General features: G+C 43.4%; 5 protein-coding genes across 14 annotated transcripts in view; 1 reads left to right on the top strand and 4 right to left on the bottom strand.

Moving 5' to 3' along the window:
- Nucleotides 1–39799: 39799 nt before the first annotated feature.
- On the bottom strand, nt 39800–60054 carry LOC106562699 (kinesin-like protein KIF23). Of its 6 annotated transcripts, XM_045689561.1 has the most exons (24): nt 59933–60054; nt 56385–56451; nt 56130–56258; nt 55293–55398; nt 55047–55183; nt 54650–54768; nt 54233–54403; nt 53969–54010; nt 53021–53133; nt 52813–52934; nt 52208–52310; nt 51233–51312; nt 51000–51119; nt 50388–50550; nt 50005–50166; nt 49424–49590; nt 49097–49270; nt 47282–47497; nt 45506–45760; nt 42377–42613; nt 41085–41173; nt 40684–40762; nt 40493–40545; nt 39800–40372 (listed from the first exon to the last, which is right to left on the bottom strand). In XM_045689561.1, exons 1-24 carry the CDS (start codon nt 59944–59946, stop codon nt 40360–40362), a joined length of 2931 nt encoding a protein of 976 aa, XP_045545517.1. In that variant the 5' UTR covers nt 59947–60054; the 3' UTR covers nt 39800–40359. The 6 variants fall into 6 exon arrangements, with proteins under 6 accessions (XP_045545517.1, XP_045545519.1, XP_045545520.1 ...); XM_045689563.1 differs by lacking the exon at nt 42377–42613; XM_045689564.1 differs by lacking the exon at nt 45506–45760.
- A 472-nt stretch (nt 60055–60526) lies between these two features.
- LOC106595196 (membrane progestin receptor gamma-B) lies at nt 60527–73784 on the bottom strand. Of its 2 annotated transcripts, XM_045689559.1 has the most exons (8): nt 73683–73784; nt 73191–73318; nt 71322–71527; nt 68259–68385; nt 65755–65799; nt 63273–63369; nt 62436–62580; nt 60527–62100 (listed from the first exon to the last, which is right to left on the bottom strand). In XM_045689559.1, exons 1-8 carry the CDS (start codon nt 73734–73736, stop codon nt 61820–61822), a joined length of 1083 nt encoding a protein of 360 aa, XP_045545515.1. In that variant the 5' UTR covers nt 73737–73784; the 3' UTR covers nt 60527–61819. The 2 variants fall into 2 exon arrangements, with proteins under 2 accessions (XP_045545515.1, XP_045545516.1); XM_045689560.1 differs by lacking the exon at nt 65755–65799.
- An 11154-nt stretch (nt 73785–84938) lies between these two features.
- On the bottom strand, nt 84939–172542 carry LOC106593990 (D-glucuronyl C5-epimerase B). The gene is made up of 6 exons (XM_045689558.1): nt 172344–172542; nt 134211–134320; nt 119875–120404; nt 97608–97859; nt 90267–90559; nt 84939–89389 (listed from the first exon to the last, which is right to left on the bottom strand). Exons 3-6 carry the CDS (start codon nt 120389–120391, stop codon nt 88658–88660), a joined length of 1794 nt encoding a protein of 597 aa, XP_045545514.1. The 5' UTR covers nt 120392–120404; nt 134211–134320; nt 172344–172542; the 3' UTR covers nt 84939–88657.
- Nucleotides 172543–206082: 33540 nt separating this feature from the next.
- anp32a (acidic (leucine-rich) nuclear phosphoprotein 32 family, member A) lies at nt 206083–212882 on the top strand. 3 transcript variants are annotated; one of them, XM_045689556.1, is made up of 8 exons: nt 206083–206427; nt 207497–207576; nt 209846–209995; nt 210141–210263; nt 210588–210783; nt 211074–211177; nt 211473–211521; nt 211682–212882. In XM_045689556.1, the coding sequence occupies exons 1-8, from the start codon at nt 206376–206378 to the stop codon at nt 211744–211746; spliced, it is 819 nt and encodes a 272-aa protein (XP_045545512.1). In that variant the 5' UTR covers nt 206083–206375; the 3' UTR covers nt 211747–212882. The 3 variants fall into 3 exon arrangements, with proteins under 3 accessions (XP_045545512.1, XP_045545511.1, XP_045545513.1); XM_045689555.1 differs by having other exon boundaries at nt 206084–206427; nt 211679–212882; XM_045689557.1 differs by lacking the exon at nt 206083–206427 and having other exon boundaries at nt 207352–207576; nt 211679–212882.
- Nucleotides 212883–215327: 2445 nt separating this feature from the next.
- LOC106595117 (coronin-2B) overlaps nt 215328–260138 on the bottom strand; it is an 81733-nt gene continuing 36922 nt past the window's right edge. Inside the window, exons 1-12 of one of the 2 annotated variants that reach the window (XM_045689554.1) lie at nt 245731–245890; nt 241289–241489; nt 227651–227767; nt 225083–225232; nt 223619–223783; nt 220776–220892; nt 220313–220417; nt 219881–219977; nt 218073–218185; nt 217720–217810; nt 217388–217527; nt 215328–215702 (exon numbers count right to left, since the gene is read on the bottom strand). In XM_045689554.1, coding sequence (XP_045545510.1) covers nt 215562–215702; nt 217388–217527; nt 217720–217810; nt 218073–218185; nt 219881–219977; nt 220313–220417; nt 220776–220892; nt 223619–223783; nt 225083–225232; nt 227651–227767; nt 241289–241489 — 1437 coding nt within the window. In that variant the 5' untranslated portion in view covers nt 245731–245890 and the 3' untranslated portion in view covers nt 215328–215561. Of the gene's footprint in view, nt 215703–217387; nt 217528–217719; nt 217811–218072; nt 218186–219880; nt 219978–220312; nt 220418–220775; nt 220893–223618; nt 223784–225082; nt 225233–227650; nt 227768–241288; nt 241490–245730; nt 245891–260138 lie in introns of those variants that run through there. The other variant, XM_045689553.1, reaches the window with a different exon arrangement.

The raw sequence follows: 260138 nt of genomic DNA, 5'->3' as shown, positions 1-260138 counted from the left end.
TCTTCTTCTTTACCCCCTTTGTAGTTTTCCCCTCATCTCTCTCAGCAACACTTATCTAACACGACTGCCATACTTCCAACGTTACATCTGCATATTCCATAGGCATCAATGGTAGTGTACTCGAAAATCCCAAGTTATGGCAGTTGGGTTTGAAGTTATAGGATTCAAAGCTATCAAGACATACATAAGACAAGATAGTGACATGTAATGCCGTTGCTGTCATAACAGAAGTGTAAGGTTGCTTGAAGGAAACCAATCACGCTGTCTTTTGAAAAGCACTAGTCATATGATAGCCTCTGAGTAGCACTGTGATCTCTCTCTCTCTCTCTCTAATTCCTGCTTGCAGTGTCAGTTATGTCTCCCGCCCGCTCCTCTAGTCACTGTTACCTTCTCAATCTGAACACAGATCAGCTCTTAATAACCTCATGTGATAACAGCTGGGGACCTGAAATTGTCCGTTGGTTCTGGTTGAAAATGGGCCCAGAATAGAATAGGTGACATGTATAGGGAGCTGGGTGAAGTGATTTGTGAGAAGAAGCCATGACTGGGAAGGTATTTTATATTAGATATCCACCTCATGGAGAACACACCATGTGACCTGGTTCCGATAATAATAACAACGTTTGGAATACAGGCCTTGACAACTCAACTTCCCAGGGAAGGAAAGAGACATGCTTCAAAAATAGACTATATGACAATTGGCAAGGAACTTCATAGTGTAATCAATATTACAACCCATTGACATATTCAGTAATATGAGCACAACATCGATAGGAGCGTTGGCTATGGAACTGCGACATGGATGGAGGATTGCAGATTGTATAGCTTGACCAATTTATTTGCACAGCTCAGGTGAGTAAATGGCAACATATGGATCGACACATACATTCCTCAAGCAAGTACACACACACACTGTCCATAAACAAACGTTCGCTGTACACACACCCTACTCATTCCGTAAATGTTATTGACAGCTTATAGGTGACGAGATGCAGAGTGCTTCTCAGAGTGGTAGTTCCCCAGAAGTGAGTTAAAGATGAATATCAGTAATGTAAGCCTGGTTGTCACCGGGCCCTGTCCTGTTGGCTGTGCGAGTGTTAAGACCTTGGTCACTGACTTAAGATTCCACCCCATGCTGAGAGGATGAGCTGAGGCCTCTAGTAAGAGACAGATAGGGAGGAAAGACATGGAGGGATTTAACAGAGACGTCGTTGACCAATATTCAGGCAACATAATAACCACAGTACATAAAATCCCAGATGAGAGAAGTATCAGATGACTGCTGTTATGTAGTGATAACACTAACAAAAGTGTGTGTGTGTGTGTGTGTGTGTGTGTGTGTGTGTGTGTGTGTGTGTGTGTGTGTGTGTGTGTGTGTGTGTGTGTGTGTGTTTGTGTGTGTGTGTGTGTGTCTTCATAAGCTAATGTTTTATCTTATAGAACTGTTAACTATTATATCTAAATTACTGCAGAACAAAGCCCCTTTCTTCATACCTCCTACAGACAAATGAGAACTAGATAGTTTATCAATTAAATAAGCTAATCAACAGATTTTCACAAGGAAGCCGCCATGCCCTCACCCCCATATCCTCCTACTCAGAATCCCTGACTCGTTCAGCCATAAAACCCAAGGCACTGTTGACAACAGCCCAACAGAGCAATCAAACAGCATTGACATTCTCACTCCCACTGTCAAGAATATGTGGGGCCAAAGCTTGCTTAGATAAATCGTGTTTCTTTCTCTTAATGTAGGATTATCTAGCAGTTCTCACCCCACTTTCCCCCCTCCCTCTATCTCTCTCTTTCTTTGACTCCCTCCCTCTCTCTCAAGCCCAATCAAGCTGTAAATCAACCATAAAGCAGTCTGCCTATGAACCAATGCATATCAGTGAGGCTTTTATTGCCAACTGTGATGATTTTCCCTTTTTGAAGAGATAAATAGGTGACTTATTCCATGATTAAAGAGACGTTGGCACTCTGGCATTTTCTAATGAGGGGAATTTTGAATGGTCAAGCATTCACATCAAAGGAGCATGAGGCGAGCCCTGGAAGACTTTATTGTATAGCAGGCTACATTTTCTGTTTTTGTTATATACGCCAGCTAAACTAGGTTACGCTACAGAGGCAGATAAGAAAATTGCTGTAAGGGTCAGTGTGGCTAGGCTAGCTTCACCCCTTGTCGGAAAAAATTGAATGGAGGCAGCGAGAACTGGAGGCGGGAACATTTGGTTTGTGTCATATTAGCCATCTAAGCTAAGCTAAGCTAAAGAGGAGCAGATATGAACATGGTTAAACCTGTAGAGAAGGTCAATTTGGCTTGGCTAAGTTAGGCTTCAGTGGCTTGGCTAGGCTAGGCTTCAGTGGCTAGGCTAGACTTCAGTGGCTTGGCTAGGCTAGGCTTCAATGACTTGGCTAATCTAGGCTTCAGTGGCTAGGCTAGGCTAGGCTTCAGTGGCTTGGCTAGGCTAGGCTTCAGTGGCTAGGCTAAGCTAGGCTTCAGTGGCTTGGCTAGGCTAGGCTTCAGTGGCTAGGCTAGGCTAGGCTTCAGTGGCTTGGCTAGGCTAGGCTTCAGTGGCTAGGCTAAGCTAGGCTTCAGTGGCTTGGCTAGGCTAGGCTTCAGTGGCTTGGCTAGGCTAGGCATCAGTGGCTTGGCTAGGCTAACCAGATTCTCCCCTTGTCGGACCAATTAGAATGGAGGCAGCTGGAGGGGGCTTCAAAGCTCCCAGGGCTTTGGAATCGCATTAAGTGTTTTTCTGGACATCAAAAAGGGCCAGTGCAACGCTGTAAGCTTGTTAAGTTTCTTAACCGCAGCTCGGTTCTAGAGTGCTGCTTTGGCCCGGGCATGCCTCTCAATCCCATTTTAAAATGACAGAATCCCCTGGATGGGAGAGTGGGAGGGTTTCCCATCCTTTCTTTGCATTATCATCACTGCTTTTACTGTGACTGTTAGACCTGGAAATTGTGGGAAGAATCATGCAGAACTTTTGGCAGTACCAGCTGTAGTAGTCGTTGTTGTGGTACTGACAGTCAGCAATACCAGCTGTAGTAGTCGTTGTTGTTGTAATGACAGTCAGCAGTACCAGCTGTAGTAGTCGTTGTTGTGGTACTGACAGTCAGCAGTACCAGCTGTAGTAGTCGTTGTTGTGGTAGTGACAGTCAGCAGTACCAGCTGTAGTAGTCGTTGTCGTGGTAGTGACAGTCAGCAGTACCAGCTGTAGTAGTCGTTGTTGTGGTACTGACAGTCAGCAGTACCAGCTGTAGTAGTCGTTGTTGTGGTAGTGACAGTCAGCAGTACCAGCTGTAGTAGTCGTTGTCGTGGTAGTGACAGTCAGCAGTACCAGCTGTAGTAGTCGTTGTTGTGGTACTGACAGTCAGCAGTACCAGCTGTAGTAGTCGTTGTTGTGGTAGTGACAGTCAGCAGTACCAGCTGTAGTAGTCGTTGTCGTGGTAGTGACAGTCAGCAGTACCAGCTGTAGTAGTCGTTGTCGTGGTACTGACAGTCAGCAGTACCAGCTGTAGTAGTCGTTGTTGTGGTACTGACAGTCAGCAGTACCAGCTGTAGTAGTCGTTGTTGTGGTACTGACAGTCAGCAGTACCAGCTGTAGTAGTCGTTGTTGTGGTAGTGACAGTTGTAGTTTTGGTGCAGAATTGGCTGCAGCAGTAGTGGTAGGAATAGTAGTGGGTATGGGTGATATGTGTAGTGATAATGGTAGGAGATGCATCCATAGTGTCTATTCATCCATCCATAGTGGCTATTCATCCATCCATAGTGGCTATTCATCCATCCATAGTGGATATTCATCCATTTACATTTACATTTTAGTCATTTAGCAGACGCTCTTATCCAGAGCGACTTACAGTAGTGAATGCATACATTTCATACATTTAATTTCATGCATTTTTTTTTTTATTATTTTTTGTACTGGCCCCCCCGTGGGAATCGAACCCACAATCCTGGCGTTGCAAACACCATGCTCTACCAACTGAGCCACAGTTAGCCATCTATAGCCATCTATAGTGACTATTCATGCATCCATAATATAATACCCTGGAGTAGTTTTTGTTGTGGTTTATGAGAGCTTTAAGCAGCCTGTTGCATTGCTAAGTTACAGCCAGAGAAGGGAGACTAGGCTTTAAGGTTAGTTACAGCCAGAGGAGAAGAGAAGATGGAGACTGGGCTTTAAGGTTAGCTACAGCCAGACCAGAAGAGAAGAGGGAGACTGGGCTTTAAGGTTAGTTACAGCGAGACCAGAAGAGAAGAGGGAGACTGGGTTATAAGGTTAGTTACAGCCAGACCAGAAGAGAAGATGGAGACTGGGCTTTAAGGTTAGTTACAGCCAGACCAGAAGAGAAGAGGGAGACTGGGTTATAAGGTTAGTTACAGCCAGACCAGAAGAGAAGATGGAGACTGGGCTTTAAGGTTAGTTACAGCCAGACCAGAAGAGAAGAGGGAGACTGGGCTTTAAGGTTAGTTACAACCAGACTAGAAGAGAAGAGGGAGACTGGGCTTTAAGGTTAGTTACAACCAGAAGAGAAGAGGGAGACTGGGTTATAAGGTTAGTTACAGCCAGACCAGAAGAGAAGATGGAGACTGGGCTTTAAGGTTAGTTACAACCAGACCAGAAGAGAAGAGGGAGACTGGGCTTTAAGGTTAGTTACAACCAGACCAGAAGAGAAGAGGGAGACTGGGCTTTAAGGTTAGTTACAACCAGAAGAGAAGATGGAGACTGGGCTTTAAGGTTAGTTACAACCAGAAGAGAAGATGGAGACTGGGCTTTAAGGTTAGTTACAACCAGAAGAGAAGAGGGAGACTGGGCTTTAAGGTTAGTTACAGCCAGACTAGAAGAGAAGATGGAGACTGGGCTTTAAGGTTAGTTACAGCCAGACTAGAAGAGAAGATGGAGACTGGGCTTTAAGGTTAGTTACAACCAGACCAGAAGAGAAGAGGGAGACTGGGCTATAAGGTTAATTACAACCAGACCAGAAGAGAAGAGGGAGACTGGGCTTTAAGGTTAGTTACAACCAGACTAGAAGAGAAGATGGAGACTGGGCTTTAAGGTTAGTTACAGCCAGACCAGAAGAGAAGATGGAGACTGGGCTTTAAGGTTAGTTACAACCAGAAGAGAATAGGGAGACTGGGCTTTAAGGTTAGTTACAACCAGAAGAGAAGATGGAGACTGGGCTTTAAGGTTAGTTACAACCAGAAGAGAATAGGGAGACTGGGCTTTAAGGTTAGTTACAACCAGAAGAGAAGAGGGAGACTGGGCTTTAAGGTTAGTTACAACCAGAAGAGAAGAGGGAGACTGGGCTTTAAGGTTAGTTACAACCAGAAGAGAAGATGGAGACTGGGCTTTAAGGTTAGTTACAACCAGAAGAGAAGATGGAGACTGGGCTTTAAGGTTAGTTACAACCAGAAGAGAAGATGGAGACTGGGCTTTAAGGTTAGTTACAACCAGAAGAGAAGATGGAGACTGGGCTTTAAGGTTAGTTACAACCAGAAGAGAAGAGGGAGACTGGGCTTTAAGGTTAGTTACAACCAGAAGAGAAGAGGGAGACTGGGCTTTAAGGTTAGTTACAACCAGAAGAGAAGAGGGAGACTGGGCTTTAAGGTTAGTTACAACCAGAAGAGAAGAGGGAGACTGGGCTTTAAGGTTAGTTACAACCAGAAGAGAAGATGGAGACTGGGCTTTAAGGTTAGTTACAGCCAGACTAGAAGAGAAGATGGAGACTGGGCTTTAAGGTTAGTTACAACCAGACCAGAAGAGAAGAGGGAGACTGGGCTTTAAGGTTAGTTACAACCAGACTAGAAGAGAAGATGGAGCCTGGGCTTTAAGGTTAGTTACAACCAGAAGAGAAGAGGGAGACTGGGCTTTAAGACTTTACAGGACCATGCCTGACTCCTAATGAGCCTGTTGTGGGCTGAGATCAATCCCAGTACTCTGTCAACACAAAGACACCACGGCCAGTTAAAAAATGAGAAGCGGGATTCACGAGGCCAAGCAAAACCACACCACTGACAGCTGCAGATAGTCCGGGCGCTTGCCAGGAACACGAGGAAAACATCCAACCCACTTTGGCTGCAACTGTTATCCCTCCACAATGCCTTCCAATATTTTCTGTGGATCCAAAACCCAGAGCATTCATTGTTCTTGGCAGGGACGGGCGCTTTTCAGAAATCAGCCCCGCTGGTGTTGACGAGGAACCGGCTTAACGACAATCGCTTGCAAATGTATTTATCTTTTATAGCTCATGATCGCCCTGCGCTTTTCGCCTGGGCGCCTTTTGTCATACCCGGGGACCGTGAAGCCATTAGGAGCAACTCTGCCACGATAACTACTAGGACAATGACTCCCATCTTTCCTGCGCTGTTTACTCACTAATATGGGGGGAGGCGGGCGGCGCGCCAGGCAACCTGCCCCGTTACAATGAGGCGTTTCACGGGCCCAGCGGAGCGCTCGTCCTCAGCACGGCGCTGAGATGGCGAGGGGACCGCTGGCGAAAAACAAAAGCCTGGATTAACAACGTTTCCTCACTGTGTGCACACAGAGCTAGTCTTTGTGAGGATCAGGCCTAGGCCTACTGTAATCTATTTACAGTAGTTACAATGTTTGTGCTGTGACAGACCATGTTAACCCACTCGGCGGTATAGTGGGGTAGAGTGGCATTGTTCACTGTGGAGTTCTATGGAGGATATGGATACCCTAGGCTCTGTGCCACACAGGGGCCAACACCATTCCAGAGCAGGCTCTATTTGGCATTGTTACCAAGCCGGTAGTGTGTAGTCTACTCTACATAGGGTAATGGAAGGATTATGGCTAGAGCTGAAGGGGTTCTGATTCATGCTTGTGGAAAATGGCTAATGAGCTTGTTTGTTGTCACAATGGGCCTTCCTCTGAGGTAACAGACTTCCAACACAGAGGACAGACAGAGGTACAGAGGGCGCACACACACACACGCACACGCACACACGCACGCACACGCACACAGAATCAACCCTCTAAACAGGACAGTAGAGGCAGCAGATTGTTGGATTCATATTTGCTGTCACGCTCCTGTTTTCTCATCACATTAATACGCATGGAGGAATAAGAGTGTGAGAGGTGAGAGAGGGCACAGAGAGAGGCAGCTCATCACCACACCAGCAGAATATTGTGGTGACGGGGAGACATCCCCTCTGTGAATGACAATGGTCTAATTGCCAAAGCTCATCTGCATTTCAATGTCTTTCTGTTCCGACACATTAGCTCCGAGGCGGTCACAGCCCTGACATATTGAGATGTAGTGCAAGAACTGTTCTCTGGGCACCAGGCGCTGTGGCTAATGCACTTTGCTAATGTATTATTTAGAAAGTGGCCCCGCTAATTGAGTTTTAATGTCAGCGACTGCTCTCCCGCATACGTTTGACCGAGCAGGGGAAAGTTTAGATGCTGACAGATGATAGCCGGCTGCTTGTGGCTGCTCCAAAGGTCACAGCATCGGCGAGTGAACTGCTGTGACCTCGGCTAGTCTTACAGGAGACATGGCTGCTTTTCCCCACCACTATCCCCTGTGTTTTTCACAGTCTGCGGCATCATACACAGTGGCTGGGTGACCAGAGGTCCACTGGATTGGAGAGAACTCAGTATTTCTGAATATTGCCAATGCCAAGAGACCCCTGGACATGCTACTCCTTCACATACAGCACTCCCCCTGCAGGAGATACTGAGAGCTACAGTATTGTCGTAGTTGTTCATCATGGTAAAACGATGAACTACATAAACATTTTAAACATGGTTTTTGAAGAATAAAAAGTACCTTGATAGTGTTTCAGTAATTAATTTCATTCAAATAACATCTCTTAATAACATCTCAGTTTACTCACCTTCAGATAAAGGGCGATTTCGGGAGACTCCAGGCCGAACTGCGATGGTTGGCAAACCTACATACACCATAAAGAGACAGTCATAACATCATCCTTGATAGACACAACTAAAAGTTATGAACCTGTTTTCTCACCCCTTAACACGACAAAGTGAGACTATTAGAAATTATTTTATGCAACCGAGCATAGGTTGAGGAACAATATGGTGGCTTGTGCAAGTTGGAATTTGAATGTGCATAAACATGCAGCAATTTGCATTTTAAACGGACAGATATTATGTGCTCTGTGGAATGCTGCTCTGTGGAACTCATTAGCCACACTCTTACTTGGAATTATTTAGCGAGTCCACCCCACCCCGTCGCCAGAGATAGAAGGACTACGAGTTGCTCACCCAAAGCGCAGATAAAGCAGAGCAATAATTTATTTTAAAAAATCCCGACAGGCTAATTAACATTGTGAAATCAAGCAGAAAGTCAGTATTCCTCCGACAAGTTTAATTGCATTGATGTGCACACCCCAATTTACCAGCTCAAATAGAGAACTGCTTCAGCTCCCATAAATGCCGCTGTATTTCCCTCACCCCTTGAAGACTCGGAACAGATTTTTTTTTTCTGAGCATAATCAAGTTGGGTTTTACCTGAGCTCATTTAATGATTTAATAGACTTAAATGAGTTTCCCCCCCAAGGTTAATTATGAAGCAGCGAATTAAATTCTCTCCCGTGCTGATTGCTTATTTATAGAAATGTCTTCTGTTCAGCTGAAAGGTAATGTGATTATTGGCTGGACTGACTAGGAGCCGAGCGAACCGTGCTGAGGAATACAGAAAACGCTGTTGAGTTCAAGGGTCATTGAGACCAAGTGTCTTCCAACCCATGGCTAAATGACACAAACAAACTCTATGAATGATGCCTGAATGTAAAGTGTTATGTTCACTATCAGGTCACACAACCTCAACACTATTTCACCACAGCATCAATAAATCCAATGCAATGTCAATCATCTCATAGGTTTGTAAGACATTCAACATTTCCCAGAGAAGATCCATAGTGTGTACATGACAACAAGCCCTAACAGCATGTGTACACGACAACAAGCCCTAACAGCATGTGTACATGACAACAAGCCCTAACAGCATGTGTACTGTACACGACAACAAGCCCTAACAGCATGTGTACTGTACACGACAACAAGCCCTAACAGCATGTGTACTGTACATGACAACAAGCCCTAACAACACGTGTACATGACAACAAGCCCTAACAGCATGTGTACTGTACATGACAACAAGCCCTAACAGCATGTGTACTGTACATGATAACAAGCCCTAACAGCATGTGTACTGTACATGACAACAAGCCCTAACAGCATGTGTACTGTACATGACAACAAGCCCTAACAGCATGTGTACTGTACATGACAACAAGCCCTAACAGCACATGTACATGACAACAAGCCCTAACAGCATGTGTACATGACAACAAGCCCTAACAGCATGTGTACTGTACATGACAACAAGCCCTAACAGCATGTGTACTGTACATGACAACAAGCCCTAACAACACGTGTACATGACAACAAGCCCTAACAGCATGTGTACTGTACATGACAACAAGCCCTAACAGCATGTGTACTGTACATGATAACAAGCCCTAACAGCATGTGTACTGTACATGACAACAAGCCCTAACAGCATGTGTACTGTACATGACAACAAGCCCTAACAGCATGTGTACATGACAACAAGCCCTAACAGCACATGCACATGACAACAAGCCCTAACAGCACGTGTACATGACAACAAGCCCTAACAGCACGTGTACACGACAACAAGCCCTAACAGCACGTGTACACGACAACAAGCCCTAACAGCACGTGTACATGACAACAAGCCCTAACGGCACGTGTACATGACAACAAGCCCTAACAGCATGTGTACATGACAACAAGCCCTAACAGCACGTGTACATGACAACAAGCCCTAACAGCATGTGTACTGTACACGACAACAAGCCCTAACAGCATGTGTACTGTACACGACAACAAGCCCTAACAGCACGTGTACTGTATATGACAACAAGCCCTAGCAGCACGTGTACATGACAACAAGCCCTAACAGCACGTGTACATGACAACAAGCCCTAACAGCACGTGTACATGACAACAAGCCCTAACAGCACGTGTACATGACAACAAGCCCTAACAGCACGTGTACATGACAACAAGCCCTAACAGCATGTGTACATGACAACAAGCCCTAACAGCACGTGTACATGACAACAAGCCCTAATAGCACGTGTACATGACAACAAGCCCTAACAGCACGTGTACATGACAACAAGCCCTAACAGCATGTGTACATGACAACAAGCCCTAACAGCATGTGTACTGTACACGACAACAAGCCCTAACAGCATGTGTACTGTACAAGTGCAGTCTGTAGATTTTGTGGGCGGAGCTATAGGAGGATGGGCTGCTTTTAAATGGCTGGAATGGAACAAATGGAACAGAGTCAAACGTGGTTTCCATATGTTTGATATGTCTGATACCGTTCCATTTCTGTCATACCAGCCATTACAATGAGCCCGTCCTCCTATAGCTCCTCCCACCAGCCTCCTCATATGGATACTAACTAAACAATCAGTCATTCTACTACCAAGCAACCATAATACAAACTTTTTTTAACTTCACATAATTTCAGTCTGAGTCAATTCTGCTCGGATCCATAGGAGGCTAAAGTGCCAATGCACAGAGTGCTTTTATGTGACAGCAGGCCTAAAATTAGATTTCAATCTCCCTGTCTGCCTTTCTCTCATCCTCTCCATCACTCCCTTTCATTCTCACACTCTCCCCCTCTCCCTCTCCCTCTCTAATGGAGCCCTATCCATCTCTCTTTGACAGGCTTTTTTAAATCTAGAGTTTTATAACACCTCTAATGTTCTGGGCCCCATCCGCCGAGCCCCACTGGTGCCGAGAGCAAGTGATTATATTGTAGTGCGGCTCATCAAACACTACACGGTCAAAAAGCAGAGCACTCGATATCTCAGACAAGTGAGTTTAATGGCTGCCAGTCCTTGACCTTCTCCATGGGGCTGCATGTTAGTCACTCTCCAGCAATTTACAATTGAAACAGAGCCACCGTAGCAAGAGAAGGAGGGGGTTCTGTCCCCCTACCGTCCCTACCTACCTTTCTTAACTCCCCTTCGCTGGCTCGCTCTCTTTCCCCTCGCCTTTTCCCCAAAAGTGTTGACTGTGGATTGGGGGAGCCCAGGAGACCACATGGAGAAAGGAGAGAAGAGAGTTGTCTCTGGGAGAGGTTCACGGTGCACTTGGTTCGGGCAGATGTGTTTGTGGGTGCAGGGACCCAGCCTCCCTGCCGGGGGCTTGGCTGAAGGCTCCCTCATGTATGGAGAGCCCAGCAACGAGGCTTTTCCACATCAGGGGACACGGGTGTCGCTGTAGATTGGGCTTCAATGCTCACACAGTGACAGTGCACCAGACCGTCCCATCGCACGGCAGGTGAGAATAATCCATCATCCGCTACTGTGATTTATCGAGGCTATTCCTCTGGCGCGACAACGGCCGTGGAGGAATCGTCATAGGAGTGAGGGTATTAGATAGTGTAGGAGGCCCAGACACATGGAAAAATATACAATGTAGCTTTTGTGGTTAGCGGCAAGTCAGTTGACAGGAGGAGCTGAGCTGACGATGAACCTGACCACGTAGCCACGTGAATACTAGCCTGTAGAAAGCACACACATAGCAAGCAATCACCTTGTTTTGTCACATGACATATTTTCATCACTGAATGCAGTGAACAAACTCCTTTCCCTCCCAGTGTGGACTGTCTGCCCGTTTCTATCTGATATGTCTGTACCTGAACCTTCTTCAGCCGTACCTCGACATCCCCAATGACCTCATCACTTCTCCGCCACTGATCTGCAATTACCCCCCGTCCGCCCATCGCAGCCGCCCGCCCCTTCACTCGTTAGCCAATCTATCAACAATTATAATTATGGGGATTGATTTAACTCATCCCTTAAATTCCAAGCGCCTGCATCTGAAACATTCGTCAGGTTCTCTATAAATGGAGCAATTAAGATAATTGACTGTACAAGCCTCATTAACATATTCCTCTCCGGCGGTGCGGTGCGATTAGATTCATTCTCATAATGGAAAAGTCGTTGTACCTCCATTGTTCTCTATAACCCATTTTCACGGCTGGCCCCCTGGCTGCTTCAGGCGCCTGTTCCTTGTCCTGTCTGTGACATGGACAGGATGGTGGTATTATAGGACAGGCCGTGTGACAGCCAAGGTGACTGACTGGGGAGATGGTTAGATGGTAGTCTCGGAACAACCCAGACCTAGGGCAGCTGGGACATTGGTTCCATTGTGGGAGGGAACCCGTCTGTCTAGAGAAACTAGGTGGATGAGGAAGAGGAAGTGAGGGGTTGGTGGGGGGGTCTTTACATGTCGTATTACAGTGTTTATTCATTGATTGCACTGCCCTGATGTCTTCATCCAGAAAACTGTAGTTTTGGTACAGGAACAGTATAGGTCAAACGGAATGCCTAGACTACAGGGTAAATCCAAATTTTCGCTGACACGTGAGTCTAAAGAGTTTATGAAATGATTACAATTATTACCGCAACAAATTCTGAACCCATTCACCCCTTCATGAGTAGTCCTGTAATATGTTACTAGCACGGAGCATTGGGGAGCTTAAAAGACTGGAAACGTGCTGGAGTTTCCTTCCTCTTGTCAATGAGCCCTGCGTGGCAGCCATAGAGTTCCACTGGTGACAGCTAGACAGGTAGTTGGCACACAGCAGTCATATCCTGAGTGGGAGGAAGGGAGGGTGACTGACCTTATGGAAGTCAGCAGTGTGGCTTAGTCAGTGGACTCTGGGCTGTGTGTGTGTGTGTGTGTGTGTGTGTGTGTGTGTGTGTGTGTGTGTGTGTGTGTGTGTGTGTGTGTGTGTGTGTGTGTGTGTGTGTTGTGACGGCCCTGAATGTTTCTGAACCGTCTCAGTGCTTCTCCTTCAAATAGGGCGCTTTCCCTTTAATTCTCAATTAATTAGTGCTTCTTCCAATAGGGCGCTTCCCCTTTAATTCCCAATTAAATAGCCAGCATCAGCTGGGCAAAAGTGGAGTTGTGATGGAAACATGAATGAGGATGTGTTCGACCCTCAGTTCTGAAGCGTCTCTCTTCCGTTTGTTGTGTAGCCTAATAGAAAATCTACCCAGGATCGGATCCACTCTTGCATCTGTGGACTACACCTCTCCGTTGGTTTTCGTGGCCTTTCTCCGCTGGAGATCTGTCGGCGGATTGGCTTCTCTGACTGACCGACTGACTACAACCTTTTTTGTATACGGTATTTCATTTGTTTTGGTGTGATGTATACTGTGATGATTTATGTAGTTAGTTGTAGTTGAGGATTTATTGAAATGTGTGGTAAAATATTTGTTATTTTCATTGTATGATTGACACTGGGTTTACGCTACACTGTATGACGGACAACCATTGCATGACTGAAGTCAGTTGAGTTCCCTGAACTTGTTTACCGGGCTGGACTCTTTTTAGGCCCGAGGTACAGGACATTTCTGAAGGAACCAGAGCTGTTTAAAGCTCATTATTGTTATATTGTTGTGTGTGTGTGTGTGTGATCATTAATGTTGTTAATACATCCCCGCAAAATAATACAGTTGTTTTGAAGTTATTTCCATTGTTTTAAGGGTTCATGAAAAGTGTATTTCCATCCTGACATTTACATGAGTCCTTTGTATTGGTGTAGACTTGACGGACCAGATGGGACTCATTCCCTATCAAACTAAAAGGAGAAACTAATATTTTCTCTGGTAGGCACAACCTACCTGGCACCCCTATAAATTATAACCTCAAGTCAAAACCGTTACTGTGTGTGTGTGTGGCCAAGTGGCTTATTCTTCAACCCTGACTCTGAAACATGGGACGTGTTATGTTACTGCGAAAACAGCATACTCTCTGCGCTCCTCTGTGCTGTATGAGCACCACCGCCAGCCAACCCACATTCGCTGTGGTCCGATGACTTTCTACATAAGCATATGTCAAACCATATAGATCAGTCCATACAGTCCAGTGTAAAGCAGTCTTCTCACCGCCTGGCAGAAGTATCTTATCCTCCATGCCTCCGTCCAGCTTCAGGGTGGCACTGAGGATTTGGCTATTACCTTTTCCTTTCCTCAAGATGTTGTTATATGGAATATTGGGCTCTCTCTTTCTGTGGTCTGGCATGTCCAATCCAATCATGAACGATATGCATTCCTCTCTCGCGCACCGCTAGCCGCAGTCCTCCAGATCAGAGTGCCCTCAAAGCTCTGGGCCAAGCTGCAGGTTGCAGCGCCGAAGGTAGGAATGTATGAAACTGACGAGTGCACCCGTTGGCCCGGGGTTTAATAAAACATTTGAGAAACGACTTGCAAAACCACAGTAGCAAATTATTCAACATATTGCTTGGCCAAGGGAACAAATATGGAGTTTTTTAAGGATGTTCAAACAAAACAAAAAATCAAGAACGTCAGTGAACAGCTGCTTTGAATTTGTCAAGTTACCATCTGTAAAGAGAGAGAAGAGCTTCATGACGTCCATAACAAAAGACCCCACATATCTACTGTGTTAACACAACCCCAACACATCACATACCTACTGTGTTAATACAACCCCGACACACCACATACCTACTGTGTTAACACAACCCCGACACACCACATACCTACTGTGTTAATACAACCCTGACACACCACATATCTACTGTGTTAACACAACCACACCACATACCTACTGTGTTAACACAACCCCGACACACCACATATCTACTGTGTTAAAACAACCCCGACACACCACATATCTACTGTGTTAACACACCACATATCTACTGTGTTAACACACCACATACCTACTGTGTTAACACACCACATACCTACTGTGTTAACACACCACATACCTACTGTATTAACACACCACATACCTGTGTTAACACAACCCCGACACACCACATACCTACTGTGTTAACACAACCCCTACTGTGTTAACACACCACATACCTACTGTATTAACACACCACATACCTGTGTTAACACAACCCCGACACACCACATACCTACTGTGTTAACACAACCCCGACACACCACATACCTACTGTGTTAACACAACCCCGACACACCACATACCTACTGTGTTAACACAACCCCGACACATATCTACTGTGTTAACACAACCCCAACACATATCTACTGTGTTAACACAACCCCGACACACCACATATCTACTGTGTTAATACAACCCCGACACACCACATACCTACTGTGTTAATACAACCCCGATTCCTCCTGCAGTCGGAAAACAAATAGACACTGGCTCACGCTAAGCGGCTCCGGTGAATCCACACAGGAATTCCAAATACTTCAGAATTTATTTTCCATGAGGTCTTTTAAGTCATCTTTTCAATCAAGACGTATATTTAGCTGGGAAAAATAAAATATTGGGTAAATATTTTTGGGGAAGCTGGCCCTATTTGAAAAGGAATGGTTACCTTCTTCCCCTCCCTTAACACACGAATGTACATACACACAACCCTCTTCTCTTGCATCACACACACACACACACACACACACTTTGGCCGTTTTTGAGTGGGATCAGTGTCTCTCCCCTGCTGCTGGACTTGTTTATTCTCCCATGCCGTAAATCCAGACATTTCCCCTCTCTGAAAGGACCGTGTGTGCCGGGGCCGACTGGACCAAAAAGGTAGTGAAATATCAACAAGTCGTCATTTACATCAGAACAAAAACAAACAAAGCCAGAAGAAAGAACCTGCTAAGGAGTCAGCGGCTTTTACACCAGGAATCCATCATGTGGCTTCAGGCAGCCTGCCAGCCAAATCTAATATGGATTTATATACAAAGAAAGTGCCTAGTTTAACATAATTAATATTTAATCATGCATGGACCCTGTAAAGCAATTTTGCCAGAGTAATTTAAAGCAGACATTGTTTGGAAGCCAAAAAAACACCAGATAAACTGTTGTCCCAAAGGAGCCTGGAAATCTGACGCTGGATTAAATGTTTACACTGCTGGCATACACTCTGGTAAATGAGGTTACAATTCTGGGCCTGAATCCGTGAGTACTAACCCTGCTGATCCGGTCAGAGATCTCACTCACTCACACTCACACACACACAAATGGCTGCCACTCAACTTAAAGTGATATTCCATAGAAACATGGTATGTGCAATCTGGGTCCCTTGGGAGGTTAGGGTTAGGTAAGGGTTAAGGTTAGTTAAGAGTTAGGTAAGGGTAAGTTAATGGTTAAGGTTAGGGTTAGTTAAGGGGTAAGGGTAAGGGTTAAATGTATGGTAAGGTAAGGGTTAAGGTTATGGTAAGGTAAGGGTTAAGGTTATGGTAAGGTAAGGGTTAAGGTAAGGGGTAAGGTAAGGTAAGGGTTAAGGTTATGGTAAGGGTTAAGGGTAAGGTAAGGGTTAAGGTTAGGGTTAGGTAAGGGTTAAGGTTAGGGCAAGGTAAGGGTTAGGGTAAGGTAAGGGTTAAGGTTAGGGCAAGGTAAGGGTATAGGTTAGGGTACGGTTAGGGCAAGGTAAGGGTTAAGGTTAGGGCAAGGTAAGGGTTAAGGTTAGGGCAAGGTAAGGGTTAAGGTTAGGGTTAAGGTTATGGCAAGGTTAGGGTAAGGTAAGGGTATAGGTTAGGGTACGGTTAGGGCAAGGTAAGGGTTAAGGTTAGGGCAAGGTAAGGGTTTAGGGTAGGGATGTCCCAAGGATCCCGGACACCACTGACCATAGAAATAAGATGTGCAGAAGGTGAACATATTTAACACCTATTTAGCTAGCGTACAAACCAAAATCAAATCAAATGTCATTTGTCACATGCTTGGGAAACAACAGGTGTAGTCTAACAGTGAAATGCTTACTGACAGGTCCTTTTCCAACAATGCAGAGTTAAAGATAAAAGATAGAAATAATGACACAAGGAATAAATATACAGTGAATAACAATCACGAGTCAAAATGACATGCAGATGACATCCTCATGCAATGATGAAATAATGCTTTTTTACATCAACCTCCCCACTCACTCATTCTAGACAATACATTCTGAACACAGTATAACATTAGCAAAGAAGTCTGGTGAGAAAATAAAAATTTCCTCTGTATACAATTCCATTCCCGTAAATAGGAAACTTATATAAAAAAGGGGGGCGTTAATATAAGCGGATTTGACGACCGGTAAGTGTTCACTTGTGCAAAATAAAACAGGTTATCAGGTTTATTTGGTGATTCCCGGCACCCCTTAATAAATCGGCTTAAAGGCGGCCTAACGGCTTCATTCGCTGTAAATCTCTGCACTGCAATAACACGCACCAGCAAGCACAGATTAATTTAATAACTCCTTAATATTCTCTGTGAAAAGGGGGGACTGGGAGAGTCCGCAGCATATGGGGAGCTCGAGCCGAGCCTCCCACAGAATAGAATATTGCTGCGGCTCCAGATTGAAAATTACGTAATGATGTCATTTATATTCCATTCACCAACAAGGCTAGAAAAATACTTTAGCTGACTCAGTGGGGAAATAAAAGTGTGTTTCGTGCCTCGATCCTATAATCCTGAAAAATAGAAACAGAAATTGACGTTCAAAATACATATTTACAACTCTTATTTATTTATTATTTATTAAGTTTATTTGAACAGGGACCATGTACAACAAAACATACATCTCAGAAGTAAGAAGTGAGGTGTTTTAGCTCATTTCCATCTGCAGTCCCTGGGAAGGTGAACACAAACATGAAAACATTATACACAAAACAGACAACGTACATACATTAAAAAAAGAGGTCAGGACATTTACACATAGAAGTCATTGCACATATTGCTGTTGGATCTGATAATATTTGCGTAGTAAACACATAACTATGTAGTAAAAACGAAATATTGCACAGAGCCCAGTTATGGCACCTATTGAAAATGGCATGTGTGTTTTAGTGTGCCTTCTGAAGCATTAAAACAGTCACTGTGTTCTGTTAGTTAAAATCAGTGTGAACACATCTGATTGGATTTGATCCATGTTTTTGTCTCAGATGAGAGGGCTAAGGAGGCTGAAATCAGGATTTGTCCATATCAGTAGTAGGTGTTTGAATCCCTGGTGCTGTCTGACTGAAATTCATCTCTCTTGGACAGATCTACGTAAACATAACTGGTACCCTAGAATCTGTCGGGAATAGAATGGGATGCGTGGGATACTGAGCAGCAGTAGTTCTTCATGTTTGGGTTTTTCGTTACTGGTTATTTGGACAAAACATGATTTGGCAGGTGTTAGCGTCTTGACTTTCGGAAGGGCAGGGGGCATTCGGACAGTAACTTGCAAAAAGAGAGAGGGTGGAGCTTGTCATTCCGGTTCCGCTCCTTGTTCTAGCATCTCTTAACACGTCTGGACCCAGAACTTAATCAAGCAGTTGACCAATTACAGGAGACTTTAGTTCTGGGTTAACCAAGATTAGACCGACATTAGTCTAACAAGCATATAGATACTGTACCACTTGCCATTTACGTGTATAATTTGTATACGCTTCACTGCTCACCATAATGGGGGTGACGTGACTGACTGTTTCCCACTCCTAAGTAACTCGCTCCATTTTGGCCAACACCCCCAAAACCTCAAACATTCTGGTTCACTACCAACCCACTGCTCCCACCACCACCTGTCACACAATAGCAGCTCAAATAACAAGCCATGTGGTTTGTATGGCAAGATAATTGACTGTTGGAAGAAAAACTAAAGAGACATCTGGTTGTCATTAGCCTTAAAGATACAAAAATGTCCTGCAATCAGCAAACAAGGCATTACATGTGACAAGCTGACATCAAATACATGCTATTCGGAGTGGATGGTGGTGGTAACCGAACAGAGAGGCTGCCCTGAGAGGGGGGCTTTATGAAAATAAGCAGGGTCAACTGTAGACGGTGTAATGAGAATTTGCTCCATTTGGTGGTTGCCCGCAGCAAATATCCCATCTGTTTTCTATTGGAGAGAGTCAACAGTTTAGAAGTACAGGGGTGAGGCAGGGAATCAGCAGACCGTACTGACATCTCATGGCTGCAGCTGAGATCACAGGCAGGCAGGCACTAGGGGTGTGAGTGAGTGTGTGTGTGTGTGCGAGAGAGAGAGAGACCGAGAGCGTGAGAGAGAGAGTGAGAGAGTGGCAGAGTGACAGAGAGCATTCAACCAGGTTGAGAGCTTCAGGTTCCTTGGTGTCCACATCAACAACAAACTAGAATGGTCCAAACACACCAAGACAGTCGTGAAGAGGGCACGACAAAGCCTATTCCCCCTCAGGAAACTAAAAAGATTTGGCATGGGTCCTCAGATCCTCAAAAGGTTCTACAGCTGCAACATCGAGAGCATCCTGACTGGTTGCATCACTGCCTGGTATGGCAATTGCTCGGCCTCTGACTGCAAGGCACTTCAGAGGGTAGTGCGTACGGTCCAGTACATCACTGGAGCTAAGCTGCCTGCCATCCAGGACCTCTACACCAGGCGGTGTCAGAGGAAGGCCCTAAAAATTGTCAAAGACCCCAGCCACCCCAGTCATAGACTGTTCTCTCTACTACCGCAAGTGGTACCGGAGTGCCAAGTCTAGGACAAAAAGGATCTCAACAGTTTTTACCCCCCAAGCCATAAGACTCCTGAAAAGGTAATCAAATGGCTACCCGGACTATTTGCATTGTGTGCCCCCCCCCCCCAACCCCTCTTTTACGCTGCTGCTACTCTCTGTTTATCATATATGCATAGTCACTTTAACTATACATTCATGTACATATTACCTCAATCGGGCCGACCAACCAGTGCTCCCGCACATTGGCTAACCGGGCTATCTGCATTGTGTCCCACCCACCACCCGCCAACCCCTCTTTTACACTACTGCTACTCTCTGTTCATCATATATGCATAGTCACTTTAACCATATCTACATACTTCCTCAATCAGCCTGACTAACCGGTGTCTGTATGTAGCCTCACTACTTTTATAGCCTCGCTACTGTATATAGCCTGTCTTTTTACTGTTGTTTTATTTCTTTTACTTACCTATTGTTCACCTAATACCTTTTTTACACTATTGGTTAGAGCCTGTAAGTAAGCATTTTACTGTAAGGTCTACACCTGCTGTATTCAGCGCATGTGACAAATAAACTTTGATTTGATTCACATATGTAGCCATGAAGTGCTTTGAAAGGCTGGTCATGGCTCACATCAACATCATCATCCTAAACACCCTGGACCAACTCCAATTCACATACTAGCCCAACAGATCGATAGAGATGCAATCTCTATTGCACTCCACACTGCCCTTTCCCACCTGGACAAAAGGAACACCTATGTGAGAATGCTGTTCGTTGACTACAGCTCAGTGTTCAACACAATTGCGCCCTCGAAGCTCATCACTATGCCAAGGACCTTGGGCCTAAACACCTCCCTCTGCAACTGGATCCTGGACTTCCTGACGGGCCACCCGTGACTGCATGACCACGCACGCCTCCAACTCAATCATCAAGTTTGCAGACAACACAACAGCAGTAGACCTGATTACCAACAATGACGAGACAGTCTACAGGGAGGAGGTGAGGGCCCTGGGAGAGTGGTGCAAGGAAAATAACCTCTCAATCAACATCAACAAAACAAAGGAGCCGATCGTGGACTTCAGGAAACAGCAGAAGGAGCACGTCCCTATCCACATCGATGGGACCGCAATGGAGAAGGTGGAAAGCTTTAAGTTCCTCGGCGTACACGTCACTGACAATCTGAAATGGTCCACCCACACAGACAGTGTGGTGAAGAAGGTGCAACAGCACCTCTTCAACCTCAGGAGGCTGAAGGAATTTAGCTTGGCTCCTAAAACCCTCACAAACTTTTACAAATGCACAATTGAGAGCTTCCTGTTGGGCTGTATCACTGCCTGGTACGGCAACTGTACTGCCCGCAACCCCAGGGCTCTCCAGAGGGTGGTGCGGTCTGCCCAACGCATCACCAGGGGGAAACTACCTGACCTCCAGGACACCTACAGCACCCGATGTCACAGGAAGGCCAAAAAGATCATCAAGGACATCAACCACCCAAGCCACGGACTGTTCACCCCACCATCATCCAAATGGCGAGGTCAGTACAGGTGCATCAAAGCTGGGACCGAGAGACTGAAAAACAGCTTCTATCTCAAGGTCATCAGACTGTTAAATAGCCATCATTAGCCAGCCACGCAACCCTGCACCTTAGAGGCTGCTGCCCTACAGTATATACATACACTTGGAATCACTGGCCACTTTAATAATGGAACACTAGTCACTTTAATAATGTTTACATAATGCTTTACTCATGTCATATATATTGTATTCTATTCTACTGTATTTTAGTCAATGCCACTCCGACATTGCTCAATCTAATATTTACATATTCCTTAATTCCATTCTTTTACTTTTAGATGTGTGTATTATTGTGAATTGCTAGATACTACTGCACTGTTGGAGTTGGCAACACAAGCATTTCGCTACACCCGCAATAACATCTGCTAAATGTGTATGTGACCAATAAAATGTGATTTGATTTAGTTAAATAGTTAACCAATAGCTACCCAGAATATCTGCATTGACCCCTTTTGCACTACCTCTTGACTCAACACACGATGCTGCTACTGTTTATTATCTATCCTGTTGCCTAGTCACTATAGCTTTACCTATATGTACATATCTTTTGACTCAACACATGGTGATGTTACTGTTTATTATCTATCCTGTTGCCTAGTCAATTATCTCGTACCCCAGCACATCGACTCGGTACCCCATGTATATAGGCAAGCAATTTTTACTTTGTGTATTTATTCCTTGTTTGATTATTATTTTTTATGACGCTACAAGCTAGGCATACTTGTATTGGGGAGTTTCTCCCATTCTTTTCTGTAGATCCTCCCAAGCTCTGTTAGGTTGGAAGAAGAGTGTCGCTGCACAGCTATTTCCAGGTCTCTCCAGAGATGTTTGATAGGGTTCAAGTTGTCCCAAAGCTACTCCTGCGTTGTCCTGGCTGTTGAGCTCAGGTGCACCCCTGCACAGCTATTTCCAGGTGCCCCCTGCACAGCTATTTCCAGGTGCCCCCTGCACAGCTATTTCCAGGTGCCCCCTGCACAGCTATTTCCAGGTGCGCCCTGCACAGCTATTTTCAGGTCTCTCCAGAGGTGTTTGATCGGGTTCAAGTTGTCCCAAAGCCACTCCTGCGTTGTTTTGGCTGTGTGCTTAGGGTCATTATCGTATTGAAAGGTGAACCTTTGCCCTAGTCTGAGGTCCTGAGCACTCTGGCTTAGGTTTTCATCAAGGATCTCTCTATACTTTGCTCCGGTTCATCTTTCCCTCGATCCTGACTAGTTTCCCAGTCCCTGCCTCTGAAAATCATCTCCACCGCATGATGCTGCCACCACCATGCTTCATCGTCGGGATGGTGCCAGGTTTCCTCCAGATGTGACGCTTGACATTCAGGGCAAGGAGTTCAATTTGGTTTAATCAGACCAGAGAATCCTGTTACTCATGGTATTTTATATTTACAAAAAAATATATGGTGGATTGGAAATGATGCAGACAATTACATTGATGGAAGCCACGATCTATTTGCAATATTAAAGCTGATGTACTCCCCCTTCAGGGCACAACACAACAGATGTCTGAACAGGCACATAAACCTCTCCAAGCCAAACCTTCATACCATAACCACTAATGCTACACGGCCTACATTGTTTTAACCATATTAATGTTAGTCAACAAACTAGAACTAACTCGTTAAAACCCACAATCCAATCCATGTGTACAAATCACACCGTGCAGCAAGCAGTTTAGCAGTTACACCGGCGGGCCCCCAGTGGCAGTACATTTATTAAACCGAAAGCTTACCTAGACTTGGAAGAGTTGCAGTGTTGTTGAATAGCCTTAGCCAGCTAACTAACAGAAATAGCATTCCTCTCGGTCTGAGTCAGGTTGATGAGTAGGCTAAATTAGCTGCATTAGCTAAATCCGTTAGTAAGTGAAAGGTAAATTAAGAAGAAAAAAGTAATATAGATAGCTAGCTCTCCCTCGGCTGCTGCTTCATTTTTTAAGAAATTAATATGCTCAAACATGTTCAACTATTGTTTTTCTCTCTCTCTGAGTCAAACTACTCACCACACTTTAAGCACTGCAGTGCTAGCTAGCTATGCTTTCAGTACTAGATTCATTCTCTGATCCTTTGATTGGATGGACAACGTGTCAGTTCACACTACAAGAGCTGTGATAGACTTTCAGAGGGCGTCATCCAACCTATGGAAGGGGGTGAGAACCATGAGCCTCCTAGGTCTGGTATTGAAGTCAATGTACCCAGATGGAAAACAGCTGTCCTCCGGCTACACAATGGTGTAGACCTTTCATTGTGTTTTAATCAGTTATTTGGAGATGTGAGTATATTTAGTATAGTTTTATCTAAAAAGGGTAACTTTAATGTTTCTCTATTCACTGAGGAGGATGTTCCTCCCCTTCTTTCTCTGAGGAGCCCCCACTGTGTGTGTGGTGGGGAAGGGGGGTTAGGAGGCCTGGGATCAGGAGAATAACAACAGCCTCAGGTCATACTACTTTACTTGTTCCCTTTGTACACAAATAGTTTTGTGAATTATACGGATTGACTTGTGTTATTTATTATTTTCTCAGTTTATCTGTAAAACACAGATGAACATACACAATGACAACAGAAGTAAAAATGAGAGGCAATAAATCCATTAGAAAGAGAGAGAGAGCGTATGAGGGACAGGGGGAGAAAGAGCAAGAGAGAGAGAGAAAGAGAGAGGTATAGGGAGAGCCGAGAGCTGCTTCCTGTGTCACTCACAGTACAGTCGCCTGCCCCCGCCTGCTACAGCCTCTATCGTTATATCAGCTACGGTTAATAAAGTAGCTTAAAAAAAATGACTCCATCACTGGGATCAAGCTGGGTGTGATTTCAACCAGGTCTATATGGAACGCGTCTAGTTGTCCTCGGGTCCGTTCAGAACAGGTCTCTATATTACAAAATATATATTTATGCATGTCGGGTCCAAATGAGAAAGCCCCAGGTCCATTTCGGAACTTTTTGGACCAGTGAAGACTTCTGATGCAAATCTGCCTTCCTCACTCTCTTTCCCTCTCCCCCTTAGGCACAGAGAGCATACAGCGAGACGCTGCGTACAGGATGGGTCTCCACATCACCGCCTCCAAGCTGGCCTGCCTCCCTTCCCATTCAGAATTATGAAAGCACAACCGAAAAAAAAAGAGCTTTCCCCAACGTCACCCAGTCAAATTAACTAAAATATCCAATCTTGCTGTTAACTTGGGGAGTAACAACCGTGTAATAAGGGCTTTTTCTAAATTTATGAAGAGTTTGATGACTTTACAATTTCAGAGATGCCATGGAAGGACATAGTAATGTTATGCATTGTAATGGCTGAGCTACTTCCATGTCTGAGGTGGAACAGTCCCAGCTTTGTCCTTGTGTGGGTTTTCCCCTCAGAGCTAGAGGACAGGTGTTGTGAAGGGCTGTGACTAAAGATTTGTTTGACTAGTGGCCAGATTATTCAGGCGAGATGTAAAAGCCTTTATTAATGTAGGTTTAAATAGGGTCAACACACACAGAGACGTTGTGTGTGTCTCAGAGGGAAGGGGGTGGTTGTGTTAGCCAACACCTTTAGCTAGATCAACAGTAGACGGCACTAGTAAAACAGAGCAAGCCTCATGTGTAGGACGTTACAGCTTTGGCACACAAGCCACAGCATTTACCTCCCTCCCCCAACCCTCCAGCATTGAAAAGGATGATTGCAGGGGTCAAATAGTGGTGGGCTTTCACAGGTCACACAGAGCCTTGTCTCACACCCATACACACACAGACAAATATATACACAGACACACACAGAGCAGGGTCACTGTGACAACAAGCCTCTGTGTGTGTGTGTGTGTGTGTGTGTGTGTGTGTGTGTGTGAGAGAGAGAGATGTGACAATGTTCAGATCACACAGAAACGTGTTCCACTAAAGTGTGTGTGTGTCTTCCTGTGTTCCCTCTGTGGTCTCACCTATTCCAACTCTGGATTGATCTGGTAGAGACAGTGGCAGTAAGTGTAGCCAATGTCCACACTGGACTCATGGTTAAGGATGTTTAGGCCCATGTGTTTTACTATGATAACAGCCTGTGAGAGACACAGACACACACACATTCTTAATCATGCATGCAGTCACTCAAAACGCTCCAATCCAACGCATAGCAGTCAGTTCTGAATGTGGCAAGAGCCAAAAGCCCCAACCGCATCGGAGTGATGCTAAGCTGGATTTAGTGTGTCCTTTACCTACTGCATTAAATAAGCAAATCCTGACAGATTCCCCCACTCCAGCCTCACATTGTGTTTTTTTATGTTACAGCCTTTTTCGCAAATAACAATATTTGCAATTATAAGAGACTTTTATCCAAAGTGACTTAAAGTCATGCGTGAATACATTTTACGTACGGTTGGTCCCAGGAATTGAACCCACTATACTGGCGTTGAAAGCACTATGCTCTAATAACTGAGCTACAGAGGACCACAAGTGATTCAGAACACATCCCGGCTATGTGAATGTTTCTGAACACCCAAATCTAGAAGTTAATGAAGATCTTTACGTAAGTCTATTGCGCTTCACTGTAGAATCCACAGGGAAAACAAGACAGATCAGCCATCTCATTTTGGTTGATATCTAATTGAGTTGTCAACAAACGTGAATTAATTAATGATGTTTCGCAATTTTCAAACCAGCCAGCTACATTGATGCAGCGTTATCACTACATTGATAAAATATGTTGAATAACGTTGAAACTGCAATGAGTCAAGCAGCGAGGGAACAGGCCTAAAAAGAGAGAAGTGCAGGCGAGGACCTTCATCACTTGGCCCTGGAAGGAACCCTGGGTTCTGACAGTTTAATGCAACCTGAAAATGAGGAAACGGGAAACAAGGCGACCCAATACGGCGTCAAACCCCCATTGTATGCAGTGGCCACACACCGACGGCTGTACAAACACACTGTGTTGAATCAGGGGGGAGGTATAGACTGAGGGAAGTAGGCCATCTTGTATTTTCCAGGACAATGGTGTCTCAGTGTGTTAGAAAAAGGGTTAAGAAAGTAAAGAGTTAGTTGTGACCCTCCAGTTGTCTGTCATCGTAGGCTAACACACAGACCCCTGTTTTTAGAAACGTTAACACTCAGGTGTAAACACACACTCACCCTGTCTCTCACACACACACACACACACACACACAATCTACATGCAAAACAATAAAACAGCAATAAAGGGATGGAAATTCCCAGGGACCTCACGATATGATATTATCACAATACTTAGATGCCAATGAGATATGTATTGCGATTCTCATGATTCTACAGGTGTATATGTATATGTCTGCTGCAGGTAGCATAGTGGTTAAGAGCATTGGGCCAGTAAGCGAAAGGTTGCCGTTTCAAATCCTCGAGCCGACTAGGTGAAATATCTGTCGATGTGCCATTGAGCAAAGCACTTAACCCTAATTACTCCTGTAAGTCGCTCTGAATAAGCACCAGCTAAATTACTAAAATTATTTTTTTAAATGCTACAAAGAAAAAGTGTGTTTTGATCAGTCAAGGAAATAAGTGCGTTGAAAACAGGTTGGCTCACTATTTAAAAAGAAGATGGAGAACAAGCTATTGGATGAAAAATACCTGAGTTGTGGCGCAGGTACAGCTGACTAGTGCTTGATAAAGCTACCTAGCGACAACAAAAAACAAGATACTTGGAGTTAAAGTATCAATATAATATAGTCCAAAATAATATTGTGATATGTAACTGTATAGATGATTTCCCCCATCACTAATTGATATGTGGAATCTGTAATATATGATACAGTAGCTATCAATCGACCCACCTAGTCAGAACGTGGAATAGTGAACTGTGAAATGTAACTGCGCGTTATAAAAGGGATGCGCAATTTACAGGAATCATGGAGATAAGGAAGTGCCTACAGGATTGGCTGTTGATGCCTAGCATTAGGACCTGGCATTCTGGCGGCCTGCAAGTGAACATTGACCTTGAGGGTCATCGGCTATAGCAGGGTCATATTCATTAGGCACCTAACGGAAGAAAAGACTGAAACAGAGGAACAACCTGAACTTGTCCAATAAGAAACACAAAAATGTTCATTTTCCATTGCAGCAAAACGTTTCGCTACGGTGCGCCCCAAATGAATACGGCCCAATATTACCTAACGTTTCCCCATATGAACTCTGTTTACATGACATGGCACCTGCTCTTTGATCTTTACAACTGAAATATGTCCCAAGGCAAGTATGGCCTTTGATATAGCTGCCCTTCCATTTGTTACCTGCCGTTTACGACGACTATCGAGCGAGTCTCTTTTATCCATATAGATTATCTCATATTTTATAAGGTCTGTAAAATTCTGTGCTGTGAAACAACACTGATTAGACTTTATGATCCACCTGTGTGTATTGTAATGCATGTATAGGGAATTCCAGTCTCAAATACAAGTATCAATAACCAATGACTCATGGTGCTTTGTAAGAGACACACTCAAAAAATGCTTATTAATGGTTTCATAATGCGCTACCACAACAATACTAGTGAGAACTACAAAGGGATGCAGTTGGTTTTGCAGGAGTATGATTTGTCTATGGGCGTAGTATTGTAGAAAGGGCTTTCACAGACAGGTTATTAAGGGCATTCAGTGTGTGCCTTCGTGTGTAGTTGAGCATTGTTAGGGAAGTTTACACAGCGTCAACAAGGAGGGAGAGACCTAGGGAACAAAAGAAGGACAGAGAGAGAGAGTAAGAAGTCAATTTGTTAGAGAGAAGCCATTATTTACCGAAGACAATAGAGGAAGGAGAAATAGAGCGTTGCTAAGGGGACAAGTCACACTGCAGAAGACACACAGTGACACACACACACACACACACACACACACACACACACACACACACAATGCTGCTGTTCCAACAATGCCGATCTCCTCCCAGAGTGGTCATCACTCAAACAACGTTTGACATTAATTAAGTAAATAACGTAAACAAACCTCGTGGAATTTGACTATTTTAGAGCGAGTACTTTTAGACTGTAAACAGGTGTAGACAGCAGTAGGATAGGTATCGTGTGGGTCATTGATTTTACACTAAAATTGAAAAAGTAGACCTACTTGTACTTTGTGACATGATGCTGCTCTGTTAGTGAAAGGCTCAGGTATTCTTTGGCTGCTTCAAACCGTCCACACACACACACACCATTGTATTCTCCAAGCCCTAACTGAATGAAAATGTATAGGAGTTGATAACAAGACAGGTCATATTAGCAGTAATAGCTAGCAGGGTCATGAGAACGAGACCAGTCAGGTTAGCAGTAGTAGCTAGCGGGGTCATGAGAACCAACAAGACCAGTCAGATTAGCAGTAATAGCTAGCAGGGTCATGAGAACGAGACCAGTCACATTAGCAGTAGTAGCTAGCGGGGTCATGACAACCAACAAGACCAGTCACATTAGCAGTAGTAGCTAGCGGGGTCATAAGAACCAACAAGACCAGTCAGATTAGCAGTAATAGCTAGCAGGGTCATGACAACCAACAAGACCAGTCACATTAGCAGTAGTAGCTAGCAGGGTCATGACAACCAACAAGACCAGTCACATTAGCAGTTGTAGCTACCGGGGTCATGACAACCAACACGACCAGTCACATTAGCAGTTGTAGCTAGCGGGGTCATGACAACCAACAAGACCAGTCACATTAGCAGTTGTAGCTAGCAGGGTCATGAGAACGAGACCAGTCAGGTTAGCAGTAGTAGCTAGCGGGGTCATGAGAACCAACAAGACCAGTCAGATTAGCAGTAATAGCTAGCAGGGTCATGAGAACGAGACCAGTCGTAGTAGCTAGCAGGGTCATGACAACCAACAAGACCAGTCACATTAGCAGTTGTAGCTAGCGGGGTCATGACAACCAACAAGACCAGTCACATTAGCAGTTGTAGCTAGCGGGGTCATGACAACCAACAACACCAGTCAGATTGGCAGTAGTAGCTAGGAGGGTCATGAGAACGAGACCAGTCAGATTAGCAGAAGTAGCTAGCAGGTAGCCACCCGTGTGACCTGCCTGGTGTGTGTACCTTGTACATCTCATATTTGTTCTGTATCTATATTTGAGCTACACGGCCACATAAAGGAATGGCCCGGCATAAAAGGGAACAAACAGCACAAATAGGTAGCTAATCTCTCAGACTTTCTACACCAGAGCCTCAGGACGTGAAAAGGTGACCAATTCAATACAATGTTCCAAGGCAAACACAACGTACACAGCGGATAAGAGGGGGTATTTAAGCATCCATTAGTGAATGTTTGAGTAAAAGGAGTCATTTAGAAAAGCAGCAGGGCCATGTGATATTTGCTCAAACAGTGCTTAAAGGCTGCTTGGTTAAACAGGCAGCGGGGGGAAGGTCAATATTTTCACAGGCAGGCCTGGAGACACAGGACCGCTAGAAGTGAGAGACAACTGACAGCTGTTTCCGGACCGGGCTGCCACTCGCTGTTCAAACTGGGCAGGAGAGGACGTTGGACTGGACAACAGTCAGACCAGACATGTCAGCATGGCCCTCTCAAATAAAGGGGTGGGGGGGGCGGACCCAAAAACCACCGGGCACTATAGAAAGTCATGTATAAAAAACATCTTTATTTAACTAGGCAAGTCAGTTAAGAACAAATTCTTATTTTCAGTGATGGCCTAGGAACGGTGGGTTAAGTGCCTTGTTCAGACGCAGAACAACGATTTTTACCATGTCAGCTCAGTGACTTGATCTTTCAACCTTTTGGTTACTAGTCCAACTCTCTAACCACAGGGCACTATAGAAAGTCATGTATAAAAACCACAGGGCACTATAGAAAGTCCTGTATAAAAACCACAGGGCACTATAGAAAGTCATGTATAAAAACCACAGGGCACTATAGAAAGTCATGTATAAAAACCACAGGGCACTATAGAAAGTCATGTATAAAAACCACAGGGCACTATAGAAAGTCATGTATAAAAACCACAGGGCACTATAGAAAGTCATGTATAAGTACCTTGGCATTATACTTGATTCCGACATCTTTTTTATAAAGCAGGTGAAAAAGGTAACTTGAATAACCAAATTCAAGCTAGCTAATTTCTGATTTATACAAAATTGTTTGACTATAGGTGGCAAAACTGTACTTCAATGATAGGATACTCCCCCAATTAACATATTGCTTGACTAGTTGGGCCCAAGCTTGCTATACAACATTAAAACCCATTCAGTCTGTCCACATGTAACCGATGTGAAATGGCTAGTTAGTTAGCGGTGGTGCGCGCTAATAGCGTTTCAATCGGTGACGTCACTCGCTCTGAGACTTGAAGTAGGGTTGCCCCTTGCGTTGCAAGGGCCGCGGCTTTTGTGACGCGATGGGTAACGATGCTTCGTGGGGTGTCAGTTGTTGATGTGTGCAAGGGTCCCTGGTTCGAGCCCAGGTTGGGGCGAAGAGAGGGACGGAACCTACACTGTTACACACACACAGGCTCTCAAAGTGCTTGATAGAAAGCTCAAAAGCCATCACCCACGCTACATCCTCAGAATGCATAATCTCCTGAGTTGGGAAAATCTACAAGCATGTCTTGTATTCAAAGATCCTAAATGGCCTGGCTCCTCCCCTCCACTTAGTAGTTTTGTCAAACAGAAAACCTAAACCCACAGCAGCAGATCCACAAGGTCTGCCATGAGACGTGACTATAGTTCCCTTGAAGAAAATCACCTTTGGTCAATCTGCTTTCTCTGTGAGAGCTTCCCATGTCTGGAACACACTATGTTTCTCTGTCTGCATGCTATGTGGTGCTTGTCCTATGTTTCTCTGTCTGCGTGCTACGTGGTGCTTGTCCTATATTTCTCTGTCTGCGTGCTACGTGGTGCTTGTCCTATGTGGTGCTTGTCCTATGTTTCTCTGTCTGCATGCTACGTGGTGCTTGTCCTATGTTTCTCTGTCTGCGTGCTAAGTGGTGCTTGTCCTATGTTTCTCTGTCTGCATGCTACGTGGTGCTTGTCCTATGTTTCTCTGTCTGCGTGCTACGTGGCGCTTGTCCTATGTTTCTCTGTCTGCGTGCTACGTGGCGCTTGTCCTATATTTCTCTGTCTGCGTGCTAGTCCTATGTTTCTCTGTCTGCGTGCTAAGTGGTGCTTGTCCTATGTTTCTCTGTCTGCATGCTACGTGGTGCTTGTCCTATGTTTCTCTGTCTGCATGCTACGTGGCGCTTGTCCTATGTTTCTCTGTCTGCGTGTTACGTGGTGCTTGTCCTATATTTCTCTGCGTGTTACGTGGTGCTTGTCCTATATTTCTCTGTCTGCATGCTACGTGGTGCTTGTCCTATGTTTCTCTGTCTGCGTGTAACGTGGTGCTTGTCCTGTTTCTCTGTCTGCGTGCTACTTGTCCTATGTTGCTGTTTGCATGCTACATGGCGCTTGTCCTGTGTTGCTCTGTCTGCGTGCTACTTGTCCTATGTTTCTCTGTCTGCGTACTACGGGCGCTTGTCCTATGTTTCTCTGTCTGCGTGCTACGTGGCGCTTGTCCTATGTTTCTCTGTCTGCGTGCTACGTGGCGCTTGTCCTATGTTTCTCTGTCTGCGTGCTACGTGGCGCTTGTCCTATGTTTCTCTGTCTGCGTGCTACGTGGCGCTTGTCCTATGTTTCTCTGTCTGCGTGCTACGTGGCGCTTGTCCTATGTTTCTCTGTCTGCGTGCTACGGGCGCTTGTCCTATGTTTCTCTGTCTGCGTGCTACGTGGCGCTTGTCCTATGTTTCTCTGTCTGCGTACTACGTGGCGCTTGTCCTATGTTTCTCTGTCTGCGTACTACGTGGCGCTTGTCCTATGTTTCTCTGTCTGCGTGCTACGTGGCGCTTGTCCTATGTTTCTCTGTCTGCGTGCTACGTGGCGCTTGTCCTATGTTTCTCTGTCTGCGTGCTACGTGGCGCTTGTCCTGTTTCTCTGTCTGCGTGCTACGTGGCGCTTGTCCTGTTTCTCTGTCTGCGTGCTACGTGGCGCTTGTCCTGTTTCTCTGTCTGCGTGCTACGTGGCGCTTGTCCTGTTTCTCTGTCTGCGTACTACGTGGCGCTTGTCCTGTTTCTCTGTCTGCGTGCTACGTGGCGCTTGTCCTGTTTCTCTGTCTGCGTGCTACGTGGCGCTTGTCCTGTTTCTCTGTCTGCGTGCTACGTGGCGCTTGTCCTATGTTTCTCTGTCTGCGTGTAACGTGGTGCTTGTCCTATATTTCTCTGCGTGTTACGTGGTGCTTGTCCTATATTTCTCTGTCTGCATGCTACGTGGTGCTTGTCCTATGTTTCTCTGTCTGCGTGTAACGTGGTGCTTGTCCTGTTTCTCTGTCTGCGTGCTACTTGTCCTATGTTGCTGTTTGCATGCTACATGGCGCTTGTCCTGTGTTGCTCTGTCTGCGTGCTACTTGTCCTATGTTTCTCTGTCTGCGTGCTACGGGGCGCTTGTCCTATGTTTCTCTGTCTGCGTGCTACGTGGCGCTTGTCCTATGTTTCTCTGTCTGCGTGCTACGTGGCGCTTGTCCTATGTTTCTCTGTCTGCGTGCTACGTGGCGCTTGTCCTATGTTTCTCTGTCTGCGTACTACGGGCGCTTGTCCTATGTTTCTCTGTCTGCGTGCTACGTGGCGCTTGTCCTATGTTTCTCTGTCTGCGTGCTACGTGGCGCTTGTCCTATGTTTCTCTGTCTGCGTGCTACGTGGCGCTTGTCCTATGTTTCTCTGTCTGCGTGCTACGTGGCGCTTGTCCTATGTTTCTCTGTCTGCGTGCTACGTGGCGCTTGTCCTATGTTTCTCTGTCTGCGTGCTACGTGGCGCTTGTCCTGTTTCTCTGTCTGCGTGCTACGTGGCGCTTGTCCTGTTTCTCTGTCTGCGTGCTACGTGGCGCTTGTCCTGTTTCTCTGTCTGCGTGCTACGTGGCGCTTGTCCTGTTTCTCTGTCTGCGTGCTACGTGGCGCTTGTCCTGTTTCTCTGTCTGCGTGCTACGTGGCGCTTGTCCTGTTTCTCTGTCTGCGTGCTACGTGGCGCTTGTCCTGTTTCTCTGTCTGCGTGCTACGTGGCGCTTGTCCTATGTTTCTCTGTCTGCGTGTTATGTGGTGCTTGTCCTATATTTCTCTGTCTGCATGCTACGTGGTGCTTGCCCTATGTTTCTCTGTCTGCGTGTAACGTGGTGCTTGTCCCATTTCTCTGTCTGCGTGCTACTTGTCCTGTTTCTCTGTCTGCGTGCTACTTGTCCTATGTTGCTGTTTGCATGCTACGTGGTGCTTGTCCTATGTTGCTCTGCATGTACTCACTGCTCATTGTCTGTATTGTTATTGTAATCATTTTTATTTAATTTCAACAGGTAACCCTCATTGACTATTGTTTAAAGTCACGTCCTCGTTCAGTACCTAAATGGTACAGAGGGTTAACTGCCTTGTTCAGGGGCAGAACGACAGATCTTTACCTAGGCAGCTTGGGGATTTGATCCAGCAACCTTTCAGTTACTGGGCCAACGCTCTAACTACTAGACTGCCGCCGCCCTTAGACTGAATCACAAAATGCCAGAAATTTGATTTTGAAAATAGATGTCATTGTTACTCTGGCTTCTCAAATTAAACGCAGACATTCTGTTTATTACAGAATCTTGGTTAAAGAAGTCCATGCTGAATTCTGGTGTCTCTGACTGGTTATAATATATAGATCTAAAAGATTTGGCAGCGGTGTGGGTGTCGCCATATTCTTAAAGAACAATTTAAATGTTTGTGCCCCTTTCCACCTCTGTCCCTAAGCAATTTGAATGTCTAATCCCAAATGTGGGCCTGGTAATAAAGCCCAAATGACACTAGTGGGAATTTATCCCCCTCCCTCAGCTCTACCTTGTGCTCTAAGCAAATTGTCTGAATTACTGTCTGACCATTCTAAATTTGAATAATTCATATTGGGTGATTTTAATCTGGATTGGTTGATGCCTGTTTCAGATGGTTTTAAAGATATTTGTACTGAGCTAATTCTAACACAGCTGATAACTAAACCAACCTCCCAACTTTAAAAACCCTGAAAAATCGAATTTGTTTTTGAAATTCTAAGAAATGCCCCTCATAAGTACACTGCCAATTGAATCTTAGCTAATAAGCTCAGTGACCATTGGTCCCACTGCCTACTAAAATACCTAAATCCAGCCCACATTTTAGGAATTTTAATGATCAACATTTCATGTCTGAGGTTGTGTGACTGGGGGATTGTGTCATGCATCTCTGATTCAGATCAGGCCCTACAATTTTTTGACTTTTCTGTTTAACACTGTCTCAGAGAAGCATTCTCTGTATAAAAAAAAAGAGTAAAGGATAGGTCAAACACTTGGTTCATGCATGAATTTTCTTAAAAATGACAGGAAAGATCTAGAAGGCTAGATTGACTGATACTACATCTGACTGGCAGTCCATCAGACATTTGGGAAATGGATGCCTCTGGTAAGAAAAGCAAAGTCAAACTTCTTGAGCTGTATAGCTGAGAATGGTGGGAATGCAGCGAACTTCTATGTGCTACCAAGTTCGTATGCTAGCTCGGTAGCTAGCTGAAGCTGGCTAATGTTAGTCACACCTCACACTCTTCAGACTTTGTGGCAATGTTATTTAGTGGGATCCCATTAGCATGGCAGGCTCTGGTGCCTTCTTGCCGCGGGCTCAAAACAAGAGAGAAAAATCATACCTGCTTGCTCTAATTGTGTAATAGCTCGTCTGTTCTCCATTTTGTTTTGTCAACTTTTCGGCATGTTCTCTGTGAAGTAAGCTACATGAGTTTTGTAACTTTTCCACCTTGGTTTAGTGCTAGCACGCTAGCTGACCTATCAAGTTTGGATTGTTCTCGCTATATAAACTCAGCAAAAAAAGAAACGTCCTCTCACTGTCAACTGCGTTTATTTTCAGCAAACTTAACATGTGTAAATATTTGTATGAAAATAAGATTCAACAACTGAGACAAACTGAACAAGTTCCACAGACATGTGAAAAGTAACAGTCAATGCAGCTGGTGTCCACACCAGATACTAAGTACTGCAGTGCATCTCCTCCTCATGGACTGCACCAGATTTGCCAGTTCTTGCTGTGAGATGTTACCCCACTCTTCCACCAAGGCACCTGCAAGTTCCCGGACATTTCTGGGGGGGGGAAAAGCCTTCCCTGTAGCTCAGTTGGTAGAGCATGGTGTTTGCAACACCAGGGTTGTGGGTTCGATTCCCACGGGGGGCCAGCACAGAAAAAAAATGTATGAAATGTATGTATTTACTACTGTAAGTCGCTCTGGATAAGAGCGTCTGCTAAATGACTAAAATGTAAAATGTAAAAAATGGGAAATGGCCGTAGCCCTCACCCTCCGATCCAACAGGTCCCAGACGTGCTCAATGGGATTGAGATCTGGGCTCTTCGCTGGCCATGGAAGAACACTGACATTCCTGTCTTGCAGGATATTATGCACAGAACGAGCAGTATGGCTGGTGGCATTGTCATGCTGGAGGGTCATGTCAGGATGAGCCTGCAGGAAGGGTACCACGAGGGAGGAGGATGTCTTCCCTGTAAAGTACAGTGTTGAGATTGCCTGCAATGACAAGCTCAGTCCGATGATGCTGTGACACACCGCCCCAGACCATGACGGACCTTCCACCTCGTTCCCGCTCCAGAGTACAGGCCTCGGTGTAACGCTCATTCCTTCGACGATAAACGCGAATACAACCATCACCCCTGCTGAGACAAAACCGTGACTCAGTGTAGAGCACTTTTTGCCAGTCCTGTCTGGTCCAGCGACAGTGGGTTTGTGCCCATGGGCAACGTTGTTGCCGGTGATGTCTGGTGAGGACCTGCCTTACAACAGGCCTACAAGCCCTCAGTCCAGCTTCTCTCAGCCTATTACGGACAGTCTGAGCACTGATGGAGGGATTGTGCGTTCCTGGTGTAACTTGGGCAGTTTTTGTTGCCATCCTGTACCTATCCCGCAGGTGTGATGTTTGGATGTACCGATCCTGTGCAGGTGCACGTGATCTGCCACTGCGAGGATGATCATCTGTCCATCCTGTCTCCCTGTAGCGCTGTCTTAGGCGTCTCACAGTACGGACATTGCAATTTATTGCCCTGGCCACATCTGCAGTCCTCATGCCTCCTTGCAGCATGCCTAAGGCACATTCACGCAGATGAGCAGGGACCCTGGGCATCTTTCTTTTTGTTTTTCAGAGTCAGTAGAAAGTATCCTAAGTTTTCATAACTGTGACCTTAATTGCCTACCGTCTGTATGGACCGTTTCACAGGTGCATGTTCATGGTTCATCGAACAAGCATGGGAAACAGTGTTTAAACCCTTCACAATTAAGATCTGTGAAGTTTTGGATTTTTACAAATTACCTTTGAAAGACAGGGTCCTGAAAAAGTCACGTTTCTTTTTTTGCCGAGTTTAGTTATTGGATTTCCCAGACTCTCCCTCGGCCCGGTGAAGCACCAGCCTCTCCCTCGCTTTGGTAGCTAACTCAGCCTGTACTCTTAAAAAGTTGGGCCTCAGCCATCAATCTAAGTCTCTGTTCTCTCTTTGCTGTTGATCTGCGGTTAAGTTTTAGTTGTGTTCTAGCTGGTATCCAGTAGTTGGGTTCTAGATTTCCGAACCTAACAGCTAGTTGGCTAAATAGCTAACTTTAGCTGGCTGGCTAGCGTGCCAAGATAACTGCAGATAGCTAACATTCTTTGATAACTGGTTAGATGGCGTTATGCATTTCCAAAACGTTGGTTTATTTTAATGTAGCTAAGCTGGGTGATGATAGCAACTGGCTAAATCATCATGTAAATTTGCATTGGGACTTTTGATGTGTATACTAATACAAATCCACTTTACGCTGCCTACCCTTGCAGGCAAGACTAAATATATGTTGTTCTCTAATGCTCACAAAAATGTTTCAGATGGACCACATTGGATGGTTCTTGCCAATCGGGTTCTCGCCTTTAAATATCTTGGCATTTCGATTGACAAATGTAAAAAATAAAAAATAAATAAAAAAACATATGGATGAGCTAGTTAAAAAGCTAAGATTGTGGCTTCTTTTTAAAAATGCATCTTGCCTCTCCCTAAATAGCAGGAATCAGATTGTACAGTGAACTTTCCTGCCGAACCAGGTTAAATGGCTTTTAGCTTAAAAGCGCCTCATTGCTGGAACCAACTACAAAACACATTACAATTGAATGCTCTGGTAATAAAACAAATATTGATTGGGTACCTTAGGAATGTAATCGTTACTTAGGAATGTAATCGTTTTTCTTAAATGTGTTGTATTTTACTTGTTATATATATATATATAGTGTTTGATTTGTCTTATGGAATTGTATATGCAGGATACCCTTGTGAAAAAGAGACCCTGGTCTCAATGGTGACTCCCTGCTTAAAAATAAAAGGTAAAATATATATATATATTTTTTACTCTGAATAAGGTAAGTGGCTGAGGGGAGTGAACTTGATAAACTCAGTCCCCCCTCCACTCCAGCAAGAAATCATACTCTGGAGTCGATTTGCTAAGTGCACATTGCCTATTAACTTACATTCCCTCGCGCTTCGTTTACGATGAAGTGATAACGCAGCGGTTTAGGCGAAAGACGACGGGCCTCATCCAAGCAGAAGAGCAATTCAGCAGTGCAGTGTGCAAGGACCTCGCCGCCGACCAAGCGTTCACTATGAAACGAGCCCAGTGAAGCAGAGGAGCCTTGGATATCTGGAGCTGTCCAAAGTCAACGGCCGTGGCTGACGGCCTGGACTCACAGTCCAACTTGTCAAGACTGTCATCCATATTCTCTGCAGCACAATGAGTCACTCACAGGCAATGAGATCTGAAAGGCCCCTAAATATAACAAGAGAGAGGAAACGGAACACTAGTATGCTCAGTTAAAATATAACAAGAGAGGAAACGGAACACTAGTATGCACAGTTAAAATATAACAAGAGAGGAAACGGAACACTAGTATGCACAGTTAAAATATAACAAGAAGGTGGAAATGGAGAGCTAGTATGCCCAGTTAAAATATAACAAGAAGGTGGAAATGGAGAGCTAGTAAGCCCAGTTAAAATATAACAAGAAGGTGGAAATGGAGAGCTAGTATGCCCAGTTAAAATATAACAAGAAGGTGGAAATGGAGAGCTAGTATGCCCAGTTAAAATATAACAAGAAGGTGGAAATGGAGAGCTAGTATGCCCAGTTAAAATATAACAAGAAGGCGGAAATGGAGAGCTAGTATGCCCAGTTAAAATATAACAAGAAGGCGGAAATGGAGAGCTAGTATGCCCAGTTAAAATATAACAAGAAGGTGGAAATGGAAAGCTAGTATGCCCAGTTAAAATATAACAAGAAGGTGGAAATGGAGAGCTAGTATGCCCAGTTAAAATATAACAAGAAGGTGGAAATGGAGAGCTAGTATGCCCAGTTAAAATATAACAAGAAGGTGGAAATGGAGAGCTAGTATGCCCAGTTAAAGCATGTGGTAATTATTACATATTCACGTGACCGTTTCTTGGCATGGAAACACATGTATACGCGTCATGTCAAATGTGTCTGGTAAGGATGCAGTCTGAGGAACTACTGGATAAAACCTTTGCATTAACACCAACCAATCTACACTGTCCAGACCATGGTTACCATCAGACAATTCTCCAAGTCAGAATAACCTGTAGTGCCATATGGCCAGTCACAAAATAAGTGGCAATATTAAAGGCCCCTGTTATAAAATTTACGGTATCTGCTGCCACCTGCTGTTAGTAATGATTATTACAGGAATTCCCTGTAAAGCTCTCCTCGGTGTGCTGCAAACAGTAGTGCGTTTGAGTCATTACATTATACGGCTAAAGTAAGTCATGCAACATTATAGATGAAAGATACATGTATAAAATGTATCTTCAAATATTAATGAACATTAAACGTGTTCTAGTTGTGTGATGGAATTTGAACATGTAGATAGGCTCCAATTATACACACATATCAGCTAGCCCACATGGAACATCTGATGGGCCAGGTTTACAAATACTTCTGAGGCTTAGTGAAATGACTCAGCATACAGACAAGTGGAATCAGGCAACAAGAAAATCTAAAAACTGTCTGCCTTTCATTGCGTATGTTCTTCCCACAAGAAAGATGTTTCAAACCATTGACAGCCCAAAAGCAGCCCTATACAATAAATATGCCCAGGACCATTCGCATCATGCTGGTGGAATGTAACCTGACCAGGAGACTAGCAGAGAGTCTGCAGTGCACAAGACTTCAGCAGGGCCCCCACAAAATATACAGATTTGCTAGTGAGCGCTTCTGTTTGACATTTCTCATCAACAGACCAAAGAATGTCGAGCAAACAGCACCAGCCACATAAAAATGTCAGTTTGTTAGCACAGCACACTGCGTGCTTAGCAAAGTCTTCAAGCACTCCCTTCCATATAAAAAAGGCTGGTGCCTGTGGCTGCCTGGCTGGGGCAAATATAAGGGAATGTGAACTATAAGGACACCAGTTATTCAGACAGGAGTCTGGCAGTGGTGCTGCTAAGATGGGGAAGGTTGGGTTAGGACATTAGGTAGAGTGTAGCACTGTTTCCCCTAACATTACTGCTGACTTAAAGTAATAAAATTCATTTGATAGATTGGTACTCATGTCGCCACACCAAATCTTTTTGGATGCCAACTGGTTTCAATTGATTATGTTTGGGGCCTGCAGCGCTACACCTACCTCCAAAGCAAGACCTGCCATTCATATGGTTATACAAAAAAGGTGGTTAAAGATGATAAGATTCTCATTTCTTGATTTATTTTTTTACAGTTTTTAAATAGTACATTCGTTCAAAAATACATGTATTTGCAGTCAGAGACTGACCGGCAGGCTTTAGTAAAGTATATAATTGGAGTCGTTGAACTAGCAGCTTTCTACCATTGATTTTCTGCAGATTGTGTGTCTGAATATAGGTCTATACAACAACAAAACAAGTACCTTGAAACAGAGAAAAAAAAGTTACATTTTGTCATCTAAATAATCTTTGGGTGTGAAAACGCAGTGAAGGGAAGTGTCATAGGTGAAGGTGGTAAACTATACAATGACACGCTATACAATGTGATAACTTGTAGTTCTCTTATCTAAATCATCTAATACAAATCTAATTGAAAAATGTCCCTTTTAAGCTACGGTCATGATTAAATACAACTCAGGTCTTGATCATCACTTGTCTAGAAAAACAGTTATATAAAAAGTTTGACTTTAAAAAAAAGATGCATAGTTTAAAGTGAAGGTCAGTTCACTAGTCCAATGCACAAGACAAATCCAGCATAGACAAAGATGATCTGTCCAGTTCCTACTTTCTGCGTCTGAAAGAAGGGATGGAGAAAAGAAGTGGAATTTGTCAACAGCAGTTGATTAGTCAATACTATGAAAACATGCAATGTTGTCAGTCAAAATCCCTACTGGAATGTGATATAAATGCTCACTTCTGATAGCCAATCTGGAGACCAAGACCCGAGCTTGTGCTTGCCACTGGTGCCTGTTGGGAGAAAACATATTTTATACCCTGGGTCACACCAAATGTCTAGCTGATTTATACCTTTATGAGCAGGTATCTTTACAAAACTCTAATGGCCGTTTTACTCCAGCCTAGGTGAATGAGTGATGGACAGCTTACCCTGTTCTCTCTGTCGTTCCAGTCCATCTTGTTCCCATCATGTTGTCCTGGCCCGTCTTCCGATGACCTCCTCTTACGACTTCATGGAACAGAAAATATTCACATCAGGTCTCTGAATGACTTACACTAAAAACATAGCCAACATTTATTTCAAGAAGATGAGACAGTGAAGTAATGTCCTCATCTCAACAGAAGATGATTTCTGATAGGGTTGCAAAAGGTTTCCAGAAACACCACTTGGAATATTCCTGGAAATAAGCATAAAATATGGAAACCTGCAAACAGGATTTCTGGAAACCTAGAAATGTTGGGAAAGTTATCAGAATTTTGCAACGCTAAACACAACGCACTATCTGGCAAAGTGTCTGCATAATAACGGATAGGTTGGCCAATGGGCATACCTTGAAGCAGTTGGGCATTCCTGTCTAAGCGTTTCGATGTCTGTGAACTGCACGGCTTGTCCTCCACCTCTCGTTCTGAATACGTCTCCCTGAAGATAGACAACTATCAGATTAAGAGATGTACCACGCAGAAAGACTCAAAGTGAGGGATACAAATGCATTCCCCTTCACAGGTAAATCAGGTACAGTGCATTCGGAAAGTATTCAGACCTCACAACTTTTTCCACAGCCTTATTCTAAAATGGATTAAGATTTTTTTTTTTAACTAAATCTATACATAATACCCCATAACGACAAAGAAGAGTTTTTATTAAATTTTAAATAAGTATTCAGACCCTTTGCTACGAGACTCGAAATTGAGCTCAGGTGCACCCTGTTTCCATTGATAATCCTTGAGATGTTTCTACAACTTGATTGGGGTCCACCTGTTGTAAATTCAATTGATTGGACATGATTTGGAAAGGCGCGCACACACACACACACACACACCTGTGAAGTTCGGAACCACTAAGATTCCAACTGAGCAATCGGGGGTGAAGAGCCTTTGTCAAGGAGGTGACCAAGAACCTGATGGTCACTGACAGAGCTCCAGAGTTCCTCTGAGGAGATGTGAGAACCTTCCAGAAGAACAACCATCTCTGCAGCACTCCACCAATCAGACCTTTATGGTAGAGTGGCCAGACGGAAGCCACTCCTCAGGAGAAGGCATAAGACAGCCCGCTTGGAGTTTGCCAAAAGGCACCTAAAGGACTCTCAGACCATGAGAAACAAGATTCTCTGCTCTTATGAAACCAAGATTGAAGTCTTTGGCCTGAATTCCAAGCGTCAGGTCTGGAGGAAACCTGGCACCATCCCTACGGTGAAGCATGGTGTCGGCAGCATCATGCTGTGGGGATGTTTGTAGCGTCATACCCAAGAAGACGAGGGTGTAGTCGCTTCCAAAAAGGTACAAAGTACTGAGTAAAGGGTCTGAATACTTATGTAAATGTATCCATTATGGGGTATTGTGTCTAGATTGATGAGAGAAAAAAAACTATTTAATTTGCGTTTGAATAAGGTTGTAACGTAACAAAATGTGGAAAAAGTCAAGGGGTCTGAACACTTTCCATGGTTGTAGCAGTACAAATCTCTATTTGAAACATTACTACTACTACTACTACTCCTCATTGCTCAGGTATCAATATTCTATAGTAGTCGGAAAGATTCAAACCCAAAGGTGAAAAAGTCTAAAATATGAGACAGAAACAAAAAAGACACCAATTGAGGAATTCTTCCCCCTCTTTCTTTTTTACCTTGATCAGTTTGGTCTGAATCTCCCCATCGGAGGCAAGCTCCTGATGCGTGAGAACATACTTGTGGCATTTAGACAGAGCTTTCTCGCTGGCCGCTGACACCTTGATTGCATTGGGTATGATTGGCTGCATGACCGTGTCTAAATCCAAATTAGAGAGTGGTTTGTGATCTACCCATCGCTCCCCACCCGCTGAGTGTGAGCGTCTGTGGTGCAGGCGAATCGGTGTCCCCGTGGTCTGGTGGGTCCCATTTAAAACAGTGAGGAAAAGACCAAAATCAGGGAATTATTGACAGTTGTGGTGTTAAGGGCCATTGGGTTAGTAGTAGCAGCGTCTACGGCGGACCGGCGGCAGGCATTAGTGTGGGTAGAGTGAGCTGGCAAAACACAGGCGTTACTGTGGGTAAAGTGGGCTGGCAAAACATATAGCCCATGGTTTATACACAGTATGGTTTGAGGTGTTATGGTTAACAGGTATAATTGGACAATCCTCTATGCTCTGGAGGTTCAAATGAGTCAGATATGATTAAGATAATTTTCTAAAAACCCTTCCTGTAAGCTAGGCTAATGGAAGACCAATGACAGGTATACTGTAAGTCAATATACAGTGGCAAGAAAAAGTAGGTGAACCCTTTGGAATTACCTGGATTTCTGCATTAATTGGTTGTCAAATTTGATCTGATCTTCATCTAAGTCACAACAATAGACAGTGTGCTTAAACTAATAACAAATTACTGTATTTTTCTTGTCTATATTGAATACATCATTTAAACATTCAGTGTAGGTTGGAAAAAGTATGTGAACCCCTAGGCTAATGACTTCTCCAAAAGCTAATTGGAGTCAGCTAACCTGGAGTCCAATCAATGACATTGGTTAGAGCTGCCTTGCCATATAAAAAAAAGAAACTCACAAAACGTGAGTTTGCTATTCAGAAGAGGCATTGCCTGATGTGAACCATGCATCGAACAAAAGAGAGCTCAGAAGGCCTAAGATTAAGAATAGTTGACTTGCATAAAGCTGGAAAGGGTTACAAAAGTATCTCTAAAAGCCTTGATGTTCATCAGTCCACAGTAAGACAAATTGTCTATAAATGGAGAAAGTTCAGCAGTGTGGCTACTCTCCTTAGGAGTGGCAGTCCTGCAAAGATGACTGCAAGAGCACAGCTCAGAATACTCAATGAGGTTGAGAAGAATCCTAGAGTGTCAGCTAAAGACTTACAGAAATCTCTGGAACATGCTAACATCCGACGAGTCTAGGATACGTAAAACACTAAAACAAGAATGGTGTTCATGGGAGGACACCATGGAAGAAGCCACTGCTGTCCAAAAAAAAGCATTGCTGAATGTCTGAAGTTCGCAAAAGAGTGCCTGGATGTTCCACAGCGCTACTGGCAAAATACTCTGTGGACAGATGAAACTAAAGTTGTTTGGAAGGAACACACAACACTACGTGTGGAGAAAAAAAATATGCACAGCACACCAACATGAAACCCTCAACCCAACTGTAAAGTATGGTGGAGGGAGCATCATGGTTTGGGGCTGCTTTGCTGCCTCAGGGCCTGGACAGCTTGCTATCAGACGGAAAAATGAATTCCCAAGTTATCAAGACATTTTGCAGGAGAATGTTAGGCTGTCTGTCTGCCAATTGAAGCTCAACAGAAGTTGGGTGATGCAACAGGACAACGACCCAAAACACAGAAGTAAATCAACAGCAGAAGGGCTTCAGAAGAAAATACGCCTTCTGGAGTGGCCCAGTCAGAGTCCTGACCTCAACCTGATTGAGATGCCGTGGCATGACCTCAAGAGAGCAGTTCATATCCAACATCCCAGGAATATTTCTGAACTGAAACAGTTTTGTAAAAGAGGAATGTTTCAAAATTCCTCCAGACCGTTGTGCAGGTCTGATCCGCGACTACAGAAAACGTTTGATTGAGGTTATTGCTGCCAAAGGAGGGTCAACCTGTTATTAAATCCAAGGGATCACATACTTTTCCCACCCTGCATTGTGAATGTTTACAGTGTGATCAATGAAAAGTATAATTGTTTGTGTTATTAGTTTAAGCAGACTGTGTATATTGTTGTAACCGAGATGAAGATCAGATACATTTGTATGACCAATTTAGGCAGAAATCCAGGTATTTCACATACTTTCTCTTACCACTGTATATACACATCAGCTGCCAACATTATGATTGAAACCAGGTTAGATATGAGTTTTACAGCAGCAATCTATAGCATTATGAATTGTTTCATAAGAGTATTATTAGTACTTGGTAGTTTATTAGGATCCCCACTAGTGGTTGCTGAAGCAGCTACTCTTCCTGGGGTACACAAAAAGTCTGAGGAGATTTGTGAATATTGTATATGTGAAAGTGCTGAAAAATGTTATTTACTGTACGTAATACAGCCTACACTAGCGGACAATGTAACATAAAATGGGAGGATAATGGTGATGATAAATGTGATGAGGACACCCTGGTTATCAGTCCTGTGGTGGCCATTACAGACAACCAAACACATATCAAGCAGCTATTGATGCAATTCTGCAGGATGATTGTTTAAGGGTCTACAAGCATAGCAGAACTAGCTACGGTACATCTACACACATACGAACACACAGATTAAAGCCTACAGGACTACAAGCATAGCAGATCTAACTGCTGTGATATCAGCGTCGCAATTTTTGTTTCCATGGATAAAACTAAAACACGAAACAGACCAAACTCTTGGGCCCTTTAAAAACCTGTTATATGGTAAATACTGTGTTATAGCTTGGAACATGACTCTGGAAGACAACATAGTGATGTTTGTTTCAACAAAAGGGCTGTTTTCCACAAGTTAAATCCACTTTGTGTTTTGTTTTCTTGCCATGACACTACCGAGTATCGATACTGGTATCAGCCTGGTCCTAATAGCTAGCACATGTACAGTAGGTAAGTATACAAACCAAGCAGCTACAGTTCTATCCGGGTCTAGGGTGCAGTTCTATCCGGGTCTACAAGCATGGCAGATCCAGCTACTTAAAGTTCACCTCCTGATTTCCAAGACACAGATGAAGCCAAAAGCAGGACTATGCTTAATCTTTGTCTGGGAAACCAGTCCCTTAGGGTGAAATTCTAACACACACTAACCCTTGAACTTGACTCTAGGTCTAGTCCATATGTGTGGCTGGGGCCCAGGGCCTCTGTCTCAGGGGCCCATCGCTGGCCTCTCCTGCGGCCCACACTGCTGCTTCCGTATGGGGTCGTTCTTCCGTACGCTCCGGGTGTCCCGGGGGGGTCCCTACCTATGGGGAACCTCTGCTCCCACTCAGAGATGACGGAGGCTACTGAGAGACTACTAGCGGAGGAGGAGGGTGGAAGGGGGTGGCACTGAGCTGTGCTGACCTGGTGGTGGTAGCAGGAGGGAGTCTGGGAGTATTATATATGAAGTCTGTAGCATGGCATCTACAACACTGTATTCACAACGTTGTAGGTAACATTGTAACAAATAGAACCAACACGATGCCCTATTCAGGTACATGACAGACAATCATATCTGAACACTGTAATGTCACAAATGTCAGCAGAGTGAAACAGAGACACTACATGCAGGGGGCCAGTAACGGTCAGACAGCAGAGTGAAACAGAGACACTACATGCAGGGGGCCAGTAACGGTGAGACAGCAGAGTGAAACAGAGACACTACATGCAGGGGGCCAGTAACGGTGAGACAGCAGAGTGAAACAGAGACACTACATGCAGGGGGCCAGTAACGGTCAGACAGCAGAGTGAAACAGAGACACTACATGCAGGGGGCCAGTAACGGTGAGACAGCAGAGTGAAACAGAGACACTACATGCAGGGGGCCAGTAACGGTGAGACAGCAGAGTGAAACAGAGACACTACATGCAGGGGGGCCAGTAACGGTGAGACAGCAGAGTGAAACAGAGACACTACATGCAGGGGGCCAGTAACGGTGAGACAGCAGAGTGAAACAGAGACACTACATGCAGGGGGGCCAGTAACGGTGAGACAGCAGAGTGAAACAGAGACACTACATGCAGGGGGGCCAGTAACGGTGAGACAGCAGAGTGAAACAGAGACACTACATGCAGGGGGCCAGTAACGGTGAGACAGCAGAGTGAAACAGAGACACTACATGCAGGGGGCCAGTAACGGTGAGACAGCAGAGTGAAACAGAGACACTACATGCAGGGGGGCCAGTAACGGTCAGACAGCAGAGTGAAACAGAGACACTACATGCAGGGGGCCAGTAACGGTGAGACAGCAGAGTGAAACAGAGACACTACATGCAGGGGGGCCAGTAACGGTGAGACAGCAGAGTGAAACAGAGACACTACATGCAGGGGGCCAGTAACGGTGAGACAGCAGAGTGAAACAGAGACACTACATGCAGGGGGCCAGTAACGGTGAGACAGCAGAGTGAAACAGAGACACTACATGCAGGGGGCCAGTAACGGTGAGACAGCAGAGTGAAACAGAGACACTACATGCAGGGGGGCCAGTAACGGTGAGACAGCAGAGTGAAACAGAGACACTACATGCAGGGGGGCCAGTAACGGTGAGACAGCAGAGTGAAACAGAGACACTACATGCAGGGGGCCAGTAACGGTGAGACAGCAGAGTGAAACAGAGACACTACATGCAGGGGGCCAGTAACGGTGAGACAGCAGAGTAGTAGTACATGTGGTCTAATGACACAGCACCTGCTTAGTAGACAGACTCATACACCTTTAACCCACCATGCAACACAACGGTCCATCAACATTAGACTAGTTCCACAGTCAATATCTATTACAATAACGTCAAATCACAATCATTTATAGATGGAGCGATAGATGGATAGAGAAAGAGTGCGAGGGAGAGACGGAGAAAGAGAGGCAGTGACAGGGTGTAACAACTCACGGGCAGTGGCGAGCGAGATCTCTTCTCAGGGGCGCGAGGCTGGTCCTTCTCCCGGGAGGCCCTCTGGGGCTTGTCTGGGGGTGGTGGGGGACGCTGCTGCTCTGAGGTGGCGCTGCTGTTGCTCTCTGATACGATGGCCTTCAGCTGCTTCAGCTTCTCATCCTTCACCCACAGCTTGTTCTGCATCTCCAGCTGCTTGGCGTTCACACGACGCTCCTGAGGTAGCAAGAGGAAGACCAATGTTAACTACACAACTTCAACAAAATGTAAGTAGCACTGAACTACAATAACCACCACACCTACCGTCAACTATGTTTATGACCCCCCCCTCACAGTCTGGGGTTAGTTAGCAGCTGAGTGACCCCCACCCTCACAGTCTGGGGTTAGTTAGCAGCTGAGTGACCCCCACCCACAGTCTGGGATTAGTTAGCAGCTGAGTGACCCCCCCTCACAGTCTGGGATTAGTTAGCAGCTGAGTGACCCCCCCCTCACAGTCTGGGGTTAGTTAGCAGCTGAGTGACCCCCCCCAACAGTCTGGGGTTAGTTAGCAGCTGAGTGACCCCCACCCTCACAGTCTGGGGTTAGTTAGCAGCTGAGTGACCCCCACCCTCACAGTCTGGGGTTAGTTAGCAGCTGAGTGACCCCCCCCACAGTCTGGGATTAGTTAGCAGCTGAGTGACCCCCCCTCACAGTCTGGGGTTAGTTAGCAGCTGAGTGACCCCCCCCAACAGTCTGGGGTTAGTTAGCAGCTGAGTGACCCCCCCCCAACAGTCGGATTAGTTAGCAGCTGAGTGACCCCCCCCTCACAGTCTGGGGTTAGTTAGCAGCTGAGTGACCCCCACCCTCACAGTCTGGGGTTAGTTAGCAGCTGAGTGACCCCCCCAACAGTCTGGGGTTAGTTAGCAGCTAAGTGACCCCCCCCTCACAGTCTGGGATTAGTTAGCAGCTGAGTGACCCCCCCAGAGTCTGGGATTAGTTAGCAGCTGAGTGACCCCCCCCCCTCACAGTCTGGGGTTAGTTAGCAGCTGAGTGACCCCCCACCCTCACAGTCTGGGGTTAGTTAGCAGCTGAGTGACCCCCCACAGTCTGGGGTTAGTTAGCAACTGAGTGACCCCCCCTCACAGTCTGGGGTTAGTTAGCAGCTGAGTGACCCCCCCACAGTCTGGGGTTAGTTAGCAGCTGAGTGACCCCCCCCAACAGTCTGGGGTTAGTTAGCAGCTAAGTGACCCCCCCCTCACAGTCTGGGGTTAGTTAGCAGCTGAGTGACCCCCCCCCCTCACAGTCTGGGGTTAGTTAGCAGCTGAGTGACCCCCCCTCACAGTCTGGGGTTAGTTAGCAGCTGAGTGACCCCCCCCAACAGTCTGGGGTTAGTTAGCAGCTGAGTGACCCCCCCTCACAGTCTGGGGTTAGGTAGCAGCTGAGTGACCCCCCCCAACAGTCTGGGGTTAGTTAGCAGCTGAGTGACCCCCCCCTCACAGTCTGGGGTTAGTTAGCAGCTGAGTGACCCCCCCCTCACAATCTGGGGTTAGTTAGCAGCTGAGTGACCCCCCTCCCCCTCACAGTCTGGGGTTAGTTAGCAGCTGAGTTACACACACACCCCCCCTCACAGCCTGGGGTTAGTTAGCAGCTGAGTGAGGGAGGGCTGAGGGGAGGGAGGGAGGGAGGGAGGGAGGGAGGGAGGGCTGAGGGGGAGGGAGGGAGGGAGGGCTGAGGGAGGGAGGGCTGAGGGGGAGGGAGGGAGGGCTGAGGGGGAGGGAGGGAGGGCTGAGGGGGAGGGAGGGAGGGCTGAGGGGAGGAGGGTAACACTTCACTTACACACTCCTTCTCCCACTGGTGTTTGGTGTCAGACACCATGCCCTGCATGCGTGCCTCCATGCGCTTCCTCTCCGACAGCTCCCGCTGCAGCCTCTGCTCACGGCTCTCCAGCTCCTGCTGCAGCGACCGCTTATCCCCCTCATAAATATTGGTGGTCTTCTGAAGAATGTCAATCTGAGGGGGGGGCATAAAAGGCATGTAAAAAGTTCAGGGATGTACGAATGCATGGGTTTCAGTGATATAAAAATGCAGCTGAGGACAGGAGATGGAGAGAACGAGGCAAAGGGGGGGGAGAACAAAGCGGGGGAGAGAGATGGAGGACTTCACCTTGTATTCCAGCATTTTGGATTTCTTCTCCAGCCGATCCATCTCATTCTTCTGGTTGAACATGATCTTGTCCTTCTCCCCTAGTTTACCCCGCTGTTCATGGATGAAGTTCTCCTTGGCCATCAGGTGGCCATCAAACTCCTGGAGCATCGATTTCAGCGTGTTGGCTGTTGGAAAGGGGGAAAAGGAATGGAAATGAATCCATTGGTACAGATTTAACTTTACTCTTGTCCACTAAAGGTAGACAATATGTTTACACTAACTAAACATTTATGTATAGCAAAACATGCCCTAAGAAAAGCCAGATAAACATCAAAAGACAATGATGAATTTAAATAGAGGAAGTCTGACATTTCAAACGCTAGACTAAATGTACAGCTCTAAAGCCCGTAGTATTTTATTAGCATCCCCTTAAGATGTTGCTAAAGCAGCAGCTACTCTTCCTGGAGTCAACACAGAACATGACATAATACAGAACATTAACAGACAACAGAACTACAGTACATACATTTAAAATAAATAAAATAGGTCCTGTACTGACAAAATACCCCTCATTAGGTCTATAGTGGCCTGGTCCGTACCAGTTCTGGTGTACTGCTCAGTGATCATCTGGCGGATGCGGTGCCTCCTCTCCAGCACCTCTATGAGGCGGGGCAGGATCTGCTCATCGGTGGGATCCACCAACTCACAGGCAGGCAGGGCCGGCAGGCTGTCCAGGAGCTGGTTCAGCACCGAGCCATCCTCTGAAAGATCAGTGGAGAACAGATTAACTTGACTTAACATTAGTGCTGCCTGAGGTGGTGGTCACATTGGACGGTTCTAACATCACCCATGTACAATCAGATGATTTAAAATTAGATGTGATAGCCCTCCTGCTTTGTAGCTAGCTAGCTATAAATAAAATATATATATATATATATATATATATCTCGCTCTCTCTCTGTGATTATGTGTGTGTTCATACCGGTGTTGTTGGGTCCCCCAGGGCGCTCCTCCTGGCGTCGTGACAACTCATCTCTGAAGGCCTGGTTCCGGTGTCTCCGCCCCGCCGCCAGGCTGCAAATGGGCCTGTCCACCGGCCGCGCCACCTCAACCTCCTGGGTCAACTCCGCAAAGCGCATGACCAACTGAAGGAACACACACCGTTACGTCTTGTTGATATTTCCGTTTCTTAGGGCTGTTATTGGGATCTAAGTCAGATCACTTACCATGGTTTCTTAGGGCTGTTATTGGGATCTAAGTCAGATCACTTACCATGGTTTCTTAGGGCTGTTATTGGGATCTAAGTCAGATCACTTACCATGGTTTCTTAGGGCTGTTATTGGGATCTAAGTCAGATCACTTACCATGGTTTCTTAGGGCTGTTATTGGGATCTAAGTCAGATCACTTACCATGGTTTCTTAGGGCTGTTATTGGGATCTAAGTCAGATCACTTACCATGGTTTCTTAGGGCTGTTATTGGGATCTAAGTCAGATCACTTACCATGGTTTCTTAGGGCTGTTATTGGGATCTAAGTCAGATCAGTTACCATGGTTTCTTAGTGCTGTTATTGGGATCTAACTCAGATCAGTTACCATGGTTTCTTCATAGTCGTCAGCTTTAGGGTTGACACACACAACCATGCGGACTTTCCCTTCACCGTCAAAATAGTTCTTGAACAGATGAGTGACTTTAGAGTCTCTGTAAGGAACCATCTGAAACAAAAACACACAGTATCATTGTGTTACTTTATGACATAATATCAGAGCTTGACTCATCTGGTCTACAGTTTTATCAAGTACACAGAGATTCATTCAAAGTGACCAACCCGGTTTGTTCCACACATCTGGTTCTCTCTGAGGACTTCTATACAGGTGCGTAACGTCATCAGGGACTGGTTGATGTTGCCTGGGGAAAGAGTGGAGATGCCAGGTAAAGATGGGTGCATGTTGTGAAGCTGTCAGTAGGTCAGTACTAGTCTGGGTACCAGTCTGTTTAGCCATGATTCCACTCCTGTCATGCTTAACATGTGGTATATGACATAGAGCACAAGGAGTGGAGTGGAATGTTAGCTAAACAGACTGGTCCCCAGGCTAGGTCAGTGATGCTGTTAGACAAACAGAATGTTAGCTAAACAGACTGGTCCCCAGGCTAGGTCAGTGGTACAGTTAGACAAACAGAATGTTAGCTAAACAGACTGGTCCCTAGGCTAGGTCAGTGGTACTGTTAGACAAACAGAATGTTAGCTAAACAGACTGGTCCCCAGGCTAGGTCAGTGGTACAGTTAGACAAACAGAATGTTAGCTAAACAGACTGGTCCCCAGGCTAGGTCAGTGGTACTGTTAGACAAACAGAATGTTAGCTAAACAGACTGGTCCCCAGGCTAGGTCAGTGGTACTGTTAGACAAACAGAATGTTAGCTAAACAGACTGGTCCCCAGGCTAGGTCAGTGGTACTGTTAGACAAACAGAATGTTAGCTAAACAGACTGGTCCCCAGGCTAGGTCAGTGGTACTGTTAGACAAACAGAATGTTAGCTAAACAGACTGGTCCCCAGGCTAGGTCAGTGGTACTGTTAGACAAACAGAATGTTAGCTAAACAGACTGGTCCCCAGGCTAGGTCAGTGGTACAGTTAGACAAACAGAATGTTAGCTAAACAGACTGGTCCCCAGGCTAGGTCAGTGGTACAGTTAGACAAACAGAATGTTAGCTAAACAGACTGGTCCCCAGGCTAGGTCAGTGGTACAGTTAGACAAACTGAAAAGTAAAGGATTTTTCTATGGGTCCCACGTTGTCAGCTCACCTGCTTCCCGGAGGCGGTTGCCCTCTGCTTTAGTCCTGCTGGTGCGTTCACTCCCTGCCAGGTCCACCAGACACAGCTGGCTAACAGTCACCTGGTTCTTGTCCTGTAACACAGCCAGGCTAGGCTATCAGAGCTGGCACTGGTTGAAGTCCACGTGGTCCAGTGATAGCTGTTAGCATGCCTGCTCTGTATTGGGTCTTCTAGTGAAACATACATGAGCTAACACAGCTTCTACTAGTGAAGGAGCAGCAGATATTCATTGTGCTAGTTCACATAGTAATTAAAGGATGTTTGCGTTTGTTATCTTAAGATTAGGTCAAGGCAGGGATAGAGTATGCCAGCCCACCGGGCCCAGGCTAGTACGGGTCACACTGGGCTGGTAGAACATTTTCCCAACTAGCCTCCTGGCTAGTGACATTTTGTATTTTCAGATATCGCATGGCACAGATATTAGACCCAGGCTACTAAAAAAGGGTGGTGTACTAGCCTGGCTGGCCATGCCCAAAATCCTTGTTCCATCCCTGGGACAAGGTAGTGGATTTTGGCTTCACTTCTATATGAAGAACTGTATCGGCAAGATATAAAGATGCAAGGTTCAAAGTCACCTGTAAAATGTGGTCTCCATCTGCATCCAGCGGAGCTTGTGCAAGTTTGACGATAAACACACTGTGAGAGCGACTGGACTCGCGATTCAGCTGAGTATCGGCAATCCTCCTTTTCTTTTGACCTGGACAAAAGCAAATACTGTAGACTAATACAATCAGAGGGAAAAAAGTTTTTTCCTTCAAAAGAAATGACTAAAATCCCACTCACCCCGCCAAAACACTTGGAAGGCTTCCTCTGTGGACTTCACCTCGACCTCTGTGCATCCTGACACATACATGTTGTGGTTCTGGTCCTCACGTAAAATCTTTGATTGAGGCGGTCTGCAACCGTGCAGAGCAACAATACGGTTAACCACCACACAGCCTACAACAAATAAACTAGACTAACCACTAGCAAAAAGTCAACATGACTATGTTAAAACAACGGTTATGACTGTTCAAAACAGTCAACGGGTAAAAGACATGCATTATGTCTAGCTTCCCAGCCGCAGCACAGATCAGTTTCACCACAGCCATTCAAGGATGTGTTTACACCAATCTCATGATAATCAGCAGAGGTTAAAAGCACTGCCTCTACAAAGGCAACCAGAGACAGAGGAATAAAAGCAAATAGTTACTCCAAAGGTAATACTACATGTTTAAATGTATATACTATATAATAACACTACATACCACTCATATTATATGCAGGGTTCTAGATTGGTAGGGGATGTAGGGGAGGGATGATGGTACCATACGTATTATATGCAGGGTTCTAGATTGGGAAGGGATGATGGTACCATACATATTATATGCAGGGTTCTAGATTGGGAAGGGATGATGGTACCATACGTATTATATGCAGGGTTCTAGATTGGGAAGGGATGATGGTACCATACGTATTATATGCAGGGTTCTAGATTGGGAAGGGATGATGGTACCATACATATTATATGCAGGGTTCTAGATGGGAAGGGATGATGGTACCATACATATTATATGCAGGGTTCTAGATTGGGAGGGGATGTAGTGGAGGGATGATGGCTAGATCATTCTGCCATGTTTTTATACTTTTAAACTGTATACACTTATCCTGGGATCAGATATATGAAACTGCTTCTATGAAACAGCTAGTTGATCAGTGTGGTCCCAGGCTAGTTATAAACTAACCACGTACATCAACTCAGGGATCCGCAGAGGTGTGTCTCCACCGGGTCGCCTAACAAAGACAAAACATTTCACATCTCTAACCTACAATACATCTTACATTGACTGGTGCATTCTTCACACTAAAATTAACTGTAGAAGATACAAATGACAGGAAAGACGTGCGGTAGGACCACTCTTGCAGAATGATTTACTGGTCTCCCTTAACATATCTTTCCAATTAAATTACACAAAAATACATAACTACTGGTAGAACAACAAAGCCTGGACTTACTTGTGTCGTATGGGGTCTATTGGAGCTTCTTCCAGCAGATCGTAGATGTAGTTATTGTATATTTCTATGTAGGACACAAACACACTGTAACAGCTGTCCTCATCAACTCCCTCACATTTGCAAGCCTCCTCTGGACTGATCATGTCTGCGAACTCTGGGTCAGGTTTTTGCCTGAAGGACAGAACCAACACAAAACCTCAGTCTCAAACCAGCTTCAACAATCAAGAAAGTGAAATGGTCATTTTCTTTTGCCATTTGCAATATCATTTCAACAGGTTGTCTTTTTGTCATCCAAATAGTCTCTGAAACACTCAAATCAAGGCATGAAAGATGTCAATAACCTAGCATCTATTTACATCTGAGGATGATCACAAATATGTGCACGAAACATGTTTGGCTTCTAAAACCCATGCATACTTTGAGGACGGTGTTTTGGGCACTGTAGACTGTTGATTTGATTCTCTCTTCTGTCTCTCCAGGAGAGCGTCCACCTGACCTTGGATCTCCATGCCATTCTTGTCGTCGGTCCTAAACACCTACAAGATTGAACATTTGAAAGCTAGACGTATAGGGTTTAGCACTAAATGTAAAATTTGCAGAACCTGAAATTCAAATAGTAAAATAATATTGGCTTTTTTGCACATATTAGCTGTTGAATAAAATGGCCAACTCAAAGTTAAGTCTCTCACATGCACTTGATTGGCTAGTGTACCAACACATCCAGTTCAATGTATAAATCTCTGATGAAAAGACAAGGACAAAAGCATACAATGATGCCCTGTAGGAACAGAGATAGACGTAAAATAAGTCTTACAAATCTCTTGGCCTGTAATGGAGCGATGCTGTTGAATAGCATGTCCAGAGAGCGGGGGAGGAGACCACCTTCTCCAGGAGAGCCTGTCATGGTAAACGTCTTTCCACTGCCTGTGACGCCATAAGTGAAAAGCAATCCTACGGACAGCAAAGAAAAACAAAAGTCGCCGCTCAACACCCTGTCGAAACCGAATACTTTAAAAACGTATGCATTATTAAAACTAAACGAGCAGTTTCGGTCACTTACCATTCTTGCAGTGAATGAGGTCATCCACAAGTGGTTTGGCAACATCCTTAAACAACTCTATTTGGGAGGTTTGGATCCCAAACACTTTTTTGAAGGAGTACTGAGTCTGTGAAAGAACACGTTCATTATGAGATGACGTCATAGAGAGAGACGGTCTGTGAAAGAACACGTTCATTATGAGATGACATCATAGAGAGAGACGGTCTGTGAAAGAACACGTTCATTATGAGATGACATCATAGAGAGAGACGGTCTGTGAAAGAACACGTTCATTATGAGATGACGTCATAGAGAGAGACGGTCTGTGAAAGAACACGTTCATTATGAGATGACATCATAGAGAGAGACGGTCTGTGAAAGAACACGTTCATTATGAGATGACATCATAGAGAGAGACGGTCTGTGAAAGAACACGTTCATTATGAGATGACGTCATAGAGAGAGACGGTCTGTGAAAGAACACGTTCATTATGAGATGACATCATAGAGAGAGACGGTCTGTGAAAGAACAAGTTCATTATGAGATGACATCATAGAGAGAGACGGTCTGTGAAAGAACACGTTCATTATGAGATGACATCATAGAGAGAGACGGTCTGTGAAAGAACACGTTCATTATGAGATGACATCATAGAGAGAGACGGTCTGTGAAAGAACAAGTTCATTATGAGATGACATCATAGAGAGAGACGGTCTGTGAAAGAACACGTTCATTATGAGATGACATCATAGAGAGAGACGGTCTGTGAAAGAACACGTTCATTATGAGATGACACAGGAAGATGCATCATAGAGAGAGAGAGACATGTAATGTAGTTAGCTGTGTTACACCTGTACCTCTTTGTATTCCCCATTGCGGTTGGCTTTGATGCCATCAGGAGCATGCAGCTGAATGGTGGTGCTGCTGATCATTTCAATACAACACTCCTCATCTGTAGCTCCTAAAGGGCGGATACGGCAGTACACCTGCACACAGCAAATCACCATACTGTAAGGCATGTTATTCACTAGCTACGTACAGATTATTTTGTCATTATCAACTTGCTTTTAGTAACTATTAATTGAGGTGACAGCTGACAGTGACCAACTTACACCAACTGGGTCTTTTTGTGTGTGGGATGTTTTCTTCAGGGCTGGCCTCCGTGGAGTTTTGCCCTTTCTGTGAAATGAATGAGAGGCATTTAGAGGTTGAGTAGCTACAGTACATTTACACAGTGATGGACTTGGAGAAAGTGGCTGAAAAAAAACACTGCAGCAAGACATGGCTAGCATAACTAACACATAGTTAGCTACAAATACAGAAGACAGCAGATCCGACCCGCTTGCTTACAGCTGCACTTGGGTCAGACAGGCTTCCTGTGTAGATTAAGACTTCAGTTAGTGCTAAGCACAGCTGCTAGAATCTTGACTAGAACCAGAAAACGTGATCATATTACTCCAGTGCTAGCCTCTCTAGACTGGCTACCTGTCAAGGCAAGGGCTGATTTCAAGGTTTTACTGCTAACCTACAAAGCATTACATGGGCATGCTCCTACCTACCTTTCCGATTTGGTCCTGCCATACATACCTACACGTACGCTACGGTCACAAGACGCAAGCCTCCTTACTGTCCCTAGAATATCAAAACAAACAGCTGGAGGCAGGGCTTCCTCCTATAGAGCTCAATTTTTATGGAATGGTCTGCCTATCCATGTGAGAGACGCAGACTCGGTCTCAACCTTTAAGTCGTTATTGAAGACCCATCTCTTCAGTAGGTACTATGATTGAGTGTAGTCTGGCCCAGGAGTGAAGGTGAACAGAAAAGCACTGGTGCAACAAACGCTGTCTCTGTCTGGCCGGTTCCCGTCTCTCCACTGGGATTCTCTGCCTCAAACCCGAGTGGTGTGGGGGCTGTGCTTTGGCAAAGTGGGTGGGGTTATATCCTGCCTGTTTGGCCCAGCCCGGGGGTATCGTCGGACGGGGCCACAGTGTCTCCCGACCCCTCCGGTCTCAGCCTCCCGTATTTATGCTGCAATAGTTTATGTGTCGGGGGGCTAGGGTCAGTCTGTTATATCTGGAGTATTTCACCTGTCTGAATTTAAGTGTGCTCTCTCTAATCCGCTCTCGGAGGACCTGAGCCCTAGGACCATGCCTCAGGACTACCTGGCCTGATGACTCCTTGCTGTCAGAGACCTGGCCGGGTGGTGCCAGAATAACAACCTATCCCTCAACGTAACAAAGACTAAGGAGATGATTGTGGACTACAGGAAAAGGAGGACCGAGCACACCCCCATTTCTCATCGATGGAGCTGTAGTGGAGCAGGTTGAGAGCTTCAAGTTCCTTGGCATCCACAGCAACAAACTAGAATGGTCCAAACACACAAAGACAGTCGTGAAGAGGGCATGACAAAGCCTATTCCCTCTCAGGAAACTAAAAAGATTTGGCATGGGTCCTGAGATCCTCAAAAGGTTCTACAGCTGCAACATCGAGAGCATCCTGAGTGGTTGCATCACTTCCTGGTACGGCAATTGCTCGGCCTTTGACCGCAAGGCACTACAGAGGGTAGTGCGTACAGCCCAGTACATCACTGGGGCTAAGCTACCTGCCATCCAGGACCTCTACACCAGGCGGTGTCTGAGGAAGGCCCTAAAAATTGTCAAAGACCCCAGCCACCCCAGTCATAGACTGTTCTCTCTACTACCGCATGGCAAGCGGTACCGGAGTGCCAAGTCTAGGACAAAAAAGGCTTCAACAGTTTTTACCCCCAAGCCATAAGACTCCTGAAAAGGTCATCAAATGGCTACCCGGACTATTTGCATTGTGTGCTCCCCCAACCCCTCTTTTTTATGCTGCTGCTACTCTCCGTTTATCATATATGCATAGTCACTTTAACTATACATTCATGTACATAGTACCTGAACTGGGCCGACCAACCAGTGCTCCCGCACATTGGCTAACCGGGCTATCTGCATTGTGTCCGCCATCCACCAACCCCTCTTTTACGCTACTGCTACTCTCTGTTCATCATATATGCATAATCACTTTAACCATATCTACATTTACATAATAATGTACATACTACCTCAATCAGCCTGACTAACCGGTGTCTGTATGTAGCCTGTCTTTTTACTGTTGTTTTATTTCTTTACTTACCTATTGTTCACCTAATGCCTTTTTTGCACTATTGGTTAGAGCCTCTAAGTAAGCATTTCACTGTAAGGTCTACACCTGTTGTATTCGGTGCATGTGACAAATAAACTTTGATTTGATTTGTCCCCAGTCCACCTGGTCATGCTGCTGCTCCAGTTTCAACTGTTCTGCCTGCGGCTATGGAACCCTGACCTGTTCACCAGACGTGCTACCTGTCCCAGACCTGCTGTTATCAACTCTCTAGAGACAGCAGGAGCAGTAGAGATTATTTTTTTCACCTTTATTTAACCAGGTAGGCCGGTTGAGAACAACTGCAACCAAAGCAGTGTGACAAAAAACAGACTTACACATGGAATAAACAAATGTACAGTCGATAACACAATAGAAAAAGTCTATATACAGTGTGTGCAAATGAGATAAGATTAGGGAGGTAAGGCAATAAATAGGCCATAGTGACGAAGTAATTACAATTTAGCAATTAAACGCTGGAGTGATAGATGTGCAGATACTCTGAATGATCTGCTATGAAAAGCCAACTGACATTTACTCCTGAGGTGCTGACCTGTTGCACCCTCTAAAGCCACTGTGATTATTATTTGACCCTGATGGTCATCTATGAACATCTTGGCCATGTTCTGTTAAAAATATCCACCCGGCACAGCCAGAAGAGGACTGGCCACCCCTCATAGCCTGGTTCCTCTCTAGGTTCCGGTCTTTCTAGGGAGTTTTTCCTAGCCACCATGTTTCTACATCTGCATTGCTTGCTGTTTGGGGTTTTAGGCTGGGTTTCTGTACAGCACTTTGTGACATCAGCTGATGTAAGAAGGGCTTTATAAATACATTTGATTGACCATGGAGCCAGCGCCATGTTTCTCAGAAAACTGTCCATTTCGTCCTCATGCTAGGTAGCAGAAGTCATAGCAGTCATTTTGGACTGGCAGTGTCAGCCAATCAACTCCTTTTCTTGTTCAACTTGACATGCCATTCCATAATGGCCGATGTGGCTACTACTAGCTAGCATTAGGACAGATGGCAGTTTACTTATAAACTAACAGTTGTTCAATCTTATTGGTGTAACTATTGGGATAATGGGACAATTCGGAGTACAAGGTATTTCTTCATTCCTGCATTGAGGTACCTTTCCGATATATCTTGCAGTGGTTCCTTCTGCCTTAAGCTACACAGTTAGCCTGTCAGACCCTGGTGCAGCTGTAAGCAAGCGGGTTGGATCTGCTGGCTACAAAATCAGCCCACCCTTCAGAAAAGTGTACATGTTCAAGTCAACAGCGCAAACTGGCGTCTCAATTTGTGTTGGCTAACGTCTATGCATTATGTTGGAGTAGCTTGCTAAGCTGGCAAACATTACATTCGACATGATACTTAGCTAGCTAGCCACAGTTGGCGTGATATCTATCAATCAAGGTTATCTGCCGGTCTAGCTAGTTTAGTTAGCTAGAATGCTAGTTACCTTGTTCGCTATCGTTATATAATAGTACAATATTGTACTTACGCAGGTCTTTGCATTTTTTATGTTGCCTTGGTTTATCTTTCCCCTTAACTTCGGTGAGCTTCTTCAGTTTTTGAAAATTCCCTCTCGTGTGACGTCACGTAGGTGTTGGTGGTTTTGAGCCAGTAAAAACGCAGACAGCGTCATCCGTATGTGAAGGAAGCCCCGCCCCCACATATGGTTGCCCCAAATGACCTTATCTACCCTGACCGAAAACCTGGGATCAGCTGAGTGTGTGCTGCACACTTCTGCATTATCATTTGTTGGGAATAAAACTAACCATGTCTTCAATAATCATTCAATAAAAAAATATTGTGTACAATGTCTATTTCAAGAATATTGTGCTTATGATAAAATCCAAAGTGATCCTCTAGCCTACATGTGGTTAATGAAATAAGAGAAAGTGAGCTAATGGCTCTTCTTCAAATGTACTACAATGAGAAAACCGTGTTTGGAGTTTGCTGTAGGCCTAGTTCTTGTGTTGCATTCACAGGATGTTTTTGCTCTCTAGTTCATTTCAAGGCAATACACATACACCTTTTATGGGAATTCACAATAAATAACATTACAAAATATATGAACTAAAATAAGACAAGATTTACAGGAGCCAAAGAAAATGTTTAATGTTTAACGGAGAACTATAATCTCTTGGTGATGCTTTAAATAATACTGTACTTAACAGTGTACAGGAAAGCGATGTGACATGTATCATTTTTATCTCTAAAAGGCACCTTCACTTTTGTAGCTGACCATCATACACTTCATTAATAAGTTATTGTATCCTTCAGTGCTGATTTTAGTTTACAGTAGACTACCAAAACCCTCTACTGAACAGCCCTTAGACTACAGACTGTGGCCCTAATATTGTTGATATATGTTTGTGGTACATATCCATTGTTTGTGTATAAAAATGATCAAGTGATCAATATATTTAGTATAAAAATAATGTGTTTAAAAAGAAAGAATAATGAAATTGAAGGAATATTGAAAATTCCTCTTCATGTAACATTCAGTGGATTGATTCTTCATAAACAGTTTGACTTCCCACTGCTCCAGTCTCTTCCTGCTCCTCAGTGGATTGATTCTTCATATACAGTTTGACTTCCCACTGCTCCAGTCTCTTCCTGCTCCTCAGTGGATTGATTCTTCATATACAGTTTGACTTCCCACTGCTCCAGTCTCTTCCTGCTCCTCAGTGGATTGATTCTTCATATACAGTTTGACTTCCCACTGCTCCAGTCTCTTCCTGCTCCTCAGTGGATTGATTCTTCATATACAGTTTGACTTCCCACTGCTCCAGTCTCTTCCTGCTCCTCAGTGGATTGATTCTTCATATACAGTTTGACTTCCCACTGCTCCAGTCTCTTCCTGCTCCTCAGTAGCGTTGGTAAATCAGAGAACAAAAGCAAGGCCTATGTGTTTAGTACTGTGTACTAGTTCTATAGTCAATGTAATACTACCAGAGGTACCACTGTCTGTCCCTCATTGTAGTATATCTGGAGCTCTTGCTCAGCTACCAGTTTATTCATCCATGCTGACATAATGTGAAGAACATTTCATTGCCCCTTCAGCATTGTATCTTGTCATGACTTCACCTCTATCCAACACCAAGAAGTCATAGTGGGTCACTTCACTTGTTCACCTCTTCTCCCAGGCCCACCCCACCACAGTGTCCAGTTTAATAATAGTAATATAATACAAATATATGCCATTTAGCAGACACTCTTATCCAAAGTGACTTACATTCATGCTTGTATACATTTTACGTGTGGGTGGCCCTGTGAATCGAATCCACAATCCTGGCATTACAGGCACCATGCTCCACCAACTGAACCATCCAGTTCCTACATCCCGTATACATTGTCATTAGCATGTGGCTAATGGCTAGTGCTAGTGGTACTGGCAGCCCTTGGCTATTGGATGTGACTGTGTCTTCTTCTCAGTGTGTTCTCCCTGGGTGGCTGACCAGAGCAGAGGCAGACTAAAGAGGAAGATGATGCCAAGGCTGAGGGTTACACTCAGCAGTGCCGCCCCCAGTGTGTTGGTGAAGGTGATGGGCAGAGAGTACGTGAGGAGCCACGGGCGTCGCGTCACCATGTCCTGCTCAATGGCCTCCATCTGGAAATGAGTGCCGATTATGCCGAACACGTGGAACAGTTGGTGGCTGTGACCTGCAGAGGGTGCAAAAGGACTGTGGTTAAATACCTACAGTAGTAGTGGTACAGGAAAGGTACGAAGCAGAACTCAAGGAGGAGAACTGTAACTGGCCAGCCACAGAAGAACTGGCCTCCACAGCATAAGGGGGAAACAGGAAGGCACGGTGAGACCCAGAGGCAGTGATATAAAGACTACTATGTTGTTTTAATGCTACATATGTCATACCACTAATGTCAAGCCAGTGTTGATCAGTATCCACTGTATTGCAACAAGTCTTGCACAGTACAGTGACAAATCATTCTGAATGTATCAAACAAGCAGCCTTTCCAGATAGACCATGCACTTTGACCTATGTAGTCGAAGCTGCCGGGGGCCAGGCGCTCTGGTAGGTGTGTGGCGAAGAGGAATGCGGTCAGGAAGGCCATGACGATGTGGGTGTGGTGGAGAGCGTTGGTATCGTTGTCAGTGCAGCCCTCACCCACACACAAGAAGAGCTGTCAAAACACAGTAGAATGTATTAGCCTCGCGTCACGTGACAGGCTTCATCACAGTCATACTCCACATGGCTGTTGAACCAAGATAGCATGGTACAGGTGTAGAATATTAATTTGATCACCCGGTTGTTGCAGGACATTTCCTATACAGCAGGAAACACCAACTTGTAGTGTATTTGAGCTTTAAAAAATATTTTAACATTGGTAATTTACAATTCAAAATTTCAGACTTGATTTGCCCTAACTAAAAACGTATCAACCCATACAAAAATTAATTATAATCAATAATTATAATCAACATTTCTGTTGCTGCAGGATTATTTTACTGCTGTGAGAAACTGGTCAAATTAAGATCCAATAGCTGAATTTCAGAACTGTTCATAAATACTTAACTGTACACCTGCATTCCACTGACTTGACCATAATTATACCATTAACCAGACAACAAAGTGTTCAGAGCTTGCTAGGTTTCAAAATATATAGTCGTACAATAATCAGACAATACTAGCTTCAGCTCATTTTCATCCCTAGTCCCACGATCTGGCAAAAAAATGATAGAAACATCACATGAATCAAACATTGACACAGTACACTTCAACATGACAAACACTGTTCTATACTTTTCAACTTTTCCTCAGGCACAGGAGAAGGTGCGTCTGTCACACAGAGGGGTGAGAAATGTAATGACTCACCCTGTAGAAGAGAGGAATGTTGTCGAACAGGTAGGGTAATGCGAAAGCTAGAATGCGGAGAAATTTGCCAAACTTTGGGCTCTTACACTCTGAGAATCTGAAACAAAAATGTTATGGTTGTTTTATCAGCCATCACAATGAGCCAAATCCATGCACATTCATTATACACTGCAAATAATTACGGATTTTAATTCATCAACGTATGCCATCTCTTTGTTCCCCATCTCTGTGCATTAAGGATAGATGAATAGAAGATGCTCTTAACAGCGTCTAGGGAACAAATTATTGCATTACTGTTGCATGGTTATTCAAATTATTAGAAACCTATTTCCCGTTACTGAATTTGGGAATAAACTGTAGCCTTTATGAACTTGCTCCCAAATAGACACTTTTTCAGTGCATTTTTGTATCTAGCATGAACTCATCTTGTTTAAATATTACACAGGACATTTTCATGGTTTTATATTCCCATCACAAATCACTTACAGTGCATTTGGAGAGTATTGAGACCACTGGACTTTTTCCACATTTTGTTACGTTATAGCCTTATTCTAAAATGGATTCAAATGTTTTCCTTCCCCTCATCAATCTACACACAATACCCAATAAATACATTTTGTAAATGTATTAAAAATAAAAAATAAACAGAAATATCACATTTACATAAGTATTCAGACCCTTTACTAAGTACTTTGCTGAAGCACCTTTGGCAGCGATTACACCCTCGAGTCTTCTTGGGTATGATGCTACAAGCTTGGCACACCTGTATTTGGGGAGTTTCTCCCATTCTTCTCTGCAGATCCTCTCAAGCGCTATCAGGTTGGATGGGGAGCGTTGATGCACAGCTATTGTCAGGGCTCTCCAGAGATATTCGATTGGGTTCAAGTCCGGGCTCTGGCTGGGCCACTCAAAGACTGGTCCGAAAGCCACTCCTGTGTTGGCTTGGCTATGTGCTTAGGGTCGTTGTCCTGTTGGAAGGTGAACCTTCACCCCAGTCTGAGGTCCTGAGAGTTATGGAGCAGATTTTCATCAAGTCTCCCATTCCCTGCCGCTGAAAAACATCCCCACAGCATAATGCTGCCACCACCATGCTTCACTGTAGTGATGTTGCCGGATCCTTCCAGACGTGACCCTTGGCATTCAGGCCAAAGAGTTCAATCTCGGTTTCATCAGACCAGAGAATCTTGTTTCTCATGGTCGGAGAGTCCTTTAGGTGCCTTTTGGCAAACTCCAAGAAGGCTGTCATGTGCCTTTTACTGAAGAGTGGCTTCTGTCTGGCCACTACCATAAAGGCCGGATTGGTGGAGCGCTGTAGAAATGGCTGGAAGATTCTCCCATCTCCACAGAGGAACTCTGGACCTCTATCAGAGTGACCATCGGGTTCTTGGTCACCTCCCTGACCAAGTTCCTTCTCCCCCGATTGCTTAGTTTGGCCGAGCGGCCAGCTCTAGGAAGATTCTTGGTGGTTCTAAACTTCTGCCGTTTAAGTATGATGGAGGCCACTGTGTTCTTGGGGACCTTCAATGCTGCAGAAATGTTTTGGTAACGTTCCCCAGATCTGTGCCTCGACACAATCCTGTCTCGGAGCTCTACGGATAATTCCTTCGACCTCATGGCTTGATTTTTGCTCTGACCTGCACTGTCAACTGTGGGACCTTATATAGACATGTGCTTTTCCACATCATATCCAATCAATTGAATTTGCCACAGGTGGTCTTCAATCAAGTTGTAGAAACATCTCAAGGAGGATCAATGGAAACAGGATGCACATGAGCTCAATTTCTAGTTTAATAGCAAAAACACTTTTTTTAAGGCTGTAATGTAACAAATGTGGGAAAAGTCAAGGGGTCTGAATGCTTTCCGAATGCACGGCTTCAATTAAATTCACTCACTTGCTCTCCTTACCTTTCACACAACCATAACTGCTGAGTCATTGTCAGATCAGATTAGCAAAATAGATTCTGTTTTTGTAGCTTTGAAACACATTCCAGTGTAAATGAAGCCAACTCCCTCTTCACATAAAGAACACACGATCTGTTGCTAACTACTGTACATGTCTTTCCTCTCCTTACTACCTCTTCCAACTAAAACCACACTTGATAGTCTATCTATGGAGTGACGAGGCCTACATGTTTTTTTGTTAGCTCACACCACATAATTGAAAAGGGAGGTGCATAGTGCCACTAACATTTCAAGGGCAACTCCGCCACTTTTCAACCTCATATTCATTATCTCCAGCACCAAACCAGTGTCTACATATGTGAAAATGGAAACCAAGTGGTTGATGTATTTGATACCATTCCACCCATTCCGCTCCAGCCACTACCATGAGCCCATCCTCCCCAATTAAGGTGCCACCAACCTCCTGTGATAGACAGTGAGTTAGGTTAGCAGTAGCACAGTGAGTTAGGTTAGCAGTAGCACAGCAGTTGACAGAGAGCAAAAGAAAACGCATGACTAACGGAGACGACATGATGTTTACCTTTTTATGATGTCATGGTTATATTGGATATATGGTAAACCAAGCCTTAGCAGAAAAGAGGAGGGAGAAGCATTGTGAGACTGCCATCAAGCAGAGAATACTCAGTAATAATTATGAAGAAATGTAGGCAAACCAGTCAGTGTGCGTTTTAACAACAACGTGTTGGCTTAGTGTACGATGACAAGCTTCTACACAGTGAAGCTAAGCTGAGGTAAAATACTGGTCCAATTTGCCTCCTATCATGCAAGATATTTTGACAGAAAGGAGCTGAAAGGAGCAGTTTCATTCCCCAAAATTAATTTTTAACAGCAGTGTGTGTATCAAATCTACATGAAATGTACATTAAAATGTTTAATGTCAAATATGTGTCCACACAGTAGGATTTAGACTAAATGTGATTGTTTCTGGTTGGAGGAATATTGTCATTTTGTAATCTTATTAATTCACAACATCCAAAGCTAGGGGTCAAGTTGTACAATCACATTCCTTTAAAACCCAGAGATAATTATACAATATCCTCATTAGCACTATGAGATGCCTGAGATTGAGTGGTTGCTAAACAACAGGCAGGTTGACATTTATTGTCATGAGTCTTGTCCTGGAGGCAGAACTGAGCGTTTTCCCCTTAGATAGGCCAGCTGGCTATATTGTAAACATTCATGAAAACAAACATTTGCTTTTTGGTTTTCATTTAAGGTTAGATTTAGCAGTGTGGTTAAGGTTGGGTTAAGGTTAGATTTAGCAGTGTGGTTAAGGTTGGGGTTAAGGTTAGATTTAGCAGTGTGGTTAAGGTTGGGTTAAGGTTAGGTTTAGCAGTGTGGTTAAGGTTGGGGTTAAGGTTAGGTTTAGCAGTGTGGTTAAGGTTAGTGTTAAGGTTAGGTTTAGGCATGATGGTTAGCAGTGTGGTTAAGGTTGGGGTTAAGGTTAGATTTAGCAGTGTGGTTAAGGTTAGGGTTAAGGTTAGATTTAGGCATGATGGTTAGCAGTGTGGTTAAGGTTAGGGTTAAGGTTAGATTTAGGCATGATGGTTAGCAGTGTGGTTAAGGTTGGGGTTAAGGTTAGATTTAGCAGTGTGGTTAAGGTTAGGGTTAAGGTTAGGTTTAGGCATGATGGTTAGCAGTGTGGTTAAAGTTGGGGTTAAGGTTAGGTTTAGCAGTGTGGTTAAGGTTAGGGTTAAGGTTAGGTTTAGGCATGATGGTTAGCAGTGTGGTTAAAGTTGGGGTTAAGGTTAGGTTTAGCAGTGTGGTTAAGGTTAGGGTTAAGGTTAGGTTTAGGCATGATGGTTAGCAGTGTGGTTAAGGTTGGGGTTAAGGTTAGATTTAGCAGTGTGGTTAAGGTTAGGGTTTTATTTAGGCATGATGGTTAGCAGTGTGGTTAAGGTTAGGGTTAAGGTTAGATTTAGGCATGATGGTTAGCAGTGTGGTTAAGGTTGGGGTTAAGGTTAGATTTAGCAGTGTGGTTAAGGTTAGGGTTAAGGTTAGGTTTAGGCATGATGGTTAGCAGTGTGGTTAAAGTTGGGGTTAAGGTTAGGTTTAGCAGTGTGGTTAAGGTTAGGGTTAAGGTTAGGTTTAGGCATGATGGTTAGCAGTGTGGTTAAAGTTGGGGTTAAGGTTAGGTTTAGCAGTGTGGTTAAGGTTAGGGTTAAGGTTAGGTTTAGGCATGATGGTTAGCAGTGTGGTTAAAGTTGGGGTTAAGGTTAGATTTAGCAGTGTGGTTAGGGTTAAGGTTAGGTTTAGGCATGATGGTTAGCAGTGTGGTTAAGGTTCGGTTAAGGTTAGGTTTAGGCATGATGGTTAGCAGTGTGGTTAAGGTTGGGGTTAAGGTTAGGTTTAGCAGTGTGATTAAGGTTAGGGTTAAGGTTAGGTTTAGGCATGATGGTTAGCAGTGTGGTTAAAGTTGGGGTTAAGGTTAGATTTAGCAGTGTGGTTAAGGTTAGGTTAAGGTTAGGTTTAGGCATGATGGTTAGCAGTGTGGTTAAGGTTGGGGTTAAGGTTAGGTTTAGCAGTGTGATTAAGGTTAGGGTTAAGGTTAGGTTTAGGCATGATGGTTAGCAGTGTGGTTAAGGTTAGGGTTAAGGTTAGGTTTAGGCATGATGGTTAGCAGTGTGGTTAAAGTTGGGGTTAAGGTTAGATTTAGCAGTGTGGTTAGGGTTAAGGTTAGGTTTAGGCATGATGGTTAGCAGTGTGGTTAAAGTTGGGGTTAAGGTTAGATTTAGCCATGTGGTTAGGGTTAAGGTTAGGTTTAGGCATGATGGTTAGCAGTGTGGTTAAGGTTAGGTTAAGGTTAAGGTTAGGTTTAGGCATGATGGTTAGCAGTGTGGTTAAGGTTGTGGTTAAGGTTAGGTTTAGCAGTGTGGTTAAGGTTGGGGTTAAGGTTAGGTTTAAATCAGATTTGATGACTTTGTGGCTGTGCCAGCTAGTGACCACTCTGCAGAGCTGCCTCCAGAACAAGGAAAAACGTTAACCTGCAAACAACAGTGGCCTTCCAGTAGAAAGCTCTCTTACCTGGAGTAGCAGGCTAAGGCGGTACAGATGACAGTGTTTACCACAGCGATGGGGATATAGTACTGGTGGAACAAACTGTTCACCCACTTATCAGGAATCACGTAGGCAGAATATGTTATGGCAGAGCCTGGAGGGGAAAGAAATATGCATAACCAAACATGCAGGAATAGACACAAATACATAAACATGTGTGTGCATACAGAGGCACTGCAAACTATGTGTATATACCATAGACTATATTGATGTGTATAATATACACACATACAGATGGAGGATCTTAATTTGATCACCCTGTTTCAGGAGATCTTTCATGCTGTTGCAAACTGGCTCAAATTAAGATCCTACATTTGGGAACTCATGAGGCTAAGGCATTAATGCGTGTGTACACACAAACACACACTGTCACCCTTCAGCATGCAGATGCTGGCAGAAGTGTAGATTCCAATCTGAGGACTGGTTGGTCCAGGACTCAGTATGCATGGTACATGTGGTTAAGCACATTCCTGCATGCATTCCATAACTAATAACACCCTTTGTATGGCAGGTTGGTGCTTCACATTAGTTAGTTGAGGGTATAGTTACCCTGACTGTACATTATGTCCTGTTCAAGACCTGCTACACATTAAGGGATTTTTAAAACTGGGTGCAGAGCTATATAAATGCAAACCATTATGCATGCGTTTTTCCACATCAACCCCTACTGCCACCCCAACTGCCACCCCTAGTCACCTTTTGTAAGCCCCTCCAAAATCCAAAAGGATTGAATGGGTGGGCCAAATATGGTCATAGAGCCTGGCCAGGCAGTTGGTGCCATTTATCTCAGACACATGTACTTCCATCAGATCTGTAATGAGGAATTAACAAGCGACTAGGGGTTGATTTGGGATTGGCGGAAACCACAGAATTAGATCAAATGAAACAGACATAGATGTTTAATGTGATCAATCCAACACTCCAAATTGTACATCAAAAGTATGACTGGCCAGTGTACCCACCACAGAACATCCATTTGAATGGGACTACATTCCCTTTCTACCAGTGGAGGCTGCTGAGGGGAGGACAACTCATAATAATGGCTGGAATGGAGCAAATGGAATGGCATCAAACAATGTTTGATGTATTTGATACCATTCCACAGATTCTGCTCCAGCCATTACCACAAGTCCATCCTCCCCAGTAAAGGTGCCACCAACCTCCTGTGCTTCCTACCCATTCTAACTCCATCAGGGTATCATACAACGACTCTCAGTTAAAAGACCTGCAGGTTCAAAACTCTATACAAATCCAAACCCCTTATACATTGACTAGATAGAATCCATACAATGCCTTTCCCTCTAGAAATACACCTGCATAATATAGTAGTCTCTGGGCTCTGTTCTAGGCCCTCTCCTATTCTCGCTATACACCAAGTCACTTGGCTCTGTCATATCCACACATGGTCTCTCCTATCATTGCTATGCAGACGACACACAATTAATTACATTTACATTACATTTAAGTCATTTAGCAGACGCTCTTATCCAGAGCGACTTACAAAATGGTGCATTCACCTTATGATATCCAGTGGAACAACCACTTTACAATAGTGCATCTAAATCTTTTAAGGGGGGGGGTTAGAAGGATTACTTTATCCTATCCTAGGTATTCCTTAAAGAGGTGGGGTTTCAGGTGTCTCCGGAAGGTGGTGATTGACTCCGCTGTCCTGGCGTCGTGAGGGAGCTTGTTCCACCATTGGGGTGCCAGAGCAGCGAACAGTTTTGACTGGGCTGAGCGGGAACTGTGCTTCCTCAGAGGTAGGGGGGCCAGCAGGCCAGTGGTGGATGAACGCAGTGCCCTTATTTGGGTGTAGGGCCTGATCAGAGCCTGAAGGTATGGAGGTGCCGTTCCCTTCACAGCTCCGTAGGCAATCACCATGGTCTTGTAGCGGATGCGAGCTTCAACTGGAAGCCAGTGGAGAGAGCGGAGGAGCGGGGTGACGTGAGAGAACTTGGGAAGGTTGAACACCAGACGGGCTGCGGCGTTCTGGATGAGTTGTAGGGGTTTAATGGCACAGGCAGGGAGCCCAGCCAACAGCGAGTTGCAGTAATCCAGACGGGAGATGACAAGTGCCTGGATTAGGACCTGCGCCGCTTCCTGTGTGAGGCAGGGTCGTACTCTGCGAATGTTGTAGAGCATGAACCTACAGGATCGGGTCTATATGTCTGACAGACATGCAGAGATGCGATTCGCCGCCTGGTTATCAGAAGGGGGAAAGGAGAAGATTAATTGCTATGCAGACGACACACAATTAATCTTCTCCTTTCCCCCTTCTGATAACCAGGCGGCGAATCGCATCTCTGCATGTCTATCAGACATATCAGTGTGGATGACGGATCACCAGCTCAAGCTGAACCTCGGCAAGACGGAGCTGCTCTTCCTCCCGGGAAGGACTGCCCGTCTCCATGATCTCGCCATCACGGTTGACAACTCCCTCCTGTGTCCTCCTCATCCAGAGTGCTAAGAACCTCTGGCGTGATCCTTGACAATCACCCTGTCCGCTCTCTCCACTAACATCAAGGCGGTGACCCGATCCTGTAGGTTCATGCTCTACAACAGGCACCTCCATACCTTCAGGCTCTGATCAGGCCCTACACCCAAACAAGGGCACTGCGTTCATCCACCTCTGGCCTGCTGGCCCCCCTACTTCTGAGGAAGCACAGTTCCCGCTCAGCCCAGTCAAAACTGTTCGCTGCTCTGGCACCCCAATGGTGGAACAAGCTCCCTCACGACGCCAGGACAGCGGAGTCAATCACCACCTTCCGGAGACACCTGAAACCCCACCTCTTTAAGGAATACCTAGGATAGGATAAAGTAATCCTTCTAACCCCCCCCCTTAAAAGATTTAGATGCACTATTGTAAAGTGGTTGTTTCACTGGATATCATAAGGTGAATGCACCAATTTGTAAGTCGCACTGGATAAGAGCGTCTGCTAAATGACTTAAATGTAATGTAATGTAGTCATGTTGCTAGGGGCAACAATGTTCTTTTGAAAAGAATTCTATTTCTATGACATGTCTACTCACCCAGGCTGTAGAGACTCAGAGCTCCGTAGTCGAAGAAGAAGCAGATGTGTCGCGCGCGCGTTGACATGGTGCTAAAGGTGTGGGCACAGCTAGAGGCCAGCGGGTACACACAGCACGACATCAGGAACATCAGGAGCGGCCATGTGAACGAGTCGCGCCACACGTCCTGCATCAGGACCACCGTCAGCAGCTTCCAGAAGAAGTACCTGTCAGGACACACAGAGGACAGAGGGGGTTAGTTTGGCACTGGAGGACGCATTCCTTTCAGGACCAATTGTTTATCGGGGGAGCAATCGTTTACCAATTTTGTGGTACTTGTTTCAGCATTAAATCAGAATGCAAGTTAATTATGATTCTTCAAAATTAAATAGTTATTTTGGATTGTTTGCCTAAACATCACAGTGATAGCTTAAAAAAAGAAATAAATCCCCTTTAACCAGCCTGGTCTTTTGTAAGATTACTGTATTCTCCAGTTCAGTCAGCCACAGTGAGTTACTGTATCTACCACAAGGTTTTCCCTGGCCTGTACACAGTAGTTACAGAGGCAGTGGGCTGTGTTTCCATGTCTCTGCACGCCTCATTAACAAATAAACCTTATTTGTGGTTTTCCCCATCACTACACTGAGCTGTTCACTAATTGTGGCAACTCATTTGAGAGCTGTGAGAAGAGAGAGAAGAGGGAGACAGAGAGAGAGGGAGAGAGAAATAGAAAGAGGAGTCCTTGATCCTTGCAGTGCAGAGGCAAGTGTCTTAACGACTGTCATCATCAGGTAGACACAGTCACATACACCATGCTACACTGCTAATCAACTACTACTTCCTGTGGAAGGCCTCAAGCCTGTGGAATATGCTTCAGCTGCTATTCACTAAAACCTGCTAATCATGTTTTCTGGTTTAGTCCAAATCCAAAGCAACATTGTTCCAGGGAATTGAGTGTGAGAGAGCATGTTTCAATATGCAGTTGCTTCTTTTCTGTCATTAAAAGACATGTTATGTTCATTGTTCGTATCCAAATTATAAAGATAACACTAAACATGAGAGAAAAGTTCAACTGTTTACTTTCGTCTCAGTCAAGCCTCCAGTATCACTGACACGAGACTGTCCCCTGAGGTTCTAGTTAGCCATCATGTTTAATGACTACACCTGCTCTTTACACATCCTTAATAAGAAGCAGAGGACTGCCATGGGGGCGGGTCTGCATTGAATACTACAATGATCCTCAAAGAGATGTTATACGGGTTATTAAATAGTTTGAGAAGTCCCCCCATCTTCTATTAACTACAATTCACAGGATTACCTGACACACATTTAACTATACGGATCATTGTTTTTTGAGGATGAAGAGTTTTGGAATAAAGAATCTAAGGAAAAGAGCTCAGTTTGTTTTAATCTATGAAGGATGTTAAGGTTGTGAATTTACTACAACTCTGTCTGAAGGACACATACCACTGCTGTGACAGGAGTGCACATTTTAGTTCTTACCCAGCACTAATGAACTAATAACCATTCAACCCTGAATTAGGTGTGTTAGTGCTGGGTAACACTTTATTTAGATAGTCCCAAGTAGATGTTCAGTTGATGTTCAATAACTGTAAACAAATGTCAATGTTTCTGTACAGCACATTGTGACATCAACTGATGTAAGAAGGGCTTTATAAATACATTTGATTGATTGAAATAACTATCCACTAACCCTAGCCCTGATTCTAAACCTAACCCTAAGCCAAATTTAGCAAGCAATTGCTAAACAGATAGTTTGTTGATAGTATGAGCATCTACAGAGCATCTTGTGTGGGACTATCCAAATAAAGTGTGACCAAAACGTTCACAAGGAACCCCGTAAGTGTAACAGGTGTCGCTCGGCTATACCATGTGGGCAGGAAGTGTGTCCAGATATTGAGCGTTTCATTGGTCAGCTGGAAGAGGCTGAGGATGCAGTCAGTGGCTGAGCTGCGAGGGTGTCGGTAGCCTGAGATGATGCTGTCCTCATGGAACACCTAAACAAAACAAAACCCAGGGTTACTGCACAGTTGGCCAACACTCATTCACCACACAGTAGTAGGCTATATCTAGATACATATGGAGGGTAACCTGTTTACTATAAACACAATGGTGATGATGTTGACATATTTCCCAGTGAAAGTAGGACTATACATTCTTGAGGGGAGTCACAATGATACATTCTTGACATTCTAAGTGGCAAGAATAAACACATGATTCAGAATAGTGTTCCACTCAAATTCCATGTCCACATGTCCAACTTCTGAATTAACTGGACTTAAATAGAAAATATAACCTCGACTCTGAAAATAATATTGTAGGATATGTCATTATAAAACGTAGTGAAGTAAAGTAACTTACTTTTGGGACTTGGTTGATGGTGAAGACTCTGGGCAGTTTAATAAGGCTGAGCATGTTGTCTGAGAGGACAGTGGTGTTGACTTCACTTGCTGTATGAACTGAAGCCAGAGAGAGGGAGCATCTTTCACTTTATAAGGTTGTTGCTATGTTGTTCTGTTGGTCCCTCCCTCCCTCCCTCCCTCCCTCCCTCCCTCCCTCCCTCCCTCCCACTCCCCACCCACCCAGAACATTCAGTACACCTGTTCCACTCCTCCTCTCTCTCTCTCTCTCTCTCTCCCTCTCCCATCAGGCTCTGCACACCCCATCTAGTTTCACCCTAAGACAAAAAGGTGTTGAGCAGCTGAGTTCATGTTCACACACAGACACACAAAAATATTCACATTCTTCGAAAAAGCTGCCAAGGGAGAAAACTTTTGAAAAAGGCAACAGAAGTCTAACCAAAAGCTTTCATATTTTGAAAGATAGTGGTTTATGAGTTACAGAGTTTGTCTTTGAGATCAGTTGGCCTATTGTTCTCTGAAGTAAAAACAATGAGTTAATGACTGATTACGGTAGCCTAACAATCACAAAGGGGAAAGAGCACAGCAGTACAGCAAATTTAGCAGCTTTCACAGTGATGTTTAGAGATTTCAACCCCTGCCTCGCTTGTGTCTGCTTGGTACTCGTGAACTAGATCCATGGAATAAGTAGCAGAAAAATATATATTGATCCGTCTATGCATGCAGCAAAGAAATGCATAACATTATTCTGGAAATCTACAATCCTCCTACTTGAACACAGCGGCTAAATTAAATATCTAGCTACATCCTTGAGGACAAGATTTAGGTCCTACTGTAACATCAAAGGCAGACCAAATGATTTCCATAATATCTGGCAGTCCCACATCAGATTCATGTCAATAAGAGCAAATCAATAAGAAATAAGACGTGAATATGAACTCTTTTTTTTGTTTTTGTCTGATTGCATGGTTGTACCTGTTCTGATGCTGTACATGAGTGTATGCATGGTTGTACCTGTTCTGATACTGTACATGAGTGTATGCATGGTTGTACCTGTTCTGATGCTGTACATGAGTGTATGCATGGTTGTACCTGTTCTGATGCTGTACATGAGGGTATGCATGGTTGTACCTGTTCTGATGCTGTACATGAGTGTATGCAAGTCATGGGGAAGAAATACAAAATAAAGACAGGTATTATTTAAGCTATTCATTGTAATGAAATGTTATATTTTTTTACCTGCACTTGACAATACATTTATAAAAAAGGTTTCGCAGTGAGGAGTCTTGGTTCAACTTCAAGGTAACAGTGACACAAACAAGCACTACCTCAGTCTCCAAGGAACCAGCTGTTACTGACATTCATTGTCTTAAGAATCACTTTAGAATGGGTGGCCATTTTCCATTAAGAGACACCTAAGTGAAGATGTCTGGAGATTAGCAGTGAATTTAGCCTGGTCCCAGACCTGTTTGTGCTGTCTTTCCAACTCCTACAGATGTAGGATCTTAATTTGAGCCAGTTCGCTACAGGAGGAAAATAATCCTGTAGCAACAGGAGATGTGAATTATTATGTGAATTATAATTAATGGACATTTTTGTAAGGGTTGATACATTTTTCATTAGAGCAAATGAAGTGACATTTTAAAGTGGAAATTCTAAACTTTAGAATACTTTTTAAACCTTGAATACACTACAAGTTTGCATTTCCTGCTCGGCAGGAAAATTCTCAGCAACAAAAAGATTTATCAAATTAAGATCCTACATCTGTATGGTCATTGCATAACAGCACAAACAAATCTGGGACCAAGCCATATTGAACTCTGCCAAATATGCAAACTGAGTTTCAGTCACACCAGATAAAGGCTGGCAATGAATGAAGGGTGTAAATGGCAGAAAGAAACATCTCTTTCACTCATTCCTTCCATGTTAGAAAGAGGCATGTAGACATGTCATCTGCCCACAGAACGAGTGTCACACCCAGAGATGACTGAAAGCTTAAATCAACATTCTTCCATGTTATGTTGTTCAAAATCTGAACGCAAAGAATGAAAACATATTCCACTTTTGCTATAGATGTAGTAACATTAAGTGTGGCCTTTTCTTAGTAATTTTCTGTCATGTGTAAATAAATGTTGTTTTTGAAATTTTATTTTGTTGCTTTGTTCGTTCGAATATAGTTACAAATGATGTTTTATTTCTTTGACTGGACATTGCTAACTACTGTAGTTCTAGGTTTGGTTCACTTGAGGACAGTTCATCTCAAATCTCAGCAACTAGAATGTGTAAAAATTAACCAAGTGTGTAAACTGAGTAACAACTACATGGCTAGGCCTATATCAGCACAGACATGATGGTCCTACAGATCATAGAAGAGCCTGATCTTTTACCTGCAGTACCATTACAAATTAATGTCACATTTTATCTGAAGATACTCAACAATTTGATAGAGTTATGAGTAGGGTCAGGTTAAGTGAGGGTTGGGGTTAAGGGTAATGTTAAGGTTAAGGTTTAGGGTCAGTGCAGTGGAGGCTGCGGAGGGGAGGATGGCTCATAATAATAGATTACAGCCTCAATCCTTCTTGGGTATGATGCTACAAGCTTGGCAAAGCTGTATTTGGGGAGTTTATCCCATTCTTCTCTGCAGATTCTCTCAAGCTCTGTCAGGTTAGATGGGGAGAGTTGCTGCAAAGCTATTTTCAGGTCTCTCCAGACATCTCCCCAGACCCGGCAGGTTAACTAACCTAAGTGACATGTCCCCAGATCCGGCAGGTTAACCAACCTAAGTGACATGTCCCCAGACCCGGCAGGTTAACTAACCTAAGTGACATGTCCCTAGACCCGGCAGGTTAACTAACCTAAGTGACATGTCCCTAGACCCGGCAGGTTAACCAACCTAAGTGACATGTCCCTAGACCCGGTAGGTTAACCTAAGTGACATGTCCCCAGACCCGGCAGGTTAACCTAAGTGACATGTCCCTAGACCCGGCAGGTTAACCTAAATGACATGTCCCTAGACCCGGCAGGTTAACCAACCTAAGTGACATGCCCCTAGACCCGGCAGGTTAACCAACCTAAGTGACATGTCCCTAGACCCGGCAGGTTAACCAACCTAAGTGACATGTCCCTAGACCCGGCAGGTTAACCAACCTAAGTGACATGTCCCTAGACCCGGCAGGTTCACCAACCTAAGTGACATGTCCCTAGACCCGGCAGGTTCACCTAAGTGACATGTCCCTAGACCCGGCAGGTTCACCTAAGTGACATGTCCCTAGACCCGGCAGGTTCACCTAGGTGACATCTCCCTAGACCCGGCAGGTTAACCTAAGTGACATGTCCCTAGACCCGACAGGTTCACCTAAGTGACATGTCCCTAGACCCGGCAGGTTAACCTAAGTGACATGTCCCTAGACCCGGCAGGTTAACCTAAGTGACATGTCCCTAGACCCGGCAGGTTAACCTAAGTGACATGTCCCTAGACCCGGCAGGTTCACCTAAGTGACATGTCCCTAGACCCGGCAGGTTCACCTAAGTGACATGTCCCTAGACCCGGCAGGTTAACCTAAGTGACATGTCCCTAGACCCGGCAGGTTAACTTAAGTGACATGTCCCTAGACCCGGCAGGTTAACCAACCTAAGTGACATGTCCCTAGACCCGGCAGGTTAACCAACCTAAGTGACATGTCCCCAGACCCGGCAGGTTAACCAACCTAAGTGACATGTCCCTAGACCCGGCAGGTTAACCAACCTAAGTGACATGTCCCCAGACCCGGCAGGTTAACCAACCTAAGTGACATGTCCCCAGACCCGGCAGGTTAACCAACCTAAGTGACATGTCCCTAGACCCGGCAGGTTAACCAACCTAAGTGACATGTCCCTAGACCCGGCAGGTTAACCAACCTAAGTGACATGTCCCTAGACCCGGCAGGTTAACCTAAGTGACATGTCCCCAGACCCGGCAGGTTAACCAACCTAAGTGACATGTCCCCCAGACCCGGCAGGTTAACCAACCTAAGTGACATGTCCCTAGACCCGGCAGGTTAACCAACCTAAGTGACATGTCCCTAGACCCGGCAGGTTAACCAACCTAAGTGACATGTCCCTAGACCCGGCAGGTTAACCAACCTAAGTGACATGTCCCTAGACCCGGCAGGTTAACCAACCTAAGTGACATGTCCCTAGACCCGGCAGGTTAACCAACCTAAGTGACATGTCCCTAGACCCGGCAGGTTAACCAACCTAAGTGACATGTCCCTAGACCCGGCAGGTTAACCTAAGTGACATGTCCCTAGACCCGGCAGGTTCACCTAAGTGACATGTCCTTAGACCCGGCAGGTTCACCTAAGTGACATGTCCCTAGACCCGGCAGGTTCACCTAGGTGACATGTCCCTAGACCCGGCAGGTTAACCTAAGTGACATGTCCCTAGACCCGACAGGTTCACCTAAGTGACATGTCCCTAGACCCGGCAGGTTAACCTAAGTGACATGTCCCTAGACCCGACAGGTTCACCTAAGTGACATGTCCCTAGACTCGGCAGGTTAACCTAAGTGACATGTCCCTAGACCCGGCAGGTTAACCTAAGTGACATGTCCCTAGACCCGGCAGGTTCACCTAAGTGACATGTCCCTAGACCCGGCAGGTTCACCTAAGTGACATGTCCCTAGACCCGGCAGGTTCACCTAAGTGACATGTCCCTAGACCCGGCAGGTTCACCTAAGTGACATGTCCCTAGACCCGGCAGGTTAACCTAAGTGACATGTCCCTAGACCCGGCAGGTTCACCTAAGTGACATGTCCCTAGACCCGGCAGGTTAACCTAAGTGACATGTCCCTAGACCCGGCAGGTTAACCTAAGTGACATGTCCCTAGACCCGGCAGGTTAACCTAAGTGACATGTCCCTAGACCTGGCAGGTTCACTTAAGTGACATGTCCCTAGACCCGGCAGGTTAACCTAAGTGACATGTCCCTAGACCCGGCAGGTTCACTTAAGTGACATGTCCCTAGACCCGGCAGGTTAACCTAAGTGACATGTCCCTAGACCCGGCAGGTTCACTTAAGTGACATGTCCCTAGACAAAGAGGGAAAGAACAAAGTAAAGGACCAATAAGGTATTCTACAGGAGGACTACAACACAACATGAAACATCGCACATATTTGTACATCTTTCAAATAAATGTCAAATAAATGCAATGCATTCAATATGCTATTTGTGATGACTTGGTGATTCATTCAATATGCTATTTGTGATGACTTGGTGATTCATTCCTTTGAATTACTTTTAAAACAAAATGGGAAGCCCATTAGGCCTGAACATAAAGACAAACGAGGTTCAAACAGAAGAAAGTCTCTTGTGAAAGCTATACAGATTTTGCCCCTGAGGTATTCTTTATCAAAACATTGTATTTCCTCCCAAGACACCATTGTGTTTTTGTTACCTGGTAGTGTGGAGTATCTGCCGCCTGGGATCGCATAAAACATCTTCACTGGGACTTGTAACCAGGTGACGGCAAGAAAACATGAACCATTAGGTAGTTTAATGTAGTCTAGTTTAATGTAGTCTAGTTAATGTAGTCTAGTTTAATGTAGTCTAGTTTAATGTAGTCTAGTTAATGTAGTCTAGTTTAATTATAGTCTAGTTTAATGTAGTCTAATTTAATGTAGTCCAGTTAATGTATTAATGTAGTCTAGTTAATGTAGTCTAGTTTAATGTAGTCTAATTTAATGTATTAATGTAGTCTAGTTAATGTATTAATGTAGTCTAGTTTAATGTAGTCTAGTTAATGTAGTCTAGTTAATGTAGTCTAGTTTAATGTAGTGAATGTAATGACAGTGATATCAAATCATGCTAGGAAGGTGTACACATTCATTTGGAAAGTCTCAAATTGCCTGGAAAAGTAAAAGTTTGGATTTTGGAGGAAAACAAAACAAAAAAACAATTTGGTTGTATTTACAAAAAAAAAACAATTCAATGGATTGATAGTGCCAAAATCCAATTTAACACCTTAGATAAGGAAATTGATAAGGAAATTGTATGAAAGAACAAACAGAAGATGTATGAAATGTCACTATTTAAATTGTGCCTTTCACATCGGCCTACACATTATATATGATCATCCTCAATTAGTTATGTTATTATCATGGTGTGCATCCTCAATGTGAGTTTGTGTGGTGCTGAACTGCAAGTAGACTATATTGCATATTGAGATAGTGGTGGTTAGGGAAAACTTTGTGATGCTGAAGGACAGCTCCGCCATTCAGCCAATTGTATCCCAAATTTCACTGATTAAGAGTCGGACACACTTTGTCACAACAGGTAAATTAGTATGCACACTGTATAATTTGGTCTAGCTGACACACAAACTAAAATAGGGAAAATGTTGTGTATTAAACGTTTATGTTACAGGCCTACACTTTACACATGTGAGTAGCCTCAGACTGGTCTCAGAGTAGACCCATAAATATAAGATAGTAAATATAAATCTGGGACACTCAAATGAGTTTGATATGTTAGGTTTGGTATGGTTACATAAGACAGGTTACTTAAGGTAAAAACGAAAGGAGGGTGGTTGGTCTGGGTGCATGGGTTAGCGTAAGCCACAACAAATTGCAATTTGTAACATATCCTACAAATTGCAATTTGTAACATATCCTACAAATTGCAATTTGTAACATATCCAACAAATTGCAATTTGTAACATATCCAACAAATTGCAATTTGTAACATATCCAACAAATTGCAATTTGTAACATATCCAACAAATTGCAATTTGTAACATATCCAACAAATTGCAATTTGTAACATATACAAAATAGGTGATGGACATCCACTAAATAGTACAACCATGTCTGGGATTTCCGTACAGAATAATACGAAATTCTCCGAGACCACGTTGGTAGCCTACATTCAAAAGAAAAGATCACTCATAGGCCAGATGTCAATTTGATGTGCATAATGATGTATTTTCCCACACAATTCTCTAAAAGAGGTTGATGGTGGACTCTTCCTGTGTTGACGTGCACAGGGTTTATGGTGGACTCTTCCTGTGTTGACGTGTACAGGGGATTCATGGTGGAACCCTGACCTGTTCACCGGACGTGCTTGTTGCACCCTCGACAACTACTATGATTAGTATTATTTGACCATGCTGGTCATTTATGAACATTTTAACATCTTGACCATGTTCTGTTATAATATCCACCCGGCACAGCCAGAAGAGGACTGGCCACCCCTCATAGCCTGGTTCCTCTCTAGGTTTCTTCCTAGGTTTTTAGCCTTTCTAGGGAGTTTTTCCTAGGGAGTTTTTCCTAGCCACCGTGCTTCTTTCACATGCATTGCTTGCTGTTTGGGGTTTTAGGCTGGGTTTCTGGACAGCACTTTGAGATATCAGCTGATGTACGAAGGGCTATATAAATAAATTTGATTTGATTTTACTCTTCCTGTGTTGACGTGCACAGGGTTCATGGTGGACTCTTCCTGTGTTGACGTGCACAGGGTTCATGGTGGACTCTTCCTGTGTTGACGTGCACAGGGTTCATGGTGGACTCTTCCTGTGTTGACGTGCACAGGGTTCATGGTGGACTCTTCCTGTGTTGACGTGCACAGGGTTCATGGTGGACTCTTCCTGTGTTGACGTGCACAGGGTTCATGGTGGACTCTTCCTGTGTTGACGTGCACAGGGTTCATGGTGGACTCTTCCTGTGTTGACGTGCACAGGGTTCATGGTGGACTCTTCCTGTGTTGACGTGCACAGGGGGTTCATGGTGGACTCTTCCTGTGTTGACGTGCACAGGGGGTTCATGGTGGACTCTTCCTGTGTTGACGTGCACAGGGTTCATGGTGGACTCTTCCTGTGTTGACGTGCACAGGGGGTTCATGGTGGACTCTTCCTGTGTTGACGTGTACAGGGGTTCATGGTGGACTCTTCCTGTGTTGACGTGCACAGGGGGTTCATGGTGGACTCCTCCTGTGTTGACGTGTACAGGGGGTTCATGGTGGACTCCTCCTGTGTTGACGTGTAGTGAGATACTTGCTCCCTTAGCAGCTGCATTGGCTTCACTCAAGTCATGCAGGAAGGAAGGAGGACACACACCTATGGAGGAAGGACGATACACACGCACAGGGAGGAAGGACGACACAGGAAGGAAGGACGATACACACGCACAGGGAGGAAGGACGCGCACAGGGAGGAAGGACGAAACACACGCACAGGGAGGAAGGACGCGCACAGGGAGGAAGAACGCGCACAGGGAGGAAGGACGCGCACAGGGAGGAAGGACGCGCACAGGGAGGAAGAACGCGCACAGGGAGGAAGGGAGGAAGAGCGCAGGGCGGAAGAACGTGTGCCGGGATCAATTTGGACATGCGCCGGGAGGAAGGAGGACACGCCTGCCTCCAGGCTGGATTATCCAGTGACCCTGGCCGGCTTGAGGATCTCTCCTGCCATGGTCCCGTTTGGCCCTGATCCAGTTTCCAAGACATTTACAATGTAAGAATATACGTTAAGTGTTGATAATTGTTGCTTGTGCATTCCCATCATCTAATGATTGTGGCGATGGATCGTCATGTGACTTCCGCCATGGAGAGCTCAGTAAAGCAGCCCTGGATATAGTATCACCTGGGACCCCAGAGAGACTTAGGAAACGGATAAGTTATTTCCTTCTATCATACATTTTATGCAATCTTAATAAGTAGTTGGCTAAATCCAAACCAGTTTGTTGGACATTTAGAGCATCGATCTCTGGATGTCTTAGAAAAAACATCACTGTTATGAGATTATTTGACCTCATAATGGAAATGTCATATTCTTGATGCAAATAATGAATAATAAAACACTTTAGAAAAATGAATGGTAGTTTGTTGAATTCCAGACAGACTTTCAGGAGAGTTCAATCCTCTTCCCTATTATAATACATATGACAGGTGAATAAAACGCAAGCTCACTGCCATGTCTGCAATATCACACTTCACCACAAGATGTCAGTCTTTTCATATGGAAACATTACAGGGTAGAGTTCTGAACAGTCCTCAAGGTGAACAGCTCCGAGGCCTACCTTACCACAGAGGTTGGGGAATCCTAATGCCTAATATTGGTATTAGCATGGTTTTGAGTTTGCCTGGATTGTTTTGGTCAAATGTGTTCATTCAACTACAGTGACGGCTTATAATGGCCAATAAAATACATCAACGTTGTTTATCACCTGAACACCCCCAGAAGCCATATAAAAATAAATATCACTGCTGTAACATAGCATTAGTAGCCTTGCTATGAAGATAGTATTTTTCAACCTAATTAAAATCAGTTGTTACTAGCTTCTTTAACTTGCACCATGATCCAGTCTTTCTTGAGTTCATTGTGTTCTCTGACAAGCAGTAATCTTTCTGCATATCTTCTGTAAGAACAATGCATAGACACAGTAGCTCCGCTGTAGCGAAAGAGGGAATTCTCAGTGATTGACAACATTTCCTACGGTTTCTGATACGACTTCTAATAGCAACAGATGGGACCTAATAGACCAAATCTACCAGAGGCCTTGACCCACCTATAGTTTTACAATGAAGAATTCCCCTGTGACAAACCCAAACAAAGACCAATGGTTCTGGCCACAACCCAGTAGGTCACAACCTGAACCTACCATTTGGTTTTCACCACATGCTGTGGAAAGAAGCCCTTGGTGCGTAACCACCGCTATTGACTGTTGAGAGAAATCTACTTGAGGCTAAACGCCCTCCTCTTCGCAGGCAAAACAGAAGCCCCAGTGGGGGCATAATTTGGCCCTAATTTCAAAGAGCCAATGGAAACAGGGCTTTAGTGTAACAGTGTAAACCAGGTGGCATCTTGCAGCACATTCATTACAATACAGTACATCCTAGTGTGTGTGCTGCCAGTGTGACAGGTCAGTAGAAGGTCAGTAGGTTGGAGTGGATTAGGTCGTCTGCTTGGTTGTGGTGTTCTGGAGTCTGTTGGCGAGGTCGGGTGTGTCTGGCAGACAGACACTCCCTGACCCAGTCTGCCCTGCCGGATTCATAATTAATGGTGGGTAAGCAGCTCAGGTCGCTCTCCCTCTCTGGTTGGGGCACGGTTATGCCAGCCTCGCCCCCGAGGTCACCTCTGGCTCTAACAACTGCCAGTTAGTGGCACAATGCACTATATTATTCAGTACAATGCCTATAAGAGAGCCGCGAGACAAAGCGCCAAGCCAAACACTGTAATTAGCTGGTTTGGTAAGTCAATGGCAGCAATCAGGGAATGATCACATGGTCTTTGGTTAATGATCATCTCTGCTGTTCCATTGTCTGAAATAGATATTGCTAAAACTATCTGCATTCGATAACAATGTTTATTCTGCTTCTGAATTAGATAAGCATCGGTGTTTAAAATAGGTCAGAGGGATCATAAACCAAGCAAAGATTAGAAAAAGCAAATCAAATGTAATGAGAAAGTTCCAGCTACCTCTAAGACTTGCAACTTCATAAGCTCCGTCTTACACAATGAAGTGATGACTCGAGGCTTCCTCCATCTTCCTTTCTCTCCCTCTACCTCCCTCTTTCACTCACTCAACTCTTACCTCCCCTGCTTTAATCTGCTCTACTCAACCCCCCCCCCCATCCCATCTACAAACGCCTCACACGGACCCAAACCCAATGAGCGTAGGGTCACCCTGGAGCTAATCTGATCAGACAGACAGTGAAATGAACCCAACTGCAGTGCTCCTCTCCTGGGTCTCCGGACACTCAAAGCACCATGAATTCCTCTAATGCTATCAGAGCCATCTGAATGGCACTAGAGTAGGTGAAGGATGTGGATGGTCCTGTGGAGGGAGGGCCAATGGGGCCAATAAAGAGACAAAGCCTGGAGTCTGGGAAAGGCCTAATTAAAGGGCTGGGAGACAAACTGGCTGTCAGGAGGAAAGGTAATATCATTAGGGTCTGTGGAGAGAGAGAAGGGCTGAAGTCTATAAATGTCAGGAGAGGGGAGCTCTGCTGAGCTCAGGTCGAGCGTCCTCAATGAGTTTCCAATTCAATGTGCTTAAACTCACCCGGGTTCCATCCATTAGGTCTTTCCTCAGGTTTGTGTTTTGTGGGTGTAGAGGACTGATCACTTAATGGAAGTAGACTATCGGATTGTAACTCAATCGTCTCGTCCGAAACGAGTTGTGCATTTTGATACACCTTGATTGATTAATCTTCTAAGCAATTAAAGAGTATTAAACAGGAACATGGCTGCATATTTGAAGAAAGAGATCATTGGACGTCAACATTAAGAAAAATGTATTTATTTTACAACTTTAAAAAGCGACTTTTAAGCACAAAGATTCACTCTTATATATAAACACTTTTTCTCTGCATAAAAAAATGGTAGCATGTGCACATTGTGCTTGTCTGTACAACCGCTCTCTGGGCGCCCCTCGGCAGCTGGGACACAGTCTACATTTTATTGCATAAGTCACATGTGATCCGCACATGTCAATTTACAGGATAGTGGAAAGAATCAAGTTGAAAAGGAGAGAAAATAAAGACTAGAAAGATTCCATTACACAGTGAAAAACAATAGCAGCTTTCAAAAGGAAGGCGTTGCACATTGTCCAGAAGAAAGAAAATCCAACAGAAATATAGACCAACGAATGGAGCCTGTGATTGTGCTTTACTCAACAACAACAAACAAAACAGCTGACCCTAAAGCAAATCCTTCCACCATGTAAAGCAACGCTAAACAAAACAAGCTGGTAAACTACAACCCCCTCCAGGAGGATCTGCAGTTAGGAGCCTATTTTTCCCTTTGAAATATGACCGAGCACTAACACTAGAGGTACGGTTGCACACATCCCATTAGACAGGCCAGTTTTACTTATCTTCTGTTAACTACAACTTCCCACGCTACTCTATTAGAATCTACATTTCAAAAACTACATTTTTCAAAAGGCAGTTGATTCCCCCCGTTGTCTCTGAGGGGGGAAGGCAAGAAACTCTTGTTTAAGCATTATCGTTTGTCATCTTGCAATATCTCAGACTTGAGACTGACAAACAAAATGCTTCATGGAAAATCTGCAGAAACAAAAAAAAGAAGAATAACACCTCAAACAACCTGGACTTTTAAAGACTTTGGTCTGAACAAAATGAAGCTCTCAATAAACAGGCCCTATCGGTATGCCTCACTGTCCCAATATCCTTTTAATGAATGTACTTCATTCTTAGTCCCGTCAAAGTATGAAATATGCATAGTGGTATTCATGTGAAGAAATGAGATTGAATAGAAATGATCAACCAATGATTAAGAGAATCAAACAATATCCATTGAATATCCAAATCAGGGGATCTCAAGTTATGACAGGTTCAGAGTGCAATTTCTCAGCAACCAATGACTTGGCCTCCAGAATGAAACCAGAGCAGGGCACAAGAGGGCAAGGGTCACAGAGGGTGAAGAGGTGACCATCTGAACCCTGTGACTGACATGGAACCTGGGAGATCAGATGGAGCAGGTACACACACACACACTACCTGGTCTCAGATGCGTTTGTGCAGTCTTGTGAAATCCTATGGTCATTGTCGTGCTAAAACAGATCTGGGACCAGGCTAGGAAACACAAGGTTGGGGCTTTGAGTTTGAGAACTTCTGCACCTCGACTGACACTGAATTTCACTGAGTAAATGAAGGTTAAACCTCATTGACTAAACCATTTCCTCTGCATGTTCTAATGAAAACATGTAGCTCACGCCAAGCTCTTCTTACGGTCTCCTCTCTGACAGCAGTACCAGACTCACACCAGTAGTAGGTTTTCCTTTCATTATTTTATACGTCATTGGCATCACCTCAAAGAGCGAGGGCCAACGTCACTAAAATAGCCGGATTTCGTCCTTTATCAAGTTAAAAAGTGATTTAGGAAAAATGGGAGAAATGGAGTGGTCCTTTGAACAAAGAACATTTCAATCCTCTTACGCACTTTAGAATTCCTGTAGCCGGTTGGAGACGGTGAACCCGATCCATCTGTACCACAGAACATCCTTTTCACAAACCATCTTTGATCTGACTCCATATCAGTCAGGAGTGAAACCGTCTTCTTGGGCTTGGCCAGCCATTGTTTACCAGTCAGTTAAAAGCTGAATCATTCCTTGCTGCACCACCGACAGGCTCTCAAGACTCAAGCCTATTAACCGTCTGAATTAGAGGTGGCTCTGCAACCCTCTTCACTCACATCCACCTGTCAATAGGCCAGGCAGGGAGATTAAACAGGCCTGAGCCCACGCATGCTAACGGATGGGAGAAAGACTGACTGTCATTAGCTTGCTTTCCGCTAGCGTCTCCGTGTGCCAAGAATTAGGGCAGCGTTCAAAACAACCTCAGCCGCCGGCGATGTTCTTGTTGAGAAACTAAAGATGTTGACAGTGTTCCTCGAACAACATGACGCCTCAATCTGCCCACTCTCTCACACACGCGCAGACACACACACTTCCAGAATTGTAGTGTAGTGATTAGCAAATGATTGATCTCATTTCCAGATGATTGATAGAGTAATGAAAATGTAGTGTAGTAGCTAGTATTTCTGACAATTAATGTAAAATAGGATATGATGTCAGTGTTACTGAAACAATAACAATAGTCAAAGAAATTACATTCATCTACATTTCATTTGCTGATCAGACACTCACAACTGGAGAGGGTTCACGAAAATCAACCCACGGTGAAATTAAAATCAGTGAAATCACTAAGGAAGAATTCAAGATGGATTTATAATGGACATGAACAGAGCTCCAGTCTCAGACTGAAGGGAGGGCGGCCATTTCCTGGCAATAGGAAAAGATAGGATGTAATGTAACGACTATAGCGAATGCCTCTGGCTCCAGTATGTGAAGGATGATGGGCCGACCCCAGGGAGCTGTAATGGGAGCTGTAATGGGAGCTAGTTGTGGCCGGGGATCAGGGATGCTGCCTCCCCTTACTGGGCTGAAATACAACCCGTGTCTCAGAGCAATCAAACTGACCTGAGAGCAGCTACACGGACACCGCCCCTGAACAGACTACGGGGCTCCGCAGGGCTCAATCTTCGCCACCCAAAATGAGATTGTGGTGAGGTGGTTATGAGGCCTATGGGAATGGGATGTTTTCTGGAAGGGGCGAGATGTTGCTACCCCTAAGAGCTGATCGCAAGTCAGATCTATTTATTGGATACTGATGTTTTAGGTTGGGATTGGGTTAAAATAAACTGATTCTACATCAACTGGGGTTACTCATGATAATCCAGGGGAGCGATTGTTAGTGAATGACGATAGTAGCTCCTTATCTTTCTACTCTGAACACCAATCAGTGGACTATTTACTTTCATAGAACAAATAACATTTGGTACGTTCAAAACAACTATCAATGTTGTTGGAAACCTGGTCGGCTGGGGGAAAACTCTCCTCCAAAAAGAGTCTTTATAAATTAGTCTCCTCCAAATAAAAGACGCATATCATACTCCATCTAGTATTTACAGTATCGTTTCAGTCAGCTAGTTCTTCCGCCGTCCCAAAACACAGATGAAACAGTAAACAAAAAGACAATTGGAGGGGAGACTAGTGAAGGAATAAAGTGTTGGAACAAAGCTATTCAATAAACCCACTCAAGACATTCTTCTTCTGTAGCATCCTGATGAGTGAAGAGACAAATAGGAGGGGGGGGCACCCTTTTTCTCCCATACACACAGACACACTCCCTGAAGCTACGTTTGCACAGAATTACAACAGCTAGCTCGGAATAGACCACAGCTGCAATTACAGTGGCAAAAATAAGACCAGGGCCTGTAACGGGCACCACAAACATTTACCACTTTTAGACTGCAATAGACTGAATGCACCTTTCACCTTCTCTGAAACCTTACCAGATCACACACACTTAGCTACGTAGGCTTTACACACAGATAGATGTGCACACCCACACACATACAAAAATCACCCGGTTCCCTCCCACACCTTCCCCAAAGAGTTTATGGTCCAGGACCGGCTCCTAGTTGTGCTTGGCCCGTCCCCCCTTCAGGTAGCTCTTCCAGCGCTTCACCACGTCCCGGAAGATGGGCGCGTTATCGATGGACGCCAGCAGCTGCAGCTGGTTGATGTGCGTGGTGTGGTAGTCCCAGCGTGCCAGGTTGGGGGCTGTGCCCAGCATGTAGTGCCGCAGGTCGTAGATGCTGCCTGAGCCCGTGTCGTACAGTGGCAGCATGGCCTTCAGGGACTCCATGCCCCTAGAGAACAACAGGCCAGACTCCCGGCCTAGTTTCTCGCCCGCCGTCTCGGCCAGATCGTGGAGACCGAGCAGCGAGTAGATAAAGCCGTTGAGCACGAAGGAGCCTGGTGTAGTGGGGTACTCCTCGTACCAGTCGTACTTGTTCATGAAGACAGCCTTAACGCCGTGCTGTTCAGAGGGCAGCTTGTAGGGGCCGGTGGCCCGCAGCGCAGCGTTCAGGTACGTCTGGTCCTTGGTGAGCAGGTAGGCACGGACCAGAGTCGACATGGCCTGGCCCTGCGCCATGGCGGAGTACCAGCCGGGCTCCAGGGGGCGGAAGCCCTCACCCAACTTGCGTGTGACCATGATGGGCCATCCGCCACGCTCGTCCTGGTTGCGCAGCAGCCAGTCACTGGCGGCGAAGAAAGCAGCCGTGTGCGCTGTGGTGGCGATGGTGACGTTGTCGATGGCGCCGCGCCCGCGGACTATCAGTCGCACAACCCGCCGCGGCATCACCTGGAAACGGGGGGGGGCAGGTTGTTTAGTTTAACTGAAGCCATGTTTAACATGATAGGAACATTAACTCTTCCTACCAAGATTCACACAACTTTTACTTCTAAGTTTCTTGTACTTTATAACCTTATGGGTTATATGCTGATTTGGTAACTAACATTAAAAAATATATTTTAACACTGTAAATAGTATCTTATGGTCTTAACCAACATGTTTAAATGTATTGTTTGGTTAAAATGTATTATTGTTTCTATACATTTTGTTGTTTCTCTACAGCAGGGCTCTCCAACCCTGTTCCCGGAGAGCTACCCTCCTGTAGGTTCTCTCTCCAACCCTGTTCCCGGAGAGCTACCCTCCTGTAGGTTCTCTCTCCAACCCTGTTCCCGGAGAGCTACCCTCCTGTAGGTTCTCTCTCCAACCCTGTTCCCGGAGAGCTACCCTCCTGTAGGTTCTCTCTCCAACCCTGTTCCCGGAGAGCTACCCTCCTGTAGGTTTTTCACTACAACCCTGTTCCTGGAGACCTACCCTCCTGTAGGTTTTCACTACAACCCTGTGCCTGGAGAACCACCCTCCTGTAGGTTTTCACTACAACCCTGTTCCTGGAGAGCTACCCTCCTGTAGGTTTTCACTACAACCCTGTTCCTGGAGAGCTACCCTCCTGTAGGTTCACTACAACCCTGTGCCTGGAGAACCACCCTCCTGTAGGTTTTTCACTACACCCCTAATCTACCGCAGCCGATTCTAATAATTAGCTGGTTGATAATTTGTAAGTCGCTCTGGATAAGAGCGTCTGCTAAATGACTTAAATGTAAATGATAAACTGAATCAACTGGGGTTTGGAGAGCCCTGCTCTAACACAATTAAGACTGAAGGTGCTGACCTTGGTGGCCTTGACGGCCTTGGTGTTGGACAGGCCCACGCCCTTCCTCAGGTCGGTCAGCAGGTCCCGGGTGACAGTGGACCAGGCGGCACGGGGTCCGATGCCGTAGGTGATGTCGCGGCCGCTGAAGGCGATGAGCTGAGTGGAGGTGACATAGTGGATGATGAAGGGCGCGCCCTTCTCCGTGGTCTCAAGCACCACAGACACACTTCCGTTGGAGGTGAACTTGAGGTCGAAGGAGATGATAAAGTCCTTGGAGTTGCCCAGGGGGAGGGAGACACCTTCAGAGTTCTCTGTAGTGACGGGAGGGAGAAACAACATGGTGGGTTTAATGGTTTCACAGTTCTTCACAGCACTGGTACTCACTAGGGTCCAACCTTCTCTGAACTAATGAGAATGTGTGTATTTGGGTTTGTTCTCATGGTTACTAACAGGGTGAGGGAGATTTTGAAGTTGGATTTTTTTGTAACAAAGCGCTGTATTTAGAAAAAGGCCCATCACACCCAAGACAGTTTGTCTTAAACGTGCAGCATCATAAAGCGCTACCGTGTCATTCTAAGGACAGCTTTCTGTAGGCTTGCATTGTAATAGGACTTTGAGAAGTCTCTCTTCTTCCCCCCCCCAACAGATGCATGGGTTCTGAGAGAAAGTCCCCCTGGATAGTATAAATAAATAAATAAATATATATATATATATAGCGAGAAGAGAGGTAGTTGGGAGATAAGGAAAATAGACCAAGGTGCTGCTCAGCCCATATCCTAATTAGACCCCTAAAATAAAAAAAATAAAAAACAACATCCAAATTCAGAACTAAAAATTGGATAATCTAAGTCAACAACCATACTTAAACCGCATCAAGAGACCACTTTTGAGGTCTGGGAAAATGTTTAGTGTGCAGTCACCCTTTAATTCCAGTGTGCACCTAGCAAGAGGCTGTTTAGCTGTGTTTTTCTAGCACACATTTGCATTGTCCCACGTGGGTAGAGTTTACAGAACTAATACCCACTGGATTGATGTAAATAATAATGATATTCTGCCAGGTAAACACAGGCTACTCTGCAGTTAATATTTCATTTAGAATGTTTTTGGGAAGGCCTTTCCATCTATTGGGAGATTTATCATTAGCATCATCGCTAACGGCTACACAAAGTGATAGCAGCGCACACCGCCCATACAGCATACAGACAGGGAGGAATTCTCCTTGCCTCTTCCGAAAGTTGCAGGAAATACGAATCACTCTGTTCATGTCATGATAAACTTGGGCAAATGAATACATGCTTTTATACATTTAGTTTATTCCCTACTGATAAGTTCAATACATTGTTGAATTCTGTTTTATTGTCTGGATTCAGTCCACATCTCGCACTGCAACACTTCCTTAGGCAACAGCCCAGCATGGAACACAGTTTGACAATACTACTAGGAAATGTTGAATCCCTCACACACACACACACACACACACACACACACACACATACAGTACCAGTCAAAAGTTTGGACACACCTTCTCATTCAAGGGTTTTTCACACAAGAGTATGTAAAGCTCTCATCACACCAAAGGGTGGCTACTTTGAAGAATCTCAAATATAAAATATATTTTGATTTGTTAAACACTTTTTTGGTTACTACATGACTCCATGTGTTATTTCATAGTTCTGATGTCTTCACAATTACACTGCAACGTAGAAAATAGTAAAAAATAAAAAACTGGAATAAGTAGGTGTCCAAACTTTTGACTGGTACTGTATATGTATAGATACACACACTTCCTTCCAGAATTCATCTTCTGAACTTATCCCAAAATGTTCAGGCCCCTTGTCAGCGGCTAAGCCTTGCTCCCTCCCCCCTACTAAGTCTGCACCCCACAGCACTCTGAAAACACTCAGCGGAGGAGGCACTGTTAAACATTCAGAAAGAGAGTGCACACACAGACAGAGAGGCACACACAGACAGAGAGGCACACACAGACAGAGAGGCACACACAGACAGAGAGGCCCCTTGTCAGCACACAGACAGAGAGGCACAGTCAGGCTGGCAGGCAGGGCCCCAGGTTTCTACAGCTCTTTAATGCACTCATAAATCCATTACTTAAGGCAACCCAGAGAGTAAGTGGATTTGTACCGTGGCCCTGTGATTACTCTGCCATCAATAAATGATGGGCCGGGAATACAGACGAGATCCCATCTCCTCTCTGATGCTGCTCATCACCGGGGTTGAGAGAGACAATATGCCAGGTTGTCTGCTGCTCATCACCGGGGTTGAGAGAGACAATATGCCAGGTTGTCTGCGGCACAGGTGCACTAATACATACATTGCCTTCATTAAGTATTTACACACCTTGACTTTTTCCACATTATGTTGAGATACAGACTGGATTTAAAATGGATTACATTGAGATTGTGTGTCACAGATCTACACACAGCACCCCATAATGTCAGTGGAAATCTGTTTTTGGTAAATATTTCTAATGAATAAAAATGAAAAGCTGAAATTAGTCAATAAGTATTCTACCCAGATATTTTTATTTTTTTACATTGGATAAAAGTAGCGACTCAGAGCTACAAAATGGTATATCATACACTACAGAACAATGGGAAAGTAATTATGCTTTGAAAATTGACAAACTTGTAACCTCATTTTTGAGAAAATGGCCCTTGAATGTTTTGGTACACCTACTGGAGAGCTCTTTTGTCTACACCCATTCAGCATCGTTCACACTCGCTTTAGCTCCACCCATCTCTTTAAGGATTCACATGTAAGGCCATGTACTAAACAACCAAAGACATCAAGACTAAAGGCTGGTTTATACTACGGGTGTGTTTGTAATTTAATTTGAAGAGCAGGAGAGCGCGCTCTAGGTGTTTCGTAAACTCAGAGTGTTGTCAGATTGTCTGTTGGTAAATTGAGCCTTTCGCTCTCTTAGCGTTCAGAGCGCACACTGGACGCTCTAGCACAAGGAGTAGGGTTCATCCCAGCGTTCTGACCTCACAACAGCAGTCAAGCACCCAAGCTAACGTTGGCTAGCTTGCTAGCTACTGCCAGACCAAAAAATGAGAGAACAGATCACTCCGACCATTTTACTCACCCTGGCAGAGCTGATTAGGCTGTTTTTATGTTATCCAGAATGTTGGTGACTAACTGTAGTGCTGGCAACAATTTAATTCAGATTTTTTTGCCAACGTTTACTGATACCGGCCATATTCAACGGGTGTTGAGCTATCGTATATTTGTCAGTTATTCTGCGCTCTGGCACACTCAGACGAGAGTGCTCTGAAATCAAAGTAGATAGCTGGTAAATTCGCTCTGGCTAACTCTAGCGACAGTTGTCGCAGTGACATCATGAACATTCTATTGACATGGTTACTTGCAGTGGAGTCTTTTGTTTAGACATGTAGCTATCTAGCTAAACAATGAACCATAATCCAAACTTATAACGTTACTACTCTGCATTAATTTATAGGTAGCTAACCAACCAGGTTCAATGTTAGCTAGCTAACATTAGGCTTTAACTAGCAATGCAAATGGCTCAGATACGTGTATGATCTGTGTAGTAATATTATTCGTAACGTTAGCAAGCGAGCCTGCTAACGCTAGCTAGCTAAAACATTTACGTTCAAATGGCTCTCCTGTGAAGTAGTGACGCATGACATACTCCTAGTTTCCTGAAACGAGTCACAATTATCTTTAAGGTCCCTCAGTTGAGCAGTGAATTTCAACCACAAAGACAAGGGAGGTTTTCCAATTGTACACAAAGAAGGGCACCTACTGGTAGATGTGTAATAAAAAAAGCAGACATTGAATATCACTTTCAGCATGTTACAATTACTAATTCAACTTTGGATGGTGCATCAATACACCCAGTCACTACAAAGATACAGGCGTCCTTCCTAACACAGTTGCCCGAGAGGAAGGAAACCGCTCAGGGATTTCACCATGAAGCTAACAGTGAGGGATTTTTTCTTTAGTGGCTGTGAAAGGAGATAACTGAGGATGAATCAATAGCATTGTAGTTACTCCACAATACTAACATAAATGACAGAAGGAAAAAGAAGCCCATACAGAAGAAAAAAATATTCCAAAACATGCATCCTGTTTGCAATAAGGCACTAAAGTAATACTTTATTTTTTTTAAAAAGGCAAAGAAATGAACTTTTTGTCTTGAATACAAAACGTTATGTTTGAATACAAAACGTTATGTTTGGGGCAAATCCAACAATACGTCACCGAATACCTCTTAATATTTTCAAGCATGGTGGTGGCTGCATCATGTTGTTATAGGTATGCTTGTCATCAGCAAGGACTAGGGAAGTTTTTAGGAAAAAAATTAATGGAATAGCGCTAAGAACAGGCAAAATCCTAGAGGAAAACATGGTTGTCTGCTTTCCAACAGACACTGGGAGACAAATTCACCTTTCATCAGGACAATTACCTAAAACACAAGGCCAAATACACACTGGAGTTGCTTACCAAGACAACGTTCCTGAGTGGCCTAGTTATAGTTTTGATTTAAATCAGCTTGAAAATCTATGGCAAAAATCCCAGAAAGACTCACTGCTGGAATCACTGCCAAAGGTGATTGTAACATGTATTAACTCAGGGGTTTGAATACTTATCTAATCAAGATATAGTGTTCATTTTAAATAAATTAAAAACACATTTTCTTCCACTATGAAAGTATTTTGTGCAGATCAGTAACATTTCTTTTTTTACAATTAAATCCATTTTAATCCCACATTGTTAACGACAAAATGTGGAAAAAGTTAAGGGGCGTGAATACTTCCTGAAGGCACACGAATATACTAAAACATCTGTACTTTTTAGAAACTAGAACAAAACGGTTTGAGTACTATAATTTGTTACTTTCGATACTTTTGTCAAATGTGTCTCACAAATCAAGTCTATCAGCGCTGCAAATGTCCCCCACATACTCACTGTTAGCCTGCACTGGGAGTCTGGGCTACATGTTAGCTCCACATACTCACTGTTAGCCTGCACTGGGAGTCTGGGCTGCATCATGTTAGCTCCACATACTCACTGTTAGCTTGCACTGAGAGTCTGGGCTGCATCATGTTAGCTCCACATACTCACTGTTAGCCTGCAATGGGAGTCTGGGCTGCATCATGTTAGCTCCACATACTCACTGTTAGCTTGCACTGGGAGTCTGGGCTGCATTATTTTAGCTCCTCACTCATGATGCACAGAAGTCAACACACTTGAATAATGTGACACAGCATGTAATACTTTACAATGCAAGAAGATACCGGTAGCTTCCAGCTTCGTAGGCTAACTTTCTACCAAAAACGTAATTAATTCACTTTATCGGTATCCCTCACGTCTCTCTCTCTGTCAAAGATTTATTGCCTCAGAGAACTGAGGGCTCCGACAGGCCGTACCCCTCTTGGCTGGTGAACGACTTCATTACTAGTTAAAGAGACAGTGGCAATTTTATAAAAGAAGCTACTTCTACGCAAATGTTGTTGATCGGTACAATAACATAAGGGTCACATGGAAGGGAAACAGATTTTCATGGGGTACAGATGACATCAGCCAAAACAAGCTGAATAACTCAACGCATGCACACACGCCTACTGAATATGCATTCACCTGTATTGTGGATAGACCTAGGCTACATCTTGATTTACCCAGTTTATCAATAGAGATAAACCATTCAAAAAGGTATTACCATGTTGTTGTTATGTAGTTAGATTGTTTAATTGGTTCATTAATACATACATGGCTGTATCTGAAGAAGTCTGACGTAAAACATTTCAAATGTAATGATATTGAACTCAAAAGATGCCCAGCAATTGAACAGAGCAGTACCTGAGTTCATCTGTCTGGATCAAGTGCCATTCTGTGGCTTTGGCTAATATGCCTTCTGTTTTTGCTGAGGTATCATTTTGGTATCGAGCATTGTGATACTAAACCTGGTATCCAAATTAAAATGCAGGTATCGTGACACACTGACGACCCTCCCACTCTGTCTGCCGAATTCTCTCTTTGCTCTTGTTTTCCTTAATAGGATGTCGGTGGGCAGCCCTCCCTCCTGGGAGGGTCGTCAGCAAAATGGGACACCTGGGCTCGGGTGTGTCCCAGGATAAATGCACCTCCTCCCCATTCATTGGGGAGACTCTCTCCATGCAGACACAGATTTTGGTTGTGGCTGTTTGCTTTGGCACCTTTCAACACCCCTCATTATCACATTTATGCACACGACCACTCACTCACACTAGTGATTACTGACTACACACACACCATTGTTAATTATATTTAGTTTACTTTAGTTAAAGAAATATATTTTGTTATTCCTTAACTCCACGTTGTCTCCTTTTTTGTTACGCACTTTGAGCCTGTTTGTGACAACACACACACAAATACAAACCCAGGTACTCAATTGCGCTCACACACACACACTTATTTAGGCCTATCGAAACACATAAGCACTCACACATTCATAGACCACAGCTCTAGCCATATGGGGCTTAGCTAGTGACAACAATTACTCCACTGTCTCCTTATAGAATGGCCCTGCTAATGTTAATGGGGTTTGATCTGCTGCAGGGGGAAAACTGCATTACAGGATGATCAACAAAAGAATGGGTATCAGCGCCCAGAATCCAGGCGCCTCTCTGCCATTGACGACTGAGACATACAGTAGTGACCACAATCTGCTCTGTATGGGATGAGTAGGCCACAGGCTTCCAATCAAATGAAACTCATTGATCCGCTTGTCAGATACCCAAGGGGGGGATTGTGGGAGGGAGGGAGAGAGAGGGGGATTGTGGGGGAGGGAGAGAGAGGGGGATTGTGGGAGTTCATTCTAGTAGGTTGATGTTTGTCGTCATGTCTTGTCCTGGAGGCAGAACTGAGCAACTTCCCTTTAGATAGGCCAGCTGAAAAGTCAACATTGGGTTAGCAGTGGGTTAAGGTTAAAATATAATGACTTTGTGGCTGTGCAGAGTTGCCTCAAGAAGATTCATGTGGAAAAAAACATTAACCTGAGTAATTCTATGGGGACTAAGAAAGATGAGTAGAGAGGAATAGCCTTCAAAAAAAGATGGAGCGAGAGAGAAGAGGGAAAATGGCCAGACAAAGTTGAGAGCTAGAAAGAGAAATAGACAAAGAGAGCAATCAAGGAGAGGTTGATGATGTACTAATGATCAAGGTCTAAGAAAGCTCTACAGATTGAGGTGAGGACAGAACTGAATAGAGCAGAACATTCCAGCCTCATTTTCAACCACTGCATTCTATCCACCATAGAGATAGAATGATATTCTTGTGCGTTTCTATTTCCATCTACCTCCCCGCACTATAGACATACATGCGCTGCTGCCATCCTACCTGGGGCACTGAACTGGCGCACGGCGGTGGCACGGCCCTTGTCGTGGAGCCGTGTGAGGCTGCAGCCCTTGGGGACCGTCCAGGGCCCGCTGGGTGAGCCCGCGCGGTTGTCCTTCTCCTCGGCCACGTCATACAGCTCCACATGGGGTGGCCGCTCCGTCAGGTTCTTGCTGTAGTGGCTCAGGCCGTACTGGGCGATCTGGATGGCATAGAAGTAGCCCTGGGGACCCCACTGGGTAGAGAGGGGCACGCCTGGGGGAGAGGGAGAGAGCTTACATAATGAAACAGTTGAGGCACTAGCATCACAAAGCACTGACGTCACCTGTGATTACAGATCATGCCTGAGCACCTAGGACGCTACTGAATAATTACTGTCTTGTTTTCAGAGATACTCCATTCTTGATACACTGTGATATCGTTTCGATATCAGTTGCAATTAGTTACCGTTGTGCTATTTTGTTAGGTTTTTTTGCGTTGTTTGTAACTTATTTTGTATATAATGTTGCTGCTACTGTCTCTTATGACCAAAAATAACTTCTGGCCATCAGAACTGGAAGAATCTTTTTCTTTTAACGAGTCCGACAAGAAAGATATACTGCTCTCCTGGGAACAGGCCCAGATCCCCGTCATTTGGGTGAAGAAAAGACGGAGGAAAAGGACGCAGATCGGGCTACCTTCTGAGAACTTTAATCCAGGCAAACAAATCAGTTTTACCTCATTTTTACCAGCATGTCACATGTGAAACCATAGGAAAAACGACTCGACCACATTTACTCCACACACAGAGATGCATACAAAGCTCTCCCCTGCCCTCCATTTGGAAAATCTGACCATAATTCTATCCTCCTGATTCCTGCTTACAAGCAAAAACTAAGGAGGAAGTACCAGTGACTCACTCAATACGGAAGTGGTCAGATGACGTGGATGCTACGCTACAGGACTGTTTTGCTAGCCAAGACTGGAATATGTTCCGGGATACATCCAATGGCATTGAGGAGTACACCTGTCATCGGCTTCATCAATAAGTGCATCGACGACGTCATCCCCAGTGACCGTAGGTACATATCCCAACCAGAAACCATGGATTACAGGCAACATCCGCATCGAGCTAAAGGCTAGAGCTGCCGCTTTCAAGGAGCGGGACACTAATCCGGACGCTATAAGAAATCCCGCTATGCCCTCAGATGAACCATCAAACAAGCAAGGAGTCAATACAGGACTAAGATCGAATCCTACTACCCCGGCTCTGACGCTCGTCGAATGTGGCAGGGCTTGAAAACTATTACGGACTACAAAGGGAAACCCAGACGCAAGCTGCCCAGTGACGCGTGCCTACCAGACGAGCTAAATGCCTTTTATGCTCGCTTCGAAGCAAGCAACACTGAAGCATGCACGAGAGCACCAGTTCTGGATGACTGTGTGATAACGCTCTCGGTAGCCGATGTGAGCAAGACCTTTAACCTGTTAGGGCTAGGGGGCAGTATTGACACGGCTGGATAAAAAACATACCCGATTTAATCTGGTTACCACTCCTACCCAGTAACTAGAATATGCATATACTTATTACATATGGATAGAAAAGACCCTAAAGTTTCTAAAACTGTTTGAATGGTGTCTGTGAGTATAACAGAACTCAAATGGCAGGTCAAAACCTGAGAGATTCCTTTACAGTAAGTGGCCTGTCTGACCATTTCTTGAACTTATTTTCCATCTCTATCATTTACTAAGGATCTCTGCTCTAACGTGACACTTCCCACGTCGTCCATAGGCGCTCAGAGCCCGGGAAAAAACAGAATGTCGTCATTCCAGCCCCAGGCTGAAACACATTATCGCCTTTCTCAAGTGGCCGATCAAGGGACTCTGGGCTTATGCGCGTGACCCGACCGCCCCCGCCTTTGGGATTTTTTCCTCTGTTTGCCGAAAAGGAGATTCCCTTTCGGAATATTATCGCTTTTCTACGAGAAAAATGGCGTAAAAAATGATTTTAAACAGAGGTTGACATGCTTCGAAGTACGGTAATGGAATATTTAGAATTTTATTGTCACGAATTGCGCCATGCGCGCGACACTTCTTTACTATTTCGGATAGTGTCTGGAACGCACGAACAAAACGCCGCTATTCGGATATAACGATGGATTATTTTGGACCAAACCAACATTTGTTATTGAAGTAGCAGTCCTGGGTGTGCATTCTGACAAAGACAACAAAAGGTAATCAAACTTTTATAATAGTAAATATGATTATGGTGAGTGCTAAACTTGCCGGGTGTCTAAATAGCGAGCCCGTGATGCCTGGGCTATGTACTTAGAATATTGCAAAATGTGCTTTCACCAAAAAGCTATTTTAAAATCGGACATATCGAGTGCATAGAGGAGGTCTGTATCTATAATTCTTAAAATAATTGTTATGCTTTTTGTGAACGTTTATCGTGAGTAATTTAGTAAAATGTTAGCGAATTCCCCGGAAGTTTGCGGGGGTATGCTAGTTCTGAACGTCACATGCTAATGTAAAAAGCTGGTTTTTGATATAAATATGAACTTGATTGAACAAAACATGCATGTATTGTATAACATAATGTCCTAGGGTTGTCATCTGATGAAGATCATCAAAGGTGAGTGCTGCATTTAGCTGTCTTCTGGGTTTTGGTGACATTATATGCTGGCTTGAAAAATGGGTGTCTGATTATTTCTGGCTTGGTACTCTGCTGACATAATCTAATGTTTTGCTTTCGTTGTAAAGCCTTTTTGAAATCGGACAGTGTGGTTAGATTAACGAGAGTCTTGTCTTTAAATAGCTGTAAAATAGTCATATGTTTGAGAAATTGAAGTAATAGGATTTTTAAGGTTTTGAAAATCGCGCCTTAGCCTGCAAGTGGCTGTTACGTAGGTGGGACGAATTCGTCCCGCCTAGCCCAGAGAGGTTAAACAGGTCAACATTCACAAAGCCGCAGGGCCAGATGGATTACCAGGACGTTTACTCAAAGCATGCGCGGACCAACTGGCAAGTGTCTTCACTGACATTTTCAACCTCTCCCTGCCTGAGTCTACATGTTTCAAGCAGACCACCATAGTCCCTGTGCCCAAGGAAGCGAAGGTAACCTGCCTAAACGATTACCGCCCGTGGCACTCACATCGGCAGCCATGAAGTGCTTTGAAAGGCTGGTCATGGTTCACTTCAACAGCATCTTCCCGGACACCCTAAACACACTCCAATTCGCATACCGCCCCAACACATCCACAGATTAAGCCATCTCTACACTGCCCTTTCCCACCTGGACAAAAGGAACACCTATGTGAGGATGCTGTTCATTGACTTCAGCTCAGCGTTCAACACCATAGTGCCCTCAAAGCTCATCACTAAGCTAAGGACCCTGGGAATAAACACCTCCCTCTGCAACTGGATCCCGGACTTCCTGACAGACCGCCCCCAGGTGGTAAGGGTAGGCAACAACACGTCTGCCGCGCTGATCCACAACACTGGGGCCCCTCAGGGGTGTGTACTTAGTCCCCTCCTGTACTCCCTGTTCACCCACAACTGTGTGGCCAAACGACACCAACATCATTAAGTTTGCTGATGACAACAGTGGTAGGTCTGATCACCAACAACGATGAAACTGTCTATAGGGAGGTGGTCAGAGAACTGGCAGTGTGGTGCCAGGACAACAACCTCTCCCTCAATGTGAGCAAGACAAAGGAGCAGATCGTGGACTACAGGAAAAGGCGGGCCGGACAGGCCCCCATTAACATCGACAGGGCTGTAGTGGAGCAAGTCGAGAGTTTCAAGTTCCTCAGTGTCCATATCACCAATGAACTATCATGGTCCAAACACACCAAGACAGTCGTGAAGAGGGCACAACAAAACCCTTTTCCCCCTCAGGAGACTGGAAAGATTTGGCATGGGTCCCCAGATCCTCAAAAAGTTCTACAGCTGCACCATCGAGAGCATCCTGACCGGTTGCATCACCGCCTGGAATGGCAACTGCTGAGCATCTGACATTAACCTGTTTAGGATAGGGGGCAGTACTTTCACGGCCGGATAAAAAAAACGTACCCGATTTAATCTGGTTATTACTCCTGCCCAGAAACTAGAAAATGCATATAATTAGTAGATGTGGACATAAAATACCCTAAAGTTTCTAAAACTGTTAAATGGTGTCTGTGAGTATAACAGAACTCATATGGCAGGCCAAAACCTGAGAAGATTCCATACAGGAAGTGCCCTCTCTGACCATTTCTTGTCCTTCTATAGCCTCTTTATGGAAAATAGAGGATCTCTGCTGTAACGTGACATTTTCTAAGGCTCCCATAGGCTCTCAGAAGGCGCCAGAACGGGGAATGATGACTCTGCAGTCCCTGGGCGAAAAACAGTAGGGGTTTTGGAAAGTCGTCGATCTGAGAACAATGACAAGGGCGCGCGCATTCGAAGACTCCATTTTCTATTTTCAGTCTTTGAACGAAAACAAGGTCTCCTGGTCGGAATTTTATCGCTATTTTACGAGAAAAATCGCATAAAAATTGATTTTAAACAGCGTTTGACATGCTTCGAAGTACGGTAATGGAATATTTGGAATTTTTTTGTCACGATATGCGCCGGCGCGTCACCCTTCGGATAGTGTCTTGAACGCAAGAACATAACGACGCTATTTGGATATAACTATGGATTATTTGGAACCAAAACAACATTGGGTGTTGAAGTAGAAGTCCTGGGAGTGCATTCTGACGAAGAACATCAAAGGTAATCCAATTTTTCTTATAGTAAATCTGAGTTTGGTGAGTGCCAAACTTGGCGGGTGTCAAAATTGCTAGCCTGTGATGGCCGGGCTATCTACTCAGAATATTGCAAAATGTGCTTTCACCGAAAAGCTATTTTAAAATCGGACACCGCGATTGCATAAAGGAGTTCTTTATCTATAATTCTTAAAATAATGTTTTTTGTGAACGTTTATCGTGAGTAATTTAGTAAATTCACCGGAAGTTTTCGGTGGGAATGCTAGTTCTGAACGTCACATGCTAATGTAAAAAGCTGTTTTTTGATATAAATATGAACTTGATTGAACAAAACATGCATGTATTGTATAACAATGTCCTAGGGGTGTCATCTGATGAAGATCAAAGGTTAGTGCTGCATTTAGCTGTGGTTTTGGTTTTTGTGACATTATATGCTAGCTTGAAAAATGGGTGTCTGATTATTTCTGGCTGGGTACTCTCCTGACATAATCTAATGTTTTGCTTTCGTTGTAAAGCCTTTTTGAAATCGGACAATGTGGTTAGATAAAGGAGAGTCTTGTCTTTAAAATGGTGTAAAATAGTTATAGGTTTGAAAAATTGAAGTTTTTGGATTTGAGGAGTTTGAGGAGTTTGTAATTCGCGCCACGCTTTATCATTGGATATTGGCGAGGCGTTCCACTAGCGGAACATCTAGATGTAAGAGGTTATTAAGATTCTACAGAGGTTTGTGCGTATGGCCCAGTACATCACTGGGGCCAAGCTTTCTGCAATCTAGGACCTATATAATAGGCGGTGTCAGAGGAAAGCCCATAAAATTGTCAAAGACTGCAGCCACCCTAGTCAGACTGTTTTCTCTGCTACCGCACAGCAAGCGATACCGGAGCTTCAAGTCTTGGACCAAAAGGCTGCTTAACAGCTTCTACCCCCAAGCCATAAGTCTGCTGAACAATTAATCAAATGGCCACCGGACGATTTACATTGACCCCCCCCCCATTTGTTTTGTAAACTGCTACTTCTCACTGTTTATCATCTTTGCATAGTCACTTCACCCCTACCTACATGTACAAATTCCCTCTGACCTGTACCCCCACACCCTGACTCGGGTCCTGTAACCCCTGTATATAGCCTCGTTATTGTTATGTTACTTTATGATTTTTTTACTTTAGTTTATTTGGTAAATATTTTCTTAACTCTTCTTGAACTGCAATGTTGGTTAAGGGCTTGTAAGTAAACATTTCATGGTAAGGTCTACACATGTGACAAATAAAGTTTGAATATTATTTATATATTTCAAACTTCATGTTTAAATTAGAAACAGTGAGAGCAGCGGCGGCAGACAGACAGAGAGCAGCGGCGGCAGACAGACAGAGAGAGAGCAGCGGCGGCAGACAGAGAGCAGCGGCGGCAGACAGACGCAGACAGCGGCGGCAGACAGAGAGCAGCGGCGGCAGACAGAGAGCAGCGGCGGCAGACAGAGAGCAGCGGCGGCAGACAGAGAGCAGCGGCGGCAGACAGAGAGCAGCGGCGGCAGACAGAGAGCAGCGGCGGCAGACAGAGAGCAGCGGCGGCAGACAGAGAGCAGCGGCAGACAGAGAGCAGCGGCGGCAGACAGAGAGCAGCGGCGGCACACAGAGAGCAGCGGCGGCAGACAGAGAGCAGCGGCGGCACACAGAGAGCAGCGGCGGCACACAGAGAGCAGCGGCGGCACACAGAGAGCAGCGGCGGCACACAGAGAGCAGCGGCGGCAGACAGAGAGCAGCGGCGGCAGACAGAGAGCAGCGGCGGCAGACAGAGAGCAGCGGCGGCAGACAGAGAGCAGCGGCGGCAGACAGAGAGCAGCGGCGGCAGACAGAGAGCAGCGGCGGCAGACAGAGAGCAGCGGCGGCAGACAAAGATAGAAATGGAGAGAGTCCTATAAAGAGAAGGGAGAGAGTGAGAGCCACAGACAGATGTAAAGAGCGAGGGGGTGGGGGGTGGCAGAGACAAAGTGAAGCGAGACAAGTGCCAGCGAGACACGGCTTATTTTAGAAACAAACTGAGAAATAGAGAGAAAGGAAAATGGCCACATTAAGTGATCAGAGAGACAGACAAGACCGTGAGGTGAAATTCAAGCTAATCCATTTCCAACGTCAGGTACCTGGAGGCTAGCCTCCTCATCCCACTACAAATAGCCTAGGCTGCCAGGCGGGTGGCACCCTGATGAATAGATAGTTTACCTAAAGAGCTCATGACAGAGACAGCAGAACCCACTAGCCATGACAATCACATTAGCGGCTAGCGTTAGGCTAGCCCATAGTGTTTTGGTGGTGGTGATTACTCTGCATTAAGCAGTGTGAATCAGTTTGTGTGAATCAGTTTGCAATGTTTTATCTTGTACAACAAGACAACACCGGACCAATGGGTGTGAATAGTTTAAAGAAGCTTCCTTATATCTCCTTTCCTTCATCTGCACCCAATGGAAAAAAGAGGGATCTACCATATTGCTTTCCGCTATCCTCAGTTCAGAGCAGATTAAGGACAAGAGATGAGGAGAGAAAGACAGTTAAGTATCAAGTATAAACCGTCAACACCAGACAAAAGGACAGCAGAGTTTAGGATTATTAATAATGGAATAGTTGAGGTTGTGACGTTTTCTGAATTTGGGGGCATAGTGTTCAGTATTCATTAGTCTGCCTTCAGTTCTCCTTACAAAACCCAGGCAGTTGCCAGGTCGCCCTCCATCCATCACACAAACACTCAGCGTGCACATCCATTATTTCTCAGGGGCTGCTGGGTAAAAAAAGACATGTCTGATGTAGAAAGGATACCTGGCGCATGAAGACTCTCCAAAGAAAATAAATAATTTGTGTGAAAATAGCTTATAATGGTTTGACTATTGCTTAGATCTTCCTGAGCTATGTCGACTTTAAAGATGATGCAAGCCATTCTCACTTAACTTGATTTACACTAGGGCCGCGTGGCACCAGGACTGCAGCTGTAAGCACCATGGCAGGGGATTGCTACTCCTGCTACACGCTCCAGGAGTTAAATTAAGTCTTAGGTTTGGCGACAGTGTCTGGCCTAGATTCTATTCAGAGTCCTTAGCCCCCTCCACACACACACCTCCTCCTCCTCCGGATGAAGAGCGTCATATACATCATTAGAGGGTGGGTGTGTGTGTGTGAGAGAGAGACTAGGGGAAGAGAAAGACCGTAAGAACATAGACTAGAACGTGATAAAGAAAAGCTCTATGGGTTGAGGAGTGAAGCTTCTCTCTCCAGTAATGACAGACACCCTGCTAGAACTTAATTCCTAAAGATTCAACTTTAGCAGCAACTCAGTCACCTGATAAGAATTTTCCATAAGCTCCAACCATCGGCGAAATAGCGGATAAACTGCTTTGTCAGCCGGCTACTCTTTCCACTTCATTAATTAACTAGGCTTCTTTTCATTTAAAAAGTTTCAATTCGTCAGAAAAGTCAGTAGAGCCTTCTCCCACTCGAATGAACGACATGAATCTTCTAGTGATCTATTTATAGGACAGGCGCCTGTCAGTCAAAGCCAGAGATGACAGGGACACACTGCTGGATTGTCAGTCTGCTGTCTATCCCGCCTCTCGGTACCCGTGTGATCTTTGTGCGCTCTGGTTGGCTGCAGTCAAATTTCTTTTCATGGAGGAGCGTGATCCTCTTCAACATCTCCTGTGAGTGAATTTACACTTCCAATGTACATTAATGCAAGTGGTAACGATGAGTTAAAATCCACTTCATTATCGTTTTGAGGCATATTCATTTATTTTCTTTTGCGTGTTTCATAGGCCTACTATAGCCAGCCAAAGAGTCGCGGCCCATAGACTATTTACTGTGCTTTGATTGATGACCAAACAGCAAGTGTTGACCAGTTTATAAAAGGTGTCGAACTGACTGAAAAGTCCATCTTCTAGATCCCTTTGCCATTTATAAATCATACTTTGCTATTTATAAGTCCATGGTACCGCATCGGGACAAGTAAACCAAAAGATCTTTGTATTTTCCTAGGATTCCAAGCCAATGTCGAGACTTGCCAGTGACCTCTAAAGTGACTCGTCAGTGAAACCTGGTGATGGTTGCTCGCGAACGAACGGCTCTTTTTGAACGCATCTTTTAGGTGAAGGAATCGAGTTGTTCATTTAGCTCTCCAATTTGCATACTGGTAGGCTACTACTGCTTTTTTGGCAATTATCTGCAGATAAATTATGAAAACATTCGGTTAAGATGTTGAATCCTTGCTGCAGGAACAATAGGTAGTAGAGAAAATATGATAAATAAAACAGATTGAAGGTTATAAAAGCTAATGTCATGGTACTTGGTATGGTATTATTCAGAATATTGATTTAGGCCTACTGATTTGATTGAAGTGTCCACAAGTAGTCAACTGCTGCTTTCTGTGTAGCAAAGCCCATGTTAAACACTGGCTTCATTCTTCAATCACACCTGTAGGTCTTTTCATGTCTTTTAATGGGCGCCTGACTTGGTATAAAAGTGGGGGGTCTGGGTGTCCTCCCTCTAACATGTTTTTAAATGTTATTTTAAACCCATTTCCCTTCAATTCTATATTTTTTCTCAACAGGGAATCCATGTTTACATGACATAAAAAAAAACTGAATTGAAAGAGTAGACTACAATCTTTTCTGACAAGATTACTAATCTACCGCCTTCCCTCAAAGTTCTACCCACAGTGATTGATTGACAGGTCTGAAACCCTACGAACTGACTCAAACATCCTGTCCCCTCCCCTGACAATTCCACCCACAGTGATTGATTGACAGGCCAATCAATCACTGTGGGTGGGATGGTCAGGGGAGGGCAGGGTGTCAAACTCATTCCATGGAGGGCCGAGTGTCTGCAGGTTTTTGCTTTTTGCTTTCAATTAAGCCCTAGACAACCAGGTGTGAGGAGTTCCTTACTAATTAGTGACCTTAATTCATCAATGAAGCTCAAGGGAAGAGCAAAAACCCGCAGACGCTCGGCCCTCCACGGAACGAGTTTGACATACGTGTTAAAAGGATAGTTCACCCAAAATGACATTGGTTTCCTTACCCTAAAAGTGTCCAAAGCAGCAGAGCCAATAAAATAAATAATTTGAAGAACAAACGTCATTGTGGCAATTCATGTTGCAGTAAAACTGTAAATATGACTAACCTCAAGAGAAGACTTGTTTAATGTTAAAATCATTCCCGCTGGGCCACCACCCTTTTTCTAGGCCCACGGACCAATTTCACACAAGAAACTTATTGAATAATAGAATACACAAGGGGCAATATCGAAATGCTGTCCGCTAGACTAACTAACTAAACCTGTAGTAAGCATGGTCAAATTACTGACCGGGGTGGGGCCCATTGATCATCAGTTATCATATAAAAACTGCAAACATTTGCCGCCACCCTACGGCAAAATCCACCCTACGGCAAAATCCAAAAACAACTAGCATGCTGAATTCATCCATTTTAAGAAATGTTCATCGTAAAGTCAACAACTCATTTTACCAATCTGGGTGGTAAAGTCATTAACGTATTCAATAATTTAACTGTGTATTTTTCAGATGGAATATAGACAGAATGTACCAGAGGCCACCAAAATAGAGCTTGTTCTGCAAAACAAAAATCCCTGGGGGGTATGCCCCCCCAGACTGGAACTCCCTGGCTGGCTACTTTCTCCATGTACTTACAGAAAACACTGCTGATATACATTCTAATAAGTCAAAAAATTTATACCTACGCCTCTCTTCTAATATAGAAACGCAAGGCATAAAGCGGACATGACATCACGTCAAAATAAATCACTTATTGTTCCGTGAATTGCATTTATACGTCAAAGAGTTGCCTTTTGAACAAGAAACGTAAACAAATGAGTCCACTTGACATCTCCACTCTGACCAAGTCTGTTGTGGAGGAGTCTCTCAGCGGATAGTGAACGCTTTGAGTTGGTCCCAGAGTGATTAGGCAGGGTTAAAGTAGGGACAGAGATGAAAGGAGACCCATGTTTAATGCATTATGCTCCAAGGGGCCTTCACTAAATAACTTTTCCATGGATACCAGGGCGCATCGGGTAGAAACGCTCCCAAAACCTTACGGCTGAGCCCTCGGGTCCCTCTGGGCTGTGACGACCTAATTAAATGGAGTGATATATTCACCCCTTTATAAGATGCAAAGTTGCAGTTGAGGTGCGAGATAGTGCAAGTCTCTCCTCGTCTATAGGAAATGGGTGAGAGAATAAGTAAGCTCCCCCCGATTCATACAGTACCACACATGGATTGTGCTCAGCTCCTGACTGACCCATTTTCCACCCTAGCCAAATGCAGCCCTCCATACCTGTGGTGCAGAACACTGTTGGGTAAAGGTAGCAGCATTTACTACCCAGCTGGACCTAATAACAGGGTGCAGTTCAGCCATGCAACAAATTTAGAGTGCCGCAGCAACGAATACATCTGCAGGGGATTGAATTATTCCATATACAAACTGCTGTCAGTAAATTCCTATGACTGTTCCTGAGACGATTGTTTCCGGTCAGTGGCTTATTTTTCTCATTTAAAAGAAGTTAAAAGGTTTCACATTTTAATGTTGGTAATTTGCATAATTACACAATCGTCAGCAGGTAGTGAGAGCACACGAAATGTTTATCACTTCAGGCACATGTATTAATATTGTAATATAAAGCGCTGAGCTTTTTTGCCTCATTCATCAATTAATATCAAATGCAAATTGGAGTACAGAGCCCAAAAAAGTTGAGACTTCACTTTCAAAATTAATGACATAATAGCTCCCTGAACTGCTACCCTCACAGTCCTCCCCCCCTCAAGTATACAGGCCACTTTACCAACTAGCATTGGGAAGGGTCCAGCATGGTAATAATGTGGTTTAGAGCCAGAGCTTTCTGAAATGGGCTATTGATATATGGGGGCTTTCATTTTAACAAGAGGTGCCTATCAGTAATGACTTTAGTTAAGGCCCGACTCTCATTATTAGAAGGCTAGCTGGCCCAGTTCTCATTATTAAAAGGCTAGCTGGCCCAGTTCTCATTATTAAAAGGCTAGCTGGCCCAGTTCTCATTATTAAAAGGCTAGCTGGCCCAGTTCTCATTATTAAAAGGCTAGCTGGCCCAGTTCTCATTATTAAAAGGCTAGCTGGCCCAGTTCTCATTATTAAAAGGCTAGCTGGCCCAGTTCTCATTATTAAAAGGCTAGCTGGCCCAGTTCTCATTATTAAAAGGCTAGCTGGCCCAGTTCTCATTATTAAAAGGCTAGCTGGCCCAGTTCTCATTATTAAAAGGCTAGCTGGCCCAGTTCTCATTATTAAAAGGCTAGCTGGCCCAGTTCTCATTATTAAAAGGCTAGCTGGCCCAGTTCTCATTATTAAAAGGCTAGCTGGCCCAGTTCTCATTATTAAAAGGCTAGCTGGCCCAGTTCTCATTATTAAAAGGCTAGCTGGCCCAGTTCTCATTATTAAAAGGCTAGCTGGCCCAGTTCTCATTATTAAAAGGCTAGCTGGCCCAGTTCTCATTATTAAAAGGCTAGCTGGCCCAGTTCTCATTATTAAAAGGCTAGCTGGCCCAGTTCTCATTATTAAAAGGCTAGCTGGCCCAGTTCTCATTATTAAAAGGCTAGCTGGCCCAGTTCTCATTATTAAAAGGCTAGCTGGCCCAGTTCTCATTATTAAAAGGCTAGCTGGCCCAGTTCTCATTATTAAAAGGCTAGCTGGCCCAGTTCTCATTATTAAAAGGCTAGCTGGCCCAGTTCTCATTATTAAAAGGCTAGCTGGCCCAGTTCTCATTATAAAAGGCTAGCTGGCCCAGTTCTCATTATAAAAGGCTAGCTGGCCCAGTTCTCATTATAAAAGGCTAGCTGGCCCAGTTCTCATTATAAAAGGCTAGCTGGCCCAGTTCTCATTATAAAAGGCTAGCTGGCCCAGTTCTCATTATAAAAGGCTAGCTGGCCCAGTTCTCATTATAAAAGGCTAGCTGGCCCAGTTCTCATTATAAAAGGCTAGCTGGCCCAGTTCTCATTCTCTTAAAGCTAGCATCATTCGTTGTCGATTCCAACACTAACAAGGCCTCCAAGCTAGAGTTCCAATGCCTTTTTAATTGGCTTTACAAACAAATCAAGTATGATTATGTTTGCAGTAAAAAAAAATGTTTTTAAAAGTCTAATTGCATTTAGGTGGAGGGGCAGGTGATGCACGTCTTACATGCCGTTGGTAAATGGGATGCGTCTTGTTAATCAAGTCTGAAATCACATCAGCACAGAACAAGTGAACATTTTAATTTAGCCATCACACAAACTTTACTGGATTCTGCTGATTATCCAAAAGGATCTGTAATTTCCCTAAGAAAAGCAGGTGGTTATCAAGCCATGTCTGATTGAGTTAAAACAATGTGGAAGGGCCAAAAAAATTCTGTTTATACCTGATCTCAATGGCTCTTGATCATGATTTTCTGTTCTAGTCAAATCCACCCTTTTAATTCATATTACAGGGTACTAAAATGGTACCACATCCATAGAGAACTAAATACTACTTGTTAGGCAACAACACATGGCAGCTACCATGCAATGACCATAAATACCATGTAGAATAATATGACGCATAGCATGACGCCTGCTATGCGGTCAGAATTTGAATAAGCCAAGAAAGTGAAAGTGGCATATGATGAAATGAACCCCTAGGGAGAGAGAGACAGGACAGTGAGAGGCATCAGAGAGGAGAGTAATAACAAGGAGATAAATGGAAGGAACATGAGGAGAGATGTTCTCTCCTTCCACACTTGGCAGTATTGCTGTGACTTCCAGTAAGGAGAGAACAAGAGACAGCACAAGAATGAGAGAGAGCGAGAGAATGAGAGAGTTAGAGAGAGAGATGCAGAGGAAACGCACTGTTAGATGAGGAGGGGGGGGACGGGGGGGGACCTGCTCTCTCCATTGTGCTGTAGTCACGGCAGAACAAAAACCCAAGGCCATCCTTGGGGAGAATTTCTTGTTTAAACAGAGAAGATAAATGAAAGTGGACTGGCAGAGCAGTAAGGACAGGGACGAACACAGAGGTAGGGAGACGCTTGGTTACACTCCGGCTCAGTAAGTGGAGCACTGAGGACAAAGGCAGACAATGTGTGTGAGCTTCTGAGATACTGTGCTCTTTTCAAGTCGTGTGTTATAGCTGACATATTCACACCTACCCACACACCAACACGAAGCATACTTCACAACCCACAAGATAGACAAATAGAACACACAATTCAAAATGTTATTGGTCACATCCACATATTTATCAGATGTTATTGCGGGTGTAGTGAAAGGCTTGTGTTCCTAGGTACAGCAGTGCATTAATATCCAACAATACACACAGATCTAAAAGCAAAAGAACGGAATTAAGAAATATATAAATATTAGGACGAGCAATGTCAGAGTGTGTGTGTGACACACAAACTCAGCAAAAAAAGAAACTTCCCATTTTCAGGACCCTGTCTTTCAAAGATAATTCGTAAAAATAACTTCACAGATCTTCATTGTAAAGGGTTTAAAGACCGTTACCCATGCTTGTTCAATGAACCATAAACAATTAATGAACATGCACCTGTGGAACGGTCGTTAAGACACTAACAGCTTACAGACGGTAGGCAATTAAGGTCACAGTTATGAAAACTTAAGACACTTTCTGACTCTAAAAAACAAAAAGAACGATGCCCAGGGTCCCTGCGTGAACGTGCCTTAGGCATGCTGCAAGGAGGCATGAGGACTGCAGATGTGGCCAGGGAAATAAATTGCAATGTCCGTACTGTGAGACGCCTAAGACAGCGCTACAGGGAGACAGGACGGAAAGCTGATCGTCCTCGCATTGGCAGACCACGTGTAACACCTGCGGGACAGGTACAGGATGGCAACAACAACTGCCCGAGTTACACCAGGAACGCACAATCCCTCCATCAGTGCTCAGACTGTCCGCAATAGACTGAGAGGGTGGACTGAGGACTTGTAGGCCTGTTGTAAAGAAGGTCCTCACCAGACATCACCGGCAACAACGTCGCCTATGGGCACAAACCCACCGTCGCTGAGCCAGACAGGACTGGCAAAAAGTGCTCTTTACTGACGAGTCGCCGTTTTGTCTCAACAGGAGCGATGGTCGGATTCGCGTTTATCGTCGAAGGAATGAGCTTTACACCGAGGCCTGTACTCTGGAGCGGGATCGATTTGGAGGTGAAGGGTCCGTCATGGTCTGGGGCGGTGTGTCACAGCATTATCGGACTGAGCTTGTCATTATTGCAGGCAATGTCAACGCTGTGTGTTACAGGGAAGACATCCTCCTCCCTCATGTGGTACCCTTCCTGCAGGCTCATCCTGACATGACCCTCCAGCATGACAAGGCCACCAGCCATACTGCTCGTTCTGTGCATAATTTCCTGCAAGACAGGAATGTCAGTGTTCTGACATGGCCAGCGAAGAGCCCAGATCTCAATCCCATTGAGCACATCTGGGACCTGTTGGATCGGCAGGTGAGGGCTAGGGCCATTCCCCCAGAAATGTCCGGGAACTTGCAGGTGCCTTGGTGGAAGAGTGGGGTAACACCTCACAGCAAGAACTGGCAAATCTGGTGCAGTCCATGAGGAGGAGATGCACTGCAGTACTTAATGCAGCTTGTGGCCACACCAGATACTGACTTACTTTTGATTTTGACCCCCCCCCCTTTGTTCAGGGACACATTATTCCATTTCTGTTAGTCACATGTCTGTGGAACTTGTTCAGTTTGTCTCAGTTGTTGAATCTTATATTCATACATGTTAAGTTTGATGAAAATAAACTCAGTTGACAGTGAGAGGACGTTTATATATACATACACACACTCATACATATATATACACACACACACGCATACATATGTACATACACTACCGTTCAAAAGTTTGTGGTCACTTCGAAACGTCCTTGTTTTTGAAAGAAAAATACATTTTTTGTCCATTAAAATACCATCAAATTGATCAGAAATACAGTGTAGACATTGTGTGAGCTAATCCAACTTGATCATTTTAAAAGACTAATTGTCATTAAACTCTTTTGCAATTATGTTAGCACCACTGAAAACTGTTGTGTTGATTAAAGAAGCAATAAAACTGGCCTTCTTTAGACTAGTTGAGAATCTGGAGCGTCAGCATTTGAGGGTTCGATTACAGGCTCAAAATGGCCAGAAACAAAGCACTTTCTTCTGAAACTCATCAGTCTATTCTTGTTCTGAGAAATGAAGGCTATTCCATGCGAGAAATTGCCAAGAAACTGAAGATCTCGTACAACGCTGTGTACTACTCCCTTCACAGAACAGCGCAAACTGGCTCTAACCAGAATATAAAGAGTGGGAGGCCCCGGTGCACAACTGAGCAAGAGGACAAGTACATTAGCGTCTAGTTTGAGAAAGACCCCTCACAAGTCCTCAACAAAACACCAGTATGTAAACATCATTAAAGTGACCAGTGATTCCATGTCTATGTACATAGGGCGGCAGTCTCTAAGGTGCAGGGTTGAGTAACTGGGTGGTAGCCAGCTAGTGAGTAAGTTCAGGGCAGGGTACTGGGTGGAGGCCGGCTAGTGATGGCTATTTAACAGTCTAATGGCTTGAGATTTTTCCAGTCTCTCGGTCCAAGCTTTGAGGCACCTGTACTGAACTCGCTTTCTGGATGATAGTAGGGTGAATAGGCCGTGGCTCGGGTGGTTGATGTCAATGATCTTTTTGGCCTTCCTGTGACATCAGGTGCTGTAGGTGTAGGTGTCAAACACTCAGACAGAAAATAAGCTGATCAGAGATTAAAACCACGGGTACCCACACATGGAGACCCTCACACTCCATTGTCTACCAATAGTCCACCATCTCCACGTTGTGAAACAGGAGACCCCTGCGTAGCGGTACAAGCACAAAATGGTGCTCCATTAAGTTGCCACAATCAGGTCTTGTGATCTGCCTGATCAAATCCCAGTTTCATTTGCTTAATGCAACTCAATTGATGGTGCATTATTCACAAGGGGCCAGTGGTGGATTACTCAAGCCTGGTTTCCTGGAAAATTCTCCTGTGGACTGTGCAGCTAAATGGCTCTTAAGCACGTATGGACACTGTCCTTTAAGACGGGTCCGTTCAGACTGCTTTGCACACAACCACTAAGTGCTGGCCCTGACGTGCCATGTATAAACTAGTGTGTGATAGAGCTTTAGTAGTTTCTTTCCTGGTCCCCGTTTATGGAGTTGCAAGGAGGGGTTATGGAGTTGAGGACAAAGGCAATGAATGTTGGGCTACTTTGCTTTCTTACATTTGACTATTCACAGAATTCTTCCAATCCTGGTCTTGGGGTGCGACCATTCACAGGGCCCAAAAAAGCCACATTGCGGAGAATGAGGACAGAATCACGGAATCAAGATATTAAAACGGATTTCAACAATATTCAAAAATGTATTGAACTTAGTAGAAAGCACATTACTTTGCCCAAGACAAGACTAGAACAGAATGCATCAGTGATTCGTATTTCGCTGCAACTTTATGAGGCGGCGAGGAATGCCCGTGTCTGCGCGGCGAGGAATGCCCGTGTCTGCGCGGCGAGCGCATGTCTGCACATTGAGTAGCCGTTAGGGATGATGCTAATTATAACCATCTTCTGTTCGATGGAAAGGCTTTCCCAAAAACCTTACCAATTAAAATGTCTACCACAAAGTAGCCTATGCCTACCTGGCAGAATGATATGACCATTTGCATCAATCCAGTGGCTATTTGTTTTGAAAACTCTCCAACCACATGAACGCTACACAAACGGCGCTAACCAAACAGTCTCTCGTTGGTTCATACTACAACCCAAAATTAAAAAAAGATCAAATTTTGTTATTTTTAAAAAGTTTGGGAATTACAGAAACCAAAACGGAGAAAACTAAATTTTGGGAAAAACAAATAAGATTTTATAAGGCCATACATTCGTGATGGTATTGATCAATAAGTAGTAATTAAGGCGATTAAAGGATTGATAGACTAGCTCTAATTTCCTGTGCGTCAGGTGAATCAAAAATATTGGTTGCAATATGGTTGGCTGGAATTAACCTGTTGGGGCTAGGGGGCAGTAATTTGCACGGCCGGATAAAAAAAACGTACCCGATTTAATCTGGTTACTACTCCTGCCCAGTAATTAGAATATGCATATAATTAGTATATTTGGATAGAAAACACTAAAGTTTCTAAAACTGTTTGAATGGTGTCTGAGTATAAGAGAACTCATATGGCAGGCCAAAACCTGAGAAGATTCCATGCAGGAAGTGGAAATCTGATTTGTGGAATCACCTTCAACACTTTGCCTATGAAACACACCGTGAGTTAGGATTCATTTAGCACTTCCTAAGGCTTCCACTAGATGTTAACAGTCTTTACAAAGTGGTTTGAGTCTTCTCCGGTAAAAACTGACCGAAAGAGGCTTGGAAAGTTGGTCATAGGGGAGGGCCATTACTACTATGACGCTGGCGCCCATGGGTACCCTTTTCATTCCGAAATGTTTAGTAAGACAATGCAATCGTCCGCCTTGAATATTATTGAAGCTCTGATTGAAAAAGGCCCTAAAGATTTGTTAGACAACGTTTGAACGAACGTAAATATCTTTTTTGCACATTCGTGACGACAAGTCCAGCGCGCCTCGTACATTATGAGTAGCCTTCGAACGCGCTAACAAGAAGGAGCTATTGGGACATAAAATATTAACTTTTACGAACAAAACTACATTTGTTGTGGACCTGGGATTCCTGGAAGTGCCTTCTGATGAAGATAATCAAAGGTAAGGGAATATTTACAATAGTATATTTGATTTTAGATGGTTCCAAGATGGCGCTAACCTGTATCACCTAGCCTATTTTTCTGAGCATAGTACCTCGTTTATTGCAAAGTGTGATTTCACAGTAAAGTTCTTTTTAAATCTGGCAATGCGGTTGCATTCACGAGATGTTCATCTATAATTCTTTGAATGACAATATTACATTTTAATAATGTTTTCGAATAGTAATTTTGTAAATTGTAGCGCAGTTTCACCAGATGCATTTGAGGAAAAATATTTTCTGAACGTCACGCGCCGATGTAAAATGCTGTTTTTATATATAAATATGAACTTTATCGAACAAAAAAATGCATGTATTGTGTAACATGATGTCCTAGGAGTGTCATCTGATGAGGATTGTCAAAGGTTCCAGGTCTCCGGCAGCCTCTGGAACTGCCGGTCTGCAGCCAACAAGGCTGAGTTCATCTCAGCCTATGCTACCCTCCAGTCCCTAGACTTCCTGGCGCTGACGGAAACATGGATTACCACAGATAACACTGCTACTCCTACTGCTCTCTCTTCGTCTGCCCACGTGTTCTCGCATACCCCTAGAGCATCGAGCCAGCGGGGTGGTGGCACTGGAATCCTCATCTCTCCCAAGTGGACATTCTCTCTTTCTCCCCTGACCCATCTGTCTATCTCCTCATTTGAATTCCATGCTGTCACAGTTACCAGCCCTTTCAAGCTTAACATCCTTATCATTTATCGCCCTCCAGGTTCCCTTGGAGAGTTCATCAATGAGCTTGACGCCTTGATAAGTTCCTTTCCTGAAGATGGCTCACCTCTCACAGTAGTTCTGGGTGACTTTAACCTCCCCACGTCTACCTTTGACTCATTCCTCTCTGCCTCCTTCTTTCCACTCCTCTCCTCTTTTGACCTCACCCTCTCACCTTCCCCCTACTCAAGGCAGGCAATACGCTTGACCTCATCTTTACTAGATGCTGTTCTTCCACTAATCTCATTGCAACTCCCCTCCAAATCTCCGACCACTACCTTGTATCCTTTTCCCTCTTGCTCTCATCCAACACTTATCACTCTGCCCCTACTCGGATGGTATTGCGCCGTCCCAACCTTCGCTCTCTCTCTCCCGCTACTCTCTCCTCTTCCATCCTATCATCTCTTCCCTCTGCTCAAACCTTCTCCAACCTATCTCCTGATTCTGCCTCCTCAACCCTCCTCTCCTCCCTTTCTGCATCCTTTGATTTTCTCTGTCCCCTATCCTCCAGGCCGGCTCGGTCCTCCCCTCCTGCTCCGTGGCTCGACGACTCACTACGAGCTCACAGAACAGGGCTCCGGGCAGCCGAGCGGAAATGGAGGAAAACTCGCCTCCCCTGCGGACCTGGCATCCTTTCACTCCCTCCTCTTCTCTCTTCTGTCTCTGCTGCTAAAGCCACTTTCTACCACTCTAAATTCCAAGCATCTGCCTCTAACCCTAGGAAGCTCTTTGCTACCTTCTCCTCCCTCCTGAATCCTCCTCCCCCTCCCCCCCTCCTCCCTCTCTGCGGATGACTTCGTCAACCATTTTCAAAAGAAGGTTGACGATATCCGATCCTCGTTTGCTAAGTCAAACGACACCGCTGGTCCTGCTCACACTGCCCTACCCTGTGCTTTGACCTCTTTCTCCCCTCTCTCTCCAGATGAAATCTCGCGTCTTGTGACGGCCGGCCGCCCAACAACCTGCCCACTTGACCCTATCCCCTCCTCTCTTCTCCAGACCATTTCCGGAGACCTTCTCCCCTACCTCACCTTGCTCATCAACTCATCCTTGACCGCTGGCTACGTCCCTTCCGTCTTCAAGAGAGCGAGAGTTGCACCCCTTCTGAAAAAAACCTACACTCGATCCCTCCGATGTCAACAACTACAGACCAGTATCCCTTCTTTCTTTTCTCTCCAAAACTCTTGAACGTGCCGTCCTTGGCCAGCTCTCCTGCTATCCCTCTCAGAATGACCTTCTTGATCCTAAATCAGTCAGGTTTCAAGACTGGGCATTCAACTGAGACTGCTCTTCTCTGTGTCACGGAGGCTCTCCGCACTGCTAAAGCTAACTCTCTCTCCTCTGCTCTCATCCTTCTAGCCCTATCTGCTGCCTTTGATACTGTGAACCATCAGATCCTCCTCTCCACCCTCTCCGAGTTGGGCATCTCCGGCGCGGCCCACGCTTGGATTGCGTCCTACCTGACAGGTCGCTTCTACCAGGTGGCGTGGCGAGAATCTGTCTCCGCACCATGCGCTCTCACCACTGGTGTCCCCCAGGGCTCTGTTCTAGGCCCTCTCCTATTCTCGCTATACACCAAGTCACTTGGCTCTGTCATATCATCACATGGTCTCTCCTATCATTGCTATGCAGACGACACACAATTAATCTTCTCCTTTCCCCCTTCTGATAACCAGGCGGCGAATCGCATCTCTGCATGTCTGTCAGACATATCAGTGTGGATGACGGATCACCACCTCAAGCTGAACCTCGGCAAGACGGAGCTGCTCTTCCTCCCGGGAAGGACTGCCCGTTCCATGATCTCGCCATCACGGTTGACAACTCCCTTGTGTCCTCCTCCCAGAGTGCTAAGAACCTTGGCGTGATCCTGGACAACACCCTGTCGTTCTCCACTAACATCAAGGTGGTGACCCGATCCTGTAGGTTCATGCTCTACAACATTCGCAGAGTACGACCCTGCCTCACACAGGAAGCGGGGCAGGTCCTAATCCAGGCACTTGTCATCTCCCGTCTGGATTACTGCAACTCGCTGTTGGCTGGGCTCCCTGCCTGTGCCATTAAACCCCTACAACTCATCCAGAACGCCGCAGCCCGTCTGGTGTTCAACCTTCCCAAGTTCTCTCACGTCACCCCGCTCCTCCGCTCTCTCCACTGGCTTCCAGTTGAAGCTCGCATCCGCTACAAGACCATGGTGATTGCCTACGGAGCTGTGAAGGGAACGGCACCTCCATACCTTCAGGCTCTGATCAGGCCCTACACCCAAACAAGGGCACTGCGTTCATCCACCTCTGGCCTGCTGGCCCCCCTACTTCTGAGGAAGCACAGTTCCCGCTCAGCCCAGTCAAAACTGTTCGCTGCTCTGGCACCCCAATGGTGGAACAAGCTCCCTCACGACGCCAGGACAGCGGAGTCAATCACCACCTTCCGGAGACACCTGAAACCCCACCTCTTTAAGGAATACCTAGGATAGGATAATGTAATCCTTCTAACCCCCCCCCTTAAAAGATTTAGATGCACTATTGTAAAGTGGTTGTTCCACTGGATATCATAAGGTGAATGCACCAATTTGTAAGTCGCTCTGGATAAGAGCGTCTGCAAAATGACTTAAATGTAAATGTAATGTAAATGGTTAGTGCTGCATTTAGCTGTGTTTTGGGTATTTGTGATGCATGCTAGTTGCTTTGAAAATGGCAGTGTGATTATTTTGGGCTGGGTACTCTCCTAACATAATCTAATGTTTTGCTTTTGCTGTAAAGCCTTTTTGAAATCGGACAACGTGGTTCGATTCAGGAGAGGTGTATCTATAAAATGGTGTAAAATAGTCATATGTTTGAGAAATTGAAGTTATAGCATTTATGAGGCATTTGTATTTCGCGCCACGCGATTCCACTGGCTGTTGACTAGGTTGGGACGCAAGCACGTTCCCAGACAGGTTAAATGCCTTTCCTCGTGGACAGTGTTACGGATCAATGTTGGCGCCTCAAGGGATTTGACTCACCTTCCACTCCACTGATGCACTTGACGCGGTCGCGCACCTCCACGTTGTATGCCTCGAAGGACATGAAGACGCCGTCCGGGTGGTAGGGCTCGCGCTGCGCGTACACCTTGGAGTAGCTGTGCTGGAACTCAAAGCGCTCGTAACCGTCATACTGCACCACCTTGCCGTACACGTCAAAGTACTTCTCCAGCCAGCTGAAAGGAAAGTACACTTCAGCACCGTCCCGCCGACCCTTTATCGTGACGTCGTCGTTAATCAGGCAGTCGATCTCTTCGTACTTGATGCCGGCAGCTCCGCCTACTATGGGCGGCGGCTCCGGGGGCTGCGGGGGTTGCTGCTGGCTGCTAATGCTGGCGTCGCCCCCCTTGGCGCTGGGGGGTGGCGGCGGGGCCCGTGGGAGGAAGCGCAGGGCGGTGTCGCTGGAGCAGCGGTTCCACAGAAGCACGGTGAGGAGGGTGAAGAGGGCGCAGATGACGATCAGGGTCTTGTAGTTGACCCGGGCCGCCAGGCAACGCATGGTCACAGCACACCTGCACAGGGGATAACAGAGAATTATTAATAGTATCCTTTGACAACATTAAGTATATAAAACACATACAGTGCCTTGGGAAAGTATTCAGACTCCAGAACTTTTTCCACAGTTACGTTACAGCCTTATTCTAAAATTGATTAAATCGTCATCCCCCCTCAATCTACACACAATACCCCATAATGACAAAGCAAACACAGGTTTTTATACATTTTTGCAAATGTATTACAAATAGAAAAACTTAAATATCAGATTTACATAAGTATTGTGGAGGGGTCTGAAAACTTTCCGAAGGCACTGTAGATACAGGCAGCCTTCCTACTTAATTTGCCGCAGAGGAAGGAGTTTAATGGCTGTGATAGAAAACTGAGGATGGCTCAACAAAAAGAAGGAAGCCGGTACAGAAAACAAATACTCCAAAATATGCATCCTGTTTGCGACAAGGCACTAAACTAATACAGCAAAAAAAGGTGGCAAAGCAATTAACTTTTTGTCCCTAATACAAAGCGCTATATTTGGGGAAAATACAATCCATTACTGAGCGCCACTCTCCGTATTTTCCTCATGTTATGGGTATGCCTGTAATTGTTAAGGACAAGGGAGATTTTCAGGATAAAAAAAATAAACTGAATGGAGCTAAGCACAGGCAAAATCCTAGAGGAAAACCTGGTTCAATCTGCTTTCCACCAGACACTGGGAAATTAATTAACATTTCAGCAGGACAATAACCTAGAACACAAGGCCAAATTTACACTGGAGTTACTCACCAAGAAGACAGTGAAATGTTCCTGAGTGGTAGAGTTACAGTTTTGACTTAAATTTACTTGGAAAATCCATCGGAAGACCTGAAAAATGGTTGACTAGCAATGATCAACAACCAAATTTGACAGAGCTTGAATATATATATATATTATTTTTTTATAAAATGTTGCACAATCCAGGTGTTGAAAGCTCTTGGACACTTACCCAGAAAGACTAGTCTCTGCTAAAGGTACTTCTACAAAGTATTAACTCAGGGGTGTGAATACTTATGTAAATTAGATATTTCTGTATTAAATGTAATAGATTGGGCCCAAAAACATGTATTGTGTTTAGATGGGTAAGAACATTTCTTTTCATATACATTTTGAAATTCAGACTAACATGTGGAATAAGTCAAAGAGAATGAATACTTTTGAAAAGTGTTTCTTTCCCCCTCAGACTTAAATAAACAATTCCAGGTGAAAGGTCATAGCTTTCCAGGGAGGGGGAAACACACACACACACACACACACACACACACACACACACACACACACACACACTACTTCTATATGAATAAAATAGTGTAAAACGGCTGTCAACTCAACTGGTTGTAAATACCTGCAGTTAACTTCTGCTATACGTTAGGTGATCAAGAACATTGCCTTCTTCATTTTTCAATATTATGAAGGTGTTCTTAATATTTTGTATACTCCATGTACTTCTGCTGTACCACTACTACTGTCACCGTATGTGTGGATCTCAACATCTTCAACAAAAACACATGCAAAGTGTTATCTGGGAGCTCCATTGATACAAACAAGAGAGGTGTTGGGATGTGGAGAAAAACAGCACAGATAGTCACTCCAACACTAGCCTACTGCTCTACACCGACAGGTCTGGGCTCCCCAGCTCACGGTTCTAGACGACAGGTCTGGGCTCCCCAGCTCACGGTTCTAGACGACAGGTCTGGGCTCCCCCAGCTCACGGTTCTAGACGACAGGTCTGGGCTCCCCAGCTCACGGTTCTAGACGACAGGATTGGGCTCCCCAGCTCACGGTTCTAGACGACAGGTCTGGGCTCCCCAGCTCACGGTTCTAGACGACAGGTCTGGGCTCCCCAGCTCACGGTTCTAGACGACAGGTCTGGGCTCCCCAGCTCACGGTTCTAGACGACAGGTCTGGGCTCCCCAGCTCACGGTTCTAGACGACAGGTCTGGGCTCCCCAGCTCACGGTTCTAGACGACAGGTCTGGGCTCCCCAGCTCACGGTTCTAGACGACAGGTCTGGGCTCCCCAGCTCACGGGTGATCAATTAAGGAATATTGATCACACAAAGTAGACTAAACCACTTAAGAAGATGCAAGGTGATTGAGGAACATCTGCAGATGAGTTGATGAGAATTGAATGCAGATTAACTTGAGGAAAGGAACCAGCATTATGGTAAATGTGATGACGAGCAGCATTGGCAATTAGTTGTTTGTGTACGCTTTTGCAGATGCTTCCGCTTGAGGGTTGGGAATGGAAAACATTCATTCAACTACCACTTCAGAGGCTTGCATTGGCCATTTTAAATGAGCACAGGGGTGGAGGGTGAACAAGGAGTAAATAACTAGAATAGTGGTTTCCAAATAGTGGATCACAGACAGCCACAACCAAAGAGGGACTAAACACTTGTCTACGAGAACAGTATTAAGAACTTGAAACGCTTTGAGGTGAGGGTTAAAACTAGATAAAAGGCTGGAGTAGACGTCTACCAGGCGAACGAGACGCGTCGATTCATTCACCCAATTAACAGTGCCAATCAGCGCGGGTACGAGGCTCACGTCAGCCATGTTGTTTCTGGCATTTCCATCGTCCTGAGAGAAATCAATAGGCAAACCCCCTCACTAATTACAGCTTACGGCGCTAGGAGTTGCAGATGCAGCAACGACAAAGACTCGGCCTTCCCACAATACAGGAGGCGAGAGAGAGGGTAGAAAATCATTACTTCCAAGAGCATCTCAATGCTTCAGCTTAATCCAGCCACAGCTAAAGGTCAGCACAATGAATGCGCATTAATTCCACAATGGGAGCAATCTGCCCTAGCAACGCCGAGTCAAATTACAACGATAATGGTCTCTGGTCTCCAACAAAGTTATACACCAAGGACAAGCATGTAGCCAGACAAGGGTGACCGGAGTCAGGAAGTTCCAGTTCTCTCTAATAGGCGTGTAGAGTAAAGGCATGATATGATACAGGATATGAGGCAGTATAGGCTACTCTCTTAAGAACAGCCTTGAGTGCTGGGTGATTTAAAAATGTCAGTCAAATGATCAATAATATAAGAATGCTCTTAGAATTTTTTTACATTTTATTTACAATCTGTAGACACTATGAGAATAGAAAGGTTCAGAACTTTTGTTAAACATCACAGCTGAAAACTATATACTAAATAGAAACCAAAACTGGATGGTGTTCAGAGATAGATGGGAGGGGAGCTGAAAGATGGGACTAAAAACAAACAAAAGATAACCATTGTAAAATATACAGTGTCTGTAAAATGTATATAGTATGTATACACTGGAAGTAGAAGCCTAAGTGTTGTTGTCGATTCGTTTACTCCAATTAGGGGAGGAGTGGTAGGGTTAGGGGGAAATAAAGAAAAACATACAGTACCAGTCAAAAGTTTGGACACAGGGTTATTTTATTTCTAATTTCTACATTGTAGAATAATAGTGAAGACATCAAAACTATGAAATAACACATGTAGTATCCCCCCAAAAAGTGTTAAACAAATCAAAATATATTTTATATTTGAGATTCTTCAAAGTAGCCACCCTTTGCCTTGATGACAGCTTTGCACACTTGGCATTCTCAAACAGCTTCATGGAGGTAGTCACCTGGAATGCATTTCAATTAAAACAGGTGTGCCTTGTTAAAAAGTTAAGGAAAGAAATTCCACAAATTAATTCATTTGAGCCAAATCAGTTGTGTTGCGACAAGATAAGGGTGGTATACAGAAGATGGCCCTATTTGGTAAAAGACCAAGTCCATACTATGCTTATTTGAGCTGTTCTTGGCAAAGGGAATTGACAGTAGATCATTACTTTAAGACATGAAGGTCAGTCAATGCAGAAGATTAAGAACTTTGAAAGTTTCTTCAAGTGCAGTCGCAAAAACCAACTGGCCACAGAAAAGAAAAGACCCTCTGCTGCAGAGGATAAATTCATTAGTTACCAGCCTCAGAAATTGCAGCCCAAATAAATGCGTCAAAGTTCAAGTAACAGACATCTCAAAATCAACTGTTCAGAGGAGACTGCGTGAATCAGGCCTTTAAGGTCGAAATGCTGCAAAGAAAGCACTACTAAAAGGACACCAATAAGAAGAGACTTTCTTGGGCCAAGAAAACAATATTTTTTCTTCCAATCACCATGTCTTCATGAGATGCAGATTAGGTAAATAGATGATCTCCACATGTGTGGTTCCCACCGTGAAGCATGGAGGAGGTGTGAGTGTTCTTTTTCTGGTGACACTGTCAGTAATTTATTTAGAATTCAAGGCACACTTAACCAGCATGGCTACCACAGCATTCTGCAGCGATACGCCATCCCATTTGATTTGCGCTTAGAGGGACTATCGTTTGTTTTTCAACAGGACAGTGACCCAAAACACACCTTCAGGCTGTGTAAGGGCTATTTGACTAAGAAGATTGATGGAGTGCTGCACCAGATGACCTGGCCCGCAGAGTGAAGGAAAAGCAGCCAACAAGTGCTCAGCATGTGGGAACTCCTTCAAGACTGTTGGAAAAGCATTCCAGGTGAAGCTGGTTGAGAGAACGCCAAGAGTGTGCAAAACTGTTGTCAAGGCAAAGAGTGGCTATCTCAAATATATTTTGATTTGATTTGTTGAACACTTTTGGTTAATCCATGATTCCATAAGTGTTATTTCATAGTTTTGATGTCTTCACTATCATTTCTACAATGTAGAAAATAGTAAAAATAAAGAAAAACCCTTGAGTAGGTGTCCAAACTTTTGACTGGTACTGTATACATTTTAAAAACAGCCTGGTGTTAGTAACCCAGCTCACAATATGAACCCTGAAGATCATGTGTTGGTGATCATGTTCTAACAATAGCTGCTGCAAATACATGAGCTGTATGGGGTGGGTTAGAAACACACTTTCCAATAAGAGAGAGCACTTCCATTTGGAAATAGGTCTACACATGCTTCTCTCCAAGTATCAACTGCTGGAGGGTAAAAGTCAACTCTGCACTTGCAGTTACCAACTTTAAGTGTCATGTCATGTGAAAAATCTGCTTTGGCAGACTTCTGCATATGTAAAATAGTGCTGTATGAATAAAAGTATCATTGATATTTGGAGAAAAGTCAGCGTAGTGTATAGATGAATGATTGGGCTGCTAGGAGCTCTGACAATGATGAGAACTCTGGGAGGAAGCCTGGGGACTGCACAGTGAAAGATAAGCAGACTGTCTCCATCTTATCAAGGCCTGACTATAAATAATTGGATCTTATTAGGTGGTGTGCTGCCGGCAGAGCTCAGTCAGTGGCATGGCTACTGGCTATACCACTAGGCTTCACTGAGACTTCACTGAGTCCAGCCAATCACAGTCTGCCTAAACCAGGACAACACCATAGTGACTAGACAAGTGGGCAAGGATAAATCTAGAACTTATTTCGCATTGCTTGTGATTCATTCATGTTCGCCCTCACCACCTTTCATGAATCCACATCTTGTGATTCATATGATCAGACTGTTAAAACGGATCTCCTCAAGGTTTTGGAAAAGGAGCCACTTCAATAAAAACCTGTAGCATCTTTCAATTCACTTGTGAACGTAACCTATTTATTATGTACGACTAAACTACAGCTCAGACAACACCACTAGGCTATATCTAGTGGACTAGACAGTAGCAGTGTTTTCATGGATCATTTCGGCCCAAATCCACTTTATTGCATGAGATATGGATGGGCCTCTGTAATCCAAGGGCAATCAGCTTGACTACGGATGTGTTGCACAGATGTAATCCCTCTGGTAATATCCACAACTTGAACTACAGACTTAGAGGGAAAGTACTCCAAAACAACAGACAACAAACCGGATACGGAGTACAAGGCTGTTGAGGATAAAAACCCTCCATGCCTGACAGATTGTGTGTGTGTGTGTGTGTGTGTGTGTGTGGGGGGGGGGTGGAGCTTTTCAGCTTATAATGCGCCAACGTCCTGCTTCGGAGATTTGAAAGATACTTAAAAAATTTGACACAGCAGCATGGGACCTGCGTTTAAAATGAGTGCATCAATCTGTAGCCAGCACACACGACCAAATGCCCTCCCAGTATGCTTTAAGAGTTCATCTGTCATCACGGCGCTCTGCCCAGAGTTCACGCCCACTCCCCGTCCTCATCCTGGTGATGCATGGCCTTCCCAGGGGGCCAAGGGGGAGGGACGAGACACAGGAGGAAAGGAAGGACTCTATTGAAATGCTGCTAAGCATACTGCTGAGCTTAAAACAGCCTAGCCTTTAGCCTTGATAAATGTATGTATGGGGGGGTGGGTTCTCCACTGTCTGAGCTTAAAACAGCCTTAATAATAAAGATGTGTGTGTGTGTGTGTGTGTGTGTGTTATCCACTGAGCTTAAAACAGCCTAGCCTTGATAAGGGGGGGGTCTCAGTAATGTGAGAACATCCACTGCCCTTGGCCTCCACCCCAGCCTTGGCAACCTGGCCCTTGGGAGCATAGGGGCTACATTGTCTTTAGATGCTGTCCCGATAATGGCCATCAGGGGTGGGAGGAGGAAGGCTGGCCCTGGCACTAGGGACTGTGGAGTCTGAAAGGACTGCTTTCAGGTTTAGTGGCCTCTGCTCTGAGTGGATGGTTTGGCTCCGGTCACCTTATGGTTGTCAGAACACTTCCACTCAGAGTTTTTTTTTTTTATAAACACTGACTGGGCATCAACGTTGAGACAAAATGAAGAGGGCAGCTGCTGCTGCTAGCATGCTGATGATGATGTCGGACTACATGTGGCGTTTTGTTGGCTTCCAAGGGGTTGGGACGACAGGCCATATTGGGCGCAACCTGCCCAGCCAGGTGGGGTTAGACGACTACGGTGAGCTTGACAGAACGGTCATCAGATATACTGTCCAACTCTTCAGGCCATTTAAGTTCCAGGAATAGATCAGAGGCAGGTGCATGCCAGGCTTGCTAAGACTTGAAAATCAGTAAAAAAGCTGGTTGAAATACAATGCATTGCTTCTAGGCAACATGAGCTATGGCAAAACTTACAAACAGTCCTTGAAGACCAACAGAGACATAATAGTATGTCTAGCCTTGGACGGTTGGAGCAGAGGTCAATCGATATGTTGAAGGGGTCCATGTCTAACCGTGGCTGGTTGGAGCAGAGGTCAATCGATATATTGAAGGGGTCCATGTCTAACCTTGGACCCCTTCAACATATCGATTGACCTCTGCTCCAACCATCCAAGGTAAGACATGGACCCCTTCAACATGTCGATTGACCTCTGCTCCAACTGTCCATGTCTAACCGTGGCTGGTTGGAGCAGAGGTCAAATCGATATCTTGAAGGGGCTTACGTGTTGAGAAGTACCTTTGTGATCCGAGGTCACGGGACTGTAAACACTGAACACAGAAGCCATGAGGAGGGAGGTCTGCGAGTTCCAATTGCTCGCAGCTTCTCCGGTCATCTCTGACATCACTCATAGGCAAGCTCCGATGACAGGCGTTTGCTCATAGGGTGAATGCTGGCAGCAGCTGCGCTGCATTGTTAACGTGTCAGAAATCTCTGGATGCAATAACAGCTGCTTCACAACTACCCAGGATACACCGTGCTCAAGAGTATCTCATTCTGCCTTGGAACGTTAACAGACTGCCAACATACCAGCTGGCCAGTTAGCTTAATGTGCATGTATAAAAAGGGGGGGATACTTTAACCCTTCACACAACAGCAAGAAAACAGAAAAGGGGGTGGTTGGATTGGCTACTTAGTTACAGTACGCCTGCTAAAGCCAATCTCCTACTACAAGTTCAGTTTATAATGAAGAGACCGCGAAAAGAGCAAAACAAGTGGGCCTAACATTGTTTTTCAAATGTGAGCAGAGGTTTTGTGTTGTTTTACTGATAACATGGGGAGGGATGAGGAACATCCTGCAGTGTTTAGGTTCATTGTCCTGTCATTATCTCTCAATACAAAGGTGTAGCGACCACTGTAGCAGCAGAGCCCTGGGATGGGCAGACCACTGTAGCAGCAGAGCCCTGGGATGGGCAGACCACTGTAGCAGCAGAGCCCTGGGATGGGCAGACCACTGTAGCAGCAGAGCCCTGGGATGGGCAGACCACTGTAGCAGCAGAGCCCTGGGATGGGCAGACCACTGTAGCAGCAGAGCCCTGGGATGGGCAGACCACTGTAGCAGCAGAGCCCTGGGATGGGCAGACCACTGTAGCAGCAGAGCCCTGGGATGGGCAGACCACTGTAGCAGCAGAGCCCTGGGATGGGCAGACTTTTGTTTTTATCCCTCTGCTGTTTTCTGGTGGAAAACAAAATCTAACAGCCATCATTGCGATAACGCCCCAGCGCCAGTGAGCTGCCCTTGGGGAGGTATCGGAGCAGAAGTCCCGGTGTTTGTGCAGCCAGGTGTTCCAGCCCCAACTAGACACTCATGACATTTTCAGTGGTCTCTGGGTGAATTCAGGCAGGGGCTCAGACTGCTGTAAATAATAAGCTCTGGCTGGCTGGAGCTCAGGGGCCTGTTAACTCCTGTTGTGTCGGAGACGAGAAGGGTGTCCGTGTGTGTGTGTGTGTGTGTGTGGTGTGTGTGTGTGTGTGTGTGTGTGTGTGTGTGTGTGAGAGAGAGCGAGAGGCAGCACGTTAGAAAAGAAACACGCCTCCCATAAATGTGCTCCACTGTAGGTCGTCTCACTCCTCTTCATCAGTTAACCTCTATGGGCTAGGTGGGACGCTTGCGTCCCACCTACGTAACAGCCACTGCCAGCCTGTGGCGCGATTTTCAAAACCTTAAAAATCCTATTACTTCAATTTCTCAAACATATGACTATTTTACAGCTATTTAAAGACAAGACTCTCGTTAATCTAACCACACTGTCCGATTTCAAAAAGGCTTTACAACGAAAGCAAAACATTAGATTATGTCAGCAGAGTACCAAGCCAGAAATAATCAGACACCCATTTTTCAAGCCAGCATATAATGTCAGCAAAACCCAGAAGACAGCTAAATGCAGCACTCACCTTTGATGATCTTCATCAGATGACAACCCTAGGACATTATGTTATACAATACATGCATGTTTTGTTCAATCAAGTTCATATTTATATCAAAAACCAGCTTTTTACATTAGCATGTGACGTTCAGAACTAGCATACCCCCTGCAAACTTCCAGGGAATTCGCTAACATTTTACTAAATTACTCACGATAAACGTTCACAAAAAGCATAACAATTATTTTAAGAATTATAGATACAGACCTCCTCTATGCACTCAATATGTCCGATTTTAAAATAGCTTTTGGTGAAAGCACATTTTGCAATATTCTAAGTACATAGCCCAGGCATCACGGGCTCGCTATTTAGACACCCGGCAAGTTTAGCACTCACCATAATCATATTTACTATTATAAAAGTTTGATTACCTTTTGTTGTCTTCGTCAGAATGCACACCCAGGACTGCTACTTCAATAACAAATGTTGGTTTGGTCCAAAATAATCCATCGTTATATCCGAATAGCAGCGTTTTGTTCGTGCGTTCCAGACACTATCCGAAATAGTAAAGAAGTGTTGCGCGCATGGCGCAATTCGTGACAATAAAATTCTAAATATTCCATTACCGTACTTCGAAGCATGTCAACCGCTGTTTAAAATAAATTTTTACGACAGTTCTCGTAGAAAAGCGATAATATTCCGACAGGGAATCTCCTTTTCGGCAAACAGAGGAAAAAATCCCAAAGGCGGGGGCGGTCGGGTCACGCGCATAAGCCCAGTGTCCCTTGATCGGCCACTTGAGAAAGGCGATAATGTGTTTCAGCCTGGGGCTGGAATGACGACATTCTGTTTTTTCCCGGGCTCTGAGCGCCTATGGACGACGTGGGAAGTGTCACGTTAGAGCAGAGATCCTTAGTAAATGATAGAGATGGAAAAGAAGTTCAAGAAATGGTCAGACAGGCCACTTCCTGTAAAGGAATCTCTCAGGTTTTGACCTGCCATTTGAGTTCTGTTATACTCACAGACACCATTCAAACAGTTTTAGAAAATTTAGGGTGTTTTCTATCCATATGTAATAAGTATATGCATATTGTAGTTACTGGGTAGGAGTGGTAACCAGATTAAATCGGGTATGTTTTTTATCCAGCCGTGTCAATACTGCCCCCTAGCCCTAACAGGTTAATGCATGGCTCACTCAGTAACATTTAGGCGTTGACAGCATCACTACCAAGGTTGAGGCCAAATTCTCCCTTGGTGGTGCCTCAATACAAGGGAAGCGACCGCGACTAAGCTTGAATAAGTCACACTGATGACAGAGTATTAATATGCACCACAGTGCATGTACCATCCACAACATTCAAATGTCTGTTCTGTAATTACCCCTACACATGCCCTTTCAAGTCTTCAAATGCCTGCTGCTGCCTGGGCGTAAGAACACACCGTCACAGCGAGTTGTATCTCAGAGGAGAGGAGTAGAGAAGGAGAGGGGGGACAGGGGGAGGGAGCTAGCCCTTCATCACATCTTCTGTTAGCAATGAGTACACATTCTGCCCAAAACACCCGCTCCGTCGCCCAATCAGACGTTGGCACACGAAAGCAAATCTGGTGCGATCTTCACTAAAGGATGCCAGTCCTCTGGGTGGAAAGGTTGTCTCTCTCTGAGACTGACTGGATATAGATCATCCTGCAGAGAAGGAGATCATCCTGCAACTACACCTTGTGAAATAATGAATGAATCAGAGTGCAAAGGGATTCACCAACAGAGTCAGCGGTGAGCTACGTTCACCATTCTAACCTGTTAGTCATCATATTTCAACAAATACTTCAAGAAGTTCAGATTTTTTTTTTTTAAATGGAGATTAGTCAAAGCAGAAGCTCTAAAAACCAGATGGTCAAACAGTTTCTAGAGTAGTGTGTGTGTCTCCATTTACCATCTCACCAGGCCTCTCAGGGGAGTAGCAGGACTTCCAGTAGCTCAATACCCTGCTGGACTCCAGCCTTGTTAATCATTCATGGGTGTGGATGCCCTCGCCACTCCAATAGGGCCCAGTTGTGCAGACCTCACATTGATTTGAATAAGACGCTTACTATAGTCCAATCAAAACTCCTATCCAGATGTTTGCAGTGGAAAACAAAACCGCATATAGGCTCTTCTAGTCTAACCCTGTGAGAATGTGTATTTGGATTAATAGAGGTTTTAAAAAGAGTTCACTGTGTGAGAACTCCAACTCCAAGCTGATATTCTTCAAACCTCTAACGACCCAAAGAGTCGTATGGGCGTTTACAAATGTAGAAAATGGAAGTCAAATGTTTATTTGAAAAAACGATGCCCATTTCAAGGCCAGGTAAGGCTGAGATATCTAAATGTAGGATTTATCCTCTAAAGCTGGGCCTATATAATTGAGTAAAGATGTGTTCTGCTGATTTTAGCTGAGGAAGGTCTATACCGGCCAGCCGGCGTTTACCGTCTGTGCCCTGATAACACAAGACTTAAGCACCAGGTCGTTCTTACCTGGCATTGGCCCTGCATTCCACTGGGTTTCTTCTCTCTATTACATTCCGTTTGTTGAATCACCATAACAAACACACTGAGCTAACAAATTGACTTCGATGTGGCCAACAAAGTAATAATTCCACATTAGCGCTGCACAATGAAACATTGTTTATATCTCTCAGAGCAGGCAGAGAATGGAGGAAATTGCTTTGAAGTTAATGCCTCGGTCCAACTCATCGCTAGTCCAGGGATTAGGCAGGTTATTACCAAGAAGCGTACAATATTAGAGACCTACAGAGGGGATTAAACACGCTCCTAATCAACTGGAGAAGAGACGATAGAAAAATAACCACTCTTCAATGCCATTACTGTGACCTTTGCACATCATTTATAAGCAGTGCACAACAACAAGTAGCCTCTGCAGCAGCATAACAGAATATGATTTAGGGACGGAGCAGGGCATGGTATCCTTTCACAGTAAGGCTTACATGGTTAAAACCTCATGACATAGCAGGGTTATAGATATTGGGACCTTGAACATGTGACATATCCCCTCTAGGCGAGTCTTTTGCATGAAGAGGTGGCATAAAAAAAAGCAACCCGTGGAGCTGTAGCTTTGATCGGCGTCTGTGAATCTACCCAAGTCCCGTGCTCTCGCTCCATGCAGACTTCCAATTACCAGCCTGATACAGGCTAATAAATCCAGAGCACGTTCAAAGACTTCTCCTTTCCTTTTGCTATCAACTTGATACGGTTTGGGTTTAGGGAAATCCGTCACAGCTCTGCTTACTCAATTAAGATTAGGTCAGATTGGGTCAGCATTAATGCAGTTCTATGGTTCCAAAGTAAGTTACTTTTGAAAAATGACAGGTACAGTGCCTTCAGAAAGTATTTCACACCCGTTGACTTTTTCCACATTTGTGGTAGAGCCTGAATTTAAAAAGGATTGAAATTAGATTGCGTCGCTGGCCAACACACAATACCCTATAGTGTGGAATTATGTTTTTAGAAATGTTTACAAATTAATACAAAATGAAAAGCTGAAATGTCTTTAGTCAATAAGTATTCATCCCCTTTGTTATGGCAAGCATAAATAAGTTCAGGAGTAAACACTTGCTTAATAAGTCACATGGACTCACTGTGTGCAGTAATAGTGTCTAACATGATTTTTGAATGACTACCTCATCTGTGTGCCACACATACAATTATCTGTAAGGTCTCAGTCGAGCAGTGAATTTCTAACACAAATTCAACCACAAAGACCAGGGAGGTTTTCCAATGCCTGACCAAGTAGGGCATTGAATATATCCCTTTGAGAATGGAGAAGTTGTTCATTACACTTGGATGGTGTATCAATACACCCAGTCACTACAAAGATCCAGACGCCCTTCCAAACTCAGTTGTCGGAGAGGAAAGAAACCGCTCAGGGATTTCACCATGAGGGCAATGGTGACTTTAAAACAACTACAGATTTTAATGGCTGTGATAGGAGAAAACTGAGGATGGATCAACATCGTAGTTACTCCACAATACTAACCTAATTGACAGAGTGAAAAGGAAGCCTGTACAGAATAAAAATATTCCGAAACACACATCCTGTTTCCAACAAGGCACTAAAGTAAAACTGCAAAAAAATGTGTCAAAGAAATGAACTTGCTTTCCTGAATACAAAGCATTATGTTTGGGGCAAATCCAACACTACACATTACTGAGTACCACTCTTCATATTTTCAAGCAGGTGGTGCCTGCATCATAGGTATGCTGGTCATTGGCAAGGACTAGGGAGTTTTTTTTTATTTAAAAAAAAATGGAATAAAGCTAAGCACAGGCAAAATCCTAGAGGAAAACCTGGTTCAGTCTGCTTTCCACCAGACACTGGTAAATTAACATTTCAGCAGGACAATAACCTAAAATACAAGGCCAAATCTACACTGGGTGTTGGCTGAGTTAGTTTTGACTTAAATCTGCATGAAAATATATGTCAAGACAAAAATGATTGTCTAGTAATAATGAACAACTTACTTGACAGAACTTGGAGAATTATGAAAATAATTTAAAAAAATGTTGCACAATCCACATGTGGAAAGCTCTTAGAGACTTACCCAGAAAGACTCACAGCTGTAATCACTGCCAAAGGGGATTCTAACATGTATTGACTCAGGGGTGTGAATACTTATGTAAATGAGCTATTTCTGTAATTTGCTAAAATCATGTTTGCTCTTTGTCATTATGGGGTAGTGTGTGTAGATGGGTGAGGAGAAAAATACATGTTGAAATCAGGCTGTAACATGTGGAATAAGTCAAGGGGTATGAATACTTTTTGAAGGCACTGTAGGTACTCACCCTAATCCATTCACCAGAAAACAGCCAACGGATCAGTCATGTCCACGGCCACAGGTTCCCCTGGCTCTAGTTCATCTGGCCACCTATCTCACTGGCCGACTCCTCACCACCTGCAATAAAAACATCACATTACATTGAGTAGCAGTGTGAACACTTAAAATGTTAAAACTTTTAAATGAAATTGGGATCCGTAACATTACGACAAATCCCAGTACGCAGAAAGTAAACAGCATAGTGGGTCAATTTCCACAGGAACTAAGAGCGTTGAGCGCGAGGCTCAACTTCTTCAAATGATGATGCTCTAGATTCTCAACTAGTCTAAAGGACAGTTTTATTGCTTCTTTAATCAGGACAACAGTTTTCAGCTGTGCTAACATAATTGCAAAAGGGTTTTCTAATGATCAATTAGCCTTTTAAAATGATACACTTGGATTAGCTAACACAACGTGCCATTGGAACACAGGACTGATGGTTGCTGATAATGGGCCTCTGTACGCCTATGTAGATATTCCATAAAAAATCTGCCATTTCCAGCTACAATAGTCATTTACAACATTAATGTCCACACCATTTCTGATGAATTTAATGTTATTTTAAAATGGACAACAACAAAAAATGTTCTTGAAAGAAAAGCACAAGGACATTTAAGTGACCCCAAACTTTTGAACGGTAGTGTAGTTGAGAAGGAAATGCTAATTATGTGAGGTGGAATTGAAGTAGAGTATGGTAGTACAGGTTCAATGCTTAACCATCTGAAAAGGACCGCACCCTGAGAACCAAACCATTGCTGGCAACAGCACAGCTGCATTGTGAATTTTATTTAATTAGGAAAGTCAGTTAACAAATTATTATTTACAATGACGGCCTACTCCGGCCAAACCCGACGACGCTGCATCCCAATCACAGCCGGATGTGATACAGCCTGGATTCGAACCAGGTACTATAGTGACGCTTCATGCACTGAGATGCAGTGCCTTAGACCGCTGCGCCACTCGGGAGCTTATAGTTTTAACAGAAAGCAGATGTTTTTAGTTTTTTCAACATTAAGAAAATGTTTCCGTTTGTCACATCCCTAACAATGACTACCTACCAATGAGGATGACTTACTAAATATAGGCCTAAAACTCTCCAGGAAAGAAGTTACATATGATCACATTCTAATAAGGTTAACATTTTGGATGAGTTACCAGGCAGACATCTTTGGTTGTTTCAAAAATTGTCCCTAAAAACGTGAAAGCATAATGACCTAACAACCAAGGGAGACAACAACAAGGCCTGTAGAGCAGAGAATGTTGTGTGTTAGCTTGACTCCGTCCAGCAGAGTGGGCGGCAGCCATTTTGGACTTGGACCACTGACAGGAAACATCAAGAGTTCCCAGACCAAGACAGGGCTCTATCAGTGTCTGCCATCATCAGGCCTACATCGGGAGATCAGACAACTCCTGGGCAAACATGGCCAGAGAGAAACGTGTCTGTGGGGGGAAAAAAAGAGTCTTCTAGTACCCTGCTGATAGGGATGAAAGGCTGTGATGATTCGTAGAAATGAGCGCTTAAAAGAAACATGCACGGATTACATCTCTACAATCAAATTAGGCCAATCAAACAGCCAAGCCTCATCCCCTGGCCTCTCATTGATGTTCATTGGACAAAAAGGCTTAGAAATATCAGACAATCATATCTATTTGGAGAGAACATAAAGGTCACTCAGACATATGTATCCATACCATGAAAGTTCAACATAAAAAGGCAGACTCCATGGAGGTGGAGTTCACTGGTTAAATATAATCTGGAATATTGAAGCTCCATGTTCTCCTCTATTCAGAGGCCTCTTCATCAAAGGTCAAATGTGCCCAAACTGTGCTGCATCAAATACAAACGATTCATTGTAAATCACTAAAAACACCCTCTTTGGCTAAGCCTGTACCGTTTGGTGGACAAGATTAGAGCCAAAATTGGCAGGATGTTGGTTCACTGCAGCAACCAGTGGCACTAATACAAATCGTATGCAAATTGTGGGTCATAAACATGTTGCGATTAAGACGTTCAGGCAACACAATCTTTGGAATAATAGGCTATGGGTAATCTTAGCGAGATCAGCTTTCACCAGAGCATGAGAATTTAGCAGGATATTTATAACATGATCCTCATGCTGAGGCTATCCTAATCCAATAAGTATTGACGTCCATCTTCCTTCTTACTGAAATCAGTACTATTAACTGTGCCCGGGCATTTAGCCTATATTAATTCTAATTTGTCAAATCAGACGATAATATCTAATTGTTCACAACAGGGTTTGTTACAAGGTTCAACACCACACTTCAAGATTTACCAGGGTGAATGACGTTAATGTTGGCCTTTTTACAGGAGAATTGATCATGCAATAATCAGATCACGCTGCACTTTCCCTTTGTTGGCGGTTTCAAGATAATCCTTTAACAGACGTAATGTTTCTTGAAGTAAATTACGATTGATCTCTTCCACCGCCTTTTCAGGTCACACGTTTTGTGAGGGAAACCAAAATTATTGCCGTAATGCTTTTTGACCAGGGGTAAATGATAGTCGAACATCAATAGCCAATGACTTAAGGCTCTGAATGACCCATAAATGATGCTGAGGAAACAAACACATATTTGTAATTGCAACCATGATGAATTTACAGGCGTCTCAACCACTAGGTCATTAACGTACTGCCAATCCATTATGAGCAATGTGTAGAAAGTGACAGGGATACTTCACCCTGCAATTAATCGCGCCCCTATAACGTTCCTACTGCAGAGGCGGAAAGGACTGTTAAATGAAAGACGGTGTTAAATCACCGCACAAAGAGAGACGATCAATCTTTCATCAAAACGGGTTTAATTGACAAAGCACTCAAATCAGGTATTAGAAAGTTTATAACAGCTGGTAACATACAAGCCCTGTTGTGGGCACAGTGTTACATAGTGGAGCGGATGCTTGAAGAACAAAGAGAGTATCTTCAGTCAAGGCTAAGATGGGGTGGAGCAGGAAGGTGGATGTTTGATTGGGGCCGAGCTGTGTGGGAGGATTTTTCGTAGAATTCCCCCAAATTATAATATTTAATTGCATTTATCTAGCCATCAGACCAGAGCAGAGCAAGTATTGACACACCAAGGTGGCTATAGAAGACAAAATCACACACAACAAGTCTGGGCCAAGAGGCTGTTGAAGTCTTGACTATGGCAAATATACCTTGTGATTCTAAATCATATGACTGGTAATTCTAAATTATATCTCCATGCATTTAGTGTTGGTTTAATACAGAAACTAAATCTGTCTTGGTAATTAAACAGCACAATGCTGTACTATCATGGACGGTCATGTGTTGAAGGCCCTGGTTTGACAGGTCATGTGTTGAAGGCCCTGGTTTGACAGGTCATGTGTTGAAGGCCCTGGTTTGACAGGTCTGGGTGGTGAAGGCAATTTAGAGATGCTACTAATATCAAATACAACCCCCCCCCCATGGCCACCTTGAAGGTGACAGGCATGATAAACCACTATGCATCTTTTTTGACCCACATTGCAACAGGGAACCTCAAAACCCTGTTAGACTGAAGAGGAAGCACTAGAGGCAGGGTGTGACTGGCCAGCTGAACACTGCCTCAAGATACTAGTCACCTGAAATGAAATAGGATAACAGAGCAGTGGTCTTCCAAGTGGCTACGGTAAGACAAATAGTACTTACACGCACCGTTAGCAAAAAAAAAAAACTATTCTGCACTCAACGAGGGCAATTTAACATTGCTATTCCCTTAAAACCATGTGTACTCCATTTTATAAATAGGGAGACTAGATTAAAAAAAAATATTCAATACCTTTGAATTCAGAAAACATGCTGGCAAGCAAGATGGTCAAATCAATATTCCACAGCAATATGGAAATCTCTACTCCTACAGGGCTAGACAGCCGTAATCGTAGCCAAGAAGCAAGGAGATAAATGAAAATGAGTGAAGTAAACTACACAGCAAGCGGCTCAGTCTTCCGACTCCCTGAGCAAGCGAGGGAGCAGAAAGCGGCTCAGTCTTCCGACTCCCTGAGCAGAAAGCGGCTCAGTCTTCCGACTCCCTGAGCAGAAAGCAGGTGTTTGTTGTGCGTCACTCTCCCCCTCTCAAGGCACCAACGTGGCACTCTCCCTCTAGATGTGTCCCTCGTCTTTCCCACAGGAATGAACATCTGGACACAGCCAGGCCCAGCCTCAGGCCACTTCCTCACACACACATACAGAGGTGAGAAATAAAAAGACATGCAAGAAGATAAATGAAAATGAGTAAACTACACAGCAAGCAGCTCAGTCTTCCATCACCCTTACTCCCTGAGCAGAAAGCAGCTGTCGTGTCTTTGGCATCATTAAAACGGAAGACATGTTTATCAAATAACTATAACTTTCAGATATCATACCATCTGATCTGAGTCTTCTGATTAATGACGTATTCGTTTACCTCACGTCAGTCTCATTCCAAACGTCGTAAATTGTTGGTTATCTTCACGAACCCAGTCTTCACTATGAGTCATCCATACATCAATTGTCTTAAAATAATTTATTTGCTAACTAAATAATTCACAGAAATGCATAAAACAGATATGGTTACAAGGAAATGATAGGAGAATGTGCCCTAGTGGGCTAAACCGGCATGGCGGTGTCGTGTCTTTGGCTATGCCGGATTAAGTGATATGACATGCTAACTTATAAAATGATTTCTCTGTAATTAATATTACCTGATTAAGCTAATCATGTAAATGTAATTAACTAGAAAGTCGGGGCACCACGGAAGAACGTTTATAGAGCCGTTATCTTCCGAATAAACTCTTAAAATACTTAGTAATACTTTACATCGATAGCAGTCAATATTAAACCCTTGTCTTATTTTCAGTGTCATAATGAAAGTTAAATTCTTGGCTATCTTCACGAACCCTGGCTAACAAGTTAAATCAGCAATACAAAATTGGGTATAATTATTTATTTACTAAATACCTAACTAAATCACACAGAATTACAAATACACAGAATACAATGATGTCATACAGAAAACGTCCTGGTGGACGGAACCTGTATGAAAGCTAGTTACACAAAGGAAAGGGGGTTGGGCTTGAATGAAAGAGCGGGAAGATTTAGGAACACAGAAACAGAAGCTATGCTATCGTAAATACATTATCTTATGCATTCTAAATTACCGCCCATTTGGAAAAGGAAAATGCAATAAATATTTACTCTGAGCTGCGCTTCGGTAGATTGGTCGTAGATGCTGGCCGGCTTGGCCAACAGATCTTCCTGGCCGGAAGAATGTCAATGGTGGTCAATTGGATACGTGGTGGTATACTCGTCGGTTGTTAGACTGGATCCGTCGTCCGTCCTTTCCTAACCCACGCTGCTAACTCAACGGCTAGGAAGTAGCACTTCTGTAGTGAATAAGCTCAAAGTTCATACCAGTTCATACCAGAGCTCACGCCGAGGTTGGCTTAGTTCTGTACTTGACATGTGTGTCCTTCTAACGTAGAGGCTGCAGACCTCCCGTACTGGAACCACTGGTTATCTTTTCGTCAAAGGCTTATATAGTGGAGAGGGGGAGGGAGGTGTTTCATCGTTTATAACCCCTGTCTCTTCACAGGGGCGGGCCACTGATCGAGCAGGGCACTTTCCTTATGAAAACCCAAATCTCTCATTCGGAAACTAAAATTACATTTCATCTCCTAACAAACATTTTCAATATCAAACATTTCAATTGCATAACAATTCCATGTGACTCTGATAACTAGAGGGCGTATACTTTCTCAGGTACAGTTTATGTCGTCCTGTCATCAGTCATAATGTCTCAGATGACAACCGAACTGACATACATACTCATTACGTTCCCAAGCATATTTCCAACTGGTTTTATTAACAAAATATGTGGTACCTTTCCCCATTTGTTTGATGTTCCCAGACTCTCTATATTTAACACAGGCTATTCAAGTCCTTCAGTAGATTCAGAGAGGGGAAGGGAGAAAGGTATTTATGGGGGGGGTCATAAACCTTACCCACAGGCCAACGTCATGACAGCGGCTTGTTACACAAAGAAATGGGGGTTGGGCTTGAATGAAAGAGCGGGAAGACTGAGGAACAAAGAAAGCAGCTATGCCATCGTAAATACTGTATTGTATGCATTCTAAATTACCGGCCATTTGGAAAAGGAAAACGCAATAAATATTTACTCTGAGCTGCGCTTCGATAGGTTGGTCGCAGATGCTGGCTGTGTTGGCCAACAGAGATCTTCCTGTCCTCGGAAGAATGTCACTCTTGGTAAAATGGATACGTTGTAGTATCTTCGTTGTAGTATCTTCGTTGTGTGTTAGACTGGATACGTCGTCCGTCGTTTCCTAGCCCACGTCTACAGCGGCCGCTGCTAACTCAACAGCTAGGAAGTATCACTTCAGTAGTGAATAAGAGTTCAAAGTTCATACCATTCGCAACCAAAGCTCACGCTGAGGTTAGCTTAGTTCTGTACTTGACATGTGTGTCCTTTTAACGCAGAGGCTGCAGACCTCACGTACCCGGAACAGGCTGGTTACATTTTGTCAAAGGCTTATATAGTGGCGAGGGGAGAAGTGTGCGTTTCATCGTTTATAACCCCTGTCTCTTCACAGGAGCGGGCCACTGATTGGTCAGGGCTCTTTCCTTATGAAAACCCAATTCTCTCAATTGGAAGCTAAATTACATTTAATCTCCTAACAAACAGTTTCAATATCAAACATCTAAATTCCACAACAATTCCATGTGAATCTGATAACTAGAATGTGTAGACTTTCCCAGCTACAGTTTGTCGTCCTGTCATCAGTCAATGTCTCAGATGACAACCGAACTGAAATCCATACTCATTAAGTACCTGGTATATTTCCTATTGGTTCTATTACCGAAATATGGTTCCTTCCCCCCCCCCCACTTGTTTGATGTTCCCAGACACTCTATATTTAACAAAGGCTATTCAAAAGTCCTTCAGTAGGGTCAGAGAGAGAGGGGAAGGGAGAAGGGTATTTATGGGGGGGGGGGTCATAAACCTTACCCACAGGCCAACGTCATGACACAGCTCAGTCTTCCATCGCCCCGACTCCCTGAGCAGAAAGCAGCTCAGTAACAAACCATTCCTAAGCCTTGGGATGTGTAATGTTTAAGAAGCAGAATGGTTGTTCAACATGATCCAGTGATCTCAGTTCCTGCAGAGCGGTAGCTTAGCACATCTCTGGACTTTAATCTTTACCGTGACACTCATCATAGCCTTCAAGTGTCCTTTCATCTGACACCTCAAAACAGGGGTTGACACCTTGCACACATGCAATGACTCAACCAGGTTCTAACCTACCGTTCACATTGTACATGGTGTAAAGGGGAGTCTATTACGTTAAGGATCCTCACATTAAGTGTTGTTCACATTGGCAGTTTGAAGTGACTCAAATCCCCCCAAAATTGCATCTCTGAACCTACAGCCAGTCTGAACCTACAGCCAAAAAAGCACATGGAATCTGACATTTCAAACCCCCTTCATTGCCTACACCACTGCACACACACACGGCGTTACTATGACAACTAGCTTGGCCATGTCTGCTAATGACTGCTGTCTGAACATATACAAATCCTATTTGGTAACTTCTAACTTCCGGGTTGGACAGTCAGTATTCTAAAACTAATTTGAGCATTCAAGCCTTGTTCACACTGCAGGCCGAAGTATGATGTTACTGCATTGTAAATTGCAGACACTCGTCCTTTCCTGGCGCTCTGAGCGAGCATCCATCAGGACTTCTACTCAGGGTGTGTGTGGGCCTGTGATGGTCCATCTGCTCTGCAGTCATAACACTCATGGTCTTGATAGCTGGCTAATCATGAACTAATCAAGCCATGGACATTAATAGTGGCAGGCATCATTAGCCATCTGAAACCCAGAGCAGTGTCCAGGAAAACTGAGTCAGTGAAACAAAGATCCAAAATGACAGATATATCTGCTTCCTGAGACCTTACACACACAGCCAGCTCAAATCTGATTCAGAACCAAGATCACCGAATCAACCAGTCACACAGCCAGCTCAGTTGTGATTCAGAACATAGATCACTGCTGAGTGGGTTGAGCTGAAGATCTAAACACAAGTTTTAGAGACTCAATATAAAACAAGCTTCAGTAGACTCTTCAGTGACAGGAGTCCATCACATATTCTGAAGGAATGAACACTCCCATCATTGCACACCTTCCCATTTCAAGTGATTTGGCTGTCATTTTCATAGAAAAGCGAACAAAAAGGAAAACAGCTGAGAATTTACACATACAGCACGAAGACAGATCTATGACATTTACTGTGAAACGTTGACAGAATGAATCAAAGCAAAGTATTCCAGGGTCTGCTTCCTGTATCAGGGAAGAAAAGACTGAGCTAAAACCTTGTGACGCAATTAACCTGTTATGGCTAGGGGGCAGTATTTTCACGGCCGGATAAAAAACATACCCGATTTAATCTGATTATTACTCCTGCCCAGAAACTAGAATATGCATATAATTATTAGCTTTGGATAGAAAACACTAAAGTTTCTAAAACTGTTTGAATGGTGTCTGAGTATAAGAGAACTCATATGGCAGGCCAAAACCTGAGAAGATTCCATGCAGGAAGTGCCCTGTCTGACAATTTCTTGGCCTTCTTGATTATCTCTATCCAATACAGGGGATCTCTGCTGTTACGTGACACTTCCTACGGCTCCCATGGGCTCTCAGAAGGCGGCAAAAAGCTGAATCGTGGCTTTGCTGGCTCTGGCTGAAAAACATTGGCACGTTTGGATAGTGGCCGGTCACAGTACTATGAAACTGAGGCGCGTGCACGAGTCGACTCCATTGTTTATTTTCTCTCTTTGAACGAAAACCACCACTCCCGGTCGGAATATTATCGCTTTTTTACGAGAAAAATGGCATAAAAATTGATTTTAAACAGCGGTTGACATGCTTCGAAGTACGGTAATGGAATATTTAGAATTTTTTTGTCACGAAATGCGTCGTGCGCGTGACCCTTATTTACACTTCGGATAGTGTCTTGAACGCACGAACAAAACGCCGCTGTTTGGATATAACTATGGATTATTTTGAACCAAACCAACATTTGTTATTGAAGTAGCAGTCCTGGGAGTGCATTCTGACGAAGAACATCAAAGGTAATCAAACTTTTCTAATAGTAAATCGGAGTTTGGTGAAGGCTAAACTTGCTGGGTGTCTAAATAGCTAGCCCTGTGATGCCGGGCTATGTACTCAGAATATTGCAAAATGTGCTTTCACCGAAAAGCTATTTTAAAATCGGACACCTCGATTGCACAAAGGAGTTCTGTATCTATAATTCTTAAAATAATTATGTTTTTTGTGAACGTTTATCGTGAGTAATTTAGTAAATTCACCGGAAGTGTTCGGTGGGAATGCTAGTTCTGAACGTCACATGCTAATGTAAAAAGCTGGTTTTTGATATAAATATGAACTTGATTGAACAAAACATGCATGCATTGTATAACATAATGTCCTAGGAGTGTCATCTGATGAAGATCAAAGGTTAGTGCTGCATTTTGGTGTGGTTTTGTTTTTTGTGACATTATATGCTAGCTTGAAAAATGGGTGTCTGATTATTTCTGGCTGGGTACTCTGCTGACAATCTAATGTTTTGCTTTCGCTGTAAAGCCTTTTTGAAATCGGACAGTGTGGTTAGATTAACGAGAGTCTTGTCTTTAAAATGCTGTAAAATAGTCTTATGTTTGAAAAATGGAAGTTTTTGTATTTTTGAGGAATTTGTAATTCGCGCCACGCCTATCATTGGATATTGGAGCAGGTGTTCCGCTAGCCGAACGTCTAGATGTAAGAGGTTAAGGTGTCAGCATGTTTAAGTTGGGCTGGCGGCTCACCGAATGAGTGTACTCGCATACTCCCTAAAAAAGACCTTCTGAAAAACAAGAAAAAATCTGAAATAGTACTGTTTGGCCATTTTGAGATGCTGTAGCGAGTACACACTTCCTCAAAATAGTCAGAATTAATCTAAGATAACAAGAAATATGTAATTGACGTTTTTGACGAGGAAATCTTAGTCACGCAACTTTACATTAACTAAGATGTTTGGTGCGGTATTTCTCAATTTAAAGAAGTTGCATGAAAACGAGCCATCTCTCATTTAATGACAACAAACCTTTAGTGAAGAATCCCTACTGCTGACCAATCACCGACGAAGGGGGGATAGACTTCAGCTACCAACGTTGTCGTCTCAAGAAAATGTGCGCCAGAACAACCAAAAAAAAACCTTACCGAAGTCTAAAACAAACAAAGACATCCCAAAATGTCCTCAATCTATTCAAACTCATCCCAACTGTTTTGGCTGGGGGAAGCATGTGGATGCCTTTAGAGTTCCTTGATTGGTTAGAATAATACAGTGTGGCTGCCTGTATGTTTGTGTAAACAAATACTAGGAAGGCATGAGTCTGTACACCATGTCAGACTCAACACTAATGTATATGAAGATCACAAGCTGCTTCCCTGACAACACTTCAAAGGCTGAGGCAACAAAGCTGAATTCTAAATGAGCACAGAGAGTGCTGGAACACTGAACTACACAATATTTAATCTGGCATCCGATGAAGATGGAAAAGAAAGTGCCTCTTACCAGGCTAATTTCCATTCTGCATAAAATATTGCAGGTTAAATAATAGATGCACACTTGAAAGGGAAATGGAATCTCTCTCATTTCTGATTTATAACAAGTCTGTCAGAAATGCTGCTCGTAAAATCAGATGGACCAAGAACATCTTAATGCGGACCGGCAAATACAACATCACAAAGCAATATTTAGATTAGAATATGCAAGACAACGACACATGGGTGGGAAACGGAGACATTATTAAGACTTTGGTTTGCATACAGAAACTCAGTTTCTATTTTTATCACAGCTGACAGGATTGTTTTCAGCAGTCTCTAGAAGCACATTGGGAGTATCAAGCCAACACAATAACCCTGTCTGATGGGGATAATTAGGCCCTAAATCCTGAGATGGCTACTGCAGAACTACACACCCCTAATATCCTGCTCCAACCCCCCCATCCTCAAATCTCCAAACATGAGCGGAATCTTCACAGTGGATTTAGTGAACAAAGAGGGTTTCAGGGGCCCTGCGTCACACGCTGAGAGATGCGTCGTGGCTGTCACAAGCTCTCAGGAATATAGTCAGTATATTCCTCTGAGTTTTTACCCAGGCTTTGCATATCATTTGGTGGTCCTCTCTCCCCACGAATGTGGCTCTGCCACGGTTCTCCGTATCCTCTGGATTCCACCCCGATCGAAGCAGCCGTTTTCTACCGCTTCTCTGTCCTTCTCTACTCCTCCATCCCTTTCTCAGCTTCTCTGTCCTTCTCTACTCCTCCATCCCTTTCTCAGCTGGTGTCTTACTGTGAGTAGTAGATCCTGCCCCTGTCACAATATCCTGCTGGCAGCATCACAAGTCATTGATCTATTTTAGACAACCCCCCCCCCCCCAATACTGTGATGACAATGACAGAAGAGTAGGGATCCTTCACTGTTTCCCATTTACTCACAAAAGTTCAATCCCGCTAATGTGGGGTTAAAAGACAGATTAGTGAGAAGTGGCAGGCAGAGGCGATAAAACCAAAACAGGCTCTAGGGAGGCCGGGAGTGAGCGCTGAGCGACAGGGGAGCCCAGACTGCAGCGTCTCTGTAAGTACCACTCAGGCTGGGCTCTCTGGCGCCAAACAAACAAGCAGGAGAGAAAGGCAGGGTAGGCAGGCTGCAGCACAGGCCAGCTGAGAGTAAATAAAAGCTGGACACAGTTTGACAGAGCTGCATAAACAGCCCTAGAGGGCAGAGCCTCCCAGAGTGTCGGCTCTGAAGACTGAGTGTTCATATCCTGGATGAACTCAGAAAACTAATCTTGAAATAGAAGATAAACAAGTAGGACACAGGTCCTAAACTGTCCACACACACGTTTGCAAAAGCTCACAGCTCTGAATCCAGACGAAGTGTCTATGGTCGACGGAGTCTTAGCTAAACGTGTCCCCCCGTCAGACTAGGGGGAACTTGTTGCACTGACACCCCTCCTCCTGCAGTAAGAGGGGGAGGGGGGCACTTCTAGGGACACTTGTAAAGACAAGAGACCGGAGGACAATGACGTGAGCGTCTGTAGTGCGTCAGGCCACGGTGCTGTCTGAGGAGAGCGACAGAGCTTTCTAGAAGCATTGCGACCCCAGTGTCTGAGGCTGAGTCCAGCTGCCTCCGCATAAAGACAAGGCTCACATCCTCAGCACCTTGGTGGTTTTCTGAAAAGGCCACCAACTAGTTTGGAATATTAAACAGTTAAGCCTGTGGAAATCAAAAGGACTTGAAAAGAGAGTAGGGGCTTCAAAAAGCTTTGATGATATCGCTCCATCTCTTCGAAGGCTTGCTGATATGACAGAGCCAACAAATAAAAAGGCAGGGAAGAAAGGGCTTCCAAAAGAGGAGGAGGATTATTCTTTGCCTATCTTATCCTGGCACATGATATAATTCCTCAATCAAAGGCTTGGCTTTTCAATATCAAGTTCTGATTCAGAGAGAGAGAAGTGGTGGGAGAAAGAGTGAAGCACAGACTGCCAGAGGGAGTGGAAGAGAGTGGGAAGTGGGACACCAGGAGGGGTTTCAGGACATTTGTCATTCTCTTTCAATAGATCTGAGACACACTGCTTGACACTGATCTCCAATATGAGGCCAGAATGTAATACTGAGGGCTCTCCCCCTGACAGTAACCTCCTAATACAAGCCTTCAACTACAGCGTGGTGTGCTGGGGCCCATATCAGCGTCCACTACAGCGTGGTGTGCTGGGGCCCATATCAGAGTCCACTACAGCGTGGTGTGCTGGGGCCCATATCAGAGTCCACTACAGCGTGGTGTGCTGGGGCCCATATCAGCGTCCACTACAGCGTGGTGTGCTGGGGCCCATATCAGAGTCCACTACAGCGTGGTGTGCTGGGGCCCATATCAGAATCCACTACAGCGTGGTGTGCTGGGGCCCATATCAGCGTCCACTACAGCGTGGTGTGCTGGGGCCCATATCAGAGTCCACTACAGCGTGGTGTGCTGGGGCCCATATCAGAATCCACTACAGCGTGGTGTGCTGGGGCCCATATCAGAGTCCACTACAGCGTGGTGCGCTGGGGCCCATAGAGTCCACTACAGCGTGGTGCGCTGGGGCCCATATCAGCGTCCACTACAGCGAGGTGTGCTGGGGCCCATATCAGAGTCCACTACAGCGTGGTGTGCTGGGGCCCATAGAGTCCACTACAGCGTGGTGTGCTGGGGCCCATAGAGTCCACTACAGCGTGGTGTGCTGGGGCCCATAGAGTCCACTACAGCGTGGTGTGCTGGGGCCCATAGAGTCCACTACAGCGTGGTGTGCTGGGGCCCATAGAGTCCACTACAGCGTGGTGTGCTGGGGCCCATAGAGTCCACTACAGCGTGGTGTGCTGGGGCCCATAGAGTCCACTACAGCGTGGTGTGCTGGGGCCCATAGAGTCCACTACAGCGTGGTGTGCTGGGGCCCATATCAGAGTCCACTACTGTAGGCTACACGCTACTTCTACCAAGGCATGCCAAATAGCACAAATAGCTGTCCTTCTATTGCATTCCTAACCGAGCACTCCGCCCTATATTCTACCCTTGAGAGGACGGAGAGGCGTCGGCCAGAGAGAGGAGGACGGAGAGAGGACGACGGAGAGAGCGATATTGGCCTGTGAAAGGGAGGAGGGCAGAGACATGCCTCTTCAATCTGGGGGAACTGGAAGGTCAGGGGCCTAATGAAACAATTAGGTCAACAATGGTCAAGGCAGCAGAAATGACAGCAGCAGAGCATGCCCCTTTAAACAGATTCTAGAACTTGGACGGGTACCAAGGGTTTCCGTTGGGTGATGGATAATTAGTAGCACCTTAGATAAATGACTGTGTATTCGGCGCATGTGAATAATATAAATGTGATATATAGCCCGTCTGACTTAGTACTTCTCTCATGTATCCTGTATTAACCTGGAACTTCAGGGAGATATCCACAGTTAAAAATAAAGTAAGTAGACCTGAGCTCATAAGAAAAGCTAATTCAGAGTTCAATATGCAAGGCCCGTAATGTCACCATGCTTAGGAATTCTACGAAAATGTCAGTATTCACATGGAGCCTTGCTAGTAAAATGGTTCAACGCGTCTGTAGATTGAGTGAGCGAGAACAGAAAGGCCTTGGGGGGGAAATTGAAAAACCTGAGAGATGTACCCCTTCAAACTTCACCTTGTGTACATAGCCTCAGTCTTAGCTCTCTGTTCTCAGAACATTGGCATTAAAAGCTAACACCTGCCTTGACACACATCGAACCCTTAAGCAACAGGCTGAATTTTCCAGAATTCTAAGCTCTCAGCTGAAAATCATATTTTCTCATCTCAAAACGAGTGCGGTGGCAGGTAATGGTGTGAAACAAACAAATGATTAAAAAGTAAACCCTATCGTTTGAAAAATGACAAAAGCGCCGTGGTTTCACTTGGTGACAAATTTATTTTTTTTAGAAACGGGCGCCTACGGGGTTGGACATGACGCTGTGCCAGGTCATTTCCACACCTTCTCCAGATGGAGAGGGGGGAGAGAGCTGAGGATATTAGAGTCATCCAGCGGAGCAGCACAACTCTTCAAATCTGGTATCACTGACAGGGCTTTGTCTGAACGGGCTGGTTGGCAAGGGAGCACATTGGTACAATGTTACCAAGGCTAGCTAGTCTTGGAGGGCAATAAGACATAGAATGGAGAGGAGGAGATGAGAGGCAGAGATGAGAGGAGAATTACCTTGTTGGTGAGGTGAGAGAATATTTACTCAGCTGCTCCTCACATTAGGAGCACTACAGAAAGTACGGGTTCACTTACTCTTTGCTGCAGATGCACAGACCTACTGCAGATGCACAGACCTACTGCAGATGCAGACTTCAGCAACGTTCATAAAGGAGGAAGATGGACATCACCAAAAACGTGAGATGCACACATTTACTCTAGTACGTGACCATGACTCAAAATGACTGGCACAGGTTTTCTGAACGCCAGACAGGGATTATATAAAGCAGGAGGTACGTTGTTATTAGAGATGACATATGGCAAGTTCTCACACGCCACATACATTGCAGAAATGGTGCGAGCAGAACACTCCCAAATACCTCCACTGGAAAGCAGGCCAGAAATTGCATGGGTCTGGATTTTCTGGCATATCGCCGCTAAAGCTCAGTAAACTCCAGCAGAATGCTTTTAGGGCGGAGGATTACATGAAATGAATAGCTAAATATGGACTTCTAAAAATCTCTTTATAAATATTAAATGGGGAAGATCAAAAGTAGAAAAGCTGGGAGTCAATCACCCCCAAGCTTGTTGTTGTTGCCAACGCTGCTACGATGCCTAGCCTGCAGAAGCATTCTCAGAACTTCACCAGCACACTGCTACGGCGCCTAGCCTGCAGAAACATTCTCAGAACTTTTCCAACACACTAGCTCTTCAGGAGGCAGAGGCTCTCTTTTCAAGCTCAACCTGGCCTGACCTCTACCTGGCAACGACCGCCTCCATCTGAAATCCTCTTAGTGAGGCTTCTGAGCGCCTCTGTGGCGGTGGTGGGGGGGTCCCTATGTTGGAATATTCCACTGAGGCAGAATGAAAGGTGCTGCAGTCTCGCTTTGGTGTGGAGAAGATGAAAGGGAGGTAGAGGATGAAGAGCCCAGCTTTCAGGGTGACGTCACCTGGGTGCATCAGTCATGACGGTGAGGAGCGTTAAGATATGGCTGTGCTACAACCTGCCACTGAAAGGCTGGTTGTCATTTGCTATGATAACGGTTGCTTCACCTTTGAAGGCTATTGTCATAACCTTAGTGAAGGCTTTCGATCTAAAAGAAAACACATGAAATGAACATCTTGGTTCCAGCGAGACATGTATTCAAAGATTTCTCTTGATGTTCTTTGATGTGCAGCCTTGTAATTGAAAGCACATCCAAATCTTTTCTCCTTGGTGGCAACAAGGTAACAAATGATCAGCTAGCCCTGGTGTTTCTCTGCTACCGCTAGCCCACCCTGGCCTATGGCTTCACAACGTTACGGCCTATGGCTTCACAACGTTACGGCCTATGGCTTCACAACGTTACGGCCTATGGCTTCACAACGTTACAGCCTATGGCTTCACAACGTTACAGCCTATGGCTTCACAACGTTACAGCCTATGGCTTCACAACGTTACAGCCTATGGCTTCACAACGTTACAGCCTATGGCTTCACAACGTTACAGCCTATGGCTTCACAACGTTACAGCCTATGGCTTCACAACGTTACAGCCTATGGCTTCACAACGTTACAGCCTATGGCTTCACAACGTTACAGCCTATGGCTTCACAACGTTACAGCCTATGGCTTCACAACGTTACAGCCTATGGCTTCACAACGTTACAGCCTATGGCTTCACAACGTTACAGCCTATGGCTTCACAACGTTACAGCCTATGGCTTCACAACGTTACAGCCTATGGCTTCACAACGTTACAGCCTATGGCTTCACAACGTTACAGCCTATAACTAGGCAACATGCAATACAGGCAAGCACTTTCCAGGGTGTGTACACTCTGAACAGGCCCTCAAAGAAAACCTGCAAAGGAGGAGAGATCACTTCCCTTCATACTTTTCTCTGGACTGTCAAGTTTACAAAGACATACTTGGGGAAAAAGCCAACCAACTACCGTCTCTCTGTTTCTTACAGAATAACACCAATAATGTTTGCCCTTCAAAACATGCTTCCCCACTCCATTCTATTATTTTCCTTGCAATAAACACCAACCATCCTTCCTTTAGAAGTCATTTATCACAATAGTCCAATCTCAGGAGAGAGTTAAATCATTTCAAAATCGGTCACATACACATGGTTAGCAGATAATGTTGCTACACTCGCAATAGTCATGTGCTTCTAGTTCCAACAGTGCAGCATAATAGATTACAAAAAATTAAATAGTGCAAAGTTTCCTAAGGACTAGAAGCGAGGCAGCCCTCTGTCGGCGCCATCTTTAGGTTGGATACATATTCTGAAGAAAACAAAGAGCTGTTATAGATCATTGGCCCAACTCCTCATCACATGATGAGATCTGATGATAGTGGTGACATGTCTTACATGGGGCCAATGGAGCTGAAGACATCACAGCATTTTGAGCAGTGTGAAGTGTGTGAAAACATCAAAACGTGTGTGTGTGTGTGTGTGTACACTGAATGTGCACGGTTTAATAGACAGGTTGGTGGTTTAGCAACAAAACCAGATGGGGTCCGGGGCCAAACCAGACGGGGGCTAAACTAGACGGGGGTCGAAACAGACGGGGTCCGGGGACAAACCAGACGGAGTACTGTCAAACATAAAGCTCCTGGCTACTATCCAATCAAAGCCATGTTGACAATATCCCACCACTGGTTAGCCACCATTGGCTTAAAAAGCCAAACATAACACCTGGCAATTCATTTCCAGCAATATTGCCCATCTGGCGTGCGTGTTTGTCCATCCCTCCGTATTTAGCCTGTTAGAGGTGCTAATGATACCCGTCTTGTGGGTCGAGTAGACAAAGACTTTCCCCAAAAACCTTCTCAATGAATATGTCAAATGCAGAGTAGGCTTACCTGACAGAACCATAAATCATTATTTGATTAAATTGGGAGTCCATTGTTTGCAAACTATGCCATGACGTGCTTCAGCAGTAGGCCTAACAGCAGAAACATCGCTAGACTGACACATTCCTCTTTCTAGATGGACAACTAAAGGGAAATTAGACAAATTAAAAATGTGTTAAGCATTGAAATGGACTCAGAACATATGGCTGGGATATGATTTTTTGTCTATCAAAATTTGTTTGACGGTATTGTATGTTTTTCAATAATAAAAGTTCTAAATATGCTTTTTCAGTAGTTCATAACCTTAGTGTGATAAGACAATGCGACTTCAAAATGGGGCTTTCTCCATTTATACTGTTCAATCCAACAACAACAAATTCAGCATTTTCATCAATTTCCCCACTGCCACGCAGCATGATATGGGCGACAAAAAAATAAATATATATATATATATATATAGGCCTAGTTAATTGGTGTACTGTTGGAATCATGAAAATATAATGATTATTCTAATTCTATAGTTGGAATATAGTGGGCAGCACCTTGAATACATTGCTGTTTGACAATGAATTAAAAAACCAGGGAGGAATTATTGACAAGGTAGGAACCAAAAGTGTTGGTCGGTCAAATGCGGTATACCCCCCAGCCCTATCAGAATATCAATTAGTTGTTTCTCTACAAATATTGTAAGAGAGTCAATTAAATAAATCCATAAACCAGATAGAAAACAGCATATGGGAAAATCCAAGTCATGCCAAATACTTTAAATCAACTATTATTTGATCAGGTATATTTCACAGAAAACACATCTTGTCTCCAGGTCCTTGGTGTACAAGTTGCAGTGTAGAGGAGAAGCTATAAAATAAATAAGTAATACTAACTCGCGACATGTTTATTTATAAAAATAAATCAAGTAGCTCTCATGCTAGAAAAAGGTTACAGACCCCTGGCTTAGATTGTTTTCTAAATATATTTGACATGTCAAATACATTTTCACAATGAGCACTTCTCAAATATATTGTTACATCTGTAGGATAGCTAATTAAATTTGCCACATTAGCATAAAACACCTCAAAACAAGACATTGGATCAAGCACAAGATAAAACTAGCTGAAACAAGCCACCTACGATTCCCCACATGCCAGGATTTATTTCTCTCCCTCATTGTTACTAGCTATCTGCACATCCAGAATCACAACACACTGACTTCTGCCCCATTGAAGCGAGCACGTCGTTTTCCTGACGTTGTCAACTAATCAGTCTATAGCCGACTGTGGAACAATACCGTTCAAAAAGACAACGTTTCAGCGGCCAGCTGATTGGTTCGGTTCCATTCCTCTGTGTGCTCTGCATCAAATTGGATGACAAACGGTGGCTCTCTTGACCAAAGTGCTTCATCAGTCTGGGGACCCCCCTCGCCTCAAAGGCTGTTGAGGGAGGGGCCGTTGTGGAGGACGCGATGGAAGAGCTAAAGAAAGTGCTGATGATGGAGGAGCTGGCCTGTCCACGGCCAAAGAAAACAGACTTACCGGGTCTCCAGGGCCAAGGTTGCTCTTATCTTTCGAAAGGGGAAAACTTAATTTGCAAGCCCAATCATGTGTGAGCGTGACTTGAGGCATCCAGGGAGGGAAGTCATTTTATCGTGGGAGAGGAGGAAGTCAGACAGCCAGTTTGTATCCAGGCACTGGCTTGTAAAGGCGGCTATTAGAACTATTTAACGAGGCATCATTTCAGACTCTACGGTGGTAGTGGGTGGCGCTCATGAAGGTGGAGGGAAAATGGCTGCCGAGGGACATTTTATTATACTGGCTCCATGTGTTATCAAATGGATGAAAAATAATTGCGTCGTTATTCATACTTATGAAGCCCTACCGCTGTCCTTCCCATGACACAGGTCATATTTGCATAAGCGCTTTCCTCGCTTAGGAGAAACATCAAGGAGTCACTGCAAATAATGCCAACACAACCTAATAATGACTATCCTAACACTTGATATTGAGCAATGGTCTGCATATGTAAAGTATCAGTAGTTTAGTGATGAGCTAAAATGTCATTAAAACATAGGCCTACACGTCAAATAAAGTTCAACCAATGACATTAAAACACAAGACACTAAGCAATGTTTACAATCAGTGATGGCTTCTCAGGATGTTTAGCATTCCGTTCTGGATTTAACATGGGCACGTACAGGCTAATAGACAGTGTGTGGAGGATCACTAAGCTATATCTGCTGAGGAGAGGAGGGCCGCCATGTGGTTTAGGCATAAGCACTCTTCCACCTTGTTTCTGGATGACTGGAGGTTTTTAATATATCGCCCCTGACAACCTGCTGCTTGGAGGGTGCTAAAGGTCGAGGCAGGAGTTCCCGGTGGCAGGAAGTGAGCTAAAGGTCTGGAGAGGATCTGTCGCTACCATGCACTAGGGATGTGACAAATGGAAAAACACAGGTCTGTAGTGATGCCTCTAGCAGTGCCTTAGACCGCAGTGCCACTTGGGAAAACCAACATGTGATTTTAAACCTAATCCTAACCTCAATCACACTGCTAGCGTAACCTTAAATGAAAAACGATGTGCTTTTCTTTGTTATGAATTTTCATGATATAGACCATTTTGACTTTGTGGCTGTGCCATCTAATTGAAACACTCACTAGCTCGCTCTGAAACAAGTGTTAGTATTCTCAGAAGTACGACAACTAATCCTTCTCCTCCATTCCAAAAACACTGACTCTTAGGAGTCGATTCCCAGATGAATTTAATTTTCACTCAGAAATGGGAATCGACCTGCAAGGAGTCGAGGAATCAATTACTTTGGAGTTGACTCTCCACCACCACGTCATCGTTAACAGTTGGAAAAATGGCAGAGAGGCAGGCGACGACAGGCAAAGTCCTGTATGGCAACACTGAGAAGTTAAATTAGAAGGAAATGCAGCAAACGTTGCAAGGTGGAATTGAGGTACAGTAATGCTTAACAATCTGAAAGGACGACACCCCAAAAAATGAAGGGGAAAAAAATCCCATTCGTCACATCCCTAGTACATGGTTGCGACAGATCCTTCTTAGTCGTACATGGTAGCAATAGTTCACCGACTATGCTACGGTAAAAACTTTTTGGGTTAGGTATTTTTTACGTTTTAACATTCACGCCCCTACAATGCACAACCTCCCCAGACACCCGCCTCAACAGGCTAACAGCAACAGCCATTTACAGATAGCCACTTGTTGCCATTTTACAAGATAACAGGGAACATTGACATGGAGACCATTTCAAAACGACAATGAAAGCTTTTCCTTTTGTGTGCTTGCTTGTCCAGGTATCATTTGAATCTGAGCATGAATAGAGAATGATGGAACATGTGTAGGTCTAGACATACTCCACTCATTGGCTGTTGTCTAGACCTTTTCACATTGTTACGTTACAGCCTTATTCAAAAATGGATTAAAAAAAATAAACATTCCTCAATACACACACACACACACACACACAATACCCCATAATTCCAAAGCAAAAGATGGTTAGAATTTTTTGCAAATGTATTAAACACTGAAATATCACATTTACATAAATATGCAGACCTTTTACTCAGTACTTTGTTAAAACACATTTGGCAGCGATTACAGACTCGAGTTTGGCACACCTATTCTACTCTGCAGATCCTCTCAAGCTCTGTCAGGTTGGATGGGGAGCGTCGCCGCACAGCTATTTTCAGGTCTCTCCAGAGATGTTTAAGCGGGTTCAAGTCCGGGCTATGGTTGAGGCACTGAAGAACATTGAGACGTGTCTATGTGCTTAAGGTCGTTGTCCTGTTGGAAGGTGAACCTTTGCCCCAGTCTGAGGTCCTGAGCGCTCTGGAACAGATTTTCATCAAGGATCTCTCTGCACTTTGCTAAGTTAATCTTTCCCTTGATCCTGACTTATCTCCCAGTCCTTGCCGCTGAAAAACATCCCCACAGCATGAGGCTGCCACCACGCTTCACCGGATGGATGGATGGTGCCAGGTTTCCTCTAGATGTGATGCTTGCAATTCAGACCAAAGAGTTCAATCTTGTTTCTCCTGGTATGAGAGTCCTTTAGGTCCCTTTTGGCAAACCCAAAACGGGCTGTCATTTGCATTTTAGAGAGAAGTGGCTTCCGTCTAGCCACTCTACCATAAAGGCCTGATTAGTGGAGTGCTGCAGAGACGGGACAACCTTCCAGAAGGACAACCATCTCCACAGAGGAACTCTGGAGCTCTGTCAGAGTGACCATCAGGTTCGTGGTCACCTCCCTGACCAAGGCCCTTGTCCCCCGATTGCTCAGTTTGGCCAGACACTAGGAATTGTCTTGGTGGTTCCAAACTTCTTCCTGTCCCTCAACACAATCCTGTCTCAGAGTTCTATGGACAATTCCTTCGACGACATGGCTTGGTTTTTGCTTTGACATGCACTGTCAACTGTTGGACCTTAAGTAGACAGGTGTGTGCCTTTCCAAATCATGTCCAATCCATTGAATTTACCACAGGTGGACTCCAATCAAGTTGTAGAAACATCTCAAGGATGATCAATGGAAACAGGATTCACCAGAGCTCAATTGAGTCTCAGAGCAAAGGGTCTGAATTCTTATAGAAGGTGTTCTATTTTTAATACACTAGCAAATATTTCTGAAAACCTAGTTTTCGCTTTATCATTATGGGGTATTGTGCATAGATTGAGAAAAATACATAATTTAAACATCAATTTCAGAAAAGGGCTATGTGGAAAATGTGGAAAAAGGGCTATGTGGAAAATGTGGAAAAAGTCAAGGGGTCTGAATACTTTCCCAATGCACTGTACTCCTCCCATTGGCTGTTGTCAAAACGGCAACAATGCCAAGACAAACATGGTTTTCCACTTTTAATGCCAACAACTGATCTACGCTCCAATCCATTCTCCTATCATTGTTTGAACAACTGAAAGACAGAAAACTGAGATCAAAACAGAGTGAAGGCTCTCAGCCAGTTAGTATGACGAGGGTCATATGGACCTCTGTTGACACTCCGGAACACCCCTCTATACATTCAGCTGAATGGGCTCCATGGACTCCTAAACAGATCTGAGACAGTGCCTGAGAGGACCATCCTGGCAAGGCAGCAGTGTGACTCCACAGGCCAACACCACAGTGTGTGTCTGTGTGGGCGTGTGTCCATAGCCACTACTCCTCATGGCAGTGTCTGTCATAGCAGAGCACAGGGCAACAGGGAGAGCTGCAAGCTTCCCATTGGCTCAGCAGCAGCCAACCAGATATTCCCAATCCTCAGAGAGAGCACCCCCACCTTAGTCCCTGTGAGCCTGTCTGGACATTCAGGCTATTGCACAAACACTGGCATCGACCAGGAAGTCTAGCCCCAAAGGCAGCACAGACATTTTTCTAAAAGCCCCCTCCATTCACAACTGGCCATAATGAGAGTACAGTGAATAATAGGATGGGAGCACAACTCCATCTCTGTTGGTCTTGGTGCCGGGGTGCTGAAGCCAGCTCTTTGTTAATGTGGCTGCTGGGGCTGCAGGGGAAGGGGGGCGTCTGAGGATTAGAGCACCCCGGGTCGGGGAGCATTAGTGCCGTCTGGTTTAGGACTGTGAACTGGGCCATGGTCAACGGTGCCCTGAGGGGCCCCAGCGAGGGGGTTAACTGTCAGGCTGACAGTCCCACAGATAGCATGGAGACAACCCTCTACAGACAGCAGTGGTAACAGTGACACCACATTTCCAAGAGCCAGTACTCAGGAGAAAAAAAATGGCATTAGGGAAAACAAGTGATGTTCGAAAGAGGAAATAGTCTGTCTTACAAAGTTGTGTAATACTTTGTATTTCACCAAGACCCATGATGATAGCAAAATGAGCAATGTCACACATTTAGGCTACTCCATGGTAATATTTAGGAAGACAACATACAGCAGTTAAAAAGGAACCATTCAGTACAAAATATATAGAAATGATTGGACAGCTGTTTGAATTAAATGAGGCTCAATGATGCATGGTCACCACCACACTGAATCAGCTGACTATGGGATGTTGCACCATGACATCAACAGCTCCATTAAAAAAATTAAAAAAATCACCACCAAGCGCTGTTCAAAAATGTTAAACAGCATGAATCACCCATTAAATCAACATTAAAATGTGATATGAATGCCCATTGACTACACAGAAACCACTCAGAAAACAGAAGTCTGTGGGTGAAAGTGTCTAGTTTCTCAAGCCCATATTTTCTCTCTGATGAGACAATAATGGCCTAGCCCTTCCTGACATCTCTTGGCTCCCAGAAGCTCTGCTGTCGTTCCGGGGTGACAAAGTGGCCCTAAAGCAAAAGTGCCTCAACAGAAAGACCATTGTACAATGAAGTGGCGAGATGGGGAGTCATCCATGCACACTTGAAATCAGGACATGGGAGTAACTTCCACAGTTTGAATGCAGGCTTGCATGCTTCAGTTCAAAACAGAACACACTGGAGACATCATGAGCACTTTAAAATACTTCCCCTAGTCTTTTCTGCATCAGTCATGTATTTATTAACTACTGTTCTAGACACTATTGGAAACTGGAGCCATCAAATTAACTATCAATAGGGATCGTCACACCCCCATTGTGACTCAACAAATGAACTGACCGGGGATCTCTTATGGAAACCATCCACAGCAAACAGATCTCACCTCTTGCTAAATTCCACCCCCTCAAAAGTATCCACTCCTCAAGAACTGGGTAAACTTTGCACCGTTAACCCTATGTTTGTCTGTGTTGCCCTTTTCAAACCAGCAACACAGGCAGCGTATTGATTGCGAGGGCACCGTAAAACCTTTGCTGGCTTTCAGGTTATCGATCTCTCAAAATGTCTCCAATCCATTAGAGCGTTTATATTCATGGCTCCTTCTGGTTCTTGCAAAGTACAGAAAACTTTGCACGTTTGTTTTACCACAACTGTGTTGAACTTTAACGGCAGGGCTGAATGAAGCCCAGTTGGATGATCCATTTTAGCAGTCTTGCTGACAGCAATGTTAGTTAGCCAGTAACCCAGCCAACCAAATGACCGGAGTGACTTGTGTACCAGAGGGCTGCAGGCTCCAGGAAGTGTCCAGCTAGGAGCCAAAGTAGGGCAGGGCCTTCCAGCACTACACTATTATTAGTCTCGATGGGGCGCCTGGCTTAACGCTCCACTCACGGTATCAGAGACTAAACCCCCTCGATGAGCCGACTCAAGTGACTGAAGCATTGGGGCAGATTATGAGTCCACCTATTAGTGTCTGGGTGACAGTAAGCCTATACATTCTTTTTTATTTTTTATTTTTTAAAGGCAGCCACGGAACAGGCCAGTGACCCAACATTTTAGAGTAGAGGTCCTGAGGCAACCAAATGAGACCCAGCTAGTTGGCCAGGCCTGCACAGGCCCACAGTCTTACCAGGAGTCGTGTTCCTATTTCTTCTAAATCTCCTTTGAAGATGGCTACGGGTCGTGTTGAAATTGTTCCTGTAGTTAGAAATAAGATTAACATTCCTGAAACATTATTTGGTTGAAATATAATTTGGTCTGAGAAAATAATCTAATTGATTACACCCTAATTGGTCCTTTTAATTTATAGAATTCAATAAATATAGTACCTACCATCCAATTTGGACCATAATTATTGTAAGTCATGAGGAATCCAATAACATGGTCAAAAGCCACCCATGGACCCCCCCCCATGCCAATCCCTCCCCAACAACCATTATCAGTTCCCCATGTCTAACAAGTAGTACAGAGCTACGGCTTGGAGTGTTGTTTCGTCATACCATGTAATGTATTCCCTGTTAACCTGGTGGTTTTTCTCCTGTTCTGAGAAATTGGCCATTGAAGTCGCTTGCATTATTTAACAAAAATGTGTGAAAATACCAGGTTTTGCCCACTAGATGCCACTGTTCCTGCTACTGCCACACCCTTTTATAAATGTCACTGGTCTCATGTTTATTGAACAGATCACAACAATTTATTTGCAACTTTGGGTAGAGAGCCATTTGCTTTTGCTCATGATGAAAATAAATAGTGTGGTCTGAGATGGTGGGTGTCATGGCTTGCTGAAATTACATGGAACGGCTCCTACGGACGCTCATTAAGAGGTGCTGCAGTAAAACAAAAAGACAGAGGAAAAGGCGTTCTGAAAATCGGTGAAGGCCAATTTACTTCTTCCCATTTCACTTCAGCTGCCTTTGTGCTTGAGACCTGTTCTCAGCCAAACTCCCTATTAAAAATTCCCCTTGCACCTTCCAGTATAATTAGTCCACTGAAATATCATATGCCTCTTAATCAAAGCACTTGGTGGGCCTTGGCAGACTCCCCAAAGCTTTAGCAAAAGTTAAAGGAGAACGGGAGGGAAAGTTCTGCATCTTATCAAGGCACTGCAGGTGAGACTCGCGATTATCAAGACATACTGCTAAGTGCTAATTATGCGTGGACGGGGTTGGTTTCATTGGTTGTAAACTGTTGCTCTTGGAAGCAGGGTTGCTGATGAGTGTGTGTAGGCTATGGGTTGAAACGTGGAACTATTGTAACTACCAAGACAGAAGTCACATGAGCCACTGATTACAGCTACAACTCACGTTTCCATACAACCTAGACAATAAGAAGAGATTTAGGAATGTTAGTAAAAATGCTGCATCATTATTAGTCTACACTGCTGCTAGGACCAAGCCCATTTCTCTAATTATTCGTGCAGTATTCAAAAGACTTCCCTGAAAGACAGCCTTGACAGGGGGACTTTTACATTTCCAAGAGATTTGGGTTAATTAAATTTCATAAATACATTAGTGAAAAAGCTGTTATATTGTTAAAATTGGATATTTAAACCACTGCAGCATACTAAGTTGTATTATGTTTAAATAATGGTTTGGTTGTTCGCTAGATACAGTTGTCACTGACGACAATGACTTAGGGTCGACACCGTGTAGGTAAGCCTTACTGAAAACAAGCCGATGGAACAATTTGTTAAGAGCACAAGTGGTCGTGGGTCCTTGAAATGCAATTTAGCCAGAAAACAGGAAGGGAGAAGTTCAAGCACTGCCACTTCACTGCCACATCCCAAAAGGACATGACAGTTAGAGGATTTCCTAGTGTGCTCCAGTAGGGTATGAGCAGCACAGAGTGGCCATCTGCCTGTATGCCTGGCCCCAGACGCCCCACCTCTGATAACCTCCCAGCAAACCACCACAGGGCAGGACAAAGCCAAACAAGTGTCATAAAGCCACTCAGTCTGCTTTAGGAGTCTGCTTTGATGGGTGGCAGGCAAACACCCCAGAGACAATGGCATCTCCTCAGGGCACAGAAATGTTAGCATTCCTTCAATACAATTTCTTCAGCTGGCACTTTTCAAAGCTCATAAAAGCAGCCCATTGTTGAGGGTTGCTTTCCAAAGCTACGGAACAGGAAGTAGAACTACCAAGACTCCTTCAAACAATAAAAGGGGAAAACAGAAGAAATGTGTATATCTGTGGCAGGAAGCTAGACGGTACCGTCGCTCTTTAGGATAATGCAATGCAGCTGATACAAAAGCCTCACACATACACTATAATTAGCTTACTTTTTGACAGTCTGATAATCAGCCCAACTTATCATTCATTAATTTAGCCAAGATGATAACTGCTCCCAATAGAATGGGATGGTATGCTGAGATAACATAAGCTTGTTCAAACCCAGAACTAATTTAGTTCATCATGCAAATTAGAGACGCCAACACGTCGCTGAACACTACATTCCCCCACACCATTTAGCCTACAGAACCTAGGTTCCTCACACATGTAGCCTAGTGCTCTGGCTAATGTTGCTTTTCACATCTGTTCAGACACTGGGGGCATTAACCGCCTATGTAGTCTATTCCAGTTCTCAAGTAGTCTGAATAACATGACTGAAATAACTGCAACATTTAAAATAAAATAGACTACAGGCCAGGCCTTTAACATTGGGCCTGATGTAGTCCTAGCGAATAGCTAGCCTCACCTACATGTTTCAAACATTACTTTTCGGTTAACTTTCTTTTTTACAGCTTTATTTAACTAGGCAAGTCAGTTAAGAACAAATTCTTATTTTCAATGATGGTCTAGGAACAGTGGGTTAACTGCCTTGTTCAGGGGCAGAACGACAGAATTTGACCTTGTCTGCTCGGGGGATTGGATCTTGCAACCTATTGGTTACTAGTCCAACGCTCTAACCACTAGGCTACCTGCCACCACTAAAGCACATCAAAAGGCCCATGTATTCCCAATGACTTTATAAAATAATTCAGCATTTTGCCCTGATGCGCCCAAAGCCGAGCCCCTTGAGGAAAGAGATGACTCCAGCAGCTGACTGGAGAAGTAGAGTAGAGGCCATTTGTCCACTGTTCGTAAAGTAGCTGGATCCTCTGGCTGCAATCAGCACCCGCCTCTCCAGCTACTGCACCCTTAATACAGGTCTACTTCACATAGCACAGAGAGCCACAGAGGAAAAAAAGCTTTGTAATTAACTGAACACTTGCCCCAGAACTAAAGATTGCTGTTGAATCAACTTAGCACTGATGCTGCATTAATCAAAGCTGTAAATGCATTCGTTTCTAAATAAATGCAGGAATTACAATTTAGTGTGTTCGCAACATTAAAATATTGAAAAACCTCACTTAGAGGTGGAGCCAGGCTCAAAAGAATTAGCAAAAGTCAATTCAGCACCATGCATAAGAGTTGTAAGAATTCTTGTAAGAACACAGAAACAATATCCCCTCAGACCAATGTGGTCCAGAAGTTCATCCCACTGAAACAGCAGAGCTTGCAGACACCTGCTAAGGAAAACAGGTGTAGTTGACAATCCTGCTCTTGTCAAGACAGGTAGATCTTTCCATATTCACGTTTCAGACATGACCTGATTAAGCAATGACGGGAAAGGACTATGCATTTCATTCAGGCAAATTCTTTCTAGAGCCATGCCTGACCTGAAGGGGAAGCAGCTGCAGCAAGTCCTGTAAACTGCTGAGGTGAAGCGACTTGATCAGACAACACTGCAAACTAGACAGGGCTGAGGCCAATGTTCCCTCTAATTTTTTTTCTAGCACTTGAGAAAATCTAAAGTATGCCGAGCGCAAACTTGAACATAGTGAAAATTCAGTGCAACTTCCAGCCCGTTGACTGAACACTGAGGGTGTACCCAATTTAAGTTACAGTTAACAGTGGCCAAGGTGACTGAAAATGTTGTTTTATGCAAGAAACAACTTTACAAAATAAAATGCATTATTATTACCATACCATTATTACAGAGAATCAAACAGTTACCCAAGGCCTGTTGGCTTAGCTTATTTCAAGTCTCAATACAGCACTGCCCCTTTAAGACAAAAAAAAAAAAAAAAAAAAGTCTTTACCTGACTCACTTTTCAAAGATGTCTAGAAATGAACATGTTTTGTGCTCTTGTAGGAAGATATCACTCCCCTATTGCCGACTACAAATTATTTGTAACTTGGTTATTAACTCACTAACTAGCAAAAGATATGAACAAAATGTGCAAACGTGGATACATTCAGCTCTCGCTTTGATCTCAAAACAAAAGCATTTACTCGCGACCGATCATGCTGTAAACATAGTCTAGTTCAAAGTAAATGGCACACATCCATATATGGCAACATTCTATTTGCATATAGGTCTACTGCAGCATAGGTCTGTGTAGAGTACGGGCTGAGTAGTGCATGTCAATGCAATAGAATCCTACTCTGATGCTTTCTGCCTACTTTAAATGTACACTGCTAAAAAAAATAAAGGGAACACTTAAACACATCCTAGATCTGAATGAAAGAAATAATCTTATTAAATACGTTTTTCTTTTCCACTTTTCCACTTTTGTGGGCTGTAGACTCCGTCTCATGCTACCACAAGAGTGAAAGCACCGCCAGCATTCAAAAGTGACCAAAACATCAGCCAGGAAGCATAGGAACTGAGAAGTGGTCTGTGGTCACCACCTGCAGAACCACTCCTTTATTGGGGGTGTCTTGCTTATTGCCTATAATTTCCACCTGTTGTCTATTCCATTTGCACAACAGCATGTGAAATGTATTGTCAATCAGTGTTGCTTCCTAAGTGGACAGTTTGATTTCACAGAAGTGTGATTGACTTGGAGTTACATTGTGTTGTTTAAGTGTTCCCTTTATTTTTTTGAGCAGTATATTTTGATTTGGGTAGTGTTGCCTTGAAAGTGGGTAACATTGCGTTGAGTCGATCACAATTGCCAGAGTAAAGGGAAACGTTGATAGCGTTAACAGGGAAAACTCTAGAACCGTGGTCGCCAACCTTTCCTGAGTCAAGATCAGAGTCAAAAAGCAAGCTGAGATCTACCGCTTAGATTTATTAACATGACTTAAATGTAAGCTATGCAACATTAACCAATTAAAAACAGTACTGTAGTAATAAGGTTTGTGCAGTAAACTTTGGCCAATTATCACTGCATACTGTCTTTCCTGCCAATGCATTATTGTGAGACTTTAAAAAAATATATATTCAAGCAATAAGGCACAAGGTGGTGTGGTACAGTTGAAGTCAGAAGTTTACATACACTTAGGTTGGAGTCATTAAAACTCGTTTTTCAACCACTCCACAAATTTCTTGTTAACAAACTATAGTTTTGGCAAGTCAGTTAGGACATCTACTTTGTGCATGACAAGTCATTTTTCCAACAATTTTTTACACAGATTATTTCACTGTATCACAATTCCAGTGGGTCAGAAGTTTACATACACTAAGTTGACTGCCTTTAAATAGCTTGGAAAATTCCAGACAATGATGTCATGGCTTTAGAAGCTTCTGATAGGCTAATTGACATAATTTGAGTCAATTGGAGGTGTACCTGTGGAAGTATTTGAAGGCCTACCTTCAAACTCAGTGCCTCTTTGCTTGACATCATGGGAAAAATCTAAAGAAATCAGCTGAGACACAAGGAAAAAAAAATTTTTTAGACCTCCACAAGTCTGGTTCATCCTTGGGAGCAATTTCCAAACGCCTGAAGGTACCACGTTCATCTGTACAAACAATAGTACGCAAGTATTAACACCATGGGACCACGCAGCCGTCATACCGCTCAGAAAGGAGACGCGTTGTCTCCTAGAGATGAACGTACTTTACTGCGAAAAGTGCAAATTAATCCCAGAACAACAGCAAAGGACCTTGTGAAGATGCTCGAGGAAACAGGTACAAAAGTATCTATATCCATAGGTAAAACGAGTCCTATATCCACATAACCTGAGAGACAGCTCAGCAAGGAAGAAGCCACTGCTCCAAAATCGGCATAAAAAAACTAGACTACAGTTTGCACATGGGGACAAAGATCGTACTTTTTGTAGAAATGTCCTCTGGTCTGATGAAACAAAAATATAACTGTTTGGCCATAATGACCATCGTTATGTTTGGAGGAAAAGGGGGGAGGCTTGCAAGCCGAAGAACACCATTCCAACAGTGAAGCACAGGGGTGGCAGCATCATGTTGTGGGGGTGCGTTGCTGCAGGAGGGACTGGTGCACTTCATAAAATAGATGGCTTCATGAGAAAGGAAATTGATGTGGATATATTAAAGCATCATCTCAAGACATCAGTTAGGAAGTTAAAGCTTGGTCACAAATGGGTCTTCCAAATGGACAAAGACCCCAAGCATACTTCCAAAGTTGTGGCAAAATGGCTTAAGGACAACAAAGTCAAGGTATTGGAGTGGCCATCACAAAGCCCTGACCTCAATCCTATAGAAAATGTGTGGGCAGAACTGAAAAAGTGTGTGCGAGCAAGGAGGCCTACAAACCTGACTCAGTTACAGCAGCTGTCAGGAAGAATGGGTCAAAATTCACCCAACTTATTGTGGGAAGCTTGTGGAAGGCTACCCGAAACGTTTGACCCAAGTTAAACAATGCTACCAAATACTAAGGTAATGCTACCATATACACTCAATTAGTATGTAAACTTCTGACCCACTGGGAATGTGAGGAAATAAATAAAAGCTGAAATAAATCACCTCTATTATTCTGACATTACACATTCTTAAAATAAATAAAAGTGGTGATCCTAACTGACCTAAGACAGGGAATTTTTACTAGGATTAAAATGACAGGAATTGTGAAAAACTGAATTTAAAATGTATTTGGTCAATATACCACGGCTAAGGGCTGTCCTTATGCACGACGCAACGCGGAGTTCCTGCAGACAGCCCTTAGCCGTGGTATATTGGCCATATACCACAAACCTACGAGGTGCCTTATTGCTATTATAAACTGGTTACCAATGTAATTAGAGCAGTAAAAATAAATATTGTCATACCCATGGTATATGGTCTGATATACCACAGCTGTCAGCCAATCAGCATTCAGGGTTCAAACCACCCAGTTTATAATTCAAAATTTGAGGTAGGCTATATGATCACACCAGTAATGGATATGTTGTTGTATTACTTGTGAAGCACAGCTGAGTGAGCATATTTAAATACTTTGCTGATGGTGCCTGCATCTGATGGTCATTCTCAGCGGAGGGTGAGAGCAGCAGACTGAGGGTCCGCCTGTCAACACCCCTCCACTTTACCTTTCATACACTGACCAAAAAGAGACACCGTCTTCCAGCTGATGGCGAAACTCGAGTCGCACTGCATTATTTCTGTTCCATGCACAAATTCATGTTACTCCAATGAACAGAGAAAAAGTGTAATATTCCTTGATATTAAAGACCCAAACGACGCAAGCCTATCGATACACTTTCCTACTCATTCATTACTACTGCACTGCTTGTTGTAGCATTGACTGGAAATAGGAACAACACATTTCATGGCTTATAAAAAAGTGTTGAATACAAAGTGTTGACAGTGCTGAGTAAGAACTTAAACATGAACTCAGTCAAAAACAGCAGCTCTTTGCTGTATTCATTGAGCCCCTCTCATGGTTTTATAAATTTTGAAATCTCACAGTATCAACTTTGCTTTAGCTTTCTTTAATGCCTGCGACGTTACTGCAGAGACAATCATCTGAGCCAACTGATTGGACAGCAGTAGGCCTTTAATGCACTTGATTTGCTCTCTGGGCCCGCCAGGAAGGGAGAGTTTGTACCTTCAGACACATGAAATGGTTCAAAATGGCAACCGTTCCCCTACCCGGGTGCACCTACCACCAACAGCAGGAGACATATACATTTTTAAAAAGAAACAAGGACTTATCAGGGTTTTTACAGAAATGTTTGAAGGTCGACTAGGAATGCCTTGGAGATTGACCAATCGATCGACCGGTTGGTGACCACTGCTCTAGAAAGTTGAGTGAAGTTTAATCTCAAGCTACTCTCTGTGGGCTGATATTTCTGCACTGCAGTCCCAGGGAGCTGCGCGTCTCGGGACTACTGCGTGTGCGCGCACAGTTTAGAGGGAACATTGCCTGCAGCAGAAATCTCAAATTAAACTCTGAACCCAATGTGCCCATTATTCATCACATTTCCAGAGAATATGTAGTCCCCAGGTATTTTAAAAAGTGCTTATGAATGAAAAGGCATTTCCACTGATGAGTCTCTTTTGGAAGTCTGAATAGCAACTGATGCACCGTTCCTTTGAGCATCAGCTAGCTCTGCACTTCAATCACAGAAAGAATAATTCAAGAAAGTATGACAAAATGTGCTGATAAAGGACACTCATTGGAGAGAGGACTTTGAAATGGATTTGGAAGGACACGTGAACTACAAATCACAGTCGTTGACAAAAGTGCACACTGCCAAGGCCAAACCATTGTTTGGCATATACAGTGCCTAAAGAATGTATTCACACACACACACACACACAGACGGTGATTTTGTCTCCAAGTGTCTGCTGGAAAGCAGACTGAACACGGTTTTACTCTAGGATTTTTCCTCTGCTTAGCTCTATTATGTTTCTATTTATCCTAAAACAACTCCATAGTCCTTGCCGATTAATATACTGCTCAAAAAAATAAAGGGAACACTTAAACAACACATCCTAGATCTGAATGAAAGAAATAATCGTATTAAATACTTTTTTCTTTACATAGTTGAATGTGCTGACAACAAAATCACACAAAAATAATCAATGGAAATCCAATTGATCAACCCATGAAGGTCTGGATTTGGAGTCACACTCAAAATTAAAGTGGAAAACCACACTACAGGCTGATCCAACTTTGATGTAATGTCCTTAAAACAAGTCAAAATGAGGCTCAGTAGTGTGTGTGGCCTCCATGTGCCTGTATGACCTCCCTACAATACCTGGGCATGCTCCTGATGAGGTGGCGGATGGTCTCCTGAGGGATCTCCTCCCAGACCTGGACTAAAGCATCCGCCAACTCCTGGACAGTCTGTGGTGCAACGTGGCGTTGGTGGATGGAGCGAGACATGATGTCCCAGATGTGCTCAATTGGATTCAGGTCTGGGGAACGGGCAGGCCAGTCCATAGCATCAATGCCTTCCTCTTGCAGGAACTGCTGACACACTCCAGCCACATGAGGTCTAGCATTGTCTTGCATTAGGAGGAACCCAGGGCCAACCGCACCAGCATATGGTCTCACAAGGGGTCTGAGGATCTCATCTCGGTACCTAATGGCAGTCAGGCTACCTCTGGCGAGCACATGGAGGGCTGTGCGGCCCCCCAAAGAAATGCCACCCCACACCATGACTGACCCACCGCCAAACCGGTCATGCTGGAGGATGTTGCAGGCAGCAGAACATTCTCCATGGCGTCTCCAGACTCTGTCACGTGCTCAGTGTGAACCTGCTTTCATCTGTGAAGAGCACAGGGCGCCAGTGGCGAATTTGCCAATCTTGGTGTTTTCTGGCAAATGCCAAACGTCCTGCACGGTGTTGGGCTGTAAGCACAACCCCCACCTGTGGACGTCGGGCCCTCATACCACCCTCATGGAGTCTGTTTCTGACCGTTTGAGCAGACACATGCACATTTGTGGCCTGCTGGAAGTCATTTTGCAGGGCTCTGGCAGTGCTCCTCCTGCTCCTCCTTGCACAAAGGCGGAGGTAGCGGTCCTGCTGCTGGGTTGTTGCCCTCCTACGACCTCCTCCACGTCTCCTGATGTACTGGCCTGTCTCCTGGTAGCGCCTCCATGCTCTGGACACTACGCTGACAGACACAGCAAACCTTCTTGCCACAGCTCGCATTGATGTGCCATCCTGGATGAGCTGCACTACCTGAGCCACTTGTGTGGGTTGTAGACTCCGTCTCATGCTACCACTAGAGTGAAAGCACCGCCAGCACTCACAAGTGACCAAAACATCCACCAGGAAGCATAGGAACTGAGAAGTGGTCTGGGGTCCCCACCTGCAGAACCACTCCTTTATTGGGGGTGTCTTGCTAATTGCCTATAATTTCCACCTGTTGTCTATTCAATTTGCACAACAGCATGTGAAATGTATTGTCAATCATTGTTGCTTTCTAAGTGGACAGTTTTATTTCACAGAAGTGTGATTGACTTGGAGTTACATTGTGTTGTTTAAGTGTTCCCTTTATTTTTTTGAGCAGTGTATTATACCCATAACATGATGCAGCCACTACCATGCTTGAAAATATGAAGTGGTACTCAGTGATGTGTTGGGTTTGCTACAAACATAGTGCCTTGTATTGAAGAAAAAGTTAATTTCTTTGCCACATTTTAGAGTTTTACTTTAGTGCATTATTGGAACCCGGATGCATGTTTTAGAATATTTATGTTCTATACAGTCTTCCTTCTTTTCACTGTCATTTAGGTTAGTATTGTGGAGTAACTACAATCTTGTTGATCCATCCTCAGTTTTCTCCTGTCACAGCATTAAACTCTAACCGTTTTAAAGTCACAATTGGCCTCAGGTGAAATCCCTGAATGGTATCCTTCCTCTCCGGCAACTGAGTTTGGAAGGGCATCTGGATCTTTGTAGTGACTGGGTGTATTGATACACCCTCCAAAGCGTAATTATTAACTTCATCATGCTCAAAAGGATATTCAATGTCTGCTTTTTTTGTATTACCCATCTACCAATAGGTGCCCTTCTTTGCGTGGCATTGGAAAACATCCCTGGTCTTTGTGGTTGAATCTGTGTTCTGTGTTTGAAATTCACTGCTCGACGGAGGAACCTTACAGATAATTGTATGTGTGGGGTACAGAGCTGAGGCAGTCATTATAAAATAAATGTTAAACACTATTATTAGAAACAGAGTGAGTCCATGCAAATGCATGTGACTTGTTAATCAAATGTTTACTCCTTAACTTATTTAAGCTTGCCATAAGAGGTTGAATACTTGACTCAAGACATTTCAGCTTTTTATTTTGTGTGAGAGATAGAGATATAGAGATATATATTACATACATACACACACACACACAAACAAAAATAATTCCACTTTGACATTATGGGGTATTGTGTGTTGGCCAGTGACACACAATCTCAATTTAATCCATTTAAAATTCAGGCTGGAACAAAAAAGTTGAAAAAGTAAAATTGTGTGACATTGTGAAGGCATTAGGCTAGCTAGAGCGCACAGAGCAAAGACTGCTTCTCAGACCAGAGAGATGCAGTCACAACAGCCAAGTGGGCTCAGCCAGTGCACACAAAAGCCCCAAAAAGTCACTGTATCCAAGACTGCAGAAACAGTTTGACAGGACAAAGTAAAGCTGGATGAACCTCCTTTAGTTGGTGAAGAGGCTGGATAGAATAGAATTGACTGGGGTGTGTGACAGTTTATTTTTGAAAAGTGGTGTCTTTTTTAAAGATCAGGGGTGCCAAACATTGTTTTCACACTTGGTCCCTTTCAGACAATTTTGGTGAACTCAATGCCATTTGCAAAAACTGAAGTGTGAACATTCCAAAGGAACTCAGACCCCTCAAAAGAGCCCTCGAAGCAAACCGAAACAATCTTCAGAGCTGGTCTGAGCTCGTTTTGCTTCACTTTTTTGGGGTAATGTGAAAAAAAATCTCCCCAGGATTACATGTCGTTATTCCGGCACCACACACTAGACTACTGAAACACCGTTTTCCCTGACATAAACCCTCACATTAGTGCCACAAAAGAGAGATGATGTGCAGGTTTGTGGGGAAAAAAAGTGCTGTTTTGGATATTGATTAGCGATTGTCAAGAACGCACAGAAATGCCTTCAAATGTGTGGAGTTTAGTTCAGATAATTGTTTTGCAATATGTGATCTATAGGCTAAGAGAGCTTCATAGACTGTTTATTCGATTGTGGGGTTTGAATAGTGTGAGGAGATAATATACTGTATTTGGTGAGAATCACAAACTAGGGTACAACATTTATTCTAGCTCTTGAAAGGGGCAGTACCCTACATTGGGTTTACAATTTTCAATGACAGCATTATTTAATCTGCAGTTATTCTGCTATTTATTCTGTTACCATAATATTTACATGTTAATAGTATCTTCTGATTACAATGATTATGTCTCATCTTTTAACAAAATGCAATCTATTAGCTTCCAACAAAGTAAGTAGGTATATCTTGCTGTCCAATGACACATTCTGATTGAATTGCTTTCCTGCCATTTGTAAAAACCCAGAGTGCATTGAATGAATATTGGAAAAAGATCTTGGGTCCTTTCTAAACATAGCAATGTGACTCGGATCACAAAATAGGTGAAGTGAACTGGCAAAATAGTTGAGTCCTCATTAAAATGCAAGGTTAGTGTGAACACAAAGAACTGAGTTATTTGCTCTTTTTTTTAATCCCAGAGTTCGCTTTAAAGATGACTATGTGAAAAGACCCTTAGATGAATTTACTAGTTTTATACTATGGTGGCATAGCCAAACTCTAAAACTGGACTGAGGAGGGTAAAATCTACTTTGATTGTGGTTGGGTGGTTATACAGACAGGATAACTCAAGTGTTAATGTCGTACTGTCTGGTAGATAGAAATAGTTAGCTAGTTTACTCGCCTAAACTCAGAAGTTCAGAGTTGAACGCATGAGAGACTGGCCACCTAGCAGGAGCTGGCTAGAATGTCAAGAGGGTGAACACTGCTAAGTTACCCAAATGTGGCTTTCCTTCTTTTCTTTATCCCTTTACACTGAACAACATACCTAGTTAGTGTTTTTGTGCAACTTGCAAAACATATAGCTAGCTAGCTAACGTTACCCGCTGTGGTTGTACGAGTGTGTCTACCAGAAGTAGCTAACGTAGCTGCCAGCTGATGTCTTAAAACATTGCTGGCTGCTAGTCCACTACTGTAACGTTAGCTAGCGAGCTAGCTGGCAGGCTAACTTGTACATGTAACTTCAATGCACCCTATCAAATACAATGATAGCTAGTTACTTAGCTAGCAAACAAACTAGTACGGCAAATAGAGCCATTTCCGTTGCTATACTGTCTGAACAAGGCACTACATATGACGGTTGTCCTAACTAGCAGCTGGCTGTGTATGTGGAGAATGGAAAATTATTGCAAACAGACGTTAGCATTACATGGGCAATAATAAACAGAGAATGCTGAAAGACGTGTGACTTACCTTCGACAAAAGCTTAATAAATGTCCTGTTCAGATATAGTGCTGAATATCCAGGGATGCTGAAATCAATGACTTCAGTGCAGGTTAGGTAGATAGCTGGGTTCTCTCTGAATGTTCCTTTTCACAAGAGGCAGTATGCCTTACCTTCGCGCAACATTTAATGTGGACAGAATCGCGCATCTGCTTCTCACTGCTAGCACTCTGACACCGCGAGACAGTACGAGAGGGTGGAGATTTGACGAACCAGTGAGAGGCCCCGGTGAGAAAGGCAATGGCCAATGAAATCGAAGATTATCGTTTTTTTTTTTTCATTGACAGATTCAGATATCTGACGTTAGGGGTCGCGGTTATGCACATATACAGTCATTTTAAGTGATCTGTCTGTTATTTTTAACTAAATGGGATAAAAGTATGTTTCATTCAATATGCTTCAAAGCAAAAACAGTTGTGAAAACATAAATTGTGATCATATATGGCCCTCAGTTTAAAATGATCTGGTAAGGAGGTTTTGATTCATTATGACTACAGCTATAGGCTACAAGGTATATTGTGGAATGTGGATGGATGCTACAACTCTGTATGAATATTAGCAGAGGTGCTATGGCTACCTGCTATCCAGAGACCAAGATCTAGTCTGTTGTATTCAGTCACTAACATTGAATTTCTGCATAATTCGACTAAACTTATGTTGAACCCTCTCAAGTGGCGTTGTAATATGAGTTCTGATATTATTTTTTTAGTTTGCCTTTATTTAACTAGGCAAGTCAGTTAAGAACAAATTCTTATTTTCAATGACGGCCTAGGAACAGTGGGTTAACTGTCTTGTTCAGGGGCAGAACAACAGATTTTTACCTTTTCAGCTCGGGGATTCAATCTTGCAACCTTTCAGTTACTAGTCCAATGCTCTAACCACTAGGCTACCTGCAGCCGTAATGAGTTCTCATGTTGTGTGATATGAGTTCTCATGTTGTGTGATATGAGTTCTGATGTTGTGATATGAGTTCTCATGTTGTGTGATATGAGTTCTCATGTTGTGTGATATGAGTTCTGATGTTCTGATATGAGTTCTCATGTTGTGTGATATGAGTTCTCATGTTGTGTGATATGAGTTCTGATGTTGTGATATGAGTTCTCATGTTGTGTGATATGAGTTCTCATGTTGTGTGATATGAGTTCTCATGTTGTGTGATATGAGTTCTCATGTTGTGATATGAGTTCTCATGTTGTGATATGAGTTCGCATGTTGTGATATGAGTTCTCATGTTGCTCTTTTTTGGCCTGTTTTAATTTGAGAAGAAAAAAAGTCTTGAGTCATCCCTGTTCAACATAGGCTGTGACCTGGCTGAAAACGTACAACACATTTGTTTACTGCAGATTAGGGGACTTTGTGTGTGTGCGTGTGTGTGTGTGTCTCTGTGTGTAGACTGCAGGCTATAATTAAGCTAATGAAGCAGGTTCTCATAAGAGCATGACTTCTTGCATTATAAAACAACAATATTTCTGGATCTGTGGTGGTGCTCAGTCGTGGCAAATGCAGGTTACAAATGCTTTGTTAGCGTATCATTACGTGCTTTGCCTAATAGATCGATCAATAGAATTGTAATCATGTGTGGAAAATGTTTATAAACAGTAAACATCATAGACAGGTTAGGCTGCATCGTCCACCCACCACCCTTAAAAACACACAGCCGTTTGTAATTCCAAAATTATTCATTTTATTCAAAAAACAACAACCCTTTGGAGGCCGTTGTCAAGCTCTTTCTCATATTCATCAGCTTATACGGTATCCTTTGATCAGGCTCCCCTACTCACCTCCATGCATTATTCACTATGTTCCTGTGTGCTGGAGTCTTTTCAGCCCCCCGGTGAAAGGGTTCCTGACCTGCGATGAAGAGCTTCACTCCATACTCAGCCTTGCATGCTGGGTAATGAGCTTTGGCCATGTGTATGGCTGGTCATGCTTTTTGGATGTCTCACTGGGGTCGGAGTCCTGGTCCACTCTGCTAAGTGAGGAAAGGAAACAGGCTGCAGGCTACAGGGTGCTGTGGGTGTTATAGGAATAACATGCCAATAGTATGCACCATTTACAAGAGTTGCTTTTTAATGGTCATCCGAATAATCAAGTGGGCGTCAAAGATAGTAGTGTTGTGTATTTGTTATTTTCAGTGTGTGTGTGTGTGTGTGTGTGTGTGTGTGTGTGTGTGTGTGTGTGTGTGTGTGTGTGTGTGTGTGTGTGTGTGTGTGTGAAATGGCATTTTGTGTGTGTGTGTGTGTGTGTGTGTGTGTGTGTGAGAGAGAGAGAGAGAGAGAGAGAGAGAGAGTGAGACAGAGAGAGTGTGTGTGTGTGCTATCCCACAGGAGTGCCTGTCCATCTCCAACATAGAGTAAGAGACAGTCTCTCAGAAGTAGACAGTCTCTCAGAAGTAAACAGTCTCTCAGAAGTAGACAGTCTCTCAGAAGTAGATGGTTTCTCAGAAGTAAACAGTCTCTCAGAAGTAGAGTCTCTCAGAAGTAAACAGTCACTCAGAAGTAAACAGTCTCTCAGAAGTAAACAGTTTCTCAGAAGTAAATAGTTTCTCAGGAGTAAATAGTATCTCAGAAGTAAAGAGTCTCTCAGAAGTAAACAGTCTCTCAGAAGTAAACAGTCTCTCAGAAGTAAACAGTTTCTCAGAAGTAAACAGTCTCTCAGAAGTAAATAGTTTCTCAGGAGTAAATAGTCTCTCAGAAGTAAACAGTCTCTCAGAAGTAAACAGTCTCTCAGAAGTAAACAGTTTCTCAGAAGTAAACAGTCTCTCAGAAGTAAACAGTCTCTCAGAAGTAAATAGTCTCTCAGAAGTAAACAGTCTCTCAGAAGTAAACAGTTTCTCAGAAGTAAACAGTCTCTCAGAAGTAAACAGTCTCTCAGAAGTAAACATTCTCTCAGAAGTAAACAGTCTCTCAGAAGTAAACAGTTTCTCTGAAGTAATCAGTCTCTCAGAAGAAAACAGTTTCTCAGAAGTAAACAGTCTCTCAGAAGTAAACAGTTTGTCAGAAGTAAACAGTCTCTCAGAAGTAAACAGTCTCTCAGAAGTAAACAGTCTCTCGGGATGTGTGTGTGTGTAAATTCCCATGTGTACATGTGCAAAATTTTGGAGGTGTGTTTGAATGCTCCCTGGAAGCTTGTTGACAAAAAAGCTCAAATTGGGATGATGGAAATCTGGACCCAAGATGCCAGGGGTGCGTTCAGTTTGGTTCAACATTTGCTAATTGCTTGACGGTTTGTACTGAATGACACATGTCCCCAAAACAATGTGCAATATGGTTGTGACCATTTTAAAACACAAAACCTGTGCAGCACATACACAGTCGTTCTCTGGGTCACCATAACCACAACATTCTTCAACTGGTCATTCAGCACACCGTTCTTCAACTGGTCGTTCAGCACACCGTTCTTCAACTGGTCGTTCAGCACACCGTTCTTCAACTGGTCGTTCAGCACACCGTTCTTCAACTGGGCGTTCAGCACACCGTTCTTCAACTGGTCGTTCAGCACACCGTTCTTCAACTGGTCGTTCAGCACACCGTTCTTCAACTGGTCGTTCAGCACACCGTTCTTCAACTGGGCGTTCGGTACAGTTTCCTTTGAATTCACCATTGCACACCATTCTGTCAAACTGAACGCACCCAGCTGTATAATAATGAGTATGTAACTTTGCACTAATACAGGGGGAAAAAACGACACAAGAGGAGGGTAGAAGGAATTAAGTAGGTCTATCTTGTTTTGGGAGAGGATGTGAGTGGAAGGTTGTTAAAACGACAGAGGACATTTCGGCACCTAATCACATTTCCTGGCAGCCATGTTCTCGATTCCCTCATCCAGGAACATGCAGAATGTTATTGAAATTAATAAGCTTAGTGTTTTTATCCCTGTCCCTATGCGCAGAGGCTGATGTCTGGCACTACCCAGGTAGCTACCTCGAATGAAAAATATGCTCAAACACATGGTGGATATTATTCCATAGTAGTGTGAAAAAGCAGCATTCACAACACTGATAGGAGCTTTAAATACGCATCCAGTTTTACAGTACTTATAACTGCACTGAAAAAATTAGGAATTAGCGTCTCATTAAAAAAAACAAGTCTGGATGAAGATACTAGATGTGGACTGAAGAAGTTACATGCATATGCTCATACTACAGGTTTAGGCAAAAATATGTTATTATTAGGTTGATCAAGGAAGTGAAGGTAACCTGCCTAAATGATTACCGCCCCGTAGCACTCTTGTTGGTAGCCATGAAGTGCCTTGGCTCACATGAACAGCATTCTCCCAGATACCCTAGACCCACTCCAATTCGCATACCGCCTCAACAGATCCACAGATGGCGCAATCTCAATCGCACTCCACACTGCCCTTTCCCACCTGGATAAAAGGAACACCTATGTGAGAATGCTGTTCATTGTCTACAGCTCAGCGTTCAACACCATAGTGCCCGCAAAGCTCATCACTAAGCTAAGGACCCTGGGACTAAACACCTCCCTCTGCAACTGGATCCTGGACTTCCTGACGGGCCGCCCCCAGGTGGTAAGGGTAGGCAACAACACGTCTGCCACGCTGATCCTTAACACTAGGCCCCTCAGGGGTGTGTACTTAGTCCCCTTCTGTACTCCCTGTACACCCACGACTGCATGGCCAAACACAACTCCAACACCATCAATAAGTTTGCTGACGACACAACAGTGGTAGGCCTGATCACCAACAACGATGAGACAGCCTATAAGGAGGAGGTCAGAGACCTGGCAGGGTGGTGGTAGGACAACAACCTCTCCCTCAATGTGAGCAAGGCAAAGGAGCTGATCGTGGACTACAGGAAAAGGCGGGCCGAACAGGCCCCCATTAACATCAACGGGGCTGTAGTGGAGCGGGTCAAGAGTTTCAAGTTCCTCTGTGTCCACATCACCAACGAACAATCATGGTCCAAACACATCAAGACAGTCGTGAAGAAGGCACGACAAAACCTTTTCCCCCTCAGAAGACTGAAAAGATTTAGCATGGGTCCCCAGATCCTCAAAAAGTTCTACAGCTGCACCAGAGAGCATCCTGACCGGTTGCATCACCGCCTGGTATGGCAACTGCTCGGTATCTGACCGTAAGGCACTTCAGAGCGTAGTGCGTACAGCCCAGTACATCACTGGGGCCAAGCTTCCTGCCATCCAGGACCTATATAATAAGTGGTGTCAGAGGAAAGCCCATAAAATTGTCAGAGACTCCAGTCACCCAAGTTTTCTCTGCTTCCGCACGGCAAGCGGTATCAGAGCGCCAAGTCTAGGACCAAAAGGCTCCTTAACAGCTTATACCCCCAAGCCGTAAGACTGCTGAACAATTAATCAGATGGCCACCAGACTATTTACATTGACCCCCCCCCCCCACACTGCTGCTACTTGCTGTTTATTATCTATGCATAGTCACTTCACTCCTGCCTACATGTACAAATTACCTCGACTAACCTGGACCCCCACACATTGACTCGGTACCTGCACCCCCTGTATATAGCCTCATTATTGTTATTTTATTGTGTTACTTTTTATTATTTTTTACTTGATAAATATTTTCTTAACTCTTTTTGAACTGCGCTGTTGGTTAAGGGCTTGTAAGTAAGCACTTCACGGTAAGGTCAACACTTGTTGTATTCGTTGCATAAAGTTTCATTTGATTTGATCATCTTGAGAATCCTATAGTCAGTCAAGAGGTTTGAAGTTCTGTTGACACAGTGAGAATGGATAACCTGGACTGATCCATACAGTCAACTAAATCCATGGCAGTCAAGCCCTTTACAGTGAGAACATATGATTTACAAGCTTGTACATGATTCAATAATAAAATATATTGCCACACTTCCAACCCAGCCACATGGTTCTTGGACATGTTATCTGAACCCAGCCGTGCTTACACAAATGTACTGAGCTAATTAGTAAAAGCTGTCTCATTATGAAAACATTTGTCTCCCCGCTCCAGTGTTGGTCATTGAAAGCATAATTGTCCAACACCAACTCTCTCTGCGGCGGGGCTGGTGTTTTCACCTCCCTATAGCTGTGTGTGAGTGTGAGTTAAGTGTGTGAGTGTGTGAGTGAGTGAGTGAGTGTGTGTGTCACAACCATGAGGGAAGCTAGGTCTTTGTTGCTGGGGCCTGAATAGGCTGACTGGGCGAGATAAGGCGCTCAACACCACAGTTCATTTGATCTCCCGCCATTTATATTCAGCTGTAGTTTCTCATTTTCACTTTTGGGAAAAGGGGATGAGACGCGACACTTTCATACGCTGCTCTCCCTCTCTCTGATATTAACCTTGGTGCAAAAAACTGACAGCACTGCAAAAGGGGAGCGAGGGAGGCCATCACTTTGAATGGAGACATGTAGGCTTGTATAAACTGGGTGTTTCGAGCCCTGAATGTTGATTGGCTGACAGCCATGGTATATCAGACCGTATACCACGGGTATGACAAAACATTTATTTTTACTGCTCTAATTACGTTGGTAACCAGTTTATAATAGTAATAAGGCACCTCGGGGGTTTGTGGTATATGGCCAATATACCACGGCTAAGGGCTGTATCCAGGCACTCTGTCACGACTTCCACCGAAGGTGATTCCTCTCCCTGTTCGGGCGGTGCTCGGCGGTCGGCGTTGCCGGCCTACTAGCCATCACCGATCCATTTTTCCTTTTCCGTTTGTTTTGTCTTTGGTTCTTTCACACTTGGGTTCATTTGGTTTAATTTCTGTGTGTATAATTACCCCTGTTGCCTGCTTAGGTTTGTGTGGGATTAGACGTGTTATGTTGCTCGTTGAGGTTGTGCCTCAGGTTTATTCACGTTTATACTGAGTGTGTATAAGTTTAGGAGCGTTGTTTTCCTCCTCCCGTGAGTACTGTGTTCTCTTGTGTCGTGGGCGGTTTCTTGTTTTGGTATTGTACCTGACCTTTTGTGTGTTGTGGACTTGCCTATTAAAGACGCTACATGGACATCTCTGCTCTCCTGCGCTTGACTCCTTCACCTACCTCTAACACACTTCACAACACACTCCACGTTGCGTCTTGCCTAAGAACAGCCCTTCGCCATGGTATATTGGCCATATACCACACCCTTCGTGCCTTACTGCTTAAATATAAACTTTTATTAGGCTTCTAATTCAACCTGACAACTTCCCCGCCATCTTTCTTTCAACTGTGGAACTTTATTTAGACCGAGCAGGGGCTTTCCTTTTCTGTGTGTGGATGGGCTTACTGCTAACACTATATTTCAGTTTCTTAAACTGAGCTAGGGCTTTCCTTTTCTGTGTGTGGATGTGCTTACTGCTAACACTATATTTCAGTTTCTTAAACTGAGCTAGGGCTTTCCTTTTCTGTGTGTGGATGGGCTTACTGCTAACACTATATTTCAGTTTCTTAAACTGAGCTAGGGCTTTCCTTTTCTGTGTGTGGATGTGCTTACTGCTAACACTATATTTCAGTTTCTTAAACTGAGCTAGGGCTTTCCTTTTCTGTGTGTGGATGTGCTTACTGCTAACACTATATTTCAGTTACTTAAACTGAGCAGGGGCTTTCCTTTTCTGTGTGTGGATGGGCTTACTGCTAACACTATATTTCAGTTACTTAAACTGAGCTAGGGCTTTCCTTTTCTGTGTGTGGATGTGCTTACTGCTAACACTATATTTCAGTTACTTAAACTGAGTAGGGGCTTTCCTTTTCTTTGTGTGAATGTGCTTACTGCTAACACTATAATTTGCAATTCGAAGCAGAAGTAAGCACAGCATAATATGTCACTGATAATATGTCACTGACAATATGTCACTGACTGCATATTGGGACCTACCATGTAGTCTTCCTGTCTGGCAGAAAGTTAGAGTATATGTTATATATATAGTTTTCCTTCCAGTTCTCTGCTGCCAATGACTGGAACGAATTGCAAAAATCTCTGAAGCTGGAGTCTTATATCTCCCTCTCTAACTTTAAGCATCAGCTGACAGAGCAGCTTACCGATCACTGCACCTGTACATAGCCAATCTGTAAATAGCACACCCAACTACCTCATCCCCATATTATTACTTACCCTCTTGCTCTTTTGCACCCCAGTATCTCTTCTTGCACATCACCATCTGCACATCTATCACTCCAGTATTAATGCTAAATTGTAATTATTTTCACCTCTAGGGCCTATTTATTGCCTACCTCCCTACTCTTCTACATTAGCACACGCTGTACATATATTTTTATTTTCTTTTGCATTATTGACTGTACCTTTGTTTATGTGTAACTCTGTGTTGTTGTTTTTGTCGCACTGCTTTGCTTTTTAACTTGTTCTCAACTGGCCTACCTGGTTAAATAAAGGTGAAATAAAATAAAAATAAAAAAAGGTTTAACACACCAATCAGGTTCAAATGATGTAAGGCCAAGTGAGAGTAGGAGTAATCTAAGAGGGACTTGTAATTGTGGACTGGTAAATGAACCAGGCAACAAGTGCTTAAGAGCTCTCGCGTTGTTAAGAGGATAGGAAAATGGAGTGGAGTAACTGATGCATGTTCATTCTATGAGACAGGTACCTGTGCTTTGGGATGTGGTTGACTCACACCTTTGTATTCACTTTCTGAGAGTACTTACCAGTTGGGGGAAAAAAACATAGTTGCTTGACAGTTAAGAAGTGCACACTGAGTTCCTCAAAATAGTTAGATTCAGGATATGTCTTGTACAATATATATAATAGTACAATAATATAAAATAATATAATATATGCCATGTCTTTATCCAAAGACATGTCTTCATGTCGGACCAGCTCTTTATTCTCAGGAGTTTCCCAGTTACCATAACAATATCAAGGTCACCTTTCAGATCGCACACTAATTTAAATGAGCAATTACCACTACTAGTAAAAGAATATGGCAGCAATCCCTCAGTAACAACAGCATAATCCCTCAGCAACAACAGTATAATCCCTCAGTAACAACAGCATAATCCCTCAGTAACAACAGCATAATCCCTCAGTAACAACAGTATAATCTCTCAGTAACAACAGTATAATTTCTAGGCAACAACAGTATAATCCCTCAGTAACAACAGCATAATCCCTCAGTAACAACAGCATAATCCCTCAGTAACAACAGTATAATCCCTCAGTAACAACAGCATAATCCCTCAGCAACAACAATATAATCCCTCAGTAACAACAATATAATCTCTCAGTAACAACAGTATAATCCCTAACTAACAACAGTATAATCCCTCAGTTAGAACAGTATAATCCCTGAGTAACAGTATAACCCCTCAGTAACAATAGTATAATCTCTCAGTAACAACAGTATAATCCCTCAGTAAGAACAGTATAATCCCTTAGTAACAACAATATAATTCCTGAGTAACAGTATAATCGCTCAGTAACAACAGTATAATCCCTCAGTAACAACAGTATAATCCCTGAGTAACAACAGTATAATCCCTCAGTAACAACAGTATACTATCTAAGTAACAACAGTATAATCCCTCAGTAACAACAGTAGAATCCCTCAGTAACAACAGTAGAATCCCTCAGTAATAACAGTACAATCCCTCAGTAACAATATAATCACTCAGTAACAACAGTAGAATCACTCAGTAGCAACAGTATAATCCCTGAGAAACAGTATAATCCCTCAGTAACAACAGTATAGTCTCTCAGTAACAACAGTATAATCCATCAGTAACAACAGTATAATCCCTCAGTAAGAACAGTATAATCACTCAGTAACAACAGTATAATCACTCAGTAACAACAGTATAATCCCTCAGTAAGAACAGTATAATCCCTCAGGAACAACAGTATAATCCCTGAGTAACAATATAATCCATCAGTAAGAACAGTATAATCATTCAGTAACAACAGTATAATCCCTCAGTAACAACATCATAATCAATTAGTAACAACAGTATAATCCCGCAGTAACAACAGTATAACTACTCAGTAACAACAATAGAATCACTCAGTAACAACAGTAGAATCACTCAGTAACAACAGCATAATCACTCAGTAACAACAGTATAATCCCCCAGTAAAAACAATATAATCACTCAGTAACAACAGTATAATCCCTGAGTTACAACAGTATAAACCCTCAATAACAACAGTCAAATCCTTGAGTAACAGTATAATCACTTAGTAACAACAGTATAATCCCTCAGTAACAACAGCATAACCACTCAGAAACAATAGTAGAATCACTCAGAAACAACAGTAGAATCACTCAGTAACAACAGTATAATCCCTTAGTAAGAACAGTATAATCCCTCAGTAACAACAGTATAGTCCCTCAGTAACAACAGTATAATTCCTTAGTAACAGTATAATCCCTCAGTAACAACAGTATAATCCCTCAGTAACAACAGTATAATCTTTGAGTAACAACAGTATAATCACTCAGTAACAACAGTATAATCCCTGAGTAAGAACAGTATAATCCCTGAGTAACAGTAGAATCACTCAGTAACAACAGTATAATCCCTCAGTAACAATACTATAATCCCTCAGTGAGAACAATATAATCACTCATTAACAACAGTATATACACTCAGTAAGAACAGTATAGTCAGTCAATAGTAACAGTATAATCACTCAGTAAGAACAGTATAATCCCTGTAACAACAGTATAATCACTCAGTAACAACAGTATAATGCCTCAGTATCAACAGTATAATCACTTAGTAACGACAGTATAATCTCTCAGTAACGACAGTATAATCACTAAGTAACAACAGTTGAATCCCTCAGTGACAACAGTAGAATTGTTTCTGATTACGCTTATCAGATTGAAATGTTTGGGATCATCTGAAATCTCAGTGCTGCAAGGGCAGATCAATCTATAAAAAAAATAGGTTGGGTGGCAAGAAAATATGAGCATTGGTATTTTTATTTCATTTGCAATGCTATGGTTCGGCTCCTTTTTTCAATTTTCTCCTAAAATGACACACCCAAATCTAACTGGTCACGATAACAACACCCACCCGTAGCACACGCTCCAGCAGATATATCTCACTGGTCATCCCCAAAGCCAACACCTCGTTTGGCCGCCTTTCCTTCCAGTTCTCTGCTGCCAGTGACTGGAACGAATTGCAAAAATCGCTGAAGCTAGAGACTTACATTTCCCTCACTAACTTTAAACATCAGCTATCTGAGCAGCTAACCGATCGCTGCAGCTGTACATAGTCCATCTGTAAATAGCCCAACCAATCTACCTACCTCATCCCCATATTGTTTTTATTTACATTGCTGCTCTTTTGCACACCAGTATCACTACTTACACACCATCATCTGCTCATCATCTGCTCATCTATCACTCCAGTGTTAATCTGCTAAATTGTAATTACTTTGCTACTATGGCCTATTTATTGCCATACCTCCTCATGCCACTTGCACACACTGTATATAGACTTTCTTTCTTTTTTCTTTTGTGTTATTGACTGTACGCTTGTTTATTCCATGTGTAACTAACTCTGTGTTGTTGTTTCTGTCGCACTGCTTTGCTTTATCTTGGCCATGTCGCAGTTGTAAATGAGAACTTGTTCTCAACTAGCTTACCTGGTTAAATAAAGGTGAAATAAAAAAAATAAAAACTGCCTGTAGCTCAGGCCCTGAAGCAAGGAAATGCATTTTCTTGGTACCATTTCAAAGGAAACACTTTAGTGTTTGTGGAAATGTGAAAGGAATGTAAGAGAACATAACACATTAGATATGGTAAAAGATAATACAAAGAAAAAAACTAACCTTTTTTTTCTTTTTTTTGTACCATCATCTTTGAAATGCAAGAGAAAGGCCATAATGTATTATTCCGGCCCGGGTGAAATGTAGATTTTAGCCACTAGATGGCAGCAGTGTATGTGCAAAGTTTCAGACTAATCCAATGAACCATTGTATTTCTGTTCAAAATTTTGTATCAAGATTGCCCAAATGTGCCTAATTTGTTTATTAATAACTTTTCATATTCAAAACTGTGCACTCTTCTCAAACAATAGCATGGTATTATTTCACTGTAATAGCTACTGTAAATTGGACAGTACAGTTAGATTAACAAGAATTTAAGCTTTCTGCCAATATATGTCTATGTCCTGGGAAATGTTCTTGTTACTTACAACCTCATGCTAATCGCATAAGCCTACGTTAGCTCAACTGTCCCGCAGGGGACCCACCAATCCTGAAGAAGTTTTAACAGGAAGCCAGAGGCTAGCACTGGAGTAATATGATCACATCTTTTGGTTCTAGTCAAGATTCTAGCCGTGTTTAGCACTAACTGACGTATATTCTGTGCTTTGTCCGGGTAGCCAGAGAGTAGAGCATTGCAGTAGTCTAATCTAGAAGTGGCAAAAGCACAGATTAGTTTGTCTGCATCACTTTCGGACAAAAAGCTTAGGATTTTTGCAATGTCACAAAGATTGAAAAAAGCTGTCCTTGAAATATTCTTGATATGTTCGTCAAAAGAAAGATCAGTGTCCAAAGTAACGCCGAGGTCCTTCACAGTTTTACTTGAGACGACTGTACAACCATCAAGATTAATTGTCAGATCCAACAGCAGATCTCTTTGTTTCTTGGGACCTAGAACTAGGTTCTCTGTTTTGTCTGAGTTTAAAAGTAAAACATTTGCCGCCATCCACTTCCTTATGTCTGAAACACAGGCTTCCAGGGTAATTTCAGGGCTTCTCCATGTTTCATTGAAATATATAGCTGTGTGTCGTCCGCATAGCAGTGAAAGTTGACATTGTGTTTCCAAATGACATCACCAAGAGGTAAAATATATAGTGACGAACTGATATCTTTCCAACAGATAAGATCTAAACCAGGCAAGAACCTGTTCGTGTAGACCAATTACGGTTTCCAATCTCTCCAAAAGAATGTGGGGATCGATGGCGTCAAAAGCAGCACTAAGGTCTAGGAGCACGAGGACAGATGCAGAGCCTTGGTCTGACGCCATTAAAAGGTAATTTACCACCTTCACGAGTGCAGTCTTCATCACTGCTGAAGTAAAAGCCATCCTATCTTGGGGAACGCTGCTTTTTGGTTAGCTTTGCTACAATATCAAAAATACATTTTGGATTGTTCTTATTCTCCTCAATTAGGTTGGAAAAATAGAATAATCGAGCAGCAGTGAGGGCTCTTTGATATTGCATGGTACTGTCTTTCCAAGCTAGTTGGAAGACTTTTAATTTGGTGGAGCGCCATTTCCGTTCCAATTTTCTGGAAGCTTGCTTCAGGGCACGGGTATTGTTTTGTATACCAGGGAGCAAACAACAGCATAATCCCTCAGCAACAACAATATAATCCCTCAGTAACAACAATATAATCTCTCAGTAACAACAGTATAATCCCTCAGTTAGAACAGTATAATCCCTGAGTAACAGTATAACCCCTAGTAACAATAGTATAATCTCTCAGTAACAACAGTATAATCCCTCAGTAAGAACAGTATAATCCCTTAGTAACAACAATATAATTCCTGAGTAACAGTATAATCGCTCAGTAACAACAGTATAATCCCTCAGTAACAACAGTATAATCCCTGAGTAACAACAGTATAATCCCTCAGTAACAACAGTATACTATCTAAGTAACAACAGTATAATCCCTCAGTAACAACAGTAGAATCCCTCAGTAATAACAGTACAATCCCTGAGTAACAGTAGAATCACTCAGTAACAACAGTAAAATCCCTTAGTAACAACAGTATAATCCCTCAGTATCATCACTATAATCCCTCAGTAAGAACAATATAATCATTCAGTAACAACAGTACAATCCCTCAGTGACAGCATTATAATCAATTAGCAACAACAGTATAATCCCTCAGTAGCAACAGTATAATCGATCCGTAACAACAGTATAATCCCTCAGTAACAATATAATCACTCAGTAACAACAGTAGAATCACTCAGTAGCAACAGTATAATCCCTGAGAAACAGTATAATCCCTCAGTAACAACAGTATAGTCTCTCTCAGTAACAACAGTATAATCCATCAGTAACAACAGTATAATCCCTCAGTAAGAACAGTATAATCACTCAGTAACAACAGTATAATCAATCAGTAACAACAGTATAATCCCTCAGTAAGAACAGTATAATCCCTCAGGAACAACAGTATAATCCCTGAGTAACAATATAATCCCTCAGTAAGAACAGTATAATCATTCAGTAACAACAGTATAATCCCTCAGTAACAACATCATAATCAATTAGTAACAACAGTATAATCCCGCAGTAACAACAGTATAACTACTCAGTAACAACAATAGAATCACTCAGTAACAACAGTAGAATCACTCAGTAACAACAGTATAATCACTCAGTAACAACAGCATAATCACTCAGTAACAACAGTATAATCCCCCAGTAAAAACAATAAAATCACTCAGTAACAACAGTATAATCCCTGAGTTACAACAGTATAAACCCTCAATAACAACAGTCAAATCCTTGAGTAACAGTATAATCACTTAGTAACAACAGTATAATCCCTCAGTAACAACAGCATAACCACTCAGAAACAATAGTAGAATCACTCAGAAACAACAGTAGAATCACTCAGTAACAACAGTATAATCCCTTAGTAAGAACAGTATAATCCCTCAGTAACAACAGTATAGTCCCTCAGTAACAACAGTATAATTCCTTAGTAACAGTATAATCCCTTAGTAACAACAGTATAATCCCTCAGTAACAACAGTATAATCCCTCAGTAACAACAGTATAATCCCTGAGTAAGAACAGTATAATCCCTGAGTAACAGTAGAATCACTCAGTAACAACAGTATAATCCCTCAGTAACAATACTATAATCCCTCAGTGAGAACAATATAATCACTCATTAACAACAGTATATACACTCAGTAAGAACAGTATAGTCAGTCAATAGTAACAGTATAATCACTCAGTAAGAACAGTATAATCCCTGTAACAACAGTATAATCACTCAGTAACAACAGTATAATGCCTCAGTATCAACAGTATAATCACTTAGTAACGACAGTATAATCTCTCAGTAACGACAGTATAATCACTAAGTAACAACAGTTGAATCCCTCAGTGACAACAGTAGAATTGTTTCTGATTACGCTTATCAGATTGAAATGTTTGGGATCATCTGAAATCTCAGTGCTGCAAGGGCAGATCAATCTATAAAAAAAAATAGGTTGGGTGGCAAGAAAATATGAGCATTGGTATTTTTATTTCATTTGCAATGCTATGGTTCGGCTCCTTTTTTTCAATTTTCTCCTAAAATGACACACCCAAATCTAACTGGTCACGATAACAACACCCACCCGTAGCACACGCTCCAGCAGATATATCTCACTGGTCATCCCCAAAGCCAACACCTCGTTTGGCCGCCTTTCCTTCCAGTTCTCTGCTGCCAGTGACTGGAACGAATTGCAAAAATCGCTGAAGCTGGAGACTTACATTTCCCTCACTAACTTTAAACATCAGCTATCTGAGCAGCTAACCGATCGCTGCAGCTGTACATAGTCCATCTGTAAATAGCCCAACCAATCTACCTACCTCATCCCCATATTGTTTTTATTTACGTTGCTGCTCTTTTGCACACCAGTATCACTACTTACACACCATCATCTGCTCATCATCTGCTCATCTATCACTCCAGTGTTAATCTGCTAAATTGTAATTACTTTGCTACTATGGCCTATTTATTGCCATACCTCCTCATGCCACTTGCACACACTGTATATAGACTTTCTTTCTTTTTTCTTTTGTGTTATTGACTGTACGCTTGTTTATTCCATGTGTAACTAACTCTGTGTTGTTGTTTCTGTCGCACTGCTTTGCTTTATCTTGGCCATGTCGCAGTTGTAAATGAGAACTTGTTCTCAACTAGCTTACCTGGTTAAATAAAGGTGAAATAAAAAAATAAAAACTGCCTGTAGCTCAGGCCCTGAAGCAAGGAAATGCATTTTCTTGGTACCATTTCAAAGGAAACACTTTAGTGTTTGTGGAAATGTGAAAGGAATGTAAGAGAACATAACACATTAGATATGGTAAAAGATAATACAAAGAAAAAAACTAACCTTTTTTTTCTTTTTTTGTACCATCATCTTTGAAATGCAAGAGAAAGGCCATAATGTATTATTCCGGCCCGGGTGAAATGTAGATTTTAGCCACTAGATGGCGGCAGTGTATGTGCAAAGTTTCAGACTAATCCAATGAACCATTGTATTTCTGTTCAAAATTTTGTATCAAGATTGCCCAAATGTGCCTAATTTGTTTATTAATAACTTTTCATATTCAAAACTGTGCACTCTTCTCAAACAATAGCATGGTATTATTTCACTGTAATAGCTACTGTAAATTGGACAGTACAGTTAGATTAACAAGAATTTAAGCTTTCTGCCAATATATGTCTATGTCCTGGGAAATGTTCTTGTTACTTACAACCTCATGCTAATCGCATAAGCCTACGTTAGCTCAACTGTCCCGCAGGGGACCCACCAATCCTGAAGAAGTTTTAACAGGAAGCCAGAGGCTAGCACTGGAGTAATATGATCACATCTTTTGGTTCTAGTCAAGATTCTAGCCGTGTTTAGCACTAACTGACGTATATTCTGTGCTTTGTCCGGGTAGCCAGAGAGTAGAGCATTGCAGTAGTCTAATCTAGAAGTGGCAAAAGCACAGATTAGTTTGTCTGCATCACTTTCGGACAAAAAGCTTAGGATTTTTGCAATGTCACAAAGATTGAAAAAAGCTGTCCTTGAAATATTCTTGATATGTTCGTCAAAAGAAAGATCAGTGTCCAAAGTAACGCCGAGGTCCTTCACAGTTTTATTTGAGACGACTGTACAACCATCAAGATTAATTGTCAGATCCAACAGCAGATCTCTTTGTTTCTTGGGACCTAGAACTAGGTTCTCTGTTTTGTCTGAGTTTAAAAGTAAAACATTTGCCGCCATCCACTTCCTTATGTCTGAAACACAGGCTTCCAGGGTAATTTCAGGGCTTCTCCATGTTTCATTGAAATATATAGCTGTGTTTCGTCCGCATAGCAGTGAAAGTTGACATTGTGTTTCCAAATGACATCACCAAGAGGTAAAATATATAGTGACGAACTGATATCTTTCCGACAGATAAGATCTAAACCAGGCAAGAACCTGTTCGTGTAGACCAATTACGGTTTCCAATCTCTCCAAAAGAATGTGGGGATCGATGGCGTCAAAAGCAGCACTAAGGTCTAGGAGCACGAGGACAGATGCAGAGCCTTGGTCTGACGCCATTAAAAGGTAATTTACCACCTTCACGAGTGCAGTCTTCATCACTGCTGAAGTAAAAGCCATCCTATCTTGGGGAACGCTGCTTTTTGGTTAGCTTTGCTACAATATCAAAAATACATTTTGGATTGTTCTTATTCTCCTCAATTAGGTTGGAAAAATAGGATAATCGAGCAGCAGTGAGGGCTCTTTGATATTGCATGGTACTGTCTTTCCAAGCTAGTTGGAAGACTTTTAATTTGGTGGAGCACCATTTCCGTTCCAATTTTCTGGAAGCTTGCTTCAGGGCACGGGTATTGTTTTGTATACCAGGGAGCAAATTTCTTGTGACAAATGTTTTTGGTTTTTAGGGGTGTAACTGCATCGGGGGTATTACGCAAGGTTAAATTTAGATCCTCAGTTAGGTGGTTAACTGATGTCCTTGGGTAGGTTGAGGGGGTTTGGAAGGGCATCTAGGAATCTTTGGGTTGTCTGAGAATTTAGAGCACTACTTTTGATGATCCTTGGTTGAGGTCTGGGCAGATTATTTGTTGCGATTGCAAACGTAATAAATGGTGGTCCGATAGTCCAGGAATATGATGAAAAACATTTAGATCCACAATATTTATTCCACTGGACAAAACTAAATCCAGGGTATGACCGTGGCAATGAGTAGGTCCGAAAACATGTTGGACAAAACCTACTGAGTCGATGATGGCTCCGAAAGCCTTTTGGAGTGGGACTGTGGACTTTTCCATGTGAATATTAAAGTCACCAAGAATTTGAATATTATCTGCCATGACTACAAGGTCCGACAGGAATTCAAGGAACTCGGTGAGGAACCATATATAGGGCCCAGGAGGCCTGTAAACAGTAGCTATAAAAAGTGATTGAGTAGGCTGCATAGATTTTATGACTAGAAGGTCCAAAGACAAAAACGCAGTCTTTTTTTAAAATGTATTTTTATTGAAATTTGCTGTCATAAATGTTAGCAACACCTCCGCAGGATGTGCGGGGGATATGGTCACTAGTGTAACCAGGAGGAGAGGCCTCATTTAACACAGTAAATTCATGTTTAAGTCAGGCCAATCACATCAAGATTATGATCAGTGATTAGTTCATTGAGTATGACTGCCTTGGAAGTGTTAAGTAGCCCTATTTTGAGATGTGAGATATCACAAATTCTTTCAATAATGACAGGAATGGAGGAGGTCTTTATTCCACTGAGATTGCTAAAGCGAACACCGCCATGTTAAATTTTGCTCAATCTAGATCGAGGCACAGACACGGTCTCAATGGGGATAGTTGAGCTGACTACACTGACTGTGCTAGTGGCAGAATGTGGGGATAAGCTAATCTTTTGGGAGAGGCAGAAAACAGTTTTCAACAAGAGATTGAGTTGTGAGAGTCTTCTGTTGAGTTCATCGCTCCCCCTAACTGGGAGGGGGCCAGAGATAATTACTCGATGCTGACATCTTTCTAGCTAATTTACACGCAGAAGCTATGTTGCACTTGCTTGGTGACCTCTGACTGTTTCATCCTGACATCGTTGGTGCCGACATACAGTAGATAACAATATTCCTATACTCTCTATGCTCACCAGTTTTAGCCTTAGCCAGCACCCTCTTCAGATTAGCCTTTACGTCGGTAGCCCTGCCCCCTGGTAAACAGTGTATGATCGCTAGATGATTCTTTTTAACTCCAATATTGCGGGTAATGGAGTCGCCAATGACTAGGGTTTTCAATTTGTCAGAGCTAATGGTGGGAGGCTTCGGCGGCTCAGACCCCGTAACGGGTGGAGGAGGGACCTGAGAAGGCTCGGCCTCTGACTCGTTGCTTATTGGGAGAACCGGTTGGAAGTTTCTGTCCAACAGCATTTCTTTCCAGAAGGCTGCGAGGACTGTGCGGTAGGATTTATACTACTATCTGTACTTACTTGTGGCACAGATGCTGTTCCATCCTTTCCTACACTTAAATTGCTCTTGCCTAATGATTGCATCTGAAGCTGGGCTTGCAACAAGGCTATCCCCAACATAAGGCAATAGTTCTCCTGTATATTATGAGCACAGCGACTGCAATTAGATGGCATAGTGTTGATGTTACTACTTAGCTTCTTCGGCTGGTGGACGTCTCCAGAACCATGTCCAGATAAAGCGTCCGGGGAGAAAAAGTCGAACGAGGAAAAACTAAGACGTTTGTAAATGTATTACATTTTGATTTTGATTAAACGGTTATTAAATGTAAAAAAACTAAAAGTTTGGCAGGTAGCCAAGTAGCAACAAGCAGCCAATCAAAAAGTCAAACATGAAGTACCAGTGACGTGCAGTCACCTAAATCACAATTATTTGTCCCAAATACAATGCTTTTAGTTTTTAAAATATTTAGTACTAACTTATTCGTTGCCACCCCTTCTGAAACTAACTGCAGCTCTTTGTTAAGTGTTGCAGTAATTTCAGTCGCTATAATAACTGACGTGTATAGTGTTGAGTCATCCGCATACATAGACACACTGGCTTTACTCAAAGTTATTAGGTTGTTACTTAAGTTATTTGGCCACTTTAGTTGTGATACAAAACATATAGGCCTATCTATGGGCTATGCAACATGAGGTGTGCGACTATGATTTGAAAAAGTCACACAAAAAAAAGCCATGGCTGTTTCTTGCCTTAAGCTGAGCATCATTCACAAGTGGTAATATATCATTCACAAGTGATAGCCTAATATTATCACCCATCACACTATTCTTGATTTAATATTGTCTGTACATATACTAAATAATATAAGTATGAAATTTGTTTTGATTTAGAATGGACCATTATGATGCACCTGTCTCGATGTCATCTATGCACTTAAATAGCGAATGGAAGATGCTTTTCCAGTGGTTCATTTTCATGCCAGACAGGTAGGCTATACTCCTGTTGTAAAGAGAAGCAATGTGCTTAATATGAGGAAAGTTGAGAAATATATATTGTAGGCCTCAGCTGCTTCAGAGCTTGGAGAAGCCTAATTACCATGACTAAACGGTCATGTGGAATTTTACTGCCTTAAGAAGGTCACGGTAACAGCCCTACTCATGACCACCGGTGTGACGGTAACAGCCCTAGCCATAGCTAGGTGTTCTGCCAGTCACATTCTGTTAAAGGTCCCCAAAGCACACACATCCATGGGTCCCTCCTCTTTTCAGTTCGCTGCAGCTAGCGACTGGAAAGGGCTGCAACAAACACACAAACTGGACAGTTTTATCTCAATCTTTTCATTCAAAGACTCAATCATGGACACTCTTACTGACAGTTGTGGCTGCTTTGCATGATTATTGTTGTCTCTACATTCTTGCCCTTTGTGCTGTTGTCTGTGCCCAATAATGTTTGTACCATGTTTTGTGCTGCTACCATGTTGTTGTCATGTTGTGTTGCTACCATGCTGTGTTGCTGCCTTACTATGTTGTTGTCTTAGGTCTCTATTTATGTAGTGTTGTCTCTCTTATCGTGATGTGTGTTTTATCCTATATTTATATTTTATATTATTTTTAATCCCAGCCCCCGTCCCCGCAGGAGGCCTTTTGCCTTTTGGTAGGCTGTCATTGTAAATAAGAATTTGTTCTTGCCTAGTTAAATAAAGGTTAAACAACAAAAAAATCCATTGACTAAAAATGCCTCATAAAACTGACCTTATCCCTCCATAAATCCCCAGTTCCACAGTTGTCTCCTACAAGCCCTCTCCGACATTCCCTAAATGCAGTCAGATTCAGATTGTGCCTGACCCCTAAGCAAGCATCTCATCGCTTTCCAGCAAACACTCCAGTTTGCCTTGACAGCAGAGGGTCTTCCTTCTCGTTAGCACCCAAACACACTTACACAGCACCCGGGGGGAGATATAGCGCTAGGAGAGACAAAGTTCAACTCAGCCCAGCTTGGCTTTCAACACACTGGGGCTGACAGCTGATTGATTCCAGTGTTGCCATGTGCTCACTGCTGCAACCCTCTGTTGTCTTTCATTTTATCTAGCCTCCGAAGGTCATAAAAGATTCATGCGCAGTGCTTACAGTGTTTGTTAATGTACTTTAGGTAGAGCATTGCAGGGACCGAGAACAACGGTGTGGAGGCTTTATAAATATTTACAATGCCTCCCTTGTTCCCCTCAGATAGACCTGTTTACCAGGACAGCCCTTATAAACACTGTTGTGGAGACAAGATGGCAGCCAGGTGAGACAACTACAAGTAATAAAGAGGGAGGATGCTAAACTAGGGAGAAATATTTGCAGCGGTGGAAAAAGTACCCAAATGGCTTACTGTAGTAAAAGTAAAGATACCTTAATAGAAAATGACTCAAGTAAAAGTGAAAGTCACCCAGTAAAATACTACTTGAGTAAAAGTCTACAAGTATTGGGTTTTAACCCTCCTGTTGTGTTCGTTTCATGTTAATTAATTCTGTGTTCCCGGTCCAAAATGACCGCCCCATTATAGCTGATTTATAAATCCATAATAATACATATATTATCACCTAATGTTGTGTTAGATCTTTTATCAACTTAAGTTCTTGTGAACATTACAAGTTTTGAACTTCTATTTGCTATTTATGGCCTGTAAGCCTCATTGAGCTGAGCTCGTACAACTCGGTTTTGAGTAAAAAAAAGCATAATGTATGGATTATTTTGACTATAACAAATACTCAGAATAAACATATTGTGCTATTTATCACAGACTACTTTGTGTCAAAGTTTAACAAGGACTTCCTCCACCTCACTAGTGTCATAATCAAAGATATGATCAAGAGCCTCACATACAGCATATCGTTTTGTCACGATTCTCTAAAGCTGAACCCAGAAGCAGACCAGGACAAGGTGAGTAAAATGAAGGTGAGTATTTATTTACAGTCTCGAGGTGAAAATTGAATAATCCAGGAGACGGAGCGACAGCGGAGGTGAGTTAATGAGTGAATAGGCAGATCCAATGATGTCACTGAAACCACCGACGGCCAGGCAAGTGAGTTGAATGTTCTGGGAGGATAACTGTAGACAGAGTAAACGGGGGTGAGTAACCGGCAAAAAGTACAGAACAACAAAACTAACTCTGGTAACATGAGGCTTGATACGCTGACACAATATAGTGTTTATTGCTAACGATCCGGCAGGGAATGGATGTCAGGTTAGAGCTTATGAAGAGAAGAGGTGATGATCAGGACCAGGTGTGCAGATGGCTGATGAGATGCAGGTGCGGGTAATCAAGAGTTCTCCCGCCTAGCTTCGTCGCTTGGCAACCAGACAGGGTGTGTTCAGAAACCTCAGGAAACAGACTCCAAAACAAAAAAAAGTCAGCTCAGGCAGAAAACAGACTCAGGAAGCGGGATTCCTGACACGTTTAGCCATTGTGCTGCCACAGAATGAATTGTGAGCAAGGCCTCAATAAAGCTTTACATACCAGATCTGCGAGAAAAGTTCTATACATTATTGAAACAATGTTGTGATTGTTTGTGAGAATGCCAACAGGTGTGGTTCCGTGGGGGAAAGATTCTATTGAGGAAAGGTTCCCGTGGGGGTTGCCGTGGAAGCCAAGAAGGGGAGTGAGGTGTGTGTGTGTGTGTGTGTGTGTGTGTGTGTGTGTGTGTGTGTGTGTGTGTGTGTGTGTGTGTGTGTGTGTGTGTGTGTGTGTGTGCGCTCAAACACACATGCATGTGAGGATCTGGGAGAGTAAGTGTGTACAACTATGGGCATGTGCCTGAACTCAATTTCATACACTAATTGTAGTCTCACCCATTCATTTCTAATGAGCGGTCATTTTTGATCGGGAACACCACAGGTGTACAAAAGTTAAATAAAACACCCAAAATGTTATGAAAATCATCAAAATGTATATGGTGTGTTCAGATGCCCTGTGTGGACAAAGTCATGGAACCTTATGACAATCTGATTAAATGAACTACATTTTTCAGAGAGAACCTGTAAATCGGTCCAATTCGACTGGAACACAGCAGGAGGGTTAAATATACTTAAGTATCAAAAGTAAAAGTATAAATAATTTCAAATTCCTTATATTAAACCAGACGGCATAGTTTTCTTGTTTTTAAATTTACAGATAGCCAGGAGCACACTCCAACACTCAGACATAATTTACAAATGAAACGTGTGTTTAGTGAGTCCGCCAGATCAGAGGCAGTAGAGATGACCAGGGATGTTCTCTTGATAAGTGAGTGAATTGGACCATATTGCTGTCCTGCCTGAGCATTCAAAATGTAATGAGTACTTTTGGGTAAAAGTAAATGTTGTCAAAAATATAAATAGTAAAGTAAAGTACAGATACCCCAAAAAACTACTTAAGTAGTACTTTAAAGTATTTTTACTTAAGTACTTTACACTACTGAATATATGGGTGAATAAGTGGGCTACGCCTGACTGTGTGAGGGTGTTTGGCATCGCTGAATTCATACAAAGAAGTCTGGAAATGGCAGTATTCAGTTAACTGTTCTCCTGACTCGGAGCATCATAACCTTATTTGTTTCCCAAATGGTGGGCTCCCGAGTGGCGCAGTGGTGTAAGGCACTGCATCTCAGTGCTAGAGGTGTCACTAAAGACACCCTGGTTTGAATCCAGGCTGTATCACAACCGGCCGTGATTGGGAGTCCCATAGGGTGGCTCACAAATGGCCCAGCATTTGGCCAGTGTAGGCCGTCATTATAAATAAGAATTTGTCCTTAACTGACTTGCCTAGTTAAATAAAGGTTAAATTTAAAAAATGACTGGTGTTGCAGTGGGTCGTGGCTTAAGCCAGTATTGTAGCCAATTCAGTGGGAACAGCTTTTCATTATTCTGATCACCTAGGGCCTAGTCCTCCTACTCATCTCAGTTTCTTCATTTCAGAATTGATGAAGCAGCCCTTTGTGAGATCTGAACTAAGACCCTGCTTTATCGGACACAATCTCATCTCTAATCCACAGCATAAACCTGACACTCAAAAAGTCTGTGCCTGGGTCTTCTGTTCTGTCCTGTACCAGCTCAGTCCCTGTTGGGCTGCTGGGGAGTTGAAGTGAGTGGGTGTTTAGAATCAGTTCACATTCACTGCATGTTAAACCAGAGAGCTGCCTGCTACACTAGCGTACTCCATTAGTCTCTCCGGGTGACGCCTCTGAGATCGAGGCGTCAGAGTCAGCAGCGTCAGGGGGATTGGCTCCGCAGCCTCACACAGCTCCTCAAAAGCCGTCTGTCCTCCTCCTACTCCTCAGATCAGTCATCCTTTACCCTGCTGGGCCCACCCGCCTAACCTGCCCAGCCTGCCTGCCAGCGGGAGGAGGGCTGGGTCTCTGAGGACCACTGGCGTGTCTGCCTGAGGCTGTCTCCCTGATTCATGTTTATACGGAGAATTTAAAAAATGAAAATAAGTGTTCTTCTATCACATCTACCATGCAAATGCTGCTCCTTGGTTTGTCTCCTCCGAGGCAGGCGGTAACCGGGTGATGAAGTTTGTCTCCTCCGAGGCAGGCGGTAACCGGGTGATGAAGTTTGTCTCCTCAGAGGCAGGCGGTAACCAGGGTGATGAAGTTTTTCCTCCGAGGCAGGCGGTAACCAGGGTGATGAAGTGGAAGGTGTGTCACACTGCTTGTGTACAGATGAGAGAGTTATCCATACTGTGTGTTCCAGTGGAGGCTTCTGAGGGGAGGACAGCTCATAATATGGATTCATGCAATGGACTCATGCAATGGATTCAATGGAATTGCATCAAAGACATGGTTTCCATGTGTTTGATACCATTCCATTGACTCCATTCCAGCCATTAATATGAGTCGTCCTCCCCTCAGCAGCCTCCACTGGTGTGATCTCACTGCTGACGTTCACTGTTGTCAGTAGCTATGCAGACAGGCAGCGGGAGGAGAATGAAAGAATTTAACTAAAACATGGCCTCCAGATAGAAGAAGCTTTTCAGTCAGCTGACAATGAAATATGAAATCCCCCTCACGTCTTTTAGATGAGTCCATCTGTGTCTCAGTGCTTCAAGCCTCAAACACAATCTATTCTTCTGCCCATTTTGTTGAATTACAGCAACATGAGTTTTAAAATAGATTCCGAGCCCAGTAGGGAGTTAGCCTGGAGGACCATAAAATAGCTCTCTGATGAATTAGAACTATCTTCTATGGCAATGTTCCAAGTATTGTCGCCAAGATTCCTAACTGCACGTAAACTCAGAAACATCATTAAAGAAAAATAATAGCATGGTAAGCTTTTCAAAGACTATTGGATACTACTTAATTAATTCTATAACTTATTTAAATGTAAAAGGCTTGGTTAGTACTACTGTTAACTGAATCAACCTTACTCCACTGTGATATACAGTGAATTTGGAAAGTATTCAGACCACTTCACTTTTTCCACATTTTGTTACGTTACAACCTTATTCTAAAATTGATTAAATAAAAAAAATCCTCATCTACACACAATACCCCATAAGGACAAAGCAAAAACTGTTTTTTTGAATGTTGCAAATATATTTAAAAAATGAAAACAGGAATAGCTTATTTACATAAGTATTCAGACCCTTTGCTATGAGACTCGAAATTGAGCTCAGGTGTATCTTGTTTCCATTGATCATCCTTGAGATGTTTTTACAACTTGATTGGAGTCCATCTGTGGTAAATTACATTTATTGGACATGATTTGGAAAGACACACACCTGTGTATATAAGGTCCCACAGTTGACAGTGCATGTCAGAGCAAAAACCAAGCCATGAGGTTGAAGAAATTGTCTGTAGAGCTCCAAGACAGGATTGTGTCGCTGAACAGATCTGGGAAAGGGTACCAAAAAATGTCTGCAGCATTGAAGGTCCCAAGAACACAGTGGCCTCCATCGTTCTTAAATGGAAGAAATTTGGAACCACCAAGACTCTTCCTAGAGCTGGGCGCCCGACCAAAATGAGCAATCGGGGGAGAAGGGGCTTGGTCAGGGAAATGACCAAGAAGTCTTACAATTTTTTATTTATTTAACCTTTATTCAACTAGGCAAGTCAGTTAAGAACAAATTCTTATTTACAATGATGGCCTACCCCCAGGGTCTGTAGTGACGCCTCTAACACTGCAATGCAGTGCCTTAGATTGCTGAGCCACTCGGGAGGCCTCGATGGTCACTCTGACAGAGCTCCAGAGTTCCTCTGTGAAGATGGGAGAACCTTCCAGAAGGACAACCATCTCTGCAGCACTCCAACAATCAGGCCTTTATGGTAGAGTGGCCAGGCGGAAGCCACTCCTCAGTAAAAGGCACATGACAGCTCGCTTGGAGTTTGCCAAAAAGCACTTAAAGGTGGTGGCAGCGTCATGCTGTGGGGATGTTTTTCAGCGGCAGGGACTGAGAGAATAGGGGAGGAGGGAAAGAGAACAGAGCAAAAAACACACCTGCTACAGAGCACTTAGGACCTCAGACTGGGGCGAAGGTTCACCTTCCAACAGGACAATGACCCTAAGCAAACAGCCAAGACAACGCAGGAGAAGCTTCGGGACAAGTCTCTGAATGTTCTTGAGTGGCCCAGCCACGGACTTGAACCCGATCGAACATCTCTGGAGAGACCTGAAAATAGCTGTGCAGCGACGCTCCCCATCCAACCTGACAGAGCTTGAGAGGAGAAACTCCCCAAATACAGGTGTGCCAAGCTTGTAGTGTCTTACCCAAGAAGACTCAAGGCTGTAATCGCTGCCAAAGGTGCTTCAACAAAGTACTGAGTAAAGAGTCTGAATACCTATGTAAATGTGATATTTCAGGGGTTTTTCATAAATGTACAAAAAAATCTAAAAACCTGTTTTTGCTTTGTCATTATGGGGTATTGTGTGTAGATTGATGATAGAAAAAAATTATTTTATCAATTTTAGAATAAGGCTGTGACGTAACAAAATGTGGGAAAAAAGTGAAGCGGTCTGAATACTTTCCGAATGCACTGTACATTACACTAACAAGATTGAGAGTGGAATGTCTGTTATTTTTTTTGAGTGTGGGGGAATTAATCAATGAATTAAAAAGAGAAAGTTATTGTGGTTTGGCAAAGTTCGGCTCCTTTTAATAGAGGATAATTGAAATTATGCTAATTAAGTCTGTCAGTGAAAATATGACACAGGGAGAAGCCATGCAAATCAGGAAAGCCCCTTTAATACCAGAGAATTTGAATGGTGTTTACACCCGTGGCCCTCATTCCTATAATTATATTGATTAAAATATTAAAGGGAAGGTTTGGGGAAATGGTCACACCAAGAGGTGAGAGTAGGCCTCTTTCACACCGAAAGCAGTGAGAGGAGCAGGCCTCTTTCTTTCATGAAGTTGAAGATTTGATGCTTCCACAGCTGCAACTTCAGAGGACTCCCCCTTCCACCTCGTGAATCAGGCTGCTTATAAAAGTGAATCATGCCATCATGATTGTGCAGATTAGTACAGCTACTGTGAGGCTGAGACAGAGCCAAGGTAAAAAACTGAAAGAGAACGTGTGCAAATGTTCCATAAGTCATATTTGTATTGGGTATCATTTGACACCCCCATTACACATCGATAGTACACATTCAACAATGGAATAGTATCCAAGACTTTAACAGCAGTTAGAGAAAGGGCCTATCATTCTTCACATTATATTTACCCTGTCTTTTGATTCCTTGTGATGATGATGGACCGAGCCTGGTCCCAGATCTATTTGTGCTGTCCTGCTAACTCCTATGGTCATTATCATGCCATGCCAAACACGCGAAACGACCATAGGACTTGGCTATACTGAACAAACAGACCTGGGACAAGGCTAGATAGTGGTAGCTTGCTGCAAGGATTTGTTACCGCCTCTGTTCAGATGTAGGTTGTGACTACGCCACTCAACCCTCTGGTTAACATGAAGACGGTCCACTTAGTGATCGAAACCACTGCAGATCAGTGAGCAGTAAATATGTAATCATGTATTCCTCCTCCGCTCTAACACAATATGATTAGCTACAGGGCAGGGTGTGTGTGTGTGTGTTTGTGTGTGTTTGGCATTCAGCTGAGCAGCCAGCTGAGCTTGATATAGAGGATCTCAGGAAGGTTAATGAATGTTCAACATTAGTCCCAGGGAGTTGGTCCACTGTTCTGGATAGAGCTCAGTGTGAATAGGATGAACCCTTGATGGGCAGGTCTATGCAGTCATTTACAGAGGGGTGAAGGGATGCTGAGGGCCACATGGTTGGGGATTATCTTGAACAGTGGGAATCACATCATGGGCTGGTTTCCTGGACACAGATTAATTTCAGTCCTAGACTAGAAGGTATGTTCAATGGAGATTCTCCATTTAAAGTGCTTCTTAGTCCGAGACTATGCTTAACCTGCTTCTGGAATAATTTTAAAGAAGAATCAGCTTTGGGGAGTCAAAATCCTAAAACAGCTATATATAACGTAAACAGTTCTGCACCAGAAGCCAGTATTTATATGAGAGTAGGTCAAAAAAACATCTTAACCATGAGAAGCCCTTTAATAATAATAGCACAACTAATGTTCCAACAATCATACTCTGAAGAGTATTCAGGAGACTGGGTGTCAGGGAAGCGAGATAAAGACAGGGGGAGACAGGGAGAGAGGCAGAGAGACAGTGACAGAGAGAGACAGGGAGAGAGAGAGGTAGAGAGAGACAGGGTACATCTCTATATGCAACATGTTCGATGGCTGAGTTGGAATGAGTAAATCTCCATATACAACATGTTAGACCTTTGCCTCTCTCCTTAAAAACAAATCCATCTAGCCATCTGCTTTTTCCTGCTAAAACTTAAGAAAGGTAAAGACTAATACAGCAGAGTAGCAGTAGTAGAGTCTATACTACCTCTATACACACCTCTCCTACAATCACTGTTTCCCTCTTACAGTCCCCTCTTCGTCTTTCACTCTCTCAAGAGTTGCTTTCCTGTCTCTCTCTTTCTCCAACAAGAGTTGCTTTCCCGATCCAAATAAATACCTCACTCAACCAGAAATGAAACATCTTCTGAGTGGCACCTCCAATTCAACTTGGGCTATAGTTTGATTGAAAATGTGGTTTGTGGTGCCTGTGTGCTACTGGCAGTTCTCCAGGGGCTGCTATTTGATTAGGTGAGAATATAACACTGGTTACACAGATAGATGTGGGTGCTGCTGTATTGTAATGTCACCAGCAAATGACAAATGTTGCTCTGGACTTTTCAGTGATATGCCTGCCCACCGGCATCTAGCAAGAGGAGCCACTGAGATGCCTGAGTGATGGGATGTAGAGTATTAATCAAAAGGCTTACCTTCAGTAGACTGAACACACCGATATTCCCCAACATCCATATAACTGAGAGAGAGATGTGGTTCTACAAGGCCTTGTGCCCCCCCATTCCCGAAAAGTACAGGGGGTATCCATATAATATGTAGACCTTGAATAACGACACAGTGCGAGACCCAGATTCAGATGGTTAGAGTCTGATATTTATTAGAATACAAGGGGCAGGCAATAGGCAGGTCGAAGACAGGAAGAAGTTCATTAACCAGGTCGAGTCCGAAAGGTACAGGGGGGTGGGCAGGCTGAATGGTCAGACAGGCGGGCTCAGTGTCAGGCCAGGCAGAACAGGTCAGAACTGGGAGGGCTAGAAAACAGAGACTAGAAAAATCAAGAGCACAGGGGGGAAACGCGCTGATAGGCTTGACCAGATTAAATGGCAACAGACTGAGAACACAGGTATAAATACACTGGGGATAATTTGGAAGATGGTCGACACCTGGAGGGGGTAGAGACCAGCACAAAGACAGGTGAAACAGATCAGGATGTGACACCTTGGTAACAATGATATAGATTATAATCAATGGTTTTGAATAATGATGCTATCAAAATAATGATTTACTAAACCTAATTGCAGCTGCTTTGGGAGTATCACACCCTGATCTGTTTCACCTGTATTTGTGCTTGTCTCCACCCCCTCCAGGTGTCGCCCATCTTCCCCATTATCCTCAGTGTATTTACATCTGTGTTCTCTGTCTGTCACCAGTTTGTTTTGTTTCATCAAGCCTACCAGTGGTTTTTCTGTGTGTCTGTCTTGCACTAGTTCCTGTTTTCCCAGCTTTCCCTGGTTTTTGACCATCTTGCCTGCCGTTCTGTACCTTTCGGACTCTGTTCTGGACTACTGACCTCTGCCTGCCCTTGACCTATCGTTTGCCTGCCCCCATTTCTGTAATAAACGTTTATTACTTTGAAACTGTCTGCATCTGGGTCTTCTCCTGAGGCGTGACAGGGAGATGTATAAACTTAAAGAAAAAAGAAAACTGAACAACATTCACTCGGGTAGTGGGTTTATAACCATTGTACTATAAGATGTACATTTCCTTTCACTAGGGTCTTGTGTGTAAGTTTGTCGTGTGACTGTTAAATGGGCTCTTTAGTATGCATGTCAAAGGAAATTAGTGTGCATTTCTCATCCCTGTCCTCCATGGGTGTTGCATTACAAGGCACTGTCCTCAAAACTGCCAGAATCAATTAATATGAATAATGAATGTAGAGCAACTTGAGTTACCCTGTGAACCGTAGAACCTTCTCCTGGCTCCTACCATTGTTCTCACATCACTTGAATTTCGCAGAAGAGGATCCTCAGCTAATTATTTAGCAAAATAGGGGTCAGAAGATTTGTTGTCTTGGTATGACATTCAAATAGTTCAAATATAGGCTACCATACATGTGGTGGATGGAGAGAATGTTCTCCTCCACTTAGAAGAGAACTTTCTTAGTCCATTTTGCAACAGAAATGTCTATTGTATATTCCATTCTCCCAGGTGGACGTACACATACAGTACTGTATATACACATAGAGAAGTAGGGGTCAGAACCAGGGACAGACTGGACCAGTTTTGGGGTTAAAGGGCACAATGGCGGTAGTTAGCTCATGGGATTTTGAAGGACCCTCCAGATTCCCCCATCAGCTTGGGGATTCAAACCGGCAACCGCAGATTATCTTTGTGTCATTTAGTCAAACTCTGGTCCCCGCGTTGGTATGAGGAACAGTCCACTGATACTCCATCAAGATTACCCCCCCTCCCCACTCTGGTCCCCGTGTTGGTATGAGGAACAGTCCACTGATACTCCATCAAGATTACCCCCCTCCCCACTCTGGTCCCCGCGTTGGTATGAGGAACAGTCCACTGATACTCCATCAAGATTACCCCCCCTCCCCACTCTGGTCCCCGCGTTGGTATGAGGAACAGTCCACTGATACTCCAAGCTTTAGGTTATAACTATCAAAATATACAAAGAAGTGACATCTAGTGTTATGCCTCAAAATTATCAAGCAACTTTATCTACTGACATAGAACGTAATGTTTATATGTATAGACTTTATCATATTACAATATGTCATTTACTTGGACATTTCTAAATGTACTGAATAATAATTTGCAGAACACTTCACTTTCACTGGTTACCAACATTACATGTTTGATAGTAGACTATACATAGTGTGTGACTTTTCTGTTTCCGTTAGTCAGCACCTCAAATACTTTTTGGGTATGTGTCCACTCTATTTCTTTATAAGGACGCCTCACTATAATCTTTTTTTCTCATCAACACCCCCCTCTTCTGGTAAAATTATTTTACTACAACATTATACTTTGTCAGGTCTCAATATGTTAAAAACTATTCTCTACCCTAAGGTTCCATCTAGTGGATAGAAATACTACCTACATATGGTCTAGTGCAGTGGTTCTCAACCAAGGCTACTAGGACCCCTGGGGGTACGTGGTCTATCCACAGGGGGTACTTGAGAAGACTCATCAGACCATAGGCTTACTGGTAAAATGCACATGAAAGGGTACTTCAGGGGTACTCCAGGCAGAGCAGAATTCAGTTAGTGGTACAGTAACCGAAAAATGTCAGGAACCACTGGTCTAGTACATAAAAGAGGAAACATACTTTCAAGGCTGAACATACTTTCAAAGTGAAAGTTCATTTTTAGACCTTATGTATGAAATGTCTCTGATTTCTTGATTTAAATGTTTCCGCTTTAGAGTTAAAGTATTTTTTAAGCCAGCAGGTCAACTTCAAAACCTTAGGGTAGAGAAGAGTTCTGAACATATTTATTCCTGATAAAGTATACTGTTGTAGTAAAATAATTTGACCAGAAGAGGGGCTCCCGAGTGGCGCAGCGGTCTATGGCACTGCATCTCAGTGCTAGAGGCGTCACTACAGACCCTGCTTCGATTCCAGGCTGTATCACAACCGGCTGTGATTGGAAGTCCCATAGGGCAGCCCACAATAGGCCCAGCATCGTCCGGGTTTGGCCGTCATTGTAAATAAGATTTTGTTCTTAAGTGACTTTCCTGGTTAAATAAAAACACATGGCTGCATCATTCTCCAATAATTTCTATGTCACCCCCAACAATTTCAAGTTGTGCTCTTGCAGCCATACTGGGCTGGCACATTTCCTTCTGGTGTTTCCAGCTCTTATATAAGAAATCTCATACCCTGCTGATCTATAATAATTACGTAATGCTGCCTGTCTGCTACATACTTAGAAATAAAGTAGGCAAGGCACTGTTTCCACCACTAGATGGCAATGGTGTGGAGCTGTGCAGCTGTGACTGAACAGCCTAAATGAACTCAACAAAATGTGAATACATGAACTTGATAGGCTTATTGAAGCAAAAGGTATCTAGTCAAGCTAGTTGCAACATGACAACTAGGCCTATGTAAAAACTAAATATCCCAAGCTCTTAGTATAGGCCTATAGGCTGCAAAACTGTCTTTGTGTAGTTCCTGAATCAACTTTAATCAAAACGACCACATCACACTCAGTTATATTACCTTCTATGTAGGAGGAAGGACTGGAATGTATCTGGGCCTTTGGGATTTAAACATTACATTTGGGAAGTGGCATCTCATTCATACACACGTAGTACTCGTAAATGTTAACTCTAGGCCACCATTCAACCTGTATTCATATTGTGCCAGGGGGCTACTCCTGTAACGTTGTTTCAGTTCAAACCAAAATAGATGGGAGTGCCCTTAAAGATAGCATACAGGCTACATTATGTATGCCTGTGAATGCACTTTACATTTCCTCCAATTGTCGTATACCTGTGTAGTAACAAGGTAATTCCTACAAAGTAGCCTACTGGAGTTATACTGTTTAGTAATAGAAGCCTAGAATTTAGAATGTTTGGCTACAGCTTAGCCTTAGCTACATAAGTGGCCACTATATTAAGCAACATATTCCTCTTGTGTAACCAAAACCGGCCACTCCTCTTCATAGGCAAGTAGGCTTTTTTGTATTGCATTTACAAAAGTAGCCTACTATGAAACGGCATGATAATAATACGATGTTACTACAAATGTACACATCATCAGAGCAACCTGACCTGATAGAGTTACCTGATGTTGCTATTTTCCTACAAACGAGCCTGCCTATCTCCCTAGTCTCAAGCGGGAATGTTTGAGTTTGAGCTCGATTCGGAGCAAGGGAGGGAGAGATGGTTACGGGAAAGGTCGAGCGACGTGGAAAACAGCTCTGCGCACAAGAAACACGCAGTATGCAGTTCTCTTCTCACATTCAAGGCAGAACAAGGGCATATAGTCAGAGGGACACACCCAGCGGAAATATGGTGCTGGCAAATGCGACAAACAGCAATACCCAAAAATGGTTCCAAATGATCCTGCAGGCACGGTGCGGAAACTGGCCAGGAAAGTGGAAGAAGACTGTCGAGAACGAAATTACCTGAAATGTACATGACATGAGCGACAGATTCTCATGAAATGTGTTCTCTCAAGCCAGCAAAGTCGGTGCATTTGAGAAAAAACAATTAGTAGCGCGCAAAGCTTTACGTTTTCCATGCTTTTTAAAGCAATGTCGGAGCGCCATACAGAACTGACCTCAATGATAGGTAATGTTAATGATTTTTGTTCGTTTTAATCATCAATAAATTACATTTCACTGTATTGCATTTTGCTGGCAAGATGGCGCCGGCGTAGCCAAGTCAGGTGACCTTGTTTTTCTCCATCACCAATGCATGATTGTTGGTTCATAAGAGATGCGGAAGTCAATGTAGCCTATTGTAGCCTACCTACACAATTGCGTAGCTGGTTGGGATATGTGGTGAGACCATTGTTTCAACCGTGCACATGTAATGGCGGCAATGGGGGTCTCTGATGCGACCACTTTATAATGTGTAAGTGGTTTCGGTGTGTCAATACATTTTGGTGGCAACAATCCTGCATTCCACACATTCTTGGATATAAAAAACAGGAGTTTGGCCATGCATAAACCACTATGGCTAGGCTTACATGTCACCAGATGTTGCATGCTGCTCGTTCTTCATTAGCCTGTGTTGGGAAACTGCGCTTTGAGTTTTCCAAGGGTGTAGTGCATAAAGGCGTACTTATATAATTATGATGTTGTGGCCAAGGCCCAATGCCAAAATGATGTTGGCAGCAGACTCGCCGACACAATGATAAAATGAGGAAGACGTCAAAAACGTCGATTGAAAGGTTGTAAGCACCGCACCTGCGTGCGTAATTAGCACATCATTGAAGGTGTCCATAGCCTACTTCAAAATTAAGGCAATATTTTGACAATAAATTAATTGCTAAGGAGAATCTTCACTGTTAAGCCAAATTTCATTATTTAGTTGTGTGCTAAGTAAATCCTGATGGACAGAGTTCAATGTTGATGTGTACATACTTTGGATGTCAACTTAAATACTGAACATACAACCAAACATCGTGTAGAAAACCCCACCCAATTTTATAATCGCCTTTTATTGGTGGGTGATCTTTTGTAAATCCTGTCCCCCTTTTTGTTGGCGATTGTAATTGGTCAATGGTGACGACAATCCCAACTCACATTCCCGCCTACCGAGGAGATCAAGTTTGAATGAACAACAGCAGTCTGTTCAAGGAGTAGTAGTTGCAATTTCAGTAAAACATACTTTTACGTCTGTATACTTGGTTTAGAAAATCGGTGGACTGGTTTTCTCAAGATGGATATGAAGAAAAGAATTCATCTAGAATTGCGGAATCGCACGCCATCTGATGTAAGCTAACGTTGAGATCGTATTGTTTGCAATTGTTTTAATGATAGTGTGATATGCAAAGGGTTACAAAGTTTTTTCCCGAGTTAGCAATGTTGCCATTACCGGAGCAGTTTGTTACATTATTGCTGATATTTATCACCGTAATTGCCGCTCTAGACTTCGTAGCCAACTTAAAACGATTAGAAGGAAGCATGTCTGAAAGTGCAGTTGGTGAGAATGCACCAATACACCTCATTTTCATATCTGTATTTAAAAGGCAAGCGTGAGCCATATTGCCTGATGGTAACTTTGTAGTCCTGAACGCGCCCTTTTCCTTCCCATCAACAAGGCGCATTCATAGCCTCTTTTCAGCTAATTCATTGTCAGTTCTCATACAATTAACGTTACTATTTTAGCGCATGCATAGGCTACAAAAGGTCCTTGATTTTTGTACCCCGGCGATTGCTCGCTCACAACTTATTACGCAGCACAGGCTATACCTATTAGAAATGGTTTGGTAACCGATCTCAGTGGTCTGTCTACGGATTGTTTATCCAAAGATAGGCAAATTCCTAGACTGCCAAATAGACGTGTGTATCGTTCGTTGGGTCGGCTATATTTACCGTGTATGGTAGGATAGGCCTACTTTTTGTATTTGTTATAATAGCCTAGGTATTAGTAACGTTAAGTGTATAGCCTACACAACTCATTTAAAACCGCAATGAAAAGGTTTTGTCCGTCCTAGGATTTTAGTGCAGGTTATCACGTGTGAAGAAACATCTATCTCGGCTCATATTCTAAACAAGGTGCACATTCAGAGAATATCAGACTATTGCCGAATAAAAATCAAAAAAGCATGTTACAATATTTTACATTATGGCTCGTTTGGTTGCATAGGCTATACGCATGCTTGGATTCCCAGTTGAAAAACGATGAGTTTGACCCAGGTTTCAGCATCAAACAATAAGAATAATTTTCTGTCAAGCTAAGCACATAAAAACCGACAGGCAATTTCGGGCTGCGGTGCTCCAGTTTCAAGATCTAGGACAAGCCGCCATTTTACCGAGAAACAAAGGCAACGGTTTCTATCGAAGATACCGTGTACATTGCTGTACGTTCATTTAACACGAACGATAACACATTTTTCCTGCATACCTTTAAACATATTGCAGTAGGCTACAATCCAAATCGTCAACTCTTTATGAGTAAGCCATAATGTAACGATTGGTTTTCTTGCGCCTGCTGCCATCCCAGCCAACTTCTAATCGGCAGCCCCTCCTACTCGCTTGATGACCCATTGCACGACTCGTAGCAGGTTGTTTTCGCTTTTAGAGCAATGAAAATCGACAAATACACCCACTCGTCGATCGTTGTGCGTGGTTTACCCCTTATTTAGTCGAATTTGTTACGTGCATAATTTGCGGATTTGGCTCACACCAGCAGCACAGATGGTCTAATCCAGGGTATAATATAATGCCAATGGTGTCCACTCAGCATAATGTTCATTTCAAACGTGAACAGAAGGTGTTTTCATGCCAAATGTAATATACCAGAGGTGTCTGTGTTTTGCCTATGAGCTGGTTGGATTAATTTGTGGGACTACGACAATGGAATACAAGAAGCAGCACCACCAATTAGAAAATCTTAATATTGGTCATTGTCCTCTACATACACTAATGAGAATCCCGGTCCTGTGCAAAACATTAGTCTGCATTCTGTCCACAAAACGTGGGAATTACAGAGGAGTGTACAAGCTGGGTACTGTCATAATCATCAGATATGTTTAATGTGAGTTCAATCTAAATATGTATGTATTACTACATGTACGTTCCTGTGAGAAATCACCTCTATGTATTTACAAAATAGTGATCCGTGGAACAACAAGTTACCTGAAACTACCACCCAGATTCTGAAGAATATGTTTAATAAATGATCAATTCATTAAATCCCAAGCAACACACCATCTGTTATGTAACATTTTCTGCACCAGACCAGTGTCAGAGGAGGCTGGTGGGAGGAGCTATAACAGGACGGGCTCATTGGAATGGAATAAATGGAACCAAGTCAAACATGTGGATTCCATGTGTTTGATAGCGTTCCGTTCTGGCCATTCCAATGAGCCCGTCCTCCTATACCTCCTACCACCAGCCTCCTCTGGTGTCAGATATGGACTTTATGCAGACACCATTGCTTTGGGACTGCCCTCCCTCAAATGGACTGACAGGCATACTATAGTTATAGATTTGGAGTAAAGAATCACTTTACATTTCCTATTCCTCTTGTTTTCCAGGTGAAAGAGCTGGTGCTTGATAACTGTCGCTCAAACGAAGGCAAAATTGAGGGCCTCACAGATGAATTTAAAGAGTTGGAATTTCTAAGCACAATCAACGTTGGGCTGACGTCGGTCTCCAACTTGCCGAAGCTGAACAAGCTGAAAAAAGTAGGTTTTCTATAAAAATAAAAATTAACAAAGTATTATTGTTGCCATGCTATTACCACTTTGTGCAGTAAAGTGAAAATCTGTTTTATGGATGTCCTGTTATGATTACTCTGCTCATACAGTTGTTGCATTATTTTCTCCTCAGCTTGAACTCAGCGACAACAGGATCTCAGGAGGGCTGGAAGTACTGGCGGAGAAATGCCCGAACCTCACACACCTAAACCTCAGTGGCAACAAAATTAAAGACCTCAGCACGATAGAACCTCTGGTATGCAGCGGGTGTCATGACAACGTAGTAGCTCTGTGTGTGTGTGTGTGTATATATATGTATATATATGTGTACTGTACTGAACTCTTGTCGCAAGGTGCTATTGGGTCTGAAAGGGAACCCTAAATGGACATATCATTGTCCAGAAAATACCTCATTCATCAAATGTACCTCCATAACTTATATGTAAAGCTTTGAGGTAAACAATTAGCAACTAAACCTCCATAGTGTATATTTTAATCTAGTTGGAGTAGTCAGTATTAAAGAAAACAAACAAAGCCTAAATATTCATATTTCATCATCAAGACTTCTCTTCTTTCCCAGAAAAAATTAGAGACCCTGAAAAGCTTAGACTTGTTCAACTGCGAGGTGACCAACCTCAACGACTACAGAGACAACGTGTTCAAGCTCCTCCCCCAGTTGACGTACCTCGACGGCTATGACAAAGACGACAAGGAGGCGCCAGATTCGGACGCAGAGGCCTATGTGGAGGGACTGGACGATGACGATGACAGTGATGGTACGATTTAAGATCCATACTATTGTATACTATATACAAATGTTGGTAAATAATAATCTGATTGGGCTGTGATTTAAAAGATGGATATGAACCCATAGAGCTCTGACATGACCTCTGTGTTTTTCTAATGGTAATTATGTTCATGATGTTGTTCAACGTTTCCTTTTGTAACAACGGTATTATACCAAGTGGCTGCAGTGAATGAGTTGCATTATAACTATTGTAACTTTGTAGTGGCCCTTATGCATTTTTTGATCACCTTAATAGGCTAATTCTATTTTCAACTGCAGAGGTAGACGAGGAGGAGGATGAGGATGAAGACGCCCCACCAAGAAAAGCGGAGGATGATGATGATGATGAGGAAGAAGAGGAAGAGGAGGACCTAAGTGGAGAGGTGAGACTTTGAGGATCGGGCTGCAATGATACTTATATCTTGATCGACGCCTGCATGATAAGTTGCATGATTTACAATAAATGAATAAAGGGCCACACAAAATGATCTTATACCTACCTTAAAGTGATGCAGACTGGGCTGATGTTTGCTAAACCAGCAAATACCTGGTGCCCTTCACCCCCCCCCCCCCTTCCCTTCCCGAAGGTGCATCTCAACCACTGCACTGTGACATCATTATTTGAATATGACCCAGGGCACATGACAAGGGAGATTCTGATCTGCATTTGTCTCTTAGGAGGACGAGGAGGAGTTGGACGGCAAGGAGAGTGATGAGGATAATGAAGGTGAGTGTGGTGGAATCTCACTGTTGTCACCAAATGTGCATGGTCACAGTATCGTGTGTAGCTTTAATGTTGGGACTGATTTTTAAAATAACACGTCAACTTAAACCAAACTCAATGCTTTCCTGTTGAACGTGACCATTGACTTTTTTTTTCCTAGAAGAGGAGCGAGGTCTGAAGAGGAAAAGGGATTTAGACGAGGAAGCAGAGGAGGAGGAAGACGACTGAAGATGTGCTCACCACCAAGCTATGTTCTGATCAGACTGTTTTAACCTTGTATTCCCTGTCTCCCCCCACCCCTCTGTATTTGTCAGTTGTCATATATTGCAGTAGGCATGGTAGTGTCATGGGCCAGCTGGGTAAAGGGTTGGTGTAAGGAAACAAGTTGACAAGTTGACTTTATAATTTTTTTTTGTACTTTTTGATTCCTTGTATTCTACTCATATCTGTCCCCTGCAAACCACTGGAAGGGCAGAAGAGAACATTTTGTAAAAGTCCAATATTATTAGCTCTAACCTTTGTAAAGGTTTTGTTTCCTCAGTGATATTGATAGCTTCTGTGTATACAGATTTCTGATGATGGTTTATGTATTTAAAGAGACAAGCTACCAAAAAACCTTTTAGAAATGCATGTCTGAAATAGATTTTAAAGTCGACTACTGGATTTCAAGTATGACAGTTTCCTATACCCTTTTCTTATTCAGTGTCTTTTTCTTTGTGTACATGAAGCGTTTTGTGGTGTCATCCGTATATCATTATATGTGCTGTTTTCTTCATGGGTTGGGTGTTTAAACATTCATAGAATGGCCTGTATACAGGGCATCTTTTTAAGCATAGTAAAGAATGTCTGCCCTTGTCAGAATGTTTCTCCTTAACCCCTAGCTTTGATAGTTCGGAAATTACGTGTTATTTGTAAATACTGACCAAATCTATTTTTTTTCTATTACTCTTTGATAATGGCAGACATTTACACTTAATTAATTGTAACGATGAACTGTAGTAAGATATTGAATATCTGTGCAGCCGTACCTAAAATAGGCTAATTGAATCTGGTACACGATTTCCATTTTCACCAAATTATATTCACAGAAATACTCACTGAATCCAAATTTGTTATTGCTGTCCAACTCTTCAAGTACATATTCGTTCCCCACCTATATAATACACCGCTGGGCAATGTGCAAAGAAAACACCTTTTGCATTTTCTTTTCTAAAACCATAGGGCAGTTCATGGTCAGATAGGCCTACCTCAGTCATGTTCCCCTTACATGTTTAACCCACTGTCATCAAAGCTAATACCTTACCATGAGACAAACTTTTGATTTTCTCCCTTTCACTTCAATAAATATTTTTTTTTTAATACAAGTTGTGGTTTGTGATCTTTTTGAATTGCTTACATCGTCATCTAATAGCATTTTTGATAATCCCAGATGCTTGTGCTAAATTGTACCTGCTTCCTAATGTACTGTAGCCTACTACTGACATCATGTGGAGAATCCAGGTAGTTCATGCTAAAAGGGAATAATCTGGTTTATCCACTCATTGCATTAACTTAACAAATTGATATTAGTTGTTGGGACTTGTAGATCAATGAGGTGAAACAGGATGTATTGTAGGCTAACTGACACAGTACAATGTTCTGTCTTTCTGAGAGAATTGTCATTCTGCAGTTTCATCAGCACATAGTACAATTAGGCATTTAGATGGTCGTAGACCAGTATTTACTACACCTATAGGCCATCATCATCATCATCTCCACCAAATGGTTAGTTATCCTCCCATTCAAAACAATACTGCAGCGCTTTTCAGTCACCTTGCATACGGCTGCATCTTCACAGTGCAACACTGTGAATCCCCTCCTTTAGGCCACTTGAGACCTCTGTCATTCTCTAAGGGCTGACCTGACCTTATCCACCATGTTCACCTTCACTGTTGCCAGACTAGATGCCCACAGGGTGCTGTGCCTATAGTCTGGTGCTAGCTACCCACACCTGTAAGAGCTTAAGGCAACTTCTCCAATGTCCATATAGCATGACAACGAATGCCAGAGGAGTTGGCTAAAGCAAAATGTAACACATGGCAACCACGCTACTGTACCTTCATTTGTTTGCTTGGTGTCTTCATTGGATAAGGACACACTATTACAGTATAACATTTGAGGGGGGGGTATTTACAAGGTATATGTTAGGGTTAAAGATGTAAATAATTACCTTGTGTAAGTAATATTGCTGTTTCATTCATTTAGTCAGTCAACCCCTGCAGAGTATGTTACCGATTATGACAATATTATGACAATGGTACAAATAATGATTCCTCTGTAGAGGTATAGTATAGGTAACCAGAACTACAGGAAATCTCAGTCTTAACTTGAGTGGAATGGATCATGTGGAATACCACAGATTAACAATGTTGGTAACTTTCTTAAATAGAATATTCATAGCTGAAAGGTATAAAGACAAATATTGTATTAATTTTTCGGTTTGATGTACAGTTTTACGTACATAACCTAATTTCATGTTAACTAATATTCCAATTTACCAGATTTAGTATTGTATCGATTCAATCAAGAAAATACTGGATATTTTTGAGTATACGGTCTCAGCCAAATTGCCACCATCTGTGTGAAAACATAATTCAATCACAAGTGTGTCAGCTATCATTTTCATGACCACGATTTCTCCCAAAGACATGAGATGAATGTTCTGCATAAAGAGTTAGCTAAAAACATCAAATATAACAAATAAATAGTAACAATAATACATTTTCCAACAAAACTTCTAAAGATAATGACTGAGGTGACAGACAAACTGCCCGTTAAGACTACATTTGGGTTGCTGTATGCCAGTCTGAGCCAGAGCTGCAGCTTTTTACAGACAACACATTCTTAGGAGAGATGAAGAAAAAAAACTGTCTTGAAATACACCTCATTCATGTCCCTGTAAAACTCATCATCCTCATTCATGTCCCTGTAAAACTCATCCTCATTCATGTCCCTGTTAAACTCATCCTCATTCATGTCCCTGTAAAACTCATCATCCTCATTCATGTCCCTGTAAAACTCATCCTCATTCATGTCCCTGTAAAACTCATCATCTTCATTCATGTCCCTGTAAAACTCATCATCTTCATTCATGTCCCTGCAAAACTCATCCTCATTCATGTCCCTGTAAAACTCATCTTCATTCATGTCCCTTAAAACTCATCTATCCTCATTCATGTCCCTGTAAAAACTCATCCTCATTCATGTCCCCTGTAAAACTCATCTTCATTCATGTCCCTGTAAAACTCATCCTCATTCATGTCCCTGTTAAACTCATCCTCATTCATGTCCCTGTAAAACTCATCATCCTCATTCATGTCCCTGTAAAACTCATCCTCATTCATGTCCCTGTAAAACTCATCATCCACAGTAGTTGGAACTAGTAGAAGACTCTTCCATTGGGAGGTTGAGATGTTGCAGCTTTGCTGTGAGTTGGTTTGCAGTGGGTAGACCATGGGGGAGGATTGGGGGAGAAGGGGGAAGTCAATCTCTTTCCCCAGGGTAGTCTCTGGTGATGGCAGGGTGGAGGTTGGAGGATTTGGGGGTGGCATTTCTGGGTGATGACAAAGGCTTTGCCACGTGGACTCAGAGGGGCATGGCATGACATGGCAGGTGGGGTGTGAGGACCCCTGGGATACACTGATGGTGCTCTGCAGTAGGGGGGAGGGGTGTATTGCGACTGATGATGTAATAACTAATCATAATGAAGCCAAACCGGATATCAGGATACATCAATGGAACAGAATAAAAAAAAATCTTGTAACAATAAATTATATTATCAGTTGGTTATTATGTTATCAATTGAGGGATTTAACAGTGATGTCAATATGATTACATTATCGATAACAAAAACTGTTACACAAACGTTATAATCAGTATTTACATTATCCGGTGGCTATTACATTATCAATTGCAACAGGAAGTACAAATGATACACGATGAAAGGGAGGGAGGACGCTGGACGTGGCGTGGTGGTGGTGGTGCCATAAGCTAGAGATCAGAGGTCAGACATTGTTTCCAACGGGGCTGACGTTCCTCAGGTTGTTGAGTTCCAGCTCCAGCTGGCGTATTTTAACGTCCTTGGTGTTCAGCTCCTCCTTCAGCTTTCTCAGCTCCTCCTGCTGCCTGAAGAACATCCTCAGTAGCTACAGAACAGAACAGAACAGAACAGAGGGCTCAGGGTCATATAGCGTCCTGTAGAACATCCCCAGGAACTACAGAACAGAGGGATCAGGGTCATATAGCGTCCTGTAGAACATCCCCAGGAACTACAGAACAGAGGGATCAGGGTCATATAGCGTCCTGTAGAACATCCCCAGGAACTACAGAACAGAGGGATCAGGGTCATATAGCGTCCTGTAGAACATCCCCAGGAACTACAGAACAGAGGGATCAGGGTCATATAGCGTCCTGTAGAACATCCCCAGGAACTACAGAACAGAGGGATCAGGGTCATATAGCGTCCTGTAGAACATCCCCAGGAACTACAGAACAGAGGGATCAGGGTCATATAGCGTCCTGTAGAACATCCCCAGGAACTACAGAACAGAGGGATCAGGGTCATATAGCGTCCTGTAGAACATCCCCAGGAACTACAGAACAGAGGGATCAGGGTCATATAGCGTCCTGTAGAACATCCCCAGGAACTACAGAACAGAGGGATCAGGGTCATATAGCGTCCTGTAGAACATCCCCAGGAACTACAGAACAGAGGGATCAGGGTCATATAGCGTCCTGTAGAACATCCCCAGGAACTACAGAACAGAGGGATCAGGGTCATATAGCGTCCTGTAGAACATCCCCAGGAACTACAGAACAGAGGGATCAGGGTCATATAGCGTCCTGGAGAACATCCCCAGAAACTACAGAACAGAGGGATCAGGGTCATATAGCGTCCTGTAGAACATCCCCAGGAACTACAGAACAGAGGGATCAGGGTCATATAGCGTCCTGTAGAACATCCCCAGGAACTACAGAATAGAGATCAGGGTCAACGCGTCCTGTAGAACATCCCCAGGAACTACAGAACAGAGGGATCAGGGTCATATCAGCGTCCTGCCAGAACATCCCCAGGAACTACAGAACAGAGGGATCAGGGTCATATAAGCGTCCTGTAGAACATCCCCAGGAACTACAGAACAGAGATCAGGTCATATAGCGTCCTGTAGAACATCCCCAGGAACTACAGAACAGAGGGATCAGGGTCATATAGCGTCCTGTAGAACATCCCCAGGAACTACAGAATAGAGGGATCAGGGTCATATAGCGTCCTGTAGAACATCCCCCAGGAACTACAGAACAGAGGGATCAGGGTCATATAGCGTCCTGGAGAACATCCCCAGGAACTACAGAACAGAGGGATCAGGGTCATATAGCGTCCTGTAGAACATCCCCAGGAACTACAGAACAGAGGGATCAGGGTCATATAGCGTCCTGTAGAACATCCCCAGGAACTACAGAACAGAGGGATCAGGGTCATATAGCGTCCTGTAGAACATCCCCAGGAACTACAGACCAGAGGGATCAGGGTCATATAGCGTCCTGTAGAACATCCCCAGGAACTACAGAACAGAGGGATCAGGGTCATATAGCGTCCTGTAGAACATCCCCAGGAACTACAGAATAGAGGGATCAGGTCCACAAAGATAACAGGCTATAGACCATAGTTTGTAAATGTGCTTAGGAAGTAATTTGAGCATTTGCACCCCATTCCAAGTAGTGTTTAATACACTCACCACCCACCAACCAACCTTCTTCCTTCTCTCCCTTTTCTTTTCATTCATCCATTCACCCACCCATATCTCCATCCACAGTTATCTGATAAACACACCTCGTTCTCTGTCCTGGGTGGCACATTTTCCAGCAGGTCAATGCCGTTGACCACCACACCTTTCTTTTCCTTCACCGGTGCCTTGAACACCAGCTGGTTGGGCTTCTGGTAGCCCTTCTTCAGGGACATTAACACTGGGTCTGCACGCACAACACACACACACACACACACACACACACACACACACACACACACAAACTTCATTAAAATGTGCTACGTACAACTGCACACATACACTATATATTGATGTAAACATTTCCTCTCCCACTACTAGGACTATATCAGAAGGTGTACTGAACATTCAAACTAAAGACATGTGGCGTGCACTGTACCTCGGTTGATACCACTCAACCAGTCATTGGCTGAGAGGGCAGGCTCGGTCCCTGCCGTCATTGGATAGATGTCCTCCTGGTACGTCTCTGACTGCAACACCAGGAGAGACAGAGTGAGAGCATGTTCCAATACTTTAAGATCTCTGTTTCTTTCCAAGGGTGCACATGTTTGTTCCAACCCTGCACTGATTCAACATTCAATCTGATTCAACTGCCCTGGATTAGATTAATGAGGTGTGTTAGTGCAGGGCTGTAACAAATATGTGCACACACCCTAAGGTCTTTCCGGGAATGGATTGAGAAACACTGCTATATGAAGTGAGAGGGAGAAGGGCATCCCCACTGACACTGACCCTTCTTGGTACTATCATGGAGATGGGCTCGATCAGCCCCTTCAGCGTCACCAGCTTGTAGAAGCGAAACACCTCGCAGGCCGTTACGTCCAGCCCATGTTTAGGCATCACACCTGAGGAGGGAATCGCCATAGTCCTGTTACTGTATAACATTACCTTAGACATCACCATAGTCCTGTTACTGTATAACATTACCTTAAATATCCCCATAGTCCTGTTACTGTATAACATTGCCTTAGATATTACCATAGTGATATTACTGTATAACATTACCTTAGACATCACCATAGTCCTGTTACTGTATAACATTACCTTAGACATCACCATAGTCCTGTTACTGTATAACATTACCTTAGACATCACCATAGTCCTGTTACTGTATAACATTACCTTAGACCTGTTACTGTATAACTTTACCTTAGACATCACCATAGTGATATTACTGTATAACATTACCTTAGACATCACCATAGTCCTGTTACTGTATAACATTACCTTAGATATCACCATAGTCCTGTTACTGTATAACATTACCTTAGACATCACCATAGTCCTGTTACTGTATAACATCACCATAGTCCTGTTACTGTATAACATTACCTTATATATCACCATAGTCCTGTTACTGTATAACATTACCTTAGATATCACCATAGTTCTGTTACTGTATAACATTACCTTAGACCTGTTACTGTATAACTTTACCTTAGACATCACCATAGTGATTTTACTGTATAACATTACCTTAGACATCACCATAGTGATGTTACTTTATAACATTACCTTAGACATCACCATAGTCCTGTTACTGTATAACATTACCTTAGACATCACCATAGTGATGTTACTGTATAACATTACCTTAGACATCACCATAGTGATGTTACTGTATAACATTACCTTAGACATCACCATAGTGCTGTTACTGTATAACATTACCTTAGATATCACCATAGTCCTGTTACTGTATAACATTACCTTAGACATCACCATAGTGCTGTTACTGTATAACATTACCTTTGACTTGTTACTGTATAACATTACCTTAGACATCACCATAGTGATGTTACTGTATAAATTTACCTTAGACCGGTTACTGTATAACATTACCTTAGACATCACCATAGTGATGTTTCTGTATAACATTACCTTAGACATCACCATAGTGATGTTACTGTATAACATTACCTTAGACATCACCATAGTGATGTTACTGTATAACATTACCTTAGACATCACCATAGTCATGTTACTGTATAACATTACCTTAGACATCACCATAGTGATGTTACTGTATAACATTACCTTAGACATCACCACAGTGATGTTACTGTATAACATTACCTTAGACATTACCACAGTGATGTTACTGTATAACATTACCTTAGACATCACCATAGTGATGTTACTGTATAACATTACCTTAGACACCACCATAGTCCTGTTACTGTATAACATTACCTTAGACATCACCATAGTCCTGTTACTGTATAACATTACCTTAGACATCACCACAGTCCTGTTACTGTATAACATTACCTTAGACATCACCATAGTCCTGTTACTGTATAACATTACCTTAGACATCACCATAGTGATGTTACTGTATAACATTACCTTAGATATTACCATAGTGATATTACTGTATAACTTGACTTTTTAAAATCATTGATGACATTTCCATAGATTTTTCACTCAGAAAAAGAGCAACAACATTTCTGAATGAAAGCTAAGATGTGTCTGAGCAAACAAACCCAAACCCTTGGTCTCTGTTTGTAAGGGTCTGCCCCGGTGAGTCTGTCACTTACCAAGGCCTTTCTGTGGGGCAGGGGAGCGGAACTCCATGAGATACTGCAGGCAGGGCTTCTCTGTGGTGATCTCATAGTAACGGATGTTGCCATCGCCCTGTGAATGGAATGGATGTGTTTGTTTACTATCTGACCCAGATGTCTTCCAATACATGTACATATATGTTTTACCTTCAATTTTACTGACAGGGCTTGTTGATGAAACAGAAAGGGAATACCATCATTGAATCAGGGAATGTAAAATACTATTTAAGAATATTTTTGGTTAACAAGTTAACGTTTTGCATACACAATGGTCTCACATCTACTTAAACTAATCAAATGACATCTCACATCTACCTAAACCAATCAAAGGACTAATTTGTCTTTAAAAAAATAATCCACTACATGAGTCCACACTATTCATTGTGTTGTGTAAGGGGTAGTGCTCACCTTTCCTGCCAGGTACAGCATGTGTGTGTCTGCATCATAGAAAGGAAACAGCAGCCCTGAGAGACCGTCTATCTCCTCTTCTACCATGGGCATAGACAGGTCCTCCTGTGGGACCACACACACACACACACACACACACACACACACACACACACACACACACACACACACACACACACACACACACACACACACACACACACACACACACACACACACACACACACACACACACACACACACACACACACAGGGTTCAGACATTGTTCCTGAACACACACTAATAAGGACACACATAATCCTTAATTGAGGATACACACACACACACACACACACACACACACACACACACACACACACACACACACACACACACACACACACACACACACACACACACACACACACACACACACACACACCCAAGGGGACACATCTCAGCAGGGGTCCCCGGCTGCCTCACCTGATCCCACAGTGCAATCTGTCTGGTGTTCCACCGGGACACACCTGTTGTCAGCAGCCGCTTCATGTTGCCCAGGAACACCACTCTGTTCACCCTGTGGTTCTTACAGCTGGCGTGCTGGTGGGGAACAATCACACAAAGACTCTACTGTAACGGGGCATTATATTCACTCTAGATGTGGGGAACAATCACACAGAGACTACTATAATGGGGCATTATATTCACTCTAGATGTGGGGAACAATCACACAGAGACTACTGTAACGGGGCATTATATTCACTCTAAATGTGGGGAACAATCACACAGAAACTACTGTAACGGGGCATTATATTCACTCTAAATGTGGGGAACAATCACACAAAGACTACTGTAATGGGGCATTATATTCACTCTAAATGTGGGGAACAATCACACAGAAACTCTACTGTAACGGGGCATTATATTCACTCTAAATGTGGGGAACATTCACACAGAGACTACTGTAATGGGGCATTATATTCACTCTAAATGTGGGGAACAATCACACAGAGACTCTACTGTAATGGGGCATTATATTCACTCTAAATGTGGGAACAATCACACAGAGACTCTACTGTAATGGGGCATTATATTCACTCTAAATGTGGGGAACAATCACACAGAGACTCTACTGTAATGGGGCATTATATTCACTCTAAATGTGGGGAACAATCACACAGAGACTCTACTGTAATGGGGCATTATATTCACTCTAAATGTGGGAACAATCACACAGACTCTACTATAATGGGGCATTATATTCACTCTAAATGTGGGGAACAATCATACAGAGACTACTATAATGGGGCATTATATTCACTCTAAATGTGGGGAACAATCACACAGACTCTACTGTAACGGGGCATTATATTCACTCTAAATGTGGAGAACAATCATACAGAGACTACTATAATGGGGCATTATATTCACTCTAAATGTGGGGAACAATCACACAGACTCTACTGTAACGGGGCATTATATTCACTCTAAATGTGGAGAACAATCACACAGAGACTACTATAATGGGGCATTATATTCACTCTAAATGTGGGGAACAATCACACAGACTCTACTATAATGGGGCATTATATTCACTCTAAATGTGGGAACAATCACACAGACTCTACTATAATGGGGCATTATATTCACTCTAAATGTGGGGAACAATCACACAGACTCTACTGTAACGGGGCATTATATTCACTCTAAATGTGGAGAACAATCACACAGAGACTACTGTAATGGGGCATTATATTCACTCTAAATGTGGGGAACAATCACACAGACTCTACTGTAATGGGGCATTATATTCACTCTAAATGTGGAGAACAATCACACAGAGACTCTACTGTAATGGGGCATTATATTCACTCTAAATGTGGGGAACAATCACACAGACTCTACTATAATGGGGCATTATATTCACTCTAAATGTGGGGAACAATCACACAGACTCTACTATAATGGGGCATTATATTCACTCTAAATGTTGGGAACAAACACAAAGAGACTCTACTGTAATGGGGCATTATATTCACTCATTTAGATGTACTCTGTAAAGGAGATACATAGTGAAACCTTGTCTCTGTAAAGGAGATACATAGTGAAACCTTGTCTCTGTAAACAAAGTAAATAATGAAACCTTGTCTTTGTAAAGGACGTAAATAGTAAAACCTTGTCTCTGTAAACAAAGTAAATAGTGAAACCTTGTCTCTGTAAACAAAGTAAATATTGAAACCTTGTCTCTGTAAAGGAAGTAAATAGTAAAACCTTGTCTCTGTAAAGGACGTAAATAGTAAAACCTTGTCTCTGTAAACAAAGTAATTAGTGAAACCTTGTCTCTGTAAACAAAGTAAATAGTGAAACTTGTCTCTGGAAACAAAGTAAATAGTGAAACCTTGTCTCTGTGAAGGAAGTAAATAGTGAAACCTTGTCTCTGTAAAGGAAGTAAATAGTGAAACATTAATCTCTGTAAGAGGTAAATAGTGAAACCTTGTCTCTGTAAAGGAGGTAAATAGTAAAACCTTGTCTCTGTAAACAAAGTAAATGGTGAAACTTGTCTCTGTAAACAAAGTAAATAGTGAAACCTTGTCTCTGTGAAGGAGGTAAATAGTGAAACCTTGTCTTTGTAAAGGAAGTAAATAGTGAAACCTTGTCTCTGTAAAGGAAGTAAATAGTGAAACCTTGTCTCTGTAAAGGAAGTAAATAGTGAAACCGTGTCTCTGTAAAGGAAGTAAATAGTGAAACCTTATCTCTGTAAAGGAGGTAAATAGTGAAACCTTGTCTCTGTAAAGGAGGTAAATAGTGAAACCTTGTCTCTGTAAAGGAAGTAAATAGTGAAACCTTGTCTCTGTAAAGGAGGTAAATAGTGAAACCTTATCTCTGTAAAGGAGGTAAATAGTGAAACCTTGTCTCTGTAAAGGAGGTAAATAGTGAAACCTTGTCTCTGTAAAGGAAGTAAATAGTGAAACCTTGTCTCTGTAAAGGAGATAAATAGTGAAATCTTATCTGTAAATTCTCTGTAAAGGAGGTAAATAGTGAAACCTTGTCTCTGTAAAGGAGGTAAATAGTGAAACCTTGTCTCTGTAAAGGAGGTAAATAGTGAAACCTTGTCTCTGTAAAGGAAGTAAATAGTGAAACCGTGTCTCTGTGAAGGAGATAAATAGTGAAACCTTGTCTCTGTAAACAAAGTAAATACTGAAACCTTGTCTCTGTAAAGGAAGTAAATAGTGAAACCTTGTCTCTGTAAAGGAGGTAAATAGTGAAACCTTGTCTCTGTAAAGGAGGTAAATAGTGAAACTTTCTCTGCCCGCTGTAAGACTGACCTGTAAGACTCTCCCGGAGCGGGGCTCGATGACACGCAGCTTCTTGTCCTTACAGCTGGTGGCCAGCAGGCTGCCGTCTGTGTTGAAGGACATACACACGATGACGTCAGAGTGACAGTCGATCATCTTCACCGGCTCACCTATCTCCAGGTTCCAGATCAGGATCTGGATGGGACGGGCAGGGAATCATATCAACTGTCAGATCTGAACTTCGAAGAAAAGGGAGTGAAATGGGGAAAGACTACCCTGAACTCCAATAAAAACACATTTTATTTTCGTTAAAATAGTTTTGTTACGTTGTGCTACGGTGTGCACTAATGAATATGACCCTGTTGTGTATACCTTACAGTCATAGCCAGTGATCTGTGATGATACCTTACAGTCATAGCCAGTGATCTGTGATGATACCTTACAGTCGTAGCCAGTGATCTGTGATGATACCTTACAGTCGTAGCCAGTGATCTGTGATGATACCTTACAGTCGTAGCCAGTGATCTGTGATGATACCTTACAGTCGTAGCCAGTGATCTGTGATGATACCTTACAGTCGTAGCCAGTGATCTGTGATGATACCTTACAGTCGTAGCCAGTGATCTGTGATGATACCTTACAGTCGTAGCCAGTGATCTGTGATGATACCTTACAGTCGTAGCCAGTGATCTGTGATGATACCTTACAGTCGTAGCCAGTGATCTGTGATGATACCTTACAGTCGTAGCCAGTGATCTGTGATGATACCTTACAGTCGTAGCCAGTGATCTGTGATGATACCTTACAGTCGTAGCCAGTGATCTGTGATGATACCTTACAGTCGTAGCCAGTGATCTGTGATGATACCTTACAGTCGTAGCCAGTGATCTGTGATGATACCTTACAATCGTAGCCAGTGATCTGTGATGATACCTTACAGTCGTAGCCAGTGATCTGTGATGATACCTTACAGTCATAGCCAGTGATCTGTGATGATACCTTACAGTCCTAGCCAGTGATCTGTGATGATACCTTACAGTCATAGCCAGTGATCTGTGATGATACCTTACAGTCATAGCTAGTGATCTGTGATGATACCTTAAAGCCATAGCTAGTGATCTGTAATGATACCTTACAGTCATAGCCAGTGATCTGTGATGATACCTTACAGTCGTAGCCAGTGATCTGTGATGATACCTTACAGTCATAGCCAGTGATCTGTGATGATACCTTAAAGCCGTAGCCAGTGATCTGTGATGACACCTTAAAGCCGTAGCCAGTGATCTGTGATGATACCTTACAGTCATAGCTAGTGATCTGTGATGATACCTTAAAGCCATAGCCAGTGATCTGTGATGATACCTTAAAGCCATAGCTAGTGATCTGTGATGATACCTTAAAGCCATAGCCAGTGATCTGTGATGATACCTTAAAGCCATAGCTAGTGATCTGTAATGATACCTTACAGTCATAGCCAGTGATCTGTGATGATACCTTATAGTCATAGCCAGCGCTGAAGAGGATTCCACTGCTGGTGGGGTGCCACTCGATGAGGCCCACACGCCTGCTGTGTCCATACAGCTCCATCATGGCCTCTGTCATATTTCGCCTCAGCCCTCCCTCTGGGATCTCCCATACTCGTACCTGGCACACACACAAGTGCACACACACACACAAGTGCACACACACACACACACACACACACACACACACACACACACACACACACACACACACACACACACACACACACACACACACACACACATGCACGTACACATGAACACACACACACACAAACACAATTAGCATAATCTTTAGTAAACAAATTCACAAAATTCATTTGAATTACTGTTTCATTCTTTGTTAGAGTACCTTTGATACTTCAATGTCAACCTAACGTTTAGACCTTTGATACTTTAGCCAGTCATACACTCGTCTCTCCAATGTAATCATGATCCTATTTGTGATCAGATTGACAGTTTGTATGTGTGTATTGAAGATGTCAGCATAGGGAGCTGCTGTATACTTGATGGAAAATAGACCATATAATCTGTGATGGAGCTCTGTGAGGGAGCTCTGTTATGTAGCTCTGTGATGTAGCTCTGTGAGGGAGCTCTGTGAGGGAGCTATGTGATGGAGCTCTGTGATGGAGCTCTGTGAGGGAGCTCTGTTAGGGAGCTCTGTGAGGGAGCTCTGTGAGGTAGCTCTGTGACGGAGCTCTGTGAGGGAGCTCTGTGAGGGAGCTCAGTGATGGAGCTCTGTGATGTACTGAGGAGATGATCCTATAATAAGTGAAAGTACTACGGGATGCAGAACTAACATACAGTTGAAGTCGGGAGTTTACATACACTTAGGTTGGAGTCATTAAAACTCATTTTTCAACCACTCCACATATTTCTTGTTAATAAACTATAGTTTTGGCAAGTCAGTTAGGACATCTACTTTGTGCATGACACAAGTCATTTTTCCAACAATTGTTTATAGACAGATTATTTCACTTATAATTCACTGTATCACAATTCCAGTGGGTCAGAGGTTTACATACACTAAGTTGACTGTGCCTTTAAACAGCTTGGAAAATTCCAGAAAATTATGTTATGGCTTTAGAAGCTTCTGATAGGCTAATTGACCTAATTTGAGTCAACTGTAGGTGTACCTGTGGATGTATTTCAAGGCCTACCTTCAAACTCAGTGCCTCTTTGCTTGACATCATGGGAAAATCAAAAGAAATCAGCCAAGACCTCAGAAAAAAATTGTAGACCTCCACAAGTCTGATTCATCCTTTGGAGCAATTTCCAAACGCCTGAAGGTACCACGTTCATCTGTACAAACAATAGTACGTAAGTATTAACACCATGGGACCACGCAGCCATCATACCGCTCAGGAAGGAGACACGTTCTGTCTCCTAGAGATGAACGTACTTTGCTGCGAAAAGTGCAAATTAATCCCAGAACAACAGCAAAGGACCTTGTGAAGATGCTGGAGGAAACAGGTCCAAAAGTATCTATTTTCACAGTAAAACGAGTCCTATATCGACGTAACCTGAAAGGCCGCTCAGCAAGGAAGCAGCCACTGCTCCAAAACCGCCATAAAAAAGCCAGACTACAGTTTGCAACTGCAAATGGGGACAAAGATCGTACTTTTTGTAGAAATGTCCTCTGGTCTGATGAAACAAAAATAGAACTGTTTGGCCATTGTTATGTTTGGAGGAAAAAGGGGGAGGCTTGCAAGTCGAAGAACAGCATCCCAACCGTGAAGCACGGGGGTGGCAGCATCATGTTGTGGGGGTGTTTGCTGCAGGAGGGACTGGTGCACTTCACAAAATAGATGGCATCATGAGTGAGGAAAATGATGTGGATATATTGAAGCAACATCTCAAGACATCAGTCAGGAAGTTAAAGCTTTGTCACAAATGGGTCTTCCAAATGGACAATGACCCCAAGCATACTAACAAAGTTGTGGCAAAATGGCTTAAGGACAACAAAGTCAAGGTACTGGAGTGGCCATCACAAAGCCCTGACCTCAATCCTATAGAACATTTGTGGGCAGAACTGAAAAAGCGGGTGAGAGCAAGGAGGCCAACAAATCTGTCTCACTTACACCAGCTCTGTCAGGAGGAATGGGCCAAAATTCACCCAAATTATTGTGGAAGCTTGTGGAAGGCTACCCAAAACGTTTGACCCAAGTTAAACAATTTAAAGGCAGTGCTACCAAATACTAATTGAGTGTATGTAAACTTCTGACCCACTGGAAATGTGATGAAAGAAATAAAAGCTGAAATAAATAATTCTCTCTGCTATTATTCTGACATTTCACATTCTTAAAATAAAGTGGTGATCCTAACTGACCTCAGACAGGGAATTTTTACTAGGATTGAAAGTCAGGTATTGTGAAAAACTGAGTTTAAATGTATTTGGATAAGGTGTATGTTAACTTCCAACTTCAACTGTAGCTGCACAGTCAATGAGTCAGCAGAAACAGCAGTTTACTGTGTGTGTGTGTGTGTGTGTGTGTGTGTGTGTGTGTGTGTGTGTGTGTGTGTGTGTGTGTGCACTTACAGAGGAATCTTCAGAGCAGGAAGCTATGATGTTTTCAAAGAAGGGATTCCATTTGATGTCCAGGACATTGCCTTGGTGGCCACACACTTTGGGGTGGTGGGGGTCGATGCGGCCGGCCTGAAATGAAAGAACAAACATACTGATCATATATTGAGGAGAACAGACTTCAATGGCTCTCTATCACCATTATTGACATGTATGTGACTATGTATTTTCCAAATGATGACATCACACATATAGGCCATATGTCAAGGTACATTTTTTTATACCTTTATTTAACTAGGCAAGTTAGTTAAGAACAAATTCTTATTTACAATGACGGCCTACCCTGGCAAAACCAAGACAACACTGGGCCAATTGTGCACCACCCTATGGGACTTCCAATCACAGCCAGTTGTGATACAGCCTGGAATTGAACCAGGGTCTGTAGTGACACTTCTTGCACTAGGATGCAGTGCCTTAGACCGCTGCGCCACTCGGGAGCCCTCAGAGGGCACCATTGAGTAACACCAGCCATGTAAACAGTTAACACAACCCTACATATGTCAAGGTCAGAGGACACCACTGAGTAACACTAGCCATGTAAACAGTTAACACAACCCTACATATGTCAAGGTCAGAGGACACCACTGAGTAACACCAGCCATGTAAACAGTTAACACAACCCTACATATGTCAAGGTCAGAGGACACCACTGAGTAACACCAGCCATGTAAACAGTTAACACAACCCTACATATGTCAAGGTCAGAGGACACCACTGAGTAACACCAGCCATGTAAACAGTTAACACAGCCCTACATATGTCAAGGTCAGAGGACACCACTGAGTAACACCAGCCATGTAAACAGTTAACACTGCCCTACATATGTCAAGGTCAGAGGACACCACTGAGTAACACCAGCCATGTAAACAGTTAACACTGCCCTACATATGTCAAGGTCAGGGGACACCACTGAGTAACACCAGCCATGTAAACAGTTAACACTGCCCTACATATGTCAAGGTCAGAGGACACCACTGAGTAACACCAGCCATGTAAACAGTTAACACTGCCCTACATATGTCAAGGTCAGAGGACACCACTGAGTAACACCAGCCATGTAAACAGTTAACACTGCCCTACATATGTCAAGGTCAGGGGACACCACTGAGTAACACCAGCCATGTAAACAGTTAACACTGCCCTACATATGTCAAGGTCAGAGGACACCACTGAGTAACACCAGCCATGTAAACAGTTAACACTGCCCTACATATGTCAAGGTCAGAGGACCCCACTGAGTAACACCAGCCATGTAAACAGTTAACACTGCCCTACATATGTCAAGGTCAGAGGACACCACTGAGTAACACTAGCCATGTAAACAGTTAACACTGCCCTACATATGTCAAGGTCAGAGGACCCCACTGAGTAACACCAGCCATGTAAACAGTTAACACAACCCTACATATGTCAAGGTCAGAGGACACCACTGAGTAACACCAGCCATGTAAACAGTTAACACAGCCCTACATATGTCAAGGTCAGAGGACCCCACTGAGTAACACCAGCCATGTAAACAGTTAACACAACCCTACATATGTCAAGGTCAGAGGACACCACTGAGTAACACCAGCCATGTAAACAGTTAACACTGCCCTACATATGTCAAGGTCAGAGGACACCACTGAGTAACACTAGCCATGTAAACAGTTAACACAACCCTACATATGTCAAGGTCAGAGGACACCACTGAGTAACACTAGCCATGTAAACAGTTAACACTGCCCTACATATGTCAAGGTCAGAGGACACCACTGAGTAACACTAGCCATGTAAACAGTTAACACAACCCTACATATGTCAAGGTCAGAGGACACCAGTGAGTAACACCAGCCATGTAAACAGTTAACACTGCCCTACATATGTCAAGGTCAGAGGACACCACTGAGTAACACTAGCCATGTAAACAGTTAACACAACCCTACATATGTCAAGGTCAGAGGACACCACTGAGTAACACCAGCCATGTAAACAGTTAACACAACCCTACAAAATTGATTGGATAATTTGATGACCTCAGTCAAATAACGTCTCTTTTAAACGTTCACCCTTACAGATAAATGTTGAATTAGTGTAACTGAAGACTTGCTAATAAACCACGATGAAAGTGTACTGATACTGTAACAATGTTATCCCCGCTGATCCTTCAATTACCAAACAAACTCAACACTTGGCTGTTAAAGTCTACAATCAACATAAACACAAAGCAGCCGAGAAATACACATTGAAGAAATAACATCATTTCCTTTGTTTAAGAACCTGGGCCAACCAAAGGATTGTTATTGCAATGTGCCTCTACATCCACAGTGAGGCGCTGGATTAACAGACTTGGATGGATCATGGCTGAGACCTCTCAATGTTGGTTATGATGTCATGAATGTTTGATGTCACTTCAATCCACTGACCTCCTTCTTATTTCCTCAGAGACATATGGCTGAGAGCTTCAGGCCATGCCTGAGTGGAACTGGCTGTGTGTGTGTGTGTGTGCGTGCGTGCGTGCGTGCGTGCATGCATGCATGCATTTTTATATTTATATATACAGTGCATTCGGAAAGTATTCAGACCACTTGACTTTTTCCATATTTTCTTACATTACTGCCTTATTCTAAAATTGATTAAATCATTTTTTCCCTCATCAATCTACACACAGTACCCCATAATGGCATTGCAAATGTATTAAAAATCTAAATCTTAAATATCACATTTACATAAGTATTCAGACCATTTACACAGTACCTTGTTGAAGTACCTTTGGCAGTAATTACAGCTTTGAGTCTTCTTGGGTATGATGCTACAAGCTTGGCACACCTGTATTTGGGGAGTTTCTCCCATTCTTCTCTGCAGATTCTCTCAAGCTCTGTCAGGTTGGATGGGGAGCGTCGCTGCACAGCTATTTTCAGGTCTCTCCAGAGATGTTCGATCGGGTTCAAGTCCAGGCTCTGGCTGGGCCACTCAAGGACATTCAGAGACTTGTCTCGAAACCACTCCTGCGTTGTCTTGGCTGTGTGCTTAGGGTCGTTGTCCTGTTGGAAGGTGAACCTTCACCACAGTCTGAGGTCCTGAGCGCTTTGGAGCAAGTTTTCATCAAGGATCTCTCTGTAGGTTGCTCCATTCATCTTTCCCTCAATGCCGACTAGTCTCCCAGTCCCTGCCACCGATCGCTGCCAAAGGTGCTTCAACAAAGTACTGAATAAAGGGTCTGAATACTTATGTAAATGTTATATTTCAGTTTTTTATTTGTAATACATTTGCAAACATTTTTAAAAAGCAGTTTTTTCTTCGTCATTATGGGGCATTGTGTGTAGATTGATAAGTTATTTCTGTATTTTTTTTATCAATTTAAAATAAGGCTCTAACGTAACAAAATGTGGAAAAAGTCAATGGGTCTGAATACCTTCCGAATGCACTGTATATACTGTATTTGTGTGTGTGTGTGTGTGTGTATGTGTGTGACAAACCAAGGGCAGCATTCATAACTTGGAGTATCCTTTTCATGGCAGAACAGATTTACAGCTAAAGTCCCTACCCAGGCTTTTCAGAAAAAGAGTCCAATCTCAACAGCTTCCCACAGTAAAACTTTACCAACTTTACTCAATTAGTGTGTCATTTTCTAATGTAGACTTTCTTCCAGAGATTTCTTCTATTGGCTAAACTCATCATCTCCTGTTTGATTTCCCATAGGTCCTCAATACTCAACAGACAAGACAGATGTCACAGTTTTAATCAGAAATATTCATTCCTCATTAGCTGAGGGAAAGTGGGGAACACATCTGATAAAATATTAACACAAAGCTTGATATCATTTTGTAGAAGCATATTGGGCCTCAGTGTAAGTCTTACAGGATTATGCCATCATTAAATTGGTTATGGAATTCGAAGTCTTTGAATATGAATAAATAGAGGACAACGGGAGGGCATCAGGCAGAAGCCAGGGTGAATCTGGATCACAATTCTGAGATGGTGTGAATGAGACCTTGGGTTGAACCAGGTCCTCTGGGCATTCAGTACACTGGTTGGCTCCCTTTAAGGGTTAAAGACAAAAGACTTCCGATCAAAGACATTCTCATGATGTCATCTGGCAACAGCCACACAACGCATTATCACCAGAGACTCTCTAACACAGGGCTGTTATACCCTGCTGTGTTCACCAGAGACTCTCTAACACAGGGCTGTTATACCCTGCTGTGTTCACCAGAGACTCTCTAACACAGGGCTGTTATACCCTGCTGTGTTCACCAGAGACTCTCTAACACAGGGCTGTTATACCCTGCTGTGTTCACCAGAGACTCTCTAACACAGGGCTGTTATACCCTGCTGTGTTCACCAGAGACTCTCTAACACAGGGCTGTTATACCATGCTGTGTTCTCGAGACTCTCTAACACAGGGCTGTTATACCATGCTGTGTTCACCAGAGACTCTCTAACACAGGGCTGTTATACCATGCTGTGTTCACCAGAGACTCTCTAACACAGGGCTGTTATACCCTGCTGTGTTCACCAGAGACTCTCTAACACAGGGCTGTTATACCATGCTGTGTTCACCAGAGACTCTCTAACACAGGGCTGTTATACCCTGCTGTGTTCACCAGAGACTCTCTAACACAGGGCTGTTATACCCTGCTGTGTTCACCAGAGACTCTCTAACACAGGGCTGTTATACCCTGCTGCGTTCACACTTAGACACACAGCAGCTCTACACACTGATAGGGAAACAAATGCACACACACACACACACACACACACACACACACACACACACACACACACACACACACACACACACACACACACACACACACACACACACACACACACACACACACACACACACACAATACCTAAAATACCAATGTCTCAAAGTCACCTGAAGGTTACATCATATCTGTAGGACCAATGTCTCAAAGTCACCTGAAGGTTACATCATATCTGTAGAACCAATACCTCAGATTCACCTGAAGGTTACATAAAACTCTCATACCGCCCCAACAGATCCACAGATGACGCAATCTCAATCTCAATCTCACTCCCACTCCACACTTTTCACTCCACACCTGGACAAAGGAACACCTATGTGAGAATGCTGTTCATTGACTACAGCTCAGCGTTCAACACCATAGTGGCCTCAAAGCTCATCACTAAACTACGGAACCTGGGACTAAACACCTCCCTCTGCAACTGGATCCTAGACTTCCTGACGGGCCACCCCCAGTTTTGTAAGGGTAGGCAACAACACATCTGCCACGCTGATCCTCAACACAGGGTGCATGCTTAGTCCCCTCCTGTACTCCCTGTTCACCCACTACTGCGTGGCCAAGCATGACTCTAACACCATCATTAAGTTTGCTGACGACACTTAGGTGGTAGGACTGATCACCGACAACAATGAGACAGCCTATAGGGAGGAGGTCAGAGACCTGGCAGTGTGGGGCCAGGACAACAACCTCTCCCTCAATGTGAGCAATACAAAGGAGTTAATTGTGGACCACAGGAAAAGGAGGGCCGAACACGCCCCCATTCACATTGACGGGGCTGTACTAGAGCAGGTCGAGAGCTTTGCCACATCACCAACAAACTATCATGGTCCAAACACACCAAGACAGTCATGAAGAGGGCACGACAATGCCAATTCCCCCTCAGGAGACTGAAAAGATTTGGCATTGGTCCTCAGATCTTCAAAAAGTTATACAGCTGCACCATCGAGAGCATCCTGACCGGTTGCATCACCGCCTGGTATGACAACTGCTCGGTATCTGACCATAAGGCGCTACAGAAGGTAATGCGTACAGCCCAGTACATTACTGGGGCCAAGCTTTCTTCCATCCAGGACCTCTATACTAGGCGGGGTCAGATGAAGGCCCCAAAAAATGTCAAAGACTCCAGTCACCCAAGTCATAGACTGTTCTCTCTGCTACCGCACGGCAAGCGATACCAGAGCGCAAAGTCTAGGTCCAAAAGGCTCCTTAACAGCTTCTATCCCCAAGCCATAAGACTCCTGAACAATTAATCAAATGGCCATCTGGACTAATCACTGGACTAGTCACTTTACTCCTACCTACATGTACAAATTACCTCAATTACCTCGACTAACCTGGACCCCCGCACATTGACTCGGTACCGGCACCCCCTGTATATAGCTTCGTTATTGTTATTTTATTGTGTTACTTTTTTTTAAACGTCAGTTTATTTTTTTGTTTATTTAGTAAATATAGTACCAATTTATTCTTAAAACTGCGTTGTTGGTTAAGAGCTTGTAAGTAAGCATTTCACGGTAAGGTACAAACCTTACAAATACAAACCTGTTGTATTCGGCACATGTGACAAATACAATTTGATTTGATTTAATATCTGTAGGACCAATACCACATTTTCACCTGAAGGTTACATAATATCTGTAGGTTTAATATCTCCGTTTCACCTGAAGGTTACATAATATCTGTAGGTTTAATATCTCAGTTTCACCTGAAGGTTACATAATATCTGTAGGTTTAATATCTCAGTTTCACCTGAAGGTTACATAATATCTGTAGGTTTAATATCTCAGTTTCACCTGAAAGTTACATAATATCTGAAGGTTTAATATCTCAGTTTCACCTGAAGGTTACATAATATCTGTAGGTTTAATATCTCAGTTTCACCTGAAGGTTACATAATATCTGTAGGTTTAATATCTCAGTTTCACCTGAAGGTTACATAATATCTGTAGGTTTAATATCTCAGTTTCACCTGAAGGTTACATAATATCTGTAGGTTTAATATCTCAGTTTCACCTGAAGGTTACATAATAGTTGACAACTCAACCAAATGTAAATCAAAAGTAGACGTTGAAATGACATCTGTGCTCAGTGGGATATCCCTCTCCACAACGACTGCATCTACCCAGCATGGCAGTGGGATATCTCTCTCCACAACGACTGCATCTACCCAGCATGGCAGTGGGATATCTCTCTCCACAACGACTGCATCTACCCAGCATGGCAGTGGGATATCTCTCTCCACAACGACTGCATCTACCCAGCATGGCAGTGGGATATCTCTCTCCACAACGACTGCATCTACCCAGCATGGCAGTGGGATATCTCTCTCCACAACGACTGCATCTACCCAGCATGGCAGTGGGATATCTCTCTCCACAACGACTGCATCTACCCAGCATGGCAGTGGGATATCTCTCTCCACAACGACTGCATCTACCCAGCATGGCAGTGGGATATCTCTCTCCACAACGACTGCATCTACCCAGCATGGCAGTGGGATATCTCTCTCAACAACGACTGCATCTACCCAGCATGGCAGTGGGATATCTCTCTCCACAACGACTGCATCTACCCAGCATGGCAGTGGGATATCTCTCTCCACAACGACTGCATCTACCCAGCATGGCAGTGGGATATCTCTCTCCACAACGACTGCATCTACCCAGCATGGCAGTGGGGGTGGATTTTCCGATGGTTAAACTGTGACTGGTGACATCATTTTGCATACCATACTTCTTCTACTCATGTTTTTTCCCTTCTTCACTGAACGAGAGTCATAGCCTCTGTATGCTATTTCCATTCCACTACTCCAGCCCTACTGTCATATAACGTATAGTATTTCCATTCCACTACTCCAGCCCTACTGTCATATAACGTATAGTATTTCCTAAAACAGGGCAAAGGTCAGGTGATGCACACAATATTGTTCCTGTGTGTCTGTGTGTAATGCTGTGAACATATTCATAGACTCAAAATCAACACCAGATTTTTAAGCCAATGAATAACAGCCAACAAAAGTTATTCCAACCATAACACAGAATTTTCAGACATGTGTGAAGGGCTTGTGGATCAAACAGGTGGTTGTTTAGTTTTTCTTTATAGCTAGCTTAACCGTTAGATGACTATACCGTAGTCAATAACCAGAATGAATGTTGACTGAATTATTTGTCTTTTGCTTTTTAACGAAAGACAGGACCTGTTCTGACAGAAGAAGACTATTTTAATTCTACATTTCTTAACTAACTCATCAACATGCTTCTTTGAAAAGATATAGTAGCTTTTTGTAAATTCAGATGCCCAGATATTTATAAGCGTGGACACGATCAATGAGGGCACCGTCCAAAGTAGGTATGCATAAATCATCAGATACATTTTTACATGATTTGGAAAATAATAATAATAATAATAATAATAATAATAACTTGGTTTAACCTGCATTAAGTAACCATTTCAGTTCAACAAAAGCTTTCTGCAGGGCAATAAAGACAGATTAAAACTCTGATAGAGTCTGGTCAGCTGTGGGGGAAATAGCATGCACCACAGTGTCATCTGCATACAGGTGACATTTTTTTTTTCTTCTTCTCCAGATAAACAAATACTGTTAATGTAAATAGTGAAAAGAACAGGACCAAGAATCAATCCCTGTGGGACACTCTTATGTTAAATCCAGAAAACCTGATTTAACACCATCAGTATATACACACTGTATTCTGTCCTTTAATATAGTTTCAAACCAGCCTGGTCATGATCAATTGATGAAAGCCTTTGAATAAGTAATGCGCAATCCACAGTGTTGAAGGCTTTAGACAGGTCAATAAAAAGGTTTGCACAATGTTTTTTTCTCATCCAAACAATTAAGAACATCATTTAAAACCAAAGAAGTAGCAGAGATGGTGTTATAACCTTGTCTGGAACCTGACTCGTGTACATTTAGAATACATTTCATAGTTATAAAATAATATTTGCTAGGCAATAGAGTTTGGAAATGAGGCTATAATTACTTAGGTCATACGGGTCAACACATTTGTGAAGGGGGAGTATATGAGCCGCCTTCCAGACCCTGTGGATGGTACTAGAAATAAATGGGTTAAAAATATGTGTTGAAGATTCTGCAATCAGACGAGCAGAAAGCTGCTTTGAGGAGGGCTGTGAAAGTAGCCCAAGTCTTACACCGAAACACATGAGCCAATTATGAGGCAATCGAACAGATAAAAGCCACGAGCTCAGCCAGATGAATTACAACACAGTAAGCTGAATGACTCTGGATACCCATGACAAAAGAGCCATTGATGCCTGATCCAAGTGAAAGCTGTAGAATGCTTTGGGACCATGACAGGGACAGGGTGGGGCATGCTAGGTAGTGTAGTATAACTTGGCATGAGGTGGAAAGAGAGGGACCATGGCAATAAAGAATGGAAGATCTTGGAGGAGAGCGGTATTGTTCATAGCTTGTCCCCTCAAAGACCATAGTTCATGGAAGTGCCAAGTCAACTAACAGCAATGAGAAATCCCTCAAAACGTATAATATGGTATTAATACGATATATCTGCAACATTTTAATTGAGTGGCTTTCATATTTCACCATATTTCACGTGGTGAAAATGCAGAAATGGATGAAACTCTGAGAAACTCTCCCATTCAATGAATAGCTGTAAAATACTAGAGCAGATAATTCCCCACAGTGGTTTTCTATTATGGTGTGTGTCCCACCCATTTCATTCCTATAACTGCTTTTCCTAATTAGAATATTGGTTCCGCAGAGATGTATATTTACACCGTGTAGCAGCTGCAGATCTTCTTGTACCCTGGATTGGACTCTATTCCACTACTTCAAATGAAACATCAATGGGGGAAATGTAAACTGTAACTGCTTTAGTTGATTGGAGCATAGTGCTGCCACACCAAAGCTGGGCTTTAAGTCACTCATGGAACATATACTGTATGTTTACAGAGAGTTGCTTTGGATAACAGCATCTTGCTGAATTACCATATCAAGGCCTGAACTCAGATGTGCACTGCCCTCTGGTAACAGTTTGATTTGGCCTGCACTCAGGATAAAAGGCTTTGCAGCCAGAAGCAGTGGAAATATCTTGGCAAAGTCTGTCTTGAAGAGTCAGGACTCAGTAAATAGTAGTTGGTCTTTTATATCCCAGGGTGCAGATGGGTTTCATACTATTTACAGCCATTAGGGCTAATAACCATTTTGATTAGTCTCAAAGAGAGGATGTGATTGAGTACAAACATCTACTTAAACAATGATGCCAGAGAAGCCAGTGTTTGGAGGATATATTGGCACGGGTGTTATTAGGCCAGAGATGAAGTCGAGGGCCGGCAAACCGTGTCAATATCCTCCAAACTCCTTCTTCAAGGGCATTATCATATTTATACAACATTCAAATAATGATTGACATATTTTCATAAAAATATATATTTTTTATTAATTTATTCATACTGTTTCATCCTTCCACGAGATATATCCCCAACACAAATCTAGGGTTGCTCCCCAAACGGGCTGGTCCTTCGTTCTATCGGTTCGGTTGCCAGAGACGCGACCCAGTAGTTAAGTCTTTTTGTTCTAAATCTATGGACGCGACTCAGTCGTTTGTTCTAAATGTTCTGTTGCCATGATGGCTGGCAACGTTCTTATCCCTTGATTGCTAACTAGCCAACTTTTGCTACCACAGTCACATCAAACAGTGTAGCCAGAATAACAACAAAGTAGCTGCATTTGCATTTGTTTAAGCTGTTTTCTTGTGATTGTTTTTGGGATACATCCATAACAATGAGCTAATGATGTGAGATTTCACCTGGCATAGAACATTTTCTCTCTTGCCAGGGAGATCACTTCAAACTGAAGCTGGATTTACAGAAAACTAGCTGCATTTTGTGTTTTTCTATTGACATTTGTTCGTATATATCCCTAAAAATTGGTCTGATTCATGATTTCGACTGGCTGAGGAAAGCTGCCAGCTTGTCTGTCTCATCCCGACTCCCGACACGTTCAGTACCATAGGACACCTGGAGGTCAAATTTCTATATTGAAGCAATGTTGCAAATGTCGGCGAGACAGACAGCAAGGTTATTACAGATCTCTGCTGTTGAACACCAAATGTTAGTCTAAAAGAAATGTGAGATAACGTCTAGATGCTTTTTATAGTGGAGATCAAGTTTATAACTTCCCTGCCTGGGCTGATGAGACATACTGGTGTGCAAAAGAGCAAAAAAAGTCAATAAAAACAATATGGTGATGAGGTAGGTAGTTGGATGGGCTATTTACAGATGGGGTATGTACAGCTGCAGCGATCGGTAAGCTGCTCAGACAGCTGATGCTTAAAGTTAGTGAGGGTGATATAAGTCTCCAACTTCAGCGATTTTTGCAATTCGTTCCAGTCATTGGCAACAGAGAACGGGAAGGAAAGGCGGCCAACGAGGTGTTGGCTTTGGGGATGATCAGTGAGATATATCTGCTGGAGCGCGTGCTATGGGTGGGTGTTGTTATCATGACCAATGAGCTGAGATAAGGTGGAGCTTTACCTAGCAAATACTTATAGATGACCTGGAGCCAGTGGGACTAGCGACAAATATGTGCGAGGGCCAGCCAACGAGAGCATACAGGTCACAGTGGTGGGTGGTATATGGGGCTTCGGTGACAAAACGGATGGCACTGATAGACTGCATCCAATTGATTGAGTAGGGTATTGGAGGCTATTTTGTAAATGACATTGCCGAAGTCGAGGATCGGTAGGATGGTCAGTTTTACGAGGGTATGTTTGGCAGCGTGAGTGAAGGAGGCTTTGTTGCGAAATAGGAAGCCGATTCTAGATTTAATTTTGGATTGGAGATGCTTAATATATACAATCACACAACACAGTATTATCATAACTCCACGTTAAACCTAAAGGTGAGTGTTTAAAGATCTCCAGAAAAGGTTTGCTTTGTAGAACAGTAAAACATAAATATCATATGTCATCCAAATGTATTTCCAGTAATCACTGGAATCATTAATGAAAACCAGACTCCTCTTCAGGTAAAATCAACATTTTCCCACCACAGTCCATACTTTTAAGGTCTTTGAAAGCTACACATTTTCCATTACAACAATGTCCTTCAAGATATTTAAGTGCAAGTCTTGCGTACCATTGTTAGCTACATTGTTGGATTTGGTATCTGGTTGAGGAGTATGAGGTTGGCACTGGTCTTTACAGGGTTAGGGTTGGAACTGGTCTTTACAGGGTTAGGGTTGGAACTGTTCGTTACAGGGTTAGGGTTGGAACTGGTCGTTACAGGGTTAGGGTTGGAACTGGTCTTTACAGGGTTAGGGTTGGAACTGGTCTTTACAGGGTTAGGGTTGGCACTGGTCTTTACAGGGTTAGGGTTGGAACTGGTCTTTACAGGGTTAGGGTTGGAACTGGTCTTTACAGGGTTAGGGTTGGAACTGGTCTTTACAGGGTTAGGGTTGGAACTGGTCTTTACAGGGTTAGGGTTGGCACTGGTCTTTACAGGGTTAGGGTTGGAACTGGTCGTTACAGGGTTAGGGTTGGCACTGGTCTTTACAGGGTTAGGGTTGGAACTGGTCTTTACAGGGTTAGGGTTGGAACTGGTCTTTACAGGGTTAGGGTTGGAACTGGTCTTTACAGGGTTAGGGTTGGAACTGGTTGTTACAGGGTTAGGGTTGGAACTGGTCTTTACAGGGTTAGGGTTGGAACTGGTCTTTACAGGGTTAGGGTTGGCACTGGTCTTTACAGGGTTAGGGTTGGAACTGTTCGTTACAGGGTTAGGGTTGGCACTGGTCTTTACAGGGTTAGGGTTGGAACTGGTCGTTACAGGGTTAGGGTTGGCACTGGTCTTTACAGGGTTAGGGTTGGAACTGGTCTTTACAGGGTTAGGGTTGGCACTGGTTGTTACAGGGTTAGGCTTAGGGTTGGCACTGGTCTTTACAGGGTTAGGGTTGGCACTGGTCTTTACAGGGTTAGGGTTGGAACTGGTCTTTACAGGGTTAGGGTTGGCACTGGTCTTTACAGGGTTAGGGTTGGAACTGGTCTTTACAGGGTTAGGGTTGGCACTGGTCTTTACAGGGTTAGGGTTGGCACTGGTCTTTACAGGGTTAGGGTTGGAACTGGTCTTTACAGGGTTAGGGTTGGCACTGGTCTTTACAGGGTTAGGGTTGGCACTGGTCTTTACAGGGTTAGGGTTGGCACTGGTCTTTACAGGGTTAGGGTTGGCACTGGTCTTTACAGGGTTAGGGTTGGAACTGGTCTTTACAGGGTTAGGGTTGGAACTGGTCGTTACAGGGTTAGGGTTGGAACTGGTCTTTACAGGGTTAGGGTTGGCACTGGTCTTTACAGGGTTAGGGTTGGCACTGGTCTTTACAGGGTTAGGGTTGGAACTGGTCTTTACAGGGTTAGGGTTGGCACTGGTCGTTACAGGGTTAGGGTTGGCACTGGTCTTTACAGGGTTAGGGTTGGCACTGGTCTTTACAGGGTTAGGGTTGGCACTGGTCTTTACAGGGTTAGGGTTGGAACTGGTCTTTACAGGGTTAGGGTTGGCACTGGTTGTTACAGGGTTAGGGTTGGAACTGGTCTTTACAGGGTTATATTAGAAGTCAATCACACCTCACCACGTGTGGTGATCGTTATTACGTAAAATGGCTGCCGTGGCACCACCCAAGTGGGTGCTATACATTGGTAGTGGAAGGAGTGAAAGAATGTCATGTGCTTTGACTTTGAGAAAAGGACAACCTAAAGTGCAAAAATACAAATCATTCTCAGAGTAGATGTTTCAGAGAGATATGCAGCCCAGAGAACATAATGCCTCACTGTTGGCCTGCTGCCATGGTTACCTGGGAGACAGGGATAACGATAAAGGACCCTCCACCGGCACTCTCCGTGACGATGGCCAGGAACTTGGCATTGACGGCACAGAAGTGGTTGTCATGGACGTTCTTGGTGATGGGAATGCCGTCAAAGCAGTGCTCTCGGTTGGCCACTTTGCCATAGACGTTTCGAAACTTGGAGCTTCGGTATGTCGGACGCCATGACATCTGATGGAGAAGAAATAGAGAGATATTAAAGAGGGAGGTTCAGAAAGGAGTTTCTGCAATACCAGCACTGGGCTATATTGAAGGCACCAGTTAGTTGCTGTTTTATCATGTTCAATGTGCTGACATGGTGGTTTTCTGGTTAATGTACACTGCTCCAAAAAATAAAGGGAACACTTAAACAACACAATGTAACTCCAAGTCAATCACACTTCTGTGAAATCAAACTGTCCACTTAGGAAGCAACACTGATTGACAATACATTTCACATGTTGTGCAAATGGAATAGACAACAGGTGGAAATTATAGGCAATTAGTAAGACACCCCCAATAAAGGAGTGGTTCTGCAGGTGGGGACCACAGACCACTTCTCAGTTCCTATGCTTCCTGGCTGATGTTTTGGTCACTTTTGAATGCTGTCGGTGCTTTCACTCTAGTGGTAGCATGAGACGGAGTCTACAACCCACACAAGTGGCTCAGGTAGTGCAGCTCATCCAGGATGGCACATCAATGCGAGCTGTGGCAAGAAGGTTTGCTGTGTCTGTCAGCGTAGTGTCCAGAGCATGGAGGCGCTACCAGGAGACAGGCCAGTACATCAGGAGACGTGGAGGAGGCCGTAGGAGGGCCACAACCCAGCAGCAGGACCGCTACCTCCGCCTTTGTGCAAGGAGTAGCAGGAGAAGAAGCACTGCCAGAGCCCTGCAAAATGACCTCCAGCAGGCCACAAATGTGCATGTGTCTGCTCAAACGGTCAGAAACAGACTCCATGAGGGTGGTATGAGGGCCCGACGTCCACAGGTGGGGGTTGTGCTTACAGCCCAACACCGTGCAGGACGTTTGGCATTTGCCAGAGAACACCAAGATTGGCAAATTTGCCACTGGCGCCCTGTGCTCTTCACAGATGAAAGCAGGTTCACACTGAGCACGTGACAGACGTGACAGAGTCTGGAGACGTCGTGGAGAACGTTCTGCTGCCTGCAACATCCGCCAGCATGACCGGTTTGGCTGTGGGTCAGTCATGGTGTGGGGTGGCATTTCTTTGGGGGGCCGCACAGCCCTCCATGTGCTCGCCAGAGGTAGCCTGACTGCCATTAGGTACCGAGATGAGCTCCTCAGACCCCTTGTGAGACCATATGCTGGTGCGGTTGGCCCTGGGTTCCTCCTAATGCAAGACAATGCTAGACCTCATGTGGCTGGAGTGTGTCAGCAGTTCCTGCAAGAGGAAGGCATTGATGCTATGGACCGGCCTGCCCGTTCCCCAGACCTGAATCCAATTGAGCACATCTGGGACATCATGTCTCGCTCCATCCACCAACGCCACGTTGCACCACAGACTGTCCAGGAGTTGGCGGATGCTTTAGTCTAGGTCTGGGAGGAGATCCCTCAGGAGACCATTTGCCACCTCATCAGGAGCATGCCCAGGCATTGTAGGGAGGTCATACAGGCACGTGGAGGCCACACACACTACTGAGCCTCATTTTGACTTGTTTTAAGGACACTACATCAAAGTTGGATCAGCCTGTAGTGTGGTTTTCCACTTTCATTTTGAGTGTGACTCCAACTCCAGACCTCCATGGGTTGATAAATTGGATTTCCATTGATTCTTTTTGTGTGATTTTGTTGTCAGCACATTCAACTATGTAAAGAAAAAAGTATTTAATAAGATTATTTCTTTCATTCAGATCTAGGATGTGTTGTTTAAGTGTTCCCTTTATTTTTTTTAGCAGTATATATGCTGGTCAATGTCAGCTGTTTAGTTGACAGGTTAGTGGGCATTCATGGTTAGATCAACCGGCTGGTTGAACATAATTGGATTATTTTAGATTTAGGGGAAAAAACACAAAATGATCATACCACATTAGAGTATTAAAGGAAAACGCCACCCAAAAACGATATTTTGGTATTTTGGTCCATTGTTGAAATAGTCCCAAAATGTTTTGATTGTCAGCAATCAACTTTCAAAATATAGAAATCATCTCTGTGTGATGCATTTTATATCACATGACGCAAAAAACATCATCATATGGTGAAGATTTCTGTATTTTGAAAGTTATATATCTTGAAAAATTGATTGCTGACAGGTAAAACATTTTGGGACTATGTCAACAATGGACTAATGAAACAAATACCAAAATATCGTTTTTGGGTGGATTTCTCCTTTAACTTTGAGATTGCTGTTCTAAAATCCCTAGAGAAACCCCCATTAGTAAAGATATTAAAGAGGAGTGTTGCTTTCTTCAAAATCCCTTCTGTCCGCCCCTGTAATTCAGAGGAATTTTGTCAGTACTGTCATGGCAATTCAAATCCCATGTTAGTCAGAGTGTGAAATGTTTGCAGTGTGGCATACGTTCAATGCCACAAGAAACTATTTCACATAAAATAGCGAGTAAGTAAATAATGATAGACAAGAGCAGTCCCTCACAAGTGATTTGAGTCTGAAATCACCAACTACTAACAAGGAGGCGGCTCCATGAAATGATTCCTCTCTGACACGTATGTCCTGGGCTTGGACCCACCAAGTGGTTGACTCCATCATAAAAACACTCAAACCACTTCTTTTGTTTGTCGTTACCCACAAGCATGTACTGACCGAATTCCTGCCTTGCAGCGTGAGATACATCTATCTTCTGGGTCACACTAGACCTAATCACAGGTGTAGAGCTGGATGGCCCTTAGACACTGATCCAAGGCCAGTTTGGAGGTTTGTCCCACTAACGATTGATGATACATCAGGGATGGTGAATAGATCCTAGGTTTGTGGTAAAGGGGAACTTCTGCTTGCAGACAGTGGCAGGTAGCCTAGTGGTTAGAGCATTGGGCCAGTAACTGAAAGATTGCTGGATCGAATCCCCAAGCTGACAAGATAAAAATCTATTGTTCTGCCCCTGAACAAGGCAGTTAACCCACTGTTAGGCTGTCATTGTAAATACGAATTTGTTCTTAACTGACTTGCCTGGTTAAATACATATATTTAAAAAAAAAAACAGACAGGAAGTCCTTCTGGAAAGGAGATTTATGACACTGTCAGATCAGTGACAAGATGACATCACCACAGCCACAATTCAGCATTGTTCAAGGATGGGAACAGTCACAGTGCTGTGTGCAAATAGAGACGTCCCTGTTGCCATGCTGCTATGGTCTCTTCCTGTCCTTCAGACTACAGTACATCTGGTCTTCAGCCGGTGGAGACCAAGCGGTGCACACAATCCAGTTAGCACACCCATCCCACCCACAGGCAGACCAGTAATCACTCTCACCCATCCCACCCACAGGCAGACCAGTAATCACTCTCACCCATCCCACCCACAGGCAGACCAGTAATCACTCTCACCCATCCCACCCACAGGCAGACCAGTAATCACTCTCACCCATCCCACCCACAGGCAGACCAGTAATCACTCTCACCCATCCCACTCACAGGCAGACCAGTAATCACTCTCACCCATCCCACCCACAGGCAGACCAGTAATCACTCTCACCCATCCCACCCACAGGCAGACCAGTAATCACTTTGTCGTGGGGGTGGAGGTGAAGGAGTGTGGCACGGCATTGATATAGCTGGAGCTCGACATGTCCAAAGACAGCCGCTGTCACAGCACGTTTTGTACTCCCGAGATTCTCACCTCTGAGTGCTGTGGGAGTAGTCTGGTACTCATTCCACTCACTGCACATCTCAATTCCTTTCCTTCCTCGTTTACCTCCCTCCTTCCTCTCAAAAAGCAGAGTTAAAGAAGCTACCCCCTAGAATGACTGAACATAATGCTTAGCTTGTTAAAGTATTAATGTGAAACAGCAGAACAGCAGGAAGAGGCCTCAGGGCAGCAGAGAAAGAGCACTGGCATTGAGTTCTCACCACAAGGACACTCATTCATTTGTCACCAGTGGACAGCACGCAGGACTGCGTACGTTGCTCTCTGTCTCTGTGAGACTAAAGCATGGTGTCTCTCAGCTCAAGTCATGGCAGGGTGTCCCCGTGCTAGCCATAGTCTACACCTAACTCGTCACCATCTAACTGTATATGTGATCCATCCATCTCATAACCCCAGGAGATGGTTATGACAGCCTTGAAAGGACAGGAAATACCCCCCAACTCTCACACACACACACACACACACACACACACACACACACACACACACACACACACACACACACACACACACACACACACACACACACAGCCAGCCATAGTATATCTGAATTACTCTGCGAAAACAGTCTCCTCAGTGAAACCAATATCTTACCTTAGTGCTGAGTAGAGTAGTGACACTATAACCACGATCTGTCAGGCCCTCTCAAATTACAACCCCCCCCCCTCTCCCTTTTATAGACCGGCTGCAGTCTGCCAGTTTCTCCTAGCTTCTCCACGATACATCCAGTCAACCGGCCTACTATGCTCTGCTCACTCTCATCTGTTTCTCTCCTCCCCTCTTCTTACCCCGTCTCTCCTTTCTCCCTTCAGGTCCTCTCCTCCTCCTATGAGCTACCCCTCCCTCTCTCCTGCTCCCTCTCAGCCCCAGACCAGACAGCTGCATGCAGCCCTGGAGCAGCAGTTAAGCTCCCTCTATTCCTCTCACTGCTCTGTACTCCTCTAGATATGGGCTGCACCACTCACTCTCTCTTTCACTCTCTATATACATCCATCTATCTATCTCTCTTTCTCACTGTCTCACTGTGGCAGCCCTATCACTAGCTGGGACTGTAGATAGCTGTTGATAACTATTGAAAGACGTTCTTGGTATTGGATACTTCATACTCTCTTGTTTGCAAATAGAGAGGTCTACGACTATACAGAGTATAAATGTTTCCCTACTCATGTTTCCCTACTCATGTTTCCCTTTCATGTTTCCCTACACATGTTTCTTTATGCATGTTTCCCTATGCACGTTTCCTATGCACATTTCCCTTTGCATGTTTCCCTTTGCATGTTTCCCTACGCATGTTTCCCTACGCATGTTTCCCTACGCATGTTTCCCTACGCATGTTTCCCTACGCATGTTTCCCTACGCATGTTTCCCTACGCATGTTTCCCTACGCATGTTTCCCTACGCATGTTTCCCTACTCATGTTTCCCTACGCATGTTTCCCTACGCATGTTTCCCTATTCATGTTTCCCTACGCATGTTTCCCTACGCATGTTTCCCTATGTCTGTTTCCTTACGCATGTTTTTCTGCCTTTGTTCCCTGGCTTTCTTCTCGAAGTTGAATTGTATGTATTTTCACTTGAATGTCCAGTGGGAACTTGGGTCAATATTTGGTCTGTGATAACAAAATGAGGAGAAGTAGGGGACATATTCCAACCATATTGTGTTTTCATCCATTTACATTTCCTGCAAATGGGTGTTGTGAATCATTCAAGGTCCTACCAAGCAAAAAGGCAGTAACTGCTCATTTAGTCGAAAATGAGTTAATGTCGTTTTTGCAACATTAAATACATGCTTAATCATGTAGAAAAGTATCCTGCCTATATTGTATTGTGTTTTGGAGAAAATGGGGGTCATGTCATCTACCATTCCAGTGTTTTTCTTGCTATACTTTATTTACTTTGCCACCATGGCATTTTTTTGCCTTTACCTCCCTTATCTCACATCATTTGCTCACATTGTATATAATCTTATTTTTTTAAAAAAAATATTCTACTGCATCATTGATTGTATGTTGTTTTACTCCATGTGTAACTCTGTGTTTTTGTATGTTGTCGAACTGCTTTGCTTTATCTTGGCCAGGTCGCAATTGTAAATGAGAACTTGTTCTCAACTTGCCTACCTGGTTAAATAAAGGTGAAATAAATAAATAAATAAAATGTTAGCAGTAACTGGATAAAGTTACTGTGAAACCAAGGTAAATAAAAGCCATTTTTCTCAGTTCCACGCTATGAGCAGTTACTGCCTTTTTGCCTGGTAAGGCAGCGTAGTGCTATTGAACAATGGGGACAGAGGAGGTGAGGGGGGCTATTTCTGCTGTGAAAAGTGAGCAAACTTTTCCGTGCTAAACTGTTTGTGTGTCATAATCATAATCCAGTAGGAATACAATCAATCTTTTGTGTGAAACATCTGTGATAAGTACTGTCGTTCCAAACATCTCAACCGTAGCAGCTTTCACAAAAGCCCATGTTTTCCTTCCAGGAGATTGCTCTGATTGGGATTTAGTGAAACTAGTCAGGAGGTAAGTTTGGGTCTGTACGCAGGAAAAGGTCATTGCTGGGCAGAGAGAGAGAGCGAGAGAGCGTGAGAGAGAGTGAGCGAGAGAGAGACAGAGAAAGAGAAAGAGAGAGAGAGAGAGAGTGAGATGTCGAGTGTGTTTCGTGTGTTTTTGATGCATTTGTGTGTCTTTTCTCTTCTGCCCTAACGCCTGAGTGGAGCTCAAAGACAGCTTGGACCCAGCAGCCCCTGATCTCCCACCGCCCGCCTCCTTGGAATCATAAGACCCTCCTGGCTATTACCCAGAACCCCCTGTGGCTCATCCCTCTCTCTGCCCCTCCCCTCACTCCCTTCCTCCCCCTTTCTTCTCCTCCCTCCTTCTTCATCCCTGCTCTCCTCACAGGCCTTACAACCCTCTTTCCCATACTGAAGTTCCCCCATTTGATAATGTGCATTCTTCCCAGTCTGACATCAAATCAAATCAAATTATATTGGTCACATACACATATTTAGCAGATGTTATTGGTCAACAAAGTACTGTAATAAAGAGTATCTAGTCATTAAATACAACAGATTACTGTAATAAAGAGTATCTAGCCATTAAATATAACGGAGTACTGTAATACAGAGTACCTAGTGATTAAATATAACAGATTACTCTAGTTCAGAGTACCTAGTCATTAAATACAACAGATTACTCTAATGTAGAGTACCTAGTCATTAAATACAACAGATCACTGTAATACAGAGTACCTAGTCATTAAATACAACAGATTACTCTAATGTAGAGTACCTAGTCATTAAATACAACAGATTACTGTAATACAGAGTACCTAGTCATTAAATACAACAGATTACTGTAATACAGAGTACCTAGTCATTAAATACAACAGATTACTCAAATGTAGAGTACCTAGTCATTAAATACAACAGATTACTGTAATACAGAGTACCTAGTCATTAAATACAACAGATTACTCTAATACAGAGTACCTAGTCATTAAATACAACAGATTACTCTAATACAGAGTACCTAGTCATTAAATACAACATATCACTGTAATACAGAGTACCTAGTCATTAAATACAACAGATGACTGTAATACAGAGTACCTAGTCATTAAATACAACAGATTACTCTAATACAGAGTACCTAGTCATTAAATACAACAGATGACTGTAATACAGAGTACCTAGTCATTAAATACAACAGATGACTGTAATACAGAGTACCTAGTCATTAAATACAACAGATTATTATTAATTAACCTTTATTTAACCAGGAAAGGCTCATTGAGATTTAAAATCTCTTTTTCAAGAGCGTCCTGGCCAAGATAGGCAGCGCCAAGTCATTACAAAAATTAGACAAACAACATGAAAAACTACAAGTAATCTAGTAAAAACCATAAAATTAACAAAGAATATAACACAATCAAAAACAGCAAATTAAAAACATTGACAGGTCAGGGAATCAGTCTCAAGATCATTCATCAGTGATTTAAAAATACCAATCGGGACAAGTTCTTCCATTTTAAAAGTATTTTGTAAGGCATTCCAAGACGATGGCGCAGAGTACATAAAAGCCCTTTTACCAAATTCAGTTCGGACATTTGGAACAGTTAGCAAGATAAAGTCCCTCGAACGAAGAGAGTACCCACCACATTTCTGAACAATAAAAATGCCCAAATAAAAAGGTAGTAAACCCAAAATGGCTTTGTAGAATAAAAGTATACCAGTGACTGAGCCTACGAGTGACTAGAGAAGGCCAGCCAACCCTGGTATACAAAGTGCAGTGGTGCGTAAGGGTTTTGCAATTTAAAATAAATCTCAAAGTGCCATGGTAAAGGGTGTCAATTGATCTCAAACACTGAGCGGAAGCATTTATATATAAAATATCCCCATAGTCTAGTAAAGGCATAAATGTAGCTGATACTAGCCTCCTTCTGGCTTCAAAAGAAAAACAAGCCTTATTCCTAAAATAAAATCCTAATTTCAGCTTCAATTTTTTTAGTAAGTTGTTGAATATGCATTTTAAAAGAGAGGCCATCATCAATCAAAATTCCAAGATATTTATATGAGGTTACAACCTCAATCTCCTTGCCCTGAAAGGTAGTAATAGGTGAAAGGTTCAGGGGTCTATTTCTTGCTTTAGAAAACACCAGAAGTTTAGTTTTGTCAGTATTGAGGATAAGCTTCAATTGAGACAAGGTATGTTGAACAGTATTAAAAGCAGTTTGCAAGTTCTGGAAAGCTTTTGTAAGAGATGAAGCACAACAGTAAATAACAGTATCATCAGCATAAAAATGAAGTTGTGCATTTTGGACATTTTTGTCTAAATTATTTATATAAATAGTGAATAAGAGAGGACCAAGTACAGAGCCTTGGGGCACACCATTTAAGACAGACAATTTAACAGACCTAAGCCCATCAAATTGAGTGCACTGAGTTCTATCAGACAGATAGTTAACAAACCATGCAACTGCATGCTCTGAAAGACCTACACTCGACAATCTCTGCCTTAGTATAGCATGATCAACTGTATCAAAAGCCTTAGAGAGATCAATAAAAAGTGAGACACAATGCTGTTTTTTGTCAAGAGCTTCAGTGATATCATTTAAAACCTTCATGGCTGCTGTAATTGTGCTATGCTTCTTCCTGAAACCCGATTGGTACATTGATAAAATAGAGTTAGTATATAAAAACTCTTTTAGCTGGTCACTCACAAGGGTTTCAAGTATTTTCACCAGGGGTGACAGCTTTGAGATTGGCCTATAATTATTTAAAAGAGTTGGATCTCCCCCTTTTTAAAAGTGGCAGGACAAATGCTGATTTCCAGATCTTTGGAATTTCATTACATTCCAGGGTTAGATTAAACAGATATGCAAGTGGTTCAGCTATGAAATCAGCTGCCAGATTTAAAAAGCAGGGATCCAAAAGATCAGGACCTGCAGGCTTTCGCTGATCTAAGGATTTCAGGGCTTTATGTACCACCTGCACTGAGAATGGCAAAAAGCTAAAAGTTTGACCAGCTCTCACTGGTTCATCCACACAAGGTTGTACAGAGACAGAGGACACTGAATCAAACAGCCTACCAGATGATACAAAGTGCTCATTGAAACAATTCAGCATTTCAGTTTTGTCATATAGAGCAACAGAGTCCTTCAATACACATGACGGTAATTCATTAACATTACTGTTACCAGACATAGACTTAATAGCCTTCCAAAACTTTCTAGGGTCATTCAGGTTATCAGTGGTAACAGACATAAAATATTCAGATTTGGCCTTCCTGAGAAGAGAAGAACACTTGTTTCGTAACTGCCTAAAAACAAGCCAATCAGCATCAGAACACGATTTCCTTGCTTTAGCCCAGGCTAGATTACGGTCGTGAACAATGCAAGAAAGCTCAGACGAAAACCATGGATTATCCCTCCCTTTAACCCTGAACCTGCGGAATGGAGCATGTCTGTTTACTATTTGGAGAAAACCATCATGAAAGAATTTCCAGGCAGTTTCCACATCAGGGATAAGCTCAATCTTGCTCCAGTCAAAATAAAACAAATCATGAAAGAAAGCCTGCTCAATGAAACACTTCAGATTTCTCTTACGAATAAAACGCGGGTTAGACTTAGAAATCTTAGTATTTCTAATAGCAACAACAGCACAATGGTCACTTAAATCATTACAAAAAACACCAACCGCAGAATATTTATGTGGAACATTTGTCAATATCAAATCAATCAGGGTAGATTTATCAGGGCATTTTAGATTAGGGCGAGTGGGTGAGTTAATCAACTGGGTAAGATTCATAGAATTACAAAACATTTTTAAATCATCAGACACCGGCATTAACCAACACCAGTTAAGATCACCAATCAAAATCATTTCACTGTAAAGAAGTTTAGACATGAGGTGCGTCAAAGAAGAAAATGCATCACCGAGAGCAGAGGGGGGTCTATAACAGCCAATCACAGTTATAGAAAGACCCTTAGAAACCTCAATATTCAAAGCAAGAAATTCCAACTGTTTACAAATAGTTTCAGACTTTGCCACACTTACAGGGAATTTCGTTTTTACATATATAGCCACACCCCCACCTTTCTTAACCCGATCAGTGCGATAAACATTGTAACCAGTTATACAAATATCCGTATCAAGAACAGACTTGCTGAGCCAGGTTTCAGAAAACACAATTATATCAGCATCAGTTGATTTAGCCCAAATCCTAACCCCATCCATTTTTGACAACAGGCTGCGTACATTTAAATGAAAAATACCAAGACCAGATCTTGATTTAAAATCAGAGGGGGTTTGGAGACATTGCATATCAGGGCCAGGGTTAGGCTGCACGTTACCTGATATCAACAAAAGAAGAATAACTAGGCACCTCTGTTTAATAACTTTGCACGGCTTCTCTTTTTTAAGAGACCTACTGCAAGCGAAGTCTACAAGTGAGTTTCCAGACAATACAAAACAGTCATTTAAAACCATTAGACTTTGGTAGTGACACAAATTCGTAATGTTCACATCATGCCACAAATACATCGGCACTTGGACGAGTGGAACGAGTGAAAAGGAGCGAGTTCCTGCAAACAAAATGTCCAATGGACGGGAGAGCACATTGTCAGATGTACTCACCCAGCGACAATGTTCGTTTTCTCCAGATCTCGTTAAAGTCAGTGCACAAAGCAATACCACGAAAATTGTCATTTTCTCTGACAAATGTAAATAGAGCCCAATGAAGGTAAGGGGAGAGAGGGACAGCGTATATGTACCTACAGCGTATTAGAGTACCTAGTCATTAGATTACTCTAATACAGAGTACCTAGTCATTAAATACAACAGATCACTCTAATACAGAGTACCTAGTCATTAAATACAACAGATCACTGTAATACAGAGTACCTAGTCATTAAATACAACAGATTACTCTAATACAGAGTACCTAGTCATTAAATACAACAGATTACTCTAATACAGAGTACCTAGTCATTAAATACAACAGATCACTGTAATACAGAGTACCTAGTCATTAAATACAACAGATGACTGTAATACAGAGTACCTAGTCATTAAATACAACAGATTACTCTAATACAGAGTACCTAGTCATTAAATACAACAGATTACTCTAATACAGAGTACCTAGTCATTAAATACAACAGATTACTGTAATACAGAGTACCTAGTCATTAAATACAACAGATTACTGTAATACAGAGTACCTAGTCATTAAATACAACATATTACTCTAATACAGAGTACCTAGTCATTAAATACAACAGATTACTCTAATACAGAGTACCTAGTCATTAAATACAACAGATTACTGTAATACAGAGTACCTAGTCATTAAATACAACAGATTACTGTAATACAGAGTACCTAGTCATTAAATACAACAGATGACTGTAATACAGAGTACCTAGTCATTAAATACAACATATGACTGTAATACAGAGTACCTAGTCATTAAATACAACATATTACTCTAATACAGAGTACCTAGTCATTAAATACAACAGATTACTCTAATACAGAGTACCTAGTCATTAAATGCAACAGATTACTCTAATACAGAGTACCTAGTCATTAAATACAACAGATCACTGTAATACAGAGTACCTAGTCATTAAATACAACAGATTACTCTAATACAGAGTACCTAGTCATTAAATACAACAGATTACTCTAATACAGAGTACCTAGTCATTAAATACAACAGATTACTCTAATACAGAGTACCTAGTCATTAAATACAACAGATTACTCTAATACAGAGTACCTAGTCATTAAATACAACAGATTACTCTAATACAGAGTACCTAGTCATTAAATACAACAGATTACTCTAATACAGAGTACCTAGTCATTAAATACAACAGATCACTGTAATACAGAGTACCTAGTCATTAAATACAACAGATTACTCTAATACAGAGTACCTAGTCATTAAATACAACAGATTACTCTAATACAGAGTACCTAGTCATTAAATACAACAGATGACTGTAATACAGAGTACCTAGTCATTAAATACAACAGATCACTGTAATACAGAGTACCTAGTCATTAAATACAACAGATGACTGTAATGCAGAGTACCTAGTCATTAAATACAACAGATTACTCTAATACAGAGTACCTAGTCATTAAATACAACAGATTACTCTAATACAGAGTACCTAGTCATTAAATACAACAGATTACTGTAATACAGAGTACCTAGTCATTAAATACAACAGATGACTGTAATACAGAGTACCTAGTCATTAAATACAACATATGACTGTAATACAGAGTACCTAGTCATTAAATACAACATATTACTCTAATACAGAGTACCTAGTCATTAAATACAACAGATTACTCTAATACAGAGTACCTAGTCATTAAATGCAACAGATTACTCTAATACAGAGTACCTAGTCATTAAATACAACAGATCACTGTAATACAGAGTACCTAGTCATTAAATACAACAGATTACTCTAATACAGAGTACCTAGTCATTAAATACAACAGATTACTCTAATACAGAGTACCTAGTCATTAAATACAACAGATTACTCTAATACAGAGTACCTAGTCATTAAATACAACAGATTACTCTAATACAGAGTACCTAGTCATTAAATACAACAGATTACTCTAATACAGAGTACCTAGTCATTAAATACAACAGATCACTGTAATACAGAGTACCTAGTCATTAAATACAACAGATTACTCTAATACAGAGTACCTAGTCATTAAATACAACAGATTACTCTAATACAGAGTACCTAGTCATTAAATACAACAGATGACTGTAATACAGAGTACCTAGTCATTAAATACAACAGATCACTGTAATACAGAGTACCTAGTCATTAAATACAACAGATGACTGTAATGCAGAGTACCTAGTCATTAAATACAACAGATTACTCTAATACAGAGTACCTAGTCATTAAATACAACAGATTACTCTAATACAGAGTACCTAGTCATTAAATACAACAGATTACTCTAATACAGAGTACCTAGTCATTAAATACAACAGATTACTCTAATACAGAGTACCTAGTCATTAAATACAACATGCTTGTGATTGATTTAATTTATGAATACTATATTTATACTACTATATTTACTCATAAACCCTATCTGTCCCAGACTGTTATCTTGATATGTTGGCCTCCAGTCAAAAGGCTTTGATTGTCTGAGATCATTGATCCTGGGTGTATTGAATGTATGCCTACAGGTCCAACACCTCGTGACACCTGGCCTCTCAGGACCATTTTGTGGACGTGACACCGGGCCTCTCAGGACCATTTTGTGGACGTGACACCGGGCCTCTCAGGACCATTTTGTGGACGTGACACCTGGCCTCTCAGGACCATTTTGTGGACGTGACACCGGGCCTCTCAGGACCATTTTGTGGACGTGACACCGGGCCTCTCAGGACCATTTTGTGGACGTGACACCTGGCCTCTCAGGACCATTTTGTGGACGTGACACCTGGCCTACTCCAATGGCTGACAGTTTCCTGCTATGACATCCTGTCATGCGTGAAGGAGGTACATTTCTCCATGAATTTCCAATCCAATATTACTCAGCTGCAGTCAACGTGATATTGGCAGCTCTACTCGCCAGGTCCAAAGACTGTATGACAGTTTCCAGAGGCTGTCGCTTCACAATTCATCGGGAAAATTGCCACAATTCAACTGAATGGCTAAGGATATGCTGATCAATCCTCTCTATGCTGCTGCCAATAGAGGAAGTGGGTCTGTCGGAAACCAACAAGCTGAGCGTAAAAAGAGAGAAAGAGATCCCCCCCAGGGCTGCTGTCATTCTCCTCACCCTGCCCGTCGAGCTGTCTTTGTGAAGCTCTCTAAGGGCTATTAGCTATTCCTCCCTTCCCCGGGCCACATGGGTGTTTAGTTGGTTCCGATGACATTCACTCCTCGTCACATGGACTAAATATCACAGAACAGTGACATCCCCGCTGGTTCTTTTGGCTGCCACCTCAGTCAGTGACTTCATAGGGCCTTTCACAGGAACTACAGATGCAGGATCATACTTTGAGCCAGTTTGCTACAGCAGGAAAATAATCCTGCAGCAACAGGAAATGTGAATTATGATGTGGATTAAAATTAATGGACATTTTTGTAGGGGTTGGTACATTTTTCCAAGTGAAAATTACAAACTTCAGAAGCCTTTTTTAAATCTAAAAAACACTACAAGTTTTATATTTCCTGCACCGCAGGAAAGTTCTCTTGCGACAGGGTGATCAAATTAAGATTGTACATCTGTAGTATCTGGTATGAATGCTGTAAATGGTGAAATTCTTTGATATGGTGAGCATGACAGAGCATGACAAGGCCACAATGGGTTTATGTAAAGGCCATTTGAGCCAACGCTGACAGTAGGGCTTTGTTGTGAGGTCCATGGACTTATTCTACTTAGTAGGCATACTCTGTTCATACTCATCTTTGTCTGGGTCGGGGAAATACACGTGTGTCCATGCCCGCGTGTGTGTTTATCCACGGATGGATTCTAATCAACCTCTTTGAAACACATTCATCTATCCCAAAATCCCAACACTTCATAGCACGAGCTGTTATGACCAATGATGAAATTGCCATATAAATCCCCATGACAGTGTCAAGAAGCCCTCTGAACATAGCGCTACCTTGACCCATACACATGAAATATACCCCAACTGTCCTGCATATCTCCATATGACTGCTATCTTTATATAGTCACCCCACACTTGAGTATGTTATAGTTGACCCTGGGCCTGGGGGTAGACAGGACAGGAGCCAGGTCTGTAGTGTGTTATAGTTGACCCTGGGCCTGGGGGTAGACAGGACAGGAGCCAGGTCTGTAGTGTGTTATAGTTGACCCTGGGCCCGGGGGTAGACAGGACAGGAGCCAGGTCTGTAGTGTGTTATAGTTGACCCTGGGCCTGGGAGTAGACAAGACAGGAGCCAGCTCTGTGGATGTTTCTGCAGCCATGTGCTGTAACTGTATGTTGCAAAGACAGAGCCACTCCTGCTGTTATGTGATATGGCAGGCAGGAAGTGACTCATCAATAATGGCAGCAGATGGAGCTGCTCTGGCTAATGCTAATGGCTGCTCTCAACAGGAGAGGAGAGGAAAGCCCCCACCTCCCACACAGCCTCGCAGAAACGGGTGTTAATGGAGATCAAAGTACCCACAGCCACATGTACAGGACACAGGAAGGAGCCACCCGATTGCACTTCACAGTGCAGTTGTGTAGTGAGGAGTGGGCTGAACAGGCATCCACTACCCTCTGCCTCCAGGGACAGTCCTGGCTGGTTATACTACAAACAGTCCTGGCTGGTTATCCTACAAATGCATCATACACCATACCTTTGGGGAATGTTAATTTAATATATAGGTGGGTTTATTTCATGTCATAGTATAGCTGTGTAGTGCCAGTGCTATGCTAAGTAAGACAGAAATGTGTCCACACACACACAAGGTATTTTATCAGTCCACACATCAGTTCTGCCATCCAAAAACCACAGGAGGAGTGGTCTCAATTAATAATGATCTTTGTGCATGTCTCTCTCCCAGAGGATTTCCAGCCTCCTGCTTTTTGGAGCATACAGAGATTGGCTGGCTGTAAGGGGGGAAGAGAGAGAGAGAGAGAGAGAGAGAGAGAGAGAGAGAGAGAGAGAGGATAAAGACAGCGTGACTCAGACACAGAACAGGTCTCTTCTCTGACCAATCAGAGTGGCTCAGACAAAGAACAGTTCTCTTCTCTGATCAATCAGAGTGACTCAGACACAGAACAGTTCTCTTCTCTGACCACTGACAGAGTGGCTCAGACAAAGAACAGTTCTCTTCTCTGACCACTGACAGAGTGACTCAGACACAGAACAGTTCTCTTCTCTGACCACTGACAGAGTGACTCAGACACAGAACAGTTCTCTTCTCTGACCACTGACAGAGTGACTCAGACAGAGAACAGTTCTCTTCTCTGACCACTGACAGAGTGACTCAGACACAGAACAGTTCTCTTCTCTGACCACTGACAGTGACTCAGACACAGAACAGTTCTCTTCTCTGACCACTGACAGAGTGGCTCAGACACAGAACAGTTCTCTTCTCTGACCACTGACAGAGTGACTCAGACACAGAACAGTTCTCTTCTCTGACCACTGACAGAGTGGCTCAGACAAAGAACAGTTCTCTTCTCTGACCACTGACAGAGTGACTCAGACACAGAACAGTTTTCTTCTCTGACCACTGACAGAGTGACTCAGACAAAGAACAGTTCTCTTCTCTGACCACTGACAGAGTGACTCAGACACAGAACAGTTCTCTTCTCTGACCACTGACAGAGTGACTCAGACACAGAACAGTTCTCTTCTCTGACCACTGACAGAGTGACTCAGACAGAGAACAGTTCTCTTCTCTGACCACTGACAGAGTGACTCAGACACAGAACAGTTCTCTTCTCTGACCACTGACAGAGTGACTCAGACACAGAACAGTTCTCTTCTCTGACCACTGACAGAGTGACTCAGACACAGAACAGTTCTCCACAGGCTTCAGCAGAGAGAGAACAGAATCCAGGCCCTCTGTCTAACTACCAGCCTGTTGTCCAGGAGACAGACTCCTTTCACCCAGACACACAACACAGTCTTTAGACCCAGATTACCTCTCAACTGGCTGTCATCTCTGGATCAGTCTAACCACCCTACCTCCCACGATCCTAAAGGTACAATCTCAACTCCACTACCAGCAGGGATGTCAATGGAAAAACAAGAAGAATTCGCTATACTTGCCGTATTGTGCTGGATGAACTATGTGGTAGACAGGGTATGGCTGTTTGATGTTTGCAGCTCGGAATGTAGTTTATTCACAGACTCCTCTGTGTGGATAGTACACCTTGTCTCACAAAGCGTCAAAGTGAACACAAGAGAAAATATTATAGTACAGAGTCTTCATTAGAGGATTATAGTACAGAGTCTTCATTAGAGAATTAGAGTACAGAGTCTTCATTAGAGGATTAGAGTACAGAGTCTACAATAGAGGATTAGAGTACAGAGTCTTCATTAGAGGATTAGAGTACAGAGTCTTCATTAGAGGATTAGAGTACAGAGTCTTCATTAGAGGATTAGAGTACAGAGTCTTCATTAGAGGATTAGAGTACAGTCTTCATTAGAGGATTAGAGTACAGTCTTCATTAGAGAATTAGAGTACAGTCTTCATTAGAGGATTAGAGTACAGAGTCTTCATTAGAGGATTAGAGTACAGAGTCTTCATTAGAGGATTAGAGTACAGAGTTTTCATTAGAGGATTAGAGTACAGAGTCTTCATTAGAGTACAGAGTCTTCATTAGAGTACAGAGTCTTCATTAGAGGATTAGAGTACAGAATCTTCATTAGAGAATTAGAGTACAGTCTTCATTAGAGGATTAGAGTACAGAGTCTTCATTAGAGGATTAGAGTACAGAGTCTTCATTAGAGGATTAGAGTACATAGTCTTCATTAGAGGATTAGAGTACAGTCTTCATTAGAGGATTAGAGTTTATTCTGCCTGTTTGGCCCTGTCCGGCGGTATCATCGGATGGGGCCACAGTGTCTCCTGACCCCTCCTGTCTCAGCCTCCAGTATTTATGCTGCAGTAGTTTATGTGTCGGGGGGCTAGGGTCTGTCTGTTACATCTGGAGTATTTCTCTTGTCTTATCCGGTGTCCTGTGTGAATTTAAATATGCTCTCTCTAATTCTCTCTTTCTCTCTTTCTTTCTTTCTCTCGGAGGACCTGAGCCCTAGGACCATGCCTCAGGACTACCTGGCATGATGACTCCTTGCTTTCCCCAGTCCACCTGGCCGTGCTGCTGCTCCAGTTTCAACTGTTCTGCCTGCGGCTATGGAACCCTGACCTGTTCACCGGACGTGCTTGTTGCACCCTCGACAACTACTATGATTATTATTATTTGACCATGCTGGTCATTTATGAACATTTTAACATCTTGACCATGTTCTGTTATAATATCCACCCGGCACAGCCAGAAGAGGACTGGCCACCCCTCATAGCCTGGTTCCTCTCTAGGTTTCTTTCTAGGTTTTTGGCCTTTCTATGGAGTTTTTCCTAGGGAGTTTTTCCTAGCCACTGTGTTTCTTTCACATGCATTGCTTGCTGTTTGGGGTTTTATGCTGGGTTTCTGTACAGCACTTTGAGATATCAGCTGATGTACGAAGGGCTATATAAATACATTTGATTTGATTTATTCATTAGAGTATTAGAGTTCAGAGTCTTCATTAGAGGATTCGAGTACAGTCTTCATTAGAGGATTAGAGTACAGAGTCTTCATTAGAGGATTAGAGTACAGAGTCTCTCATTAGAGGATTAGAGTACAGAGTCTTCATTAGAGGATTATAGTACAGTCTTCATTAGAGGATTAGAGTACAGAGTCTTCATTAGAGGATTAGAGTAGAGTCTTCATTAGAGGATTAGAGTAGAGTCTTCATTAGAGGATTAGAGTAGAG

The sequence above is a fragment of the Salmo salar genome, chromosome ssa11 (genome assembly GCF_905237065.1).
Source record: "Salmo salar chromosome ssa11, Ssal_v3.1, whole genome shotgun sequence".
Lineage (NCBI taxonomy): Eukaryota > Metazoa > Chordata > Actinopteri > Salmoniformes > Salmonidae > Salmo > Salmo salar.
This window is presented reverse-complemented; position numbering and strand designations above follow the sequence as displayed.

Coding starts and splice junctions, on each gene's coding strand:
- LOC106562699 (XM_045689561.1), bottom strand. Junction 54,011..54,232: donor ATAGACCCCATACGACACAA/GTAAGTCCAGGC, acceptor TGTCTTTGTTAG/GCGACCCGGTGGAGACACAC. Junction 40,763..41,084: donor GAATGCCCAACTGCTTCAAG/GTATGCCCATTG, acceptor TGTTCCATGAAG/TCGTAAGAGGAGGTCATCGG.
- LOC106595196 (XM_045689559.1), bottom strand. CDS start 73,736: ATGCTCAGCCTTATTAAACTGCCCAGAGTCTTCACCATCAACCAAGTC. Junction 73,319..73,682: donor CCATCAACCAAGTCCCAAAA/GTAAGTTACTTT, acceptor TGTTTTGTTTAG/GTGTTCCATGAGGACAGCAT. Junction 71,528..73,190: donor ACACACTTCCTGCCCACATG/GTATAGCCGAGC, acceptor GTGTCCTGACAG/GTACTTCTTCTGGAAGCTGC.
- LOC106593990 (XM_045689558.1), bottom strand. CDS start 120,391: ATGCGTTGCCTGGCGGCCCGGGTCAACTACAAGACCCTGATCGTCATC. Junction 97,860..119,874: donor GTGCATCAGTGGAGTGGAAG/GTGAGTCAAATC, acceptor CCTCTCCCCCAG/GCGTGCCCCTCTCTACCCAG. Junction 90,560..97,607: donor GCGCCAGTTCAGTGCCCCAG/GTAGGATGGCAG, acceptor CCGTCACTACAG/AGAACTCTGAAGGTGTCTCC.
- anp32a (XM_045689555.1), top strand. CDS start 206,376: ATGCTTTTTAAAGCAATGTCGGAGCGCCATACAGAACTGACCTCAATG. Junction 210,264..210,587: donor TCAGCACGATAGAACCTCTG/GTATGCAGCGGG, acceptor CTTCTTTCCCAG/AAAAAATTAGAGACCCTGAA. Junction 211,178..211,472: donor AGGAGGACCTAAGTGGAGAG/GTGAGACTTTGA, acceptor TTTGTCTCTTAG/GAGGACGAGGAGGAGTTGGA.